Source organism: Plecotus auritus (genome assembly GCF_963455305.1).
Source record: "Plecotus auritus genome assembly, chromosome: 3".
Lineage (NCBI taxonomy): Eukaryota > Metazoa > Chordata > Mammalia > Chiroptera > Vespertilionidae > Plecotus > Plecotus auritus.
The window spans coordinates 117,109,083-117,397,440 of NC_137772.1; the positions used below are offsets into that span (position 1 = coordinate 117,109,083).

Genomic DNA, 288,358 nt, shown 5'->3' on the forward strand with positions numbered 1-288,358 from the left:
TGGGTACTAGACTTATCAGGGGAATCACTTTGTAAATGGTTTGTAAATGTCTAATTTCCATGCTGTGCACCTAAAACTAACATAATATTGCATGTCAACTGTGATTAATTTTTATTTTATTTTTAAGTGTCATTTTACATCCTGCAACATCACAGAGGATTCAGACTCTCAGCTGGGAAAGAAAAGTTTCTGAAGCAGATCTCTAACCAAACCACCCTGATTTGGAGCACAAATCCATATACATAAATGGGTTCTGTGCCATCCTCAAAACAAAACTTGGTCAAAACTGAAATTCATAGCACCAGCTATTTTTGTTATGCAAACATACAGAAAGGGGTTCTGACCATTTTTCATATTGAATCAGAATATGTTTTCCATCTTGGCATCACTTTATCACTTTATGACTGCATTAACTGTTTCTTCTCAGACCTTACTAAGCATCTGTATCCTATTTCTTAGTAATGTAAAATTTTTTATTTTTTTATTTTATTGATTTTTTACAGAGAGGAAGAGAGAGGGAGAGAGAGTTAGAAACATCGATGAGAGAGAAATATCAATCAGCTGCCTCCTGCACACCCCCTGCTGGGGATGTGCCCACAACCAAGATACATGCCCTTGACCGGAATCGAACCTGGGACCCTTGAGTCCACAGGCCAACACTCTATCCACTGAGCCAAACCAGTTAGGGCAGTAATGTAAATTAAAAAAAAAAAATACAAGGCAAGCTTGAACATGAACTCTCTGAGATGATAACTTTACTATATAGTGTGTAATGCCATAAATATGCTAAAACTCTCTATTCTGACCTAATGCACTTAAGTACATTATAGTGTGTTTTATGTTATTTTGGAGGATACTTTCTCATTAGCCTCAAATTGTGTTAAATGTAGAGATTTGGGAACCCTGGCCTTGCCACATATAGTATGGAACTCCTACTAACTTTCATGTCCTCATAAGACTGTTACCACTTAACAAGCAAAGAATTCATTTAAGGTCAATCATAATCATTTTGTAAAAGCTTTACTGTGGCTCCTCTCAGAAAATATGACTTGACCCATAGTATATTCATATTTGCATATATAGCTGTACTACACAATGTTAAACAATTATTTCTAAAACTAGAAATTAAATACAGTGTTTTTTAGATTATCCACTAGTGTAGCCATTACAGTGAGATGTTTCTAAGTGTTTCAAGCTCTAATATTATTTTCATAATTATTATTTTATAGCTTTACAATTTTATGCAGAAAAAAAATAAGAAAATCTATTCTGAAAGAGTGAAAAGTCAGGCGAATGTTAACTTACAAAATTTTGGTAAAATCTACTTGCAACACAATGGAAACAGCTGAACAAGCTATCCACCATTATATAGTTAAAAGAGACACACAGGCAAAATACCGGTTTTTTCAAATTTGTGTAATCTTCATTTGAAGATTTGTGAACATTCATGGACCCTTCTGTTTATAAATATTATCATATGTGTACTTCATAAATATTAGCATCATTCTTTGACTTATCAATGTTTTTAGGTAGAAAAATGCTATCTAACCTTTGGAAGCACCTAAGGATTGGGGCTGATGCCAATGGAGTCAAACATATGATTAAAGAATTGGACTTTCTATCCCACCCACCTTCTCACACACACACCACAGGGAGGGGAGAGGAGCTGGAGGCTGAATAAATCACCAGTGACCAATGACTTGGTCAGTCATCACTCTGTAATGAAACCTCCATAAAAATCCAGGAGGAAGCACATTGGTCCCTTTTTGGAGAGCTCCCAGGTTGGTGAACATGTGGAGATGAGGGAAGAGTGGCACACCTGGACGAGGCATGGAGTCTCTGTGCCCTTCCCTGAGCCTTGCCCAATGTATCTCTTCTGAGTCATATTTTTTATAATAAATATGTATGTGATCTAGTAAATTTATAGAAGATATATAAATGTGGGCTATATGCCAGGAACTAAGCCTGGCTCCCCATCCTCTTGGTAGTTCACAATACCTGCAAAAATGCAGAAATACCTATGGGTATTTTGTGATCCAGGAAGCTCATCAATAAGAACATCCATCCTTTCCCTGGATGGACCAGACTTTACCCTTCACCATAGCCTGTGGACATGAGCACAGTATTCTGAATGCATGTCAAGGCAAGCAATGGTACCAAAGCAATTAACTTTTGAAATAAGTGGATATTTGAATATTTTTTTAAGATGCACAGAAGTGATGGAGGATCATCAGAGCTTTGCCATTTTAGAATTTAGAAGTGTTTTTATTTTGATTTACACATTGCTGCTGAAAGGGAATGTGTAGAAGACTGGACATCACCCCCAATTTCTTTACCACATAGGGCCCCTGCTGTGACAGGAGAAGCTCATGATGCAAGATCACCCTAAACCCTCAATACATGCTAGGATCCCACCAGCTTTTCACAGGATCTGCACATTTGTTGAATCCCCAAGAAACTATTCAGAAGATATGGGTGACAATTTCCATTTATCTTAGATGACAATCATACTTTACATCTCACTTACTGAATGAAAACAGGACTGAAATTATAATATCCATTCATTTTGAAAATATTATAATTCTGAGCCATTGTTTAAAAATTATTTGCTATTAAACTGGTATTTAAACAGCAAATACTATAAGAAACATTTAAAGTCATTAGGTGCATTGAAGATGTCTGCTCTCCACTAGGTAGAAAATACACACACACATGCATATAAACACTCAACACACATATACGACAAAAAGAAAAAAAATGATCTGAGTATATGCCATAATCTCTCCTGAAACATTAAAAATGACAATAGTGATGACATTTAAAAACTCCAAGCTTTTGGATTAGTATGACTACTTCAATTTCTTCCAGCTATGATTTTTCTTAAGCCAGAGTTAAAATAACTGTGATATTGAATAAAAGGTCAAAATAAAGAAGCATTAGCACTAAGGTCATCAAGTACATTCCATTATAGAAAACTAAGCCACAGAATTGAAATACCTTGCTAAAAATTGTACAGCAATTAGAAACAAGACTTTAGGAGGATTGTTAAATTTCCATTGTAATTGCAATTTTTTAATATTTTAAATATTCTCCTAATGATAGAATACATTATTTCTTTTATTAAATTTTTTAAGTGTAGAGGGCTGAAATAACTGTGAACTTCTCAAATTCCATTCCTTGTGATAGAATTGGAATGAGCCTTTTACAATGTATTACAAATTCCAAAGACAGAGAGGAGGGATGAGCTAGATGTCTCAGATGGAATAGGAAAAAAAACAACCTCCTGAGAGCAGCTACAGTCAACATGTCATTTAGATAAATTAATATTTTCACTCCCCAAACTCAGCCAGATATTTTTATTTTGTTGGGGGGTAATTTTTGATTTATGGAGAATCTCAAGAATTGTTGCCTAATTCTACTTTGGTAATAAAATCTTTGGATTTTGCTATTTTGAAATATTTTAGACCATTCATCATCTAAAGCCCTCACCACCTGAAAGACATTCAGCCATTTCCTATTTCTTGCATTTCACCCATAATCTCCCTCTGGAGACTTTTGAACTGTAAACAACTTGGATTTCAGACCTTTTACATCAGGGGAAACAGCAGTACGCAACACACACCAACAGATATTTCAGCTCTCCTGTGCTTGCTCTGGTTCTCCATACTCCTTCCCAACGTGGCTGTCTGGGATAACTAGGGTGTTTAAACAAGGGTGTGTGAGGCAGGGTCATGGGGAGGCAGATTGGTTAATGTTTGCTCAGCACTTTGGGCTAGACAAACTTGACATTGGGCCAATTGTACTCAATATAAAAGGTGCTTTATTTGACACTGGAGACCAAACAATAATAAAGTGAAAGGTTAGGTATAGGAGTTGAGAAAGAGAAGGAAAGAGATGATACTATTGTAAAACTGATGTACAGTTGTCTTCATATTTAAAACATCCACATTGATTAAGACTCTTATTGCTACTTTCCATCCTATGAAAGTAGATAATCTCCAGTTCTACTTTCTAAACAAGGTATTTGCAACTGCATTTCTGCTGAAAATCTCTCAAGTCTTTGAGGTCATAGAAATCATAGACTTCTACCTCACGGAGAGGACGTTCTCAGAAGTGAAGCTAGAATATAAAGTGAATAACTTAGATTATACAATCTCTCAGACCCCTGCAATCTCTAAAAATTTTATGACCTTCCTGAAATAATGGAAATTGGAGAACAACTGGAAATAATGATAAATTCCTAAACTTTCCCAGAAATTGTTCATTTGCACATGTTCATTCACACATTTCATAAATACCTGTTAGGGACAAGTGTGGAAAAGGGGCAGTGTAAGGTGCTAAGAGGTACATAAAAAGAATAAAGCCAGAGTCTATCCGGAGAAGACTGGCTCTTTCAGAAAGGATAGGACCTACCCCACATTAGCCTGTGGTTAGTCCCAGAGGGGAGGGTTCTATACCCAAAAGTATGACAGAAATTCACAAGAGGACAGCATTGTGACTTGGGAGAACAGAGGCCAACAGACACAGAAACATTTTAACTGAACTTTTAAAGAGGTTCCAGGTTTAAATGAAAAATGAGAAGGGCTCCATTCAGGCTTCCATTAAAACCTTATGGGGGAAAAAAAGATGGCAGACAAATAGGCAGAGGTGTCCTGCACCTTCTCCTGGAACAGATAGAAGGAACAACTAAATCAAATAACATCCACCTAGAATTTGGTAATTAGACACAGCTGGTGAGACAATTCACAGCTAGAAAGAGCAGAGGATGCTTGCAGAAAGGTAGGATCAGGGATCTGAGCTGGAGAGAGACAGGAGACCACTGGGCCAAGGAAGGAAGCTGCCCTGCACCAAGGTTGTGTCCCTTTGGGTCAGGCGTAACATCCAACTTTGGAAAGGAAGTCCACAGGGATGCTGGTGGCTGGGGAATCCTATATAAGAAAGAGGTAATATGCAAATTGACCATCACTCCAACACACAAGATGGTCCCCCTCATGTGGTCAAAGATTGTCACCCCCATGTGGACATAAAATGGCCGCCACAAGATGGCCAGCAGGGGAGGGCAGTTGGGGAGGACCAGGCTGGCAGGGGAGGGCAGTTGGGGGCAATCAGGCTGGCAGGGGAGCAGTTAGGTGTCGATCAGGCTGGCAGGGGAGTGATTAGGGGTGATCAGGCTGGCAGGCAGAAGCAGTTAGGGGCAATCAGGCAGGCAGGCAGGCAGGCGAGCGGTTAGGAGCCAGCAGTCCTGGATTGTGAGAGGGATCCCAGATTGGAGATGGTGCAGGCTGGGCTAAGGGACACACACACACACACACACACACACACACACACACACACACCCATGCATGAATTTCGTGCACTGGGCCTCTAGACTATACTAACAAAAGGGTAATATGATAATTAGACCAGATAGACCAGACGTCCTTCCTGACAAAGCCAGGGGCGTGGCTGGCTTGCAAACCGCCCATGGCCCCTCACCCAGGCCAGCCCAAGCACCTGATGGCCACCCACAACAGGGGCAGGGGCAGGGCTGGCGAGTGGACGGGAACAGCCAACCTCTCGGTTCCTTTCCCCGGCCATCAGGCACCAATCACCTAATAACAAATGGGGAACCAGGGGTGAGTGGCAGCGGGGGGCAGGTCTGGATGCAGGCAGCTGGGGAAGATGGCCCTGATTGCAGGCCAGGCTTAGGGACCGTACCCATGCACAAATTTCGTGCACTGGGCCTCTAGTCTACATCTAAGTCTACAGCCACAAGAGGCTGAGCCCAGAAAGAGGGCCTGAGGAGCTGCACAAGCTTCATGGTGCTGCAGGGAGAGAAACTTGCAGTCTTTGTTTTGCCTCTAATAAAAGGGTAATATGATAATTAGACCAAATACAACTCAACAAGACACACCACAACACAACACAAAGGTTGTTTGGCCTCTTTTTTTCGGTTTAGTAATTGATTCTTTTTTTTCTTTATTGATTAAGGTATTATATATGTGTCCTTATCCCCCCCATGTCCCTGCTCATGCCCTCACACCCCTGGTGTCTGTGTCCATTGATTATGCTTATATGCATGCATGCAAGTCCTTTGGTTGATCTCTCCCCTTTACCCCCACGCTCCCCTAACTTCACTCTGAGGTTTTTTCTCTTTGCTTTTATTCATTAAACCCAGTTCATATGACCTTTTAATTACAAACACTCACCTGTCATTTTTGTGGTGCAGATAGAGGTGTAGATTTGTGAAGTCTGGGGAGAGGCTGTGGAGAACAGGGAGAGGTGACCAGGAATCCAACACTGAGACATTTATGACCCTCCAAACCTAAGCAGCCATTTTTCTTTTGAAGATACAGCCCCTCCCAGCAACCTCAAGGCAGCTAATACAGCCACACTCAGCCTACACCTTGAGTTCTGAATAGCCCCAAAGAGCCCCCAGGAACTAGGTTAAAGAGGGGCTGTTCAGTACCAGAAAGCAATACAGGACCACCCCCACCTAAAGCCCTGTCAGAAACGGATGCTTGAGTGATTAATATTGACAACAGACAGACAGGCAAAGCAGGCAGATTGGCCCTGCCTGCTTGCAGCCAAGGCCATGGAGACAGATACAAACAGAGGAGCGGTGGATCACTTGAAACTTCAACACAGTGCTGACTACCTAAAAGGAAACTGAGAAGTGGCAGACAGAACAGAAGAGAGGGGTCTTAAACCAGCCCCCATGGGGCATTAAAATTATGCTGAAACAAACAACACTTCACTTTTTTGTTTTTTATCGTTTATTTAAAAATTTTTTTCTTTATTTAATATTTTTGTTTATCTTTTAATATTATTTTTTCTTCATTCTATTTTTATTTTTATTATTATTTCATTTTATCTTATTTTTTCTTTTTTCCACCATTTTCTTCCTCACTTCTCACTTTTTCAACCTCTTTTCTCTTCTCCTGCCCCCACTTTAGTTTTTCTCGTTCCTTTCTTTTTATCCCTTGTTGAAAATTGTTCCTCTTTATCTGCTTTATTGATGAGTTATTATTGTTGTAGTCTCTGTTGGCTTACTCATATATCTAATTTCCTCTCCCTTGCTCCAAATCCATGCATCCTTCTCTTTTCTCTTTCTTCTCTAGTCAATTTTTTTGTAACTTAATTTTTTTTTCTTTATTGATTAAGGTATTACATATGTGTCCTTATTCCCCCATTACCCCCCACCTCCCATTCATACCCCCACCCCCCCGTGGTCTGTGTCCATTGGTTAGGCTTATATGCATTCATGTAAGTCCTTTGGTTGATCTCTCCCTCTTACCCCCACAGTCCCCTACATTCCCTGAGGTTTGACGTTTTGATTGATGTTTCTCTGTCTCTGGATCTATTTTTGTTCATCAGTTTATGTTGTTCATCATATTCCTCAAATGAGTGAGATCATGTGATATTTATCTTTCTCTGCTTGGCTTATTTCACTAAGCATAATGCTCTCCATCTCCATCCATGTTGTTGCAAATGGTAAGAACTCCTTCTTTTTTACCGCAGCATAGTATTCCATTGTGTAGATGTACCACAGTTTTTTAATCCACTCATCTGCTGATGGGCACCTAGGCTGTTTCTAAATCTTAGCTATGGTGAATTGTGCTGCTATGAACATAGGGGTGCATAGTTAGTCAATTTTTTTATGCCTTTGTTTTTCTCCTCCTCCCTTGCTCTCTTTTTCTCCTAATTGTTTAGTTTCACTCACTAAACCAGAGGTGGGCAAACTTTTTGACTCGAGGGCCACAATGGGTTCTTAAACTGGACCAGAGGGCCAGAACAAAAGCATGGATGAAGTGTTTGTGTAAACTAATATAAATTCAAAGTAAAGGAGTGGAGGGGAGAGCAAGAGAACTGGATAGAACAGCCGGATCTGGCCCGTGGGCCGTAGTTTGCCCAAGGCTGCACTAAACTCAAGCCTATCTGTTCTCTCCTCTATTCTCCTTTTCAAAAAATAAGTGAATAAATGGACAGATAAATTTTAAAAGGTTTTTGTTTTATCCGTTTAATTTGTTTTACTTCTTTTTTTTCTTCCTATCCACTCATGCTTTTTCTACCTCCTCTATACTGAACTGTGGTCCTTCCCCCATTCATTCAATTCCTTAAACTTACTTTCTGTATTTAAGATCTGCCTCTACAGATTCTGCCCCCCTCCCTTTATTTTCTGGGTGTTTGTTGTTTGCATTTTTTGGTTTATTTGCTTGTTTTTCACCCCATACTAGAGGCCTGGTGCACGAAATTCATGCACAGGGGGTGGGGGGGGTGTTCCTCAGCTCTGCCTGCACCTCTCAAAATCTGGGACCGCTGGCTCCTAACCACTTGCCTGCCTGATTGCCTGATTGCCCTTAACCACTCTGCCTGTGTGCCTCATTGCCCCTAACCACTTGCCAGTCTGCCTGATCACCCCTAACTGCTTGCCTGCCTGCCTTATTGCCCCTAACTGCTCACCTGCCTGCCTGATCACCCCTAGCCATTTGCCTGCCTGTCTGATCACCCTTAACCACTTGCCTGCCTGCCTGATCCCCCTAACTGCCTCTGCCTCAGCCTCCACTGCCACAGAATAATGTCTGGACGGTTGTTCGGCTATCTGGTCTAATTAGCATATTACATGTTTATTATTCTAGATATATTTTTCATCTTTTTTCTTCTTTTTCTATTCTCACTTACCTTTTTTCTTTTCATATACCATTTTTGCTCTCTTTCCTCTCTCCTACTTCTCTTTTTTCTCTGGTGGTCACATAAATTGAGGTTATTGGTGTCATGAGTACATTCATGTTTTGTTCCCTTCATGTTGTGTCTTGTTGAGTTGTATTTTGTGCTGTTTGGTCAACATGGTAGAGAGCAAGTAACATAACCACATACCCTCAAAAGAGATTTGATCCACAAATGGGACAATAACACTCAAGACCCAACTATACGAAGAGAACCCAAATATCCCAAGTACGGTACCTCCCTAGAATACTCAGCCCTGAATACTGGAGAGCTTATAACACTGGGTTCCACAAAACATCTACTATATAAAAGAAATTCAAAAAATCTGGGTCGCATAGTAGTTTGATCTAATACATAGAAGCAATCACAAAGGAACAGCAAAAATGGGGAGACAAGAAAAAGAGGCATCACCAGAAAAAGAAAAAAATGAAATGGAGGCAAGCAATTTGTCAGAGAAAAAATTTAGAGCAATGCTTATAAGGACACTGAAAGGATACAAGACAAATTCAACAACATGTTAAGAATAAAGGGGAAATGAAGAATGACTGCAATAAAGAACACAATGGAAACTCTCAAGAGTAGACTAGAAGAAGCTGAGGACCGCATCAGTGATTTAGAAGACAAGGTAGAGAAAAAAAAAAAAGAAAGAACAAGAGCAGTAACTAGAAAAAAAAGCAGGAGGAGAGCTCAAGCAAGCTTTTGGAAAACAAAAAATGAAACAACATTCATATAATAGGGGTCCCAGAAAGAGAGGAAGTTGAACAAGGAATAGAAAACCCATTGGAAGAAATAATGACAGAAAACTTCCAGGATTTTGGAAAGAAAAAGTCACACACAAAAAAAAAAAAGTCACACAAGTCCAAGAAATACACAGAGTTCAAACATGATGAATCCCAAAGACTGACACCAAGAAACATCATAATTAAATTGGCAAACATCTCCTGGGAAGGCACCTGAGCATTCTATATTGCCCCTCTTGCCCTTTTGGCCAAGAGGGACCCTCTTCTCACAATCCAATTGCCCACAGCTATTGCCTGTGCTTTCTGTTCATGCTGAGGTTGAAGCCTCGTGGTGGCTGATAGCATGCATCTGTCTCTCGCCCAGTGGGGTGAGCTGGGCCCTCCCTGGAGAAGAAACCTGGGTTCCCCAAGATATGTGACTAGTGCCAGGGCCTTGCCAGCAGGGGAGGGGATCCCAAGGCAGGTGCTGGGCATGGAGGCCACAGGGGCATAGGCTACCAAGGAGACAGAACTGAACCTCACATCACCCTACTTGGCCCTGGAGGATGGCTGGTTAGCCAGAGATGGGTAAGATTCCTCAGGGAAGGAACAACCTAAGACAGGCACAGTCACAGAGGGGCCATCAGGAGAGAACTTGGGGGTCAACAGAGGTGGGGCACAGACCCTCACCCCCCCAACTTTGCAGGGGCCTGAACCCTCACCCCTTCTGAGGGAGGTCTCCTGCCCCCATGGCTGCTTTGCTTCCCATGCCCAGCTCAAATGGGGACCCAGGTAACAGACAGAGACTTGTCCGACAGCAGCTGCCCTCTCACTGCAACAAGACTTGTTTGAGTTGTCTTGTACCCATGGTGTGGGGAAGTGGGTTTTTGATATCTAAATCCAACCTAGCACCAGGAATGATCAGGGCCTACTCAAGAAGGCAAATAATCCTTTCCACTAATACTTACAGGGTAAAATAAGATTGTTGTTAGAGTATTAAATTTGACAGTAAAATAGTAGTCAAGTTCTCAGACTAATTTAAAGTGGCTAAGTGAAATAAGCAAAAATTCTAGAAAAATTAATGGTACTGGACAAAAAGCTATTCCTAAAGTGTTAACTAAAATTTTTATTGGTAGTTCATCTCATGGTAAAATTGCGTAACATGTAATGAACCTAAAGCAGACATATTTTAGTGCAAAAAATTAAAATTTAAGAGCTATCAAGACTACATTATAAAATTTCCAAAAGCCTCCTAATATTTAAATCGAAAAAGGGGGGATAGTAGAAGAATATCATGTAAGGAAAAATATCCTGTAAGTAAATTACATCCAGAAAATTTTTACTTTAGAAAATTAACTTTCATTTGTAATGCTAACAGCAAGACGCCCATGAAAAACACACATGGTGTCAAAACTAGCCAAAGGAAAATATTTTGGGCAAAAAATGAAAAAGGATCCCAAGTCAAATTTATAGAAAAGATTCCTTTATTAACTTTTGGTCGAGAATATGTTTGTATATTTTCATAAAATACATCCAAGACCATGTGGATTCCTGCAACAGAGAGGAATTGACAGGACTGCTCCAGCCATGAAGACAGAAGAGAAACAGTCCAGAGATGGAAGATGCTGACGATGCCTTGCCATACTAGCAGTCAGCAGCTGTGCGTTCCTGCAGGTTGCCCAGGACCAAACCAGAGAGTGTCGGACCTGCATTACCACCATTTGTCCACCATCCATAACTGAAATATCATTGCTGACATGTACATATAAGGAACTGTTTGACATTGAAATTGGGACTCAAAAGAACTGTTGGCCCAGAAAGAAATTCACTACAGACTAATTCATTTGCCTCTCAGCATAACCATTATTGCTTGTCTCATTTTCGGTTCTTATAAGTGTATTTCTAGTATCACATGATCTCACTCATCTAGGGGAAATAATGAACAACATAAACTGATGAACAAAAGCAGATCTGGAGACAGGGAAGCATCAATCAGACTGTCAAACCTCAGAGGGAAGGTAGGGGAGGGTGGAGTTAAGGGGGAGAGATCAACCAAAGGACTTGTATGCATGCATATAAGCCTAACCAGTGGTCACAGATAACAAGAGGGTGGGGGCATGCATGGGGAGGGGTTTGGGATGGGAAGGGGGGGATGAGGACAAATATGTGATACCTTAATCAATAAAGAAATTAATAAAAAAATAAATGAGCAAACATCAACAACAAAGTAAGGATTATAAAGGCTGCCAGAGTTACCTACAAGGGATCTCCCATTAAACTATCAAATTAGATTTCTCAAAAGAAACAAGTCAGGCCAGAAGGGAATGGAATGAAATATACAAAGTGATGCAAAGCAAGGAACTGAATTCAAGAATACTATACCCAGCAAGGCTATCATTCAAAATTGAAGGGGAAATGAGGAGCTTCACAGACAAAAAAAAAAAAAAAGGTAAAGGTAGTTTATTACCACCAAGCCAGCAATGAAAGAAATGCTAAAGGGCTACTGTAAAAAGAAGAAATGGAAATAGAAGAAGGAACACAGGCGTAAAGAATAAAAATAGCAACAAACAGGTACCAATCAATAATAACCTTAAATATAAATGCATTAAATGTGCCAATCAAAATACATAGGGTAGTTGAAAGCATAAGAAAACATGACCCATATATTTGCTGTCAAAAGAGACCCACCTCAGAACAAAGAACTCACACAGACTGATAGTGAAGGGATAGAAAAAAATTTTTGCAGGTAATTAGAAATGAGAAAAAAAAATCTAGGATTGCAATACTTCTATCTGACAAATTAGACCTCAAAGTGAAGGTAATAACAAGAATATAGGAGAGCCACTTCATAATACTAAAGGGAGCTAATCAACAAGAGGATATAACTCTAGTAAACATATATGCACCCAATACAGGAGCAACCAAATACATAACAAAACTTCTGGAAGATATCAAGAGAGAGATGAACAGCAATACAATTATAGTAGGGACTTTAATACTCCATTGACAACATTGGATAAAACCTCTAAACAAAAAATTAGCAAAGAAGCAGCAATCAAAAAATGACTCACTAGATCAGAAGAAATTAATTGACATCTTCAGAACATTTCACCCCGAAGTTACAGAATATATATTCTCAAGTGCACACAGGATATTTTCAAAGATAGACAACATGTTGGGGCACAGGCAAAGTCTCTTCAAATTCAAGAAGCTAAAAATCCTATCAACCATCTTCTCAGATCACAATGCAATAAAATTAGAAATCAACTACCACAAAAAAATGAAAAAAAAAAATCAAACACTTGGAGGCTAAATAGCATGCTATTGGGTTACCAAAGAGATAAAAAACAAAACAAATAAAAAGCATCCTGGAAACAAATGACAATGAAAACACAACAATCCAAAATCTATGGGACTCAGTGAAAGCAGTCCTGAGAGGGAAATTCATAGCTCTACAGGCCTACCTCAAAAAATAAGAAAAAATGGTAATAAATTATTGAAGCCTACAACTGGAAGAATTAGAAAGACAGCAACAAGAAAAGCCCAGAGTAAGCAGAAGGGAGGAAATAATAAAGATCAGAGCAGAAATAAATGACATAGAGATCTAAAAAACAACACAAAAAATCAATAAAATCAAGAACTAATTTTTTGAAAGAATAAACAAGGTTGATGAATATCTGGCCAGGCTCACCAAATAAACAAAATGAGAAATGAAAGAGGTGAAGTAACAACCAACCCCACAGACATACAAAGGATTTAAAAAACAATACTACAAACTCTAAAACAAACTGGACAACCAGGATAAAGTGGACATATTCCTAGAAAAATACAATCTTCCAAAACTAAATCAGGAAGAATAAAAAAACTTGAATAGGCAAATAACTACCAATGAAATTGAAGCAGTAATCAAAAAGCTTCCAGGAAACAAAAGCCCTTGCCAGATGGCTTCACAGGGGAGTTTTACCAAACATTCAAAGAAGAACTAAAACCAATTCTCCTCAGACTATTCCAAAAAAATTCAAGAGGAAGGCACACTTTCAAGCTCTTTCTATGAAGCCAGGATTACCCTAATCCCAAAACTAGATAAAGACACTACAAAAAAAGAATGCAGGCCAATATCCCTGATGAACATAGATGCTAAAATCTTCAACAAAATTCTAGCAAATTGGATCTAATATTACATTAAAAAGATCATACACCATGACTAAGTGATATTTATCCTAGGGATGCAAGGATGATACAATATCCATAAATCAATAAATGTGATACATCACATAAACAAATTGAGGACAAAAATCACATAATTATATCAATTGATGCAGACAAATCATTTGACAAAATCCAACACCCTTTCTTGATAAAAGCTCTCAGCAAAGTGGGAATAGAGGGATCATACCTCAACATAATAAAAGCCCTATATGACAAAGTTACAGCCAACATCGTACTCAATGGGTAAATACTAAAACCATTTCCCCTAAGAACAGGAATGAGACAGGGATGCCCACTTTCACCACTCCTGTTCGACATAGTACTGGAAGTTCTAGCCATAGTTATCAGACAAAAAGAAGAAATAAAAGGCATTCAAATTGGAAAAGAAGAAGTAAAACTGTCCTTATTTGCAGATGACATGATCTTGTACAGATAAAACCCTAAATATCAAAAAAACTACTGGACTTAATAAATGAATTCGGCAATGTAGCAGGATACAAAATTAACATCCAGAAATCTATGGCTTTTTCATACACCAATAATGAACTCACAGAAAGAGAAACTAAAATAACATTCCAATTTACCATTGCACCAAAAAAATTAAGATACCTACGAATAAACTTAACTAAGGAGGTAAATCAAAATACTACAGGATGTTGAAAAAAGAGATAGAGGAAGACATCACCAAATAGAAGAATATACCTTGTTCGTGGATTGGTAGAATCAATATCATTAAAATGTCCATACTACCCAAAGCAATCTAAAGATTCAATGCAATCCCTATTGAAATATCAAGGTCATATTTCACACACCTAGAACAAACTCTCCAAAAATTCATATGGAATAAAAAAAGACCCAGAGTAACCACAGCAATCCTAAGAAAGAAAAACAAAGTTGAAGGGATCACAATATGAGATATCAAGGTATATTACAAAGCCACTGTTCTCAAAATTGCCTGGTACTGGCACAAGAACAGACATATAGACCAATGGAACAGAAAAAAGAACCCAGAAATTGACCCACGCCAGTATGCTCAATTAATATTTGAGAAAGAAGGCAAGAGCATACAATGGAGTAAAGACAGTCTCTTTAATATATGGTGTTGGGAAAATGGGATAGATACACACAAAAAAATGAAACTAGACCACCAACTTATACCATACACAAAAATAAACTCAAAATGGATAAATGACTTAAACGTAAGATGGAAAACCATAAAAATCTTAGAAGACTCCATAGGCAGCAAAATGTCAGATATATGTCATAGCAATATCTTTACTGATACAGCTCCTAGGGTAATGGAAACTAAGAAGAAAATAAACAAAGGTGACTACATCAAAATAAAAAGCTTCTGCATAGCAAAGGAAACCATAACAAAACAACAAGAGAGCCTACTGCATGGGAGAACATATTTGCCAATGTTATATCCAATAAGGGTTTAATCTCCAAAATTTATAGGGAACTCAAACAATTTAACAAAAGGAAGATAAACAATCCAATAAAAAAATGTGCAAAGGACCTATACAGACACTTTTCAAAAGAGGACATACAGAAGGCCAAGAGGCATAGGAAACATGCTCAAAGTCACTAATTATCAGAGAGATGCAAACCAAAACAACAATGAGGTACCATCCCACACCTGTCAGATGGCTATGGCGAGGATGCTGATGGGAATGCAGACTGGTGCAGCTACTGTGGAAACAATATGGAGTTTCCTCCAAAAAATTAAAAATGGAACTTCCATTTGACCCAGTAAGCCCGCTTCTAGGAATATATCCCAAGAAATGAGAAATACCAATCAGAAGGGATATATGCACCCCTATGTTCATAGCAGCACAATTTACAATAGCTAGTATTTGGAAACAGCCTAAGTGCCCATCAGCAGATGAGTAGATTAAAAAACAGTGATACATCTACACAATGGAATACTACACTGTTGTAAAAAAGCAGTAACTCTTACCATTTGCAACATCATGGATGGACCTGGAGAGTGTTATGCTAAGTTAAATAAGCCAGTTGGAGAAATATAAATATCACATGATCTCACTCATTTGTGAAATATAATGAGCAACATATACTGATGAACAAAAATTGATCCAGAGACATAGAAGTATTGAACAGACTGTCCAACCTCAGAGGAAAGGTGGTGGGGAGGGGGGAGTGTTCAACCAAAGGACTTATAGGCATGCATATAAGCATAACCCATGGACACAGACAGTCGGGGCATGAGGGAATTTGCTGGGGGGTGGAAACGGCCAGGAGAGGTCAATGGGGGAAAAATGAGACATATGTAATACTTTAAACAATAAAGAATTTAAGTTTCAAAAAATCTTATGGAAGAGTTAGATGAAGCTCAACATCTTCTACAGTAAGCAGGGATCAACAATGAGAGGCCCTTGTTCTGCAAGAGGATGTTGGTGTGCACCAGTCCTTCTGCCAGAGAACAGAGGAGTGAGAAACAGCATTCCCATTAAAAAGAAAAAGCTGACTCTGAGTGGTCCAGAGCCCAAAAAACTCACACTCTGTTACTTTCATATTAATATTCTCTTTGGATCTACATCTTTGGCCAGTGAAAGTCCATATTAGAAGAAAAACAAGTAAGAGCATTTTCTAGCCAGAAAAAGAAGCACACCCTCCTTGTCACATGAGGTTTCTTCTAAGAATGCTGCTTCTGACCCTCCTGCATCAGTATTAAGCAATCCATTTGTTCATTGAACAAGTGTCCCTTGAGGCCATCTGTCCAATGCTAGAAACTATTGTGAGAACAGTTCAGAGAAGACAGAAGACAAACAGATGCTCTTCCTTCTAACAGTTCAAGGAACCTGGGAGAGAGGGAATATGTGCACAACACCCCTTCCCCCACCCCACCCCCTGACCCCCGCACCTGGATTAAGCCAAGGATTTGTAGAATCATGTTATTCATGGCCACAGGATACCTTCAGAAGTTTGTCACAGATGTGGAAGCATAGCCCCAGGGATTGGGGTCAAAGTCTCAAATCTACATTTTCCTCTCACTCTACTTCAGAGAGAACTTTGTTCTCAGTATTTAACATCATCCAGAAAATAAAGGCTTTGTCAATTACCTTTGACACACGTGTCAATTGAATGACAGACTTCAATATCTTTGAGCACATTTCAAACTACTACAACCAAATGGTACATTTCCCCACGACTCCCTGACAAAGGTTTTAAGGAAGAGCAGGTAGGATGTTATGACTGGAGTTGGAATTTTTGGAGGTTTTTGCTGCTGTGACCAAGAACACGTGTGCTCTGCTCTTAACCCCATGTCAATTTCTGAGCTCCATCAAGTGTGCCAACATGAAATATGCTCATTGGAACAGAGGTCTGCTATGCCTCTGTTATGTCATCTTAAATAATACCTATTATACTTAACTATTATATTATCATGGAAATTTCTGATTTCCTATTCCAAAACTACCTGAAAAATTACCTGAATTTGTACACAAGGAAACTTCATTTTATGATATTACAAGAGCATGTTTTTAGAATGCAACTTTTCTTGGGCTATTCAATTCCAACGTTTCCACAAAACATCAGAAGTTTCATCAATTTGTACCCCCATTGTCCACTCCTGAATTCACGGCTGCCACTACTTCCTTCATTTAAATTTTACTTGTTCCCAGTCAACAGCTCCTTCTCAGAAGCCTCACACAGTTCCTGTAAGTCAGCCCTATGGTATCTAGGAAAGCAGACATCAGGCAGGGAAATGTGGCCAGAGTGGAGTAATGGCTCCCACCAGCAGAGAGGAAGGGGCAAGATGATAGGGCTTTCACTTAAGCCACTTATGGTTTGACTCCCACCAAAACAGAGAGGAGCTGAACATTAGCTAGAACAGAACACCATAAAAATAACAAAATAAAATAATAATTAAAAATTAACATTATAACACAAGAGAGGGAAAAAGTAGTAGATTAATACCTCTTTAATTACATTAACATATTAAGGAAAACACACACAACTGAACAAAAGCTTTCAAAAGAGCTACCTCTCCAAGGCCCAGAAACTGATGTAAACATAGAATGACTAAATTGGAAACAGGCACCACAGCCTAGTGTCAATCCTGATGTTCCATTTCCAGCCCAGCACCAGGGCTAGCTAAATGGGGCAATTCCCCTGTCTTTTGACATTAGAGAAAAATTGGTTCAGATGTAGAAGAAATATGTATGACCAGGTCAGGAAAAGACTCTGAAACCACATGATGGTCAGGAGTGGAGAGTTTGTGATGCTTTTGTCATATAAATTTTGCCAAGTCCTTTACTCATGCCACTTAGAAGTCAACTCATTCATGTGTCTATCCAGTTGGGAACCCACCCTTCACAACATCTCCTTAGCTTTGGAGTGAATTTTTCTGCCCCAATGAAACTCCATTCAACCAAGAAAGGCAACAATTAGGTGGTGAGAACACTGACCTGCTTTCTCTAGCCAGTCAGATTCCCCCAACCCCCACCTCCCCACATCCATGTATCCTAAATAGAGGTTGATTTCTAGGAGTCACTTAAAGTAAAGGTGACATGCCTGCGTGCAGAAGACTCAACCACCAACTTTGCCCACACTCCAGGGCCTAGCACTGCCTCTACTGAACATAAGCCTTTCCATCTCATCTGTCTTGCTTCTTCCTGACGTCCTTTCCCTTTCACCCATTTATTTTTATGTGAAATTTGGAGTCGTCAAAGTTTATTCTCACTTCTTTCTTTCCATCTAGAAGCCTGATTTTTACCTACTCTCTCTTGTTCTCGTTTCCAATTGGCACTTGTGTTGTTACTTGCCTTACCTTATCCACAATTCCTCTCCCACTGGCCAAGGCCAATATTTTGAAACCAAATTTTTAAAGAAATAAAGTAAAAGGAATTCTTCAATATATTTTCCCATCAGTATTTTATAGGACTTATCATGGACAAGTCCCCACCCCACCTACCCACAGACATCCTCAATAAGTGTAACAGCCATATTACAACTAACATTTATAATTCTCTTTTATTTTATCAGACACTACCAGACAACTTTTTCTTCAGGTAGAAATCTTTAGGTCTTCTAAGCATAGGTTCTCCTGACTTTCAACCCATTTTCCATTTTGCTAATGGTTTAGGAGACCAGTGCTAATTAAAAAGGAATCATTGTAAATCACTTTGACCAAAATGACATTCTCAATCTGGGGAAATCAATAGCTGTTACCATCCATATTAGTGAAAGATGAGACTTCATAAGATTGAGCAGAGCATCTGATTTTTATGGTGACATGAACCACTTTTCTTGTTGACTGCCAGTGGCTTAGGGGCACACAATTAGATTTTTTTCTGTTTATGTTTTTATTTTCTATGTAGAGCAATATGAGTCAACACTATGACCTTATGGACAAAAACAACTGAGCACAACCCTTATCCACATGGATAGAAGTATTTTGTCCATTCTGTTCAGCCCTAACCTGAAATGCTAAGGAGAATCCAGTTAAGCAAAAATACATCCAAAGGACACTTTGCAGTGACTGGAGTCTGTCCTCTAGGAAAGTACACAGAGAGGGAGCATGGGCGCTCCAGGCTGTGCCATGGAAAATACAGCTCAGAAAATGGAAATTACAAGGAGGCAGGCAAAATACTTTACTGATCAAATATATTCAAAAGTCAGGCTACCTTATTCTGAGTCAATGGAAGAAGACAAGCAGAAGTTGAATGGCCCTCTGTTAAGAAGGCAAGACACTGGATTAAAGGAAAGTTTCCACTAAAGCAGTGGTTTTCAGACTTTAGGAGGCATCAGAATAACCTGGAGGGCTTGTAAAATTCAGAATGCTGAGCCCCCATCCCCAAAGTTCTTGATTCAATAGGTCAGAGCTGGAGCCTGAGAATTTGTAGTTCTAGCTAGAGCCCAGGTGATATTGATGCAATTAGTCTGGGACCACACTCTGACAACCACTGGCCTAAATAATTTTTAACAATTTCCACTCAACTCAGGTCCAATTCTAATGATTCTGCTAGGCTTTCTTTAATTCTCAGTGACTGGTATGTTCATGAAACTTATTTAACCATTCCCAGTTCCAAAACACAAAATCTCAATTTTTATTGCAATCATCCATTACTGAATCTCTAAATCATGTTTTAGGAAAAATTATGAATTTACATAAAAATTTCATTAATTGAAAGAAATTTATTTTAAAGATAACACTTTAAAAACCTCAGTTGGAATTTTGTGCATGAATATAAAAGGAACAACCTCTGAAAAGGATTGGAGACGTATTAGTAAAAATTACATTTTCCACAGGCTATGTGGCAAATTATATTTCTTAGTGTTTTTCTAACAATATGATTTCAAGCCAAAAATTATTTTTATATAAAACAAAAATATATGTTCACAGAGTTGGCTTCCTAGTGTTCAATCAACCAACAAATGTTTAGAGGTGTCTTATTGTGTGCAATTAGCACAAAGTGATATATAAGGAGACTTTAAAATATTATTTCTGCTTCCAAAAGTTTGAAATCTAACTTAGGAGAGGAGCAGACATTCCTGAAAAAAAAAAATTAGTAAATTCCTAAAATGTGGGTAAGAACAATAAGAGAGATTTTCCTTTATTCATTCATTCATTCAAAATATTTATTGGCATTTACTGTATTAAATTATGGAAACAAGATGGGGATTATTCATGAATAGCATGCTCTGTGCTCTCCAGAAACTCAGTCTAATGAGGGAAATAGACATGAAAAGAAATAATTGTGATAAGAGCAAAAAGTAGAGCTATCTGTTTGGCACAGTTGATGGTCAAGAAAGAATCACTGAGTTGACTGGAAATGTCCTAATGAAGGCAGCTACTTGGGTTCGGTCTAGAGAATGAATATGATTTTTCCAGACAAAAGAGAGATGGCAAAGGTATTGCTGTCAAAGGAACAGCAGGTATGAAATTAGAGGAGTGTGAACCAGCAGAGAGTTCAGGCAGCTGAAGGAGGGTCTCAAAAGGTAAAAGTGCCGTAGGACAGGTCAGATGCTTCAGGAGTCAGAAAAGCAGAACCCACATCAGGAAGGATGCTTTCACCTATGGTAGAAGACAATATGATCAGATTTAAATTTTTAAGGTTTGCCCTGGCCATAAAAACAGTTGTCCACATGAAAAAGGGCAAAACTGCAAACAGCAAAACCATTTAAGAGCCCATAGGAAGAGTGCACAGCAGAATGATGAAAACTAAATAAAGGTGACCGGCAAGTGGCTGTGGGACAGGAATGGGTAGAAGAATCAGGAACAGGTAAACCCATACATGAAGAGCATTCACATACATGAATAAACCTACCTGATTGCCACAACAGTATTTGTTGTTGAGCTCCTACTACATGCTAAGTACTAGGTACTAGAGGTATAGGATTCAGCACTGCCAGACCACAGTCTCTGCACTCAGGGAGCTCACAGTCTAATAGAGACTACATAGATGATTAAATAGTGACACAAATGAAAAGCACAGTACAAATGATTATAAATGCTTACAAGGAGAGTTGGTTTTTACCTTCCCAGAGATCAAGGAATGAATCCTGTAAGAAGCAGTATTTGAACTGAGATTTTGAAGGTGAAGAGGAATTATCTAGTAAACAGGCATTCTGGGCAGGGGCAAAGCTCAATCACTTTCCCTGTTGCAGGCGAGTTCATGGCAAGTGTGAGACTTAGATAACCTGATCTCCCAGTCCTGAATTGACCATCCTTCTATTCACTCCCAACTAAAGTAAACTAAACTCTGAAGATCTCTATGCCATCCAGCATCTGTGGTTCTTTTGAATCCAGAAATGAAACAGGTAATGTTTACTTCAAATAGAGGTCCATCAACCAATTGAATTCTCATGTCATCACTTGGTCTTTCCCTATATTCTACCCATTTTTCATGCACCTGTTCAGGTCACCTCCTCCATGCATCATCTCTGACTACCCTAGCCTATGCACAAAAAAAGCAGAGCACATATAGTTAGCTGGTCAGATTCAAGGAAAGGCTGTCTTATACTGATGTTTCAAGCATCATTTTCTTTGACAAGACAGCAGTGGAAAGGTCAGAATTATGTCACATCTGTTCTTAATCTCCCACACAGTTAGATGGTTAATAAAAAGATTGCCAATTATTTCTTACTTCATTGAATTCAGGCTTATAGAATTATAATTAAATTATAGAAAAAGTAGAAAAGCATATGCATGGTAGATTTGGAAGGCAAATAATGTATCTGCCAGGTTAAAAAACAGTTTCTCATTCCAGCATTATCTCTGTGTACTTTCTACAGAAGTATAGTATGATTGTCCTTGAAACCAAAGGGCTGTATCTTGTAAATGAAAAATGAATCTTCAGGCTAAGGATATGAAAACCTTAGGTAGGCCTTTCCAAATTGGTGTGGGAGTTTAAGGGTTTGGAGGCATTCCAATCTAAGCACGAAAAAACATTTATCATGCACTGCTCAAGTTCATCTTCACTGCTATGTTACTATGAAATGTTCAGCTGTTATTTTGGTTGAGTTAGATTTATCACTACTCTTAATTTAAAAGAAATCAATCAAACAGGAGAGGATCCTTCTCTACCATGAATATTGCATGATGGAAATGTCAGAGCTACATTTCAATAGCTAGTAGAAAAGCGAGTCATCATCACATGTAGAATTACAGAGAGAGATTTCTTCCCAGACATGTACCAAACATTGTGAAACACTCAAAACTGAGGGCATGTGGCTTCCTGAAAGCTTTTGTAATTACTATTCTTCAGTTAGCTTTGCTGCATCTCCAGTGCCCCCAGAAGATGCTTGGAGATGCCTCAATGAAAGTGTCATACGGGTTTCATTGTTAACCACTCATCCCATATTTGTAGGGCAATAAAATACTTGTTTACATAGCCAAGAAAAAAGAAAGACTAAAGGCACAACAAAATTGTTGTGCATGTTTCCAAAAACAAGCAAAGATAAAATTAGAGACTATGAAAAAAGCATGTTTGCTCAAACTTTTACCAACTTTAGGGTAATCATACCTTTATTTCACTGAAGAGATTTGGCACAGTGAATGTGTCATATAAACATCTATACTATTCAGCACTTTGTGCTCTTAATGACATTTTCTTCTGTGAAAGTCTTCTAACCCTAGCAATCTAGAAACCTATCAGTCATTCCTTACACCATATTACAAACAAGACCCTATTTTCTGGCAGGATGTCAAAGGGCCTGGTCAAATATCCCCTTTTTCCCAGAACAATCGGCAGCAGATGACAATGTCCAGCTCTTCTCAAAAGTCTGACAATTATGTAACAACAAATAAAAAACATTCAAATGATTTACTGATTTAATTCTACACTGTTGTGTTCTGTGTTTCTTTAAGGAAGGTGCAAGTGTATGTATGAGAGTCCGGAATACCGAGGTTACCATGGCAATTATCTGTGTTTAGAGAGCGGTGAGAAGTAAAGGTCCGAATAGTGGTAGAAGAGTGATGTTAACGATGGCTTTACATGAGCTTAAATCATGTCCCAGTTTCAAAGAAGTGTTTAAAAAAAAAGAAGAGGAAGGAAGAAAGAAAAGAAAAGAATGTAAGCTTTTATTTGGAAGTGCCCTAAGTGGCAGAGTGTATTTTGTTCCAGAGACACTACTTTCTTCCTAAAGTTAGATTGTATCTGAAGAATAAAGTTAGGACCCAGAAGGTTTTTGTGCCAGGGGAAAGAAGAGTTTTCTGATCAGAAAGCTTTCCTAATGATTTATGTGGGGACTCCTTTGCTTCCTGGCTTCCTTCAACTTGGTTTTCACCCCCTGTAAATTCCTGGGTAAGTTCCAGGTGACTTAGCTACAAGAAAATATCAACTCTTGTTACCTGGAAGCTGTTTTAGGCATTGCTATGTGAACTGAATTGAACATCAGCTTAGATAGTGTTGCACTCATAGAGATTAGGAGATGCTGATTGACTCACTGATTTGTTTCCCTCTCCCTCTGGTCTGCAAAAGCAAAGGGCCTAACAACTGAATAAATGAATAAATGAATAAATAAATAAAGTCAAACAACCTGATTCAAAAATGAGCAAAGAACATTGCTCCAAAATAGACAAATGGCTAACAAGCACATGAAAAGATGCTCAATATCACTAGTCATTAAGGAAATGCAAATCAAAACCACAATGAAATACCACTTCACACCGACTAGGATGGCTATTATTAAAGAAAACAGTACAGAACACAAATGATGATAAGGATGTGAAGAAATTAGAACCCTTGTGCACTCGTTGGTGGAAACGTAAAATGGTGCAGTCACTGTGGAAAAGAGTGTAGACTTTCCAAAAAAAAATGTAATAATTGAGTTACTACATGATCCAGAAATCCCAGTGCTGAGTATATACGCAAAAGTAAAGAAATCAGAGATTCAAACAGATAAATATTTGCACACCTGTGCTCACAGCAGCATTGTTCACAAAAGCCAAATGATAGAAGCAACCCAAGTGTCCATGTACTGATGAATGGATAAATAAATGTTGTATATAGCTACAAACAAAAACACCATGGAAGGTTTCAACAGTAAAGTAGAAGAAGCAGAGGACTGAATTACTGAGTTAGAAGATAAGGTACAGAAACAAGCCCTATCTGAACAGCAACTGGAGAAAAAAAATTAAAAAGCAGGAGGAAAGCCTAAGGGAGCTTTGGGACAACACAAAACAAAGTAACATACATATAATAGGGCTACAAGAAGAACAAGAAGAGTAGTGAGGATTAGAAAATCTATTTGAATAAATAATGACAGAAATCTTCCCTGATATGGGGAAGAAAAAAGTTACACAAGTACAGAGAGTCACAAGCAAGATGAATCCCAAAAGACCCACACCAAGACACATCATAATTACAATGGAAAATGTTAACGACAAAGAGAGAATCTTAAAGGCAGCAAGAGAGAGACAGTTACCTACAAAGGATCCCCCATCAGATTACCAAATGATTTCTCAACAGAAACACATCAAGCTAGAAGGGAATGGAAGGAGGTATACAAAGTGATGCAAAGCAAAGGACTGAATCCATGAATACTCTATCCAGCAACACTATCAATCAAAATTGAAAAGAAAATGAGGAGCTTTGCAGACAAAAAAGAAAAAGAAAGCAAAGGAAGTTTATCAATCCCAAGCCAGCAATGCAAGAAATGCTAAAGAGAATGCTGTAAAAAGAAGAAATAGAAAGGGAGGAACAAAGGCATAAAATACAGAAATGGCTACAAACAAGTACCTATTAATAAAAACATTAAATGTAAATGGATTAAATGCTCCAATCAAAAGACATCAGGTGAATGAATGGATAAGAAAACATGACCCATATATATGCTGTCTACAGGAGACCCACCTCAGAACAAGGGACTCATACAGACTGAAAGTGAAGGGATGGAAAAATATCTATCAGGCAAATGGAAATGATAAAAACTGGGATAGCAATACTTATATCTGAAAAATAGACCTCAAAGTGAAGATTATAATAAGAGACAAGAAAGGCCACTTCATAATTCTAAAGGGATCGAACCAAGAAGAGGATATAACTCTGGTAAACTTTTATGCACCCAATAAGGAGCATCAAAATACATTAAAAAAAAAAAAACTTCTGAAAGATATCAGGGGTGAGATTGACAGCAACACAATCATAGTAGGAGACTTTAATACCCCATTAACATCACTGGATAAATCCTCTAGACAAAAAATTAGCAAAGAAACTTCAATCTTAAAAGACTCACTAGATCAGATGGACTTAATCAACATCTTTAGAACATTCCACCCCAAAGCCACAGAGTATACATTCTTCTCAAATGCACCTGGGATATTTTCAAAGATAGACCACATATTGGGACACAAGCAAAGTCTCTCCAAATTCAAGAGGATTGAAACCATATCAAGCATCTTCTCAGATCACAATGGCATAAAATTATATATCAACTACAGTAAAAACAATCACAAAAATTCAAACACTTGGAGGCTGAATACCATACTATTAAACAATGAGTAGATTACCAAAGAGATCAAAGAAGAAATAAAAAACATCCTGGAAAAAAAAATGACAATGAAAACACAACACTCCAAAATCTTTGGGACACAATGAAAGCAGTACTGAGAGGGAAGTTCACAGCATTACAAGCCTACCTCAAAAAAAAAAAAACAAGAAAAACTGGTAATAAACCATCTAACTCTGCAACTTGAAGGATTAGAAAGAGAGCAACAAGAAAAGCCCAAGGTGAGCAGAAGGAAGGATAATAAAGATCAGAGTGGAAATAAATGATATAGAGACAAAAAAGAACCATACAAAAGATCAATGAAACCAAGAGCTGGGTCTTTGAAAGGATAAAAAAGATTGATGAACCTCTAGCCGGGCTCACCAAGTAGCAAAGAGAGAGGACCCAAATAAACAAAATCAGAAATGAAAGAGGAGAAATAACAATAGACCCCACAGAAATACAAAAAATAATAAAAAAAAATACTATGAACAACTCTATTCCAACAAACTGGTCAACCTAGAAGAAATGGACATATTCCTAAAAAAATACAACCTTCCAAAACTCAATCAGGAGGAATCAAAAAACCTGAATAGGCCAATAACTATGGAGGAAATTGAAGCAGTAATCAAAATTCTTCCAACAAACAAAAGCCCTGGACCAGACTGCTTCATAGGGGAGTTTTATCAAACATTCAAAGAATAAATAAAACCTATCTTCCTCAGACTATTCCAAAAAATTCAAGAGGAAGGAACACTTCCAACCTCATTCTATGAAGCCAGCATTACCCTAATACCAAAACCAGATAAAGACAACACAAAGATAGAGAATTACAGGCCAATATCCTTCATGAACATAGACACCAAAATCCTCAACAAAATTCTAGCAAATTGAATCCAGCAATACATTAGGAAGATCATACACCATGACCAAGTGGGATTTATTCCAGGGAAGCAAGGATGGTACAATATCCACAAGTCAATACATGTGATACATCACATAAACAGATTGAGAGATAAAAATCTCATAGTCATATCAATTGATGCAGAAAAAGCATTTGACAAAATCCAACACCATTTCTTGATAAAAACCCTCAGCAAGGGGGGAATAGAAGGATAATACCTCAACATAATAAAAGCCATATATGACAAATCCACAGCCAACATCATACTCAATGGGCAAAAACTAAAACCATTTCCCCTAAGAACAGGAACAAGACAGGGATGCCCACTCTCACCACTCCTCTTCGACATAGTGCTGGAAATACTAGCCATTGCGATCAGACAAGAAGTAGAAATAAAAGGCATCCAAATTGGAAAAGAAGAAGTAAAACTGTCCCTATTCACAGATGACATGATATTGTACATAGAAAACCCCAAAGACTCCATAAAAAAACAATTAGACTTAATAAATGAATTCGGCAATGTAGCAGGATACAATATTAATGCCCAGCAGTCTATGGCTTTTCTGTATACAATAATGAACTCACAGAAAGAGAAATTAAAAAATCAATCCCATTCACCATTGCAACAAAAAATTAAGATACCTAGGAATAAACTTAACCAAGGAGATAAAGGACCTGCACTCAGAAAATTTCAGAACGCTGGAAAAAGAGATAGAGGAAGACATGAACAAATGGAAGAACATACCATGTTCATGGATTGGTAGAATCAACATCATTAAAATGTCCATACTACCCAAAGCAATCTATAAATTCAATGCAATCCCCATTAAAATACCAACAGCATACTTCAAAGACGACCTAGAACAAATTCTCCAAAAATTCATCTGGAATAATAAAAAAAAAAGACCCCACATAGCTGCAGCAATCTTGAGAAAGAAGAACAATGTTGGAGGGGTCACAATACCATATATCAAGTTATACTTCAAAGCCATTGTTCTCAAAACTTCCAGGTACTGGCACAAGAACAAACATCTAGACCAGTGGAACAGAACAGAGAACCCAGAAATCTTCACAATCCATTATGTGCAGTTAATATTTGACAATGGAGGCAAGACCATACAATGGAGCCAAGACAGTCTCTTCAATAAATGTTGTTGGGAAAACTAGACAGATACTTACAAAAAAAATGAAACTAGACCACCAATTTACACCATACACAAAAATAAACTCAAAATGGATAAAGGACTTAAACATAAGATGGGAAACCATAAAAATTTTAGAAGAAGCCATACGCAGCAAAATACCAGACATTTGTGGTAGCAGTATATTTAACAATACAGCTCCTAGGGCAATGAAAACAAAGGAGAAAATAAACAAATGGGACTACATCAAAATTAAAAGCTTCTGCACAGCAAGAGAAACCATCAACAAAACAACAAGAAAGCCCACTGCATGGGAGAATATATTTGCCAATGTTATTTCCGTTAAGAGTTTAATGTCCAACATTTACAGGGAACTCATACAACTTAAAAAAAGGAAGATAAACAATCCAAATCAAAAAACAGGCAAATGACCTAAATAAACACTTTTTGAAAAAGGACATTCAGAAAGCCAAGAGAAATATGACAACATGCTCAAAGTCACTAATCATCTGAGATATGCAAATCAAAACAACAATGAGGTACCACCTCACACCTGTCAGAATGGCTATCATCAACAAATCGACAAAGGACAAGTGCTGGCAAGGATCTGGAGAAAAAGGAACCCTCCTTCACTGCTGGTGGGAATGCAGACTGGTGCAGCCACTGTGGAAAACAGTATGGCATTTCCTCAAAAAATTACAAATGGAACTGTCATTTGACCCAGTAATACCACTTCTAGGAATATATCCTAAGAAAACAGAAACACTAATCAGAAAGGATATATGCACCCCTATGTTCATATCAGCAGCACAATTTACAATAGCTAAGACTTGGATACAGCCTAAATGCTCATCAGCAGATGAGTGGATTAGAAAACTGTGGTACATCTACACAATGGAATACTACGCTGTTATAAAAAAGAAATTCTTACCATTTTCAACAGCATGGATGGAACTGGAGAGCATTATGCTAAATGAAATAAGCCAGTCAGTGAAAGAAAAATACCACATGATATCACTCATTTATGGATAATAAAGAACATTATAAACTGATGAACAAAAATAGATACAGAGGCAGAGAAGCATCGAACAGACTGACAAACGACTATGGGAAGGCTGGTGAGGGTTGGGGGGCGGGGGGAGGTAAGAGATCAAATGAAGGACTTGTAAGCATACATATAAGCATAACCAATGGACACAAGACACTGGGAGGGGCGTGAGGGCAGGTTCTGGGGGGTAGGAGGGACTGGGGGAAGGTGAATTGGGAAAAAAAGGAGACATATGTATTACTATTTGTAATACTTTAAACAATTAAAAAAGAAAAGAAATAAATAAGTAAATAAATAAATTCAAGCCATAATGTGATTTAAATACAAAACAAAAAAAAGGAATAGCAGATGCCGTCCTTAGGAAAGAATCATTGGCTCATGTCTCATGACTCTGCAAGTTAGGAGAAATGTGTATAATACCAATGAGAATCAAGCACTGGGTTTAAAGGAAATTGGATATGTGCTATCTTTTCTTTGAGGGCGTTTCCTAGGATGTAAAGGAATTGTAATGTAGTAATAAGCAAATTAGTTTGAATTGTTAACCTTGGAAACACAAGAAATGCTAAAAATATACAAAATAATTAGGAAATAGTCATTATTAACAAACTAGAGGCCCGGTGCATGAAATTCGTGCATGGGGGGGTTTGTGTTCCTCAGCCCAGCCTGCACCCTCTCCAATCAGGGACACCTCGAGGGATGTCCGACTGCCCGTTTAGGCCCTACCAGGATCGGGCCTAAACGGGCAGTCGACATCCCTCTCACAATCCAGGACTGCTGGCTCCCAACTGCTCGCCTGCCTGCCTTCCTGATTGCCCCTAACTGCTTCTGTCTGCCAGCCTGATCACCCCCTAACCACTCCCCTGCCGGCCTGATTGATGCCTAACTGCTCCCCTGCCAGCCTTTTTGCCCCCAACTTCCCTCCTCTGCCAGCCTGGTCACCCCTAACTGCCCTCCCCTCTAGGCCTGGTCCCTCCCAACTGCCCTCCCCTGCTGGCCATCTTGTGGTGGCCATCTTGTGTCCACATGGGGGCAGCCATCTTGTGTGTTGGAGTGACGGTCAATTTGCATATTACTCTTTTATTAGATAGGATAGAGGCCTGGTCCATGGGTGGGGGCCAGCTGGTTTGCCCTGAAGGGTGTCCTGGGTCAGGGTGGGGGTTCCCTTGGGGCGTGGGGCGGCCTGGGCAAGGGGCCTGTGGTGGTTTGCAGGCTGGCCATGCCCCCCAGCAACCCAAGCGGAGGGCCCTGGTATCTGGGATTTATTTATCTTCTATAATTGAAACTTTGTAGCCTTGAGCAGAGCCAAGTCTCCTGCTTGCTCCATTGCTGCAGCCATTTTTGTTGGGATTTATTTATCTTCTATAATTGAAACTTTGTAGCCTTGAGTGGAGGCCTAGGCCAGCCAGGGTGTGCAGAAAGCTTGGCTTCCTCCATTACCAGGGAAACCCAAGCCTCCAGCTCGCTCTGTGGCTGCAGCCATCTTGGTTGGATTAATTTGCATACTTGATCCTGATTGGCTGGTGGGTGTGGCTTGTGAGTATAGCAGAGGTGTGGTCAATTTGCATATTACTCTTTTATTATATAGGATAGGTAATTTAAGAATAGGAAAATACCTAGTTTGTGGGTTAGTGTGGGCCTAATAATATTTGAAAATGTAAAAGTATGAATTAATTAGGACATGAGTATAATCAGTTATATTATTGTGATTAACAATAATAAGCTTTCTGATTTACTGACATAAATTCTACAACAGATTATATAGAAATAAACCATTCCTATGTGTTCTAGAAATGTATATAGTTACTGATTCTGCCACATGTTTCAAGCAGGTAAGTTATAGGTTTAGGCTTCTTAACCTGGAATACAGATTCTGAATCCCATCTACATGGTGACATAGACTTTCCTCCTCCCTTCAGTGACCACAAGAAAGCTGTATATGGGACCCCACTGAAAGACACCAAGAGTGGATTCTGAACAGTATTTATCATGCTGTAGTTAGCAAATCTACTCAATAATAACTTGGAACCAGAGTCACAATGAAAATGCCAGATTCTCATCAGCAACTTGAATTAGGAAAAAATCTCAGGAGGAGCAGAGTCACAGATGTGATAAGGAATGCTCCCACTTTCTAAAGTTAAAATAATTTAGGGTGATCCTTCACCTACTTAAGAAAATTCCTATACTGTAGGGGTTGTTCATACCAGGTACAGTTATTTCTATGATGGCAATTTGTGATTACTTTCACTGGAGCTAAATAATGCCCCCAAAATAGTGTGCTTCTCTCAAGTAGGAGAGAACTTAACCATGGAAAGTATTTTTCTCATCCAGGCTAGATTCCAGAACAAGAATCCAACTTTTAATTGTCAGAAGATCCAACTTTAAGAAACATGTTATCATGTGCTAAGCTTCTATCGCCATGTTCTTCGTGCCACCAAAGCTTGTTTTACAAATACTTTATTTTAGGGGTTTGAAAAAGTCCATACTGCATTTGGTAGCAGTTTACTTCATTTATTTCAAAACGTGGAGTCAACTGGGTAACTTATGGCCATTTCGTTATGCCACTCTTAGAAAACTATATAATTGAATGAGACAGATCTTTTTAAAGGTGAAGTTTCCTTGTAAATACAGTCTCTTTGGAATCAAAGCATATTTAAGCCTCAGTCTGTATTGAGGAGAAAGACCTTTTTTTAAAAGAGTGAGGGGAGGTTGAATTGTTTTGTTTTGTTTCTCAGTTGGGTAAAAGAATAAGTCATCATATGATCCTAGGGAGTGGTTGTTCCGAATATAACGTTGATGCATTCTACCTAAAATGGTTTACAGCTAAGGTGATTGCTGCCTTCTTTGCAGCTGAAGTTAGGAGGGAAAAGTTCAACAACTTGGTATTTCCCAAAGAAATATTTATCAGTTAACCATTGCTTTCTACACCTCTTCATTAAAAAAACAAAAAAAAAAAAAATAGCTGGCAGAGCACTGTGCTAGGCCCTGTGCTAAGTGCTTCACGTGCCTGATTTTATTTAAGCCACAGGCTATCCCTATGAAATAAAAAATATGGTTTTATCACACTGATGAGGAAACCAAAGATTGGACCACTTGTAACTAAAATCTCATAATCAATAAGACAAATCTGTACTGCAGACCCAGACCCCTGCTGGGTTGCCTTCCCAAGGCCCAGCATGGCTTTATTCCTCCTCAGAAAGAAAGCAGGCCAGGTGGCTGGTCACTAAGACTTCCTCCACAGCTGCCTTGAGCATGTTCATCCCATGCGAACCTCATGATGGACCAACTTTCCAGGCATTTACTGAGTAAAAGTGCTTTGGAACATGAATCTTGCCCTTTCCTCCTGGGGTGCCTGAGATCCTGTATTACTAAGAGGCTCCCAAGAACCCCTGAAGCTGCTGATTCTGGTCCCTGACCACAAGGAGGAGGGGAATAAAATCAGCCATTAGACTATGCAATTGGATGTCAAACACCAAGACATGGTACAGTATTTGGTAAGACACAGAGGATATATTTCAACACTTCAGGAAGAGTCTCAACTGGCACCCAATCTGGAGCCCTCTTCCCTTGCCCCACCTGCACACCTACTACCATAACCCCAACCCTTCACAACTCCCACCCCTTTACTCCCAGAAGAGAGGAGCAGCATTCCAGGAAGCAGGTAGATGGGCATCATCACTTGCTCTCAGAGTGGTTTAGGACCAAATCTGAATGACCATTTTGGACCATGGCTTTGAGATTTTCATGAAGTGTACAAAAGTCAATTAAATAAATTCTGACTGCACCACACAAGGACTAGACAGCCAGTGATGCTATAAAAGAATATTTCAAGAAAGAAAAAAATATTCACAGTAAGTGGAAGCATGATTATGATGTATTCTATATTATGAAGAAATACTAGAAGGATCTAGATCAAAATTTTAATAGCATTTATCTAAGAGTCGGGCTTTAAGATGGTTTTATTTCTTTTGCTTATCTGTATGTTGTAAATCTTTTACAGATAATGTCTTACTTTTGGAATAAGAAGAAAAATTATTTTTTACTATATATTTTTAAAGATTTCTCCGAATCCATAATGATTCTGAGCAGCATTAAGGTGGGGCAACCAGATGTTGTGGGCCTCCTATTGTAGGCCACAGGAGACAGACAGAACCATCTATGAAACACTCCTCCAAGCAAAGGATGAGCCTGAACCTCATCAACCCCTTGACAGCTCACCTCCATTTATAGGAACAAGTTCAATGATTAAACAAGGAAGCTAACAGACAAATCCAGAATGTGAGATCTTCTACAAAACAACTGACCCTGTTTCTGCAGCAATAACATAAATGGGCATAGTCCGTGCTGTATTAAAAGAGACTCAAGAGCTATTATAAATAAATTCAATGAGTAATACATTTATGGAATGTTATGGACTGAATGTTTGTGTCCCCCCAAATTTATATGTTGAAGCCCTAACTCCCAATGTGATTGTCTTAGGAGATGGGATCTTTGAGAGGTAATTAGGTTTAGATTTGGTCATAAGTGAGGAGCCCCATGATGGTTTAGAATACTTATTAGAAGAGGATATCAGAGCCCCCTCTCTATCCACCATATGAGGACATGGCAAGGAGGCAGCTCTCTGCAAAACCAGGAAGAGAGTCTCACCAGACACCATAATCAGCCTCCTGAACTGTGAAAAATAAATATTTCTTATTTAAGCCTACTATTTTGATATAACTAAGACATGCAGCCTCAATTGAATTGTGTAAGAACACATTTCTCAGACAATTACAGAAACTTGGTTATGCAAATAATATTAATTTTAAGTATGCAAATGACATTGTGACTATAAAAGGAAATGCCATACTTTTCAGAGATACAGTCTGAAGCCTGCAGGAATAACATGAAATAATGGCACAGATATTTTTAAAATATCTTAAATTAAAAAATCATAAATAGATGGTTTAACCAGAGCAGCAAGATATCAATAACTGTTAGATCTGGGTGGTGAATATAAATGCTCACTATGCTCTTTATTCCCCCAATTTTGTGTGCTTGCAACACTTCACAACAGAATTTATTTTTTAATCCTCTGCCAAGAATATGTTCACTGATTTTAGAGGAAGGGAGAGAGAGAAAACAAACAAACAAAAAATTGGTGTGAGAGAGAACATCAATTGGTTGCCTTCCCTGAGCGCTCGACCAGGGATAAACTCTCACCCTAGGTATGTGCCCTGACCAGAAATTGAAACCGCAATCTTTTTTGTGTACTAGACAACACTCCAACCAACTGAGCCACCCTGCCAGGCACAACAGAATATTTTAATGTAATTGGGATTTTTAATCTTTGTAGACTCAAGTGAAATACTCAGGTAACCAGGACACAGATCCACCTGAGACACAGATACCTTTCAAGCTGGAGGAAAAGGCATCCGTTCTGCAAATTTAACTCCCAAATATTTTATATAAACTCACTTGAATAATTAAGGTGACTATTGAAATTTCTGGATGGCAGGAATTGTGAAGAGAGAATGATAATGCTTTAATGAAGCTGTACAAATATATCAGTTGGACTCTGAATTCAGAAACAATGCACACAAGTTTATCATAATCATAGAGAAAATAGTGAGGATAATAACTGGCCTGTGTGTTGGCTTTATAGCTTCTATGTACTTTCAGGTATAACATTTTATTTTTGTTTCCATTTCATTTCCTTTACTTGAGTTCTTAAGTAAAAGAGACTTCTACAAGTAGCGTCACTACTATATGTAACTCAGTGAGACCTTACTATATGCCAGGCACTGTGCCCAGAGTTGTGAATGTGAGGGAGACATGGCTTCTGCTTTTTCAACCTAGCCTTGCAAACAGAGATGTTCCCCTTTACCTCTAAAATGTAAATCTTGCCCTAGCTGGTCTGGTCAGTGGATAGAGTGTCAACCCGTGGACCAAAGGGTCCTTGGTTAGATTCTGGTCAAGGGCATGTACCTCTGTTGCAGGCTCAATCCCCGGTCCCAGGTCTGGGTGTGTGCAGGAGGCAATCAATCGATGTGTCTCTTTCACATTAATGTTTCTCTCTCTGTGTCTCTCTCCCTTCCTTCCACTTTCTCTAAAAAGCAATGTAAAAATATCCTCAGATGAGGATTAACAAAAAATAAAATTACATTAAAAAATAAAATGTAAATCTCACTAAATCATTCCCCAGATTAAAATCCCTCAATTCACAGTAGCCAAAAGATGGAAGCAAGGCAATATCTACCATCAGAAGAAGGGATATACAAAATGTGGTCTATACATATAATGGAATAATCTTCAGACTGAAAAAAGGAAGGAAATCCTGTCACATGCCACAACTTGGATGGACTTTGAGGACCTTTTCTAAGTGAAATAAGCCAGTCACAAAAGGACAAATACTGCATGATTCTAGTTATATGAGGCACCGAGAGCAGTCCAGTTCATGGAGACAGAAAGTAGAATGGTGGTTGCCAGGGGCTTGGCCAGGAGGTTGAGGAGTTGGTATTTAATGGGACAGGATTTCCATTTGCAAAGATGAGAACATTCTGGAGATGATGGTGGTGATGGTTGTAAAACAATGTGAATGTACTTAATGCCACTGAACTGTACTTTTAAAAATAGTTAAAATGGTTCAATTTTATGCTATGTAAATTTTACCACAATAAAAAAATCCTTCAATAACTGTCACCTAGAGAGGAACAAGCCCCTGCCTATCATCAGCCCTTTCCCTGTGCCTGGGCAAGTGTCTGGCCTTATGCTTAGGAACAAAGGGCCTGGAGTGGCACTCCTCCATTTAAGCCCTGCTCTCCACTTACCAGTTGCACAGTTACCTTACCTCTCAAACCTCAGTTTCCAAACCTGCAAAAGGGGATAATATACCAGTTTTTATGAAGAGTAAATGAATTAGCACATGTAAAACTCTTGATAAGCTGTTGTCACCCTGAGACTGTTCTTGATTTATGAGAAACAATGTCTGTGATGGGATTATGGCCCTGACACCATCCATGTCCTCCCACCCTCATCTTAGGAAGCTCCTTCCTCTGCACTTGGCAATAGTGCCTTCCATATACTTCTGGTTCTTTTGCGTGTGTTTTTAATAGTGTCATTATTTAAACACATGAGTCCCAGCTGAACTGGGAGCTCATGGGGGTCAGAAGCTGTATTTCATCTCTTCATCAGGGCATGTGCAGACCCGGCTCACATACACTTTGCAGATGGCAGCAAAAGCATGTTGAATAAATGAGCCAATTTGTTGCAAGAATTCCCAAAGCTCCCTAGTTCAGGAGGTTCAGGAGACCCTAGGTCCAGGTGCCCAGGGTTTCCACAAGTCATACTCAGTATCTGCACATCCCCTCTGCACATCTGCTTGTAACAGAAAAACAAAGCACACGCTTCGAGGGCTGCATCTATTCTGCCAAATGAACATTCATAGCTTCCAACGATTCAGACATTTTTAGCCCCAGACACAAGTTGAAAATATTGCTGTGGTTCATTGATCAAGCTTTGTGCCAGACAGGGAGGACACAGTGGCCACAAATCCCCTGGTCCCTGCCCTCATAGTCCTGGGGAGCTGAAACAGCCTTGTTTGTTCAAGCGTTCCCCATCCTTGACTAGAGGATGTTTTGGCACAGAACCAGGGGTACAGACAATCTCTGCTACTGGCCACAGCCTCTTATTCCTTGAATGGAGTCACTTCACTGACAAGTTATCACTGACCAATTGTATGTGTAAGACAATTTCCATTTCCAGCTTCTAAGACAGAGGTGTTTTGTTTTTGTTTTTTACTTAAACTTCTAGTTTTGATGTTACCTTGAACTACAGGTGGAGTTATCTCCTCACTCCTACCCTACCCTCTCCACAGGCTGTGTTAAGCCTCAGAAAGAATACCTTAGTAAATATTGTTTTCTGTTTAAAGATGTTAATAATTGTCAAATTTCATTTAGGAGAATGTTTTATTATAATACTATTAACAGGAAGGTCTCCAACTGTCAAATCAGCTCACATGCTTCATATAGAGAAAACTCCAGGTGTCCTAAGGATGGTCCAGTGTGTCTCTGTGAATTAAAAGTTAAAATGGGGGGCAGGGGCAGAATGTGATAGAGAGAGCAGAGAAGAGAGAATTTTAGATTTGAGACACAGAGGTGCCTATTTATTCCCATGATCTGTTTTTTACAAGTTCCCTAGGGATCTGTCGAAGTTGGAGTCTGGGCTTTCTAACCTACTCCTGGGTGAGGCCCATGCTATAGATACAATTACCACACTTTGAGAAGCAAGGATCTGCAATGGGCAGAACTTTCCAGATTCATTAATAAGCATTGATTCTCCCATCCTTGTGAAAAATAATCATCAATTTTAATTTTTTTTGTTTTGAAGAACTTTGGGCGGAAATATTTTAAGTATCTATTTCCTCAACTCTAGCCCAATTGAGGTTGTCCAAAGTAGAGTCTAAGTCTTAAATATTGAGGGACCCACTTGATGAGAGAGAAAAAGTTATTTGGGATCAGGTGTAAGAACACTACAGAAGAAAAGAAGTTAGGTTTTGCACTAAAACCAGATTTTAAAAAAAAATTCATTCATGCCTTCTAAGGCTTCTCCCATGTCTTCCATCCAAACTAAAGAGGCATGGAAGGTAAGAATTCAGCTGACCCTCATTTCCTAAACCTTAAAAGATGTAAGTTGAACCTCTGCCTAAGTTTCATAGCCTCTAGGGACAGCTTCTTATTAGAAGACTAGAGGCCCGATGCACAAAACTCATGCAAGGGGCTCAGCCCTCTCAGCCCCAGCTTTGTCTGGAAAGTTGTCCAGAAGGATGTCCGGAAGGTCATTCAGCTGTCTGGTCTAATTAGCATATTATGCTTGTATTATTATAGATTCCTAATGTAAATATATTCATTAAATAAATAACATTCTTAATTTAACTTTATTTAATCTGGATTATCCTGAGTTGAGTTAGATGACCCTGAATGCAAAATCATTGTTTTTCCCCTTGTCAAATATTTAAGACCTTTTGAGTCTCTCAAACATAAGATTCCACTGACTCCAGTGGGGGACATTTCCCCCCAAGATTTTGGCTCATGTTTCATGAACACTGAAGCCTTCCACACCCTGGCCTTCAATTCAGCCAACCCCCGAGCCCCTCTGAAATACTAAACACATTGATATAGAAAGAGGAATTCTCCCTCTGTAAAAAAAAATTAAATAGTCTGAGTACTCAGAGTCGTCAGATCCAAACACAGCTGGTCCTGGGGCAGGAATGTGTGTCTGCTCCCACAGCTCTTCACAAGCAGGCGTACAAGTGTGCCAGAAGAAACATGATGGCTTTGCACAGGCCATTTCCTAATTCAGTGTCACCATAGGCCACCCATGTGATACGAGTCACAAGTCTGATTCCTGCCATCTGACTCCAGCTCCATGATACGCCATTGTGCCTGTGGGGCTCCTGAAGCCCGCAAGGCTTCAAGCAGACTCCCCAGAGGCAGGGGCAGTGACACTAGCGGCCCAGCCCAGCATACAGCCTGAGAAAGAGCTGTCCCCCGCACCAACCTTCACACAGCTAATTAGCCCCAGAGCCCATGCCCATTGTTCTCTGCACTCACATGGAACCTGATGCTACACTAGTAGCCCACCAGGCAGAGCACACACATTCCAGAATCTGGGCTGCCTGCCAAAATTGCCCCGTCTGAAAGTCCCCACCCCTGAATACAAACCATTAGTCCCACCTGATCACATGCTGGCTCCCAAAGTGCAGAGGGAGGGACCTCACTCAGATTACCAACCCAATGTAGAGCCCAGAGCAAGAGCTTAGAAATCAAAGGCATGATGTCTTGAATTGCACCCCAAGTGGCAGAGATGCTGAGCCGTCTCAGGTGCCCCTGCCAGCTGGCTCTGCTGCCCTTACCTCTTGACTTACTTCTCTAGTTTCCCAGTCCTCACTCTGAAAAGAAAAGAAATGCTGGACACTTTTGTCAGTAGTTTGCTTATGTTGTCAAACAATCAAAGTTTGCTTTTGGGTTTGCTGAATTTGGGGTTCTTTTTCTCCCATTGACAATTGTTCCAAGCACCAGAATTCCAACTTCAGGTAGTACTGAGCTTTCATTAAGTCTGTTTGGGGGAAAATGAGTTTGTGTTACTTTCAATCTCCTGTAGTCTAATATTGGTATAATGTACCTCAATAGAACCCTGTGTCACTGCTGGGGACACCAGGAGAGCCCTGGGCTTTGATTCAAAGAGAAAAAGGGGGAAGATGTTAAGAAAATTATAAGAAGTGAATTGGAGATCCAAGATGGTTGCCAACAAGATGACAGTAAGCAAGATAGTGTGAGTGAGTGAGAGAGAGGAAAAGGAGAGTATGTGGATGTGCGAGGAGTGTGTGTATTTGTGAGTGAGTTATGTTCCACAGGACTGTAGGGGACTGGTGGACCAGGCACCCCTGGTTGGGCAGCTTCTACTACTTCTCAAATCTATCCCTGGCTGGCCGGCTCTAACTCAGAGACCACGCCATCTTGAAGGGGAGAGCAGCTGTGATCAGAAGCCCAGTCTTGCCTTCACCCAGGGAGACATCGGATACCACCTGGAACTCTACAACCACAATGCCCAGGGACAAGCTACCTTAGCTGCAAACCCATGAACACTGAGACACCAGCCTCCCCGGCCACAGGTGCCTAAAAAGTTTGTCCAGGGGGAGACAAGGTGGCAGTTGAATAGACAGACGGGTCCTGCACCTTCTCACAGAGCAGATAGAAGGAACAGGTGAATTGAATAACATCCACCCAGAATTGACGAATTAAACACAGCTGGCGAGACAATCTGTGGATGGATAGGTCAGAGATTGCCTAGAGAGAGGTGGGATTGGGGATCTGGACTGGAGAAAGAAATGTGCGCAACAGGGACTAGAGTCTCAGAGGGAGACTGCACTGTACCACATCCGAGTCCTTTGGGGTCAGTGTAGCCCTCAAATGTGGAAGGGGATCCACAGGGCTGCTGGCAGCAGAGGACTCTAGATCTAAGCCCACAGCCATGGGAGACTGCACCCAGAAAGGCAGCCTGAAGTTCTATACTGGCCAAGCAGTGCTGGGGGGAGAAAGACACGAGGCAGCACAGTTACTCTGTCTTTATAACTTCCTTGCTTTTACTTGGTAAACCCAGTGCATAGGATCTTTCAATTAAAAAGCACTCACCAAGACTGCAGGGGAAGGTGGTTTTTGGTGGAAACTGCAGAGCAGAATAGGGAGAGACAAGCAGGGAGCCAGCTCTAGGACAATCTGTCCCTCTAATCCTGAACAAACATTTTTCTCCTAAAGACCAGGCTCCCCCGATCAGCGCAGCCACACCCAGTCTTGAGCACAACAGTGAAAGGAAGATTCTAAATACCCCCATGTATCCTGAGATATTGGGTTGAGGGGCCATTTGGTCCTGGAAACTAACACAGAAACACCACCACTTAGGGGCTGTTTCAGAAATAGAAGCTTGTGTAAATATGACTGAAAGCAGGCAGTAAAACAAAATGGGCAGATTGATTCTGCCTGCTTGAAACCAAGGTTGTGGCTTATGACACAGAGGAGCAGTGAATCACTGAGAACTTCAACACTGCTGACTAGCTAACAGGAAACTGAGATATGGTAGACAGAACAGTAGAGAGGGGTCTTAAACCTGCCACCATGGAACACTGAAGCGCCGCTGAAACAAACGAACTTCACTTTTTTATTTGTTATCTTTTACTTAAAAAACTAAAATTTTTTTTCACTTTAATTTTTATATTATTATTATTATTATTATTACCATTTTTCTTAACTTTTTTGGATTAGTGTTCTACATTCTATTTTTATTTTTATTTTTTATCATTGTTTTACTCAATCTCATTTTTTTCCTTTATGCCAACACTTTCTTCCTCACTTATCCCATTTTCATCCTGTTTCTCTTCTATTCCAGCTTTAGTTTTTCTCTATCCTTTCTTTTTACTTCCTGTTAAAAATTGATCTTCTTTATCTGCTTTATTGATGCATTACTATTAAAGTAGTCTCTGTTGGCCTACTCATATATCTAATTTTCTCTCCCCGGCTCCAAGTCCATGAACACTTCTCTTTTCTCTTTCTTCACTAGCCATAATTTTCTTTTCTTTCTACATTTCTTCTTATTGTTGTTTGTTTGATTATTTGTTAGTTTGTCTTTTTGTTTGTTTTCTTTATTTTATGCTTTTGTTTTCCTCTCCTCACTTGCTCTCTTCTTCTACTAATAGCTTAATTAATTTCAATCACCAACTTAGGACTATCTGCTCTCTATTCTCCTTTTCAAAAATAGATGAACACAAAGAAATATTAAAGAAAGGCAAAATTTTATTTTTTTCATATATAATATATTTTTAATTATTTTTTTCAATTATTATTTTATTTTTTTATTTTTATTAGTTTTTTTTTTTACTTTTCTTCTTATACACTCATTCTCTTTCTACCATCTCTAAACCGAATCTTGGCCATTTTCCCATTCATTCTATTCCTTGATCTTACCTTCTGGAAATAAGCTCTGTCTCATCAGATTCAGCTTCCCTCCTACATTTCTGAGTGTTTGTTGTTTGCAATTTTTGGATTAGTTGTTGGTTTTTTGGAGTTTTCTCCCATATACATATATTGTTTTCCCCTTCTTTATTTTTCTTTTCTCTCTTACATTTTTTCCTTTTCTAAATATCATTTTTGTGCTTTTTTCTCTCCCCTAATTCTCTTTTCTCTGGTGGTCACCTTTATTTGGGGTAATTGGTATCATAAATACATTTGTGTTTTTGTGCCCTCTGTGTTGTGTTTTGTCGAGCTGTATTGCGTCCTTTAAGTCAATGCAGTAGAGAGTGAGCCACATAACCAGACATCATGAGAGGAGTGAAAATGAGGAGACAAAGAAACAGCCCCCATATGAAAGAAAATATGGAATCACCAGAAAAGGAAGTAAGTGAAATGAAGGCAAGCAATTTGTCAGAGAAAGAATTCAGAGCAATGGTCATACAAATGTTGAAAAGGATGGAAGACAAATTCAACAACATGTGTAAGAAGCAAGAGGAAATGAAGAAGAACCAAGGAGAAATGAAGAATGACATAGCTGCAATAAAGAACACAATAGAAAACATCAACAGTAGATTAGAAGAAGCTGAGGATCATATCATTGAGCTAGAAGACAAGGTAGGAAAAAGTACCCCAAAAGAGCAGCAACTAGAAAACAAAAAAAAAACAACTTACAAAACAGGAGGAGAGCCTAAGGAAGCTTTGGGACAACATGAAATGAAACAACATCTGCATAATAGGGGTGCTGGAAGGAGAGGAAGTGGAGCAAGGAATAGAAAACCTGTTTGAAGAAATAATAACAGAAAACTTTCCTGATATTGGGAAGAAAAATACTAACACACCTCCGAGTGTCCCAAACAATATGAACCCAAGAAGACTGACACCAATACACAGTATGATTAAATTGGCAAACACCAATAACAAACTAAGAATATTAAAGGCAGCCAGAAAGAGACTGGAAGTTACCTACAAGTGATCTCCCATCAAACTATCAACTGATTTCTCAACAAAAACACATCAGGGAAGAAGGGAATGGAATGAAATACACCAGGTCATGTAAAACAAGGGACTGAATCCAAGAATACTATACCCAGCAAGGCTATCATTCAAAATTAAAGGTGAAATCAAGACTTCACAGACAAAAAGGACTAAGGAAGTTTATTACCACCAAACAAGCAATGAAAGAATTGCAAAAGGGACTGCAGTAAAAAGAAGAAATAGGAAGGAAAGAAGGAACACAGGCATAAACAATAAAAATGGTGACAAACAAGTACCTATTAATAACTTTAAATGTAAATGGAATAAATGTCCCAATCAAAAGATATAGGGTAGCTGAATGGATAAGAAAACATGACCCATATACACTGAGTGGCCAGATTATTATGACCATCCCATCAGTACTTCGTTGGGCCACCTTTTGCCTTCAATACTGTGGCGATTCTTCTTGGCATTGACTCCACAAGATGTTGAAAGGTGATGCTAGGAATCTGACACCAGGCCTGATGAATAGCACTGTCCAGTTCTGTGAGATTTGATGGTTGTGGAACCAGCTGCCTAATGGCTCTTTTAACTTCAGCCCACAAATGCTCAATTGGATTGAGATCTGGTGATCGTGGGGGCCGCCTAAGCAAGGTAAAGTCTCCCTCATGTTCTTGAAACCATTCCTGCACAATATGAGCACTGTGGCATGGTGCATTGTCCTGTTGGAAGAAGCCACCCCCCATTGGGATATGCCATCAATATGATAGGATGAACTTAATCAGCAACAATACTTAGGTATGTTGTGCTATTCGGACATTGTTCCACAAGAATTAAAGGGCCCAAATCATGCCAGGAAAACATGCCCCAAACCATAACACTACCCCCACCAACTTGAAGGGTTGTACTCATGCATGTGGGGTGCATGCTTTCATGCTGTTTCTGTGAAATTCTCACTCTGCCATCTGCATGATGCAACTGGAAACATGATTCATTGGACCACATGACTTTTTTCCAATGCTCAACTGTCCAATCCTTGTGTTCCTGTGTGAATTGGAGACATTTTATCTTGGTAACTGCGGACAGCAAAGTTGTTCAAACAGGCCCTTCAGCTTCCATATCCCATACAATGCAGTGTATGGCTAATTTGCCTACAAACATCAGGTGGTCATAATAATCTGTCCACTCAGTATATATGCTTTCTACAGGAGACCCACCTTAAAACAAAGGACTCACACAGACTGAAAGTGAAGGGATGGGGAAAATTTTTTCAGGCAAATGGCAATGAAAAAAAAAAAAGAAGCAGGGGTAGCAATATTTATATCTGACAAATTAGACCTCAAAGTGAAGGCCATAACAAGAGATAAGGAAGGTCACTTCATAATACTAAAGGGAGCACATCAACAAAAGGATATAATTGTGATAAAAATGTATGTACCCAATGCAGGAGCACCCAAATACATAAAAGAACTTCGGGAGGTATCAAGGAAGAGATCAATAGCAATACAGTCATAGTAGGGGACTTTAATACCCCACTAACTCCACTGGATAAATCCTCTAAAAAAACAACCAGCAAAGAAATATCAATCCTAAATGATTCACTAGATCAGATGGAATTAATTGACATCTTCAGAACATTCCACCCCAAAGCCACAGAGTATACATTCTTCTCAAGTGCACACACGTCCTTTTCAAAGGTAGACCACATATTGGGACACAGGCTAAGTCTTTTCCAATTCAAAAAGATAGAAATCATATCAAGCATCTTCTCAGATCACAATGGCATAAAATTTGAAATCAACTACAATAAAAAAAGCACTTGGAGGCTAAATAGCATGCTATTAAACAATGATTGGGTTACCAAAGAGATCAAAGAAGAAATAAAAATCATCATGGCAAAAAAAAAATGAAAATGAAAACACAACAATCCAAAATCTATGGGACACAGTGAAAGCAGTCTTCAGAGGGAAGTTCATAGCTCCACTGGCCTACCTCAAAAAAAAACAAGAAAAAGTAGTAATAAATTATCTAACCCTACAACTGAAAGAATTAGAAAGAGAGCAACAAGAAAAGCCCAGCACAAGCAGAAGGAAGGAAATAATAAAGATCAAAGTGGAGATAAACAACATAGAGACCAAAAAAAAAAAAAAAAATACAGGGGATCAACAAAACCAAGAGCTGGTTCTTTGAAAGGATAAACAAGATTAATAAACCTCTAGCCAGGCTCAGCAAGAAGCAAAGGAGAGGACCCAAATAAAAAAAAATCAGAAATGAAAGAGGTGAAGTAACAACAGATCCCGCTGAAATACAAAGGATTATGAAAAAATACTTTAAGCAATTCTATTCCAACAAAATGGACAACCTAGATGAAATGGACATTTTCTTAGAAAAAGACAAGATCCCAAAACTCAATCAGGAAGAATAAAAAAACCTGAATAGGATGATAACTGCTGAAGAAATTGAAGCAGTATCAAAAAATCTTCCAGCAAACAAAAGCCCTGTGGGACGGCTTTACAAGCAAGTTCTTCCAAGCATTCAAAGAAGAACTAAAACCTATCCTCCTCAGACTATTCCAAAATATTCAAGAGGAAGGCACACTTCCAAGCTCTTTCTATAAAGCCAGCATTACCCTAATCCCAAAACAACATAAAGACACCACAAAGAAGGAGAACTACAGGCCAATATCCTTGATGAACATAGATGCTAAAATCCTCAACAAAATTCTAGAAAAATGGATCCAACATTACATTAGAAAGATCACACACTATGACCAAGTGGGATTTATTCCAGGGACGCAAGAATGGTACAATATCTGCAAATCAATAAATGTAATATATCACATAAACAAATTGAGAGACAAAAATCACATAATCATGTCAGTCGATGCAGAAACCGCATTTGACAAAATCCAACACCCTTTCCCGATAAAAAATCTTAGCAAAGTGGGAATAGAGGGATCATACCTCAATATAATAAAATTATTATATGACAAACCTACAGCCAACATCATACTCAATGGGAAAAACTAAATCCATTTCCCCTAAGAACAGGAACAAGACAGCGATGCCCACTTTCACCACTCCTGTTCAACATAGTACTGGAAGTGCTAGCCATAGCCATCAGGCAAGAAGAAATAAAAGGCATCCAAATTGGAAAGGAAGAAGTAAAACTGTCCTTATTCACAGATGACATGATACTCTACATAGAAAACCCAAAAGACTTTACAAAAAAACTACTAGACTTAATAAATAAATTTGGCAATGTAGCAGAATACAAAATTAACACCCAGAAATCTATTGCTTTTTAATACCAATAATTAACTCACCAAAAGAGAAACTTAAAAAACAATCTCATTTACCAGTGCACCAAAAAAATTAAGATACCTAGGAATAAACTTAACTTAGGAGGTAAAAGACCTATACTCAGAAAACTACAGGACATTGAAAAAAGAGATAGAATAAGACACAAACAAATGGAAGAACATACCATGTTCATGGATTGGTAGAATCAACATCATTAAAATGTCCATACTACCCAAAGCAATCTACAGATTCAATGCAATCCCCATTAAAACACCAATGGCATATTTCACCTAGAACAAACTCTCCAAAAATTCATCTGGAATATGAAAAGACCTCGAATAGCCACAGCAATCCTGAGAAAGAAGAACAAAGTTGAAGGGATCACAATACCAGATATCAAGCTATATTACCAAGCCACAGTTCTCAAAACTTCCTGGAACTGGCACAAGAACAGACATATAGACCAATGAACAGAACAGAGAACTCAGATATCGACCCAAGCCATTAGGCTCAATTAATATTTGAGAAAGGAGGCAAAAGCATAAAATGGAGTCAAGACAGTCTCTTTAGTAAATGGTGTTGAGAAATTTGGTCAGATACATTCAAGAAAAAAAAAAAGAAAAGAAACTAGATCACAAACTTACACCATACACAATAACAAACTCAAAGTGGATAAAGCACTTAAATGTAAGACAGGAAACCATAAAAATCTTAGAAGACTCCATAGGCAGCAAAATATCAGACATATGTCATAGCAATATCTTTACCAATACAGCTCCTCGGGCAATGGAAACTAAAGAGAAAGTAAACAAATGGAAATACATCAAAATAAAAAGCTTCTGCACAGCAAAAGAAACCATCAACAAAACATCAAGAAAGCCCACTGCATCGGAGAACATATTTGCCAATGATATTTTAAAGGGTTTAATCTCCAAAATTTACAGAGAATTCATACAACTTAACAAAAAAAAAAAAAAAAAGATAAACAATCCAATCAAAAAATGGGCAAAGGACCTACATAGACACTTTTCAAAAGAGGACATACAGAAGGACTAGAGACATATGAAAACATGCTCAAAGTCACTAATCATCTGAGAGATGAAAATCAAAACAACAATGAGGTACCATCCCACACCTGTCAGAATTACTATCATCAACAAATCCACAAATGATAAGTGCTACACTGCTGGTGGGAATGCAGATGGTGCAGCCACTGTGGAGAACAGTATGGAGTTTCCTCCAAAAACTAAAAATGGAACTTCCATTTGACCCAGTGATCCCACTTCTAGGAATATATCCCAAGAAACCAGAAACACCTATCAGAAAGGATATATGCACCCCTATGTTCATAGCAGCACAATTTACAATAGCTAAGATTTGGAAACAGTGTAAGTTCCCATCAGTATATGAGTGGATTAAAAAACTGGTACAACTACACAATGGAATACTATGCTGCTATAAAAAAGAAGGAACTTTTTCCAGTTGCAACAGCATGGATGGACTGGAGAGCATTATATTAAGCAAAATAAGCCAGTCGGTGAAAGATAAATACCATATGATCTCACTCATATGTGGAATATAATGATTAACATAAACTGATGAACAAAAATAGATCCAGAGACAAATGGCAGGGGAGGGGGGGTTAGAGATCAACCAAAGGACTTGTATGCATGCATATTAACATAACCAATGGACACAGACACTGGGGGCTTGCCCTCAGGGGTGGAGTTGCTTGGGGGGTCAATCAGGGAGAAAGGAGACATATGTAAGACTTTAAACAATAAAAAAAAGAAAATTGTAAGATAAGAACAAATAATTCTCTTGAAGATTTCCAAAACTTGTCTTTTCCCACATCTTAGAACACTGGTTTCCCTTCTCTTCCTCTTGGCTTTCCTTAATGCCAATGAACCCAGATCTAATAGGAAGGGAAACATCTGTGGTCCCTCCTATCACCCTATAGGATTTTCTTTTCATTTCATCCAAACTCACGATTCCCCGCCTCATCATTGAGGCAGCATTTGACACAGTCAGATGTCTCTTATTGCTTCTGCTCTGACTTTTCTTTGTCTGCTGATTCTCTTTGTGCCCAACAATTTTCTTTCTATGTCTTCCCACTCTGTCCTCACCAATCCCTTCCTGTAAACAACCCAAATCTTCTTCTCCAGCCTTGTGAGATGTGTCCACCCTGACATTAAGCCAACACCTCAAAGGCAGCATCACAACCAATAAAACTAGCTCCTGCCTTAACCAGTTTGGCTCAGTGGATAGAGCGTCGGCCTGTGGACTGAAGGGTCCCAGGTTCGATTCCGGTCAAGGGCATGTACCTTGATTGCAGGCACATCCCCAGTAGGGGGTGTGCAGGAGGCAGCTGATCAATGTTTCTAACTCTCTATCCCTCTCCCTTCCTCTGTAAAAAATCAATAAAATATATTAAAAAATAAAATAAAACTAGCTCCTCCTACTTTCCTTCTTTCTCTGGATGCCATCATGCCATTCCAAGGCTTGAAATCCAACAACCTTGTTTTCCTGTCTCTCTTAATCCAACATCCAATACTTTCTAAGCAATGAGCACTGTTTCTAACTCTTCTTTTTCCTCCTTTTTTTTCCCACAGCCCCATTACACACAGGCTCTTCTATTACTTGCCTAGACAGACCCCTTACTGATCCTTGTCTTTCTGAATCCAAAAACAATAGCACAGAACTGAATGTTACAGAGGAGGGAGGAAACTGAAACCTGTGAAGGGGTCTAGGCAGGTTACAAGGCTACACCTCAGCAAAGATAGAGTTGGATTTATATAACTCAATATTTCAATCAAGATTCTCTAATATAATACTAACATTATATCAGCCTATTTTCTGCACACTCATCCTTTCCTATATCATGTGTTCTTCACTTTACTTCTTTTCCATGAAGTCATCCCTCTAGCCCTTGCTTCATCACCACTCCAGGCCCATTTCAGGTATCCCTCCTCTAGGAAGTTTTCTCAGATCCTTTGTTATTCCTGGTTGTTCTCTCCATCTTCTGAATTTCTTGGGAAACAAGCACAGCTCTCCCTTCATCACATTTGTTTGTTCTATGTAAAATTGTAGAGTACCTCACTCATTGTTTATTCTTCACAGAACCTATCATTAGATCCTACATAAGAAATAGTTAAATTGAATGGAATTGTATGGCTCTCACTATTTATTAAAAAACACAGAAGCTGGTGATAAGGTCCCCAGTACCAGTTTTGTCTCTCTCTAACTCCTCACCCTACCTACCCACACAGCCACCCACCCACCCAGGAAGGATCCAGGGATCTGAAAAGAAGAAAGTGGCAAAACAACTATCAAATAAAAAGTAACTCTCTTCATGGCAGATATGATGGAAAAATTAAGCATCCCAAGAAAGCTTAAAGTGGCTGAACCCCTTTTGCTCCTGAAACACAATTTAACATGGACTCAGTTCTGTTATCCCCACTGCAAGAACAAAAACCAAATGTAAAACAAAATTTGGATGTGCTAAGTTGTAGACACAAATTTAATATGCTATAATTTTCTTTCATACACCAGAATTGAGATTATTCTGAAGGGCAATTGGGCAGTTGGGGCAGGAAGGTAGTGATAAAATATGGTAGCAGTAGAAATCAGCCATCCCTCAGAAATAATCTCATAGCCAGCAATTATAAGAATTTTCTCAGGTACCTAGGAATAAACTTAACTAAGGAGGTAAAAGACTTATACTCAGAAAACTACAGGACATTGAAAAAGAGATAGAGGAAGGACATAAACAAATGGAAAAATATATTGTGTTCACGGATTGATAGAATCAACATCATTAAAATGTCCATACTACCCAAAGCAATCTATATATTTAATGCAATCCCCATTACACTACCAACAGCATATTTCACAAGTTCCTGTTCTTAGGGGAAATGACTTTAGTTTTTGCCCATTGATTATGATGTTGGCTGTAGGTTTGCCATATAAGGCTTTTATTATGTTGAGGTATGATCTCTCTATTCCCACTTTGCTGAGATTTTTTGTCAAGAAAGGGTGTTGGATTTTGTCAAATGATTTTTCTGCATCGATTGATATGATTATGTGATTTTTGTCTCTCAGTGGTTTATGTGATGTATCACATTTATTGACTTGCGGATATTGTACCATCCTTGCATCCCCAGAATAAATCCCACTTGGTCATGGTGTATAATCTTTCTAATGTAATGCTGAATGCAATTTGCTAGAATTTTGTTGAGGATTTTAGCATCTATGTTCATCAAGGATATTGGACTGTAGTTCTGTTTTTTTGTGGGGTCTTTGTCTGATTTTCGGACTAGGGTAATGTTGGCTTCATAGAAAGAGCCTGGAAGTGTTCCTTCCTCTTGAATTTTTTGGAATAGTCTGAGGAGGGTAGGTTTTAGTTCTTCCTTGAATGCTTGGTAGAAATACCCTGTAAAGCCGGCCAGACCAGGGCTTTTGTTTGCTGGACACTTTTTTATCGCTGCTTCAATTTATTCCTGATTGAGTTTGGGAGCTTGTCTTTTTCTAAGAATATGTCCATTTCGTCTAGGTTGTCCATTTTGTTGGAATAGAGTTGTTCATAGTATTTTTTTCAAAGCCATTTGTATTTCTGTGGGATCGGTTGTTGTTTCACCTCTTTCATTTCTGATTTTGCTTATTTGGGTCCTCTCTCTTTGCTTCTTGGTGAGCCTGAGTAGAGGTTCATCAATCTTGTTTATACTTTCAAAGAACCAGCTCTTGGTTTTGTTGATCTTTTGTTTTGTTTCTTTTTGGTCTCTATGTCGTTTATCTCCTCTCTGATATTTATTATTTCCTTCCTTCTGCTTACACTGGGAGTTTCTTGTTGCTCTCTTTCTAATTCTTTCAGTTGTAGGGTTAGATAATTTATTGCCATATTTTCTTATTTTTGAGGTAGGCCAGTAGAGCTATGAACATCCCTCTCAAGACTGCTTTCATTGTGTCCCACAGATTTTGGATTAGTGTGTTTTCATTGTCATTTGTTGCCATGATGCTTTTTATTTCTTCTTGATCTATTTAGAAACCCAATCATTGTTTAATACCATGCTGTTTAGCCTCCAGGTGGTTAGTTTTTTCATTGTTTTTATTGTAGTTGTTTTCTAGTTTTATGCAATTGTGATCTGAGAGGATGATTGATATGATTTCTATCTTCTTTATTACATATAGTAGTACATATATCTCCCTTTTCCCCCCATTGACCTTCCCCCAGCCTCTCCTATCCCCTGTCGCATACCCTCATCCCTGCCACCCCCAGTGTCTTGTGTCCATTGGTTGTGTTTATATGCATGCGTACATGTCCTTTGGTTGATCTCTTTCCCCCTCTCCCCACACTCCCCAGCCTTCTCGCTGTAATTTGACAGTCTGTTCAATGCTTTAATGCCTCTGTATGTACCTTTTTGTTCATCAGGTTATAATGTTCTTTATTTTCCATAAATGAGTGAGACCATGTGGTATTTTTCTTTCATTGCCTGGCTTATTTCACTTAACATAATGCTCTCCAGGTCCATCCATGCTGCTGCAAATGGTAAGAATTCCTTCTTTTTTATAGCGGCGTAGTATTCCATTGTGTAGATGTACCATAGTTTTCAAATACAATCATCTGCTGATGGACATTTAGGCTGTTTCCAAATCTTAACTATGGTGAATTGTGCTGCTATGAACATAGGGGTGGATATATCCTTTCTGATTAGTGTTTCCACTTTCTTGGGATATATTCCTAAAAGTGGGATTACTGGTTCAAATGGGAGTTCCATTTTTAGTTTTTTGAGGAAACTCCATACTGTTCTCCACAGTGGCTGCACCAGTCTGCATTCCCACCAGCAGTGCATGAGGGTTCCTTTTTCTCCCCATCCTCACCAGCACTTGTGGTTTGTTGATTTGTTGATGATAGCCATTCTGACAGGTGTGAGATGGTACCGCATTGTCGTTTTGATTTGCATCTCTCGGATAATTAGTGACTTTGAGCATGTTTTCATATGTCTCTTGGTCTTCCTTCTGTCCTCTTTCGAAAAGTATCTATTTAGGTCCGTTGCCCTTTTTTTTATTGGATTATTTATCTTCCTTTTATTAACTTGTATGAATTCCCTGTAAATGTTGGAGATTAAACCTTTGTCAGTGATAACATTTGCAAATATGTTCTCCCATACAGTGGGCTTTCTTGTTGTTTTGTTGATGGTTTCTTTTGCTATGAAAAGCTTTTTATTTTGATGTAGTCCCATTTGTTTATTTTCTCTTTAGTTTCCATAGCCCTAGGAGCAGTATCGGTGAAGAAATTTCTTTGGCTTGTATCTGAGATTTCTCTGCCTGTGGATTCTTCTAGTATTTTTATGGTTTCCTGTCTTATGTTTAAGTCTTTTATCCCTTTTGAGTTTGTTTTTGTGTATGGTATAAGTTGGTGGTCTAGTTTCATTTTTTTTTGCATGTATCTGTCCAATTTTCCCAACACCATTTATTGAAGAGACTATCTTGACTCCATTTTATGTTCATGCCTCCCTTGGCAAATATTAATTGAGCATAATGGACTGGGTCTATCTCTGGGTTCTCTGGTCTGTTCCACTGGTCTATATGTTTGTTCCTGTGCCAGTACCAGGAAGTCTTGACAACAATGGCTTTGTAGTATAGCTTGATATCTGGTATTGTGATTCCTCCAACATTGCTCTTCTTTCTCAAGATTGTTGTAGCTATTTGGGGTCGTTTTTTTTTTTGTTTTTTTTTTAATTATTCCAGATGAATTTTTGTAGAATTTGTTCTAGGATTTTGAAGTATGGTGTTGGTATTTTAATGGGGATTGCATTAAATTTATAGACTGCTTTGGGTAGTATGGACATGTTAATGATGTTGATTCTACCAATCCATGAACATGGTATGTTCTTCCATTTGTTCATGTCTTCCTCTATCTCTTTTTCCAGTGTTCTGAAATTTCCTCAGTACAGGTCCTTTATCTCCTTGGTTAAGTTTATTCCTAGGTATCTTAATTTTTTGGTGCAATGGTAAATAGGATTGCTTTTTTAAATTCTCTTTCTGTGAGTTCATTATTGGTATATGGAAAAGCCATAGACTTCTGGGTGTTACTTTTGTATCCTGCTACATTGTCAAATTCATTTATTAAGTCTAGTAGTTTTTTGATGGAGTCTTTCGGGTTTTTTATGTACAATATCATGTCATCTGTGAATAAGGACAGCTTTACTTCTTTTCCAATTTGGATGCCTTTTATTTCTTCTTCTTGTCTGATCACAATGACTATTACTTCCAGTACTATGTCAAAGAGGACTGGTGAGAGTGGGCATCCCTGTCTTGTTCCTGTTCTTAGGGGAAATGGTTTTAGTTTTTGCCCATTGAGTATGATGTTGGCTATGGATTTGTCATATATGGCTTTTATTATGTTGAGGTATGATCCTTCTATTTCCACCTTGCTGAGGGTTTTATTTATCAAGAAAGGGTGTTGGATTTTGTCAAATTTTTTTTCTACATCAATGTATATGATTATATGGTTTTTATCTCTCAGTTTGTTTATATGATGTATCACATTTATTGATTTGCAGATATTGTACCATTCTTGCATTCCTGGGATAAATCCTACTTGGTCATGGCATATGATCTTTCTAATGTATTGCTGGATTCGATTGGCTAGACTTTTGTTGAGGATTTTGGCATCTATGTTCATGAGGGATATTGGCCTGTAATTCTCTTTCATTGTGTTGTCTTTATCTGGTTTTGGGATTAAGGTGATGCTGGCTTCATAAAATGAGCTTGGAAGTGTTCCTTCCTCCTGAATTTTTTGGAATAGTCTGAGGAGGGTAGGTTTTAGTTCTTCCTTGAATGTTTGGTAAAATTCCCTTGTGAAGCCGTCTGGCCCCAGGCTTTTGTTTGCTGGAAGCTTTTTGATGACTGCTTCAATTTCTTCCACTGTTATTGGCCTATTGGGATGTTTAGATTCTTCCTGATTGAGTTTTGGAAGGTTGTATTTTTCTAGGAATATGTCCATTTCTTCCAGGTTGTCCAGTTTGTTGGAATAGAGTTGTTCATAGCATTTTTTAACAATCCTTTGTATTTCCATGGGATCGGTTGTTACTTCACCTTTTTTAATTATAATTTTGTATATTTGGGTCCTCTCCTTTGCTTCTTGGTGAGCCTGGCTAGAGGTTCATCAATCTTGTTTATCCTTTCAAAAAACCAGCTCTTGGTTTTGTTGATCTTTTGTATTGTTTTTTTGGTCTCTATGTCATTTATCTCCACTCTGATCTTTATTATTTCCTTTTTTCTGCTTACACTGGGCTCTTCTTGTTGCTCTCTTTCTAACTCTTTGAGTTGTAGGGTTAGGTAATTTATTACCATTGTTTTTTGTTTTTTGCAGTAGGCTTGTAGACCTATGAACTTCCCTCTCAAGACTGTTTTCACTGTGTCCCATAGATTTTGGAATGTTGTGTTTTCATTGTAGTTTGTTGCGATGATGTTTTTTATTTCTTCTTTGATCTCTCAGGTAACCCAGTCATTGTTTAATAGCATGCAATTTAGACTCCAGGTGTTTGAATTTTTGGATTGTTTTTATTGTTGTTGATTTCCAGTTTTATGCCATTGTGATCTGAGAAGATGCTTGATATGATTTCTATCTTCTTGAATTTGAAAAGACTGCCTGTGACACAATATATGGCCTATCTTTGAAAATGACCCATGTGCACTTGAGAAGAATGTATATTCTGTGTCTTTGGGGTGAAATGTTCTGAAGATGTCAATGAATTCCATCTGGTCTAGTGAGTCATTTGGGATTGATGTTTCTTTGCTGATTTTTTGTTTAGAGGATTTGTCCAATGGTGATAGTGGGGTATTAAAGTCCCCTACTATGATTGTATTGCTGTCAATCTCTCCCTTGCTGTCCTCCAGGAGGTTTTTTTTATGTATTTGGGTGCTCCTCTATTGGGTGCGTATACGTTTACCAGAGTTATTTCTTCTTGTTGGATTGCTCTCTTTAGTATTATGAAGCGGCCTTCCTTATCTCTTGTTATGTCCTTCACTTTGAGATCTAATTTGTCAGATATAAGTACTGCTACCCCAGGTTTTTTTTTTCATTTCCATTCAGCTGAAAAACCTTTTTTCATCCCTTCACCATCAGTCTGTGTGAGTCTGAAGTGGGTTTCCTCTAGACAGAAGATATATGGGTCATGTTTTCTTATCCATTCAGCTACCCTATGTCTTTTGATTGAGTAATTTAATCCATTTACATTTAAAGTTATTATTAATAGGTACTTGTTTGTTGCCATTTTTATTGTTTATGCCTGTGTTCCTTCTTCCCTTCCTATTTCTTCTTTTTACAGCAAATCCTTTAGCATTTCTTGCGTTGCTGCTTTGGTGGTAATAAACTCTCTTGGTCCTTCTTTGTCAGTGAATCTCCTGATTTCACCCTCAATTTTGATTGATAGCCTTGTTGGGTACAGTATTCTTGGATTCAGACCCATGCTTTCCATGACTTTGTATATTTCATTCCATTTTCTTCTGTCTTAATGTGTTTCTGTTGAGAAATCAGTTGATAGTCTGATGGGAGATTCTTTGTAGGTAACTTTCTGTCTCTTCTGGCAGCCTTTAAGATTCTTACTTTGTCATTAGTGTTTGCCAATTAAATTATAATGTGTCTTGGTGTTGGTCTCTTGGGATTCATCTTGTTTGGGACTCTGTGAGCTTCTTGGACTTGTGTGAGTTTTTTCTATCTGATATCAGGGAAGTTTTCTGTCAATATTTCTTCAAACAAGTTTTCTATTCCTTACTCAGTTTCCTCTCCTTCTGGCACCCCTATTATGCTGATGTTGTTTCGTTTCATGTTGTCCCTAAGTTCCCTTAGGCTCTCCTCCATTTTTTAATTTTTTTTTCTAGATGCTGCTCTGCTTGGGTATTTTTTCCTACCTTTTCTTCTAGCTCACTGATGCAGTCCTCTGTTTTGTCTAATCTACTGTTGATGCTTTCTATTGACTTCTTTATTGCAGCAATGTCCTTTTTCATTTCTTATTAGTTCTTCATTTCCTCTTGGTTCTTACACATATAGTTGAATTAGTCTTCCAACCTTTTCAGTGTCCTAATGACCATTTCTCTGAATTCTTTCTCTGACATATTGCTTGCCTCAATTTTGTTTACTACATTCTCTGGTGATTTCTCCTTTTATTTCATATGTGGACTATATTTTTGTCTCCCCATGATCGCTTCCCTCAGGGTGTCAGGTTATGTATCTCTCTCTCTCTCTCTCTCCTGCATTAACTTAAAGGCACAAAATACAACACAACAAAGCACAATGCACAAAGCACCAAACACAAATGTATTCACGATACTAATAACCCCAAATAAATTTGACCATCAGAGAAAAGAGAAATAGGGGGTAGAAAAGAGTGCTAAGGTGATATAGACAAAGGAAAAAATGTAAGAGAGAAAAGAAAGAGAAGAAAAGAGAAGGGGAAAATATATGTATATGGGTAGAAAACTCCAATAAGACAAGAACTAATTCAAAAAATGCAAACAACAAACACCCAGAGATGAATGCAAACAATGAACAACAAGTAATCCAAAAAATGCAAACAACAAACATCCGGATGAATCTGAGGAGGCAGAGCTTATTTCCAAAAGGTAAGGTCAAGGAATTGAATTAATGGGGAAATAGCCACAATTTAGTATAGAGGGGGTAGAAAAAGAATGAGTGTATAAGAAAAAATGTAAAAAACAAAATACAAAAAAATATATAAATTAAATATATATTAAACATATCCTATCTAATAAAAGAGTACTATGCAAATTTATCATACCTCCGCTACACCCACAAGCCACGACCACCAGCCAATCAGGAGCGAGTATGCAAATTAACCCAACCAAGATGGCTGTGGCCACAGAGTGAGCAGGAGGCTTGGGTTTCTCCGGCAGTGGAGGAAGCCAAGCTTCCCACACATCCTGGCTGGCCATGGACTCCACTCAAGGCTACAAAGTTTCAATTATAGAAGATAAATAAATCTCAACAAAAATGGCAGCAGCCATGGAGCTGGAGAGAGCAGGAGGCTTGGGTTTCCCTGGCGATGGAGGAAGCCAAGCTTCCTGGCCTACCTTGGCCTTTGCTTAAGGCTACAAAGTTTCAATTATAGAAGATAAATAAATCCCAACAAAAATGGCTATGGCCACAGATCAATCAGGAGGCTTGGCTCTGCTCAAGGCTACAAAGTTTCAATTATAGAATATAAATAAATCCCAGATACCAGGGCCTCTGCTTGGGTCACTGGGGGGGCGTGGCTGGCCTGCAAACCACCACAGTCCCCTCACCCAGGTGTCCAACGCCGCAAGAGAATGCCCACCATGATCTGGGACACCTTTCAGTGCAAACCAGCCAGCCCCCACCCATGCACCAGGCCTCTATCCTATCAAATAAAAGAGTAATATGCAAATTGACTGTCACTCCAACACACAAGATGGCTGCCCCCATGTGGACACAAGATGGCCACCACAAGATGGCAAGCAGGGGATGGCAGTTGGGAGGAACCAGGTCTGCAAGGGAGGGCAGTTGTGGGTGATCAGGCCAGCAGGGGAGGGAAGTTGGGAGAAACCAGGCCTGCAAGGGAGGGCAGTTGTGGGTGATCAGGCCAGCAGGGGAGGGCAGTTGGGAGGGACCAGGCCTGCAAGGGAGGGCAGTTGGGGGCAATCAAGCCTGCAGGGGAGGGCAGTTAGGGGTGACCAGGCCACCAGAAGAGGGAAGTTGGGGGTGACTGGGCATGCAGGGAAGGGCAGTTGGGGGGACCCAGGCCTGCAGAGGAGAGCAGTTGAGGGTTACCAGGCCTGCAGGGGAGGGTAGTTAGGGGCAATTGGGCTGGCAGGGACATAGTTAGGCATCAATCAGGCTGGCATGGGAGTGGTTAGGGGGTGATCAGGCTGGCAGGCAGAAGCGGTTAGGGGCAATCAGGAAGGCAGGCAGGCGAGCAGTTGGGAGCCAGCCATCCTGGATTGTGAGAGGGATGTTCACCTGCTCGTTTAGATGGGCAGTCAGAAATCCCTTGAGGGGTCCCAGATTGGAGAGGGTGCAGGCTGGGCTGAGGGGCACACACCCCATGCATGACTTTCATGCACCGGGCCTCTAGTATATATATAAAAGAAAATGTTTATATATATATATATAGATAGATAGATAGATAGATAGATAGATAGATGATAGATAGATAGATGATATAGATATAGATAGATATAGATAAAGATATAGACATAGATATAGATATATAGATATAGGTCCATATATATATATAAAATTTTCCCCTTTCTTTAATCTACCTATCATTGTATTTATTTACTATCGGAAAAGGAGAACAGAGAGTAGATAGGCCTGAGATGAATATTGGAATTAATTAAGCTATTAGTAGAAGAGGAGAACAAGCAAGGAGAGGAAAAGCAGAAGCAAAAAAGAAAAGAAAAGAAAGTAAACAAACCAACAATCAAACAAATAACAAGAAGTCAGAAAGAAAGAAAAAGGGGGAAAAAAGAGAGGAAGAACAAACTTTTTGGGCAGTTAAGAAAGAGAAGAGAGAAGTGTGCATGGACTTGGAGCAGGGAAGAGGAAATTAGATATATATGTAAGATCAATTTTTAACAAAGAGTAAAAAGAAAGGGTAGAGAAAAACTAAAGCAGGAACAGGGTAATAAAAATAGGATAATAAAGGGGGAAAGTGAGAAAGAGAGTGTAGGCATAAAGGAAAAATTGAGATAGAGTAAAATAATGATAAAATGAAACATCAATCCTAAATAAAAATGTAGAAAACTAATCCTAAAATAAAATAAGGAACAAAAAAAATAAAATAAAACTTTAAAAAAGGTAAAGTAATAGTAGTAATAATAATAATTAAAATATAATAATAATAAAAAGTAAAATCAAGTGAAAAAAAATGGTTTCTTAAGTAAAAGAAAAAAAATTGAAATAGTGAAGGCCATTCACTTCCTCTACTGTTCTGCTTGGCATGACTGTTTTCTGTTAGAAAAATAAAACCTTCCAAAACTCAATCAGGAAGAATCTAAGCATCTCAATTGGCCAATAACTGTGGAAGAAATTAAAGCAGTCATCAAAAACCTTCCAGCAAACAAAAGCCCGGGGCCAGATGGCTTCACAGGGGAGATTTACCAAACATTCAAGGAAGAACTAAAACCTATCCTCCTCAGACTATTCCAAAAAATTCAGGAGGAAGGAACACTTCCAAGCTCATTTTATGAAGCTAGTATCACCCTAATCCCAAAACCAGATAAAGGCAACACAATGAAAGAGAATTACAGGCCAATATCCCTCATGAACATAGATGCCAAAATCCTCAACAAAATTCTAGCAAATTGGATCCAGCACTACATCAGAAAGATCAGACACCATGACCAAGTAGGATTTATCCCAGGAATGCAAGGATGGTACAATATCTTCAAATCAATAAACGTGATACATCACATAAACAAATTGAGAGATAAAAATCACATAGTCATACCAATTGATGCAGAAAAAGCATTTGACAAAATCCAACACCCTTCCTTGATAAAAACTCTCAATAAGGTGGGAATAGAAGGATTATACCTCAACATAATAAAAGCCATATTTGACAAACCCATAGCCAATATCATTATCAATGAGCAAAAACTAAAATCATTTCCCCTAAGAACAGGAACAAGACAGGGATGCCCACTCTCACCACTCCTGTTTGACATAGTACTGGAAGTATTAGGCATTGCAATCAGACAGAAAGAAGAAATAAAAGGCATCCAAATTGGAAAGAAGAAGTAAAGCTGTCCTTATTTGCTCATGACATGATATTGTACATAAAAAACCCGAAAGACTCCATCAAAAAACAATTAGGCCAAAACCGGTTTGGCTCAGTGGATAGAGCGTCGGCCTGCGGACTGAAAGGTCCCAGGTTCGATTCCGGTCAAGGGCACGTAACTTGGTTGCGGGCACATCCCCAGTGGGAGGTGTGCAGGAGGCAGCTGATCGATGTTTCTCTCTCATCGATGTTTCTAACTCTCTATCCCTCTTCCTTCCTCTCTGTAAAAAATCAATAAAACATATTAAAAAAAAACAATTAGACTTAATAAATGAATTCAGCAATGTAGTAGGATACAAAATTAACGCCAAGAAATCTATGGCATTTCTATCCACCAATAGTGAACTTACAGAAAGAGAGACTAAAAAAGCAATCCCATCTACCATTGCACCAAAAAAATTAAGATACCTAGGAATAAACTTAACTAAGGAGGTAAAAGACCTATACGCGGCAAACTACACGACACTGAAAAAAGAGATAGAGGAAGACGTAAACAGATGGAAGAACATACCATGTTCATGGATTGGTAGAATCAACATCATTAAAATGTCCATACTACCCAAAGCAATGTATAGATTCAATGCACTCCCCATTAAAATACCAACGGCATATTTCACAGACCTAGAACAAACTCTCCAAAAATTCATCTGGAATAAAAAAAGACCCTGAATAGCTGCAGCAATACTGAGAAAGAAGAACAAAGTACGTGGGATCTCAATACCAGATTTCAAGCTGTATTACAAAGCCACTGTTCTCAAAACAGCCTAGTTCTGACACAAGAACAGACACATAGACCAATGGAATAGAATAGAGAATCCAGATATCGACCCAAACCACTATGCTCAATTAATATTTGACAAAGGAGGCATGAACATACAATGGAGTCAAGACAGTCTCTTCAATAAATGGTGTTGGGAAAATTGGACAGATACATGCAAAAAAAATGAAACTAGACTACCAACTTACACCATACACAAAAACAAACTCAAAAGGGATAAAAGACTTAAACATAAGACGGGAAACCATAAAAATACTAGAGGAATCCACAGGCAGAGAAATCTCAGACATATGCCAAAGCAATTTCTTCACCGATACCGCTCCTAGGGCAATGGAAGCTAAAGAGAAAATAAACAAATGGGACTACATCAAAATAAAAAGCTTTTGCACAGCAAAAGAAACCATCAACAAAACAACAAGAAAGCCCACTGTATGGGAGAACATATTTGCAAATGTTATCACTGATAAAGTTTTAATCTCCAACATCTACAGGGAACTTATACAACTTAATAAAAGGAAGATAAATGATCCAATAAAAAAAATGGGCAATGGACCTAAATAGAATCTTTTTGAAAGAAGACAGAGGAAGGCCAAGAGACATATGAAATGATGCTCAAAGTCACTTATTATCCAGAGATGCAAATCAAAACGACAATGCGGTACCATCTCACACCTGTCAGAATAGCAACCATGAACAAATCAACAAACAACAAGTGCTGGTGAGCATGCGGAGAAAAGGGAACCCTTGTGCACTGCTGGTGGGAATGCAGACTGGTGTAGCCACTGTGGAGAACAGTATGGAGTTTCCTCAAAAAACTAAAAATGAAGCTCCCATTTTACCCAGTAATCCCACTTCTAGGAATATATCCCAAGAAACTAGAAACATTAATCAGAAAGGATATATGCACCCCTATGTTCATAGCAGCACAATTCACCATAGCTAAGATTTGGAAACAGCCCAAATGCCCATCAGCAGATGACTGGATCAGAAAACTATGGTACATCTACACAATGGAATACTACGCTGCTATAAAAAAAGAAGGAATTCTTACCATTTGCAGCAGCATGGATGGACCTGGAGAGCATTTTGTTAAGTGAAATAAGCCAGGCAATGAAAGAAAAATACCACATGATCTCACTCATTTATGGAAAATAAAGAGCATTATAACCTGATGAATAAAAAGATAGATACAGAGGCAGTAAAGCACCGAACAGACTGTCAAATTAAAGCAGGAAGGCTGGGGAGTGTTGGGGAGGGAGGGAAATAGATCAACCAAAGGACTTGTATGCATGCATATAAGCACACCAATGGACACAAGACCCTGGTGGGGGGTGCGGTGGGATGAGGGCATGCGACAGTGGGTAGGGGAGGCTGGGGGGAGGTCAATGGGGATAAAAAAGGAGATATATTTACTAATTTATGTAATATTTTAAACAATAAAAAATATTTTTAAAAAAAGAAAGCAGAGCAGTGATGTTTAAAATATTGTGAAGCTCATGTGGCCAAAGGTAGGCAGTATGGCTGATGGTACACACTCCATTTGTGGTGGCAGAGAAAATGTCTGCAGAGAAGGGCTGCTGAGAAAATGTCATTTCTTAAAGTTGCCCAACAATACACATGCATCTCTGCCTTGCTGGGCTTCCCAAGCATGTTATCTGTCAAAGCTTAAGCCCTGTCATTTTTCTGAGAAAACTGATGGGGTAGAGGGAGCCAGGTTGGCAGAATTTGTGACTAGTGTTTGACACAGGGGCTGAGCACCTGCTTCAGAGGATGCACTTTGAGTGCGCACATTCCTCCTTCCTCACTCTTCTAGCTGACGTTGGAATGTGCAGAAAGACAGTCAATAACCACAAAAAAAAGATTTGGATTTCTATGAAACAGGCTCTTCCAGGCGCCTGAGCTATTTCTATAGAAATATAACATACCATTGAGTATAAATAGAATTTACGACTGCCAGGAATTTACTTTTCTTTTTCCATCTATAGAAGCTAAAGATATTCACAACATAGGGAAAAAAATGAGTGAAGAATAATTTTAAACACCTTTGAAATGTTTGCTTGGGCTATTTTTACTTTTTCTCATTCCATAGAAACAAAGGTTCTAAAAATGGACTTGAAACAGCCAAGTTTTGATACAACCATTTGGTAAGTTTCTTGAGACCAGGAGCCATGCATTATATTTATTTGTGTGACCCACAAAGTGACATGAACAGAATATAGTGATAGGAAGCAGCACTGAATGGAGGAAGGCAACAGCCAGCTTAGAAGCAGACCACTGACATGGACAGAAGAGAACTAATTACTCAAAAGAGGGATGTTCCTGTATGATTTCTATCTACACAATGAGCATTCATTATTTGGAAAGAGGCTAATCGAATTGAACTGTCCTTAAAGTCAGAAAACAGGGAAGAGGGTGGATGTTTACTTTATAATGCAAATTTTTAGCAAATCTAGGAAATATTCCTTAGGTCAGGATTTCCCTTTTGCATAAAATCAAGTGAAAACTTTTCTACTATCTCTCTGGTTTGCACAATTGCCTATTCTAACCCATCCTTCCCAGAGTGCAGAGTTGAGTACCATGTGTCAGGAACTTTCTAAATACTTTGAATATATTACTTCACTTAAACATCATAACAACCCATTTTGCAAACAAACAGACTAGGCCCACAGGGGTGAATCAATTTGCCCAACATCACAGAGCAAGTACATGGGATAACAAGGGCAAGAATTCAAATCCACATATTCTAACTCCAAAGGTCTTCCTCCTAAGACTACAACTTCTCTAGAAAAGTTAACCTTGATACCTTTCTCCTTCTCTCTCTCTCTCTCTCTCTCTCTCTCTCTCTCTCTCTCTCTCTCTCTCCTTCCTTCACTCCCTTCCTTTTTCCCCTGCTTTCTCCATTTCTCCTCTCCTCCAGCTTTCCATCTCCCTCTGCCTTCATTCCCCTCTCTCATGAGGACCACCAAGCTCATTTCCATATGCATTTGCTCGTAGTCTTATCCCACCTGGATTGCCCATTTCTCTCTTCCTTCTCCTGATCACTCTTTCTGAAACCCATTTCTCTCTTCCTTCTCCTTATCACTCTTTCTGAAAAAAAAAAAATGTTCTGAAAACGTCTGAAAAATCAACTTATAAGTTCTCATAGAAGGTCTTGTATTGCTATTAAATTACTCAAAGTGGCTTGCTTTTGCAGAAAGTGCTCAATTCTTTGAGAATGAGAACTGTTTTATACTTCGCCAAATCCCTTGGGAAAGTGCTAAACATAAAATATTTGCTCAGTAAGTATTCATTGAACTAAAAAATATGAGTGACACCTGTCCCCAGTTTCTCATGTGTAGTAGAAATATTGGTCACACAGAAGACTCCTCTAACCCAATGAAGTTAGGAAGGGCCTTGGGGTTATTTAAGTCCAAACATGCATGACTTCCAGCCAGGCTTATGCTTTTTCATCCCCTGGTGCTGAGATAGTGGAGGCTTCTGGGAAATAATGGAGCCACAATATCAGATCAGTCTGTACCTCGTCCCACATAGGGGACAGATACTCTGAATTGTGGCCTCAACCTCCACAGAAAATGAGTAGAAATAAACTTTGTTGTGGTAGACAACTGAGATTTGAGATTATTTATTCCTAAAGAATGACCTGTCCTCTCCTGACATGCTTATTTTTTCACTACAACAAGAGTTCTGCTAAATGCAAACAGAGGAATCATGTTTATGTTGGCTCAATATTCACAAATCAATCAACATGATACACCACATAAACAAAATGATAAAAATTATAATAAATCAATAGATGTAGAAAAAATAATTTGACAAATTTCAAAATCCAGTGGGAATAGAGAGAACATTCCTCAACATAATAAAGATTGTATATGACAAACCCATGGCTAATATCATACTCAATGGTGAAAAGCTGAAAGCATTTTCTCCAAGATCAGGAACAAAAATAAGAATGCCCACCTGCTGATGGTGCCGAGCAATTGGGGCCAGTGCCAGGTGCTGGCAGAGGGTGCAAGTGGGGCCAGTGGCAGCAGCAGGTACGAATGCCGGCCGGGACTATGGTGCACTCGGGAGCAAAGAATTTTCAGTAACCATCAGTGGCTCACCACGATGACAGCAACCAGTACCATGCCTTGGTCTGGCGTCCCCTGCTCACCTGCTCCACCATCCTGCTGCGGCCAACACATGCCATGTTCCACACGCACCCCCTGGTGGTCAGCACATGTCATAGCAACCAGTTGTTTGGTTGTTTGGTTGTTCAGTTGTTCTGCTGTTTGGTCTATTTGCATATTAGCCTTTTATTATATAGGACTAGAGGCCCTGTGCATGAAATTCATGCACGGGGGGTGTGGGTTGTCCCTCAGCCCAGCCTGCACCCTCTCCAATCTGGGACCCCTCAAGGGATGTCCAACTGCCCATTTAGGCCCGATCCCACTGGCCTAAATTTACTTAATCCTCACCAAGAACATCCTATATAATAAAGAGGTAATATGCAAATTGACCATCACTCCAACACACAAGATGGCTGCCCCCATGTGGTCAAAGATGGCAACCCCCATGTGGACACAAGATGGCAGCCACAAGATGGCCATCAGGAGAGAGCAGTTGTGGACAATCAGGCCAGCAGGAGAGGGCAGTTGGGGGGGACCAGGCCTGCAGGGGAGGGCAGTTGGGGGTAACCAGGCTGGGAAGAGAGGGCAGTTAAGGGTGACCTGGCCAGCAGGGGAGAGCAGTTAGGGGCAATTGGGCCAGCAGGGGAGAAGTTAGGCGTCGATCAGGCTGGCAGGCAGAAGCGGTTAGGGGCAATCAGGCAGGCAGGCAGGTGAGCAGTTGGGAGCCAGCTGTCCTGGATTGTGAGAGGGATGTCCAACTGCCCATTTAGGCCTGATGGGATTGGGCTAAACAGGCAGTCGGACATCCCTCAAGTGGTCCCAGATTGGAGAGGGTGCAGGCTGGGCTGAGGGACACACACCCCATGCATGAATTTTTTGCACCAGGCCTCTGGTATATCATACTTATTGAGGAAGAGAGAGAGAGAGAGAGAGAGAGAGAGAGAGAGAGAGAGAGACATCAATGTGAGATAGACACCTTGATTGATTGCCTCCTATACACACCCCAACTGGGGCTGGGGATAAAACCTGCAACTCAAGTATGTGCTTTTGAATGGGAATCAAACACAAGACACTTCAGTACTCAGGCCAATGCTCTAACCACTGAGAAAACTTGTCAGAACTATTGTCTTTTATTTCTATGAAATCAAAGAAAGAAGGTAAAAAAGAGGAGTAGGTCAAAAATAATTCAATTTATTGTGGTGACATTGGTTAATAAAATTATACAGGTTTCAAATATACAGATATATGATATCTATACATTGCATCATGTGTTTACCACACAAAGTCAAATCTTCTTCCATCATCATATATTTGACACTCTTTACTAACCTCTCATTCCCTTTACCCTCTGATAACCATGATACTATTGTTTGTGTCTATGAGTTTTTGTTTGTTTGTCTTGTTTGTTTACTTGTTGCTTAAGTTGTATATTCCATAAAGAACTCATACATCTCAACAATAAAAAAAAAATCCTATTTTAAAAAGGCAGAGGACATGGACACTTCTCCCAAGAAGACATACAAATGACCAACAGATACATGAAAATATATTCAACTTCACTATTAAGGAAATGCAAGTCAAAACTAAAATGAGATACTACCTCACACTTAATAGAATGGCTACTATCAACAAGACAATTAATAATAAGTGTCCAAGAGATTGTAGAGAAAAAGAAACCCTCATTTACTGCTGGTGGGAATGTACACTGGTACAGCCACTATGGGAAACAGCATAGGAGTACCTCAAAAAATTAAGAATAGAGTTACCATATGACCCAGCCATCCCGTGTCTGGGTACTCAAAAAATTTGAAAACATTTATTCACAAAAGTATATGTGCTCCTATGCTCACTGTAGCATTATTCACAGTGGCAAAGGCATGGAAACAATTGAACTGCCCCTCAATAGATGATTGGATAAAGATGTGGTACATATATACAATGGAATACTACTCAGCCATAAGCAAAGATGAAATAGTGGCATTTGCAAAAACATGGATGGATCTTGAGAATATCATGCTAAGTGTATAAGTCAGATAGAAAGGGTCAAAAATTCTTTAGGACAGATATAATGTGGATTTGTTGTTGTTGTTTTGCCTGGAAAACAAATAAATGGTCTTTGATAAATAAAAATAGCAGTACCCAATAATTACATATATACTCTTTATATTTGTTCTATTCAATCTTCGTAACATATTATTTGTCCTGTTTCACAAATAAGTAAATTGAGGGTTGGGTACTTACTTATCTAAGGTCATAAAGCTATAAAGTGTGAGACTGGAATTTAAAGATAAGGCTGCCTAACCGCAAAACTCCTACCAGGTCCAGAGAGATTCCACTTACTCACTGGTATCAGCCACTTACTCAATTTAATAGAAATTGGAACAGTTTCAGGAAAAAGTGAAGGAAAATATGAATTTCACCTCCTGTTCTCCAGACAGGAATTCAAAAAGTCTCAGTCACACAATTGCTAGATAAATGTAAGCAAATGAAAATTTAGAGAAAAAATGATAAAGTTCAGAGCTCAGAAGCATACATATATAGCCAAGAAGATAAAAAGGAAGTGATGTGACAGTGCAATATAAACAGTAGGAGCCTAGGATTCTGGGACTGTGCTAAAAGTTATAGACTACATGTATACCAGAGAAGCTGAAAAGAAAGTTTCTTGGGGAAAAAATCCTGTTTTCATTAACTTTATGTTAAAAGTATAGAATGAGGTCCTTCTAGGAAAAGATTGCAATTCTTTGCCTATACTTTCAGATACAAATACCTGGTTTTCTTTCAAAAATCTGATCTGAAATATTAAAAACTAGAGGCCCAATGCACAAAAATTCATGCACTTGGGGGGGTGGGGTCCCTCAACCCAGCCTGCCCCTCTCACAGTTTGGAACCCTCAGGGGATGTCCTACTGACGGCTTAAGCCCCATGGGCCTAAGCCGCAGTCTGTCCTCCCTCTGTGGGAGGCAACAGGGCCTATCAGGGGAAGGCGCCGTCCCCATCACCCCGCTGCTGCTGCCACTTCCCTAGCCCCTCGCAGCCCCCACCATGGGCACCCACTGCAGCCATTGCAGCCACTGCAGCTGCCGTCTGCCCTCAGCCCTCACAGCTACCATGGCTTTGTCCAGAAGGACATCCAGAAGATGTCAGGTCTATCCAGTCTAATTAGCATGTTACCCTTTTATTAGTATAGACTAGAAGCCTGATGCACAAAGACTTGTGCTAGAATGGGCTTTCCTTTCCCTGGCTGCCAGCACCGCCTTTCCACTCTGGCCCAGCCCCTTTCCGCTCAGGCCCCGGAGCCACCTCTTTTCGCTCCAGCCCTGCCTTCCCACGCTGCCCAGAGGCCCTGAGAGACTGGGGGTGGGGCAAAACGCAAGCGTCCCACCCCCGTCACTGGGCGCTTGTGTATGCAAATTAACCTCCATCTTTGTTGGGTTAATTTGCATTTCACTCCTGATTGGCTGGTGGCATAGCAGAGGTACGGTCAATTTACATGTTTGTCTATTATTAGGTAAGATGGTGGCAGAGTAAGTGGAAGCTATACTGACACTCTCCCAGGACCAAACTGGAAATACAACTAAAATAAAAAATAAAAAAACCTGAAAAATCAACTGAAGACTAACTGGAGAGAATCCTGATAACCAAGGACAGAAAGTGGAGACAACATAGAGACTGATAGGAAGGACAGAGGTAAGAAAGGGCTGTCCAGGCTCCCACAGACAGCAGCTGAAGGTCTGGAGGGATAGCTCAGCTATGGGAGGCTCCCACTGAGAACTCTGGAGTTTAACTCCCAAACTGGGCTCCCCAGCCCAGAGCACCAGAACTGAGAAAGGTGCCCATGTAACACCTGGCTGTGAAAAGCAGCAGGGTTGCTATTTATCAGGGAGAGATAGTTGGAAATGCAGCCACCCTCTTAAAGGGACAATGTATAAAATTGTGTGTGCAGCCACTCACCTGGGGCTCCAGCAGAGGGAGGACAGAATAGATTGGAACTGTGTGAGGAGACTCCAGGGTTAGGGGCTCTGAGGTTGAAGCGCAGAGGGCAGCTACCCTGGCTTCCTGTGTTGAGTCATTCCTTCACACTGTGGAAGACTTCTTTCTTCTACAGGCCTTTGCTATCCAGGTAGTATTGGCCTAGGGCAGTGGTTGCCAAACTGTGGCTCGCAAGCCACATGCAGCTCTTTGGCCCCTTGATTGTGGCTCTTCCACAAAATACCACTGCTTGGGCGAGTCTATTTTGAAGAAGTGGTGTTAGAAGAAGTTTAAGTTTAAAAAATTTGACTCTCAAAAGAAATTTCAATCGTTGTACTGTTGATATTTGGCTCTGTTGACTAATGAGTTTGCCGACCACTGGCCTAGGGGAAAGGCAGTCACCACACCCTATTGAAAGAACTCTCGTCCCACCCTGTGGTCAATACACTGAGGCCAATCAAGGCTGATAACAATGAGAGTTCAGGTAGAAGTGGGTCTCTGGAGGCTTTGAGTCTTTGATTGATCACCTTCAGAGACTGTGGCTAGAGAAAGCAGAACCTGATGCACATCTTGGTCCATTGAGAGCCATCCAACCCAAGCAGAGAGAGCTATAGGCTGAGGATTGCTGATAGCCCCAAACAGGATACTCAGGGCTAATCACAAACAGCGTCTGACATTGTCCTGCACTAGAGATTAGCAGATCTACTAAATACATAAGCACAAACCCAAACTGGTGGCCAAAATGGGAAGGGGACAAAAAAAAATGAGAGGAAAGAGAATTCTCAAGAAGAGATAAATGAAATGGAAATAAGAAATGTAGCTGATATAGAGTTCAGAATAATGATGGTAAAGATGCTCAAGAGCATGAGAAAAATATATAGTAACTATGAAAAAAGAACAGTTGGAAATAAAGAATGCCATAGTACTAATGAAGAGCACTTTGGAAGGAATATAAAGCAAGTTAGGTGAAGCTGATGATCATTTACAGTGAATTAGAAGACAGGGTACAAAAAGTAGCTCAATCAGAGAACCAAAAGGAAAAATAAATAAACAAATAAAAAACAGGAGGAAAGCTTAAGGGAGCTGTGGGACAACATGAAACATAACAATATTCTCAAAATAGCAGTGCAAGAAGAGGAAAATAGCAAGCAAGGGATAGAGAATGTGTTTGAAGAAATAATGCCAGAAAACTTCCCTACCCTGGTGAAAGAAAAAGTCACACAAGTTCAGGAGGCACAGAGAGTCCCTAGCAAGAAGAACCCAAACAGGTCCACACCCACACACATCATAATTAAAATGCCAAAAAATTAAAGACAAAGAGAGAATCTTAAAGGCAGCAAGAGAAAAGCAAACTGTTACCTATAAAGGAGTTCCCATAAGGCTGATACCTGATTTCTCATCAGAAATTCTACAGGCCAGAAGGGAATGACATGAAGTACTGAAGGTAATGAAAAGCAAGGATCTGAAACCAAGATTACTATACCCAGCAAGGTTATCATTCAAATTAAGAGCTTCCCAGACAGTCAAATAAAGAGCTTCCCAGACAAAAAAAAAAAAAAAAAAAAAGGCTAAAGGAGTACATCACCACCAAGACAGCACTACAATAAATGCTAAAGGAACTGTTGTGATGAGAAGAAGAATCAGAAAGAGAAACCTAGCCACACGGAATTAAAATGGCAATAAATAAGTACCTCTCAATAATAACCCTAAATGTAAATGGATTATAAGCTCCAAACAAAAGGCGTAAGGTAGCTGAATGGATACAAAGACATGATCCAGCTATATGCTGTATACAAGAGACCCACCTCAGAACAAAAGAGACACACAGTATGAGAGTGAATGGATGGGAAAAATTTTTCCATGCAAATGGAAATGAAAAAAACAAAAACAAAAACACTGGAGCAGCAATACTCATATCTGACAAAATAGACTTCAAAATGAAAGCCATCACAAGAGACAACCAAGGTCACTACATAACACTAAAAGGATCAATCCAACAAGAAGATATAACCCTGGTAAACATATATGCACCCAATATAGGAGCACCTAAATATATTTAAAAACGAATAGAGGATTTCAAGGGAGAGATTGATAGCAATACAGTCATAGTAGGGGACTTTAACACCAGCTGAATTCACTGAAAAGATCTTCCAGACAAAATTTTAACAAGGAAACAGTGACTCTAAATGACACACTGGATCAGATGGATTTCATTGACATGTATAGAACATTTCACCAAAAAGTTGCAGAATATACATTCTTCTCAAGTGCACATGGGTCATTCACAAAGATAGACCACATTTTAGGATACAAACAAGTCTCTATAAGTTCAAGAAGTTGAAATCCTATCAAGCATCATCTCAGATCACAGTAGAATGAAATTAGAAATCAACAACAGTAAAATGACTCAAGAAATATTCAAATCATGGAGGCTAAATAGTATGTTATTAAACAACTAGGGGCCTAGGGCACAAATTCATGCACCTTGAAAGGAACTGTGGGCTGTGAGGCTGTGGTGGGCACAGGGGCAGGTCTCGGCCCATCCCCCGTGCCCCTGCCCATCCCCTCCCGCCTTGGACCCCAGTCCCCTCTCTGCTGGCAGCCCTGCTCCCACCGCCTCCACTCCCACATGCCGATGGTGCCAACCCCACTCACACCGGCTGACCACGTGGAGCGATTGGGGCTGGTGCCAGCAGTGGGAGTAAGTGGTGGTACCAGCGCCAGCTGTGGGTGCGAGTGGTGCCGGCACCGGCAGTGGTGTGAGAGGTGGCTGCCGGCCCCAATCGCCCCTCAGGAGTAGGGGGGGGGTGGAGAAGCCCTAAAGGGCGTCTGAGGCCAGCAGCTGCTACTCGCACCCGCTGATGGTGCCGAGCGATGGGAGTTGGTGCTGGGCACCAGCAGCAGGTGGGAGCAGGGCTAGTGCCAGCAGCAGGTGCAAATGCCAGGCAGGACCGCGGTGCATGGGAGGAAAGAATTTTCAGTACTACCAGAGGCTTGCCCCGCCTTGGTCTGGCACCTCCCTCACCTGCTCCGCCATCCCGCTGCGGCTGATGCCCGCCATGTTCCGCGCTCTGCCACTTGCTGCCAATGCCTGCCATGTTCCGCACGCACCCCCAGGTGGTTAGCACATGTCATAGCCACCAGTTGTTCAGTTGTTCCACTGTTTGGTTATTTGTTTATTAGCCTTTTATTATATAGGATGAATGGGTTACCAATGAGATCAAGAAACAAATAAAAAACTTCCTGGAAAAAAATGTAAATGAACACACAACAGCCCAAAATCTCTGGGACATAGCAAAAGCAGTCCTGATAGGGAAGTTCATAGCACTACAGGTCTACCTCAAAAAAAATTAATAATAAACTATTTAAACCTACAACTTAAATAATCAGAAAGAGAACAACAAGAAAAGCCCACCATAAGTAGAAGGAATGAAATAATAAAGATTAGAGCAGAAATAAATGACATAGAGACTGAAAAATAATTCTAGAAAAGATCAATGAAACCAAGAGCTGGTTCTTTGAAAATATAAGAAAAAATTGATAAACCACTAGCCAGACTCATCAAGAAACAAAGAGAGAGGACCCAAATAAATAAAATCAGAAATGAAAGCAGAGAAGTAACAGCTGACACTACAGAAATATAAAAGATTGTAAGAAAATAATATATGCCAAAAATAAGAACAACCTGGATGAAATGTACAAATTCCTAGAAAAATATAATCTTCCAAAACTGAATCAGGAAGAATCAGAATGCTGAATAGGCCAGTAACAAGTCATGAAATAGAAGCAGTAATCATAAAAACTCCAGGCAACAAAAGCTCTGATCCAGACAGCTTCACAAGGGAATTTTACCTAACATTTAAAGAAGAACTAACACCTGTACTCTTCAAATTATTCCAAAAAATACAACAGGAAGAAATACTTCCAAGCTCTTTTTATGAGGCCAGCATTCACCTATTTCCAAAACCAGAAAAAGACAATACAAAGAAAGAGAGTTACAGGCCAATATCTCTAATGGGGATATTGAGCAAAAATGATAAAATCCTTAACAAAATAATAGAAAATCAGGTACAGCAATATATTAACAGTATCATACACTATGACCAAGTACATTTATTCCAGGAATGCAGGGCTGGTGCAATAGTCACAAGTCAATAAACTGATACATCACATAAACAAATTGAAAGACAAAAATCACCTGACATAAAAATACATTCAAAAAAAGCATTCAACAAAATCCAACACCTACTTTTGATAAAAACTCTCAGCAAAGTGGAAATAGAGGGATCATACCTTGGCATAATAAAGGCCATATATGACAAACCTACAGCCAACATCATCCTCTATGGGCAAAAACTAAAACCATTTCCCCTAAGAACAGGAACAAAATATGGCTGTCCACTTTCACCATTTTTATTCAACATAATACTGAAAGTCCTAGCCACAGCAATAAGACAAGAAGAAGTAAAAGGCATCCAAATTAGAAAGGAGGAAATAAAACTCATTATTCGCAGATGACATGATATTGTAGATAGAAAACCTTAAAGTCTCCATCAAAAAACTATGAGCTATGTAAAATGAATTTGGCAATGTAACAGGATACACAATTAACTCCCATGAATCAATGGCATTTTTATACTCCAATAATGAATTCTCAGAAAGAGAATTTAAACAAATAATCCAATTTACCATTGCAACAAAAAATATTAAGATACTAAGGAATAAACTTAACCAGGGAAATAAAAGACTTGTATTCAGAAAACTACAGGACATTGGAAAAGAGATAGAGGAAGATATAAACAAATGGGAGAATATACTATGTTCATGGATTGGTGGAATTAACATCATTAAAATGTCCGTACTACCCAAGGCAATCTATAGATTCAATGCAATCCCTATTAAAATGTCAAAAGCATATTTCACAGATATAGAACAAATACTCTAAAAATTTACATGGAACCAAAGAAGACCCCAAATAGCCACAGCAATCTTGAGAAAAAAGAACAAAGTTGGAGGAATCACAACACTAGATATCAAGTTATACTACAAAGCCATCATAATCAAAACAGGCTGGTACTGGCACAAGAACAGGCATAAAGATCAATGGAGATTCAAGAAATCAATCCAAGCCATTATACTCAATTAATATTTGACAAAGGAGGCAAGAGCATACAATGGAGTCACAACTGTTTCTTCAATAAATGGTGTTGGGAAAATTGGACAGATACATGGAAAAAAATGAAACTTGACCATCAACTTACACCATACTTTTACTTCCTCCTTTCAAATAATAAACTCAAAATGGATAAAAGACTTAAATGTAAGTAGCAAAACAATAAAAATCCCAGGATAAACCATAGGCAGAAATATCTCAGACATCTATTGTAGCAATATGTTTATAGATACATCTCCTAGGGCAAAGAAAACTAATGAGAAAATAAACAAATGGGACTACATCAAAATAAAAAGCTTCTGCACAGAAAAAGAAACCATCAACAAAATGAAAATGGAGCCCACTGTATGGGAAAACATATTTGTAAGTGATACATCTGACAAAGAGTTAATATCCAAAATACATAAGGAGCTCATGCAACTTAATAAAAGGAAGACAAGCAATCCAATCAAAAAATAGGCAAAAGAACTAAACAGACACTTCTCCAAAGCAGACATTAAGATGGCCAAGATACGTATGAAAAAATGCTCAATCACTGATCATCAGTCATACAATTTAAAACGACAATGAGGTATCACCTCATACCTGTCAGAATGGCTATCATCAACAAACTACAAGTGTTGGCAGGGATGTGGAGAAAAGGAAACTCTTTTACAGTGTTGGTGGGAATGCAGACTGGTGTAGCCTCTGTGGAAAACAGTATGGAGTTTCCTCAAAAAAATTAAAAATGGAACTCCCATTTGATCCAGCTTCTAGGAATATATCCTAAGAAATCAGAAACACCCATCAGAAAGAATGTATGCACCCCTATGTTCATAGCAGCACAATTTACAATAGCTAACATCTGGAAACAGCAAAAGTGCCCTCAGTACACGAGTCGATAAAAACGCTGTGGTACATTTATGCCATGGAGTAGTAGGCAGCAGTAAAAAAAGAAGAATTTCTTACTCTTTGAGACAGTATAGAGGGACATGGAGAATATTATGCTAAGTGAAATAAGCCAGTCAGAGAAAGACAAGTATCACATGATCTCACTCATATGTGGATCTAATGAACAAAATAAACTGAGGAACAGATTGGATCCAGAGACATGGAAGCATGGAACTGAGTGTGGAATCTCAAAGGGAAGGTGGGAGAGGATGGGTGGGAGAGAAATGATCAACCAAAGAATTTGTATGCATATGCATAACCAATGGTCACAGATAATAGGGTGGGGAAGACCTGGGGCGGCAGAGCAGAAGTGGGCTAGAAGGGGTCAATGGGAGAGAAAGGGGACATATGTAATACTTTCAACAAAAAAGATTTAATTTTTTTTAAATATAGAATAAATTGGAAATGAGACACACCTCACCGAATTTTATACCTCTCCCTAATCTACACGAACTTCCTAGCCACTCCCATTATAAAACCCTATTTTTTATTTTCAGTAAAACCTTTGTCACTAGTGGGAAAAAATATATAGCTATTTTACCCCAAATGCCCTTTGGTGTTCAGTGGAAACATTGAGTCTCCATGTTCCCATCTGGAAAGAGATTTGACTCAGCTGGGTCTTAGACACTAGGCTCTAACTCCAACTGTTCCAGGGACAGTGGCCAAATCCTATAGGCCAGGCTCCTCCCAGGAAGTCCCTCTTACATCTTAGAGTCTCCGTAGGACCATCACTCAACTCACCTCTGAATCCCAGTGTCATGTTCACAGGCCCAGTCAATTAGCTTCCCTCTGAGCCCTTTTGTGTGGTTGTGTGGAAAGTCCCTCATGAAGTACAGCTACATCATAGCCTTCATAACAAGTAAGAGCTATTTCTCTTCCACTCAAGAATTCCAATCAGGTGAACTATACTGTATGCTCTACCTTAGAAATTCTGGAAGCTTCACAATTTATCAAAATATTCATTTAAAAGGAAGGGCGCTTGGTGAACATATCCCAGTGCTTTTCAAACATTCACTCTGCACAACAATTTAATTCAATAATCAACCTTCAGATGAAAAAAATCAAAGCAGCCCTGGCCGGTGTTGCTCAGTAATTAGAGTGTTGGCTTGTGCCCTGAAGAGTCATGGTTTGATACCCTGCCAGGTCCAGGCATGTGCAGGAAGCAACCAATCAATGTGTTTCTCTCCTCTCTCTCTCTCTCTCTCTCTCTCTCTCTCTCTCTCTCTCTCTCTCTCTCTCTCATTCTTTCTTCATCATCCTCTCTCTCCCCCTTCCACTCTCTCTAAAAAAAATCAATGGAAAAAATATCCTCAGGAATTACAACTAAAATCCAAAAATCCAAAAAACATCCTGAATAATCAATTTAAGACTGGCTGGAGAGAACCCTGATAACAAGGGACAGGAAGTGGAGACTGCATAGAGACTGGTAGAAAGGGCACAAGCACAAAACGGCTGGACAGGCTCCCACAGGCAACAGCTGAAGTTCCAGAGAGATAACTCAGGTGTGGGGGTTGCCACTGAGAACTCTGGGGTCTAATCCCCAAGATGGGCCCCCCAGCAGAGAGCACTAGAACTAAGAAATGTGCCCACATAACATCTGGCTGTGAAAAGCAGCAGGTTTGCTGTCTCTCAGAGAAAGATGGATGGAAATGCAGGTACACTCTTAAAGGGCCAACATACAATATTCTGTGTGCAGCCACTCACCTTGTACTCTGGAAGAAGGAGGGTAGAGTGGACTGGAGCTATGTGAACAGAAGCCAGGGTTGGTAGCTCTGGGGTTAGAGCTCAGAAGGCAGACACCTTGGTTTCCTGTTGTTGAGTCATTTCCTCATGCTGCGGAGGTCATCTTTCCCTCACAGACATTTGCTAGCCAGGCAGTCTTGCCTGGTGGGAAAACAGTCGACCCAACCTATTGGAAAACACCTTGCCTCACGGTGTTGTGGAGCCAGTGCGAGTGAACGACCACTGGAGTCCAGACCAAATTAAAATTTAGGGAGCCTTTATTAGCAGGCCAGCTGGCCAGCCAGCCGGCCAGCGACTGCTCTGCCTTTCTCCACGCAGGGAGTCCAGAGAGCAGCCCCCACCCTTTGTGCAGGACCACTTTTAAGCACATTAACCACATCCTGTTTTTGCAAAGCAAGTAACCCAAGACAAAACAGTTTTTCCTAAGCAACGTCAGGATCATGCCATTGACGACCATGTTATTCACAGGGTCATCCTATTCTTCAGAAAGCTGACAGTGTTCTATCTTGCAAGGCCTATGTGCTGGGAAGGGGCCATAAGACCATATCTCAAGGCCTGGCCTGGTGTCAGCACTGACAACTCTATCTGGGGCATAGTCCACAGCTTCAGTAGTGCTCAAAAATTCCCACTCTCCAACAATGGTGTCTAATTTCTGAGGCTCATTAAGAGACTGAGAATAACAACTAGCCTCCACACAGAAGTAGTTGCTCCACCATACCGGCAAAATTGGTGCCACACATATGGATAATTACATGAGGGCTATTCAAGAGTAAATCCAATCAGTCTATAGGCAGAGGCAGTCTCTAGAGGCCTTGAGTCTCTGCTTGTTCTAATTATTCAGAAATAGCGTTTGACAATGTCCTGCACTAGAGATTGAGAAACATAATAGATCTACCTAATAATATATAGTCACAAACACAACAGGCAGCCAAAATGAGGAGAAAAAACAACACTCAAATTAAAGAACAAGAGAATTCTCCAGAAGAAGAGATAAAAGAAATGGAGATTGGAAATTTATCTGATATAGAATTCAGAATAATGACGGTAAAGATACTCAACAGCATGAGAAAATATGTAAGTGTGAAAATGGAAATAAAGGACAACATAGCAGGAATAAAGGACACACTGGAAGGAATACAAAGCAGATTAGGGGAAGTTGAGGATTGTATCAGTGAATTAGAGGACAGGGTAGAAAAACATCATTTAATCAGAGAACCAAAAATAAAAAACAATTTAAAAAGCCTTATATGACAAACAGACAGCCAACATCATACTCAATGGGCAAAAACTAAAACCATTTCCCCTAAGAACAGGAACAAGACAGGGATGCCCACTTTCACCACTCCTGTTTGACATAGTACTGGAAGTGCTAGCCATAGCCATCAGGCAAGAAGAAGAAATAAAAGGCATCCAAATTGGAAAAGAAGAAGTAAAATTATCATTATTTGCAGTTGACATGATATTGTACATTTAAAACCTGAAAGACTCCATCAAAAAACTCCTAGACTTAATAAATGAATTCAGCAATGTAGCAGGATACAAAATTAACACCCAAAAGTTTATGGCTTTCTTATACACCAATAATGAAATCACAGAAAGAGACACTAAAAAAAAAAACCCCATTTACCATTGCAACACAAAAAACACAATTCATAGGAATAAATGTAACCAAGCAGGTAAAGGACCTGTACTCAGAAAATTACAGGATGCTGAAAAAAGAGATAGAGGAAGATACAAACAAATGGAGAAATATACTGTGCTCATGGATTGGTAGAATCAACATCATTAAAATGTCCTTACTACCCAAAGCAATCTATAGATTCAATGCAATCCCCATTAAAATACCAATGGCATATTTCACACCCCTAGAACAAACTCTCCAAAAATTCCTCTGGAATGAAAAAAGACCCCAAATAGTTGCAGCAATCCTGAGAAAGAAGAACAATGTTGGAGGGATCACAATACCAGATATCAAGCTGTATTACAAAGCCATGGTTCTCAAAACTGCCTGGTACTGGCACAAGAACAGACATATAGACCAGTGGAAAAGGACAGAGAACCCATAGATAGACCCAATCCATTATGCTCAATTAATATTTGAGAAAGGAGGCAAGAGCATACAATGGAGTCAAGACAGTGTCTTCACTAAATGGTGTTGGGAAAATTGGACAGATACATGCAAAAAAATGAAACTAGATCACCAATTTATACCATACACAAAAATAAACTCAAAATGGATAAAGGACTTAAACATAAGACAGGAAACTATAAAAATCTTAGAAGAAGCCACAGGTAGCAAGATAGCAGACATATGTCATAGCAATATCTTTACCAGTAGATCTCCTAGGGCAGTGGTCGGCAAACTGCGGCTCATGAGCCACATGCGGCTCTTGAGCTGCGGTTTGCCGCTCTATTGACAAATGAGTTTGCCGACCACTGTCCTAGAGCAATGGAAACTAAGGAGAAAATAAACAAATGGGACTACATCAAAATAAAAAGCTTCTGCACAGCAAAAGAAACCATCAACAAAACAACAAGATTTGGTACGTTTATGCCATGGAATACTATGCAGCAGCAAAAAATAGAAGGAACTCTTACCCTTTGAGACAGCATGGAGGGACCTTGAGAGTATCATGCTATGTGAAATAAGTCAGTCAGAGAAAGACAAGTATCACATGATCTCTCTCATGTGTGGAATCTAATGAACAACATAAACTAATGAACAAAGTGGACCCAGAGACATGGAAGCATGAAATAGAGTGTGGAATCTTGGAGGGAATGTGGGGGAGGGTGGATGTGTGGGAGGTAATCAACCAAAGACCTTGTATGCATATATGCATAACCCATGGACACAGAGAATGGGGTGGTGAAGGTCTGCTGGGCCAGGAGGGAGGAGTTGGTAGGGATACAATGAGGGGGGAGAAATGAGACATATGTAATAGTTTCAACAATAAAGATTTTAAAAAATATATTCTGGGTGAGGATTATTAAAAAAAAGAAGAAGAAGTTGAAGCAACAATAAAATGCAAATTGACCATCATGCCATCACAAAGATGGCAGTGCCCATAGCCACAAGATGGTGGCGCCCAATCCCCTCAGCCCCGCCAGAGTCCCACAGTCCTTTCAGCCACACCAAGGGGGAGGCAGGCGCATGGTACAGCCAGACCTGCCCTCAGCCCCCCAGCCACCCAGGATTGGCCTGAGGCGCAGGCAAGCCTCAGATGGCAGCTGCCCAATCAACGCCCGAGGCACTGGCAAGCCTCAGATGGTGGTTACCCAGCCGCCCAGGGCCTTTTATTTCTTCTTCTTGCCTGATGGCTATGGCTAGCACTTCCAGTACTATGTCAAACAGGAGTGGTGAAAGTGGGCATCCCTGTCATAAAATAGCAATGATTTTCACAACCCCCCACCCCCCCACACACACACACTCTTTGTAAGATTACTATTTTGTGGTCTGCATAACAAGGCCAAGAAAAAGTGAGCAGTAAATAGAGAGTGCTATGCAGGTGGTAGGTCCTCAAAATAATCACTGAATAATCAGAGATCAGGGCATGACCAAGTGTATCAGAAAGCAACCAGTGGGAGAAGTTATCTCATTAACCTGGACAATGAAAACACTATTGATTGAGTTTTAGAAATTATTCTTCAATAATCAGTATAACTAAAACCCTTTCCTGCTAAATTATCAAAGGGAGTGTGGCTGTGTGTCTATTTGAAATGTGGTTTATCACTTAGAGTTCTCCAGAGAAACAGAACAAGTAAAAGAGACAGAGGTACTTATAATAATACTAGAGACCTGGTGCATGAAAATTCATGCCCTGGAGGGGGGTGTCCCTCAGCCTGGCCTTCCCCCTCTCACTGTCTGGGAGCCCTCAGGGGCAGAAGGCGACCCAGCGATCCAGGGGAAGGCAACGCCCCTATCACACCTCTGCTGCTGCCATTGCCAGCAGCACAAGCCTTGGCCGACCCTGGTTACCTGAGCCTCGGGTGGTCCTGGGCGGCTGGGTAACCACCATCCAAGGCTTGCCAGTGTCTTGGGCATTGGTTGGGCAGCTGCCATCTGAGGCTTGCCTGCGCCTCGGGCCAATCCTGGGCGGCTGAGGGGCTGAGGGCAGGTCCGGCCGTACCATGCACCTGCTTCCCCCTTGGTGGGGCTGAAAGGACTGTGGGACTCTGGCTTGGCTGAGGGGACTGGGTGCCATCATCTTGTGGCTATGGGCACTGCCGTCTTTGTGATGGCATGATGGTCAATTTGCATATTCCCTCTTTATTAGATAGGAAGTGGAGAGAGAGGGGGAGGGAGGAAAGAGACTAGAGAGAGAAAAATGGGGAGACAGAGATAGATTATGGAGATAGAGAGAGGGCAGGATAGGGATAGAGACAGAGGTAGAGAAAGAGAGATTTAGTTTAAAGAATTGATCTATGCAATTATGTGATTATGGTTAAGTCTGAAATTTGTAGGGCAGCCCAGTAGCTGGAAACTCAGGCAAGAGTTGACATTCCAATTGAGGCATCATTCTTTCTTCTCCAGGAAAGCTCAGTTTTTGCTCTTGAGTCCTTCAACCCATTGGATGGGGCCTACACACATTATCAGGGATAATCTCATGTAGTCAACTAACTGTACATGTAGTCAACTAACTGTAGATATTAATCACATCTACAAAATACCTTCACAGCAATATCTGGACTAATTTTTGTCTAATCAAAAGGGCACCAAAAGCAAACTAAGTTTACACAGAGAATTAACTGTCACATAAGGAAAGACTCATTTTCTTTAAAAGGAAAGTGACCTAAGAAGATAGGGTAAATGAGGTTATGGGGGGAGGGAACAGTGACAGAAGGAGACTTAACCAAGGGTGGTGAACACACACACACTCACACACACATACAAGAAGACAGCGTGGGGTGATTTTCAGGGAAAGAGATATACCTACCTGGGAACAGGGAAAGAGAAACAAAGGCAGGTGAAGAGGGGAAGGGAGAAGATAAATTATAATAAGTTCATGTGCTTCCTTTATAAAGGAAACAGATAGAAAATCAACAGTGTTGATAAACATTTTAGGATATAAGAAGTCAACAAGGTATATATCATGCATTTAATGAACATTTATGTCAAATGACCAAGCAAAGCATTATCAAAGTAAAACATTGATTAACCTTCCATTTTTTATTGCCCATTCCACTTTCAAAAGAGATGACCTTCAAACCAAGCAGCTTTGTTTTAAATGACAATGTTTTTACCTCTAATTTCTCAGCCTTTTTCATTTTTATCACAGTCAACAAACCACAGAGCATTTGAGCAGCTGTTTTGTGTAACAGAAATTAAGGCTGAATTGCAGGGTTGCTTGGAAAATGGATGGGTGGTGGGAAGAATGGTTAAGAGACAGGCAAGTGCATTATTTCCTTCCAAACCAATGGGTGGGAAATTCAGTTCAATTTAGGCCAATTTAATAGAAGCTACTGGAATATATATATTCCTAAAAATAATAGCTGCATTAGTGATTGAATGCCTTTATTATCCCAAATTAGCTGAGAAAATCACTTTAGAGATTTGACAGGAGGGAAAAAAAAGATATTTCTTATAACATCACAAAAAAGAAAAAACCTAGGATAAGACCATTCAGACAATGCAATTTTGTTTCATAACACTGTCACACCATCTTTTAATACCCAGCAATTACAACAGAAGATAAGAATGAAAGTTGCTGCAGAAAATTAAAATGAAAGATTGGAGAAAATTCACACAAACAGAAAAAAATAGAATCCTAGTTAAAGTCCCTTAGGAATCCTAGGGACTCAGCATAAAGGGGTATCAGCAGGATGAAGTTTATTTCAGGACTAGAAGCCTGATGCATGAAGATTCATGCTAGAATGGGCTTTCCTTTCCCTGGCTGCCGGCAGTGCCTTTCCACTCTGGCCCAGCCCCTTTCCGCTCAGGCCCCAGAGCCACCTCTTTCTGCTCCGGGAGCTGCCTCATTCCGCTCCAGGAGCCTCCTCTTTCTGCTCCAGCCCCACCTTCCCACGCTGCCCAGAGGCCCTGAGAGACTAAGGGTGGGGCAGAACGTCTGCATCATCACCATGGCGATGACGCAAGCATCCCGCCCCCGTTACTCAGTGCCTGTGTATGCAAATTAACCGCCATATTTGTTGGGTTAATTTGCATAACACTCCTGATTGGCTGGTGGTGTAGCAGAGGTACGGTCAATTTACATGTTTGTCTATTATTAGGTAAGATGTGCCCCATTCAGCCCTCTTTGGGAGCACATCTTTGTCCTTGGCTTACCAGTCAACATACTACTAAATAATTCAAACTGTATGTGAGAGGCAACATACAGCTTGTAAGCTGGGCCTTAATGAATAACAAATGCCCCTGCCTTCAAATATCTCATAATTTAGTCAACATTCATTTATTTCTATTTTCTGAGCATTCTCATAGCTTTTATGGAGTCTTCGATCTTCGCCAGAAAATTGAATAATTTTAAAAAAAAATAGGCAGAAAGGATGTCAGGGGGGTCCAAGATGGCAGCCAATGGGATGGCAGCTGCAAGACAGTGTGTGAGTGAGAGAGCTAAAGGAGAGTGTGTGGATGTGCAGGAAGTGTCGGTATTTGTGAGTGAGGGACAGTTATATTCCACAGGACTGTTGGGGACTGACGGACAGGCTCCCCTGGCCAGGTAGCTTCTACTACTGCTCAAATCTCTCCTGGAGTAGCCTGCTCTGTGACAGAGACCACACCATCTTAATGGGGAGAGCAGCTGTGATCAGAAGCCCAGCCTTACCTTCAATTGGGGAGACCTCAGATACCTCCTGAGACCCTACAATCACAATGCCCAGGGACCAGCTGTTTCAGCTGCTAACCCACAAACAACAAGACTCTAGCCTCCATGGCTGCAGGCACCTAAAATGTATGTCCAGGGGGAGAAAGGTGGCGGCCAAATACTCGGACGGATCTTGTGTCTTCTCACAGAGCAGATAGAAGGAACAACTGAATCAAATAACAGCCACCCAGAACTGGCTAATTAAACACAGCTGGTGAGGCAATCCATGGATGGAAAAGTCAGAGATTGCCTAGAGAGAGTAGAGATCTGGGATCTAGGATGGAGGGAGAAATGTATGCAGTGGGGACTAGAGTCTCAGAGGAAAACTGCGCCTGACCAAATCTGTGTCCCTTGGGGTCAGCTTAGCCCTCGAATGTGGAAGGGGACCCACAGGGCTGCAGGCAGAGGGGGACTCTAGATCTAAGCCCACAGCCATGGGAGATTGTGCCCAAAAAGGCAGCCTGAAGTTCTATACCAGCCACGCAGTGCCGGGAGGAGAAAGACACGAGACGGCACAGTTGCTCTGTCTTTATAACTTCCTTGCTTTTACTTGGTAAACCCAGTGCATAGGATCTTTCAATTAAAAAACACTCACCGAGACTGCAGGGGAAAGTTTTTTGTGTGTGTGGAAACTAGGAATCAGAATAAGGAGAGATGAACAAGGAAACCAGCTCTGGGTAAGTCCATCCTTCCAACCCAGTATTAAGTGTGGCAGGGAAAGAAGAATCTAAACACTGGCTTGAGAGGCCATTTGATCCTGGAAACTAATACAAAAACACCGCCACCCAGGGGTTGTGTCAGAAATTGACTCTTGTGTAAAGACAACTGAAAGTGGGCAGAGAAACAAAGTGAGCATAGAGATCCCACCTGCTTGAAAACAAGGTTGTGGCTTATGACAAAAAGGAGCGGTAGATCACAGGGAACTTCAACACTATGCAGACTACCTGACAGGAAACAGATGTGCCAGGAAGAACAGTAAAGAGGGGTCTTAAACCATCCCCCATAGGTCATTGAAGCTCCGCTGAAGTGAACGACCTTCACTACTTCACTTTTTTATTTTTTATCTTTTATTAAGAAACTAAAATATTTTTCTCACTTGATTTGGCTTTCTTATTATATTTTTATTTTTAATTATTATTATTACTATTATTTTACATTTTTAAGTTTTATTTTATTTTTTCTTTAGTTTATTTTATTTTTGGATTAGTGTTCTACATTCTATTTTTATTTTAGCATTATTTTACTCTCTCTCAGTTTTTCCTTTATGCCAACACTCTCTTCCTCACTTTTCCCCTTTTTTGTCCTGTTTCTCTTATCCTGTTCCTGCTTTAGTTTTTCTCTATCCTTTTGTCACTCCCTGTTAAAAATTGATTTTACTCATATATCTAATTTCCTTTCCCCTGCAACATGTCCATGCCACTTCTCTCTTCTTTCTTACTAGCCAAATTTGTTTCTTTTCCTTTTTCTTTTTTCTCTTTTTCTTTCTTTCTGTCTTGTTGTTTGTTTGATTGTTTGTTAGTTTGTTTGTTTGTTTGTTTGTTTAAGAACTTTTTTTGCTTCTGTTTTTCCTCTCCTCACTTGTTCTATTCTTCTACCAATAGCTTAATCAGTTTCAATCACCAACTCAGGCCTATCTACTCTCTATAAATTTACTTTTGAATATATATTTATTTAACATATATTTTCTTTTTTTATTTTGTTTTGTACTTTTCTTCCTATACACTCATTCTCTTTCTACCTCCTCTATACTGAATTGTGGCCATTTCCCCATTCATTTAATTCCTTGACCTCACCTTCGAGAAATAAGCTCTACCTCTTCAGATTAATCTGGGTCTTTGTGGTTTGGGTGTTTGTTGTGTGCATTTTTTTGATTAGTTGTTTGTTGTTTGCATTTTCCTCTGTGTGTTTGTCCTTTGCATTTTTTGAAATAGTTGTTGGTTTTTTTTGGAGTTTTCTCCCCATATACACATATTTCCCCCCCCATCTTTTGTTATCTTTCTTTTCTCTGATACATTTTTCCCTTTTCTCAATATCATTTTTGCACTCTTTTCTCTCCCCTAATTCTCTTGTCTCTGGTGGTCACTTTTATTTGGGGTTATTGGCATCATGAATACATTTGTGTTTGGTGCACTGTGCATTGTGCCTTGTTGTGTTGTATTTTGTGCCATTAAATCAATGCAGGAGAGAGAGAGCTACATAACCAAACACCCTAAGAGGAGCGAACATGGGGAGACAAAGAAACAGCCCCTATACAAAAGAAAATGAAGAATCACCAAGAAAGGAACTAAACAAAATGGAGGCAATCTATATGTCAGAGAAAGAATTCAGATCAATGGTCATAAGTACGCTGAAAAGGCTGGAAGACAAATTCAACAATATGTGCAAGAACCAAGAGGAAATGAAGAAGAACCAAGAAAAAATGAAGAATTACATTGCTGCAATAAAGAACACAATAGAAAGCATCAACAGTAGACTAGAAGAACCCAAAAAAGCTGATATCAAGACACATCATAATTAAACTGGCAAACACCAATGACAAAGCAATAATCTTAAAGGCTGCCAAAGAGAGACAGAAAGTTACCTACAAGGGATCTCCCAAAAAAATATTGGCTGATTTCTCAATAGAAACACAGCAGGCCAGAAGGGAATGGAATGAAATATACAAAGTCATACAAAGAAAGGGTCTGAATCCAAGAATGCTGCACCTAGAAAGGCTATCAATCAAAGTTGAGGGTGAATTCAGGAGCTTCACAGACAAAAAAAAAACTAAAGGAGTTTATTACCACCAAACCAGCAATGCAAGAAATGCTAAAGGGTCTGCTATAAAAAGAAGAAATAGGAAGGGAAGAAGTAACACAGGCATAAAGAATAAAAATGTCAACAAACAAATACATAGCTATAATAAGTTTAAATGTAAGTGGATTAAATACCCCAATCAAAAGACATAGAGTAAGCAAAGGAAGATGGCTGCCAACAGGAAGGCAGATTGCAATATAGTGTGTGAGTGAGAAAACAAAGGGAGAGTATGTGATCACACGGGGAGTGTTTGTTGGTGACTTGAGGGACAGCTATACTCCAGGAGACTGTGGGGGACTGCAGGACAGGACTCCCCTGACTGGCAGCCCCCACTGCTGCTGGGTTCTCTCCTGGAACGACCGGCTCAGATGCAGAGACCACACCATCTTGAAGGGGAAAGTGGATGTTATTGGAAACCTGAAAAGCTGGGGAATCTACAACTATGGCACCCACCGAACAGCTGCGAACCCGAGAACACCACACCGGTCCCCAAGTGGTGCAAGCACGCGGATTCAGAGGAGCTCTACACTCCCTCACAGAAAGGCCAAATTTCACCTGGGATAAGGTGAGATCTGTGATCCCAGCAGGAGAGAGAAATGCACGCATGACGGGAAATGGAGAACCTGGGGAAGTCTGCACCTAAAAAAAAAAAACTGGGGCTGTTGGGGCTGGCGTGATCCATGAATGTGGAAGGGGGTCTGCAGAGCTGCTAACAGAAGGGAACTCTAAAAAGCAACCCATTTTGATCTGACGCAAAAAGACAGCCTAAAATTTTTAAAAGGGTGCCGGCTGCTTAGAACCAAGGGGCAAAGAGACTGCACAGATTTGTACGCAGCCCCAGAGTTCACACACTTACTCTGGCTCTTTTTTTTTTCCTCTTTAAATCCTTGCTTCTGATTACTAAGCCCAATACATAGGATCACCCAATTGGGGACAATCTAAGAGAATGCAGGGGAAAGTTGTTTTTCTGGAACCTGGGGATCAGAGTGGAGAATAACCATCAGAGAACCAGCTCTGGGGCAAACCGGTAATAAGTACCACAGGGAAAACAAAACCTAAACACTAGCTAGAAAGGACCTATAGACCTGGCGATCAATCTAGAAACACTGCCACCCAGGGGTTGAATCACAAATTGACTCTTGTGTAAACACAAATAACGGAATAGAAGAAATAAGGACTTACTGCCTGCTTAAAAATCAGGACTGGCTTACACACTGAGGAGCAGTGGAATGCAGGGAACTGCAATACTGTCCTGACTAGGAAACAGGCATGCCAAGCAGAACAGAAGAGGAAGTGAATGACCTTCACTACTGCACATTTTCTTTTTATATTTTTCATCTTTTACTTAAGAAACTAAGTTTTTTCTCTCACTTGATTTTAACTTTTTAATTATTACATTTTTATTTTCAATCAGTATTATTACTACTAATATTTTACCTTTTTTTAAAAAACAAAGTGTCATTTTATTTTCTCTGTATTTTACTTTGGGATTAGTGTTCTACATTCTATTTTCATCTTTTCTTTAGCATCATTTTACTCTATCTCAACTTTACCTTTATGCCATCACTCTCTTCCTAACTTTTCCCCTTTTGTTGTCCTCTTTCTCTTACCTTTTTTCTGCTTTAGATTTTCCCTATTCTTTCTTTTTACCCCCTGTTAAAATTTCACCCAACTTATATATCTAATTTCCAATCCCCTGCTCCAAGTCCATACAAACCTCTCTCTTCTCTGTCTTCACTATCCAAAAAATTGTTTTTCTCTCTGTCCTTTTGTTGTTGTTTGCTTGATCGTTGATTATATCAATTTTTATGCTTGTTTGTGAGATTGTTTGGCTTATTCTTTTTTTCTTTGTTTTGTTTTTGTTTGTTTTTTGCTTCTGTTTTCCCTCACCTCACTTGATATTAGTTGTTGTTTGTAGTGTTTATTCATCTCTAGGTACTTGTTACTGGCATTTATTGGGATTAGTGGTGTTCTATTGGAGTTTTCTCCCCATATATATAGTTTTTCCCCTCTTCTTTCTTATTCTCTCTCTTTTGTCTCTTACTTTTGCCCTCTACCCAATTTCATTTTTACATTCCTTTCTTATCTTTATTTCTTTTTCTCTTCTCCTTTCTCTCCTATACTCTAATTCGCCTTTCTCTGGTGGTTACCTTTATTTGGGGTTATTAATAATGTGAATACATTTGTGTTCAGTGCCTTGTGCATTGTACCTTGTTGTGTTGTATTTTGTGCCTTTAAATCAACACAGGAGAGAGAGAACTACATAACCAGACAGCCAGAGAAGAGAGATCATGGGGAAACAAAGAAACAGCCCACATATGAAAGAAAAGCAGGCATCACCAGAAAAGGAAGTAAAAGAAATGGAAGCAAGCAACCTGTCAGAGAAAGAATTCAGAGAAATGGTCATAAGGTAGATGAAAAGAATGAAAGACAAATTCAACAATATGTGTAAAAACTAAGAGGAAATGAAAAAGAACCAAGAATAAATGAAAAATTACATCGCTGCTGTAAAGAACTCAATAGAAAGCATCAAGAGTAGACTAGAAGAAGCAGAAGACCACAACAGTGAGCCAGAAGACAAGGTAAGAAAAAATACCCAAGTAGAGCAGCTTCTAGAAAAAAAATTAAAAAGCAGGAGGAGAGCATAAGGGAACTTTGGGACAACACAAAACAAAACAACATCTGCATAATTAGGGGAAGAGGAAGAAGAGAAAACTGAGCAAGGAATAGAAAACCTGTTTGAAGAAATAATGACAGAAAACTTCCCTGATATAAGGAAGAAAAAAAAAAAACACAAAAATCCAAGAAGCTCACAGAGTCCCAAGCAAAATGAATCCCAAAAGACCGACACCAAGGCACATTATAATTAAATTGGCAAACACCAATGACAAAGTAAGAATCTTAAAAGCAGCCAGAGACAGACAGAAAGTTACCTACAAAGGATCCCCCATCAGACTTCCAACTGATTTCTCAACAGAAACACATCAGACCAGAAGGGAATGGAAAGAAATATACAAAGTCATGCAAAGGAAGGGTCTGAATCCAAGAATACTGCACCCAGCAAGGCTATCACTCAAAATTGAAGGTGAAATCAGAAGCTTCACAGACAAAAAAGGTCTAAGGGAGTTTATTACCACCAAAACACAATGCAAGAAATGCTAAAGGGTCTGCTGTAAAAAGAAATAGGAAGCAAAGAAGGAACACAGGGGTAAAGAATAAAAATGGCAACAAACAAGTACCTATTAATAATAACTTTAGCACTGACCAGTATGGCTCAGTGGATAGAGCGTCAGCCTGCGGACTCAGAGGTCCCAGGGTACCTTGGTTGTGGGCACATACCCAGTGGGGAGTGTGCAGGAGGCAGCTGATCGATGTTTCTCTCTCATCAATGTTTCTGGCTCTCTATCCCTCTCCCTTCCTCTCTGTAAAAAATCAATAAAATATATTTTAAAAAATAATAATAATAACTTTAAATGTAAATTGATTAAATACCACAATCAAAAGACATAGGGTAACAGATTGGATAAGAAAACATGACCCATATATCTGCTGTCTACAAGAAACCCACCTCAGAATAAAAGTCGCACACAGACTGAGGGTGAAGGGATGGAAAAAATTTCTCAGGCGAATGGAAATGAAAAAAAAGTTGGGGTAGCAATACTTATATCTGACAAATTAGACCTCAAAGTGAAGGACATAACAAGAGATAAGGAAGGCCACTTCATAACACTAAAGGGAGAAATCCAACAAGAAGAAATAACTCTGGTAAACATATATGCACCCAGTACAGGAGCACCCACATACATAAAAAAACTCCTGGAGGATATCAAGGGAGAGATTGACAGCAATACAATCATAGTAGGAGATTTTAATACCCCACTATCACCATTGGACAAATCCTCTAAACAAAAAAATCAGCAAAGAAACATCAATCCTAAATGACTCACTAGACCAGGTAGAATTAATTGACATCTTCAGAACATTTCACCCCAAAGACACAGAATATACATTCTTCTCAAGTGCACATGGGTCATTTTCAAAGGTAGACCATATATTGGGTCACAGGCAAAGTCTCTTCAAATTCAAGAAGATAGAAATCATATCCAGCATCTTCTCAGATCACAGTGGCATAAAACTGGAAATCAACTACAATAAAAACAATCCAAAAAAATCAAACACACAGAGACTAAACAGCATGCTATTAAACAATGACTGGGTTACCAGAAAGATCAAAGAATAAATAAAAAACATCATCGCAACAAACTACAATGAAAACACAACATTCGAAAATCTATGGGACACAGCGAAAGCAGTCTTGAGAAGGAAGTTCATAGCTCTACAAGCCTACTGCAAAAAACAAAAAACAATGGTAATAAATTACCTAACCCTACCACTCAAAGAGTTATCAGAGAGCAACAAGAAAAGCCCAGTGTAAGAAGAAGGAAGGAAATAATAAAGATCAGAGCAGAGATAAACAACATAGAGACCAAAAACACAATACAAAAGATCAACAAAACCAAGAGCTGGTTCTTTGAAAAGATAAACAAGATTGATGAACCTCTAGCCAGGCTGACCAAGTAGCAAAGAGAGAGGAACCAAATAAACAAAATCAGAAATGAAAGAGCTGAAATAACAACAGAACAGACCAAAATACAAAGGATTGTTTAAAAATACTATGAACAACTTTATTCCAACAAACTGGACAACCTGGAGGAAATGGACATATTTCTAGAAAAATACAACCTTCCAAAACTAAATCAGGAAGAATCTAAACATTTCAATAGGCAAATAACTATGGAAGAAATTGAAGGAGTCATCAAAAAAGCTTCCAGCAAACAAAAGCCTGGGGCCAGACGGCTTCACAGGGGAGTTTTACCAAACATTCAAAGAACTAAAACCTATCATCCTCAGACTATTCCAAAAAATTTAAGAGGAAGGAACATTCCACCCCAAACCCACAGAATATACATTCTCCTCAGGTTCACATGGGTCATTTTCAAAGATAAACCGCATATTGGGACACAGGCAAAGTCTCTTCAAATTCAAGAAGATAGAAATCATACCAAACATCTTCTCAGATCACAATGGCATGAAATTAGAAATCAACTAAAATAAAAACAATGTAAAAAATCCGAACACCTGGAATCTAAATAACAAGCTATTAAACAATGATTGGTATACCAAAGAGACTAAAGAAGAAATAAATAGCATCCTGGAAACAAGTGGCAATGAAAACACAACAATGCAAAATCTATGTTACACAGTGAAAGCAGTCTTGAGAGGAAAGTTCATAGCTCTACAGGCCTGCATCAAAAAAAAAGAAAGAAAGAAAAAGAAAGAAAGAAAGAAAGAAAGAAAGAAAGAAAGAAAGAAAGAAAGAAAGAAAGAAAGAAAGAAAAGAAAAGAAAAGAAAAGAAAAGAAAAGAAAAGAAAAGAAAAAAATGGGAATAAATTATCTAACCCTACAACTCAAAGAGTTAAAAAGAGAGCAACAAGAAAAGCCCAGTGTAAGCAGAATGAAGGAAATAATAAAGATCAGAGCAGAAATAAATGACATAGAGACCAAAAAAAAAAAAAAATAACAAGAGCTGGTTTTTTGAAAAGATAAAAAAGATTGATGAACCTCTAGCCATGCTCACCAAGAAGCAAAGGAGAGGACCCAAGTAAAAGAAATTAGAAATGAAAGAGGTGAACTAACAACCGATCCCACAGAAAAACAGAAGATAATGAAAAAATACTATGAACAACTCTATTCCAACAAAATGCACAACCTAGATGAAATGGACATATTCTTAGAAACAGACAAGCTCCCAAAACTCAATCAGGAAAAATCAAAAAATCTGAATAGGCTGACAACTACTGAAGAAATTGAATCAGTGATCAAAACTCTTCCATCAAACAAAAGCCCTGGTCCAGATGGCTTTACAGGTGAGTTCTACTAAACATTAAAATAAGAACTATAACCTATGCTCCTCAGACTATTCCAAAAAATTCAAGAGAAAGGCACACTTCCAAACTCTTACTATAAAGCCAGCATTACCCTAATCCCAAAACAATATAAAGACACCACAAAGAAAGAGAACTACAGGCCAATATCCTTGATGAACATAGATACTAAAATCCTCAACAAAATTCTGGCAAATCGGAGTCAGCAATCATATCTAATAAAAGAGTAATATGCAAATTAACCATCACTCCGCTACACCCACAAGCCACGCCCACCAGCCAATAAGGAGCGAATATGCAAATAACCCCAACCAAGATGGCTACGGCCACAGAGAGCAGGAGGGAGGCTTGGGTTTCCCCGGCAATGGAGGAAGCCAAGCTTTCCACTTGCCCTTGCCGGCCTAGGCCTCCACTCAAGGCTACAAAGTTTCAATGATAGAAGATAAATAATCCCAAACAGAAATGGCGGCAGCCACGGAGTTGGAAAAGCAGGAGGCTAGGGTTGCCCACGGTGATGGAGGAAGCCAAGCTTTCCGCACACCCTGGCCGGCCCAGGCCTTGCTTAAGGCTACAAAGTTTCAGTTATAGAAGATACATAAATCCCAATAGAAATGGCTGCTGACACGGAGCAAGCAGAAGGCTTGGCTCCACTCCAGGCTACAAAGTTTCAATTGTAGAAGATAAATAAACCCCAGATACCAGGGCCTCCACTTGGGTCGCCGGGGGGCGTGGCCGGCCTGTAAACCACCACAGGTTGCTCGCCCAGGCCTCCTCACACCCCACGGGAACCCCCACACTGATCCGGGACACCCTTCAGGGCAAACCAGCTGGCCCCCACCTATGCACCAGGTCTCTATCCTATCTAATAAAAGAGTAATATGCAGATTGACCATCACTCCAACACCCAAGATGGCTACCCCCATGTGGTCAAAGATCCTGCCCCTATGTGGACACAAGATGGCCACCACAAGATGGCCAGCAGGGGAGGGCAGTTGGGAGGGACCAGGCCTGCAAGGGAGGGCAGTTGGGGGCAATCAAGCCTGCAGGGGAGGGCAGTTAGGGGTGACCAGGCTGGCAGAGGAGGGAAGTTGGGGGCAACCAGTCCTGCAGGGAAAGGCAGTTTGGGAGGGACCCAGGCCTGCAGGGGAGAGCAGTTGGGGGGGACCAGGCCTGCAGGGGAGGGCAGTTAGGGGTGACCAGGCCGGCAGAGGAGGGAAGTTGGGGGCAACCAGGCCTGCAGGGAAAGGCAGTTGGGAGGGACCCAGGCCTGCAGGTGAGAGCAGTTGGGGGGGACCAGGCCTGCAGGGGAGGGCAGTTAGGGGTGACCAGACCTGCAGGGGAGGGCAGTTAGGGGTGACCAGACCTGCAGGGGAGGGCAGTTAGGGGAAAACAGGCTGGCAGGGGAACAGTTAGGCATCAATCAGGCTGGCAGGGGAGTGATTAGGGGGTGATCAGGCTGGCAGGCAGAAGTGGTTAGGGGCAATCAGGAAGGCAGGCAGGCGAGCAGTTGGGAGCCAGGAGTCCTGGATAGTGAGAGGGGTGTCTGACTGCCTAAACTGGCAGTCGGACATCCCTCGAGGGGTCCCAGATTGGAGAGGGTGCAGGCTGGGCTGAGGGACACACACCACTGTGCTCGAATTTCGTGCACTGGGCCTCTAGTATATTATAAAAATAATACACCATTACCAAGTGGGATTTATTCTGGGCATGTAAGGATGGTACAATATCTGCAAATCAATAAATGTAATATATCACATAAACAAACTGAGAGACTAAAATCACATGCATAATCATATTAATCAACACAGAAAAAGCATTTGACAAAATCCAACACCCTTTCTTGATAAAAACTCTCAGCAGAGTGGGAATGGAGGAATAATACCTCAACATAATAAAAGCCTTATATGACAAACCTACAGCCAACATCATACTCAATGGGCAAAAACTAAAATCAATTCCCCTGAGAATGGGAAGGAGACAGGGATGCCCAATTTCACCACTCATGTTCAATATAGTACTGGAAGTGCTAGCCATAGTGATCAGACAAGAAGAAGAAACAAAAGGCCTCCAAATAGAAAAAAAGTAAAACTGTCCTTATTCACAAATGACATGATACTACACGTAGAAAACCCTAAAGCTCCATCAAAAAACTACTGGACCTAATAAATGAAGTCATCAATGCAGCAGGATACAAAATTAATACCCAGACATATATGACCTCATTACACACCAATAATGAATTCACAGAAAGAGAAACTTTAAAAAAAAATCCCATAAAAATATTAAGATACCTATGAATAAACTTAACTAAGGAGGTAAAAGAACTGTACTCAGAAAACTACAGGACTTTGAAAAAAGAGTTAGAGGAATACATAAACAAATGGAAGAATATATCATGTTCATGGATTGGTAGAATCAACATCATTAAAATGTCCACACTACCCAAAGCAATCTATAGATTCAATGCACTCCCCATTAAAATAACAACGGCATAGTTCACACACCTAGAAAAAACTCTCCAAAAATTCATCTGGAATGAATAAAGACCTCGAATAGCCACAGCATCCTGAGAAAGAAAAACAAAGTTGGAGGGATCACAATAGCAGGTTTCAAGCTACATTACAAAGCTGCTGTTTTCAAAACTGCCTGGTACTGACACAAGAACAGATGTATAGACCAGTGGAAAAGAAGAGAGAACCCAGAAATCGATCCAAGTTATTATGCTCAATTAATGTTTGACAAAAGAGACAAGAGCATACAATGGAGTCAAGACAGTCTCTTCAATAAATGGTGCTGGGAAATTTGGTCAGATACATGCAAAAATTGAAACTAGATCACCAACTTACACCATACACAAAAACAAACTCAAAATGGCTAAATGAATTAAATGTAAGACAGGAAACTATATCTATCCTACTAGACTCCATAGGCAGCAAAATTGCAGACATATGTCATAGCAATATCTTTACTGACACAGCTCCTAGGTGAGTGGAGACTAAGGAGAAAATAAACAAATGGGACTACATCAAAATTAAAAGCTTCTGCACAGCAAAAGAAACCATCAACAGAACAACAAGAAAGCCCACTTCATGGGAAAATATATTTGCCAATTCTATTTCAGATAAGGTTTTAATCTCCAAAATGTACAGAGAACTCATACAACTTAACAAAAGGAAGATAAACAATTCAATCAAAAAATAGGCAAATGAACTAAATTGACACTTTTTAATAGAGGACATACAGAAGGCGAAGAGACATAGGAAAACATGCTCAAAGTCACTAATCATCTGAGAGATGCAAATCAAAACGACAATGAGATACCATCTCACATCTGTCAGAATGGCTATCATTAACAAATCAACAAGTGCTGGGGAGGATCTGGAGAAAAAAGGAACCCTCCTTCACTGCTGGTGGGAATGCAGACTGGTGCAGCCCCTGTGGAAGACAGTATGGAGTTTCCTGAAAAAGTTAAAAATGGAACTGCCATTTTACCCTGTCATTCCACTTCTAAGGACTATATCCCAAGAAACCAGAAACTCCAATCAGAAAGGATATGTGCATCCCTATGTTCATAGCAGCACAATTTACAATAGCTAAAATTTGGAAACAGCCTAAGTGCCCATCAGTAGATAAGTGGATTAAAAAACTGTGGTACATCTACCCAACGGAATTCTTCACCGCTATAAAAAAGAAGGAACTTTTACCATTTGCAACAGAATGGGTAGATTTGGAGAGCATTATACTAAGTGAAATAAGCCAGTCGGAGAAAGATAAAATCACATGATCTCACTCATATGTGGGATATAATGATCAACATAATTTGATGAACAAAAATATATCTAGACACAAATGGCAGGGGAGTTGGGAGGGGGGTTAGAAAGAAACCAAAGGACTTGTATGCATGCATATTAGCATATGCAATGGACATAGACACTGGGGCGGTGCGGGTATGCCCTGGGTGGGAATGGCTGGGGTGGGGAGGGGTCAATCAGGGAAAAAGGAGACATATGTAAAGCTTTAGACAATGAATTTTTTAAAAAGGATGTCTATATAAGACCTCTACCTATATTACAAGGTTATAAAGATAAACTGTGTCACACTAAATATGGTCTAGTCCTGCCTTAATATGAGCCCATTCAATTCAACTCAAAATTGCAGGATCAAGTGGACAACACTATGTCAGCCCATGCAGATTAAAGAGAAAGAGGCAAAACACATCTGTACAGTATATGCTTATAGGTTATATGATTTGTACCACCTGAAACTGGTACAAAATAGTATTGAATTGTAATTGAAAAATAAATAAGAAAGAAAACATCCTATCTAATAAAAAAGTCGTATGCAAATTAACCATCCCTCCACTACACCCACAAGCCATGCCCACCAGCCAATCAGGAGCGAGTATGCAAATTAACCCCAACCAAGATGGCTGTGGCCACGGAGCTGCAGCAAGCAGGAGGCTTGGGTTTCCCCGGCAATGAAGGAAGCCAAGTTTCCCTGCTGCCCTCCCCTGGCTGCAGCCATCTTGGTTGAGGTTAATTTGCATACTCACTCCTGATTGGCTGGTGGGCGTGGCTTGTGGGTGTAGTGAAGGTATGGTCAATTTGCATATTAATCTTTTATTAGATACGATGTTTTCTTTCTTATTTATTTTTCAATTACAATTCAATACAGCAGCCACAGAGCTGGAGAGAGCAGGAGACTTGAGTTCCCCCTGGCGATGGAGAAAGCCAAGCTCCCGCAGCCCTGGCCTGCCTTGGCCTCCAATACAAAGTTTCAATTATAGAAAATAAATAAATCCCAATAAAAATGGCTGCATCCACAGACTGAGCTGGAGGCTTAGCTCCACTCAAGGCTACAAAGTTTCAATTATAGAAGATAAATAAACCCCAGATACCAGGGCCTCTGCTTGGGTCGCTGGGGGGTGTGGCCAGCCTGAAAACCACCACAGGCCCCTCACCCAGGCTGCCCCACGCCCCAAGGGAACCCCCACCCTAATCCAGGACACCCTTCAGGGCAAACCAGCTGGCCCCCACCCGTGGACCAGGCCTCTATCCTATCTAATAAAAGGGTAATATGCAAATTGACCATCACTCCAACACACAAGATGGTTGCCCCCCATGTGGTCAAAGATGGCTGCCCCCATGTGGACACAAGATGGCTGCCACAAGGTGGCCAGCAAGGAAGGGCAGTTGGGAGGGACCAGGCCTGCAAGGGAGGGCAGTTGTGGGCAATCAAGCCTGCAGGGGAGGGCAGTTAGGGGTGATCAGGCCAGCAGAGGAGGGAAGTTGGGGGTGACCGGGCCTGCAGGGAAGGGCAGTTGGGGGGGACCCAGGTCTGCAGGGGAGAGCAGTTGGGGGATACCAGGCCTGCAGGGGAGGGCAGTTAGGGGTGACCAGGCCTGCAGGGGAGGGCAGTTAGGGGCAATCAGTCTGGCAGGGGAGCAGTTAGGCATCAATCAGGCTGGCAGGGGAGTGGTTAGGGGGTGATCAGGCTGGCAGGCAGAAGTGGTTAGGGGCAATCAGGAAGACAAGCAGGCAAGCAGTTGGGAGCCAGCAGTCCTGGATTGTGAGAGGGAAGTCCGACCGCCCATTTAGGTCCGTTCCTACCTGGATCGGGCCTAAACGAGTAGTTGGACATCCCTCGAGGGGTCCCAGATTGGAGAGGGTGCAGGCTGGGCTGAGGGACACACACCCCCTCGTGCACGAATTTCATGCACTGGGCCTCTAGTTGTAAATAAAAATGCATTTAATACACCTAACCTATGGATCATCACAGCTTAGTCTAGACCACCCTAAATGTACTTAGAATACATATTAGCTACAGTTGAGAAAAATCATCTCACTACCTCTGTCCAATATCACAAAAGAGTATCATCCTCATATTTCTGGAAGTGTGGTTTCTACTGAATTCCTACCACTTTTGCCTCATTATAAATTCAAAAAAATTTTAAGTCAAACCATTGTAATTAAAACCATCATAAATAGGGTACCATTTGTACTGTTTCCAGGTGCTGTCCTGTTTAATCCTGATATTTCTAAAATTCTCCTGAGCTCAGTGGCTTCATATGCTCACTCTGTGTTGCTCCATCAGTACCACCTTCTCCACAGTTTCTCACTTCTCTAAATAGGCTAAACTCTCTCCTCCCTCTCCTTTTCTGCATCATTATTGGCTTATAATCCCTTAATTTCTTTACTGTCATTTAAGTGAGGTCTTGAAGGAAGATAGTGCAATCAATAATGTTTTTGAGGAAGTCCTTAATCTTCATTTCAGCAGCCTATGGCATCTGGAGATGGTATTGTCTGTTATGTCAACTGGTTCCATGCAAATACTACTTTATTCTCATGATGCTTCTCACTTGGTATAGTTGGAGAAAAATCAATGTAAATGTATATAGGAAAACCAACATATATATATATATATATATATATATATATATATATATATATATGTATATGTATATGTATATGTATATGTATATGTATATATGTATATATATGCAGTGACCTTAATGACTAAAGGCTCGACTGAACACTGGAAGTCAGTCCTGCCACGGCAACCCAGCACTGACTTCTGAGGGGGCTGTAGATCAGGCCCAGAGAGAGGCCTGGAGAGAGAAGCAGGGTCTGATTTATAGCCTCCGTGGCAGCTGTTAATCAGCCCTTGCCTCTCTCTTTCTCTCCAGGCCTGGCCAGCATCGTGCCTCTCTTTCTCTCTGGGCCTCCACAGGGGCTGCTGATCAGCCCCACCTGTCTGATCAGGCCCAGAGATAGGCCCGGAGATGCTGACTGACATAGAAACTGACCAATCAGGACCAAATCTGGGTGAACTGTGAGGAGCCAATGGCTGCCTAGGAAGCAGAGCTTTTGTTGCTGACTGGCATAGAAACTGACCAATCAGAAATAAATCTGGGTGAACTGTGAAGGCAGAACCTAAGGTGGGGGCTGAGGTGGGGTTTTAAGGCAGTTGGGGATGAGATCAGGCCTGTGGGGGAGGGCAGTTGTGTGCAAGATCAGGCCGGCAGGGAAGGGCATATAGGGGCAATCAGGTAGGCAGGCAGAGGCAGTTAGGAGCAATCAGGCAGGCAGGCAGAGAGGTTAGGGGACGACCAGGCAGGCAGGCAGAGGCAGTTAGGGGCAATCAGGCAGGCAGGCAGAGAGGTTAGGGGATGATCAGGCAGGCTGGAAGAGGCAGTTAGGGGCAATCAGGCAAGCAGGCAGATGAGCATTTAGATTCCAGCAGTCCCAAATTGTGAGAGGAATGTCTGACTGCCGGTTTAGGCCAGAGGATCGGGCCTAAACCGGCAGTCAGACATCTCCCAAGGGGTCCCCTATTGGAGAGGGTGCAGGCTGGGCTGAGGAAACCACCCCACCATGCACGAATTTCGTGCACCAGACCATTAGTCTTTATATAAGAAAACCATTCCTTCTGGGTATGAGAACAGAAATTATTCAAATGGGCCAGAGCGTATAAATGAGGTTTCAGAGAGAAGGTATAGATACAGTCACTTTTGGAAAGGATAGAGGAGATTTTGTTATTCTTTTTAAATTAGCAAAGAGTTTTAATTTTAATTAAAAGCATGACTTTACAACAAATGAACAAACAAACTCATAGACACAGACAATACAAAGGGGAAGGGGGTGGGCAGAAGAGGGTCAAGGGGTCAAATATATGATGACAGAAGAAAACTAGACTTTCGGTAGTGAGCACACGATGCAACATACAGTTGATGGATTTTAGAATTGTATACCTAAAATGTATATAGTGCTATTAATCAATGTCACCCCAATAAACTTAATTAAAAAAAAAAAAAACGTGGCTTTAGACTACTAGGTATTCTCCAAGTCATCAGGCCTCATATCTTTCTGTTATTTTAAAATGTACATATGGCTGCTTGAGCTCTACCTTTACTCAAGCTTATAAATAGATTGTTCAGTAAGATACAATTTTTTATCTAGGAATTGGGACAAATACTGCAAAAGTAATGTGTAAAATGAAGGAATCAATTAAATTGCTCCTTCTCATGGGGATGTGGGTTTGAGTGTTAGCCTAGGAGGCATCTAAAAGCATTGAGAGACCTGTCAACTCCTCACATAACTTTTTGTCTGTAATGTTTCAGTAACTTTCATGCAGATATTTTTACTTCCAAGGAAAGCAATTGGCTAACAGCTCTTAAAGGCCACTTCCTGCCTTTCTTCTCATTGTACAGCCAACAGGAGTGATATTTAGCAAATATTTTTGAGCATTTAGTGCTTATTTTGGTACATTTGTATAATACCCTCATGGTGGGACTATGAGGGAAATGGCTGTGATATTTGGAAACCATAATAACATCCATGGCACTTGATCTGAATATTACAGATAGAGAATAAGTAGGTCCATTGAATACTAAACAGGAGCAAGTAGAAATTATGTTAGAGGAGTTTTATTTGGCTAATTAAAAAACTTATTATATAATAGTGTGGTTTCTTTATTTACTTATTTTGATTATTTTTTTAACCAAATACATAGTACTCACTTGGTGTCAGGCAGTGTGCAAGCATCTCATTGAATCATCACCTTTGAGAAAGGTGTTATCATCTACAATTTACACATGAGGAAACTGAGGTTTAGGGAGGCTGTAGAATGAGACTTCTGTGATTACCACAAGGCAGAGCTGCCATTCAAGTGTGTTTGACTTGAGAGCCCATTCTCTTCATGACATCGTGCCCGCCTCCCTCTCTGTCTGTCCGCCACCTTTGTTTGATTTGTTCGTTAGCATAGAACCTCTTTTACTAACTGAAATTCAATTCTTATTTTAAGTCCTAACATCAACACCGGCCAGCATGAAGTCTGCATGCATAGCAGAATATCAATCAGTGTTAATTTCCTACTTTTATTTTCCACAAGAACTTCCCAGCTCCCAACTTGGTTAACCTTTCTCTTGAGTTCCTCTTCCACTCTGTTTATATCTCCTTGCTGTTCACCATTATTTCTGTAGATGTCTGCATTCTTCCTCTAAGTTCCTTGAGCATCGTTATAGCCATTATTTTGAAGTCTGTATTTGGTAGCTTGCTTGTCTCCATTTCAGGTAGTTCTTTTTCTGGGGATTTTTCCTCTTCTTTCTTGTGGGGCATGTTTCTTTGACTCCCCATTTTGGCTGTCTCTCTGAATTTGTCTCTGTTATGTCTCCCAGTCTTGGCATGGTGGCCTTATGTAATAAGGGTCCTGTGGGCCTCAATGATGCAGTCCCCCTGATCACTTCAGTTAGATGCTCCAGAAATGTCCCTTTTGTGGGTTATGCAAGCCCGCCTGTTATGAGTTTAGATAGTTGTTGGCGCCATGAGTGGGATTGAGCCTCAGACTGGATGACTGTGAGGATTAATCAAGACCACACTGTAGAAGCTGTTGTGCAGGAGCTGATCCCACAATGCAAAATCTGCTCCAGCAGGGTCTGGTGCCTGCCAAGATCTTCCTTTGAGTGTGCTTCTTGTGGAGTTACTTGGGTCATGCTATGATATAGTCTGAAGCCTACCACTGGGTATGTTGGTTCTGGGGCCTCCTATGAGGGTTTCTAGCACAGGTCAATGTCATGGACTGCCTGGATCTACTCATTTGGAGCTACAAAGTGATCACCAGCTTGTGGCCACTTCTGCTGGGCTTGGGTACATACAGGAGATCCCAAACTGCATACCAAAGTCAGCTTCTACCAACACCAAGCCCAGGGGCAGGTCAACAAAAGGCCCAAGTTACCCCAAGATCCACCTCTGCCTCTCAGCTACTCCACCACCTCCTGAGGCTGCCTGGCCTTCCTTGATAGCCTCCTGAAAAAGTCTGTACAGTGGGCTTATACTGGTCACAACCAGCAGTCTCCTTCTCAAGGTATGAGCTCAGGGAGTATGAGCTCAGGCAGGGCCACCGGGATTCTGGAAAATGAGGCTAGTGGATCTCCTGTGGAGGATGGTGCCAGTCAGGGGGTAAAGTGGGTCCCCCCCTTTAGAGCCACACAACTCAGTTTCTCCCCAAGCTGTCTTCAACAATCCCTGAGACCACCAAATCTCCTCAAGAGCTTCCCAAGAAAAACTGCACTGTGGGCCCAGGCTCAGTGCAGCAAGTGGATTTTTCCGCAAAGTGTGAGCTTGGCAGGGCCAGGGCACATGGAGTTGGGAGGATGGGACTAGTGTACCCCTCCAAGGTGGTGCCATAGGGAGACGGGTGTTCCACCAAGGAAAGATGGCATCTGTGGGTGGTGTGGGAGAGGGACTCAACACCAGGACTTTGGTGGCTGACCCTCCAGTTCTCTCCTCAGGGACACACAACCCTGTACTTCTCTGTATGACTTCAATTTGCTCTTAACTGCCTGCCTTCCGTTAGAGCCCTGAGTGAGTGGTGAGAATGAGATTTTGTGCGCTGGCCCTTTAAGAAGGTTCCTGAGTTTCTAACGTGCTCCCCTCTCTACCTTGCTGATATTCACAACCAGGTGCTATGGGGGCTCCTCTTCTTGGTTATGGTGGTCTGAACTGAGGAGCCTGGCATGGGGTTGAGACCTCATGCTCCTCAGAGGGAACCTTTGCCACTGAGATATCCCTCCAGATTCTTAGCCATTGCACATGGGTTCAAGGCTAGCCTTTTTCATGTCTCTGCCCTTCCTACGAATCTCAGTGTGGCTCCTTCTGTATACCCTTCTATAAGACTTCTGTTCAGCTAGTCTTCAGTTGGTTATTCAGGTTGATCTATAATTTAGTTGTAATTCTCGTTTGGCACTGGGAGGAGATGAGTGTAGCTTCCACCTACTCCGCCACCATCTTGGATCCCGCCCCCCACTTATGATATTTTAAACTTACAACTGGCTTAACTGGACAAACCCGTCATAATTCGAGGAGCTTCTGTGCAACCAAACCAGGAAAACAGAGGGAGAGAGGGGTGAGCTCTGGGGAGAAAATGAGGAAATGATTGAAAGTTACTTTAAGGAGTCAATTCCACATATTGGGAGAAATGGGGATGAAATGTGTAGATTAATTAAATCCTCATCTATCCCATCAGAATAAAGAAATAACAGTACAAGCACAATACTAGGGATTGAAAATATCTAACAGAAGAAACAAATAAAAGAGATCAATGTAATTGCCCCTGAGTAAAGGAAGGAGAGATGAGGAAGGATGAGCCCTGGGACCACTAATTTTTATTACATATCCTGATGCCTTGTTGTATTTTTTCAACCCTGGGCATATATTATCTTCACTTTTAAATTAACTTTTAAAGGATAATTAAAAAATCATAATATACCTAAGATATATTCTATAAACAGATTCTAAATAATTCCATTAAGCAATTAATCATATACATAAACTTTCTAATTTTTTCATACAAATGTTATATGATTTATATCTTAGAATATGTATGACATAGTTTCTGCCCTCTAGACAGCACTCATACTATAAATCATGTTACCTCAGCTAACCAAGGTCAAGACTACACAGAGAAAGAAGAATTTGCAAAGCTGAGTAACTTACAGTGGTCAGGTTTGCTTTAAAGAACAATTTATCCCATTTTACCATAACATTGTTTTCAAAAGGCAGGCATTTGAAAATGCCAATTTACTTTTCAGCAACTGATCCCTATTTTGATGAAGGATAAAGAAGTAGAGCTCTTATTCTCAAAAAAAAAAAATTACTTAGTTATCATATTCTAAATAAAAAGGGGACAGTGTGAGATCTGAGGAAACCAATAAGGAATCAGACACAACAGCTGCTTTCCATGGACATTTCCCACTGCCTGATGCAAGAAAAAGAGAGTTTTATTTTCAGCAGGATGAATGATCTTCCACAGGTGGTTACAACTGTTAGTTTGTCAGTGTAGATACAAAATATGAAAGCAAATTATTTGGAAGGGAATGGATCACAGATTATACTAAATCCATGTCAGGGACAGAAATTGGAGTGGGCACTGAACAACTGTCCAGTCCTGGACACTCATCTTAGAGCAAAGAGCCATCCAAGCAACACTACACTCCTGCTACCAGATACAATAATTATACAATTTAACCAAGTTTTAAGAGCTCTGCAAGCTCCATCAAGTTCTCCTTCCCAGAATAAGTTTCCAAAAAAAACAAAAACGAAGACATACAGATGGCCAAAAGACATTTGAAAAGATGTCCAATGTCACTAATCATCAGGAAAATACAAATTAAAACCACAATGAGATACCACCTCACACCTGTCAGAATGGCTATCACCAATAAATCAACAAGCAAAAAATGTTGACAAGGATGTGGAGAAAAGGGAACCCTCATGCACTGTTGGTGGAATTATAAATTGGTGCAACTGCTATAGAAAACAGTATAAAGATTGACTATTTACATACTACATAGTCAATGAATTAAAAGTTAAAAATAGAACTATCATATGATCCAGCAATTTCTCTCCTGGTTATTTATCTGAAGAAACCCAAAATGCTAATCCTAAAAGACATGTGCATCCCTATGTTCATTGTGACATTATTTACAATTGCCAAGATATGAAAGCATTGTAGGTGCCCATCAATAGACAAATGGATAAAATAGGTGTGATACATACTGGTATATATGTGATGGAATATAACCTGACTATAAAAAAAGAATGAGGGAGATTCCAAGATGGCAGCTGGGAGGATGGCAGTGAGGGAGATAGTGTGAGTGAGGGAGCAAAAGGAGAATGTGTGGACATGTGGTATGTGTGTGTGTTTGAGTGAGAGACAGCTAGATCTCACAAGACCTTCTGGGGCTGGCAGACAGGCTCATCTACTGGTAGCCAGGCAGCCTCTAATACTGCAGTAATCTTTCCTGGAGGACCAGCTCTGCCACAGAGGCCTTACCATCTTCAAGGGAAAAGTGGCAGTGACTGGAAACCCAGCCTCACCTCCACCCAGGGTGCCCTCAGACACCACCCAGGACACTACAGCTACACCAGCCAGGGAACTGCTGCCTCGGCTGTGAACCCATGAACACCCAGACTCTAGCATTCCTGGCTACGGGCTACTGTGAGTTCCAGAATGCATTCCCCTCCTGCCTGCCCGATGCTTTAGCCCCAGGCACTGTGACCTTGCCAGCAGCCATGTGAAGAGCTGCCACCTGGGACTGTGCGGGGAGCAAGCAGCTGCTGCCTGGGACCACATGCAGAGCAAGCAGCCACTGACCCGTGACCACACAGGGAGCAACTGCCATGACACCCTGGGGAGTAGCCACCACACCACGACCATGAAGGGAGCATCTGCCATCCTGCACCTGCACCAGGTGCAGCCACCACAAGCCACCCAGGGGGAGGCCAATGCCTGCAACCACATGTGGAGCAGCCACAGCCCATGACCATGTGGGGAGCAGCCTCTCCATGAGCAGCTTCCACCGATCGCAAGTGGAGCAACTGCCACCCACAACCAAACAACCTGCCACCAGGGCCCTTCACTGCAGCCACACCAGGCCCCACGTAATTTGACACCTAGATCCTTTATTGAGAGCAAAAATGAGAGACATAGGAACAACCCTCAAAGGCAAGGAAAGGATGAAGCACCAGAAATGGAACTAAATGAAACGGAGGCATGCAATATGTCAGAAAAAGGATTCAGATTAAGGGTCATACAGTTCATAAACCAGATTGATGAGAAAATCAACAAAATTTGTAAGAATCAATAAGTAATAAAGAGTGACATAGCTACAATAAAAAACAATATGGAAGCTTTCAACAGTAGACCAGGAGAAGCGGAGGACCGAATTAGCGAATTAGAAGACAGGGAAGCAAAACACACCCAATCTGAACTGCAATTGGAAAGAAAAATCAAAAGACAGGAGGAGAGCCTAAGGGAGCTTTGGGACAACATGAAACAAAGCAACACATGTATAATAGGGGTGCCAGAACAATAAGAGGAGCAAGGGCTAGAAAACCTATTCAAAGACATAATGTCAGAAAACTACCCTGATTTGGGGAAGAAAAGCCCACAAAGCACAGAGAGTCCCAAAAAAGATAAACCCAAAAGGACCCACACCAAGACACGTCGTAATTACAATGACAAATGTTAATGACAAAGAGACTATCTTAAAGCCTGAAAGAGACAGAAAGTTACCTACAAGGAATCTCCCATTAGATTATCAAATGATTTCTCAAAAGAAACACAACAGGCCAGAAAAGAATGTATTGAAGTATATAAAGTGATGCAAAGCAAGGGACTGAATCCAAGAATACTCAATCCAGCAAGGCTATCATTCAAAATTTAAAGGGAAATCAGGAGCTTCACAGACCCAAAAAAAAAAAAAAAGGCTAAGGGAGTTTATTACTACCAACCCAGAAATGCAAGAAATGCTAAAGGAAATGTTGTAAAAAGAAGTAAAAAGGGAGGGAGGAACACAGGCAAAAAGATAAAAATGGTTACAAACAAGTACCTATCAATAATAACTTTAAGCATAAATGGACTAAATGCTCCAATCAAAAAACATTGAGTGGCTGAATGGATAAGAAAATATGACCAATATACACAGAGTGGCCAGATTATTATGATCTCTGGACACATAATAATCTTGCCACTATATATATATATATATATATCAGAGACCCCGTGCATTAATTCGTGCATGGGTGGGATCCAGCATGGCCAGGGGAGGGGACATGGGCAGTTGGCGAGACTGCCTGCTGGTTGAACTCCTGGTCAAGGGGACAATTTGTATATTAGCCTTTATTAAATAGGATATACACTGAGTGGCCAGATTATTATGCATTCAGAGCTCATAATAATCTGGCCACTGAGTGTATATGCTTTCTACAAGAGACCCACCTAAGAAAAAGAGGCTCACAGACTGAAAGTGAATGGATTGAAAAATATCTTTCAGGCAAATGGCAATGAAAAAAAGCTGGGGTAGTAATACTTATAAATGACAAATTAGATCTCTAAGTGAAGGCCATAAAAAGATATAAGGAAGGCCACTTCATAATACTAAAGGGACCTATAAAATAAGAGGATGTAACTCTGGTAAACATATATGCACCCAAAGCAGGAGCACACAAATACATTAAAAACAATAACTTCTGGAAGATATCAAGAGAGAGATCGACAGCAATATGATCATACTAGGGGACTTTAATACCCCATTGACACCACTGGATAAATCCTCTAGACAAAAAAAAAATAGAGAAAGAAAAGAAATAGCAAAAAAACAGCTATCATAAATGACTCACTAGATCAGATTGAATTAATTGTCATTTTCAGAACATTTCACCCCAAAGCCACAGAATATACATTCTTCTCAAGTGCACATGGGATATTTTCAAAGATAGATCTCATATTGGGTCACAGACAAAGTCTCCCCAAATTCAAGAAGATTGAAATCATATCAAGCATCTTCTCAGAACACAGTGGCATAATATTAGAAATAAACTATAATAAAAACAATAAAAATATTCAAACACTTGGAGGCAAAATAGCATATTATTAAACAATGATTGGGTTACCAAGAGATCAAAGAAGAAATAAATAACATCCTGGAAACAAATGACAATGAAAACACAGGAATTCAAAAATCTATGGGACACAGTGAAAGCAGTCCTGAGAGGGAAGTTCATAGCATTACAGGCCTACCTCAAGAAACAAGAAAAAATGGTAACAAATTATCTAACTCTACAACTTAAAGAATTAGAAAGAGAGCAACAGGAAAAGCCCAGAATGAGCAGAAGGAAGGAGATAATAAATATAAGAGCAGAAATAAATTACATAGAGGCCAAAAACACAATACAAAAGATCAATGAAACCAAGAGCTGGTTCTTTGAAAGAATAAATGAGATTGATGAACCTCCAACCAAGCTCACCAAGACGCAAAGAGAGAGGAACAAAATAAACAAAATCAGAAATGAAAGAGGCAAATTAACAACAGACCCCACAGAAAAACAACAGATTGTGTTTTTTTTTTTAAGTCTAGTAACAACTTTATTCCAACAAACTAAACAACCTGGAGGAAATGGACATATTCCTAGAAAAATACAATCATCCAAAAGTCATTCAAGAAGAATCAAAAAATCTCAACAGGCTGATAACTGAGGAGGAAATAGAAGAAGTCATCATAAACTTCCAGCAAACAAAAGCCAGGGGCCAGACAGCTTCAAGGGAAGTTTTACCAAACATTCAAGGAAGAACTAAAATCTATCCTTCCCAGAGTATTCCAAAATATTCAAGAGGAAGGAGCACTTGTAAGCTCTTTCTATGAAGCCAGCATTACCCTAATACCAAAACCAGATAAAGATACTACAAAGTAAGAGAATTACAGGCCAATATCCCTGATGAACGTAGATGCTAAAATCCTCAAAACAATCCTAGAAAATCAGATCCAGCATTACATTAAAAAGATCATAGACCATGACCAAGTGGGATTTATTCCAGGGATGCTAGACTGGCACAATATATGCAAATCAATAAAGGTGATACATCACATAAACAAATTGAGAGACAAAAATCACAAAATCATACCAATAGATGCAGAAAGACATTTGACAAAATCCAACACCCTTTCCTGATAAAAACTCTCAGCAAAGTGGGAATAGAGGGATCATACCTCAACATAATAAAGGCCTTATATGACAAACCTACAGCCAAATTATACTCAATGGGCAAAAACTAAAACATTTCCCCTAAAAACAGGAATGAGACAGGGATGCCCACTTTTACCAGTCGTGTTTGACATAGTACTGGAAGTATAAGCCATAGCCATCAGGCAAGAAGAAGAAATAAAAGTCATCCAAATTGGAAAAGAAGAAGTAAAATTATTATTATTTGCAGATGAAATGAAATTGTACATAGAAAACCCTAAAGGCTCCATCAAAAAACTCCTAGACTTAAAAATGAATTTGTCAATGTAACAGGGTACAAAATTAACACCTACAAATCTATGGCTTTTTTATACACCAATAATGAATTCACAGAAAGAGAAACTAAAAAAAAAAAAAAATCCCATTTACCATTGCAACACAAAAATTATGGTGCATAGGAATAAATTTAACCAAAGAGGTTAAGGACCTGTACTCAGAAAATTACAGGACACTGAAAGAAGAGATAGAGGAAGACATAAACAAATGGAAGAATATAACATACTCATGGATTGGTAGAATCAACATCATTAAACTGTCCGTACTACCCAAAGCAATCTACAGATTCAACGCAATCCCCATTAAAATACCAAAGGCATACTTCAAAGATCTAGAACAAACTCTCCAAAAATTCATCTGGAATTAAAAAAAAAAGGCCCTGAATAGCTGCAGCAATCTTGAGAAAGAAGAACAAAGTTGGGGGGATCACAATACCAGACTTCAAGCTATATTACAAAGCCACTGTTCTCAAAACTGCCTGGTACTGGCACAAGAACAGATGTATACACCAGTGGAACAGAAAAGAGAACCCAGAAATTGACCCAAGCCATTATACTCAATTAATATTTGACAAAAAAGGCAAGAGCATACAATGGAGTCAAGACACTCTCTTCAATAAATGGTGTTGGGAAAATTGGATGGATACATGCAAAATTATAAAACTAGGACACCAACTTACACCATACACAAAAATAAACTCAAAATGGATAAAGGACTTAAATGTAAAGCAGGAATCCATAAAAATTTAAGAAGAAGTCATCAGGAGCAAAATAGCAGACATTTTTTGTAGTAATATCTTTACCGATACAGCTCCTAGGGCAATGGAAACAAAGGAGAAAATAAACAAATGGGACTACATCAAAATAAAAAGCTACTGGACAGCAAAAGAAACCATCAACAAAACAGTAAGAAAGCCAATGCATGGGAGAACATATTTGCCATTGTTATCTCTGATAAGGGCTTAATCTCCAAAATTTATAGGAAACTCCTACAACTTAACAAAAGGAAGATAAACAATCCAATCAAAAAATGGATAAATGACCTAAATAGACACCTTTTGAAAGAGGACATACGGAAGGCAATGAGACATATGAAAACATGCTCAAAGTCACTAATCATCTGAGAGATGCAAATCAAAACAACAATGAGATACCATCTCACACCTGTCAGAATGGCTATCATCAACAAATCAACAAACAAGTGCCAGAGAGGATGCGGGAGACAAAAAGGAACCCTTTGGCACTGCTGGTGGCAATGCAGACTGGTGCAGCCACTATGGAAAACAGTATGGCATTTCCTCAAAAAATTAAAACTGGAACTTCCACTTGACCCAATAATCCCATGTCTAGGACTATATCCCAAGAAAACAGAAACACCAATCAGAAAGGATATATGCACCCCTATGTTCATAGCAGCACAATTTACAATAGGTAAGATTTGGAAACAGCCTAAGTGCCCATCAGCAGATGAGTGGATTAGAAAATGTGGTACATCTACACAATGGAATACTACACTGCGGTAAAAAACAAGGAATGTTTACCGTTTGCAACAGCATGGATGGAACTGGATAGAGAGCATGGATGGAGAGCATTACGCTAAGTGAAATAAGCCAGTCAGAGAAAGATAAATATCACATGATCTCACTCATTTGTGGAATATAATGAACAGCATAAACTAATGAACAAATATAGAACCAGAGTTATAGAAGCATGGAATAGACTGTTCAACCTATGAAGAAAGGCGGGGGGGGGGAGGGGGTAAGAAAGCAACCTAAGGACTTGTATGCATGCATAAGAGCATAACCAATGGACACAGTTGGGGTGGGGGGGTAAGGGCATGTTCTGGGGTTTGGAGAGCTGCCGGGGAGAGGTCAATGGGGGCAAAATGAGACATAATATATTAAACAATAAAGAATTTAAATTTTTTTTAAAAAGAATGAAATCTTACCATTTGTAACAACATGGATGAATCTAGAGGGTATTGTGCTGAGTGAAATAAGTCAGGCAGAGAAAGACAAATACCATTTGATTTCATGTATATATATGGAATCTAAAACACAGAGCAAACAAAGAAACAAAAGAGAAACAGACTTATAGATACAGAGAATAAACTGATAGTTACCTGAAGAGTGGGGATTGGGAAGCTGGGTGAAAAGTGAAGGGATTAAGAACACAAATTGGCCCTAGCCGGTTTGGCTCAGTGGATAGAGCATCAGCCCACAGACTGAAGGGTCCAGGGTTCAATTCTGGTCAAGGTCACATACCTTGGTTGCAGGCTTCCCTCTGGCCCTGATTATGTGGGAGGTAACCAATTGATATGTCTCTCTCACATATCTCTCTCTCTCTCTCTCTCTCTCTCTCTCTCTCCCCTTCCCCCCATCCCTTCCACTCTCTCTAAAAATCAATGGGAAAAATATCATTGGGTGAGGATTAGCAACAACAAAAAAGAATACAAATTGGTAGTTACAGAATAGTCATGAGGATGTAAATATAGCATATATAAATACTATATAGTCAAAATAATTGTAATTACTATGTGTAGTTCCAGATGGGTACTAAACTTATCAGGGGGATCATTTCATAAATTATACAAATGTCTAATCACTACGCTGTACACCTGAAACTAATATAATAATGTCTTTCTGCTGTAATTGAAAAATAAAAAAGGACAACAAAAGAAAAGGGCTAGGAGATGCTAGCATGAGAACCATCATCCATTAGGTACATAAACCAAAACTTGGTGTCTTCCAGTTCTTGGTTAATAAGAGTATTTTCACAAATTTTCTTAATGCCAAGATTATTATATTCCCCTAATGTGAAAGAGTTAGCATTACCAATCACATGATAATCTTCACAGTGTTATTTTCACCTGGTTAATCTCATATCCACTCAATGATAGAATGTTGGTGAGATCTGCAATTGGGCCGCAAGCAATGGGCAGAGGGGAATGAAAAGGAAAGTATGAAAGCAAAGGTTCTGCCAGACTCTGGTGGCCTTTGAAGTTTTGAAGACCTGCCATGTACTTCAATAGTGGACATTTTTTGAGGGCATACATTTGAGGAAGAGGAAAGCCAAGGTGAGAGTGTCCGTTATTCCTAAGGAAGCCATTCTTGTCCACCTAAATCATGGTGCTTCCTGGGGAAAATAAAAGGCCTGCCACCTCAAGCAGCAGGTTAGGAAAAGAAGAGCCACAACATAAGAGAGACTATTTGAGTGATATCATGTAACCTTATTTCAGATACCCTCAGCACAGGAGGAAGGTGACAGCCTTACAGTAGGAAACATGGTGGGAAGCAAGTTGGGGAAGAGGGGGAGCAGGCCGGTTTTCATGCCTGGAGTGTGGAGAATGGCAGTTCCTGGCAGCAGGGAATGGGAGTCTGAGCTCTGCAGCAGGGACTCGGATGCCACAGGGTCACTTTGGGCCTTAGAAGGAAAATAAAACATCAGAGAAGAGAATAAATTGAGATGTGAAATCAACCTTCTTACTTACCTTCCCTCCCTCCCCGTGCCCAAACTGTGGTGATATTAGTCACTTCTTTTGCTTTTAACTTTTCAATTTCAAATAATTTAATCCAAGTTGCAAAATCAGTACAAAGGACTGCCATATAGTCTTGATTCAGATTAACAATTTTAACACTTGGCTACATTTGCTTTATACTCCCCCTTCTATATAGAACATGTTTTTATGCTTTTTACATATTATATACAACATAATACATACAGTTATATTTGTTGCCAAATGTTTTTTTAATTCTCTATTGTTTAAAGTATTACATATAGTATTATATATGTGCATATATCCTCTCTGATTGACCTCTCCCTGGCCAGCCACATCCCCCAGCACATTCCCTCACCCCACTAGTGTCTGTGTCCATTGTTTATGCTTATATGCATGCATGCAAGACCTTTGGTAGATCACTTACCCACCCACCCCCACCTTCACTCTGATGTTTGGTGGTCTGTTCGATGTTTCTCTGTCTCTGGATCTATTTTTGTTCATCAGTTTATGTTGCTCATTATATACCACAATGAGTGAGATCATGTGACATTTATCTTTCTCTGACTAGCTTATTTTGCTTAGCATAATGCTCTCCAGTTCCATCCATGCTGCTTTAAATGGTAAAAATTCCTTCTTTTTTATCACAGCATAGTATTCCATTGTGTAGATGTACCACATTTTCTAATCCACTCATCTGCTGAAGGGCACTTAGCCTGTTTCCAAATCTTAATTATTGCAAATTGTGCTGCTATGAACATATGTCTTTTCTGATTGGTGTTTCTGATTTCTTGGGATATATTCCTAGAAGTGGGATTACTGGGTTGAATGGGAGTTCCATTTTTAATTTTTTAAGGAAACTCCATACAGTTTTCCACAGTGGCTGCACCAGTCTGCATTCCCACCAGCAGTGTACAAGAGTTCCTTTTTCTCCTCATCCTCTCCAGCACTTGTCGTTTGTCGATTTGTTGATGATAGCCATTCTGACAGATGTGAGATGATATCTCATTTGATTGGCATCTCCCAGATGATTAGTGACTTTGAGCATGTTTTCATATGTCTCTTTAACTTCTGTATCTCCACTTTCTTTTTTTTACCTTTTTATTTTTAACCACTGTTTTTTTAAAAATTAAATTTATTGGCAAGACATCCTATCTAATAAAGATGCAATATGCTAATTGGTCCTCACACCATTGCAAAGATAGCGGCACCCACAGCCAATAAGGAGGAAGTATGCTAATTGACTGCCCCACCCTCAAAGATGGCAGTGCCCACAGCCAATAAGGAGGGAATATGCTAATTGACTGCCCCACGCTCAAAAGATGGCAGCACCCACAACCAAAGAGGAGGGAATATGCTAATTGACTGCCCTGCCCTCAAAGATGACAGCACCCGCAGCCACAAGATGGTGGCGCATAGTCCCCTCAGCCCCGCCGGGGCAGCAGGCGTGTGGCTGCCTCCAGGGTCCCCCAGTCCCCTCAGCCCCCCAACCACCCAGGGCCGCCCGAGGCTCAGGTAACCAGGGCCAGCCGAGGCTTGCGCTGCCGGCAGTGGCAGCAGCAGAGGTATGATGGAGCTTTGCCTTCCCCACATCGCCAGGTCGCCTCCCGCCCCTGAGGGCTCCCAGACTGTGAGAGGGGGCAGGCAGAGCTGAGGCACCCTCTCTCCAGTGCATGAATTTTCATGCACCAGACCTCTAGTTGGTTAATAAAATTATATAAGTTTCAGGTATACAATTCTATAATACATCATCTGTATATTGTATTGTGTGTTTGCCACCCCAAGTCAAGTCTCCTTCCATTGCCATTTATCCCCCTTTTACACTCTTTTACCTTTCCCCACTTTCCATTTCCTCTGCCATTCACCATACTGTTGTCTGTCAATGAGTCTTTCTTTTTTTCTTTGCTTTTGTTTTTACAATTTAAAATTTTTTTTCAATTACAGTTGTCATTCAATATCATATTAGTTTCAGGTACACAGTATAGTGGATAAACATTTATATAACTTATGAAGTGATACCTCTACTAAGTTTAATACCTCCCTGACCATACATAATTTTTACAATATTATTTAATACTAGAGGCCCAGTGCACAAATTTGTGCACGGGTGGGGTTTGTCTGAGTGGCCTGCAGGGATCAGGCCAAAACCTGCAGTCCAACACCACCTGCAGCTCCTACCTGCTGCTCCCACTCATCCTGGCCCCACTGTGCCTGCCCTGGGCTCAAGCCCAATCAGACCAAATCGGGAGAGGCTTGCGCTGCCACAGCAGCATTCACCAGCCTGCAGGATCAGGCCAAAATCAGCTCTCTGACATCCCCCAAAGGGTCCCGGGTTGGGCGAGGGTGCAGGCCAGGCCAAGGGACCCCACAGGTGCATGATCAGGGCTGGGGAGGGATGCAGAAGGTTGGCCAGCCAAGGATGAACCACAGAAGGGCTCCAGGGTGTGTCCAGCCTGTCTCACTCAGTCCCCATCAGAAGGACCCCAGCAGCAAGCTAACCTACCAGTTGGAGCGTCTGCCCCCTGGTAGTCAGTGCACATCATAGCGACTGGTTGACCAGTCGACTGTCTGCCCTTTTGTGGTCAGTGCACATCATAGCCAACAATTGAGCTGCCTTAGCATATCATTAGCATATTACACTTTGATAGGTTGAACGGATGACCAGATACTTAGCATATTAAGCTTTTATTATATAGGAAATTTTTATGTTGTAATTCACATCCCTATGACTATTTTGTAACTGCCAATTTGTACTTCTTAATCACTTCACCTTTTTCTTTTTCTTTTTTTTTTTTTTGGTACTTTTATTGTCTCAAGTTTTACATATGTCTCCTTTTTTCCTGATTGACCCACCCCCAGCCATTCCCACCCCCAAGGGCAAGCCCCCACCACCCCAGTGTCTATGTCAATTGGTTATGCTAATATGCATGCATACAAGTTCTTTGGTTGATATCTAACCACCCCACCTCCCCTGCCATTTGTCTCTGGATCTATTTTTATTCATCAATTTATGTTTTGGGGTTTTTTATATATTTTTGTCAATTTCAGTAATCTGTTCATGAGACTTGTTTATTATATGCAGAGCCAATGTGGCTACTGCTACATCTTATTTTTCTTGGACTAATTCTACCTATCACTTTTCATTTTAATTCTTTTTTTAATTTCTTTATTGATTAAGGTGTTACATATGTGTCCTTATTCCCCCATTACCCCTCCATTCCCCCTACTCATGCCCTCACCCCCTTGTTGTCTGTGTCCATTGCTTAGGCTTATATGCATGCATACAAGTCATTTGGTTGATCTCTCCCCCTTACCCCAACCCTCCCCTACCTTCCCTCTGAGGTTTGATGGTCTGACCGATGATGTTTCTCTGCCTCTGGATCTGTTTTTGTTCATCAGTTTATATTGTTCATTATATTCCATAAATGAGTGAGATCATGTTATATTTATCTTCCTATGACAGGCTTATTTCACTTAGCATAATGCTCTCCAGTTCCATCCATGCTGTTGCAAATGGTAAAAGTTCCTACTTTTTTATAGCAGCATAGTATTCCATTGTGTAGATGTACTACAGTTTTTTAATCCACTCACCTACTGATGGGCACTTAGGTTGTTTCAAAATCTTAGCTATTGTAAATTGTGCTGCTATGAACATAAGGGTTCATATATCCTTAATGATTGGAGTTTCTGGTTTCTTGGTATATAGTCCTAGAAGAGAAATTACTGGGTCAAATGGGAGCTCCATTTTTAATTTTTTGAGGAAATGCCATACTGATTTCCACAGGAGCTGCACCAGTCTGCATTGCCACCAGCAGTGTACGTGGGTTCCTTTTTCTCCACATCCTAGCCAGCATTTGTTGTGTGTTGATTTGTTGATGATAGCCATTCTGACAGGTGTGAGATGGTATCTCATTGTTGTTTTGATCTGTATCTCTCTGATGATTAGTGACTTTGAGCATGTTTTCATTTATCTCTTGGCCTTTTGTATGTCCTCTTTCAAAAAGTGTCTATTTAGGTCAATGCTCAATTTTTGATTGGATCATTTATCTTCCTTTTGTTAAATTGTATGAGTTCTCCGTAAATTTTGGAGATTAAAACCTTATCTAAAATAGCATTGGCAAAAATGTTCTCCCATGCAGTGGGCTTTCTTGTTGTTTTGTTGGTGGTTTCTCTTGCTGTGCAGAGAAACTCAGTCTTTATGTACTCCCACTTGTTTACTTTCTCCTCAGTCTCCATTGCCCTAGGAGCTGTATCAGTAAAGATATTGCTACAACATATGTATGCTATTTTGCTGCCTATAGAGTGTTCTAATATTTTTATGGTTTCCCATCTTATGTTTAAGTCCTTTATCCATTTTGAGTTTATTTTTGTGTATGGTGTAAGTTGGTGGGCTAGTTTCATTTTTTTGCAAGTATCTGTTCAATATTCCCAACAACATTTATTGAAGAGAGTGTCTTGACTCCATTGTATGCTCTTGCCTATTTTGTCAAATATTAATTGAGCATAATGGCTTGGATCAATCTCTGGTTTCTCTGTTCTGTTCCATTGGTCTATGTGTCTGTTCTTGTGCCAGTACCAGGCAGGTCTGAGAAAAGTGGCTTTGTAATATAGCTTGGTATCTGGTATTGTGATCCCTACAACATAATTCTTCTTTCTCAATATTGCTGCAACTAATTGGGGTCTTTTTTAACTCCAAATGAATTTTTGGAGAGTTTGTTCTAGGTTTTTGGAATATGCCATTGGTATTTTAATGGGGATTGCATAGAATCTATAGATTGCTTTTGGTAGTATGGACATTTTAATGATGTTGATTCTACCAATCCTTGAATACAGTATATTCTTCCATTTGTTTATGTCTTCCTCTATCTCTTTTTTCAGTGTCCTGTAGTTTTCTGAGTATAGGTCCTTTACCTCCTTGGTTAAACTTATTCCTAGGTATCTTAATTTTTGTGTTGCAATGGTAAATGGGATTATTTTTTTTAGTTTCTCTTTCTGTGAATTCATTACTGGTGTATAAAAAAACCATAGATTTCTGGGTGTTGATTTTGTATCCTGCTACATTGCCGAATTCATTTATTAAGTCTAGGAGTTTTTGATAGAGTCTTTCAGGTTTTCGATGTACAATATCATGTCATCTGCGAATAATCACAATATTACTTCTTTTCCAATTTGGATGCCTTTTATTTCTGCTTCTTGTCTGATTGCTGTGGCTAGCACTTCCAGTACTATGTCGAACAGGAGTGCTGAAAGTGCGCATCCCTGTCTCATTCCTGTTCTTAGGTGAAACGGTTTTAGTTTTGCCCATTGAGTATGATGTTGGCTGTAGGTTTGTCATATAAGGCTTTTGTTATGTTGAGGTATGATCTCTCTATTCCCACTTTGCTTAGTGTTGTTATCAGAAAAGGGGGTTGGATTTTTCCTGATCCCTTTTCTGCATCAATATGATAATGTGATTGTTGTCTCTCAATTTGTTTATGTGATTTATCACGTTTATTGATTTGTAAATATTGCAGCAGCCTCGCATTCCTGGGATAAATCCCACTTGGTCATGGTCTATGATCTTTCTAATGTAATGCTGGATCTGGTTTGCTAGAATTTTGTTGAGAATTTTAGCATCTATGTTCATCAGAGATATTGGCCTACAATTCTCTTTCTTTGTAATGTCATTGTTTGGTTTTAGGATTAGGGTAATTCTGGCTTCATAGAAAGAGCTTGGAAGTGTTCATTCCTCTTGAATTTTTTGGAATAGTCTGAGAAGGATTGGTTTTATTTCTTCTTAGAATGTTTGGTAAAACTCCCCTGTGAAGCCATCCAGTCCAGGGCTTTTGTTTGCTGGAAGTATTTTTATGACTCTTTCAATTTCATCAATAGCTACCGGCCTATTCATGTATTTTTATTCTTCCTGATTGAGTTTGGTAGGCTAGTATATTTCTAGGAATATATCCATTTTGTCGAGGTTGTCCAGTTTGTTGGCATAGAGTTGTTCATAGTGTTTTTTTAATAATTGTATTTCTGTGGGATCAGTTGTTAGTTCACCTCTTTCATTTCTGATTTTGTTTAATTGGTTCCTCTCTCTTTGCTTCTTGGTTAGCCTGGCTAGAGGATCATCAATATTGCTTATCCTTTCAAAGAACCAGCTCTTAGTTTCATTGATCTTTGGTATTTTTTTCTTTTGTTTATTTATTTATTTGTTTGTTTTTTAGTCTCTATGCCATTTATTTCTGCTCTGATATTTATTATTTCCTTCCTTCTGCTTACTCTGGCTTTTCTTGTTGCTCTCTTTCCAATTCTTTAATTTGCAAGGTTAGATAATTTATTACCATTTCTTTGTTTTTGTTTTTTGAGGTAGGCCTGTAGAGCTATGAACTTCCCTCTCAAGACTGCTTTCACTGTGTTCCATAGATTTTGGGTTGTTGTGTTTAATTGTCATTTTTTCCAGGATGCTTTTTATTTCTTCTTTGATCTCTTTGGTAACCCAATCATTGTTTAATAGCATGCTACTTAGCCTCCAAGTGCTTGATTTTTTTCATTGTTTTTATTGTAATTCATTTCTAATTTTATGCCATTGTGATTTGAGAAGATGCTTAATATGATTTCTATCTTCTGGAATTTGAAGAGACTTTGCCTGTGTCCTAATATGTGGTCTATCTTTCAAAATGTCCCATGTGCACTTGAGAAGAATGTATATTCTGTATCTTTGGAATGAAATGTTCTAAGATGTAAATTAAGTCCATCAGATCTAGTGAATCATTTAGGATTGCTGCTTCTTTGCTGATTGTTTGTTTAGAGGTTTTATCCAGTGATGCCAGGGGGGTATTAAAGTCCCCTACTATGATTGTATTGCTGTCAATCTCTCCCTTGATATCTTGTAAAAGTTTTTTATGTATTTGGGTGCTCTGGTATTGGGTGCATAAATGTTTACCAGAGTTATATCTTCTTGTTGAATTGCTCCATTTAGTATTATGATATGTCCTTTCTTATCTCTTGTTATGGCCTTTACATTGAGGGCTATTTTGTCAGATATAAGTATTGCAACACCAGCTTTTTTCTCATTTCCATTTGCCTGAAAAATTTCTTTTGATCCCTTCACTATCAGTCTGTGTGAATCCTTTGTTCTGAGATGGTTCTCTTGCAGACAGGAAATATATGGGTCGTATTATCTTATCCATTCAGCTACCTTATCTCTTTCTATTGGAGTATTTAATTCATTTACGTTTAATGTTATTATGGATAAGTACTTGTGTGTCACCATTTTTATTCTTTATGCTTGTGTTCCTTCTTGCCTTTCTATTTCTTCTTTTTACAGCTGTCCCTTTTGCATTCCTTGCATTGTTGGCTCAGTGGTAATAAACTCTCTTAGCCCTTTTTTTGTCTATGAAGCTCCTGATTCCACCTTAAATTTTGAATGGTAGCCTTGCTGGGTATAGTATTCTCGGATTCAGTCCCTTGCGTTGCATCACTTTGTGTATTTCATTCCATTCCCTTCTGGCTTGATGTATTTCTGTTGAGAAATCAGTTGATAGTCTAATGGGAAATCTCTTGTAGGTAACTTTCTGTCTCTCTCTTGCAGCCTTTAAGATTCTTACTTTGTCATTGATGTTTGCCAATTTAATTATGATGTGCACTGGTGTCTGTCTTTTTGGGTTTATCTAGTTTGGGACTCTATGTGCTTTTTGGACTTGTGTGGCTTTTTTCTTAGCAACATCAGGGAAGTTTTCATTATTTTTTCAAACAGGTTTTTTATTCCCTGTTCCACATCCTCTCCTTCTGGTACCCCTATTATGCAGATGTTGTTTCATTTCATGTTGTCCTAAAGCTCCCTTAGGCTTTCCTCCTGCTTTTTAAGTTTTCTTTCCAGTTCCTGCTGTGTTTGTGTGTTTTTTCCTACCTTGTCTTCTAATTTGCTGACGCTGTCCTCAGCCTTGTCTAGTCTACTGTTTAAGTCTACCATTGTGCTCTTTATTGCAGATAAGGTCATTCTTCATTTCTTTTTGGTTCCTTTTCATGTTGGTGACATTCTTATTCAGCTCCTTATAATTTTCATTTAGTTGTGTGTATTTGTCATCCAGCCGTTTGAGCATCCTTATAACCATTACTCTGAATTCTTTCTCTGATATGTTACTTGCCTCTATTTCATTTAATTCCCTTTCTGGTGAGTCCTCTTTTTCTTTCCTTTGGGGATTATTTTTGTTTGTTTGTTTGTTTTTTGTTTTGTGTTGTGTTGGGTTTTTGGGGTTTTTTTTTTTTTTTTTTGGTCTCCCATTTTTTTTTTCTGTACCATTTTAATTGTTTCTATGTCTTAGATCCAACTGCTTTGCTACCCAGTTTCTTTGGGGGTGGTGCTATGTAATTGGTGATTTTTGGAACCCAGTGGTGCAGTCTCTCAGATCTCCTGGGCTTGGTGATTTAGAGGAGCTCCCTACTTGTGCTATTTGGGTTCTCTTGATGTAGTTGGGTCTTGAATGTTAGTTTCTTATTCATGGATGAAGTCTCACCCCCAGCTTCATTGTGCAAGTTGTTTTGAATGTGGTCATGGTTCCAGCTCTTGTGGAAAAGGTTGCCTGAGGTCTCACTGGAATGTGCTCACTATGGGTTTCCAGAGTCCACAGCCTGGGAGGAAGTAGTCTCAGGGCCTTAGGCTCAGGTACTGTGATTTTGGCTGCTATTGTGTGACTCTTGCTGGATTAGTGTCACTCTGCAAGTCACTATGAGGGCCTCAGAGCCTGTGACAGTGTGGGGCATATGTGTAGTCTGTGGTTGAGGCAGTGGGACTCTCGCCAAAGTGATTTCCCTCTCTGAATCATGAGGGGCTTCAAGAGCCAGCAGCTGGGGATGTGGGTATCTCGGAGTCTGTGGCTGAAACAATGTGACCTTATCCAGGGATCAAGTTCTCAGTAATTCACCAAGGTGCCCAAAGGTAGGCAGCTGGGAGGGGGATATTGTGGATCCTCCTGAGGGAGCCATGCACCCTTGGTTGGAGAGGCACGTCCAGTGGCAGCTCACAGAGGGTCCCAGGAGCCGTCTGCCTAGGGTGTGTGCTCATGTGGCCCACACGCTGGATCAGAGCGATTGTCGGGTGCCACTGGCTCCATAAAGGGAGAAGTCCCTGTTTCTGCTTTGGGAGGTGTGTGCCCTTGGTTGGATATGCACACCCACTAGCTGCTTACAGAGGTGCCCAGGAGCTGTCTTCTGGGGCAGTGGGCTCAGGGGTTCCATGTGCTGGAGCGGTGATACCACAGGGACTGGATGCCAGAAGCCAGGGTTGTGCCTTGTGGCACCTCAGAGAGGCATCCAGGGGCTGCCTGCCAGGGCATCAGGCTCAGGGGGGCTTGTGTGCTGGATCAGTACAACTACGGTGACTGGAGGTTGGCAGCCAAGGAGGGGGAAGTCTGAGTTTCTGCTGCTGGGGCCTTACCCCCTTGGTTGGATGTGAGTGTACCTAGTGGTGGCTCACAGAGGCACCCAGGAGTTGCCTGCTGGGGTGGTGGACTCAGGGCAGCCTGTGTTCTGAAACCACTCAACTATGGTGTCTCTGGGCAAGCAGCCAGGAAGGGTAAAGTCTGAATTTCTACTGCTGGGGCCATGTGCCCTTGTTTGGATAGGAGCACACCCAGTGGGGGCTCAAGGAGGCACCCAGGAGCCACCTTTGGGGCAGTGGGTTCAGGAGGCCTGAGTGCTGGAAATGTTCAACTGCAGTGTCTAGAGAGCAGCTGCTGGGGAGCGGAAAGTCCCAATTTCTGCTGCCTTTCACTCTTGGTTGGATTCACACCTGCCCAGCAGGGGCTCACAGAGGCAGCCAGGAACTGCCTGTCAGGGTGACGTGGCTCAGGAGGCCTGCACCCTGGAAAGGCATGACTATAGTGTCCAGCAGTTGGCAATTTGGAAGGGTGAAGACTCAGTTTTTGCTGCTGGGGCCTTTCAACCTTGATTGGATTTGCACGTGCCCAGCAGTGGCTCACAGAGGCACCCAAGTGCCATTTTCCAGGGCAGCACACTCAGAGGGGCCCTTGCACCGAAGCCGCGCAACCTCGGTTTCTGTGGGCAGGCATCTGGGAAGGGGAAGTCCAAATTTCTATTGCTTGGGCCATAGATCCTTGTTTGGATAAGAGCATGCCCAGCGGGGGCTCACAGAGGCACCCAAAACTAGCCTGTGGGGTGGTGGGCTCAGGAGGCCTGTGTGTTGGGAAGGCACAACTAAAGTGTCCAGAGGTCAGCAGCCAGGGATGGGGAAGTCGCACTTACTGCTGCAGGAGCCATGAACCCTTGGAGGTGGACATCCTAGGGTCTGAAGGTCTGCAGGTGGGGCAGCATGATTTTGGCTGGAGTGGCTGCAGGGTCACAGGCAGTGTCCAAGGCCAGTCTTGGTGGTGGTGTTGGTGAGTTCCTAAAAGGGGCCACTGTCCCCTTCAAGATGGCGTGGGCTCTGTGCCTGAGCCCCACAGTCCGGGGAATGCCCGCAGTGGTGGTAGGTGTTCCCTGTCCAGGAGAGCCTGGTCTGCCAGCCTCTAATACTCCTGCTGTATTTAACTGTCCCTCCCTCACTCACACATCCACCACACACATCCACACACTCTCACCCCCTCACTCACTCACACCTTCTCCCTCATCTCCATCCTGCCAGCCACCATCTTCCTCACATCTCCCCTTGATTCTTACATAAGTTGTTGATTTTCTCATCCATGTGGTTTATGAACTTTATGACCATTACTCTGAGTTCCTTTTCTGACATATCACATGCTCCATTTCATTTAGTTCCTTTTTTTGGAAATTCCTTCTTTTCTTTCCTTTGGGGGTTGTTTCTTTGTCTCCCCATTTTTGCCATCACCAAAGGGTCCAGGTGCCAAATTTAATGGGGGCTGTGGCTGAAGCAGAGGGCTTGGTGGGAGTGTCACATGCCCAGAGAGTCACAGGAGAGCCGAGGGGTTGGACACACGGGGTCTGTGTCTATGGAAACTGGTTGGTGGGAGCATCGTGCCCCCTAGAGTCACTGGAGAGCCCAGGAGCCAGGACGTATAGGGCCAGGGCCAAAGTGGCAGGCCTGTGGGGGAGGGGAGAGCACTCTGGAACTCACAGGAGCCTTTGGCCTGGGAGGCTGGATTCCCAGTGTCCGTGGGTCTGCAGCTCTGGTGGCAGGTCTTTGGCCGGAGTGGCTGTCTGAAGGGTCCCGGATGGTGTCTGAAGCCAGTCTGTATGGTGTTGAGGCTGTGCACCTAGTCACAGTAGCTCTCCCCTTCTAGATGGCATGGATTCTGTGCCAACTCTGGCCGCCCAGGAGTGCTTGCCTTACCAATCCTTTTGAGAGTTAGCTGACTATCATCTGTCTCTTCACCCAAAATATCTTTCATCATGCATTTTCCAACTACAATAACATTTTCCTTAATTATAATAAGCAAAAGTTCAGAAAAAAAGTAACTGATATAACAGGGTTATCTAATCTACAGTCCATATTTAGATTTCACCAATTGTCCTGATACTATCTTTTATATCAGTCTTACCGCTGATCCAGAATCCAATTCAGGATCATGTGTTGCATTTAGTTGTCATGACTCTTTAATCCTTTTAATCTAGAAAGTTACTTTATCTTTCCTGGTCTTTCATAACATTGGCACTTTTGAATTTTCAGGCCAGTTGTTCCTCAATTTGAATTAGATTCCAGTTATGCATTGGGGGCAGAAATGCTAGGTAAGAGGTGCTTTCAGTGCATCATCTGTCTGTTCACTATAATGTTACAATTATTACCTTTGTAATTAACAAGTAGTCTGTGTGGAAGACTTGGAGAGAATGTGAATATCCGGTTCCTCCCCAAACTTTCATCCAAAAGTTTTGGCATCCATGGATGATTCTGGTCTGAATCTATCTTTTTTCTCTGATAGTTACAAAATGATGATTTTCTAACTCTAATCTTTCTACATTTATCTAATAGCATTCAATTTTAAGGCAGACCTTCCCTTTTTTCTCCATTTATTTATCATCACTGTGGACTTGGAGATTCTTATACAGTTCAGTGAATTATAACCTGTTACTGTCATCATTCATTTTTATGCTCAGATTGACCCTCATTTGGCCAGTGAGAGCTCTTCAAGCCTGTCCCTGTGTCCTTATGACATGTTCCAAATATTTTGTGAGCACTTCCTTACTTTCTGACATATCGAGATGTCCCAGACTTTTCTTGTACTTTCTTCTCCCCCCGGGCTCTGAAATCATCTATTTCTTTAAGGATAATTGGCTTATTTTGTGGATCATAATATTTAGAAACCAAGATATAAACATGCTGTGTGCTTAGATATTAGCAACTTCTTACAGGGAAGCATTCAAAGTAAATAGACGTCTTTTCTTGGGCGGGGGCAGGAAGCTTCACAGAAGAGTTTCTAATTGGTTAAATGATGTTTAAGTTCTATTTAGTAAGTCCAGAGTAAATGTTACCCATAGTGTCCCTATTTCTGTTTCCAAACAGATGTTGCTGTGATGGTTGTGTTTGTGGTTATGGAGTTTGCTGTGCTTGTAAAATCCCAGGGGATATCCGTTGTCTATAACATAAACACCTCCAATCTGGCTGTAACTGGCAGCTTCTCTGACCTTTCATTTAACCTCTACATTTGTCAATAACAGTAAACTAACCCAAATTTGTGCTTCTTGTGCTTCTACTTTTGGCTAGGACATTATAACCCAATGAAGGCAGTTGCACCTGTGCTGTAATCAGTGTCAGTGTAATCATAGAATCCAGCAGCCAGCCATGAATTCTGGGGTGCAGAGCTGTCCTCACACACCAGCATAGCCATTGGAATAAATGCTATACAATTCTAAAAATATCTCTCAAACTACTCATCAATCCTTATTAGTCCTTTCTATATCAACTTTCTAATGCATCTGCTTTCAACCCACACTGTCATTGGCTGACTCTCATCCCATAAACCTAAATATTCAGTGACATGTTATGTCAGCATACTACAGTACAAATAATTGGGGGAAATAAATGGAATAAGCAAACCTCATGGGAGTTTACTGCTGCTGCTTGCCAACTTCAAAAATGAACATGGAAGGAGTAGGCCAAACTTCAGCAGCTCAGGGCATGAAAAAAATAAAATACTTATCCTACACACGAATTTAAGCATTCTAACATTTTTATTCAACAAATTGCATCTCATGCCCATTTGATTTCTAAAATTCTTCTCCCAATATAGCACAGTATATGAAAGTGTAGGAGGGCTTCAATGAAAAAAGGTTTCAACAAGATTCCTTCTGAGACATCCCTGTCTGTTAATTAATAAAAACTGGAACAAATACTTTTGGCTTGTTATAATATGAAAAAATTGTCTGTGCTATATCTACAAAGAGATTTTTCTACTAATCCTATCTAATAAAGGGGTAATATGCAAATTAACCATCACTACATCACAAAGATGGCAGCACCCATAGCCACAAGATAGCAGCGCCCATAGCCGCAAAATGGCGGTGCCCAGTCCTCTCAGCCCCACTGAAGTAACCCTAGTCCCAGGGTGGGTGGCTGCTGAGAGTGGGCAGCATAAGCATTCTGCGCCCAGCTGCAGTTAGGCCTCTGGCCTGGCCAGGGCGTGGAACGCTTGTGTAAAAAGAGAAGGAACTGGTGAGCTGAGCAGAGTCGAGTGGCCCCCGACTCCTGGGCAAAGTCAAGTCCAGGTGGCCAGAGGGTAGAGGGGCTGGAGGACAGTGTGACAGGAGGGGCTGGTGGCAGAGGCACAGGGGTGAAAGCCGGCCAAGAAAGAGGAAAGAAGCCCTTTATTGGAATTCCTGAGAACAGGGAGGGAAGTTGTTTGCATTTCCCAGCCGTGGATGGGCCTCTGGCCAGGCCGGGGCACGGATGGGCCTCTGGCCAGGCTGGGGCACGGATAGGCCTCTGGGCCACAGAGAACCTCTGGGCAGTGGGCACGGAGTGGCCAGGCCCCACAGAGAGCTACTGGTGCACGGATTCGTGCACAGGGCTACTAGTGTGTTAATAATTTTATCACTGAATGATGAAATTCTTTCCATATTCTCATATATCTGCTCCTCAATTTTCTGCAATGTGCATGTATTACTTTTGTCAGAGACTCAGAATATAACAATAAACATAAGTGTGTACACAATGGGAAAAGAAAAGCACTAGCCATATTAGATGCAGATAGGAACCAGATGGGAGGTGGTCCAGGAGAAATGGTCCTGGGGAAATAGCATTTACCAAGTCAGTAAGATGTTCTGTGGCTGAACTTTAAAGGTTGCAAAGAGATAAAACATTTAAACATCAACTATAAGAAAACTCATCACCTTTACATGTAGCACTGTCTCAGAAGAAAATTTTCATTTCAAAAAACTATTTTACAGTTTCCAAAATGGTGGCAGATTAAGTGGAAGCTACACTGACACTCCCCCAGGACCAAACTGTAAGTACAACTAAAATATAGAAAAACCATCCTGAATAATCAACTGAAGACTAGCTAGAGAGAAACCTTATAACCAAGGATGTAAAATGGAGACCACATAGAGATTATACCAAAAGGTGAAAAAATTGAGCAAGGGATAGAGAACCTGTTAGAAGAAATAATGGCAGAAAACTTTCCTAACCTAGTGAAGGAAAAAGTCACACAAGTCCAGGAAGCACAGAGAGTCCTAAGCAAAAAGAACCCAAACAGTCCAATGCCCAGACACAGCATAATTAAAATGCCAAAAATTAAAGACAAAGAGAGAATCTTAAAGGCAGTAAAGGAAAAGCAATTTGTTACCTACAAAGGAGCTCCCATAAAGTTGTCAGCTGATTTTTCATTACAAACTTTATAGACCAGAAGGCAATGGCATGCAGTATTCAATGTAATGAAAAGTAAGGATCTGAAACCAAGACTACTATATCCAGCAAGGCTATGATTCAAAATAGATAGTGAAATAAATAGCTTCCCAGATCGGGGGGGGCGGGGAGGCGGCAGCGGGGGAAAGGCTAAAGGATGTTATCATCACCAAACCAGCAATGCAAGAAATGTTAAAGGGACTAGGGAGTGGTGTAATAATAAGAAGAAATACAGAAACATAGGCATAAAGAATTAAAATGGCAAAAATGAGTAGCTATCAATTGTTACCTTACATGTAAGGATTAAATGCTCCAATCAAAAGATATTTGGTAGCCCACCAGCATGGTACAAAGGTTGACTGTCAACCTATGAACCAAGAGGTAACAGTTTGATTCCCAGTCAGGTCGCATGCATGGGTTTCAGCTTGATACCCAGCAGGGGACATGCAGGAGGCAACCAATCAATGATTCTCTCTCAACATTGCTGTTTCTATCTCTCCCTTCTCTCTGAAAATCAATAAAAACATATTTTTAAAAAACTGAATCAGGAAGAAACAGAAAACCTGAATAGGCCAATAACAACTCATGAAATAGAAGCAGTAATGAAAAAACTCCCAGCAAAAAACCCTGGTCCAAACAGCTTCACATGGGAGTTTGACAAAACATTCAGAGAAGAACTAACACCTATTATCCTCAAACTATTCCAAGAAATCCAACATGAAGAAACACTTCCAAGCTCTTTTAACAAGGCCAGCATTAGCCTAATTGCAAAACCAAATAAAGACTACAAAGAAAGAGAATTATAGGCCAACTAGAGGCCCAGTGCATGAAAACTCATGCACTGGAGTGGGGGGTCCCTCAGCCCGGCCTGCCCCCTCTCACAGTCCGGGAGCCCTCAGGGGTGGGAGGTGATCTGGCGATCAGAGAAAGGCAATGCCCCATCATACTTCTGCTGCTGCCACTGCCGGCAATGCAAGCCTCAGCCAGCACTGGTTACCTGAGCTTCAGGCAGCCCTGGGCAAATATGCAGCTGCCATCTGAGGCTTGCCTGCACCTCAGGCTGGCCCTGGGCGGCTGGGCAGCTGCCATCCAAAACTTGCCTGTGCCTTGGGCTGGCCCTGGGCGGTTGGGAGGCTGAGGGGACTGAGGGACTCTGGAGGCAGGTGCACGGAACGGTGATGCCTGCTGCCCTGGTGGGGCTGATGGGACTGGGAGCCGCCATCTTTGAGGGCATGGCAGTCAATAAGCATATTCCCTCCATATTGGCTGTGGGTGCCACCATTTTGAAGGTGGGGCAGCCATCTTTGAGGGTAAGGCAGTCAATTAGCCTATTCCCTCTTTATTAGATAGGATATCCCTGATCAACATAGATGCCAAAACCCTCAACAAAATATTAGCAAATCAGAATATATTTTTCTTTTTTTTCTCATTATTGATTAAGGTATTACATATGTATCCTTATCCTCCATTGCCCACCCACCCCCTCACTCATGCCCTCAACCCCCTTTTCTGTGTTCATTGGTTGGCTTATATGCATGCATAGAAGTCCTTCGGTTGATCTCTCCCCCTTAACCCCACCCTCCCCTACCTTCCCTCTGAGGTTTGACAGTCTGATAGATTCTTCTTGTCTCTGGATCTGTTTTTGTTCATCAGTTTATGTTGTTCATTATATTCCATAAATGAGTGAGATCAAGTGATATTTGTCTTTCTCTGACTGCATTATTTCACTTAGCATAATGCTCTCTAGTTCCATCCATGCTGTTGTAAATGGTAAGAATTCCTTATTTTTTATAGCATAGTATTCCATTGTGTAGATGTACCACAGTTTTTTAATCCACTCATCTGCTGGTGGGAACTTAGGCTGTTTCCAAATCTTAGCTATAGTAAATTGTGCTGCTATGAATACAGGGATGCATATATTCTTTCTGATTGCTGTTTCTAGTTTCTTGGGATATATTCCTAGAAGTGGGATCACTGGGTCAAATGGGAGTTCCATTTTAGTTTTTTGAGGAAACTCCATACTGTTTTCCACAGTGCCTGCATCAGTCTGCATTCCCACCTGCAGTGTATGAGAGTTCCTTTTTTTCCACTTCCTCGCCAGCACTTGTCATTTGTTGATTTGTTGATGATAGCCATTCTGACAGGTGTGAGATGGTATCGCATTGTTGTTTTGATTTGCATCTCTCTGATGATTAGTGACTTTGAGCAGGTTTTCATATGTCTCTTGGCCTTCCTTATGTCTTCTTTCAAAAAGTATCTATTTAGTTCTGTTGCCCATTTTTTGATTGGGTTGTTTATCTTCCTTTTGTTTAGTTGTAGGAGTTCTCTATAAATGTTGGAGATTAAACCCTTATAAGTGATAACATTCCAAATATGTTCTCCCATGCAGTGGGCTTTCTTGTTGTTTTGTTGATGGTTTCTTTTGCTGTGCAGAAGCTTTTTATTTTGGTGTAGTCCCATTTGTTTATTTTCTCTTTAGTTTCCATTGCTGTAGGAGCAGTATTGGTGAATAAATTGCTTTGGCATATGTCTGAGATTTTGCTGTCTGTGGATTCCTCTAATATTTTTATGGTTTTCCATCTTATGTTTAAGTCCTTTATCCATTTTGAGTTTATTTTTGTGTATGGTGTAAGTTGGTGGTCTAGTTTAATTTTTTGCATGTATCTGTCAAATTTTCCCAACATCATTTATTGAAGAGACTGTTTGACTACATTGTATGCTCTTGTCTCCTTTGTCAAATATAGTTGAGCATAATGGTTTGGGTCTATTTCTGGGTTCTCTATTCTATTCCATTGATCTATATGTCTGTTCTTGTGCCAGTACCAGGCAGTTTTGAGAACAGTGGTTTTATAATACAGCTTGATATCTCATATTGAGATCCCTCCTACTTTGTTCTTCTTTCTCAGGATTGCTGCAGCTATTCAGGGTCTTTTTTTATTCCAGAGGAATTTTTGGAGAGTTTGTTCTAGGTCTGTGAAATATGCCATTTGTATATTAATTTGGAGTGCATTGAATCTATGGATTGCTTTGGGTAGTATGGACATTGTGATGATGTTGATTCTACCAATTCATGAACACAGTATGTTCTTCCATCTGTTTATGTCTTCCTCTATCTCTTTCTTCAGTGTCCTGTAGTTTTCTGAGTACAGGTCTTTTACCTCCTTAGTTAAGTTTATTCCTAGGTATCTTAATTTTTTTGGTACGATGGCAAATGGGATTTTTTTTTTAGTCTCTCTTTCTGTAAGTTCATTGTTGGTGTATACAGATGCCATAGATTTCTTGGTGTTAATTTTGTATCCTGCTACATTGCCTAATTCATTTATTAAGTCTAGTAGTTTTTTTTATGGAGTCTTTAGAGTTTTCTATGTACAGTATCATGTCATCTGTGAATAATGACAGTTTTATGTCTTCTTTTCCAATTTGGATGCCTTTTATTTCTTCTTCTTTTCTAATCACAATGGCTAGTACTTCCAGCATTATATCAAACAGGAGTGGTGAGAGTGTTCCTGTTCTTAGGGGAAATGGTTTTAGTTTTTGCCCATTGAGTATGATGTTGGCTGTAGGTTTGTCATATAAGGTTTTTATTATGTTGAGGTATGATCCTTCTATTCCCATTTTGCTGAGGGTTTTTGTCAAGAAAAGGTGTTGGGTTTTGTCAAATGCTTTTTCTGCATCCATTTATATGACTATGTGATTTTTATCTCTCAATTTGTTTCTGTGATAAATCACATTTGTTGACTTGCAGATATTGTACCATCCTTGCATCCCCGGGATAAATTCTACTTGGTCAAGGTGTATGATCTTTCTGATGTAATGCTGAATCCTATTTGCTAGAATTTTGTTGAAGATTTTGGCATCTATGTTCATGAGGGATATTAGCCTGTAGTTCTCTTTCATTGTGTTATCTTTATCTGGTTTTGGTTTTAGGGTAATGCTGGTTTCATAGAATGAGCTTGGAAGTGTTTCTTCCTCTTGAATTTTTTGGAATAGTCTAAGGCGGATGGGTTTTAGTTCTCCTTTGAATGTTTGGTAAAGATCCCGTGATGCTGTCTGGCTTTTTTGTTTGCTGGAAGCTTTTTGATGACTGCTTCAATTTCTTCCATAGTTATTGGCTATTGAGATTTTTAGATTCTTCCTGATTAAGTTTTGGAAGGTTGTATTTTTCAAGGAATATGTCCATTTCCTCCAGGTTGTCTAGTTTGTTGGAGTAGAGTTATTCATAGTATTATTTTACAATCCTTTGTATTTCTATGGGGTCTGTTGTTATTTCAGCTCTTTCATTTCTGATTTTGCTTCTTTGGGTCCTCTCTCTTTGCTTCTTGGTGAGGTTGGCTAGAGATTAACCAATCTTGTTTATCCTTTCAAAGAACAAGCTCTTGGTTTCATTGATCTTTTTTATTGTTTTCTTGATCTCTATGTCATTTATTTCTGCTCTGATCTTTATTGTCTCTTTCTGCTCACTCTGGGCTTTTCTTGTTGCTCCCTTTCTAATTCTTTAAGTTGTCGTGTTAGATTATTTACCACAACTTTTTCTTGTTTTTTGAGGTAGGCCTGTAGAGCTATAAACTTCCCTCTCAGGGTTGCTTTCATTTGTCCCATAGATTTTGGATTGTGTTTTCATTGTCTTTTGTTTCCAATATGTTTTTAATTTCTTCTTTGATCTCTTTGGTAACCCAATCATTGCTTCATAGCATGCTATTCAGCCTCAAAGTGTTTGAATTTTTTTATTGTTTTTATTGTAGTTTATTTCTAATACTATTCCATTGTGGTCTGAGAATATGCTTGATATGATTTCTATCTTCATGAATTTGGAGAGACTTTGCCTATGACCCAATATGTGGTCTATCTTTGAAAATGTCCCATATGCACTTGAGAAGAACATATATTCTGTGGCTTTGGCGTGAAATGTTCTGAAGATGTCCATCAAGTCCATCTGGTCTAGTGAGTAATTTAGGATTGCTGTTTCTTTGTTGATTTTTTGTCTAGAAGATTTGTCCAGTGGTGTCAGTGGGGTATTAAAGTCCCTTACTATGATTGTATTGTCATCGCTCTCTCCCTTGATATCTTCCAGGAGATTTGTTATGTATTTCCATGTCCTGCATTAGGTGTATATATGTTTATCAGGGTTATATCCTCTTGTTGTATCAATCCCCTTAGTATTATGAAGTGGCCTTCCTTATCTCTTGTTATGGCCCTCACTTTGAGGTCTATTTTGTCAGATATAAATATTGCTACCCCAGCTTTTTTTTTTTTCATTTCCATTTGCCTGAAATATATTTTCCCATCCCTTCACTCTCAGTCTGTGTGAGTCCCTTGTTCTGAGGTGGGTCTCTTGTAGACAAAATATATATAGGTAATGTTTTTTATCCATTCAGCCACTCGACATCTTTTGATTGGAGCATTTAGTCTATTTACATTTAAAGTTATTATTGATAGGTACTTTTTGTATCCATTTTTATTTTTTGTGCCTGTGCTCCTTTTTCCTTTTTATTTCTTATTTTTACACCAGTCCCTTTAGCATTTCTTGCATTGCTGGCTTGGTAGTGATAAATTCCCTTATCCTTTTTTTGTTGTTGTTGTTAGTGAAGTTCCTTATTTCCCCTTCAATTTTGAATGATAGCCTTACTGGATAGAGCGTTCTTGGATTCAGTCCCTTGCTTTGCGTCACTTTGTAAATTTACTTACATTCTTTTCTGGCCTGATGTGTTTCTGCTGAGAAATCATTTGATAATGTAATGGGAGATCCCTGGTACATAACTTTCTGTCTCTCTCTTGCAGCTTTTAAGATTCTCTCTTTGTCCTGAACATTTGCCATAGTAATTATGATGTGTCTTGTTGTGTGTATTTTCAGGTTCATCTTGTTTGGGACTCTCTGTGTTTGTGTGACTTTTTTCTTCCCCACATCAGGGAAGTTGTCTGACATTATTTCTTCAAATAAGTTTTCTAACCCTTGTTCCTCTTCCTGTTGTTCTGGCACCCCTATTATTTGTATGTTGCTTCGTTTCATGTTGTCCCATAGCTCCCTTAGGCTCTCCTCCTGTCTTTTAATTTTTTTTTTCTCCAATTGCAGTTCAGTTTGAGTGTATTTTGCTTCCCTGTCTTCTAATTCGCTAATTCGGTCCTCCACTTCTCCTAGTTTACTGTTGAAACTTTCCACAGTGTTTTTTATTGCAGCTATATCATTCTTCTTGATTCTTACACAAGTTGTTGATTTTTTTTCCTCCATCCCCATTATGAACTGTACGACCCTTATTCTGAATTCTTTTTCTAACAAATCCCATGCCTCCTTTCAGTTTTCTGCTTTTCTGGCGATCCCTCCTTTTCTTTCCTTTGGGGGTGTCTTTGTCTACCCATTTTTGCTCTCACCAAAGGATCTAGGTGTCAAGTCATGCAGGGGCTGCTCCTTGGGTGGCAGTGGCTCCTCATGAAGTGGCTGTTCCTAGGGCGGTCATGGCAGCGGCTGCTCCTCAGTTGGCAGCAGCTCCTCTGGTGGGCGTGTTCACAGCAGTGGTGGCTCCTCTGGCTGGTGAGGACAGGCTACTCATGAGGCTGCTGCTCCTCGGATGGGGTGGGCTGCTTGTGCAGCTGCTGCTCCTCAAATTGAGGCAGGCTGCTCACAGGGATGCTGCTCCTCAGATGGGGTGAGCTGCTCACACAGCTGCTGCTACTTAGACGGGAGTGGGCTGCTCATGCAGCTGCTGCTCCTCGAATGGGGGCAGGCTGCTCGTGGGGCTGCTACTCCTCAGATGGGATTGGGCTGCTCACAAAGCTGCTGCTCCTCAGACAGGGGTGGGCTGCTCGCACAGCTGCTGCTCCTGGGATGGGTCCAGCAATATAGTAACAAGATCATACATCATGAGCAAGTAGGATTTACCCAGAGATACAAGGCTGGTACAACATTGACAAATGAGTAAATGTGATATATCACATAAACAATTTGAAAGACAAAAATCACATAATCTTATCAATAGACACAGAAAAAGCATTCAACAAAATCCAACACCCATTTTTGATAAAAACTCTCAGCAAAGTGGGAACAGAGGGATCATACCTCAACATAATAAAGGCGATATATGACAAACCTACAGCCAACATATATTAAGTGGGCAAAATCTAAAACCATTTCCCTTAAAAACAGGAGCAAGACAGGGACATCCACAGTCACCACTCTTATTCAGCATACTAGTGGAAGACCTATCCACAGCAATCAGACAAGAAGAAGAAATAAAAGGCATCCAAATTGGAAAGGAGGAAGTAAAACTCTCATTATTCTCAGGTGACATGATATTGTACATAGAAAACCATAAAGACTCCACAAAAAAAAACTACTAGATTTAATAAAAGAATTCAGCAATGTAGCAGGATAAAAATTAACACCCAGAAATCAATAGCACTTATATATACCAATAATGAACTCTCAGAAAGAGAAACTGAAAAAAAATCTCATTTACCATTGCAACAAAAATATTAACATACCTTTGAATAAACTTAACCAAGGAGATAAAAGATCTGTACTTGGAAAACTACAAGACATTGAGAAAAAAGATAGAGGAAGATATAAACAAGTGGAAGAATATATTGTGTTCATGGATTGGTAGAATTAATATCATTAAAATGTCCATACTACCCAAAGCAATCTATAGATTCAATGCAATTCCCATTAAAATACGTATGGTATATTTTACAGATCTAGAACAAACACTTCAAAAATTTATATGGAACCAAAAAAGACTCCTAATAGCCCCAGCAATCTTCAGAAAGAAGAACAAAGTTGGATGGATCACAATACCAGATATTAAGTTATACTACGAAGTAACTATAAGCAAACAGCCTGGTACTGATACAAGAATGGGCATATAGATCAGTGGAACAGAACAGAGAACCCAGAAATCAACTCAAGCTATTATGCTCAGTATTTGACAAAGGAAGCAAGAGCATACAATAGAGTAAAGATAGTATCTTCAATAAATGGTTGGGAAAATTGGACAGGTACATACAAAAAAAATGAAAATAGGCCACCAACTTGTACCATACACAAGAATAAACTCAAAGTGGATAAAAGACTTAAATGTAAGTTGTGAAACCATAAAAATCCAGGAGAAAACATAGGCATTAAAATCCCAGACATCTCTCATAGCAATATGTTTGCTTGGCAAGGAAAACAAAAAAGAAAGTAAACAAATGGGGATGCATTAAAAAAAAAAAAAGATTCTGCACAGCAAAAGAAACCATCAACAAAATGAAAAGGGAGCCCACTGTATGGGAGAAAATATTTGCCAATGGTACATCTGATAAAAGGTTATTATCCAAAATATATAAAGAACTCATACAAACAATCCAATTAAAATATGTGCAAAGGACCAGAATAGACACTTCTCCAAAGTGGACATACAGATGACCAAGAGACATATGAAAAAATGCTGAAAGTCACTGATCATCAGAGAGATACAAATTAAAATGACAACTGAGCTATCACCTCACAACTGTCAGAATGGCTACCATCAACAAGTAAACAAATGACAAGTACTAGCGAGGATGGGGAGAAAAGGGAACCCTAGTACACTGCTGGTGGAAATGAAGACTGGTGCAGCCACTATGGAAAACAGTATGGAGTTTCCTCAAAACTTAAATATGGAACTGCCATTTGACCTAGTAATCCCACTTCTAGAAATATATCCTTAAAAAAAAAACACCAATCAGGAAGAATGTATTCACTCCTGTGCTCATATCAGTGCAATTTATAATAGCTAAGATTTGGAAACAGCCCAAGTGTCCATCCATAAATGAATGGATGTAAAAAGCTGTGGTACATTTACACCATGGAATACTATGCAGCTGTTAAAAAGGAGGATCTCTTACCCTTTGAAACAGCATGGATGGACCTGATGAGTATTATGCTAAGAAAATAAGCCAGTCAGAGAAAGACAAAGTCTCACTCATATGTGGAATCTAAAAACAAAATAAATTCAGAGCTTGTCCAGTATGGCTCAGTGGTTGAGTGTCGACCTATGAACCAGAAAGTCATGGTTTTGCCGAAACCGGTTTGGCTCAGTGGATAGAGCTTCGGCCTGCATACTGAAAGGTCCCAGGTTCGATTCCGGTCAAGGGCATGTACCTTGGTTGCGGGCACATCTCCAGTAGGAGGCGTGCAGGAGGCAGCTAATCGATGTTTCTCTCTCATCAATGTTTCTAGCTCTCTATCCCTCTCCCTTCCTCTCTGTGAAATATCAATAAAATATATTTAAAAAAAAAAAAAAGAAAGAAAGAAAGTCATGGTTTGATTCCTGGTTTGGGAACATGCTCCAGTTTGCGGCCTCAATCCCCAGTGGTGATGCTCATTGATGTTTCTAACTCTATCTCTATCTCTATCTCTCTCTCCCCCTTTCTGAAATCAACAAAAATATTTTTTAAAAAACAGATTCAGAGACATAGAAACATGGAACAGACTGCCAAATCTCTGAGGGAAGTCAGGGCTGAATGGGTAGATGGGTGGGAAGAGATTAACCAAAGAACTTATATGCATACTAGAGGCCCGGTGCACGAAATTCGTGCACGGGGGGGGGGCGGGTGTCCCTCAGGCCAGCCTGCACCCTCTCCAATCTGGGACCCCTCGAGGGATGTCCGACTGCCTGTTTAGGCCCGATCCTACAAGGAAAAAGCATTCAACAAAATCCAACACCCATTTTTGATAAAAACTCTCAGCAAAGTGGGAACAGAGGATCGGGCCTAAACGGGCAGTCGGACATCCCTCTCACAATCCAGGACTGCTGGCTCCCAACTGCTCGCCTGCCTGCCTTCCTGATTGCCCCTAACTGCTTCTGCCTGCCAGCCTGATCACCCCCTAACCACGCCCCTGCCAGCTTGATTGATGCCTAACTGCTCCCCTGCCAGCCTGTTTGCCCCTAACTGCCCTCCTCTGCCAGCTTGGTCACCCCTAACTGCCCTCCCCTGCCAGCCTGTTTGCCCCTAACTGCCCTCCCCTGCAGTCCTGATCGCCCCCAACTGCCCTCCCTTGCAGGCCTGGTCCTCCCAACTGCCCTCCCCTGCTGGCCTGATCGCCCACAATTGCCCTCCCTTGCAGGCCTGGTCCCTCCCAACTGCCCTCCCTTGCAGGCCTGGTCCCTCCCAACTGCCCTCCCCTGCTGGCCATCTTGTGGTGGCCATCTTGTGTCCACATGGGGGCAGGATCTTTGACCACATGGGGGCAGCCATCTTGTGTGTTGGAGTGATGGTCAATCTGCATATTACTCTTTTATTAGATAGGATAGAGGCCTGGTGCATGGGTGGGGGCCAGCTGGTTTGCCCTGAAGGGTGTCCCGGATCAGTGTGGGGGTTCCCGTGGGGCATGAGGCGGCCTGGGCGAGGGGCCTGTGGTGGTTTGCAGGCCGGCCACACCCCCTGGCGACCCAAGCGGAGGCCCTGGTATCTGGGGTTTATTTATCTTCTATAATTCAAACTTTGTAGCCTGTAGTGGAGCCAAGCCTTCAGTTTGCTCCGTGGCGGAAGCCATTTTTTTTTTTTTTTTTGATTTATGTATCTTCTATAATTGAAACTTTGTAGCCTTAAGCGCAGGCCTGGGCCAGCCAGGGTGTGCGGAAAGCTTGGCTTCCTCCATCACCGGGGGAAACCCTAGCCTCCTGCTCTTTCCAGCTCTGTGGCTGCCGCCATTTCTGTTTGGATTTATGTATCTTCTATCATTGAAACTTTGTAGCCTTGAGTGGAGGCCTAAGCCGGCAAGGGCAGGTGGAAAGCTTGGCTTCCTCCATTGCCGGGGAAACCCAAGCCTCCCTCCTGCTCTCTGTGGCCGTAGCCATCTTGGTTGGGTTTATTTGCATATTCACTCCTGATTGGCTTGTGGGCATGGCTTGTGGGCATGGCTTGTGGATGTAGCGGAGTGATGGTTAATTTGCATATTACTCTTTTATTAGATAGGATATGCATAATCCATGAATACAGGCTATCCAGCTATGGGCAAACTAGGGCCTGTGGGCCGGATTCGGCCTGTTTGGCTGTTCTATCTGGCCCACGGAGCCAAAAGAGCGGAGGGTTCTCTTGCTCTCCCCTCCGTTCCTTTACTTTGAATTTATATTAGTTCACACAAACACTCCATCCATGCTTTTGTTCCGGCCCTCCGGTCCAGTTTAAGAACCCATTGTGGCCCTCGAGTCAAAAAGTTTGCCCACCCCTGCAGTGTGGTGAAGGCCTGGGGCAGGGGTGAGTGCAGGCTAGAAGGGGCCAATGGGGGAACAAAAGGGACATCTGTAATTCTTTCAACAATGAAGATAATTTTTGTTTAAAAAAAATACTTTACCTTTTGGATCCCAAGAAGAAGTTGGCTGCCTTTGGACTCTGGAAATCTGAGTCTCTGTTTGTCTACAGAGTATAGGGGTCCAATCCAAGTTGCCATAAGGTACAAAAAGAGGCTGCCTCACAGGGGGCATTGGTTTGGTGGCCACTTTGTGCCCCAGACAGCCCCTTACACTGCTCTATATCAGCACATCAAAGAGACACATTCATTCAACCAACATGTCAGACTACTCTACTAAGTATCAATAATACAAAGTTCAATAACACATGGTCCCTGTCCTCAAAGGATCAGCAGAAAGGACAGGATGAGGAAAATGGTACATTTAAAGAAAAGAAGGCTTTCTGGGTGAATTTGCTTGTAAGGAGAAAGAAAAGAATAAATAAAAAGGAAGAAGAGAAGAGGGAAGGTGGGAGGGAGGAAGGGAAGGAGGGAGGGTGGGAGGGAGGGAGGGAGAAGGGAGGGAGGGAGGGAGGAAGGGAGGGAAGAGGAAAGGAGGAGGGAAAGAAGACCCCACACTTTCCAGTCCCACATATGTGACAGACTCTTCTGCTTTGTGTTGGTGAAGGGTAGCTTGTCTCCTCTCTCCCTGGCAGAGGAAGACCACCCGATACCTTCTTTTTTCTCTCACCAGAGTATAGAACAGCATCTTGCATCCTATTTAATAAATATTTGGTGAAGGAATTAATTGATTTATTGACTTTTTGAGGTAATCATTTGGGAAAAAATGAGCCAACTAATTCAAAATAGCAAATGCTACTATTTCCATTAATCAGCCCAGTAACTCTTGATGTTACCGTCCCTTGCTTTCTCTATCCTGAAGAACACACACGCCCAATAGGCATCTTACCACTGACACAAATAAAACTTTTCAAATATATATTAGGGGAAAGTGACTACAACTGTATGTTAATTTTGCAAAAAAAAAAAAGTTGTGACAGTGTTAGACACCCTAGTAAGTTTAGACCTCACACAGATAGGCCCAGGCAACACTGGGGGCAGAGAGCCTGTCCTTATATTGCTCAGCCCCACCATCATCACATCTGTCCACACCTGCCTAGTGATGCTGGCTAAGTGGCTAAAGCTATCAATGCCTTGGTTTCCTCACTATAAATTAGGGATAACCATGAGATACTATGGAGAATCTGACCTTGGTGAACACATCTAGTGATGGCTCTTGTTATATTTTATGTCTGAACCTTGTGTCCTCCTCCGACACATGCCACATTCAGAACCCAGATGCATCATCTATCTACTTATAGTCCTTAACTGAAGCACCAACCAATCCTTTTCTCTTCAAGGTTGATGTATTGAAATAGAGTCATTTGGTAAACAAGTATTTACCAAGAATATTTACTAGGTGACTGGTGTTGAGCTGGGGCACTGAGCAAGCAATGTTAACAAGACCCACATAAGGCTTGCTATCTTGGGGCTCACAGGTTAGGGAAGGGACAAGGGGGACTCTGCGGTGTGGAGAAGGCATGGGGTATTCAGGGTGCCCATGAAAGGACCTAGAGAGAGAATTGTTAGAGCCGAGGATGAGAAGGACTCGGTTAGGCAAATACAAAGTGCCAAGATGGCTCCAGACAGACAGAACAATGTGTGCAAATGGCCAAAGGGTAGCAGATTACCATGTTTACAGGACTTTGTAAGCATTACTATAACAGGGGTGCAGAATACAGGTGGAAGGTGGCCAGACATGGGCTGCAGCTGGAAGCACAGCCGGATCCAGGAGCAGCCGGGTGAGAATTATAGAGGAGAGAAGCCATGGGTGCAATCCCAGCTGGGAAATCAGAGGGATGAGCAGTGTAATCAGGGTAGAATGACACTCAGGCCACAGGTGCAGAATAGGTATTTCAGATTCGACCAGCAGAGGCAGGAGGTCAGTTAGATGGCTACCTGAATGGCCCAGGTCAGAGCTCATGATGGCTTAAAAAGGTTAATGGCAGTTGGGATAAAGGTGACAGTAGATGGAATTAGATGTTTAGGAGGAAAACTGTGGTGGTTTTAAATATAGAAGTGAAAAAGGGAAGATGTTAAGGATGACTCCCAGATTTCTGACTTGAGCACCTGGATGAGGTTTCAAGGAAAATAGGCAGAGGACCATATTTGGAGAAAGAGACCATGAGTTCTGCTTTGGGCTTGGTGAGATGGAGGTGCCCTTGGAAAATCTGAGTGCACATAGTTGTTGGACACGGAGAAGGTGAGTCTGGCACTCAGAAAGGAGATCTGGTAAATGAGATCAGGGTTTGCTGAGTCATAAACGGTGGTGATCGGATGCTGAAGTGAAGACAGGGCCAGAATGCCCAGTGGGCAGAGTAAGCAGGCCCTCAGGGTATTAGCAAAGCAGGAACCAAATAAAGAAAAGATTTTGAAAAATTTTTACATTTTGTATCTCAAAAAGTTCAAAAAACTCGTCCTTATGGGGAAAATCAGCACTTGGTTGAGCCACCATTAAGTCTATTTTACAGTCTAAATAAATTTGAATTTGGATTTATCATAGGCAGGACGGGGAGATCACTGGCATATTTAGGCTCCCTAAAGATCCTGCTCCAGTCCTGAATGTGAACATCAAAGCCACCATGAGAAACATGGGCTTCAGAAACCAGAAGTGATGGCCCTCTACAGGTGCTCACAGGAACCTGCAGGTAACAGCTTGGTCAGAAGCCAGCTGAGTGATGGTGGCACTTTCTGAGACACCCCGCCCCTACTCCCCCCCCACCCCCCATCCCCCGCCAATCTGCAGGACCTTGCAGGTGACATCTACTTAGTTTACCTTTTAATTCATAGTATGTGGTCTATGAATTACATTCCTCTGTAAAGTAGAATTTTTGCATTTCAAAGGAGAGGTTTGGGAGACTGTACCTAAACTGAAATGCAGAAATCTGCTGGTCTTCAATTCAAACTGAGGTAGGTCTTTGAGGAGAGAGAGGCCTAAGTCCTGGCCAGGGGGCTGCTTTCCTGACAACTTCCAAGTCACACTACATAGGTGGCCCAATACATCCACCTGCTTGTGTGGACAGAGCCATAGCTCAGCCACCACTTCTCAACTCTGTTTGTATCCAATACCACTCACGTCCCCCCAGACACTCTGACTCTTTAGATACTAGTCATTTATAAAGACTCTGTAAAGTAGAGGTGAAGGCCAGCATTGGTGAAACTTAAGGTTTTACTCAAGTCACAGACCACTCCTGCTGAAGGTTCATACCTGGCAGGGGAATGGCCCCCAGAGCCCAATAAGCTGCTTTTCCATAAAAGCATTCTCAGATAAATAAGCACTAGGCCCTGTAAACACTCTGTCCTCTGAAGATGTAAGTATTCTCAAGGTGCATAAAAGAAACTGACACAGTTCAGCATGTTAATAACAGTGCTGGTTATTTTCTCTGGGTTATCATGTAAATTCATGTGGAAAGGAGGGGCGTGAGGGAATTCTGTTTATTTGCTGAACAAGAGTTACTGCTTAACCAAGCCATGTGTGATAAGAGACCAGCAAGTAAGAATCGGTATTTTTTCTTGGAAGTTAGTAATTAACTTATGAAAAGCACAGAGATGTGCTGGGCTGATTTGACCAAGGTTCTAGAAGGCGGCACTCACCTCTCACTCACCCTGTGTCAGCAACACACCATGGTGCAAGGAAAAAGCCCAAGGTAACTTCATCAAAATGATTTGGGGATGGGCCACAGATCTATTGGAATTTAAATTAATTTAATTAATTAAAAAAAAAACGGTTTGGCCATTGGAATGAAAGATATGTGAAACCGCAGGATACACTGTAAATCCCTCCTTGGGCTTAACAAACTCTAAAAGGCCACCTTTTGTCTTATGTTACCAACCATACTGTACACGTGCTCCCTGAGGCCACCGTGGAGGTTTAAGGAAAAAGTCATAGTAAATGCTGAGCCCAGTGTGAAAGGGAGATGGATAGGGAAGCAGACCTCCTCTGTATGTTCACGTCATTTTTGCTCTTCGTATGAGAAGTAGCATTACCCCATACAAGGATATTCTCTTCCAAGTTTACTTCTTGGGAAATAAAAGGGAAAACTCTTTTCTGGAACATTTTCCTTCTAAATGACTTTGGTGGTCTGAACTTCGGGCACTATGGTGTTTGGTGACATAATATACGAAAGAACAGCAGACAATGGGTCCCAACATATCTCTCAGAGATGTACAGACATATCCACTAACTTCAAAGTGCATCCTGTGAAAAATGCCAAGAATACACTGTAAGAGCCAAGGTAATGGCCAATTGTGCAAAAGGCCTACCCTGGGTTTGCCGCAAGTCACTGACAGGCAAGAGGGTATGTGCCTTCAGGGTGATGAATTGTTCTTGGAATGAGGCATGGCGAGCTTGACTTTGCTACAAGTACCCTTGCATATTTTTCTTTTCTCCTGTGTGTAAAATTGCTTTTTAAATTCTGTTGTTTTCAGATGAGGGGTGTGAATTTTTAACATGTGGCCATCACCTTTCCATCTATTTTCTTCCCTTGAAGAACTGGGCTTTAATACATAACATATTCATTGGGAAACTGCTGCCATGAGCCAGTGCTACAGCTTATATAATTCTCTGTTGGTCTAGGAGTGTTTCTCTGCTTCCACATTTATGAAGAAGAAGAAGAAGAGGAAGAAGAAGAAGAAGAAGAAGAAGAAGAAGAAGAAGAAGAAGAAGAAGAAGAAGAAGGGGGAGGGGGAGGGGAGGGGGAGGGGGAGAGGGAGGGGAGGGGGAGGGGGAGGGGGAGGGGGGAAGGGGAGGGAGAGGGGGGGAGGAGGAGGAGGAGGAGGAGGAGGAGGAGGAGGAGAAGGAGGAGGAGGAGGAGGAGGAGGAGGAGGAGGAGGAGGAGGAGGAGGAGGAGGAGGAGGAGGAGAAGGAGAAGGAGAAGGAGAAGGAGAAGGAGAAGGAGAAGGAGAAGGAGAAGGAGAAGGAGAAGGAGAAGGAGAAGGAGAAGGAGAAGGAGAAGGAGAAGGAGAAGGAGAAGGGGAAGAAGGACACTGTAAAGGGGAATTTTATGAGCTTGGTGTGAAATCTGGGAAAGTCCCACAGTAAAACTAAGAATACTATCAATGTGCTGTAGATAAAAATTCAGGAACAAATATAAATTCAGACAAATGAATCACTGAAATTGAATTATAGTTCATTGCTGCTTATCTGATGGCTGAGGCTGCTGACAATCCACTTGCTATACCCTTCCCCTGCGCACACCCTCATGTTCTCATTCCCTATATCTCCCTCTCCTCTCCTCCTCCTCTTTCTTCTTTTCTCTATGTGCTTCAGGTTGAAATTAAGGTATTTGATAATATGGAGACATACTTGTGGCATTTACCTTGAAAAAGCAATCAATCAACCTTCTATAAGAAAGAAATCCCATCTTTTTCTGATTGGTTGGCAACCAACATTGAATTTTCTGGTTCTGTTTTATTAATCTTTACTTGCCCTATGTTGGGAGCACACATCACTCAGAAAAGGGTCAAATCTGATATCTGTCAGAAGCCAGCTGGGTGATGTCAAATATTTAGGATATCAGGATAAAGTCAAAATGTCCCAATCGTTTATTCATTTTCAACTAAATTGGCGGACTCAGTATTTGAAGTCATGCAATGCAATAAGATTCACCTCTTTACATAAAATTCACGATACTCTTATCCACAGACAGTTACAAAATGGTTAAACCTGTAAAGGCTTTCCTTTATCCTTGTCATGGAGGATGAACATTGTACTAGTATCAATTCTATGTACATAGACAAGGACAGATAGACCCCAGGTCCCCAAAAACCTCACTTTATCCAACTGGAAGCTGTCTCACTCTGCACCTCTAGTTCTGAAGTTTCCCATACAGCAACCATAGCGGTAGATGGTTCATTCAGAGTCACCCTCCTGGTTTCAGAAGAAATTGGTCTGATCTTCCCATTTTGCTGCCATACCCTCCATCATGCATGTGCCCAAGAACACACATGTCCACATACACACACATACACACACATATGCAAATGCCACATATCACATGTACCTACCACATACACACATATGCACACTATGCACACATGTACACACACAATTCAACCTTTAGGCCCAGCATTCCCTAAGCCTCCCTGATTGTCTCTGGCCAGTGACATCAATAATACCTCCAGTTGGCACATATTTCTGCTGCTTCCATGAGTCCTATTCTGCTTGGTTATTCCCACTGCACCCAACCTTGTCTCCAGATAAGTGCCTTTCCCTCAGGCCACAGGTCTAAGTTGATTTCCGCCTCTGGCTTGCATTTTTCCACTAAATATATCATTTCTATCTTTGTTTTGTTTTGTTTTGTGTTTTATGTGGATTTTTTTTTCAATTTTCTAAGTGCTTGAGTTATATATTCACATCTATCATCTTAGTCAACTGCCTGTCAGTCTCCTTTTGACAGTGGTTTCCTCGGTATAAATCTATACACTATATAGATTATGTATATAGTCAACTGCCTGTCAGTCACCTTTTGACAGTGGTTTCCTCAGTATAAATCTATACACTAAATGCACTATAATTTACAAATGCAACCTGGGTTTCCTGGGCCATCCCAGCCATATCCATCATCTCAGAACCCCAATTTCTCTTCAAACACATCCCCTCCCAAGAAGTCCCAAGGAATGTTCAGGACCACAGAGTCTGTCCCCTCTCTACCCTCCTGCTCCTGCTCCTGTCCCTACTGAGTTCTGCCATCCATGGCTCCAAAGGTCAGGAAGCAGCTGAGCTGTGTGAGCTCATAGGACACTACTTCTACTGCAGCCATTGCAGACGGTGCCTCTGGGAAGATACTGCCAGGAGTCTGCACAAAAGCTGTACCTGCGGAGGGCACAGAAGTCCATGCTAAGGCGTCGCCCCCTTCCCCCACCATGACTACCAAATATAGGTATCACCTCCCTGCCAAAAGCCGACCATCTTCCTCTGTCACCTCTGTGTGCAGTATCTTTGCCATGGAGCTCATTAGCGAGTGCCCCTGCACTTCAGGATTGCAGAGACTAGCAAGGCAGCTCCTTCTATGTATGTCTCCATCCTATCACTCTAGGACCCAGACACATCTAGGACAGGCTTGTGTACAGTGTGAACAAGAGACCACAAATGGTTTCAAAGTCAGCTCCCCCTCCACCCTGAGCTGCATGCTTTCCAGGGGCCTCCTGGCTCTTTCCTGAGAACAGCTCCCCCAACAGACTCAGCATGCCAGGCTCCCAGGCAAGCCCAGTACATCCAATTGCATTTCTTGCTACACTTGAAATACAGCACAGAGAGGACTAAACTTGGAGATGCAAAAAAGGCCTTGTTCCTCCCCTGTTTCTCTCTGTATATATTACAGCCTTCAACATAATGATTTTATAAGGGTGAAGGGATTGTGTTAAAAAGCAAGTGAAACGAATAAAGAAAAGAAGCCACATTCTGGACAGGATAGGGATGCTCTTGCAGCAGTCCTAGACAGAGGACATTGGATCCTTCTGACCAGCCATTCTTCATCCCTGTGAGATGAGACCTGCTCCAGAGGGAAAGTCAATTCCTCCTGTCTGGCTGGCCCTGGAGTTCAATGCTAGAGCACATCCGTCATCAAGAAAGCATGGGGCATCCATGGACAGCAAGAGGAGGCACCAGGTCCGTCCTGTGAACACACTGGCTAATTGATCTTCTCATCCACCCCATGAAATAGTTTTTGGAGTATATTTTACTGATAAAGATATCAATGCCCAGGATGGACAGTTGGCCCTAAATCACACAGCTGATGGTGAGTCACACCTCCTGATCCAAACTCCATGCTCTTTCATGGAATCAAAGCTTTCCTCAGGACTGAGAGATGGCTGCAGGGGATGGGGAAAATCCACAGAAACCTAAGAACCAGGAAAAATATTTGGTAATTGGAGACTGCCACTTTAAGGCACCATAGCTTTTCTAGGAGTAGAGTGGTGGCCCTTGCTGGATCTGTAAGGTCTGAGCATCTCACTGGTCCTGACAGTTATGCAGTTCCTCTGTTTCAGGTCTTTGGCACCTGGCCATATTGCTAAATTCCAGGTCACCTAGAATCAAGTGACAGGTGAAACAGCTCTGAAATCCTCTACAGATTTATACAATGTGGGGACTGAGCCTCTGACTCATGTCAGTGGCATCTCCCTGCTGCCCAACCAGAAGGGAGCTCCAGGTTAATTTTAAGAACTCTTTTATGAGATCTAAATGAAGATCTCCCTGGCCCTTCCCACTTTGGCGCAAGCACACAAATCAGAAGCTGGGGCCATGTCCTATCCCAGTGATTAGAATCTGACTCTTAAGCTCTAGTTCCACATTCAGAAGTCCAAACTAAAATACATTCAGACTTTTCAGAAAGTTGATTAGTTCCCCTCTACAGCTGCCTGCTAGTTCTAATCCCTTCACTAACAAAAGAGTAAACAATTGCTTATATGACTTTAATACAGAGGATTATCTGAGGTTAGAAAATAGGAGTGCTTTTTAAAAATATTTTCAAGGATATAATCCACATAATTAAACATGTTAACAATTAGTTATTTCAAATAATGTCCCCTTCTGTTTAGTATTTTATCACATTTACTATCTCTACAACTAAATATTCATACATATGCAAGCAAAATTATGTGTACTCCCAGGGTCTATTTTCCTAAAAAAATATATCAGAGTTATTTTATTTAAGTTTTAATACTGTCATTCTGTTTCTTAGGTGCTAAAAGACAAAAAAATTACAGATCTCCATGAATACTTTTAAAGTTAATTCTATCTTCCACTAACAAACTCAACTTAGCATTTCTTGTTAATCCTTCTTTTCCTTCCTAAACCCTCCCTCTGTTACACAGTCTGTGTAACCCTGTTCAGGGCAGGATGTAGCCATTGCCTCATATTCTCTTCACAGATTCCTATATTTCTCATATTAGTCCAATTTATCCCCACTCAACTAGAAAGAGATAGAAAGGAAGATAGAAGGCACTGAAGAAAGACTCTATTAACTTTATAGCCCTTCAATGAAACTATTACTCCTGCAACTTCTAACTTCTCATCTGGCTATCTGAGAGACCATGCCAGGACATAACCCTGAGACAAACAAGTACAAAGCTTGATTGCATTTTGCAAAGAGTTGGAAATCAAATGCATGTGATTGTTGGCTAAAATCCTAAGTGTCCTAGTTAAACATTGTACAATTCTATACATACATTCCAGCCTCATATGAATAGGGAGGAGGACATTTTCTCCCTCCTCCTCCCCCATAATGTTAAAGTTCTGTTCAATTTAAATCAACACCAGCAAAGATTTTTGAGTTGCAAGGTATCATATTGGTTAAGAGCACAGTTTCTGGAGCCAGACCTCCTGGGTCAGAATTCTGGGCTATATCACTCACTAACTATGTAACCCTGTGCAAATTGCTTAATATCTCTGTACCTCAGTTTCCTTATCTGTAAAATGGGGACATTGCAGGACATTACCTCATAGGACCTGTGAAGATTTAAAAAGTTATCATTTTTAAAGCTGTTAAAGGGGACCTAGATAAGTGCTAAATAAAGAGAAAAGGGAAATAAAAACCTAAGGCACACCATTGGTTATACAGTATCTCCCACCTTTAAGGAAATCAACAACTGGGTAGGAACATACAATCAAGGTAAATAGCAGCATAAAGAAACATTTAGCAATCCTATCTAATAAAAGAGTAATATGCAAATTGACCATCACACCAAGACACAAGATGGCCGCCACAAGATGGCCTGCAGGGGAGGGCAGTTGTGGCCAGTTAGGGGTGACCAGGCCAGGAGGGCAGTTAGGGGTGATCAGGCCGGCAGAGGAGGGCAGTTAGGGGAGACCAGGCCAGCAAGGGAGGGCAGTTGGGGGGGACCCAGGCCTGCAGGGGAGGGCAGTTGTGGGTGATCAGGCAAGCAGGGAGGGCAGTTAGGGTTGACCGGGCCAGCAGAGGAGGGCAGTTGGGGAGGACCAGGCCTGCAGGAGAGGGCAATTGGGGGGTACCAGGCAAGCAGGGAGGGTAGTTAGGGGTGACTGGGCCAGGAGAGGAGGGCATTGGGTGGGACCAGGCCTACAGGGGCAGGCAGTTGGGGGGGCCAGGCCTGCAGGAGAGGGCAGTTGGGGGAGCCAGGCTGGCAAGGGACAGCAGTTAGAGGCAATCGGGCTGGCCAGGGAGCACTTAGGCGTCAATCAGGCTGGCAGGGGAGTGGATAGGGGGTGATCAGGCTGGCAGGCAGAAGCAGTTAGGGGCAATCAGGCAGAGGTAGGCAAGCGGTTGGGAGCCAGCAGTCCTGGATTGTGAAATCGGGCCTAAACGTGCAGTCAGACATCCCTCGAGGGGTCCCAGATTGTAGAGGGTGCAGGCTGGGCTGAGGGACAACAACCCCCCCCTCCCCCGCGCATGAATTTCATGCACCAGGTCTCTTAGTTGTTAAATAAGTAGTGCCTTTTTTTAGTGGCTGTGAGTAAATATGATAGAATATTTGCCTAAAAACAGACAATAGTCATAAGGTCCTTTAAACTGATAAGGTGATCCATGTTTATACTGTAAGTTATAAAGACAAAAATCATTTTATTCATGAGAATGGTTAAGTTCAAAACCATTTTAAAGAGGGAAAATAATCCATCATATTAGAGCTTCCCAGTCTGGTTTCCAAATCTGAGCTATTATTTCTACTGCTTCATTTTTTTCACCAGATGGATTTAAGAGTAAATGAGCTTCTCTCCGTGTTTCTGGCCTACAAGAGACAGATTCCAACTTTTTTTACAATGGCATTAAATGCTAAATGGTGATGAGCATTGAAACTTTAAACAAATGTCATGTTCAGAAATTCACCATGCTAAAAGTTATTGACATCTTTATTTTACTAATTTTTTAGTAAAGATGGAAGTCTACTATAAAGTATCCATTTTTTCCAGAGCCAAATATGAGCCTAAAACAGGGCTGTATTCTATGAAGAAGAAAGAACTCAAAGAAAAGTCTGTTCTGGAGGGCTTGACCATTTTACACTAGAGAGACAAAACTTGCTGATATTTCAGAGACAACCAGAGAATACTATTAAGATGGTATGTAGGGAAGTACCTGGGAGAATAGGTCTTCACTATGGAGAAGAGCCTTCCACTGGGACTCAAGAAGGTGAGTTTTCTGGCAGAGTACACAAAACAGGTAGGTAGGTACATGTACCTTTGAAGTTAATGTAGTGGTTAAGTAAGGGGTTGTACTAAATGCCGTGGAGTTGTAATCGAGAAGAGACTTCAGCTAGATTAGACTGCACAGAGGAGAAGGTTGGAGCATGTCAGTCATACCACACCACTAGGATGAGCTCTTAGTGACAGGAATAGCTCTCACCTTTTCTATTAGTTACCTAATGAAGATACTCGTTAATGTTCAAATTTTTGAGAATTGGTACATATATTTTTCATAGGCCATGAAAAAATAACAGATAATTGGGAGATCATATGTATTTGATTCTGAGCTCTAATCCTCAACAGTGCAATAAACAGGACAAGAAGCTGGCACCAGGAAGCACAGAAATGACCAAAACCAGAGTCTACAAGAATGTGTAAGAATCTAGAATGGAAATCAACTGCTCAAAGGTCTTTGGAATCCAGAAAGGACAGGTAACTGTGAACTCAACAGGATAAGTGGGAAAACAGAGAGGACACTTATGGGGCAATTGGGGAACACATGGCTAGCCATATATATTCAGGGTCAAGGTTTTAAAAACCTCTATTTTCAAAGAACCAGTTCATGGTTTTATTGATCTTTTGTATTGTTTCTTTAGTCTCTATGTCATTTATTTCCACTCTGATCTTTATTATTTCCTTCCTTCTACTTATTCTGGGCTTTTCTTGTTGTTCTCTTTCTAATTCTTTAAGTTGTATGGTTAGATAGTTTATTAGACATTCTTCTTGTTTTTTGAGGTAGGCCTATAATGCTATGAACTTCCCTCTTAGAACTGTTTTCAATATGTCCAATAGATTTGGGGTTGTTGTGTGTTCATTTTCATTTGTTTCTAGGAAGTTTTTTATTTCTTCCTTGATCTGTTTGGTAACTCATTCATCTGTATATATAAAAGGCTAAGTGACCATCGCATCCAAACAAACAACCGAACAGGCTGTGTGGGGTGACCAGGCTGGCAGATGGGTTAGTGAGGGGTGACCAAATGACCCAGCAGCAGGCTGCGTGGGACAACCAGGCCAGCAGGGGGTTAGTGAGGGGCAACCAAACGACTGAGCAGCAGGCTGCATGGGACTACCAGGCCCACAGAGGGAGTAGTTGGGGATGACCAAACCAGCAGGGGGACAGTGAGGGGCAACCAGGCCAGCAGAGGGGGGCAGTGAGGAGCAACAGGTTGGTGGGGGGGGGGCAGTTGGGGGTAACCACACTGGCATGTGGTGCAGTAGGGATGACCAGGCCAGCGGGGGGAGGGGTAGCAGTTGGGGGTGACCAGGCCAGCAGGGGGGGCAGTTGGGGTGAACAGGCCAGCAGGGGGGCAATTAGGTGTGATCAGGCAGGCAGGCAGGTGTGCAGTTAGGAGCCAGTGGTCCCAGATTGTGAGAGTGATGTCTGACTGCCGGTTTAGGCCCGATCCCTGGGATCAGGCCTAAACCGGCAGTCAGACATCCCCAGAGGGGGCCAGGATTGGAGAGGGTGCAGGCTGGGCTGAGGGGACCCCCCCATGCACAAATTTCATACACCGGGCCTCTAGTTGTTTAATAATATGCTAATTAGCCTCCAGATTTTTTGTTTTTATTGTAGTTGATTTCAAATTTCATGCCATTGTCAGAGAAACCAAGATGGCGGTATAGGTAAACACCTAAACTGCTGCCTCGCACAACAATTTCAAAACTACAACTAAAAGACAGAATGGACACCATCCAGAACCACAGGAAAGCAGGCTGAGTGAAAATTCTACAACTAGAAGGAAGGAGAAAAGCTCACAGAGAATTGGAGGTACGGCAAAGGGGCTTTGTGCGCGCAGAGAGGAAGGGCGGCTGAGAGCCTGGCTGACTTCCTCTGGCGGAAGGAGGAAGGAAGCCTCCGACCACACTGAACCCCAGTTCTGACTGCACTGAACCCCAGTTCCGGGCGAGCCCCTGGGGACCCACGCTCTTACGGGGGGAGTCTGGACTCTCGGGTGGAGACTCGAGCTGGGAAAGGCAGAAGTCTGAAGGCGCACGCGGGCCAGTGCGCACAAAGGCTGCGGAGGTTGCCATAGGCTTTCCCTAGTGGAAGGAAGTCAGAGGATCCTGACTGCACTGAGCCCCAGTTCTGACTGCAGTGAACCCCGGTTCCAGGCGAGCCCCTGGGGACCCATGCTCTTGTGGGGGGAGTCTGGACTCTTGGGCGGAGACTCGGGAGCCGGGGAAGGCGGAGGACTGAAAGCGCGCCCGCGCCGGTGCGCACAAAGGCTGCGGAGGTTGCCGCAGGCTTTCCCTGGTGGAGGGGAGTCAGAGGCTCCTGACGGCACTGTGCCCCAGTTCTGACTGCAGTGAACCCCGGTTCCAGGCGAGCCCCTGGGGACCCACGCTCTTGTGGGGGGAGTCTGGACTCTCAGGCGGAGACACGAGCTGGGGAAGGCGGAGGACTGAAAGCGCACGTGCGCGCAAGGGCAAGGCTGACAGGAAGCCAAGACTGAGGCTCCACCCCATCCAAGCTGAGCACAGAGGCTATTGCAATTTGGCAAGTCTAATCCTATAGGGCTGTCTCCAGCACCGGGCTTCTCCCAGCATAGACACAGCTGATCCTTACAGCCAACTGACCCGGAGGTCAATTCTTCCCAGTGATACCAACAACAATAAAGACTTAATTACAACAAGGCTGTACACACAGTCCACAAAGGGGTGCACCAAGAGTGTCCACCTCAGGTTAACTGGGGAAGCAGACCCACTGGGCCATATTGGAAACCTAGCACAAATATCTACCTTACCAACTCAGGGAATCACTGAAAATGCGGGGTCAAAGAATCAGATCACAAACGAAAGAAATGGAGGAAAACAAACGACTGGATATAGAATTCAAAACCACGGTTATAAGACTTTTTAAGAATATCCTAGAAAAGGCCGATAAATATAACGAGACCCTCGAAGATATGAAAAAGGACCAACTAGAAATTAAACATACACTGACTGAAATAAAAAATATTATACAGAGACCCAGAAACAGAATAGAGGAACCCAAGAATCAAGTCAAAGAATTGAAATACAAAGAAGCAAAAAACACTCAACCGAAAAAGCAAAAAGCAAAAAAAAAAATCCAAAAAGTTGAAGATAATGTAAGAAGACTCTGGGACAACTTCAAGCGTACCAACATCAGAATTATGGGGGTGCCAGAAGAAGAGAGAGAGCAAGATACTGAAAACCTATTTGAAGAAATAATGACCGAAAACTTCCCCCACCTGGTGAAAGAAATAGACTTACAAGTCCAGGAAGCCCACAGAACCCCAAACAAAAGGAATCCAAAGAGGACCACACCAAGACACATCATAATTAAAATGCCAAGAGCAAAAGACAAAGAGAGAATATTAAAAGCAGCAAGAGAAAAACAGTTAATTACCTACAAGGGAGCACCCATACGACTGTCAGCTGACTTCTCAACAGAAAGTATGCAGGCCAGACGGGAGAGGCAAGAAATTTTCAATGTGATGAATAGCAAGAACCTACAACCAAGATTACTCTACCCAGCAAAGCTATCATTCAGAACTGAAGGGCAGATAAAGAGCTTCACAGATAAGAAAAAGCTGAAGGAGTTCATCACCACCAAACCAGTATTATATGAAATGCTGAAAGGTATTCTTAAAGAAGAGGAAGAAGAAAAAAGTAAAGAGAAAAATTATGAACAACTAATACATATCTATCAACAAGCGAACCTAAAAATCAAGTGAATTAAAAACCTGAGGAGCAGAATAATCTGGTGAATATAATAGAATCAGGGGCATAGAAAGGGAGTGGACTGATAATTCTCAGGGGGAAAGGGGTATGGGGGGTTCATGAAGAGAATGGACAAAAATCATACACCTATGGATCAGGACAATGGGGGGGAGGTAAGGGCAGAAGGTGGGGTGGGAAAGGGGTGGAGGGGAGCTATGGGGGGAAAAAGGAGAAATAATTGTAATAATCTGAATAAAGATTTATTTTAAAAAAAAATTTCATGCCATTGTGATATGAGAAAATTTCATTCTTCTTGAACTTGTAGAGACTTAGTTTGTGTCCTAACATGTAGTCTATCTTTGAAAATGTCCCATGTGCACTTGAGAAAAATGTATATCCTGGAGCTTTGGGGTAAAATGTCCTATAAATGTCAATTAATTCCATCTGATCTAATGTGTCATTTAGGATTGCTGTTTCCTTGTTGATTTTTTTGGTCTAGAAATCTATCCAGTGATGTCAGTGGGGTATTAAAGTCCCCCACTATGATTGTATTGCTGTCCATCTCTCCATTAAAATCCTTCAGAAGTTTTTTTTATATATTTGGATGCTCCTGTCTTGGGTGCATATATGTGTACCAGAGTAATAACCCCTTTAGTATAATGAAGTCTCTTGTTATGTCCTTCACTTTGAAGTCTGTTTTGTTAGATATGAGTATTGCTACCCCAAAGCTTTTTTTTTTTTTCATTTCCATTTGCCTGGAAAAATTTTTTCCTTCACCCTCATTCTGTGTGGGTCTTTTGTTCTAAGGTGGGTTTCTTATAGACAGTATATATATGAATCATGTTTTCTTATTCACTCAGCTATGCTACATCTTTTGATTGCAGCATTTAAGTCACATTTAAGGTTATTATTGATAGGTACTTATTTCAACAATAAAGATAAATTAATATATATATGAACAATAAAATGGCAATAAATAAATTTGCTATAAATAATTGAATCTAAAAATAAATGAATAAGGAATCTAATGAACAAAATACACTGATGAATAAAATAGAACCAAAGGCATGGAAACATGGAACAGACTGATGAATCTCAGTGGGAAGTGGGGGTGGCTGGAAGAGGTTAACCAAAGAACATATGCATATGTGCATTACCTATGGACACAGACAATAGGGTGCTGAAGGCCTGGGGCAGGGTGGGAACCAGGTGGAGGGGAGTAATGGGGAGGCGGGGGGAGACATCTGTAATACTCTCAACAATAACGATTTTTAAAAAGAGAGAGAAAAAAAACTTTCTGCTGCCCAGCAAAACATCTTCAGGCAAAACTGGAACCCTGGCAGCTCTCTGCCACCTCCAGTATAGATGTTCAGGATCCAGTCGGTTAAATAGGAAGCAGTTAAGTGCAAAAATAGGAACTGCTTGCTTAAAAGAGCCAGGTCTGTCCAAAAACCAATCTCAGGACATAGGCAGCCCAAAGTCCTCATGTGAAAATATGCAGTGGGCCCAGCAGGCCAGGCTGGGGGCAGGACAAGCTGGGACTAATGCTCTGTGTCCACCTTTCCTTGGGACTTCCAAACAGCATTTTCACTAGATACTCCAATTTCTGATTAGGCTCCAAGTTACTTAACTTTTTAATTTTCTTTTAAAAATAAAATACTTTATATTATGAAATTGCATATTGGTTTTTGTTTTTGTTTTTTTTTAAATAAATCTTTATTCAGATTATTACAATTATTTCTCCTTTTCCCCCCCATAGCTCCCCTCCACCCATTTCCCACCCCACCTTCTGCCCTTACCTCCCCCACACTGTCCCCATCCATAGGTGTATGATTTTTGTCCAGTCTCTTCATGAACCCCCCATACCCCTTTCCCCCTGAGAATTATCACTCCACTCCCTTTCTATGCCCCTGATTCTATTATATTCACCAGATTATTCTGTTCCTCAGGTATTTAATTCACTTGATTTTTAGGTTCACTTGTTGATAGATATGTATTTGTTGTTCATAATTTTTACCTTTACTTTTTTACTCTTCCTCTTCTTTAAGAATACCTTTCAGCATTTCATATAATACTGGTTTGGTGGTGATGAACTCCTTTAGCTTTTTCTTATCTGTGAAGCTCTTTATCTGCCCTTCAATTCTGAATGATAGCTTTGCTGGGTAGAGTAATCTTGGTTGTAGGTTCTTGCTATTCATCACATTGAAAATTTCTTGCCACTCCTGTCTGGCCTGCATAGTTTCTGTTGAAAAGTCAGCTGACAGTCGTATAGGTGCTCCCTTGTAGGTAACTAACTGTTTTTCTCTTGCTGTTTTTAATATTCTCTCTTTGTCTTTTGCTCTTGGCATTTTAATGATGATGTGTCTTGGTGTGGTCCTCTTTGGATTCCTTTTGTTTGGGGTTCTGTGGGCTTCCTGGACTTGTAAGTCTATTTCTTTCACCAGGTGGGGGAAGTTTTCGGTCATTATTTCTTCAAATAGGTTTTCAGTATCTTGCTCTCTCTCTCCTTCTGGCACCCCCATAATTCTGATGTTGGTACGCTTGAAGTTGTCCCAGAGTCTTCTTACATTATCTTCAACTTTTTGGATTTTTTTTTTTTTTTTTTTGCTTTTTGCTTTTTCGGTTGAGTGTTTTTTGCTTCTTTGTAATTCAATTCTTTGACTTGATTTTTGTGTTCCTCTCGTCTGTTTTTGGGTCTCTGTATAATATTTTTTATTTCAGTCAGTGTATGTTTAATTTCTAGTTGGTCCTTTTTCATATCTTCGAGGGTCTCGTTATATTTATCGGCCTTTTCTAGGATATTCTTAAAAAGTCTTATAACCGTGGTTTTGAATTCTATATCCAGTCGTTTGTTTTCCTCCATTTCTTTCGTTTGTGATCTGATTCTTTGACGCCGCATTTTCACTGATTCCCTGAGTTGGTAAGGTAGATTTGTGTGCTAGGTTTCCAATATGGCCCAATGAGTCTGCCTCCCCAGTTAACCTGAGGTGGACACTCTTGGTGCACCCCTTTGTGGACTGTGTGTACAGCCTTGTTGTAATTAAGTCTTTATTGTTGTTGGTATCACTGGGAAGAATTGACCTCCAGGCCAGTTGGCTGTAAGGATCAGCTGTGTCTATGCTGGGAGAAGTTCGGTGCTGGAGACAGCCTTATAGGATTAGACTTGCCAAATTGCAATAGCCTCTGTGCTCAGCTTGGATGGGGTGGAGTCTCAGTCTTGGCTTCCTGTCAGCCTTGCCCTTGCGCACACGTGCGTGCCTTCAGACCTCTGCCTTCCCGGCTCCTGAGTCTCTGCCCGAGAGTCCAGACTCCCCCCACAAGAGCGTGGGTCCCCAGGGGCTTGCCTGGAACTGGGGTTCACTGCAGTCAGAACTGGGGCTCAGTGCATTCAGGAGCCTCTGACTCTCTTCCACTAGGGAAAGCCTGTGGCAACCTCCACAGCCTTTGTGCGCACTGGCCCGCACGCGCTTTCAGTCCTCCGCCTTCCCCGGCTCCCGAGTCTCCGCCCAAGAGTCCAGACTCCCCCCGTAAGAGCATGGGTCCCCAGGGGCTCGCCCGGAACTGGGGTTCAGTGCAGTCAGAACTGGGGTTCAGTGCGGTCGGGGGCTTCCTTCCCCCTTCCGCCAGAGAAAGTCAGCCAGGCTCTCAGCCGCCCTTCCTCTCTGCGCGCACAAAGACCCTTTGCCGTACCTCCAATTCTCTGTGAGCTTTTCTCTTTCCTTCTAGTTGTATAATTTTCACTCAGCCAGCTTTCCTGTGGTTCTGGATGGTGTCCGTTCTGTCTTTTAGTTGTAGTTTTGAAATTGTTGTGCGAGGCAGCAGTTTAGGTGTTTACCTACGCCGCCATCTTGGTTTCTCCTATTGGTTTTTGTTTCATTTGATTTTTATTAAAATTACACATGTGCTCAGACCAGTGTCAAGACTTGTCAAGAAAAACACCAGTAACAGCTCCTGCTCCATTTTTTGCTCCCCAAGGCAGCCACTTTCAAATCTTTTTGCTAATTATTTTTGTATTTGTGTCCATGTCCTTAAATAACCTACACATATTGCTTCTTCTGAATTTTTCCATTTTAGGAATTATCTGTTGAGTCTCAGCCCACCCCTACATACAGAAGCATACATTTCCTTTCCACCATCTTTCCAATTTAGTTATATTATAATTTATGTTTGACCACTACTTAGGGATTACTATATCTGTGTAAATGCTATTCACAGATTATTCATGTTATTCAGTAGCTATTTTCCTTGGCTGATATAATAATTCACTTTCTATGGAGTTCATACTTTTTTCCTTTATTTCTGTGTTCTTATTAATTCAATTCCAAATCTCCTCTAGTTCTGTAAACTTCCTCACAGTATATTCAAATATAAACACATTTACTGACACAACCTCCTCTCCTTTTCTTTTGACCTAGTGGTTTATGCTTTTTTAACATCAACATCTTATTGTTCATGTAGCGGTGCTACAGGAAGGAGGAGAGCCAGGTATGGATGTTCACTCTGCCATACCTGCCTGGAAGTCCAGAATCACTTAATGCTGTCTAAACCTAATATCTTTACCAATTGATGGCTTAAATAGGACTTGGGCCCTTATGAAACTGAAATACAAGGACGAAGAGAAGAAGATGCTGAAAATAGAGACAAGGGATTCGTTTTCAATGCCCCTGGTTTTAAATTTCCTAACCTGAGCTATGGATTGATCTGAAGGGTCTTATGAGAGCGAGGATGAAAAAAGCCATGCTCACAGGAGACATGGGCACTACCTCGCAGACAGTACTGACCTTGCATCTTTGCCCTTGGCAAAATATCTTCAGTCAGACTTCCCTGTGGTGTGGTATTCCTTGGGATACTGCTATATGTACCTGTGTCTTCTTTCTCAAGGGACAAGAAATTACCTAATAAAAGCTCATGGATAACTATTGCTTTCTGCCTCTGTGATCCAACTGCTCTTTCTTCCCAATATTTTTGGTGCCTCACTTTTGTAGCCCCAAAAAGGCTAGGGCTTCATATCTGGTCCTAAGAGACCCGTGAAGTAAAGAGAGTAAGCCATAGACAATTCTTTTTGGCCACTTTCTATTCACTCAGTGCTTGCTCCTTGCCCCAGTTCTTGGCCTGTGTGTATTAGAAAGAGCACTGGTTGATAAGACAGATCTGGACTCCTTCATTTACCAATGTGCAAGTTATGAAACCGCTATGAAGCACTTTATTATTTGAAAACTGGAGATAAACATTATTTGAAAACTAGAGATAACCATGCTCTCTGAAGGAGATAACCTTCAGAATTATAATAATTATATTTAATACATAAAGAACTTCTAATTCCAACAATATAAAGGATTTAATAACCTAGAAACTTTCTCACTATAATACAATTTAAAATACTAAATAAAATATGAGATTTCTTTTAAATTCTTTATGGGTTCTCAAAAAAGGGAACTCTCCAAAGTCCAGAAGTGAAGAGACAATCAAAAATCAGAATGAGACCTGTGTGAGCCCTCACTGTGACAACAAAGGGGAGGAGAGGGAGGAGCAGTTTCAGCCACCCACAGGAGCCAGGAGGTGAAACTGAAACTCCAATATAAAAATACAACTTTCAAGGGAAATCAGGAAACAATGAACTAGGGAACAATTCACCTCCAGCACAAGCAGAGAAAGAGAATGCCTTTCTATCTCTAACTGGGGTTTTTTAACATCAACATCTTATTGTTCATGTAAGTTCCCCAGGCCAGATCTCTCAGAAGTTTGGGATGATCATGAAATCTTAGATCACCTAGAAAACCAATGCAGAACCTCTCTGAAGGAACCTGACACTCAAACTCCAATGCACACACAGCACATGAAGAAAGAAATCACCATCAGTAAGAGTCAGCAGACAAAACAAACAGCAGGATTCAATTTTTTAGAATTCTTGTATAAAGACTAAAAAAAAATAAAATTTAAAACAATCAAAATGTAAGAAACAAATAAGATGCTATTTTTTAAAAGGAATAGGCAGACTTAGAAATAAATAGAATTCACAGCAGTCCTATCTAATAAAGAGGGAATATGCTAATTGACCCTCACACTGTGGCAAAGATGGTGGTGCCCACAGCCAATAAGGAGGGAATATGCTAATTGACTGCCACGCCCTCAAAGATGGCGGCGCCCACAGCAACAAGATGGTGGCACCCAGTCCCCTAAGCCCCACCAGAGCAGCAGGCACATGGCAACAAGAAAAGCCCACAGTAATCAGAAGGAAGGAGATAATAAAGATCAGAGCAGAAATAAATGACATAGAGACAAAAAAAATACAAAAGATCAATGAAACCAAGAGCTGGTTCTTTGAAAGGATAAACAAGATTGATGAACCTCCAGCCAGGCTCACCAAGAAACAAAGAGAGAGGGCCAAAATAAACAAAATCAGAAAGGAAAGAGGTGAAGTAACAACTGACCCCACAGATATACAAAGGATTGTAAAAATATACTATGAACAACTCTATTCCAACAAACTGGACAACCTTTACGAAATGAACACATTCCTAGAAAAATACAACCTTCCAAAACTCAATCAGGAAGATTCAAAAAAGCTGAATAGGCTGATAACTACTGACAAAATAGAAACAGTAATCAAAAAGCTTCCAGCAAACAAAAGCCCTGGACAAGATGGCTTCACAGGGGAGTTTTACCAAACATTCAAAGAAGAACTAAAACAAATCCTTCTCAAACTATTCCAAAAAATTCAAAAGGAAGGCACACTTCTAAACTCTTTCTATGAAGCCAGCATTACCCTAATCCCAAAACCAGATGAAGACACCACAAAGAAAGAGAATTAGAGGCCAATATCCCCGATGAACATAGATGCTAAAATCCTCAACAAAATTCTAGCAAACCAGATCCAGCAGCACATTGGAAAGATCATACACCATGACCAAGTGAGATTTATTCTAGGAATGCAAGGCTGGTACAATATCTGCAAATCAATAAATGTGATACATCACATAAACAAAGTGAGAGACAAAAATCACATAATCATATCAATTGATGCAGAAAAAGCATTTGACAAAATCCAACACCCCTTTCAATAAAAATGCTCAGCAAAGTGGGAGTAGAGGGATCACACCTCAACATAATAAAAGCCTTATATAACAAACCTACAGCCAACATCACACTCAATGGGCAAAAACTAAAACCATTTCACCTAAGAACAGGAACAAGACAAGGATGCCCGCTTTGACCACTCTTGTTCGACATAGTACTGGAAGTGCTAGCCACAGCAATCAGATAAGAAGAAGAAATACAAGGCATCCAAATTGAAAAAGAAGAAGTAAAATCATAATTATTCACAGATGACATGATGCTGTACATAGAAAACCCTAAAGGCTCCATCAAAAAATTATTAGACTTAATAAATGAATTTGGCAATGTAGCAGGATACAAAATTAACACCAAGAAATCTATTGCATTTCTATACACCAACAATGAACGTACAGAAAGAGAGACTAAGAAAACAATCCCATTTACCATCACACCAAAAAAATTAAGATACCTAGGAATAAACTTAACTAAGGATGTAAAAGACCTATACTCAGAAAACTACAGGATGTTGAAAAAGGAGATAGAGGAAGACATAAATAGATGGAAGAGCATACTGTGTTCATGGATTGGTAGAATCAACATCATTAAAATGTCAATACTACCCAAAGAAATCTATAGATTCAATGCACTCCCCATTAAAATACCAACGGCATATTTCACAGACCTAGAAAGAACTCTCCAAAAATTCCTCTGGAATAAAAAAAAAGACCTCGAATAGCTGCAGCAATCCTGAGAAAGAAAAGCAATGCAGGAGGGATCTCAATACCAGATTTCAAGGTGTATTACAAAGCCACTCTTCTCAAAACTGTCTGCTACTGGCATAAGAACAGACATATAGACCAATGGAATAGAATAAAGAACCCAGAAATCGACCCAAGCCACTATGTGCAATTAATATTTGACAAAGGAGGCAAGAGCATACAATCAAGTCAAGCGAGTGTCTTCAATAAATGGTGATGGGAAAATTGGACAGAATCATGCAAAAAAATGAAACTAAACCACCAACTTACACCATACACAAAAATAAACTCAAGATAGAAAAGGACTTAAATGTAAGATGGGAAACCATAAAAATATTAGAGGAATCCACAGGCAGCAAAATCTCAGACATATGCCGAAGCAATATCTTCACTGATACAGTTCCTAGGACAATAGAAACTAAAGAGAAAATAAACAAATGGGACTACATCAAAATAAAAGGCTTTTGCACAGCAAAAGAAACCATCAACAAAACAACAAGAAAGCCCACTGCATGGGAGAACATATTTGCCAATGTTATCACTTATAAGGGTTTAATCTCCAACATTTACAGGGAACTCATACAACTAAACAAAAGGAAGATAAACAACCCAATCAAAAAATGGGCAATTGACCTAAATACTTTTCGAAAGAGGAAATAAGGAAGGCCAAGAGACACATGAAAACATGCTCAAAGTCACTAATTATCCAAGAGATGCAAATCAAAACGACAATGCAGTACCATCTCACACCTGTCAGAATGGCAATCATCAACAAATCAACAAACGACAAGTGCTGGCGAGGATGTGGAGAAAAAGGAACCCTCGTGCACTGCTGGTGGGAATGCAAACTGTTGCAGCCACTGTGGAGAACAGTATGGAGTTTCCTCAAAAAACTAAAATGGAACTCCCATTTGACCCAGTGATCCCACTTCTAGGAATATATCCCAAAAAACTAGGAACACCAATTAGAAAGGATATATGCACCCCTATGTTCATAGTGGCACAAATCACCATAGCTAAGATTTGGAAACAGCCTAAGTGCCCATCAGCAGATGAGTGGATTAACAAACTGTGGTACATCTTCACAATGGAATACTATGCTGCTGTAAAAAGGAAGGAACTCCTACCATTTGCAACAGCATGGATGTAGCTGGAGAACATTACGCTAAGTGAAATAAGTCAGTCAGAGAAAGATAAATATCACATGATCTCACACATTTGCAGATTATAATGAACAACATAAACTGATGAACAAAAAGAGATCTAGAGACAGAGAAGCATCGATGAGATGCTCAAACCTCAGAGGGAAGGTAGGGGAGGGTGGGGGTAAGGGCAAGAGATCAACCAAAGGACTTGCATGTATGCATATAAGCCTAACCAATGTACACAGACACCAGGGGCATGAGGGCATGTACGGAAGTGGGGGGTGGAGCAATGGGGGGATATGGACACATATGTAATACCTTAATCAAAAAAAATGAAAATAAGTAATAAATAGAATCACCAAAATAAATAAATAAATAGAATAGAATAGAATAGAATAGAATAGAATAGAATAGAATAGAATAGAATAGAATAGAACTACTATATTGCCCCGGCCCGCGGGGCAGCAACGAGGGCACGCAGGAACCACCTAAGAGAATGAAACAAACAAGGAACGTGAAGAACAGAGGCAAGACAAGGTTCCTGATCAAGCCTCGTTTTTTTATTCCAGTGTTGCAGTATATAAGCACTCAAGAGGGGAGGGGTAGGATAAGGAGTTGCCATGGGATGATTGGTTGGGGACTGGGTATCTGTCCTAGCTGATCGGTTATTCTGATATGGGGGGTTCTTCTGGCCCTTGGGCGCTCGGGCTTTCTTTGTCCTTGCTTTGTCCTTGCTCAATCAGGAAGTAGGGCTGACCAGGAAGTAAGACCAAATTCTTCTTTTATGGCCCCCGGCATCTCCTCCCTTTCTGTTTTTAAGCGGGAGTGGGCTTTAACCGAGCGAGGGAGTAGTGACCCGGCTCCTCCCGTGGGTTTCCCAAGCCCACAGGTAACGACTGTCTCCTCTTGTCTTCATGGCTGAATTATTTCCTGCTAATTCCTCTCTGTTGCAGGAATCCACATGGTCCTGGAGTTTTTTTCTGAAAATATACAAACATATTCTCGACCAAAAGTTAATAAAGGTGTCTTTTCTATAAATTTGACTTGGAATCCTTTTTATTTTTGCCCAAATAATTTTCCTTTGGCTTATTTTGACACCATGTGTGTATTTCATGGGTGTCTTGCTGTTAGCATAACAAATGAAAATTAATTTTCAAAGTAAAAAATTTTTCTAGATGTAATTTACTTACAAGGTATTTTTCCTTACATAATATTACTCCACTATCCCCCCTTTTTTTGATTTAATTATTAGGAGGCTTTTGGAAAATATATAATGCAGTCTTGATAACTTTAAATTTTAATTTTTTGCACAAAAATATGACTGCTTTAGGTTCATTGCATGTTAAGCAATTTTACCATGAAATGAACTACAAATAGAAATTTTGGTTAATACTTTAGGAACAGCCTTTTGTACAATTAGATTTCCTTGAATATTCCCTTATTTCATTTAGCCAATTTAAATTAATCTGAAAACTTGACTATTTTACTGTCAAATTTAATACTTTAACAACAATTTTAGTTAATGGAAAGGATTATATGCATCCTTGAGAAAGCCCTGAGCACTCCTGGATTTAGGCTAGATTTAGGTATAGGGCAGCTGCCATCAACCACTTCTTTGTTGCCTGGGTCTCAGTCTTAGCTGGGCCAAATCTGTTTGTTGCCTGGGTCCCAATCTGAGCTGGGCATGGGAAGCACGAAGCAGCCATGGGGCAGGAGACCTCCCTCAGAAGGGGCGAGTGTTCAAGCCCCTGTAATGTTGGGGGGGTGAGGATCTGTGCCACACCTCTGTTGACCCCCAAGTTCTCTCCTGATGGCCCCCTGCGACTGTGCCTGTCTTAGGTTGCCCCTCCCTTGAGGAGTCTTACCCGTCATTGACTAACCAGCCATCCTCTGGGGCCAAGCAGGGTGATGTAAGGTTCAGTTCTGTCTCCTTGGTAGCCTATGCCCCTATGGCCTCCATGCCCAGCACCTGCCTTGGGATCCCCCCACTGGTGGGGGGCCCCGGCATTGATCATATATCTTGGGGAACCCAGGTTTCTTCTCCAGGGATGGCCCAGCTCACACCATTGTGCGAGAGACAGATCTATGGTACCATCCAACATGAGGTTTCAACCTCAGAATGAACTGTAAACTCAAGCAACAGCTGTGGGCAATTGAATTGTGAGAAGAGGGTTCCTTTTGACAAAAAGGGCCAATATAGAATGCTCAAGTACCTTCCCAAGGGGCCTTTCACACAGTGGAAGGAATTGAATCCTTTCATGAACATTAAAAAAAAAAATTTAGATTTTTAAGTTTGTTTGGATTAATTGTACAATATGCTGTTTGTAAAATATCAAAAATTATAATGACATTGTAGAATAATATCATGTAAGGATATTCTTTGCTCTAAGCCATGACAATTCAATTTCAAACTGGCTGTCACTTTCTTTTTGTATAGACAAGGTCTAGTTACATTTCTGCACCTCTCAAATTTCTCCTTTTTTATTAAGCTGGAATTTTATTTTTTAAGAGTATCCCCATTAGCTAATTTGCATATACAGAGGGATCATGGGAAGCCTTCAGTAACTTTCTTAGAATACTTAATCAAATTGCTTACAAAGACATTGGCTTATTCCAAAGGAAAGGGTTGGCCCCTATGGCTTCCAAGGTGGCGGCCCCAGGGGGAGCGGCAAGACATGTGGCCATCATGGTGGCTGTCTAATCTGTTCTTTTAAAAGACAGTCAAATTTATATTGCAGACAAACAAAAATCTCACTAGCTGTTTCTGGTCTTTATTAGAATTGTTTATAAAAATATTGGCTTTTTATTTAGCTGAAAACCTTGATTATAATTTAAAAAGCTAATTTATTTAAGTAATTAAAGTAGGTATTTTCATTTAAAAAGCAAAGCAAATTTAGTAAATGTTTATGTCTGATTCACAAGCAGCAAATGTTGCCCCGCCTCTAGCTTAATTAAGAATGCAGGCGGCTACCAGTCAGGCAGTAAATGGTGGCTTCTAATCTGTTCTTAAATTTTACTTGGATTCAATTACTTATAAAAACATTGGCTTCTTATGTAACTTAATTTATATGAGACCTTGATTATAATATAAAAGCTAATTTATAAGTTGACTTAAGTAGGTATCTTTAATTAAAAAGCAAAGAAACTTATTCAGTAAAAATTATAAGTCTGATACTTATTGGTCTGATCCAAAAGCATAAACACTGTTCTACCCCAGCCCATTCAAAATGCAGGCTGCTTGGAACTTTTGTCTTTCTTGAAATTCTACTGCAGTTGAAATTTTTGGTTATATTTAAGAAATATATTGATTTTGCCCTTCTCAGAGGCGAAAACCTTCATAACACTTAATATATATATATGTGTGTAAAATATATTACTTAATTTTTATTTGATAAAGCTTTCCATGCGATTTCAAGTATATTAGATCGGTTAAATTTAAAAATATTTCTTTTAAGAGAGAACAGACTTTTGAAAAACATTTCAGGGCCCATGAAATGTCCAAAAGTTATTCTCAAAACCTTGAAATATACTTGGAAAGAACAAATATATATATTTATATATATGTTTTAAAGATTACATACTTAAATTATCTTAAAGAATATCAATTAAATCTATACTGAATCACAGAATTAATCCTCTTTTTAAAATCAGATCAATAAGTAATATTTTTTGAATTCCTAATTATCAGAGAAAACAGTATTTTATTTTCTCAAAAACACGTTTTTATATTTTAGGCATTTAATTACCACATTTATATAATTTCTCCCAATTTAATTTGAACCTTGAAATTTTAGAGCTGGCAAGTCAAATATTTAGTAGTTCTTTATTAATAACCCTTTATACTTTTAAGAATATATTTCAAAATCCAATAATTAACTTTAAATGGACCATGTTTTTTCTGCCCGGGGCAATTGAGAAGCAAACTTGTAGGTATTCAAATGTAAAATGGCCTTTAAAGAATGGCTACTGGCGGAAAGCTGATTTCAAAGGAGCCACTTTTTATTTAAGAGTTTGCCACTAAAGGAAAAACTTTTAGGCTACCAAAACAGGTTTTTTGGCCTAGCCGCTTGACCTTTTCAGGGAAGGGCGGCTAGCAAACCTGTAGCCATTTAAATGCAAATTATCATTCTTTAAAGATGGCTGCTGGCGGGAACTGGTCTACCTGTTTTTCTGGGGGAAGGGCGTCTACCCCTTCCTCCATTAACAAAGGGCGTTAGCTTTAAAACCTTTTCATGGCGAGAAAAGAGACCTTAAACTTTCAGAGCTTCAAATTTTAGGTAGCAAATTAAATACTTAGCATTTCTCAAATCAATAATACTTTTACATTTTTAAGAAAAATACAAGACATAATCAATTAATAGATTCAATTCTGTCCTCTAGGTTTTTTATGAGGCAAATTTAAACTTTACTTTTTATTTGCCAGTAGCTCTGTAAAACCCGGTTTGGTTTATTCTAATGTAAATTACCACATTTTTCAAAGATAGTTCCTGGCAGGAAACTAGATTAACTGTCTTCTAGGGGAAGGGCGTCTACCCCTTCCTCCATTAACAAAGGGCGTAGCCAGTTACCTGGGCTACTTAGCTCTTTATAATTAATACATTATTTATCTATATTTCAACAATTTCTTTGAGATTCTAGAGTCAATTATAATTATTTTCAAGCATTCACTTTGGATAAATTCTATAAGAGAGACAAATTTATTTATGTTCTCCTAGGCCTTAAAAGTTAACTTTTTTAACAAGGTTCATTAGCATTGTATTTTAGCCTATAGGGCCTGGGGCGGGGCTTTAGTTTTAGTTTTTCGTCTGTTGGGGGGTGATTTTGTTGAGGGAGGAGTATTCTGTTGGGTAGGACTTAGGGTGGAAAGCTCAGCCTCGAGGGCTTGAATTTCTTTAATAAGTTGGACATGCTCTCGTTTCTGCTGTAAAATTTCCTTTAAAGAAGAAACTTCTCGAGCAAGGGTTATTTTAGCTTGTCTGATGGGGTCAGATGGACGGGAGTTAAAATCTGGAAGAGGAGAAGGATGAACTAGGGAATTGGGATTATAGGGTGGCGGTCTATGAAGCGCCTGGGCAGTTAGGCGCCAAGGGTCATCATGATAGCGAGCCGCCTCCTCATCTAAGGTTTCTTGTCCTTCGGGGGTTAGGTGATCTGAATGATCTCTTTTAAAGGTAAGGGAGGGATGGATATTGGGGATTTTTTCTTGTGGCTTTTCTGGTTCTTTTTTAATATTTAAAGGTTTTTGGTCTTTAGGGGTCTCTGGGGGTTCTCCTGGGAGATCTATAACGACTGAAGGGCATGTTGAGGGGGGACGGGAGTTTTCCTTAAGAATCTCCTCTCCTGTTTTGATGACCTCTTTAACATCAGGGTCTTGAGAATGGATTTTTAAAATGTCATGAATTAAGTTCCAATAAGAAAAGGCAGTAACGGGAATCTTCTCAGGGCCAAGGGCCCGATAAAAATCCTGTAGGGCATCTCCTACCCGTTCCCAGCGTTTTTGAGTAATAGTTCCTTCTAGGGGGAACCAAGGGCAGGTATCATGAACAAACTCAAAGAACTGCCTAAGGTCTTTTCTTTTAACCCTTATTCCTCGCACTCTGAGGGATATCTTGACACCGTCAAGGAACATTTCATGGACACTCAGAATTCCCCATTATTGGTCGACTGGATGGCTCTCCGAGTGACTCCTTCCCCCACGTAAGCCTCTGGGACGTATAACCCCCGTTCCAGGTCAGCCTGAATTTTCCCGTCAACCCAGGGATTCAGGCGGAATTACTCTCTTTTCCACTCTACCCTTTACTCCCTTGCTTGCGTGAAACAGTCGGTAGGTATAATCCGCCTACACGGATCCACACAGACGGGAAGACCCCTTTTGCCCTTTTCAGGGAGTAGGAATTCCCTTTGTTGAGTCTGTGAGGTGAACGACCTTTTGTTCAAAGCAAGCTCAAGGTTTTAAGAGTAGATCTAATTGGAGAGAATTCGCGACAAGAAAGCCGGGCGACGGTACTAATTCAAGTGAATCAGAGTTCTCACAGCCGGAGATGGGTACCCTTCACTCTTCCCCAAATCGGCAAGTGAGTGCTTATTAGTGGGCAGGAAAGAATCGACCAAGAGAGCCAATAATAGCAGTCGAGCAAAAGGGGTGAAATGTTCTGAAATCTTGTTTGAAAAATCGTCTACCTACCTTCCTCCGATCTGTCTCACGGCGGGTGGGACCGTGGCGATCTAATGCTGAGTCTTCACTCGCGGGTCCTCGCGGCGACTCTGGGGGGTGCCTGGCCAGGGCTTCTCCGGTAGACGTTCTCATCGGGGGTCCCCAGGGTGCCCCACGTTGGGCGCCAGATGCCCCGGCCCGCGGGGCAGCAACGAGGGCACGCAGGAACCACCTAAGAGAATGAAACAAACAAGGAACGCGAAGAACGGAGGCAAGACAAGGTTCCTGATCAAGCCTCGTTTTTTTATTCCAGTGTTGCGGTATATAAGCACTCAAGAGGGGAGGGGTAGGATAAGGAGTTGCCATGGGATGATTGGTTGGGGACTGGGTATCTGTCCTAGCTGATCGGTTATTCTGATATGGGGGGTTCTTCTGGCCCTTGGGCGCTCGGGCTTTCTTTGTCCTTGCTTTGTCCTTGCTCAATCAGGAAGTAGGGCTGACCAGGAAGTAAGACCAAATTCTTCTTTTATGGCCCCCGGCACTATATGATCCAGCAATTCCACTTCTGGGTATTTATCCAAAAGAATTGAAAGCAAGGCTCAAACAAATATTTTCTAACTGATGTTCACAGAGCATTATTCACAATAGCCATAGAGTGGAAGCAACCCAAAAGTCTGACATGAGTGGATAAACAAAATTCAGTACATACATTTAATGGAGTGTTGTTCCACCTTAAAAATAAGGAATTATTGTCACATGTTACAACATGAATGAACCTGAAGGATATTATTCTACGTGAAATTAGCCAGACACAAAAACCTAAACACTGTGTAATCCCACTTATATGAGACATTAAAATAGTCAAATTCATCGAAACAGAAAGTAGAATTCTGGTTATCATGGGCTGGAAAAAGGAAAAGTAGTGGTTTCTTTAACAAATATAAAGTTTCAGTTTTACAAGATGAAAAAATTCTGGATATCTGTTTTATAACAACATGAATATAACCGTACTGAACTGTAGGCTTTAAAATGGTTAAGTTGGTACATTTTTTACTATGTTTTTTTAACCACAATTTGTTTAAATGGACGAGGAAGGCGTAAGAGTCAGAATCAGAGTAATGTTATATGAGAAAGTCTCTATGGGCCACTGCTGGCTCTGAAGGTGGAAGGGACACAGGAGCAGAGAAACAGAAGTTGGCCTCTGAGGCTTACCAGGCACCAGGAGTAGAGACTGAGCTGTAGAGCTGAAAACATCTCTTTCACTGCCATCAAATTAAAAACATATTTTGTATGTCAGATAATATGTCAGGTGTTAGAGTAAAACATTTTCTCTCACCTTCAATAAACCATGGTGTCATAGTCAGCTCAGCCTACTATAACAAATACCAAAGGCAGGGTGGTTTAAACAGCAGTACTACTTCTCACGGTTCTGGAGGATGAGAAGGCCAAGATCAGAGTGCCCACAGGGCTGGGTTCTGGTGAGAGCCCTGGTCCAGACTGCAGATAGTCACATGGCAGAGAGAGGAAGCTCTGCTCTCTCTCTCATCTTATAAGGGCACTAATCCCATCATGAGGAATCCATCCTCATGGACTCATTAAATTTAATTACCTACAGAAATCCTCACCTCTAATATCATCATATTGGAGCTCTGTCAAAATATTTGGTTCAAAACAACAGCCCCCATTGGGTCAACATGAAAGTATTAAAGATAAAGAAGGTAATAAAGATAAGACAAAGTGTGAACCTGAATGCTCACCTCTGAGCCCAGACAAGGGTGCAGATAGCAAGGCCTTATCTATAAACTATGTCAAGATATTTTCCTTTTACACCCTCTCTTAAAACTAGTAGCATGCATTTTTTTCTTTTTATTTATCATTTGCAGTGACAAATAGACATCTTTTTGTTCTATGAAATGAACTTACAAGACATTCTTTAGTTTTGATGCTAAGATGATGGGTGTGACTTGATTTAGTTCACTCTCTGGAATGTTGATGGCAGATCCTATTAATGGCCCATTAAGTCACGAGACCCCAACGGCACCTCACAGGCTGGGGCTCTGCTTACATGGTGTGATGAGAGCAGGTATGGGTAAAGGTAAACCACTTAGAACTCTCTCTGGGGAACATTTACAAGGACCAAGTCTCCACCTTGGACATCAACCTACCCAGCTCTCCAGCAGTGTGCACAGTTCAATTTTCCAGAGGCAGGGCCACAAAGAATCCACACACACACACAAAAAAAAATCTTATTTTTACCTTAAGACTGAAGCCAGAGGCAGAGGTCTTTGTCTTGGTGAGAGTTACCTGCACTGTGGATCTTAGTCTGTAGCTCTGCCTGTTGCACAGATTAAAATGGACCCCCTGTCTGTGTGCATGACAACATTTTCAGAGAGTGAACATTTTTTCAGGCTCAGGAGTCAATTCACCATTCACTAAGTGATCTTAGACAATGTGCATAAGCCTCCATTTCCTCATGCAATGGGCATAATAGCAATAACCGCCTGGTGGCTTAAATGAGCTAATACATGGAAAGTTCTTATCACATCATCAGCATTTAATCCACATGAGTTGCTTTTTCTATGGCCGTCACTACCTTGATTGCTATTGTCACACTTATATAAACTTGTCTCTTGGATCTCTAGCACTTGGCACCATTCCCCCATATGACCATGTAGCTTAAAACTTAATAAATGTATGAGCCAAAACTTTCCTCTAACATCATTGAACCAAGTCAAAACAATCTTGCGGCTATGAAGTATGGTTTGGAGATGATGTCTTGATCAACTAAAGCACAATTATGTCTCCATGTGGACTAGGGAGGAATGGCTAGGTGTTGAGATATATTCAGTTTACTCTCAATTGCCTACTTAAAATTGTTATTTATTGAAAAGTTTTATATAAAGCCCCCATGAAACGTAATATAATTTATTCACACATACTAAAATAAAATAGCAATGTTGCTTTGAGAGAGAGAGAGAAAGAAAGAGAGAGAGAGAGACTCAAGGAGTCCTCCCCATTCAATAGAATGATCACATTGCTAGGTTAAAAGGAAGATGCTGGATTAAAACAGAAAATTGCCAGTCATAATCAAGATACATCAAGTCGTACAGGTTTAGGATTTGTATGTTTTCTTATTTAAAATCACATGGGTCACCCTGACTGGTGTGACTCGGTTGGTTGGAGCACTGAAAGGTTGTGGGTTTGATTCCTGATCAGGGCACATACCCAGGTTTTGGGCTCTATCCCCAGTCTGGGCACATATGGAAGGCAACCGATCAATGTTTCTCTCTCACATTAATGTTTCTGTCTCTCTCTCCCTCTCCTTTCCTCTCTGAAATCAATAAAAGTATTTTTTAAAGAATAAAATAGCCCTAGCCAGTTTTGTTCAGTGGATAGAGTGTCAGCCTGCAGACTGAAGGGTCCTGGGTTTGATTCCGGTCAAGGGCACATGCCCAGGTTGTGGGCTCGATCCCCAGTAGGGGACATGCAGGAAGCAGCCAGTCAATGATTCTCTCACATCATTGATGTTTCTATCTCCCTCTCCCTCACCCTTCCTCTCTGAAATCAATAAAATATATTACAAAAATATATATAAAATAAAAAGAATAAAATAAATAAATAATAAATTTTAAAAAATAAAATCACATGGGTCAGATGTCTGTGAAATTTATATACCTGGTAGAATAAAAGCTGTATAACCCCTCAGCACAGTTCTGGTAGAATAAACGCTGTATAGCCCCTCAGCACAGTTCTTACAGAGACTACTGGAGTATAGTTCTTGTGTTGACTCAGTGAACCATCAATTATAAAAATCAAAACAGACTCATCAGACAAAGGGCCAAGGTCTCACAAAAGGCTTGTGTCGAGTCCTTCTAACACTCCTATCCACGTCATGGTGCTGTGGCCTCTGGTATCAAAACAACACAACAGGACTGAAATCACATCTTTCCCAGGCACAGGCATCACCTCAGGTGTTCCCTGCCCACATTTCAATGACCCACTTTCTGTTGTGGGCAAGATTAAAGCCCATTACACAACACCACAGATATTTATTGCCCTGGTGGATATTTGCTCAAATTAATGCCCCATTATTGCAATGAGGCTGGCCATAGCTGCTGACGTTCTTACCACCAGAGATGTAGGCTCAATGCCATGGGTAAGCCGGACACATGTCAGCCTCTGGGGTCATCAGGTGTTTATCAAGCTCTCTTCTGTCTATGGGCTGCAGGCAAAGCAAACCAGGTGTTTGTGCTCTCTGCCCTTTAGAGCTTATCCCAGAATGCTATCTATGCTCACATATGCAGTCAATTATTATATTTGGTTCTAGAGATAGGAAAGGGGGCACAGGTGCTATGAGCATCCTTGTGATGTCAGCACACCTACTCCACCCCTGCTCCCTGCATCTCTTCACTCACCACCCGCCTCCCCAACCCAGTGATCCCTGAGAAAGCTATTGAGACTGGGTTCCAATTTGCCATGATTCAGGCAAACATGCAAAAGATGAATCATGCATTTGAGTAAATCCACTTTAAAAGCACTTTTTTGTGTGCCTGCTACAAGTTAGGCATCAATACTGTTGAGTCATGGATATCAGAGTGAACAAAGAGCTGTAACCATCACTCCAAAGTGCGCTAGAGTGGGCCTGAGAGGGAGCCTCAGAGCACAGAGGAACCAGAAAAGGAGGAGGAATGGATGTGGGAAAGGAGATAGAACTGGAACTTTGGACAGGAGGAACCACATACAGGCCGGGGCAGCCCCTGAGGAGGGCAAGCAGCACAGTGTCCAACCCATGGCAGGCAGCAGGGCTGAAGCTCAGAATGAGTGGGCATGGAGTTGGGGGCCAACCTAAAAAGACCCAGGGCCAGAGAGGAGCAGGGCTCAGATACCTCCCAAGAAGTGTGGATTTGATCCTGAAGGTGGTGGAAGCAAGACAATGATCACATTTTCATTATTAGAAAATTCCATAGGGATTAAGGGCAAGCCTCAAGAACAGAGGAGGAAGTCTGAACAGAAGGTATAGGCCTTGTCCTGAGGAGCATCACAAAGCCCTGGACTGAGAGGCCACAATATGGACATAAGGGGCTGAATTCTGGAGAAATTTGGATGAGCTCCTGGAGTCCAGCTAGATGTGGAGTGAGCATTATGCTGAGCACTGGACTTTTAAAGATGACTAGATAATATTTAAGCAAGGGGTGACCACATCCACATCACTATTTTTCTGCTCTAAGGAGATTCTGGGCAGGGTGTGTAAGTGGAAGGGAGAAATGGCTTAAAAATTCCAGCGCACACTCCCAGTGTTTCCCATATAAATATTGTTCTCAGCTGTGCAGCTGCTACTGCTCCTCCAGCACCTGGCTCTGTTTGTCATCCTGCCCCATACAGGGTCCCCTCTGCCTCATCTTGCTCTAGCTGTCCCAAAGCTCAGTGTCTCTGCTCCAGGCCACATACTGATCCTGAGTGCCAGGAGGTTTAGGGGATGGTCGTCCACCTGACTCACCTACAGCTCCAAGTTTCAGTCCCTGCTCTATCTGCAGGAAATGATTTCTTCCACCAATCCCCAAGCACAGGATCCAATAAAATGTAACTCCAGATGCTGACCTCCAGTTATGACAGGCACATGAGATTCCTGTGCTTTGCTAAAATGTGTAGCTCTAGTTGTTGGCACAGCTAGAGTACAGCCAATTGGTCAGGTCCATTCCCTCAGGCAACACCTACTGTATACTAGTCATCACGCTGCCAGAGTGTGTGCAGGATGCACAGAGGGGCATCAGACTATCTGGATGAGTGGGCTAAGGCTACAACACAAGGGTGTGTGACTTGTGGGAACAAGAGGCACCAGTGAGCAGGGGAGACCAGCAGGGTACAAACATCAACCCACATGTACCAGGCACACTTTTAATTGCTGACATGCACTTCTCAGTGGTCACATGTTTAGGAACTTTCGTGAGTAGTTTGAAATCAGTCATGATGAAAGTGTTTACACTGTGGAAATTGGCAAGTCCCACACACTGGGCGTCCCCACCCCTCACCTCACCCACCTCAGTGGGAAGTGGGGGACACTACTATTCTGCCCTCTTCTCCTTTCCTCTTGTCCTGGGGTCCAGCAAGGACAGCATAGGACAAGGATGCCAGCTTACACAATAATGGAGGCTGGCAGATTCTGTGCTAAACCTAAGTTTGGTTTGGAGCTTGGTATTGTGAATGGCAGAGGATTGGGATGTGGGGTGTTCTAGCTTCCTGTCCTCCTACTGTCAGTCACATAAGTGGCTATGGATAGTAAATAAGACTTGGCTGGAAGGGCTGAGCTGCTGCATGATAGCCCAGGAGAAAATGGGGACAAGATGAGGAGAGTAAGCCAGGATCTCTGCCTCTTCCTCCTCCCTCAGACTCTGTGCCTCAGTTTTCCTATCTATTATCTGTTCAAAGACTGTTAGGACTAAGTGATATAATGTCTGGAGCATCACAAAGGCCAGCACAGAGGTAGTCCTCATGAGAGAAGCAGGAGAAAGTCACAGGGGGCTTCTCCTTGTCTTCCCTTCTTTTTCTCTGAAAAATCCCAGTTATTTTTATCCTATGATGAGTCTGGACTTCCAAAGTTCCTTAAACAAAAGCTCCCAAACCTTAAAATCTTCTGGTAAATTCCTTAAAACACAGGTGCAGAACCCCTGACAGAGGACACCTTGGTGAGTCCAGGATTGCACTTCGTCAGGAAGCTCCCAGGGGATCCTGCTGCTGACCCCACATGTCAGTGTCCAGGCAAAAGTCACCAAACCACTCAAGAGGGTCCTAGGTGAGGATGATTCCTTAATTTAGAGGGTTTTTTAAATCTGGGAAAGGGGGGATCATTGCAATAAACAACTTTGTGCCTTCTCACAAAGTAGTGTAAGGCAATAACAGACTCCAATACTGCTATTTTTTCATTTCATTTTATTTTATTTTAAAATTCTTTATTGTTTAAAGTACTACATAAATCTCCTTTTTCCCCCATTAACCTCTACCCAGCTGCTACCACTCCCCAGCACATACCCTCACCCCCCTACTATCTGTGTCCATTATCCTCATAGGCATGCATACAAGTTCGTTGATTGATCTCTTACCCGCCCCCCCTTCCCCTGCCTTCCCTCTCAGGTTGGACGGTATGTTCAATACTTCTATAACTCTGGCTCTATTTTTGTTCATCAGTTTATGTTGTTCATTAAATTCCACAAATGAGTGAGATCATGTGATATTTATCTTTCTCCGACTGGCTTATTTCACTTAGCATAATGGTAAAAGTTGCTTCTTTTTTACTGTATCGTAGTATTCCATCGTGTAGATATACCACAGTTTTTTAATCCACTCATCTGCTGATGGACACTTAGGCTGTTTCCAAATCTTAGCTATTGTAAATTGTGCTGCTATGAACATAGGGGTGCATATATGCTTTCTGATTGGTATTTCTGTTTTCTTGGGATATATTCCTAAAAGTGAGATTACTGGGTCAAATTGGAGTTCCATTTTTTTTTTTTTTGAGGAAACTCCATACTGTTCTCCACAGTGGCTGCACCAGTCTGCATTACCACCAGCAGTGCACAAGGGTTCCTTTTTCTCTACATCCTCGCCAGCACTTGTCATTTGTTGATTTGTTGGTGATAGCCATTCTGACAGGTGTGAGATGATATCTCATTGTCATTTTGATTTGCACCTCTCAGATGATTAGTAACTTTGAGCATGTTTTCATATGTCTCTTGGTCTTCTGTATGTCTCTTTCCAAAAGTGCCTATTTAGGTCCGTTGCTCATATTTTTATTGGATTGTTTATCTTCCTTTTGTTAAGTTGTATGAGCTCCCTGTAAATTTTGGAGATTAAAACCTTATCAGAGATAACATTGGCAAATATGTTCTCCCATGCAGTGGGCTTTCTTCTTGTTTTGTTGATGGTTTCTTTTGCTATGCAGAAGCTTTTTATTTTGATATAGTCCCATTTTTTTATTTTCTCCCTAGTTTCCATTGTCCTGGGAGCTGTATCAGTAACGATATTGCTGCGACATATGTCTGATATTTTGCTGCATATAGAGTCTTCTAATATTTTTATGGTTTCCCATCTTACATTTAAGTCCTTTATCCATTTTGAGTTTATTTTTGTGTATGGTGTAAATTGGTGGTCTAGTTTCATTTTTTTTTGCATGATTCTGTCCAATTTTCCCAACATTTATTGAAGAGAGTGTCTTGACTCCATTGTATGCTCTTGCCTTCTTTGTCAAATATTAGTCGAACATGATGGCATGGGTCGATTTCTGGGTTCTCTGTTCTGTTCCATTGGTCTATATGTCTGTTCTTGTGCCAGTACCAGGCATTTTTGAGAACTGTGGCTTTGTGATATAGCTTGAAATCTGGTATTGTGATCCCTCCCACATTGTTCTTCTTTCTCAGGATTGTTGAGGCTATTTGGTGTCTTTTTTTATTCCATATGTATTTTAGGAGAGTTTGTTCTAGTTGTGTAAAATATGCCATTGGTATTTTAATGGGGACTGCATTAAATCTATAGATTTCTTTGGGTAGTATGGACATTTTAATGATGTTGATTCTACCAATCCATGAACATAATACATTCTTTCATTTGTTTATGTCTTCCTCTATCTCTTTTTTTTTTCAACATCCTGTAGTTTTCTGAGTACAGGTTCTTTACCTCATAAGATAAGTTTATTCCTAGGTATCTTATTTTTTTTGGTGCAATGGTAAATGGGATTGTAATTTTTGGTTTCTCTTTCTGTGAGTTCATTATTGATGTATAAAAAGGCCATAGATTTCTGGATGTTAATTTTGTATCCTGCTACATTGCCAAAATCATTTATTAAGTCTAGTAGTTTTTGATGGAGAGGGTATTCTATGTACAGCATCATGTCATCTGCAAATAATGATAGTTTTACTTCTTTTCCTATTTGGATGCCTTTTAATTATTCTTCTTGTCTGATCCCTATGGCTAGCACTTCCAGTACTATGTCGAACAGAGGTGGTGAAAGTGGGCATCCCTGTCTTGTTCCTGTTCTTAGAGTTTTTATCAGGAAAGGGTGTTGGATTTTGTCAAATGCTTTTTCTGCATCAATTGATATGACTATGTGATTTTTGTCTCTCAGTATCTATGTGATCTATAACGTTTATTGATTTGAAGATATTGTACAATCCTTGCATCCCCGGCATAAATCCCACTTGGTAATGGTGTATGATCTTTCGAATGTAACGCTGTATATGATTTGCTGAAATTTTGTTGAGGATTTTAGCACCTATGTTCATCATGGATATTGGCCTGTAATTCTCTTTCTTTGTAGTGTCTTTATCTGATCTTAGGATTAGGGTTATGTTGATTTCACAGAAAGAGCTTGGAAGTGTTCTGTCCTCTTGAATTTTTTGGAATAATCAGAGAAGGATTGGTTTTAGTTCATCTTTGAATGTTTGGTAAACCTCCCCTGTGAAGCTGTCCAGCCCAGGGTTTTGTTTGCTTGAAGTTTTTTTGGTGACTGCTTCAATTTCATCAGCAGTTATCAGCCTATTCAGGTTTTTTTTTATTCTTCCTGATTTAGTTTTGCAAGCTTGTATTTTTATAGGAATATGTTCATTACGTCTAGGCTGTTCAGTTTGTTGGAGTAGAGATGTTCATACTATTTTTTTTTTATAATATTTTGTATTTCTGTGGGATCGGTTGTTAGTTCACCTCTTTCATTTATGATTTTGTTTATTTGGGTCCTCTGTCTTTGCTTCTTGGTGAGCCTGGCTAGAGGATCATCAATCTTGTTTATCCTTTCAAAGAACCAGCTCTTGGTTTCATTGATCTTTTGCATTGTTGTTTTGTGTGTGTGTGTGTGTGTGTGTGTGTGTGTGTGTGTGTGTGTGTGTATGTGTGTGTGTGGTTTTTTTTTTTTTTTGGTTGTTTTTTGTTTGTTTGTTTTGGGTGGGGGTTTGTCTCTATGTCATTTATTTCTGCTCTGATCTTTATTATTTCCTTCCTTCTGCTCACTCTGGGCTTTTCCTGTTGCTGTCTTTCTAATTCTTCAAGTTGCAGACTTAAATGGTTTATTACCATTTTTTCTTGTTTTTTGAAGTAGGCCTGTAATGCTATGAATGTCCATCTCAGAACTGTTTTCACTGTGTCCCATTGATTTTGGATTGTTGTGTTTTCATTGTCATTTGTTTCCAGGATGCTTTTTATTTCTTCTTTGATCTCTTTGGTAACCCAATCATTGTTTAATAACATGCTATTTAGCCTCCAAGTGTTTGAATTTTTTTCATAGTTTTTATTGTAGTTGACTCCTAATTTTATGCCATTGTGACGTGAGAAGATGCTTGATATGATTTCTATATTCTTGAATTTGAAAAGACTTTGCCTGTGTCCCAATATTTGGTCTATCTTTGAAATGTCCCATGTGCACTTGAGAAGAATGTATATTCTGTATCTTTGGGATGAAATGTTCTGAAAATATCAATTAGTTCCATCTGATCTAGTGAATCACTTAGGATTGCTGTTTCTTTGATGATTTTTTGCTTAAAGGATTATCCAGTGCTGTCAATGGAGTAGTAAAGTCTCCTCCTACTATGACTGTATTGCTGTTGATCTCTCCCTTGATATTTTCCATAAGTTGTTGTGTTTTTTTTTAATGTATTTGGGTGCTCCTGTATTGGGTGCATATATGTTTACCAGAATTATATCCTCGTTTTGAAACGCTCTCTTTAATATTATGAATTGGCCCTTCCTATCTTTTGTTATGGACTTCATTTTGAGGTCTGTTTTGTCAGATGTAAGTATTGCTACCCCAACTTTTTTCTCATTTCCATTTGCCTAAAAAGTTTTTTTTATCCCTTCACTATCAGCCTGTGAAGTCCTTTGCTCTGAGGTGGGTCTCCTGTAGACAGCAGATATATGTGTCATGTTTTCTTATCTATTCAGCTATCCTATGTCTTTTGATTGGGGCATTTAATCCAATTACATTTAAAGTTATTATTGATAGGTACTTGTTTGTCGCCATTTTTATTCTTTATGCCTGTGTTCCTTCTTCCTTTTCTATTTCCTCTTTTTACAGCAACCCCTTTAGCATTTCTTACATTGCTGGCTTGGTGGTAATAAACTGCCTTAGCCCTCTTTTGTCTATGAAGCTCCTGATTTCACCTTCAATTTTGAATGATAGCCTTGCTGGGTATAGTATTCTTGGATTAAGTCCCTTGCTTTGCATCACTTTGTATGTTTCATTCCATTCCCTTCTAGCCTGATGTGATTCTGTTGAGAAATTGGTTGATAGTCTAATAGGAGATCCCTTGTAGGTAACTTTCTGTCTTTCTCTGCAGCCTTTAAGATTCTTACTTTGTCATTGATGTTTGCCAATTTAATTATGTGTCTTGGTGTCAGTCTTTTGGATTCATCTTGTTTGTGGCTCTGGAGCTTCTTGGACTTATGTGACTTTTTTCTTCCCCAAATTAGGGAAGTTTTCTGTCATTATTGCTTTAAACAGGTTTTCTATTCTTTGCTCTGCTTCCTCTCCTCTGGCACACCTATTATGAGGATGTTGTTTCATTTCTTTTGTCCCAAAGCTCCCATAGGGTCTCCTCTTGCTTTTTACGTTTTCTTTCCAGTTCCTGCTGTGCTTGGGTGGTTTTTTCCTACGTTGTCTTCTAGCTCACTGATGCAGTCCTCAGCTTCTTCTAGGCTACTACTGATACGTTCCATTGTGTTCTTTTTTTTTTTTTTTTTGATGTTTCCAATATACCTTTTATTAATTACATATATGAAGGCATTACGTAAATGGTAACATATTATTTGTTTATTTATTTATTTTGCTTGTTATTTATTTTGTTTTTTAGATTCAATTGTTTTTTTAATATAATTTATCTTTATTGTTCAGATTATTACAATTGTTCCTCTTTTTTCCCCCCATAGCTCCCCTCCACCTGGTTCCCACCCCACCCTCTGCCTTTACCTCCCCCCCACTTTTCTCATCCATAGGTGTATGATTTTTGTCCAGTCTCTTCCTGCACCGCACACACCCCTTTCCCCCCCAGGAATTGTCAGTCCATCCCTTTCTATGCCCCTGATTCTATTATATTCACCAGTTTATTCTGTTCATCAGATTTTTTATTCACTTGATTTTTAGATTCACTTGTTGATAGATATGTATTTGTTGTTCATAATTTTTATCTTTACCTTTTTCTTCTTCTTCCTCTTCTTAAAGAATACCTTTCAGCATTTCATATAATACTGGTTTGGTGGTGATGAACTCCTTTAGCTTTTTCTTATCTGTGAAGCTCTTTATCTGATCTTCAATTCTGAATGATAGCTTTGCTGGGTAGAGTAATCTTGGTTGTAGGTTCTTGCTATTCATCACTTTGAATATTTCTTGCCACTCCTGTCTGGCCTGCATAGTTTCTTTTGAGAAATCAGCTGACAGTCGTATGGGTGCTCCCTTGTAGGTAACTAACTGTTTTTCTTGCTGCCTTTAATATTCTCTTTGTCTTTTGCTCTTGGCATTTTAATTATGATGTGTCTTGGTGTGGTCCTCTTTGGATTCTTTTTGTTTGGGGTTCTCTGCGCTTCCTGGACTTGTAAGTCTATTTCTTTCACCAGGTGGGGGAATTTTTCAGTCATTATTTCTTCCAATAGGTTTTCAGTATCTTGCTCTCTCTCTTTTTCTGGCACCCCCATAATTCGGATGTTGGTACACTTGAGGTTGTCCCAGAGGCTCCTTACACTATCTTCATATTTTTGGATTCTTTTTTTTTTTTTTTTTTTTTGCTTTTCCGGTTGATGTTTTTTGCTTCTTTGTATTTCCAATCTTTGACTTGATTCTTGTGATCCTCTAGTCTGCTGTTAGATCTCTGTATAATATTTTATTTCAGTCAGTGTATGCTTAATTTCTAGTTGGTCCTTTTACATATTCTCGAGGGTCTTGCTAAATTTATTGGCCTTTTCTAGGAAATTCTTGAAAAACCTTAGAACCGTAGTTTTGACTCTATATCCAGTCATTTGCTTCCCTCCATTTCTTTCATTTGTGATCTGTTTCTTTGTCTCCACATTTTGGCTGCTTCCCTGAGTTAATAGAGTGGCTTTGTGTGCTAGGTGTCCTATAGGGCCCAGTGGCTCAGCCCCCCCAGTTACCTGAGATGGACACTCTTGGTGCACCCCTTTGTGGGCTGTGTGCACAGTCTTGTTGTAGTTAAGCCTTGATTGTTGTTGGTATCACTGGGAGGAATTGACCTCCAGGCCAATTGGCTGTGAGGATCAGCTGTGTCTACACTGGGAGAACTTCTGTGCTGGAGACACCCTTATGAGACAGGACTTGCAAAAGCCTCTGTGCTCAGCTTGGATGGGGCAGAGTCTCAGGGCGGAGCAGTCAGACTTGGTTTCCCATCAGCCCTGCCCTAATAGGCCCCTGTGTCTCAGTGTCCTGTGGTAATTGCTGCAAGCACCTATGAGGGAAAGCCGCCCTTGAGTTCTGCCCACTGCCAGACAGTCCAGTTTCTCCCCGAATGAGTCTGGGTCCCCAGAGTCTCACCCGGAACTGCAGTTCAATGCAGTCAGGAGCTTTTTTCTCCCTCCCACTTAAGAAAGCCAGCTGCGTACTCAGTTGCCTGCCCTCTCTGCGCACGCGCCTCGGTACCTCTGCCTTCCGCAGTTCCTCTGAGTCTCAGTGTGCCTTTCTCTTTCCTGACAGTCCAGTTTCACCACGGATGAGTCTGGGTCCCCAGAGTCTTGTCTGGAACTGGAGTTCAGCACAGTCAGGAGCTTTTGTCTCCCTCCCGCTTGAGAAAGCCAGCCGTGCACTCAGTTGCCAGTCCTCTCTGCGCGTGCCCGTCTCAGTGCCTCTGCCTCCTGCAGCTCCTCTGAGTCTCAGTGTGCTTTTCTCTTTCCTTCTAGTTGTAGAATTTCCACTCAGCCAGCCTTCCTGTGGTTCTGGATAATGTCCGTTTTGTCTTTTAGTTGTAGTTTTAAAATTGTTGTGTGAGGCAGCAGTTTAGGTGTTTACCTATGCCGCCATCTTGATTTCTCCCTCCATTGTGTTCTTTATTGCATGGATGTCATTCTTCATTTCTCCTTGGTTCTTCTTCATTTCCTCTTGATTCTATTTTTTTTTTTTTTGCATTTAACATTTTATTTTTTTCAAGTACATATAGATCATTCTTCTTTTTCAGTTTACTTTATTGTTCGTTATTAAGGTATTGCATATGTGTCCTTATCATCCCATTGCCCCCCACACCCACCCACTCATGCTCTCACACCCCTGTTGTCTGTGTCCATTGGTTAGGCTTATATGCATGCATACAAGTCCTTTGGTTGATCTCTCCCCCTTACCCTCACCCTCTCCTACCTTCCCTCTGAGGTTTGACGTTCTGATCAATGCTTCTCTGTCTCTGAATCTGTTTTTATTCATCAGTTTGTGTTGCTCATTATTTTTCATAAATGAGTTAGAGCATGTGATATTTATCTTTCACTGATTGGCTTATTTCACTTAGCATAATGCTCTCCAGTTCCATCCATGCTGTTGCAAAAGGTAAGAATTCCTTCTTTTTTACCACAGCATAGTATTCCATTGTGTAGATGTACCAGAGGTTTTAATCCACTCATCTGCTGATGGGCACTTAGGGGGTTTCCAAATCTTAGTTATGGTAAATTGTGCCACTATGAACATAGGGGTGCATATATCCTTTCTGATTGGTGTTTCTAGTTTCTTGGGATCTACATTGAGTGGCCAGATTATTATGATCTCTGAACACATAATAATCTGACCACTCAGTGTGTGTGTGTGTGTGTGTGTGTGTGTTAGAGGCCCGGTGCATGAATTCATGCATGGGTGGGGTCCGGCCAGCCTGGCCAAGGGGAGGGGACCTGGGTGGTTGGCTGGCCTTCCTGCTGGTCGAACTCCTGGTCGAGGGGGCAATTTGCATATTAGCCTTTTATTATATAGGATATACACCGAGTGGCCAGATTATTATGCGTTCAGAGATCATAATAATCTGGCCACTCAGTGTATTCCTAGAAGTGGGGTCACTGGGTCAAATGGAAGTTCCACTTTTAGTTTTTTGAGGAAATTCCATGCTGTTCTCCACAGTTGCTTCACCAGTCTGCATTCCCACCAGCAGTGCACGAGGGTTCTTATTTCTCCACATCCTCACCAGCACTTGTCGTTTGTTGGTTTGTTGATGGTAACCATTCTGGCAGGTGTGAGATGTACCACATTGTCATTTTCATTTGCATCTCTCAGATGATTAGTGACTTTGAGCATGTTTTCATATGTCTCTTGGCCTTCCTTATGTTCTTTTGAAAAGTATCTATTTAGGTCCTTTTGCCCATTTTTTGATTGGGTTGTTTATCTTCCTTTTGTTTAGTTGTGTTTCCTGTAAATGTTGGAGATTAAACCTTTATTGGTGATAACGTTGGCAAATATGTTCTCCCATGCAGTGGACTTTCTTATTGTTTTGTTGATGGTTTCTTTTTTTGTGCAAAAGCTTTTTATTTTGATGTAGTCCCATTTGTTTATTTTCTCTTTAGTTTCCATTGCCCTCCTCTTGATTCTTACACATGTTTTTGAATTTTTTGTCCGTCCTCTTCAGCGTCCTTTTAACCATTGCTCTGAATTCTTTCTCTAACAAAATGCTTGCCTCCATTTCATTTATTTCCTTTTCTGGTGATTCCTCCTTTTCTTTTGAAGGGGTTTCTTCTTTGTCTGCCCATATTTGCTGCTCTTTTGTGATTGTTTCTATGTATTAGATCAAACATCTATGTCACCCATATTTTTTGAGTTTGTCTTATATAGTAGATGTTTTGTGGAACCCAGTGGTGCAATCTCTCCAATCTTCTGGACTGGGTAATATAGGGTGCTTCCTACTTGTGATATTTGGGTTCTCTTGGTATAGTTGGGTTTTGAGTGTTATTGTCCCATTTGAGGATGGAGTCTTCTCTCAGGGAATCTGGTTATGTGGCTTGCTCTCTACCATGTTGACAGAACAGTACAAAATACAACTTGACAAGACACAACACTAAGGGAAAAAAACATGAATGTACTCACGACACCAATAACCCCAAGAAGAGTGACTACCAGAGAAGAGAGAATTAGGCGAAAGAAAAGAGAGCAAAAAATGATATCTAGAAAAGAAAAAAGGTAAGAGAGAAAAGAAAAAGGAGGAAAAATAAATATGGGGAGAAAACACCACAGAACAAACAGATAAACCAAAACATGCAAACAACAAACACCCAGAAAAAAGCAGGGGGGGGGGGGGCGTTGCAGAATCTGTAGAGGCAGAGCTTATATACCGACTAGAGGCCCAGTGCATGAAATTCGTGCACAGTGGGGGGCGGGGGTTGTGTCCCTCAGCCCAAACTGGGACCCCTCAAGGAATGTCCAACTTCCCGTTTAGGCCCGATCCAGGTAGGATTGGGCCTAAACGGGAAGTTGGACATCCTTCTCACAATCCAAGACTGCTGGCTCCCAACTGCTCCCCTGCCTGCCTTCCTGATTGCCCATAACCACTTCTGCCTGCCAGCCTGATCACCCCTTAACCACTCCCTTGCCAGCCTGATTGATGCCTAACTGCTCCCTTGCCAGCCTGTTTGCCCCTAACTGCCTTCCCCTGCAGGCCTGGTCAGCCCTAACTGCCCTCCCCTGCAGGCCTGGTCCCCCCCAATTGCCCTTTTCTGCAGGCCCGGTCGCCCCCAACTTCCCTCCTCTGCTGGCCTGGTCACCCCTAACTGCCCTCCCCTGTGGGCTTGATTGCCCCCAACTTCCCTCCCTTGCAGGCTTGGTCCCTCCCAACTTCCCTCCCCTGCTGGCCATCTTGTGGCGGCCATCTTGTGTCCACATGGGGGCAGGATCTTTGACCACATGGGGGCAGCCATCTTGTGTGTTGGAGTAATGGTCAATTTGCATATTACTCTTTTATTAGATAGGATAGAGGCCTGGTGCATGGGTGGGGGCCAGCTGGTTTGCCCATAAAGGTGTCCCGGATCAGGGTGGGGGTTCCCTTGGGGCGTGGGGCGGCCTGGGCCGAGGGGCTTGTGGTGGTTTGCAGGCCGGCCACGCCCCCTAGCGACCCAAGCAGAGTCCCTGGTATCTGGGATTTATTTATCTTCTATAATTGAAACTTTGTAGCCTTCAGCGAAGCCAAGTCTCCTGCTTGCTCCATGGCTGCAGCCATTTTTGTTGGGATTTATTTATCTTCTATAATTGAAACTTTGTAACTTTAAGCGGAGGCCAAGGCAGGCCAGGGCTGCAGAAACTTGGCTTCCTCCATTGCCGGGGAAACCCAAGCCTCTTGCTCTCTCCATGGCCGCAGCCATCTTCATTGGGTTAATTTGCATACTCGCTCCGGCTGGTGGACATGGCTTGTGGGTGTGGTGGAGGTACAGTCAATTTGCATATTACTCTTTTATTAGATAGGATAGTAAGGTTAAGGAATTGAATGGATAAAGGGAGGATCTTGGTTCAGTATAGAGGAGTTAGAAAGAGAATGAGTGGATAAGAGGAAAAGAAAGAAAAAAAATTTAATAAAAAATAAATAAATAAGGTAAAATAACAATAAAAATATAAATAGAATGAAGAAAATGATAATGTGAAAAAAATCAAAGAGAAAAAAAGAAAATAAAGAAAACAAATTTTTAAAATAAAAGATAAAAAATAAATAAATAAAATAAAAAAGTGAAGTGTCATTTATTTCAGCCAAGTTTTATGTCCCATGGGGGCTGGTTTAAGAACCCACTCTTCTGTTCTGTCTGCTACTTCTCAGTTTCCTGTTAGGTAGTCAGCACCATGTTAAAGTTCCAAGAGATCCACCACTCCTCTGTTTGTGTCTACCTCCACAGCCTTGACTGCAAGCAGGCGGGACCAATCTGCCCACTTAACCTGTCTGCCTGCTATCAATCTTAATCTCTCAAGTGGATGTTGCTGACAGGGCTATAGATAGGAAGGGTGCTGTAATTGTTTTCTGGGACTTAATGGCCTCTCTTCAACACAGTCCCTGAGGGCTCTTCATGGCTATTCTGACTTTTTGTGTCCTTTGTACTGCTCAGGTATAGTCTGGGTGTGGCTGTATTGGCTGCCCTGAGGCTGCTGGGAGGGCCTGGCTCTTCAAGAGAAAAATGGCTGCTTAGGTCCAGAGGGTCAGGAATGTCCTAGTGCTGGACTCCTGTTCACTTCTCCCCAACCTGCTCTCCTCCACAGCCTCTCACCAGATTCCACAAGTCTGCACCTCCACCTGCACCTCAGCCACAGGTGACCAGAGGCAAAACAACCACACGACTGTTAGTTTCTCTCCCCTGGCACCATGTGGCTTGGGTGGTTCTTCATGCTGCCTCTCTATGCTCAACCTCTCACAGCTGTGGACTTAGATCTAGAATCCCCTGCCACCAGCAGCCCCGTGGACTTCCTTTCCACAGTCAGATGTTATGCCTGTGCCCAAGGGATGTGGACTTGGTACCATGCAGCTTCCTTCTGTGCCTCTCAGCTCAGTGGTCTCATGACTCTCTCCAGCCCTGATCCCTGATCCTACCATTCTCCAGGCTTCCTTTGCCCTTCCCAGCTGTGAATTGTCTCACCATCTGTATCCACTTTGCCAATTCTGGATGAATGTTATTCAATTTAAATGCTCCTTCTCGCCGAAACCGGTTTGGCTCAGTGGATGGAGCGTCGGCCTGCGGACTGAAAGGTCCCGGGTTTGATTCCGGTCAAGGGCACGTACCTTGGTTGTGGGCACATCCCCAGTAGGAGGTGTGCAGGAGGCAGCTGATCGATGTTTCTCTCTCATCGATGTTTCTGACTCTCTATCCCTCTCCTTTCCTCTCTGTAAAAAATCAATAAAATATATTTAAAAAATAAATAAATAAATAAATAAATGCTCCTTCTATCTGCTCTGGGATAAGGCTCTGGACACGTCTGCTTATTCAGCTGCCATTTTTTCTCTCTCCAATAATGCTATTTTTAAAAGGTTTTAAATAACTTTTTCAATGCAAACAACCCACTGGAGCAGACCTAAATCACTTTATAGGTCAGCTGAACCAATAGCATTCCGAGAGCCACACTGAGCTATGCCATCACACAGGTGACTAGACTCATAGGGTCTGCACAGTCCTGACCAATAAGATGGCATTTGTGTGTTTTCCTTCATGCCCACACTTTGGGATGGCAGCTAGCATTGTCCTAATAGAATGCCCTGTGTGTGTGTGTGTTTATTTTTTTAATTGAGTTGAGAGAGAGAGTAAGAGGGAGAGAGAGAGAGAGAGAGAGAGAGAGAGAGAGAGAGAGAGAGAGAGAGAGAGATTTGTTGTTCCACTTATTTATGCACGTGCCTGACCAGAGATCAAACCTGCAACCTTGGCATATCAGGACAATGCTCTAACCCAGTGGTCGGCAAACTCATTAGTCAACAGAGCCAAATATCAACAGTACAACGATTGAAATTTCTTTTGAGAGCCAAATTTTTTAAACTTAAACTTCTTCTAATGCCACTTCTTCAAAATAGACTCACCCAGGCCGTGGTATTTTGTGGAAGAGCCACACTCAAGGGGCCAAAGAGCCGCATGTGGCTTGCGAGCTGCAGTTTGCCGACCACTGCTCTAACAAACTGAGCTACCCACCCAGGGCAAATTCCCTGTGTTCTTAACCGTGTCCATTTTGTCGACTCTAAGAAAGAAGCTACCTACTAAGAAGGGCTTCTGGTGGCTAACTGGGCTCAAATTTTTTAAAGAGTAGAGCCTAGTAGCCATTTCTACACAGGGGCCTCTCACAGGAGCTACACTCCGGGGATAAGCCTGCACTGAACTGCCTGCCTGCACTATGTTTCTGCCATCTGAGCCACCCCTTATAAAGCAATTCCTAGAATCCTAGTTTAACCAATACAACTAAGGTTTTCCCCATCCAATTGAAGCTGTGTAGCTCCAACCACTCATAGCTGCTGTTTAGGGGCTCTATTCTGACCAATCAAGACAGTGCCTTTTTGACCAATCAAACTGTGAGGATTTGGAGTCCTATTTGCATGAGGACTGGGGACTAGGACTTCTGTCTACATAAGCCTGCTCCCTCTGGCTTAAGGTATGTGCTTTCCCTTACCACTGAAGACTGGAGACTGTGTTCCCTGGCTGAGCTGAAACACCGAAGATGTCTTCTGAGTAGAGCTGTCTAGCTGGAGAGAGGCCACTTCACAGCACTGTTATTTCCACAGCCATGCTGTATCACAATTGAGCTTTTTTTTTTTTTTTACACTGAATAAAGTTTCCTTCTTCACTGCATCCCAAACTGGGGATTACTGTTGGCATTGAATTGGTGCCAACGACCATCATTTGACAGATTCATACACCAAAAAAAAGTTCTTCTGGGCCTCTCCCACCTGGTGAACCTGAACATAAAGTCAGCTGATGCATTTTCCCTGATAAGTTAATGTTTCAGGCTTCACAATGGTGACCTCAAATCAACACTGCCATTAACAGCAGCTTAGCCAATGCTGTAAGCTCAATAGCCCACTCTCTGCCTTTTAATTAAAATTCCAAGTTGGTGTTTTTGTTTTCAAGGGAAGGATGTCGAAGATCAAGGTCACCCAGTCCAGACACTGTGGGGAGGGACGCCTGGCTGCACACTGACATGCCAGCAGCTCCTGGGAGGGCAGTGCGCTGCAGCAGGAAGCATTTCTACAACTTTCAGAATGTTTTCTGGATATAAATAGTCTCTACAACATGGTATATTCCAGCAAGAAAGACTGGAACAAAACTAGGTTATGGACTGGCAGATGCCAGCCTTCCATGGGCAACAGAGCACCCATGGACTCGCTTCAGCTATATTTAGCATCCACCTTAATGTTCTACAAACAATGCCATTTTTAAAAGCCACACCAATCAGAGGAGAAAAGATTATTAAAATTTATTAAGCAACCACTACTAGAAACCCCTGGGCACAATCATTGTGATAAATACCTGCTTAAGCCCCTGCCCATCCCCACCTTATGTTTCTTGTTAACACAAGGGGTCCATTACTGTGTGTGGCTCCTTCCCAGAGGATAAGCCATCTGCACAGAGGAGCTGTCAGGCACTCTGGGCCCCTTCAAACCTGACAAGCCACTCTTAGGATTACAGTGATAGAATAGCCCTCTTAGCAAACAGGCTTCTCAGGTTCCCAGAGGGGCCTCAACTTTTTTTTATTTTGTTCTTTTTCATAGCAGAATTATTAAATATAGAATGGACATCTCCCAAAAGGAGAGAGAGCAAGCCAGCCCACTTGTTGTGAGAAGCAGTTTTGGGATCTCACGTCAAGCAGTCTAGCCAGGTGCTGTGTCCTGACTCCTCATACAGCCACTGATTGTGCAGCGGGCACACAGTGACATGGACACAAGTAACCCCTATTCCAGCTCAATCGCTGACCAACTGGCTTTAAGCAAAATCTCCCAGCTCTCAGATTCTCTGTTTCCTCAGGTGTCAAACACAGATAATGAGAACATCTTCCAGGAGTTGTTATGAAAATAAAAGCAGGACATGCAGGTCCAGGCACTTACCCTGAAATCTAGCATATAGTAATTGCTCAAGCAATATTAGGCACTATTATGCTAGATACTGATGATTCCCCAAAGGAGGAAAAGAATAATGCAGCAAGTCTGAGAATGCTAACTTCCCAACTGTCTTACCTCTTCATAGCTGGAGGACGAAGGATGATTACAGGTACAGAATTGTCCTGCCTGTTGCCATTGACAGAATCATTCATTCATTCCAATGTGAACTGAATGCCTCCTGAGCCTTAAGAATTTTATGAGCAGTGTAGTGAAAATTTATAGTGAAATAAATTCAGTTCATGATTGATCATATTGCCATGGATAATTTCCATTTTTCAAGATGATAATGTGGATGTTATTTATGGCATACAGTTTTCAAGGGTATTAGTGTAATTGGGACAAACCAAAGGCCTTTCGAGTATTAAATAATATGAAGAGAACCAAAACACCTTTTTCCCACTGTAAAAGTTAGTGTCTTTTAACTATTTGAGGGCACACCTAGAGCAAGGTATAGCTATTGAATTAAACAGTGCTGAAAAGTAGTGAAGAGGTCCTTTACTGACTGTCGGAAGTGTTGTAGCCTAATATGCTGAAATCTAAGGAACAGTGGGCCCCAGAGTGCCCAAGCTCCCCTAGAATTGTAGAATTGGCTGGTGTGTGAAAAGAACAGGGAAGGTAGAGACTCACTTGTCATTCCTAACCTTTCAGCTTTGTTTCTTTGTGATTTACTTTGAGCAAATCGCATAACCTCTGCAAGCTTGTTTCTTTGTCTGTAAAACTGCAAAGAATGAGAACTGACTCCGAAGTTTCTATGAGGATTAAATGAGATAACATATTTAAAGAAGCTGTTACTTAAATCAATGTGGAATACTGAATTTCACTTATTTCTCACATATTATATTTATCACAACACACACATGCACACATACCCATATGCACATATGCAACACATACATGCACAATGTGCATGTACACAACACATGCCTTCCTCCGTAGAGAATGGCCTGCTGCCCTTCTGGCTGGTCCCCACCAGGTGAGTGAGAAATTAAAGCACAGCCAATCTCAGGTATGCCTGCCTCCTCTGCACCACAGTGTCTTCGTGCCAATGAACTAAGATTATTAGGAATATCAAAGTGGCATTTGAATTTGACTTTTGCCCTCACCACTCTATTGAAATTCTGCAAAACCTACACAGCAAATGGCCTTTAGTTGTGATTTGTTCTCCTCCCTTTTCTGCAGCATTTGACAGGCTGATTTCCAGTTTGAAATCCTTTTTCTCTTTTGGTTTCCATGTTGGGATGCTGCTTTGGTTTTCTCCTGCCTCTTTGATGCTTCTCCTCCAAGTCTACGTTACAGGCTCCACTTGTCCTGTTTCATGAATATGGGACAGCCAACATTCCTATACCTCTTTCTTTTCTCTTTGTATTCTCCCCCTACATCAGTATAATTCATTTCACTGTAATCAACTCTCTCTTCTAAAATCATGGTTCCCAAGTCTGCATCTGTGATTTTGACATCTTTTACAAACCTGGAACTGGGGTTCAATGCCCAAATACCTATAGGGGTTGGGCAAGTAGAGGTAATAGGGTAGATTAGTGACTATGACAAAGTGGAAAGCACGTACTTCACTCTCAACTCTAAACAACTGTTGCCTTGCAAGAATTGAGAGCCCAGTGATTCCAAAACTTATGATTGTTCTACAGAAGTCAGATATGTAAATTTTTATAGGCAATTCATTAACAACTAATTCACTTTTTTAATTATGTAGGTTAACCCCATTCAGAGCAAACAAAATGCACCTGAAGCCCAACTTTGGCCTGTTATTCTTTTTTTTTTTTTTAATATGTTTTTATTGATTTCAGAGAGAGGAGGAAAGAGGGAGAGAAAGATAAAAACATCAATGATGAGAGAATCATCAATTGGCTGCCTCTTATATGCCACCTACTGGGGATAGAGCCCACAACCTAGGCATGTGCCCTGACCCAGAATTGAACCGTGACCTCCTGGTTCATGGGTCGACACTTAACCACTGAGCCACACTGGCCAGGCTGCCTGTTATTCTTGACCCACAAGTCCAGCTACTCATTTTAAGCCTCCGTGGAACCTCAAATTTGACATATTCAAAACCCACCATAATCTTCTCTAACTCAGCTCCTCTTACTGTTCTCTAATTCAAATATTGCCAATCCCATGCTCCCAAACACGCAAGTTTGAAACTTTCACATAATTTTCAACATTTTTTTCAATTTTTTCTCAACAGATTGGCTCTGAATCATCTTTGCAATGAGTCTGAATCTACATCCTGCTTTCTATTCCCAGTATCACCATTAATCCTCAACCACAATGCTGCAATCAACTTCCTGGCCTTCCCACACTGATCCATCTACACACAACTGAAAGATTAGTCTTCCTAAAAATCCTCCGTTCACATCACTTCTTACTCAAAGCTTCACAGCTTCCTATAAGCTCTGAAGTTTAGTGGGTCCTTTATCCAGCAATCAAGGCCCCACACAACCTAGGGCAGATACCACCAGGTGTTCTTTAATAATCACTCTCTCCTCCTTCTATGGTAATAGAACCCCCAGTAATTTGCTGCGAATGTGGACACCTGGCCTAACAAGTACATTTCTCAGTATTCTGTGCAGTTAGGTGTGGCCATATGACTAAGTGCAGCCGATGGAGTGAATGTAAGTAAGCTTTGACAGTTAAGTAAGCTCTAAAGTACTAAGTAAGCTCTAGTAGTTTCTAAGAATCTAATAGGAGTTTCTAAGAATTCATTCTAAGAGACAGAACACACATGACATTCACCTTCTTCTTTGTCTCATTGTCCATCCTGATGTATAGAACATGATGCTACAATTTTAGACCATCAACTAATAGGCCCACACTGTGGAGTAACAAGAGAGAAGGAACCAGGGTTCCTGACACAGGGGGTCCACAACATCCCTGGAGATCACTGGACTATGCGTATACCAGGTGTACCGGTTAATAATGCAGATTTTTTTTAATAGGTGGACTTACACATATGTTGATATATATACAATTTGATATGTATGCTATTTTGTTGTATTGACATCAAGATTCAAAACTTCATATGTCAAATTTGCTAAAGGTGTTAACATCATAGATATTTTTATGCTTAAAAATGTCAAATTTTGTGCCAAAAAAAAAGGCATTTGCGGAAAGTTTTAATTCATTATTTTATTTTTAAGAAAAGTGCTACTGAAAGTTATCGTATACTTCAGGAAGCTTATGGTGAACATGCTCCATCTCAAGATACTTGTGAACGCTGGTTTAAACGCTTTAAAAGTGATGATTTCTATGTGAAAGACAAAGAACATCCAGGTCAACCGAAAAAGTTTGAAGACCAACAATTACAAGCATTATTCGATGAAGATGTGTGTCAAACTCAAAATCAACTTGCAGAAAGATTAAACATTGCTCAGCAAACAATTTCCGATCATTTACAAACAATGGAAAAGATTTTAAAGGAAGGAAAATGGATGCCACATCAACTGAATGAAAGATAAATGGAAAACTGAAAAGTCATCAGTAAAATGTTGTTTCAAAGGCATGAAAGAAAGTCTTTTTTGCACCAAATTGTGACTGGTGATGAAAAGTGGATTTATTTTGAGAATCCCAAACGCACAAAATCATGGGTTGATCCAGGTAAACCATCAACATCAACTGCAAGGCCCAATCAATTTGGAAAGAAGACAATGATCTGGTTTGGTGGGATCAGGAAGGTGTGGTGTAGTCTGAGCTTCTAAAACCAGGTGAAACCAATAATACTAATCGCTACTGACAAGAAATAATCAATTTGAACCACACTTTGATTGTAAAATGACCAGAATGGGCCAGAAGACAAAGTAATTTTGCTTCATGATAACGCACCATCACAAACTTCAAAACCAGTTAAAGACACGTTAAAAGATCTTGCCTGGGAACTATTAACCCACCCGCTGTATTCATCAGACCTTGCTCCATCAGATTACCACTTGTTCTGATCGATGACACACGCACTTTCTGAGCAGCACTTCAAAATGTATAAAGAAGTGGAAAAGTGGGTCTCTGAATTGTTTGCCTCAAAACAAGAAAAGTTCTATTGGGATGGTATCCACAAATTACCTGAAAGATGGGGAAAATGTGTAGCTAGCGATGGAAATTACTTTGAATAAAGCACTTTTGATGTTTCTCTTGAAATTATTGTGTTTTCTTTTATTACAAAATCCGCATTGTAAACCAGTACATCTGGTATCTTATTTAAGCTACTAGAAGCCCGTTGCATGAAGAAATTCGTGCAATAGGCCTTCATTTCCTTGGCTTCCAGCACCAGTTTTCCTCCAGCACCCGGGACCCAGGCCTTCACTCTGGCCAGAGTCTGCCTTCTTCGTCTTCACTGCAGACTCAGGCTGGAGTCTGCCATCCTGGTCTTCGCTGCAGACCCTGGAGTCTGCAGTCTTGTCTTCTCTGTGGCACTCGGCTCCTGTAGATCCCTTCGCCCCCCCCCCGCCCTCCCTCTCATAGTAGGCGTCCTGCCCCGCCTGGCCACTCCGCGCCTGGAGCAGCTGGGTGGCCGCCATCTTTGGCCTTCTAATTTGCATACTCACTCTGATTGGCTGTGGGTGTAACGGAGGTACGGTCAATTTACATGTTTGTCTATTATTAGGTAAGATTGTTACTTTTGATTTTCTGCCACTCTCAGCCAAACCTAATCTTCACTAATATAGATCTCACCTAACACAAACCCCTAACTATATCCTACCCATCACTTAAAGTAGCAACATGTTGTTCCCCAACTTGCATCTATTTCCCTACCTCTCTACCTTTTCTCACACTGCACCTGAATTGATTTGCTCTTGTTGAAATTCTATTCCTCACTCTAGACCCACCTCAATTCTCATATTTCACCTCCATAAAATTTTCTTCATCACCCCAATAGCATGATGTCTCTCTAAATCCAATCAGCATTTCATTTATTTCTCACATATTATATTTACCACAACACACACATGCACACACACCCATATGCACATAGGCAATACATGCATGCACACACATGTGCATGTACACAACACATGCATACACACACATTCACATGATCACACACATGCACACACACAACTCATGCATGCACACACATACTTCCAGCTTTATGTCCAAACATTGCTGGCCCCATGCATACTGAACCGAGTGGGCCCATGATACAACCTATTTGATTGAATTGAGAAAACAAATTACCCACAAGAGAACAGCAAATGGCTGAGGAGTGTGGGGATAGGGAGTCTCCTCCCAGGTCTTGGGATGGCTGGTGACAGGGTGGTTTTGTGAGAAGGCTCTGTACATCTGAACAGAGCTGTTGTTTGAGGCACAAGCTGGCAAAGCCCTCTCTATGTCACTTCTTAGAACCATGCCACCCGCAAATATAGGGACCAAGCAATTGCAACTAATCACCACACTTTGTCTGTAGCTCTCCCTCTGTCCTGCTTCTTCCCAACCAACACCTGGTCAAGGACAGCCCTGGCATTACCCACGTGGTCAATGGACCATCTTATATAATAAAGAGGTAATATGCAAATTGACCATCACTTTAACACACAAGATGGCCGCCCCCATGTGGTCAAAGATGGCTGCCCCCATGTGGACACAAGATGGCCACCACAAGATGGCCAGCAGGGAAGGACAGTTAGGGGTGACCAGGCCGGCAGAGGAGGGCAGTTGGGGGCAATCGGACCAGCTGGGGAGCAATTAGGTGTCGACCAGGCTGGCAGGGGTGTGGTTAGGTGGTCATCAGGCTGCAGGCAGAAGTGGTTAGGGGCAATCAGGCAGGCAGGCAGGTGAGCAGTTGGGAGCCAGCAGTCCTGGACTGTGAGAGGGATGTCTGACTGCCCACAGGTGGGATTAGGCCTAAACGGGCAGTCAGACATCCCTCAAGGGGTCCCAGATTTGAGAGGATGCAGGCTGGACTGAGGGACACACACTCTCCATGCACAAATTTCGTGCATGAAATTTGTGCACTGGGCCTCTAGTTTAACTATATTTTATCAGAAACACATTTTGAAGCTTCTGACTTGGGCATACCCTGTACAGCACCTGACTGCCACAAACCCTTCTAGATATTTCTTTTGGATACTGTCTCTGAATGACAATTAAGAATAGCTTGGTTTGGCAAAGGGTCCAGGTTAGGATTACATGACATATGGCCCTGTTGGATACAAGCCATACTGTCAGATTATCCAGGGTCCTGGTCCTTGTGCCTGTGAGCTGCTTACATGAGAACACCCATTATCTCCTCACCTGAAACCTTTGATAAAAGATGATATTTTAATATAAATAGCAAAGAAATGAGTTTGGAGAAAAGAGAGAAACATTCTGCTTCCCTACGTGCCAGGCCACTCTGAGGATCACTTCCCAATAAACCCACTTGCTTTCCCCTGGAGTGACATATGTTCTCTCAGGCACCACAGAGCCCTTCAGCCGTCTGGGCAGTTGCATTGCCTCTGAAAATACAAGTTTCTCACCCCAGCCTCTATCCCCCAAATTCAGTCTTAGATTTCCTAAGCACAGTTTAGTGCTGAGGGTGACCACAGACAGGAATAATGAGAATGCCCACATCCCAGGCTAGATGCAAGAGATTCCTACACAGGGATATTAGGGGTGAGCAGGAAGGAAGGGATAGGGGACAGGAAAGAGAGAATGGTGAGGACTTGGGCTCCATAAGTTAAAAACAAGCTTTCCAGCAAGGCACCAAATGTCTTCTCTTTCTGATTCCCCTTCTGATCCTAGCCATTGAGTCCATTGTCACTGCAGGCACCAAGAGCAAACTTCAAGGCATTTTCAAGGGAATTAATTTGGATAATAACCTTAGCTTGGACCTTGGGCTTGTTGATGTTAACCGGTCTTTTGCTTTTAATATTTTTTCTATTTTTCTTTTTATTCTACTTTTAATTTATTCTTTATTATTATGAACTCATCATTTCATCTTCCACTTATTTTATTTTTTTAGTGGAGACAAGAAGTGACTGCTATAACTGTCAGACACTATAGGATGGTGCCTTTAAGATATCTTAGACTGGGTGGGTTTGGGGTGAGGGAGGCAGCAAACTTTTCTTCAAAGGACCAGAGCACCACAACTGAGAGAGGTGCCCACAAACATATGGTTGTGAAAAGCAGCAGAGTTTCTATCTGCCAGGGAGAGATGGCTGGAAATGCAGGCACCCTCTTAAAGGGCCAAAGCACAAAATTTCATGTGCAGACACCGACCTTGGGCTCTGGCAGAGGGAGGGAAGAGCTGTGTGAGAAGAATCCAGGGTTGTATGCTCTGGGCATAGAGTTTGAAAGGCAGTCACCTGGTTTCCTGTGCTGAGTCATTCCTCCATACTGCAGAGGACATCTTTCAGAAGCAGACCTTTATCATCCAGGCATCTTTACCTGGGGAGGGAAGCAATTACCCCACCCTGTTGGAAAACCTCTTTCCCCACCTTGTGGAGTTCACAGTCTGAGGCCCTTTAAGAGACTGAGAATAACAATCACCCTGAGGCAGAGGCCTTGAGTCTTTGCCTGATCTGTTTATGGACCCAAGACTAGGAAAAGCAGACTTTGGAGTGCACCTTGGTCCTTTCCAAATGCAGACAGCCCTAGCAAGTTGTAGCTATCAACAATCCACAAGTGCTCAGGGCTAGTTACAAACAGTATCTGACATTGTCCTAAGCAAGAAGAACCCAAAGAGGCTGATGCTCAGACACATCATAATTAAATGCCAAAAATTAAAGACAAAGAGAGTATCTTAAAGGCAGCAAGAGTAAAGTAATTTGTTACCTACAAAAGAGCTCCCATAAGGCTGTCAGCTGATTTCTCATCAGAAACTCTACAGGCCAGAAGGGAATTGCATGAAATATTCAAGGTAATGAAAAGAAAGGATCTGAAACCAAGACTATTGTATTCAAAATAGATGGTGAAATAAAGAGCTTCCCAGACCAAAAAAAAAAGCGGGGGGGGGGGGGGGGGGGCTAAAGTTTATCATCACCAAACCAGCAATGCAAGAAATGTTAAAGGGACAGGTGTAATAAAAAGAAGAAATAGAGAGAGAGGAAGAGAGAGAGAGAAAAACATAAAGCATAAAGAATTAAAATTGCAATAAATAATAACCTTAAATGTAAATGGGTTAAATGTTTCAATCAATAGACATAGGGTAATTTGAATGGAAAAGAAAACATGACCCAAATGTATGCTGTCTACAAGATACCTATCTCATAACAAAAGACTCATAAGGATGACAGTGAAGGGATGGAAAAAAAAATTTTACCATGCATATGGAAATGAAAAAAAAAATGGGCTGGGGTAGCAATATTTACAGCTAACAAAATAGACCTCAAAGTGAAAGCCATAACAAGATATAAGGCTGAGGAGTTGGCTGCGGGCTAGCCAGATTCCTGGCCATGGTGCAGGAGACAGTGGCCACCCTGAAGCATTCATCTTTCTGTGGCTCTGCTCAGTGCAGACGAATGGGCATGCAGTGACCTGCCTGCAGCAGTGCTGCCCAGGGCACTGCAACCATGCGAGCAGAAGACACATGAGCAGCCCACTCCTGTCCAAGGAGCATCACCCCCACAAGCAGCCCGCCCCAGGCCTAAGAGCAGCAGCCTCACGTGGCCTACCCCTGTCCAAGGAGCAGCAGCTGTATAAATGGCCCACTCCCCTGTCCGAGGGGCAGCAATGATGTGAGCAGCCTGCCCCATCCGAGGAGCAGCAGCCACAAGAGAAGCCTGCCAACAATTGAGGAGCAGCAGCCCTGCACAGCCCGCCCCCAGCCAAGGAGCAGCAACTGCACGCAGCCCACACCCTGCACCTGTCCAAGGAGCAGCAGCTGTGCGAGCAACCTGCCCCCATCCGAAAGCAGCAGCTGCACTAGCAGCCTGCCCCCATCCAAGGAGCAGCAGCTGTGTGAGCAGCCCGCCCCTATATGAGGAACAGCAGCCCACCCCCATTCGAGGAGCAGCAGCCACCCGAGCAGCCCACCCAGTACCGAGGAGCAGCAGCCACATGAGCAGACCACCCACATCCAAGGAGCGGCAGCCCTGCACAGCCCACACTGGTCCAAGGAGCAGCAGCCACACTCAGCCTGCACCTGTCCGACAAGCAGCAGCTAGGTGAGCAGCCTGCCCCCATCAGAGCAGCAGCAGCCACACATGCAGCTCACTCCCACCTGAGGAGCAGCAGCCACGCAAGCAGCCTGTCCCCCATCTGAGGAGCAGCAGCTGCGCGAGGACCCCACACCCATACGAGGAGCACCAACCTGGCAAACAACATGCCCCTGTCCAAGAAGCAGCAGCCTCACGAGCAGCCTGCCCCATCTGAGGAACAGCATGCAGCCAGCCCGATCCAAGGAGCAGCAGCCATGTGAGCAGTCCACCCCTGTCCGAGGAGCAGCAGCCACATGAGCAGCCCACCCCCGTCCAAGGAACAGTAGCTGTGAGAGCAGCCTCCCCCACCAGCCAGAGGAGATGCCACTGCTGCGAACAGCACCCACAAGAGGAGCCGCTGCCAACTGAGGAGCAGCAACTTAAGCACCACATGAGGAGCAACTGCAGCCCAAGAAGCCACTGCCACCAAGGAGCAGCTCTTGCACAACTCAACATCTAGATAAGTCGGTGAGACCACATATGGGTAGACAAAGAAACCCCGAGAGGAAAGAAAAGTAGGAATCGCCAGAAAAGCCGCTAAGTGAAACACAGGTGTGCAATATGTCAGAAAAAGAATTCAGAATAAGGGTCATACAGTTCATAAACCGAATGGAGGAAAAAATCAACAACTTATGTAAGAATCAAGAAGAAATGAAGAGTGATATATCTGCAATAAAAAACACCAAGGAAAGTTTCAACGGTAAACTAGGAGAAGCGAAGGACCGCATTAGCAAATTAGAAGACAGGGAAGCAAAACACACCCAAACTAAACTGCAATTGGAGAAAAAAATTAAAACACAGGAGGAGAGCCTAAGGGAGCTATGGGACAACATGAAACGAAGCAACATACGAATAATAGGGGTGCCAGAACAACAGGAAGAGGAATAAGGGCTAGAAAACCTATTTAAAGAAATAATGTCAGAAATCTTCCCTGATGTGGGGAAGAAAAAAGTCACACAAACACAGAGAGTCCCAAACAAGATGAACCCAAAAAGACCCACACCAAGACACATCATAATTATGATGGCAAATGTTCAGGACAGAAAGAGAATCTTAAAGGCTGCAAGAGAGAGACAGAAAGTTACATACAAGGGAGCTCTCATTAGATTATCAAATGATTGCTCAACATAAACACATCAGGCCAGAAAATAATGTAAGGAAATTTACAAAGTGATGCAAAACAAGGGACTGAATCCAAGAATACTCTATCCAGTAAGGCTATCATTCAAAATTGAAGGGGAAATAAGGAGCTTCACTGACAAAAAAAAAGGATAAGGGAATTTATCACTACCAAGCCAGCAATGCAAGAAACGCTAAAGGGACTGCTGTAAAAAGAAAAAAGAAAAAGGTAAAAAAGAACACAGGCACAAAAAGTAAAATTGGCTATAAACAATAACTTTTAAATAATAACTTTAAATGGAAACAAACTAAATGCTCCAATCAAAAGATGTCGAATGGCAGAATGGATAAAAAAAAAAAAAAAAAACATGACCCATATATATGCTGTCTACAGGAGACCTACCTCCAAACAAGGGACTCAGACTGAAAGTGAATGGATGGAAAAATATCTTTCAGGCAAATGGAAATGAAAAAAAAGCTGGGGTAGAAATACTTATATCTGACAAAATAAACCTCAAAATGAAGGCCATAACAAGAGATAAGGAAGGCCACTTCATAATACTAAAGGGATCGATACAACAAGAGGATATAACCCTGATAAACGTATATGCACCCAATGCAGGAGCAGCCAAATACATTTTAAAAACTCCTGGAAGATATCAAGGGAGAGATCAACAACAATACAATCATAGTAGGGGACTATAATTCACCACTGACATCACTGGATAAATTCTCTAGACAAAAAATCAGCAAAGAAACAGCAATCCTAAATGACTCACTAGATCAGATGGACTTAATTGACATCTTCAGAACATTTCCCCCCAAAGCCACAAAATATACATTCTTCTCAAGTGCACATGGGACATTTTCAAAAATAGACCACATATTGGGTCACATGCAAAGTCTCCCCAAATTCAAGAACACTGAAATCATATCAAGCATTTTCTCAGACCAAAATGTCATAATATTAGAAATAAAAACAGCACAAAAATTCAAACACTTAGAAGCTGAATAGCATGGTTTTAAACAGTGATTGGGTTAACAAAGAGATCAAAGAAGAAATTAAAAACATCCTGGAAACTAATGACAATAAAAACACAACAATCCAAAATCTATGGGAAACAATGAAAGCAGTCCTGGAATGGAAGTTTATAGGGCTACAGGCCTACCTCAAAAAAAGGAATAAAAAATAGTAATAAATCATCTAACTCTACAACGCAAAGATTTAGAAAGAGAGCAACAAGAAAAGCCCACCGTAATCAGAAGGAAGGAGATAATAGAGATCAGAGCAGTAATAAATGACATAAAGACACACACACACAAAAAAAAATACAAAATATCAATGAAACCAAGAGCTGGTTCTTTGAAAGGATAAACAAGACTGATGAACCTCAAGCCAGGCTCACCAAGAAGCAAAGGAGAGGACCAAATAGAATCAGAAATGAAAGAGGTGAAGTAAAAACAGACCCCACAGAAATACAAATGATTGTTTTAAAAAATACTAAGAAAAACTCTATTCTAACAAACTAGACAACTTGGAGAAAATGGACATATTCTTAAAAAATACAACCTTCTAAACCCAATCAGGAAGATTCTGGAAGTTTCAAAGGGCCAATAACTATGGAAGAAATTGAAGCAGTCATCAAAAAGCTTCCAGAAAACAAAAGCTCAGGGCCAGACGGCTTCAAAGGGGAGTTTTACCAAACATTCAAGGAAGAACTAAAACCTATCCTCACCAGACTATTCCAAAAAATTTAAGAGAAAGTAACATTTCCAAGCTCATTCTATGAAGCCATCATTGCCCTAATACCAAAACCAGAGAAAGAAAACACAATGAAAGAGAATTACAGGCCAATATTCTTCATGAACATAGATGTCAAAATACTCAACAAAACTCTAGCAAATCGGATCCAGCAGTACATCAGAAAGATCATACACCATGACCAAGTAGGATTTATCCCAGGGATGCAAGGATGGTACAATATCTGCAAATCAATAAACGTAATACATCACATAAACAAATTGAGAGATAAAAATCATATAGTCATATCAATTGACGCAGAAAAAGCATTTGACAAAATCTAACACCCTTTCTTGATAAAAACTCTCAGCAAGGTGGGAATAGAAGGATCATACCTCAACATAATAAAAGCCATGTACAACAAACCCACAGCCAACATGATACTCAATGGGCAAATCTAAAACCATTTCCCCAAAGAAGAGGGGCAAGACAGGGATGCCCACTCTCACCATTCCTGTTCAACACAGTACTGGAAGTACTAGCCATTGTGATAAGACAAGAAGAAGAAATAAAAGGCATCCAAATTGGAAAAGAAGAAGTAAAACTGTCCTTATTTGCAGATGACATGATACTGTATATAGAAAACCCTAAAGACTCCATCAAAAAATTATTAGACTTAATTAGTGAATTTGGCAATGTAGCAGGATACAAAATTAATGCCAAGAAATCTATGGCATTTCTATACACCAATAATGAACTTTCAGAAAGAGAGACTAAAAAGCAATCCCATTTACCACTGCACCAAAAATATTAAGATACCTAGAAATAAACTTAACTAAGGAGATAAAAGGCCTAAAAACAGAAAACCACAGGACGTTGAAAAAAGAGATAGGGGAAGACATAAACAGATGGAAGAACATACCGTGTTCATGGATTGGTAGAATCAACATCATTATAATGTCCATACTACCCAAAGCAATCTATAGATTCAATGCACTCCCCATTAAAAAACCAACAGCATATTTCGCAGACCTGGAAAGAACTCTCCAAAAATTCATCTGGAATAAAAAAAGACCCCGAATAGCCACAGCAATCCTGAGAAAGAAGAACAAAGTAGGTGGGATCTCAATACCAGATATCAAGCTGTATTACAAAGCCACTCTTCTCTAAACTGCCTGGTACTGGCACAAGAACAGCCATACAGGTCAATGGAATAGAATAGAGAACCCAGAAATCTACCCAAGCCACTATGCCCAATTAATATTCAACAAAGGAGGCATGAACATACAATGGAGTCAGGACACTTTCTTCAATAAATGGTGTTGGGAAAATTGGACAGAATCATGCAAAAAAATGAAACTAGGCCACCAACTTACACCATACACAAAAATGAACTCAAGATGGATAAAGGACTTAAACATAAGACAGGAAACCATAAAAATACAAGAAGAATCCACAGGCAGAGAAATCTCAGACTGATACTGCTCTTAGGGCAATGTAAACTAAAGAGAAAATAAACAAATGGGACTACATCAAAATAAAAAGTTTTCTCACAACAAAAGAAACCATCAACAAAACAACAAGAAAGTCCACTGCATGAGAGAACATATTTGCCAATGTTATCACTGAAAAGGGTTTAATCTCCAACATTTACGGGGACTCATACAACTTAACAAAAGGAAGATAAACAACCCAATCAAAAAATGGGCAATTGACCTAAATAGATACTTTTCAAAAGAGGAAATAAGGAAGGCCAAGAGACACATGAAAACATGCTCAAAGTCACTAATCATGCAAGAGATGCAAATCAAAACTACAATGCGGTACCATCTCACACCTGTCAGAATGTCTATCATCAACAAATGACAAGTGCTGGTAAGTATGCGTAGAAAAAGGAACCCTCATGCACTGCTGGTGGGAATGAAGACTGATGCAGCTGCTGTGGAGAACAGTATGGAGTTTCCTCAAAAAACTAAAAATGAAACTCCCATTTGACCCAGTGATCCCACTTCTAGGAATATATTCCAACAAACTAGAAACACCAATTAGAAAGGATTTATGCACACCCATGTTCATAGCAGCACAATTTACAATAGCTAAGATTTGGAAACAGCCTAAGTGCCCATCAGCAGATGAGTGGATTAACAAACTGTGGTACTATGCTGCTGTAATAAGGAAGGAACTCCTACCATTTGTAACAGCATGGATGTAGCTGGAGAACATTATGCTAAGTGAAATAAGTCAGTCAGAGAAAGATAAATATCACATGATCTCACTCATTTGCAGATTATAATGAACAACATAAACTGATGAATAAAAATAGATCTAGAGACAGAGAAGCATCGATGAGATGCTCAAACCTCAGAGGAAAAGTAGGGGAGGGTGGGGGTAAGGGCAAGAGATCAACCAAAGGACTTGTATACTTGCATTTAAGCCTAACCAATGGACACAGACAACAGGGGGGTGACAGCATGAGTGAGGGGTATCGGGGGGTGGGGGGGTAATGAGGGAATAAGGACACATATGTAACATCTTAATCAATAAAGAAATTAAAAATAAAAAATAATAAAGAGATAAGGAAGGCCCCTTTATAATACTGAAGAAATCAATAAAACAAGAGGACATAACTCTGGTAAACATACAGTATATGAACTCAATAAAGGAGTATCCAAATACATAACAAAACTTCTGGAAGATATCAAGGGAGAGATTTACAGCAATACAATCATAGTAGGAGACTTTAATACCCCATTGACATTGTAGGATAAATCCTCTAGACAAAAAATCAACAAGGAAAGAGCAATCCTAAATGACTCACTAGATCAGATAGAATTAATGGATATTTCAGAACATTTCATTCCAAAGCAATGGAATATACATTCTTCTCAAGTGCACATGGGACATTTTCAAAGATAGGCCACATGTTGGTACACAGGCTACGTCTCTACATATTCAAGAAGATAGAAATCATATCAAGCATCTTCTCAGATCACAATGGCATAATATTAGAAATCAAATACAATAAAAACAATAAAAAACAATTGAACACATTGAGGCTAAGTAGCATGCAACTAAACAATGAATGTATTACCAAAGATCAAAGAAGAAATAAAAAGCATCCTTGAAATTATTGACAATGAAAACGCAACAATACAAAATCTATGGGACTCTGTGAAAGCAATCCTGAGACAAAAGTTTATAGCACCACAGGTTTACCTCAAAAAAATAAATAAATAAATAAGTATAATAAGTCATCTTTCCCTAAAACTAAAGAGAGCAACAAGAAAAGCCCAGAGTAAGTAGAAGGAAGGAAATATTAAAGTTCAGAGTGGAAATAAATAACATAGAGACAAAAAATATCCTACAAAAGATCAATAAAACTAAGAGCTGCTTCTTTGAAAGGGTAACTAATATTGATGAACCTCTTGCCAGACTCACCAAGAAACAGAGAGAGGACCGAAATAACAAAATCAGAAATGAAAGAGGTGAGGTGTTTCCAATGATCGAAAAAAATGGCGGCGGAATAGACAGACCTGTCCCGAGCCTTGTCCCAGAGCAGATAGAAAGAACAGCTGAGGGTCACACGGGGAGTGTTTGTTGGTGAGTTGAGGGACAGCTATACTCCAGGAGACTGTGGGGGACTGCTGGACAGGAATCCCCTGACCAGGCAACCCCCACTGCTGCTGGGTTCCGTCCCGAAGCTACCAGCTCAGACGCGGAGACCACGCCATCTTGAAGGGGAAAGTGGATGTTCTCAGAAGCCTGAAAATCTACAACTACAGCACCCACCGAACAGCTGCGAACCCCAGAACAACGGTCCCCAATTGGTGCAAACACGCGGATTCAGAGGAGCTCTACATTCCACCCTGGAAAGGTCAGATTTCAGCTGGGATAAGGTGAGGTCTCTGATTCCTGCAGGAGAGAGAAACGCGCACACTGCAGGAGCTGGAGGACTGGGAGAAGTCTGCGCCTAGAAAAATCCTTGGCTGTTGGGGCAGGTGTGATCCATGAATGTGGAAGGGGGTCCGCAAAGCTGCTAACAGAAAGGAACTCTAAAAAGCAACCCATTTTAATCTGACACAAAAGGACAGCCTAAAAATTTTAAAAGTGTGCTTGCTGCTTAGACCCAAGGGGGAAAAATAGACTGCACAGACTTGCATGTAGCCCCAGAGTTCACACACTTATGCTGGCTCTTTTTTTATTCTTTTTTCTTTTTCCTCTTTAAATCCTTACTTCTGATTATTAAGCCCAATACATAGGATCACCCAATTGGGGACACCCTAAGAAACTTCAGGGGAAAGTTGTTTTCCTGGAACCTGGGGATCAGAGTGGAGAATAACCATCAGAGAAACTGCTCTGGGGCAACCCACTCCCACAAACCGGTATTGACTGCAACAGGGAAAGTAGGATCTAAGCCAGGGGTGGGCAAACATTTTGACTCGAGGGCCACAATGGGTTCTTAAACTGGACCAGAGGGCCAGAACAAAAGCATGGATGGAGTGTTTGTGTGAACTAATATAAATTCAAAGTAAAGGAGCGGAGGGGAGAGCAAGAGAACCGGATAGAACAGCCGGATCTGGCCCGTGGGATGTAGTTTGCCCAAGGCTGATCTAAGCACTGGCTAGAGTGGACCTATAAACCCAGAGGTCAATCCAGAAACACTGCCACCCAGGGGTTGAATCACAAATTGACTCTTGTGTAAAAACAAATAAAGGAAAAGAAGAAATAGAGATATACTGCCTGCTAAAAAATCAGGACTGGCTTACAACACTGAGGAGCAGTGTAATACAGGGAACTGCAATACTGTCCTGACTAGGAAACAGGCATGCCAAACAGAACAGTAGAGGAAGTGAATAACCTTCACTACTGCACATTTTTTATTTTATTTTTTTCATGTTTTACTTAAGAAACTAATTTTTTTCTTTTTTCCTCACTTGATTTTACCTTTTTAATTATTACATTTTTATTTTTAATCAGTATTATTACTACAACTATTTTACCTTTTTTTTAAAAAAATTGTCATTTTATTTTCTCTTTATTTTACTTTGCAATTAGTGTTCTACATTCTATTTTCATCTTTCCTTTAGCATCATTTTACTCTATCTCAACTTTACCTTTATGCCATCGAACTCTTCCTAACTTTTCCCCTTTTGTTGTCCTGTTTCTCTTACCCTTTCCCTGCTTTAGATTTTCCCCATTCTTTCTTTTTACCCCCATTAAAATTTCACTCTACTTATATATCTAATTTCAAATCCCCTGCTCCAAGTCCATACACACCTCTCTCTTCTCTCTCTTCACTATCCAAAAAATTGTTTTTCTCTCTGTCCTTTTGTTGTTGTTTGCTTGATCGTTGATTATATTGATTTTTATGCTTGTTTGTTAGACTGTTTTGCTTATTCTTTTTCTTTTGTTTTCTTTTGTTTATTTTTTGCTTATGTTTTCCCTCAACTCGCTTGATATTAGTTGTTGTTTGTGGTTTCTTTTATCTCTAGGTACTTGTTGCTGGCATTTGTTGGGTTTAGTAGCTGTTCTATTGGAGTTTTCTCCCCATATATATAGTTTGTCCCCCTCTTCTTCCTTATTCTCTTTCTTTTCTCTCTTACTTTTTTTTCCTTTTCCCAATTTCATTGTTGAACTCCTTTCTCTTTTTTTCTCTTCTTCTTTCTCTCCTATCCTCTAATTTGCTTTCTCTTGTGGTCACCTTTATTTGGGGTGATTAATATCGTGAATACATTTCTATTCAGTGCCTTGTGCATTGTACCTGGTTGTGTTGTATTTTGTGCCTTTAAATCAACACAGGAGAGAAAGAACTACATAACCAGACACCCAGAGAAGAGAGATGATGGGGAGACAAAGAAACAGCCCGCATATGAAAGAAAAGCAGCATCAGCAGAAAAGAATGTAAACGAAATGAAGGCAAGCAACCTGTCAGAGAAAGAATTCAGAGAAATGGTCATAAGGTGACTGAAAAGAATGGAATACAAATTAGACAATATGAGTAAGACCCAAGAGGAAATGAAGAAGAACCAAGAAGAAATGAAAAATGATATCGCTGCTGTAAAGAACTCAATAGAAAGCATCAAGAGCAGACTAGAAGAAGCAGAGGACCGCATCAGTGAGCTAGAGTTCAAGGTAGGAAAAAATACCCAAGTAGAGCAGCTTCTACAAAAAAAAATAAAATAAAAGGAGGAGGAAGCCTAAGGGAACTTTGGGACAACACGAAACAAAACAACATCCGCATAATAGGGGTTCCAGAAGGTGAGGAAACAGAGCAAGGAATAGAAAAAGTGTTTGAAGAAATAATGACAGAAAACTTCCCTGATATAAGGAAGAAAAAAACCCACACAAAACCGAGCAGAACACAGAGTCCCAAGCAAAATGAACCCCAAAAGACCAAGGCCAAGGCACATTATAATTAAACTGGCAAACACCAACGACAGAGTAAGAATCTTAAAAGCAGCCAGAGAGAGACAGAAAGTTACGTACAAAGGAACCACCATCAGACTAGCGACTGATTTCTCAACAGAAACTCATCAGGCCAGAAGGGAATGGAATGAAATATACAAAGTCATGCAAAGGAAGGGTCTGAATCCAAGAATACTGTAGCCAGCAAGGCTATTAATCAAAATTGAAGGTGAAATCAGGAGCTTCATAGACAAAAAATGACTAAGGGAATTTATTACCACCAAACCAGCAATGCAAGAAATGCTAAAGAGTCTGCTGTAAAAAAAAGAAATAGGAAGCAAATAAGGAACACAGGGGTAAAGAATAAAAATGGCGACAAATAAGTACCTATCAATAATAACTTTAAATGTAAATGGATTAAATGCCCCAATCAAAAGACATAGGGTAACGGATTGGATAAGAAAACACGACCCATATATTTGCTGTCTACAAGAAACCCACCTCAGAAAAAAAGACGCACACAGACTGAGGGTGAAAGGATGGACAAAGGTGTTTCAGGCAAATGGAAATGAAAAAATGCTGGTATAGCAATACTTACACCTGACAAATTAGACCTCAAAGTGAAGGACATAACAAGAGATAAGGAAGGCCACTTCATAATACTAAAGGGAGAAATCCAACAACAAGAAATAATCCTGGTAAACATATACACACCCAATACAGGAGCACCCAAATACATAAAAAAAACTCCTGGAGGATATCAAGGGAGAGATTGACAGCAATACAATCATAGTAGGAGACTTTAATACCCCACTATCACCATTGGACAAATCCTCTAAACAAAAAATCAGCAAAGAAACATTAATCCTAAATGACTCACTAGACAAGATGGAATTAATTGACATCTTCAGAACATTTCACCCCAAAGACACAGAATATACATTCTTCTCAAGTGCACATGGTTCATTTTCAAAGATAGACCATATGTTGGGTCATAGGAAAAGTCTTCAAATTCAAGAAGATAGAAATCATCAAGCATCTTCTCAGATCACAGTGGAATAAAACTGAAAATCAACTACAATAAAAACAATCCAAAAAAATCAAACACACGGAGACTAAAAAGCATGCTATTAAACAATGACTGGGTTACCAGAGAGGTCAAAGAAGAAATAAACAACGTCATGGCAACAAATGACAATGAAAACAAAACAATCAAAAAATACGGGACACAGCGAAAGCAGTCTTGTGAGGGAAGTTCATAGCTCTACAAGCATACTGCAAAAAAACAAAAAACAATGGTAATAAATTACCTAACCCTACAACTCAAAGAGTTAGAAAGAAAGCAACAAAAAAAGCCCAGTGTAAGCAGAAGGACGGAAATAATAAAGATCAGAGTGGAAAAAAACGACATTGAGACAAAAAAAAAAAAAAAAAAACACACAATACAAAAGATCAACAAAACCAAAAGCTGGTTCTTTGAAAGGATAAACAAGATTGATGAACCTCTAGCCAGGCTCACCAAGAAGCAAAGAGAGAAGACCCAAATAAACAAAATCAGAAATGAAAGAGCTGAAATAACAACAGACCCCACTGACATACAAAGGATTATTAAAAAATACTATGAACAACTCTATTCCAACAAACTGGACAACCTGGAGGAAATGGACATATTCCTAGAAAAAATATAACCTTCCAAAACTAAATCAGTAAGAATCTAAACATCTCAATAGGCCAATAACTATGCAAGAAATTGAAGTAGTCATCAAAAAGCTTCCAGCAAACAAAAGCCCAGGGCCAGACGGCATCACAGGGGAGTTTTATCAAACATTCAAGGAAGAATTAAATCTATCCTCCTCAGACTATTCCAAAAAATTCAAGAGGAAGGAACGCTTCCAAGCTCCTTCTACGAAGCCAGCATCACCCTAATACCAAAACCAGATAAAGACAACGCAATGAAAGAGAATTACAGGCCAATATTCTTCATGAACATAGATGCCAAAATACTCAACAAAATTCTAGCAAATCGAATCCAGCAGTACATCAGAAAGATCATACACCATGAATTTATCTCAGGGATGCAAGGATGGTACAATATTTGCAAATCAATAAACGTGATACAACATATAAACAAATTGAGAGATAAAAATCACATAGTCATATCAATTGATGCAGAAAAAGCATTTGACAAAATCCAACACCCTTTCTTGATAAAAACTTTCAACAATGTGGGAATAGAAGGATCATACCTTAACATAATAAAATCCATATATGATAAACCCACAGCTAACATCATACTCAATGGGCAAGAACTAAAACCATTTCCCCTAAGAAGAAGAACAAGACAGGGATGCCCACTCTCACCACTGCTGTTCAACATAGTACTGGAAATATTAGCCATTGCAATTACATAAGAAGAAGAAATAAAAGGCATCCAAATTGGAAAAGAAGAAGTAAAGCTGTCCTAATTTGCAGATGACATGATATTGTACATAAAAAACCCAAAAGACTCCATCAAATACTAATAAACTTAATAAATGAATTTGGCAATGTAGCAGGATACAAAATTAACACCAAGAAATCTATGGCATTTCTATACACCAATAGTGAACTTACAGAAAGAGAGACTAAAAAAGCAATCCCATTTACCATCGCACCAAAAAAATTAAGATACCTAGGAATAAACTTAACTAAGGAGGTAAAAAACCTATACGCGGAAAACTACAGGACACTGGAAAAAGAGATAAAGGAAGACGTAAATTGATGGAAGAACATACCTTGTTCATGGATTGGTAGAATCAACATCATTAAAATGTCCATACTACCCAAAGCAATCTATAGATTCAATGCACTCCCCATTAAAATACCAACGGCATATTTCACCGACCTAGAAAGAACTCTCCAAAAATTCATCTGGAATAAAAAAAAAAGACCCCGAATAGCCCCAGCAATCCTGAGAAAGAAGAACAATGTAGGTGGGATCTCAATACCAGATTTCAAGCTGTATTAGAAAGCCACTGTTCTCTTAACTGCCTAGTACTGGCACAAGAACAGACATATAGACCAATGAAATAGAATAGAAAATCCAGATATCGACCCAAACCACTATGCTCAATTAATATTTGACAAAGAAGGCATGAACATACAATGGAGTCAAGACAGTCTCTTCAATAAATGGTGTTGGAAAAATTGGACAGATACATGCAAAAAAAAATGAAACTAGACCACTAACTTACACCATACACAAATATTAACTCAAATTGGATACAGTACTTAAACATAAGATGGGAAACCATAAAAATACTAGAGGAATCCACAGGCAGAGAAATGTCAGACATACGCCAAAGCAATTTCTTCACGGATACTGCTCCTAGGGCAATGGAAGCTAAAGAGAAAATAAACAAATGGAACTACATCAAAATAAAAAGCTTTTGCACAGCAAAAGAAACCATCAACAAAATAAGAAAGCCCACTGTATGGGAGAAAATATTTGCAAATGTTGTCACTGATAAAGGTTTAATCTCCAACAACTATAGGGAACTTATACAACTTAATAAAAGGAAGATAAATGATCCAATAAAAAAATGGACAACGGACCTAAATAGAATCTTTTCGAAAGAAGACACAAGGAAGGCCAAGAGACATATGAAAACATGCTCAAAGTCACTAATTATCCAAGAGATGCAAATCAAAACTACAATGCGGTACCATCTCACACCTGTCAGAATGGCTATCATCAACAAATGACAATTGTTGGCAAGGATGCGGAGAAAAAGGAACCCTCGTGCACTGCTGTTGGGAATGCAGACTGGTGCAGCCACTGTGGAGAACAGTATGGAGTTTCCTCAAAAATATAAATTTAAGCTCCCATTTGACCCAGTAATCCCACTTCTAGGAATATATCCCAAGAAAGTAGAAACACCAATCAGAAAGGATATATGCACCCCTATGTTCATAGCAGCACAATTCACCATAGCTAAGATTTGGAAACAGCCTAATGCCCATCAGTAGATGAGTGGATTAAAAAACTGTGGTACATCTACACAATAGAATACTACGCTGCTATAAAAAGAAAGGAATTCTTACCATTTGCAGCAGCATGGATGGACCTGGAGAGCATTATATTAAGTGAAATATGCCAGGCAATGAAAGAAAAATACCATATGATCTCACTCATTTATGGAAAATAAAGAACATTATAACCTGATGAATAAAAAGATAGATACAGAGGCAGTAAAGCACCGAACAGAATGTCAAATTACAGTGGGAAGGCTGGGGAGTGTTGAGGAGGGGGGGAAATAGATCAACCAAAGGACTTGTATGCATGCATATAAGTACACCAATGGACACAAGACACTGAGGGGGTGGGATGAGGGCACATGACAGAGGGTAGGAGAGGCTGGGGGAAGGTCAATGGGGGATAAAAAAGGAGATATATGTACTAATATATGTAATACTTTAAACAACAAAAAATAAATAAAATATAAAGTAAAAAAAAATGAAATGAAAGAGGTGAAGTAACAACTTACCACACAGAGATACAAAGGATCATTAAAAAAAAAAAGAAAGAAAGAAAAATACTATGATCAAATCTATTCCAACAAACTGGACAACCTTGACCAAATGGACATATTCCTAGACCAATTCAACCTCCCAAACTCAATCAGGCAGAATCAGAAAACCTGAATATACTGGTAACTATGAAATTGAAAGAGCAATAAAAAATTAAAAAAAAAAAAACAACTCCCAGTAAACAAAGGCCCTAGTCCAGATGGCTTCACAAAGGAGTTTTACCAAAGTTTCAAAGAAGAACTAACACCTATCTTCCTCAAACTATTCCAAAAGTTCAAGAGGAAGGAACACTTCCAAACTCTTTGTATGAGGCCAGCATTAGCCTAATCCCAAATCCAGATAAAGAATCTACAAAGCAAGAGAATTACAGGCCAATATCCCTAATGATTTTAGATGCTAAAATCCTCAACAAAATTCTAGCAAATCATATTCCAGCAATACATTCGAAAGATCATACACCATGATCAAGTGGGATTAATTTTAGAGATGCAAGGATGGTACAATATTGGCAAATCAATAAATGTGATACATCACATAAACAAACTGAAAGATAAAAACCACATGATCATATCAATTGATGCAGAAAAAGTATTTGACAAAATCCAACAACCTTTCCTGATAAAAACTCCCAGCAAGTGGGAATAGAGGGATTACACCTCAACATGATAAAAGCCTTATATGACAAACCTAGAGCCAACATCATACGCAATGGGCAAAAACTAAAACCATTTCCGCTAAGAACAGGAACAAGATAGGAATGCCCACTTTCCCCATTCCTGTTCAAAATAGTACTGGAAGTGCTAGCCATAGCGATTGGACAAGAAGAAGAAATAAAAGGCATCCAAATTGGAAAAGAAGAAGTGAAATTCTAATTATTCACAGGTGACATGATATTGTACATAGAAAACCATAAAGTCTCCATCAAAAATTTACTAGATTTTATAAATGAATTTGGCAATGTAGCAGGATATAAAATTAACACTCAGAAAACTCTGGCTTTTTTATACACCAATAATTAACTCTCAGAAAGAGAAACTAAAAAAAAAAAAAACAATCCCCCTTACCATTGCAACATAAAAATTAAGATACCTAGTAATAAACTTAACCAAAGAGGTTAAAGACCTGTACTCAGAAAACTACAGGACATTGAAAAAAGAGATAGAGGAAGGTATAAACAAGTGCAAGAATATACCGTGTTCATAGATTGGTAGAATCAACATCATTAAAATGTCCATACTACCTAAAGCAATCTATAAATTCAATGAAATCCCTATTAAAATACCAACAGCATATTTCACAACCTAAAACAAATATTCCAAAAATTTATATGGAATAGCTGCAGCAATCATGAGAAAGAAAAACAAAGTTGGAGGGATCACAATACCAGATATCAAGTTATACTACAAAGCCACTGTACTCAAAACAGCCTGATACTGGCACAAGAACAGGCATATAGACAAATGGAACAGAACAGAGAACCCAGAAATCAACTCAAGCCATTATGATCAATTAATATTTGACAAAGGAGGTAAACACTTACAATGGAGTCAAGATAGTCTCTTCAGTAAATGGTGTTGGGAAAACTGGACAGACACATACAAAAAAAGATGAAACTAGATCACCAACTTACACCATACACAAAAATAAACTTAAAATGGATAAAAGACTTAAATGTAAGGTGTAAAACCATAAAAGTCCTAGAAGAAAACATAGGCACCTAAATCTCAGACAACTCTCATAGCAATATGTTTACTGATACATCTCCTAAGACAATGAAAACTAAGGAGAAAATAAATTAATGGGATTACATCAAAATAAAAAGCATCTGCACAGCAAAAGAAATCATCAACAAAATAACAAGAAAGCCCACTGCATGGGAGAACATATTTTCCAATGAAACATCTGATAAAGGCTTAATATCCAAAATACATAAGGAACTCATACAACTTAACAAAACAAAGACAAACAATCCAATCAAAAATTGGGCAAAGACTTAAATAGACACTTCTCCAAAGTGGACATACAGATGACCAAGAGCAATACGAAAAAATGCTCACAGTCACTAATCATTCAAGAGATGCAAATTGAAATGACAACTGATGTATCAACTCACAACTGTCAGAATGGCTACCATCAACAAATAACAAGTGCTGGTGAGGATGTGGAGAAAAAGGAACCCTCTTGTATTGCTAGTGGGTATGTAGACTGGTGCAGCCACTATGGAAAACAGTATGGAGTTTCCTCAAAAAAATTATAAATGGAACTGCCATTTGACCCAGTGATCCCATTTCTAGGAATATATCCTGAAAAACCAGTAACACCAATCAGACAGGATATATGCACCCCTATATTCATAGCAGTGCAATTTATAATAGCTAAGATCTGGGAATAGCCCAAGTGCACATCAGTAGATGAGTGGATAAAAAAAGATGTAGTACATTTGCACTATGGAATGCTATGCAGTTGTGGGGAAAAAAAAGGAGTTCTTACCCTTTGAGACAGCATGGAGGGACCTGGAGAGTATTGTGCTATGTGAAATAAGCCAGTCAAAGAAAGAAAGTATCACATGATATCACTCATATGTGGAATCTAATGAACAAAATAGATCCAGAGACATGGAAGCTGGAACAGACTGATGAATTTCAGTGGGAATGCAGGGGTAGATGGGTTGGGTTGGGAGAGATTAAGCAGAGAACTTGTATGCATATGTGCATAATCCATGGACACAGACAATAGTATGGTGAAGGCCTGTGGTGGGGGGGCTGAGACAGGCTAAAGCGGGTCAATGGGGGGGGGGAAGGGAAATATATGTAATACTTCCAACAATAAAGATAATTTTTTAAAAGATTCTTATACTCGTCATAACTCATCAATTGTAATATATCGCTTTTTCCATTTTTACACATTTGGGAGCTGTCTTAAACACATCTATGTGTCTTCCTTTAATTGGCAGTATATTTACTCATAGCAATGGCAGTATCTATAGTAATAATAGAGGAATATGAAAATTGTCCGGGACATTGTCACAGTAACAGTAACAACTGAACAGCAAGCTGACAGGCTGTGTGGGGTGACCAGGCCAGCAAGTAGGGCAGTTGGGGGCAACCAGGCCAGCAGGAGGAGGCAGTTGGGGCAACCAGGCTGGCAGGGGGGGCAGTTGGGGACAACCAGGCTGGTGGGACAGGGAAAGTTGGGGGCATCCAGGCCGGCAGGGGGGGCAGTAGGGAGCGACCAGACCAGTGGGAGGGGGCAGTTAGTGGCAACCAGGCTGGCAGAGGGGGGCAGTTGGGGGCGACCAGGCTGCCAGGGGGACAGTTGGGGGTGATCAGGCCAGCAGGGGGGGCAGTTAGGGGCAATCAGGCAAGCAGAGGGGGGCAGTTAGGAGCTAGTGGTCCAGACTGTGAGAGGGATGTCCGACTGCCAGTTTAGGCCCGCAGTCAGACATCCCCTGAGGGGTCCCGGATTGGAGAGGGTGCAGACTGGGCTGAGGGGACCACCCCATGCACAAATTTCGTGCACCAGGCCTCTAGTGTTAAATAATGATGGATCTATTGATCAATAGCATCTTACATTTTATGTAATATGGTGAACACATTCAAAACATAGTAGAAAATCAAATTATTCATATTAATCCAGAGGAAGCAAAACCATCATTGGTATGTATTGTTAATCAGATTTCAAAATCTTGCATCTTAAGGAAGCTCTTGGAGACAATGAAGTGCTTTCTTGAAGTAAAGCTAGTCAAACTCACTTATGTGTTCAGTGCATTCAATGCAGTGTTCTCTGGAGGGACCTCAAAGGGTTGGGTAGCTGACTTGGTGGGTTTTGGCAGGTGCATGTACGAACACATAAAAATTAAAGAACAGAAATTGAGACTTTTACAAAAACAGAGAATTGAGTTCTTAAAAATAAAAGGTAAGAAATAAAACTGAAAATACAGGAGAAAGTATATGACAGCAAGAGCTATAGAAATTTAGTTCAGGAATTCAGCAAGCAGGTAAATTCAGTAAAGAAAATAGCAATTTTTAAAACAACCTGTAACTCATTACCAACCTCTATGATTTTAGTTTATTCAAATAGGTATTTAGTTGTTTAAACTAAACTATGAGTTATCTAATAAACAATGTGTAACATGAACATGTTAATTGCTTGAGTCTGCAAGGCTAGGAACCCTGAAAGGGCCTAAGCACAGGAAATGAAAATCTCTCTGAGAAGGAACTCTGATTTCTTGTGTACTTGTCATACTTCTAGATGAAAGTAGCCACCTCCTGATGGGATCTCCAACTCTGGACTTGTCCATTCCAACCTATGCTTCATATCTGTCACATGGGTTCTTCTTAAGTACTATTTTCACATCACTCTTGTATTACAAAACCACTAATGGCTCCCTAGTGCCTTGCAACTATTGTCCAAACATTCCTACCTGACTTGTAAATCCTCTGATAGGGTTAACAACAGTGGGACCCAAGTTCCCACTGTTCTTCTCCTTATGTCCTTTGCTACCAAAAGCTAACTTCAGTGCATCCTCTGTGGACATCTCTAATATATTTTTCTCCAAAACTGAAACACCCCTTTTAAAATTCCTGCCTACCAAGTTCCTCTCCTTCAGAAAGGCTTCCCCACCTGCAGTCAATAGGCCAGTCAAGGTGTCTGCCACATCCAGAGCTCCCCTGGGACAGAAGCCTCAAGGAGCTCCTCTGCATAGGTGGCCATATTCTGTATGACCAAGATCCTATGGCCAAAGCCTATTAGATTAGTGCGAGCTCCCACTATAAGCCAGACAGTCAGTAGTTTCACCAGTAACCAATGAGTTTGTCAGGTGTAAAAGCTCTGCTTACATAAGGATGCTGAGATATAGGCAGACCAATAAAATCCTCTCTCTTGGAAATCTAAACAGAGGAAAGAAAGAGGGAGAGGAAAGGGAAAGGAGAGAGAGAGAGAGAGAGAGAGAGAGAGAGAGAGAGAGAGAGAGAGAGAGAGAGAGAGAGAGAGAATAACTTATAGGAGCAGGAGTGGTACCTCAGCAAGTTATCAAGTTATGTTAACAGTAAAGCCTTAGAGAAGAAGCCAGAATTCCTGCTGCTGCCAGGACACAAGATTGCCCTGTTACTAGAGCAGCTGTGGCTCTAGTACAACTCCACTAGTCTAGTTTCTATGGGACAGGTCTCACTCGATTTCTGTTTTCCCTAAGAACCCTGTCTATAGACCTTTTCCTGAAATCTTGTGTACTCTGAAAGTCTGCCTGAGATTCCTGCCCCCCCACCATGTATACCTGCACAGTGCTTAGGGGAACCTTAATACGTGCTAAATGTATAAAAAGAAGAATCTAATTGGGACCTTCATTGGGCACTTACTCAGAATGTCTTCTCAAGGTCACTAATTTTGCATGTGGTTTAATTTTGCTTCCCAATCAGATCATACACTTTCTCAGGGCAGGGCATATGGCTCATGTTTCCTTTTTTATCTCTCACATCTTTTATGACCTTGAATAAGTTATTTAACCTCTCCAAGCATCAATATTCTCATTTTCAAAACTAGTATAATAATATTACCTACTTTAAAGGTTAATTATGAAGAATAAATGAGAACATGTCTGTAAAGTGCTTGTCTTAGTCCCTGGAACACTAGTATTCAGAAAGTGCTACTGGAGATAGTGATGGCAGTGGTGGTGAGGCTGGTGATGATGATGGTGGTGGTGATGACAATTGTGGTGGTAGTGGTGACAGTGATTATGGTAGTCATAGTAATGACAGTGGTGGTGGTAGTAGTAGTGGGGGGGGTGGTCACCATTGCCATCATCATAGTGGTGATGGTGATGATCACGATGGTGGTGATGATCATGATGGTGGTGGTGGTGGTGATCACAATGGTGGTGGTGGTGATCACAATAGTGGTGGTGATCACAATAGTGGTGGTGATCACGATGGTGGTGGTGATCACTATGGTGGTGGTGGTGATCACGATGGTGGTGGTGATACCGATGGTGGTGGTGGTGATCACAATAGTGGTGGTGATCTCGATGGTGGTGGTGGCGATCACGATGGTGGTGGTGATCACGATGGTGGTGGTGATACCGATGGTGGTGGTGGTGATCACAATAGTGGTGGTGATCTCGATGGTGGTGGTGGCGATCACGATGGTGGTGGTGATCACGATGGTGGTGGTGGTGATCACGATGGTGGTGATGATCATGATGGTGGTGGTGGTGATCACAATGGTGGTGGTGGTGATCATGATGGTGGTGGTGGTGATCACGATGGTGGTGGTGGTGATCACAGTAGTGGTGGTGATCACAATGGTGGTGGTGGTGGTGAAGAAACCAAGATGGCGGCATAGGTAAACACCTAAACTGCTGCCTCGCACAACAATTTCAAAACTACAACTAAAAGACTAAACGTCTATCACCCAGAACCACGGGAAAGCTGGCTGAGTGGAAGTTCTACAACTAGAAGAAAAGAGAAAAGAGCATTGAGACATGCACAAGCGCTGAAAAGTTGAGGTACGAAGGCACGCAATTCGGGCTGGCGGTGGGTGTCTGGGTGCGCTGCTTCTTTCAACCCAAAGGGAGACAAGCTCCAGATTACTCTGAACTCCAATCTCTGGGGAGATGCTGGAGACCCAAACTCCTACGGGGAGAAGCTTTACTGTCTGCCATCGGGTCGGAAAGTGAGGGTGACTTTCTTGCAGAGGTGCGCCCAGCAATCATTGTTTACTGCCCTGAGGTATGAGACACGGGGACTTGGAAACACGGAAATGCAGAGACGGCTGACTGGCAGCCATCGCTGTTTGCCACGCCCTAGCCTAGTGACTCCCTGAGACCCCACCCTGCACAATCTACAAACCCACCCAAGCTCTGTGCAGCGGCTTTTGCATACAAATGGCCTGCCCTATCACAGCTTAACCAAACAAACTGCAGCTCTGGTCAAACAGCTCCAAAACCTCCAAACCCCAAGCAAAGAGGAGAAAACTGTAGTTCTCGCTGTACCTCCTGCTGGGAGGCCACATGAACAACAAATATATATCTATCAACAAGTGAATCTAAAAATCAAGTGAATAAAAAATCTGAGGAACAGAATAAACTGGTGAATATAATAGAATCAGGGGCATAGAATGGGAGTGGATTGATAATTCTCAGGGGGAAAGGGGTGTGGGGGGGTACGGGAAGAGACTGGACAAAAATCGTACACCTATGGATGAGGACAGTAGGAGGGAGGTAAGGGCAGAGGATGGGGTGGGAACTGGGTGGAGGGGAGCTATGGGGGGAAAAAGGAGAAACAATTGTAATAATCTGAACAATAAAGATTTACTAAATTAAAAAAAAACAGTGGTGGTGGTGGTGATCACAATAGTGGTGGTGATGATCACAATGATGGTGGCGGTGATCACGAAGGTGGTGGTGGTGATCACGATGGTGGTGGTGATCACAATGGTGGTGGTGGTGATCACGATGGTGATGGTGATCACAATGGTGGTGGTGGTGATCACAATGGTGGTGGTGGTGATCACGATGGTGGTGGTGATCACGATGGTGGTGGTGGTGATCACGATGGTGGTGGTGGTGATCACGCTGGTGGTGATCACGATGGTGGTGGTGGTGATCAAAATGGTGGTGGTGGTTATCACAATAGTCGTGGTGATAATCACGATGATGATGGTGATGTTCATCGTGGTGGTTATCACGATGGTGGTGGTGATCATGATGGTGGTGGTGATCACAATGGTGGTGGTGATCACAATGGTGGTGGTGATCACGATGGTGGTGGTGGTGATCATGATTGTGGTGGTGATCACAATGGTGGTGGTGGTGATCACGATGGTGGTGGTGATCACGATGGTGGTGGTGGTGATCATGATTGTGGTGGTGATCACAATGGTGGTGGTGGTGATCACGATGGTGGTGATGACGATGGTGGTGGTGGTTATCACGATGGTGGTGGTGGTGATCACGATGGTGGTGGTGGTGATCACGATGGTGGTGGTGGTTATCACAATAGTGGTGGTGATGATCACGATGATGGTGGCGGTGATCACGAAGGTGGTGGTGGTGATCACGATGGTGGTGGTGGTGATCATGATGGTGGTGGTGTTATCACAATAGTCGTGGTGATTATCACGATGATGGTGATGATCACGGTAGTGGTGGTTATCACAATGGTGGTGATCACGATGGTGGTGGTGATCATGATGGTGGTGGTGGTGATCACGATGGTGGTGGTGGTGATCACGATGGTGGTAGTGATCATGATAGTGGTGGTGATCATGGTGGTGGTGATGATCACGGTGGTGGTGATTATGATGGTGGTTATGATGGTGGTGATTATGTGGTTATAATAGTTGTGTGTAGTATACATTCTACAGTATACTATGAATGCATAGTAATTTAGAAGTTTTCATTGATATGTGGGTCATCTGCCAAACCGTATACTACTTTAATGAAAAAGAGAATAAGAGGTAGAAATAAGCAGAAGTGAGAACCAACATATGTGAAGCACTTGCTCAGATATCAAGCACCATGAAAATATACAGGATAGGGCATATTCTGTTGTTCATCCTATCTAATAAAGAGGGAATATGCTAATTGACCATCACTCCATCACAAAGATGGATGCACCCGCAGCTGAGGCCAAGTTCCCATAAGGAGCCTTAACAAGCAATCAGCAGGGACCTTAGGTTACACCCTCCCCCACCCCTGTGGGGCTTGACAGGGGACCTCAGGCCACATCCCCCACCCACCAGGGCTTGACAGGGGACCTCAGGCCATGCCCCCCGCCCTGGTGCCAGGCCAGGGGACCTGAGGCCATGCCCCCCGCCCAGCGGGGCTTGACGGGGTACCTCAAGGTGCGCTTCCCGTCCTGGTGCTGGGCTAGGGGACCTCAGGCTGCTCCCCCTGTCCCAGCACCAGGATGGGGGACCTCAGGCTGTGCCCCCCACCAGATGGGGCTTGACAGGGGACCTCAGGCCACACCCCCGACCCAGCACCTGAGGCTGCAACCCCTGCCTGGCTGGGCTTGATAGGGGACCTCAGGCTGTACCCCCCACCCAGCGGGGCTTGACAGGGGACCTCCAGGTGCACCCCCAGTGCTGGGTTGGGGGAACTCAGGCCCGCCCCTCACTCCAGCACCAGGCTGGGGGACCTCAGACTGCACCCCCTGCCCAGCAGGGCTTGATGGGGGACCTCAGGCCACACACCCCGCCGCAGCACTGGGCCAGGGAACCTGAGGCTGCACCCTCCAGCCTGGCTGGGCTTGACAGGGGACCTCAGACCGCACCCCCCACCCGGTGGGGCTTGACAGGGGACCTCAGGCCACGCCTCCCGCCTTGGCACCAGGCCGGGGGACCTCAAGCCACGCCTCTCACCCTGTGGGGCTTGATGGGGACCTCAGGCCTCACCCCCTTCCCCGGCGCCAGGCCAGGGGACCTGAGGCCACGCCCCCCACCTTACGGGGCTTGATGGGGGACCTCAAGGTGCGCTTCCTGTCCCGGTGCTGGGCTAGGGGACCTCAGGCTGCTCCCCCTGCCCCAGCGACAGGCCTGGGGACCTCAGACCGTGCCCCTCACCAGGTGGGGCTTTACAGGGGACTTCAGGCCATGCCCCCCACCCCAGCACAGGGCCAGGGGACCTGAAGCTGTGCCCCCTGCCTGGTGGGGTTTGACAGGGGACCTCAGGCCATGCTCCCCACCCAGTGGGGCTTGACGGGGGACCCCAGGCCATGCCTCCCACCCAGCAGGACTTGACAGGGGATTTCAGGCCATGTCTCCCACCTGGTGGGGCTTGACGGGGGACCTCAAGGCATGCCCCCCGCCCCAGTCTGGGCTGGGGGACCTCAGGCCATGCCCCCCATCCTGGCGCCAGGCCAGGGGACCTGAGACTACGTCCCCTGCCCGGCAGGGCTTGACAAGGGTGGGACTGGTTGGGTCTGGATCAAGCCCAATGGGGGTGGGGGCCGGCCAGGTCTGGGTCTCACGCGATTTTGAGGCACATGTGGGTGGGTGGGGACTTGACTCTGAGTCCCGTGGTGCACCCCAGACTCTGACAGGAGGAAGGTTTTCATATACATTTTACTAATTTTCTTTCATCTCTGACACTTCTATTATAGAGAAAGGGCAAATAGCAATATTAAATTATTTCCTCTAATTAATCCCCTTTAAATGTGCACGGATTTCATGCACCGGGCCACTAGTATGGAAAATAATACAATAAATCATAGATAACAATACAAGAATAAACTCTGTTTCAGATACTCACAACTGTAAACATACTTTTGCCCAACCCTGTATTCTCTTGTTTATATCTCACAATAGCTCATTGGTAGAAATTCTAACTTAAAGATTAGAAAAATTTAGATCAAATAAATTAAATGACACCCAATTTTATAAAATTAATTAATATCTACATGAGTCCCAGAGCCATACATTTTCTACTATACCATGTTATAGAACAATTAAGCTCATGAGGAATTGGTAGATAGTGAGAGGGGAAGCCCAGCAGTAAAATACCAACTTTACTTCTTCTCAAAAAAAGTCACACTTATGCACACTAATTATATCATGTGCACCCTAGTTTCTCTCATCAAACTCCATTTTCCATGTAGTACACCTGATCAAAACTTATACAAGTATTAGGAAAAATAATGTTGAATTACTTCATTTTAACTTTGACCTAAAAAGGAGGAAAAACAGAAGTAGGGTGTCAAGAAGTGGTGCTACTGCAGAGTTGGCAACTAGCCATTAAGATCCACTTCAAGTAAAACTCCTTCTAGAAATGTCCTCAGAGACTGGCTAATTCTATCCCTCAGAATTAATTTTTTAAATATCTGCTGATAGAGCCTGTCTTTGCATTTATTGTCATTCAGGTAACTCCCAAAACTGATTTCTGAGCAGTGGAGTTGAGGAGGAGGCTGAGTGATGGCATTTTCTGAGTACCTACTATCTCTAGGATCTTAGCCTTCACTCACTTATTTGAAGACCTTGGTGGTCCTTTGAGGATCCACATGTTATCAGGATGAGGCAGTGAGGCCCAGACAGTGCAGGCAGTGATGCCTCAGTGAGTCAACGCTGAAACTGTACTTTACTCCAGAGCTCTCCAACAGTACTTCATGCAATCCTCTGTGGCTGCCACCTGCATCTCCTCACCCCTGGTTCCCAAGAGCAAAGGTGTGTAATCAGGATGGCTGGGATTAAAACCCAACTGTGACTTCCCCATACTTAAGTAGCATCTCTGAGCCTCAGGTTCCTCAGTCCACATGACAGAATTATGATGAGTACTGCAAAGGACAATAAATAATCTAAGTCTTGTAGCATACAGTCAGTCCTTCCTCATGGCAGCTAGTACCACTATCATTATACTGCTAGATTTGCTTTGTTTTAGGGGCTCTGTTCTCAATTTTTCTTCCTCTGACTCTTGGTGCTGATTCCTTGACTAGAAGCTAGAAGCTAGGATAACCATTATAGATACAGCAAAGCTCATTCTATTCACCGAGCAACCACTAAGGCCAAGAGAAAGAGCTGGCATGGTGACGATGGGAAAAAAATTATATATGAGTTACTAGAGCTGATACAGCAGCAAAAGGACTAATGCATTTTGGGGCTTTGTTCCCATTGGTTCCATCATGAACGAACAGAGGTGAGAGTCCCTCTTTAACAGCCTCTATGCAACCCCACCTGGAAAATTACATTAAATTCTTGGCACTTCAATACCATAAAGATGTAGAAAAGCTGAAGGGAGTTTAGAGAAGAGTAATAAATATGATGGGGAGGTTGGGAGAATTGATTTACTAGGAAAGATTAAAATAACTAACTATGTACATCACATCTGAGTGGTGACTGGTGAGAGCAAAGGGGAAAACATAGCAGTCTATAAATAATGGTAACATGTAAACACCCAAGGGGAAGAGTTATTTAGCTGGTACAAGGCAGCCCCAGTAATGAGGGTGAGATGAAGCAAAGGGCAATTTATGAAGAATGTTAGGAGAATTGTGTTCGATTTTTTTTAAGAGAGAGAGAGAGAGAGAAATTTAAAATACCAAGGAGTAATGTTATGATTCAGCAGGAGGAAATCCTATTTTTTGAAATTATATTGGTTTCCAGTCTACCCTGGACATCTACTACCTCAAGTTATACTTCACTTTATTGTCATTCCTTCCTCCCCAGGAGACTGGAAGCTCAGAGAAGGTGGAAATGGATTTGTTATGCTCACTGTTGATGCCCCACACCCAGTGCTGTGCCCACCTCATTGTCGTTGTCCCATAAGCATTGACTAGATGGAAGACTGAAAAATGATCGATTTGCAAAGAAACAGAATGAAGTAAAGCATTTGTTACCCAAAACAATATGTAGTAATGGTAATACTGAAGTGTCAAAGATCCAGCAGGATCATTGCTCTGAATGATAGGATAACGATTTCAGGGTTAGAAGGGCCATTGAAAGTCTTCTATTTCAGTGATTCTTAACTTGATTTTTCCAGACCAGTTCAGGTGTGTTCCTAGGTTTACACAACTTCCAGCACACTAATGTAATTCCAAAACTTTCTTTTCACTGTAAAAAAAATTCTTATCAGAATGCAAGTAAATGAGAGTGCCATTATCAAATGGATAATTTTGAAGCCACTCTAATATATAATAAACAAAAAGGTAAAGGGGGGCCAAATATATGGTGACAGAAGAAGATTTGATTTTGGATACAATGCAATATACAGACCATGTATCACAGAAATGTGCACTGGAAACCTATATGATCTTATTAAACAAAGTCAGTCCAATAAATTTAATTAAAATATTTTTAAAGGTAAAGGAGGTCAATTATATGGTGACAGAAGGAAACCTAACTTTGGGTGGTGAACACACTACTATATACAGAGGTTGCATAGCAGAATTGTACACTTGAAACCTATGTAATCTTATTAACCAATGTCACCCCAATAAATTTAATAAAATTTAAATTAAAAGATTTAAGAAAAAAAAAGATAAATAATGCAGACTGTTTTTAGTAGCCCTCGCTGAGCACCCTTGTGTGTGGCTTATTCACAGACATCTCCCTTGTTGTACTTCAGCCTCCATGTGGGCAGGGGTGCCTAGCCCTGACACAGGCTCACACATCCCCAGGTGCACAAGAACATTTCTTGTGTTTTGCTTTTTTGTTGTTGTTTGTTAATCCTCACCAAAGGATATTTTTTCCATTGACTTTTTTAGATAGAATGGACAGGAGGGGAGACAGAGAGAGAAACATTGATGTGAGAGAAACACATCGACTGGTTGCCTCCCACACTCAGCCCAACTAGGGCCAGAGATTTAGCCTGCAAAGGAAGTACACACCCTTGACCAGAATCGAACTTCAGTCCACAGGCCAATGCTCTAACCACTGAGCAACCAGCTAGGATTTGTGTTTTGCATTTTTAATAACACAATGACTTGCTCCACTACTCCACATTGTTGTAATTCATGTGTTGAGATGCAATAGATGGGGACTGCCATTCTAGCTCAGCACTGCTATGTGCAGATTAGTGGGAGTAACGTGCTCCAGGTGACCCAATATGCTGCACAGCCAAAACTGCAGGAAAAGCTCCACTGTGTGTGTACTGAACTCACCAGGTGCCATTCTGAGTATGCTGTCATTTACCAATAAGGAAACTGAGGCTGTAAGACATTAAATAATGGTCTCAAGCAAGTGGCAGAGCTAAGGTTGAGCCCACCAGGCTGCCCACAGAGCCCACCTGCCTGACCCTACCCAAACCCCTGGTTCTTCTGCACCAGTTCATGGAGCAAAGCCACAGAGAACCCTTCATGAAGAACACAGAATTTTCTTGGTCAGTTTAGCCAATGCTTATGAGCTGTAGTGAAAAATGATGGAGGCAACGTCCAGATGCCCTGGATGAATACATGTGTTTCTGAAAAAGCCAGCTTCAAAGCCTGAAGTCCATCCATGGAATCCTAATGCCCCATTAGCACCCAAAATAAAACACTAAATACAACCCAGAGTGAATGCAAAGGGATGCAGCTGATTTTCCAATTTACAAATTTGAAGGCCCTAGGCCCCGAGGTACTTTGTAGTCACTAGCTGCCCCTGAAACCCAGGCACAGAAACAAACCACTTCACTCCAATGTGCTGTGCAGCCAGTAAGGGGAAAGTCTTGTGCACAAAGGCCAAGACTGAGTCTGAAGTAATCTCAGAATGTGGCCAGCAGGGGAGCAGAGAAAAGCAGGCAGAAGAAACGGCATGAACAGAGGCATGAAGTCAAGAAACAGCTTGGTGCATCTGGCAAACCGAAAGCATTTCAGGGTTACTGGAGCAGAGATTGAAGGAGGAGCAAATGTCACCCCAAGGAGGTACAGGGAGCCTATAGAAGTTTCTGATGTGGAGAGGGCCATATAGTGACATGCAACTGAGCATGTGTAACCTGGCACCCAAAAAGAACACGAAGCCACAAAATTCCACCTGAACTGGTCTGAAGCTATATGTAAACTTTATTAACCTACTTTATGTGACCAATTTTTCTGAGCAGAAATATTAGTGTGTTGGAATGTGCAGTGCTACTTCGGATCCTGCTGGGGTGTTACATCATGTGTGGTGTGTATACTGCCATCACTTTCTAAATCTGGAACATTCCCAAAGACAGGATGCTCCAATGGCAGGGCTGCAGATGGGCCACACTCTGGCAGCTTTGTGAAGGGTAGATGGGAGGGGCCAAGGCTGAAGTGGGAAGCCAGGTCAGCTGTGACAGCATGATCAACAATGAGCACAGGCCTGAACTGGGGTGTGCTAAGAAGGATAGGGAGAAGGAGATGATTTTGAAAAGTGATTGGAAGATAAATCAGCAGGATTTGGTGATTTTGAGGTATAGGGTTTGAGGTGGCTACAAGAACACCCAAGTTTCTCCCTGGGTGCCTGCATGGGTGATGGTGTGACCTTTAAGATGGTTTTCACAGAAAACAGAGCAGGATTAGGGAGTAAAGTGATGGTTCCATTTGAACATACAAAGTTTGAAGTACCAAGGAGAAATCCAGATAGAGTCATCCAACAGGGAGGTGGATATACAAACTGTAAGCTCACAGGGGATGATTGGCAATGCGTGGTGGCAAATTAAAATTTCATACGTTGGTACAGAGCAAAAAACGAATCAGAATTTTTTTCCACCTAGCAACGAGAGAATGGCAGAGGGAGGATGTCTGGTCAGGTTCTCCAGAAACTCCCTAAAGGTCTGCAGTTGAGACAGATGCAGGAAAGCAGACAAAGGGTAGTCCTCCTGCCTTCTTTGTGCTGGCTTCGTTACACACAAAACTGCTTGGTTCCACTGGGCTTGGTTAGCACCAAAGCAACTCTCCTTGTATAGCCTCCCTACTTCCCAATGGGTGTCACCATCCATGTCCCTTTTCTAATTTCAAAGAGACAAGTTATTGGATGAACAGCATAGCAGCAATTCAAGCACCATTGTGGAGCAATAAAGTAGAAACATATGGTTGGCTTTTCTTTATTGTGCTAGAGAGGTGGGAGAATGTGGGTCTGTACATCTTCCTAACTTGGTACAATAAAGAGTTACGGAATCTTCTAAACTGACTTTTTATTAAGTATAGGTAGATATAATAAGACAACTATATAACCTTCCACCACCACACTTTCTCGTGCTTGATTCCTCTTATACATATTTTAAGTCTTCTCTAGATAATTTCTGAAATGGTGTCAAAAGTGCTCTATGAAATGCAGGCGGGGTATCCAGCAATAAATCACCAAATTCCAAAGCAGTGGAAACGCATAACAATGCATCTGCCTAAGAGTTGATAACAAGGTTGCTTTATTAAAAAAGCATAGTTCTGGTGAAGAAAAGTGGAATTCCCAAAAATTGCAGTCATTTCTGGTGAAACAAAATCTCGCTCAATAAGTACAGATAACAACACTGCTCATGGGCTACTTTCTGTTTTTGTCTTTAGAATTTGTTACTCATTTAAAGTGGATAAAACTCTGTTGTGAAAGACCCAGAAGAAAGCTGCTAGAGATAAAGAGACTAAGGACCCTGTCTTTGGTTCTTTACTTACATTACTAACACTATATTATGAAGAGATTTCATAATGTAGTGTCAGTAATGTTCTTGTTTATTTCCCTCTTAACAACCCAGAGCAGGTGGGCTGGATTCTGTAACCCACAAGGATATTGAAGGAACTAACGTTTCTTCTTTCTCATACCCCCACTGTCCCACTACCCCTCAGGACACTGGGCTTGTCTGCAGGTTGAGTATTAAGGTCATACAAAGTTCCAACTCATGGGAAGAAGAAAAACAAGGGAATACATGTGTGATGCTTGAGGCCCGGTCTCAAGATGCCATAAATCTCTTCTGCTTGCATTCCATGTCTAAATATTAATCCAGTGGTCAGCCCAGCCCAGCTTGGGAAAAGGATCACAATGAGCCCAGCTACCCACTAGTTGGAAAAAGAGAAGAATAGACCTGAATTGACAACCTGTGGTCTTTGCCCATCAAGCCCAGGAACAAGTGTAGCCCAGATGGGTCCTATCTCAGGATTCCTAGAACAGGTCCCCTCTGCATGGAAATGAAGTATAAATGGATCTAGAATATTGAACAGAGGACACAGGGGATATATAAGTGAAAATTAGATTCTTTATCTTCTAGGGTGGACTGTCTCTCCCACTAGAAACTGAACCAGATCAAGTCACTTCCAATTAAAAAGAAGGAGGAGGAGGAGGAGGAGGAGGAGAAGTTAGTGCTGGGCCATCACTTCCCCTCTCTGAAATGTAGTAAAAGTAGGTGAGATATTGCATGCCCACTGTTTTGCATTCCAGGGAACACCACAGCTTGCAAAGGACATTATATACTGAGCATCTGGATGGCTACGGCACAGGAGGAGCACATACAAATCCATTATGATGTAAGGAACATGCTCGGTGGGAGTTTCCAAAAAATAAACATCTTAGTGGACAGTACCCCTCTTGTGTTGTAATACAATGTTGAGGAGAAAAGCTAAAGCTGAGGTCAGAAAGCTTGGATCCAAACCAATATAGCATGAATGAGATAGTTTGTCTGTAAAATAGGGATAACCAAATCCTTCTTATGCTATTTTAAGGATTCAAATGTAAGGTAAGTAAGGATAGCCAAAACCTGATGAGTGCTTACTGTGTGCCAGGCACAAATTCTTCACATATTCAATCCTAACAACAACCCTACAGAGGTAGGGACAGAGGACCAAGCTAAGGAAAAAAGATGGATATAGCTTTATCCAAGGCCACAGAGAATAAATGGTGGTGATGGGATTCAAATCCAGGCAACCTGATTACAAAGTCTACACACTCTTTTTTAAGGTTTTTATTGTTTTTGTTTTGTTTTGTTTTTTTAGAGAGAGAGAAGCATCGATGTGAGAGCAAAATATCGATCAGTTGCCTCCTGCATGCCTCCTACTGGATCAAGCTCGAAACCTGGGTATGTGCCCTGACCAGAAATCAAACATGGGACGATGTACCAGTAAAACCAACGGAGCCATACCAGCCATGGCACAAAGTCTAGGCTTTTAAACACTGTGCTAAATGGCTTGGTGAAGAATGGGTATTTAATAAATGTTGATTCAGAAGGCAAGATTTCTTTCTTTTTTACAGCCGAGTAATATCCATTGTGTAAATGTACCACAGCTTTTTTACTGATGGGCACTTGGGCTGTTTCCAGATCTTGGCTATTGTAAATAATGCTGCAATGAACATAGGGATACATATATTCTTTTGAATTAGTGTTTCTGGTTTCTTCAGATATATTCCCAGAAATGGAATCGCTGGGTCAACCAAGTTCCCTTTTTTATTTTTTTGAATAAACTCCATACTGTTTTCCACAGTGGCTACACCAGTCTGCATTCCCACCGATTGGCCTGAGATTATTATACTAAGTGAAATAAGCCAGTCAGAGAAAAACAAATACCATATGTTTTCACTTATATGTGGAGTCTAGTGAATAAAATAAACTGACAATAAAATAAAATAGAAACAGAGGCATGGAAACATGGAACAGACTGATATATATACACATATATATATAATCAGTCACCACACGGTTGAGTTTTCTAGGTGATATATCTATCTATCTATCTATATATAGATCTATATCTATATATAGATAGATAGATAGATATATCACCTAGAAAACTCAACCGTGTGGTGATAGAGGGAAAAGAGATGGAGATAAGTAGAGGTGGGCAAAGGGGAATAAATGGGGATGGAAAGAGACTTTGCTTTGGGCAATGGGTGCATGATTCTGTGCAGATGATATTTTGTGTTGTACACTTGAAACCTACATGGTTTTGTGAACCAATGTCACCCCAATAAATCAATAAGTAAATGTTGAAAAGTGACACTGATGTTAATTTCCACTATGCTTAAAATATTGATCAGTTTCGAGAAACCAAGATGGCGGCATAGGTAAGCACCTAAACTGCTGCCTCACACAACAATTTCAAAACTACAACTACAAGACAGAACGGACACCATCCAGAACCACAGGAAAGCTGGCTGAGTGAAAATTCTACAACTAGAAGGAAAGAGAAAAGCTCACAGAGAATTGGAGGTACGGCAAAGGGTCTTTGTGCGCGCAGAGAGGAAGGGCGGCTGAGAGCCTGGCTGACTTTCTCTGGCGGAAGGGGGAAGGAAGCCCCCGACCGCACTGAGCCCCAGTTCTGACTGCACTGAACCCCAGTTCCAGGCGAGCCCCTGGGGACCCATGCTCTTACGGTGGGAATCTGGACTCTCGGGCGGAGACTCAGGAGCCGGGGAAGGCAGAGGTCTGGGGGCGCGCACATGCCAGTGCGCACAAAGGCTGCGGAGGTTGCCACAGGCTTTCCCTAGTGGAAGGGAGTCAGAAGCTCCTGACTGCACTGAGCCCCAGTTCTGACTGCACTGAACCCCAGTTCCAGGCGAGCCCCTGGGGACCCACGATCTTGTGGGGGGAATCTGGACTCTTGGGCGGAGGCTCGGGAGCCGGGGAAGGCAGAGGTCTGAAGGCGCGCGCGTGCACACAAGGACAAGGCTGACGGGAAGCCAAGACTGTCTGCTCCGCCCTGACACTCCACCCCATCCAAGCTGAGCACAGAGGCTATTGCAATTTGGCAAGTCTAATCCTATAAGGCTGTCTCCAGCACTGAACTTCTCCCAGCATAGACATAGCTGATCCTTACAGCCAACTGGCCTGGAGGTCATTTCCTCCCAGTGATACCAACAACAATCAAGACTTAATTACAACAAGGCTGTACACACAGTCCACAAAGGGGTGCACCAAGAGTGTCCACCTCAGGTTAACTGGGGAGGCCGACCCACTGGGCCATATAGGAAACCTAGCACACAAATCTACCCTACCAACTCAGGGAAGCAGTGAAAATGCGGCGTCAAAGAAACAGATCACAAACTAAAGAAATGGAGGAAAATAAACGACTGGATATAGAATTCAAAACCACGGTTATAAGGCTTTTCAAGAATATCCTAGAAAAGGCTGATAAATATAACAAGACCCTCCAAGATATGAAAAAGGACCAACTAGAAATTAAACATACACTGACTGAAATAAAAAATATTATACAGAGACCCAAAAACAGACTAGAGGAACACAAGAATCAAGTCAAAGAATTGAAATACAAAGATGCAAAAAACACTCAACCGAAAAAGCAAAAAAAAAAAAAATCCAAAAAGTTGAAGATAGTGTAAGAAGACTGTGGGACAACTTCAAGCATATCAACATCAGAATTATGGGGTGCCAGAAGAAGAGAGAGAGCAAGATACTGAAAACCTATTTGAAGAAATAATGACCGAAAACTTCACCCACCTGGTGAAAGAAATAGACTTACAAGTCCAGGAAGCGCACAGAACCCCAAACAAAAGGAATCCAAAGAGGACCACACCAAGACACATCATAATTAAAATGCCAAGAGCAAAAGACAAAGAGAGAATATTAAAAGCAGCAAGAGAAAAACAGTTAGTTACCTACAAGGGAGCACCCATACGACTGTCAGCTGATTTCTCAACAGAAACTATGCAGGCCAGACAGGAGTGGCAAGAAATTTTCAATGTGATGAATAGCAAGAACCTACAACCAAGATCACTCTACCCAGCAAAGCTATCATTCAGAATTGAAGGGCAGATAAAGAGCTTCACAGGTAAGAAAAAGCTAAAGGAGTTCATCACCACCAAACCAGTATTATATGAAATGCTGAAAGGTATTCTTAAAGAAGAGGAAGAGTAAAAAAGTAAAGATAAAAATTATGAACAACAAATACATATCTATCAACAAGTGAACCTAAAAATCAAGTGAATTAAATACCTGAGGAACAGAATAATCTGGTGAATATAATAGAATCAGGGGCATAGAAAGGGAGTGGACTGATAATTCTCAGGGGGAAAGGGGTATGGGGGGTTCATGAAGAGACTGGACAAAAATCATACACCTATGGATGAGGACAGTGGGGGGGGGGGGGTAAGGGCAGAAGGTGGGGTGGGAACTGGGTGGAGGGGAGCTATGGGGGGAGAAAGGAGAAACAATTGTAATAATCTGAATAAAAATTTATTTAAAAAATAAATTAAAAAAAATATTGATCAGTTTCATTCATTTTCCATCCCATGAGAAAATACAAATAAATATTCTTTATGAATTAGTATTACCCAATGTGAATTAACACCAGTATAAATTATTAATATTTCAATGGTTCCAATTTTTTAAAATAGTTAAACAGTACAGTTCCCATTTAGTGTAGGAACAATACTATATATTGCAAAGCACAAAATGACCTACTTTCTATTGAGACAAACTATCACTGATTTATTTACTGCCTTCCAAATGAAAAGTTCTCATTCTAGTTGAAGAAAACAAAGAGGAGGTTTTTATTGGACTTTCTATCCTTTATATATAACTTGTTTTCAGACCATTAATCCATAATCCTACAGTCTTGACCTTCCTATCATATCTGAAACATAAAATCCTACAGTCTCAAGTAAGGGCAATTCCATCACTGGATTACACATTGTATTAATTCTCTGTACTAATTTCTTGTGTACTTCACAGCATAGTCTAACTCTAGCATTGTTTAAAATGCTCAGCCCTTTCTAGGGGGCTATAACTAATCAAATGGGCTTATAATTTGTTCATACATTTGTTATGTAGCCTTTAATACAACTCCTAAAGTGCACTCAGAACCATTGGGTGTGACTCCCAATTTAGCCTCATGACAAACTGTCACGTGTTTCTGAGATAAAAACAGCTAAACAAGAATTCTGAAATTTAACTTCTATTAAGAACTAGACAGCATGGAGAGACCTAGAAAGTATTATGCTAAGCAAAATAAGCCGGTCAGAGAAAGACAAGTACCACATGATCTCACTCATATGTGGAATCTAAAGAACAAAATAGATCCAGAAGCATGGAAGCATGAAACAGACTGACGGGTCTCAGAGGGAAGTGTGGGAAGGAGGCAGGAAGAGATTAGCCAAAGAATTTATATGCATAACCCATGGACACAGACAAGTGCATGGGCCTTGGGGGTGGGGGGCAGGTGAGGGGTGGAGGGGGTCAATGGAGGAGGGGGAAGGGAACATCTCTAATACTTTAAACAATAAAGATAAATTTTAAAATAAAAAATATATAAAACTAATCATTACAAGCACGTCAAAAAAGGTATTCTATATGATATTACATATCTCACTTTTTCTTGGGGTGTTTGTTTGTTTGTTTTGCTTTCACATCTCCTATATTGTATGTTGTAATCAAGCCACTCTCTCCTATGAAGTGTGCCATGCCCACACCAAGTTTGGCTTAGGATCAGGGTGGAGGACTCAGCCACCACCCAACAGGGAATGCTTTCTTGTTGCCCTATTCATCTTGCTCTCTGACTAATGACTCCAGTCTAAAAAGCTGAGTTTTAAACATGGTAGTCAAGGATGAATATCCTAATGCATCTCCCTTCCTATAAAATCTTCAGCAAATTTTAGGAGCTCTTTCTTGATGGAAAATGTAAGTTCAGGGAGCTGACTTACGTATATTTGAGCTCCCTGATATGCCAGCATTAATTATCTCATTTTATCTACCTGACAGCTCTGGAGGGTCAGTATTCTTTGCAACCATTTCATATAATAGTTTTTAAATTTTTTTTATTGTGGCATAATTGGAATAAAATAAGTTGCACAAAAATGTATATTTTGATAAGTTTGAGATATTTATACATCCAGGAAATCAAGATCATTAACATACAAATTCCTCCAAAGTCCCCTCAGGACCCTTGCTAATCCTTCCCACCCTGCCTCTCCTACCACTGATCTACTTTCTATAACTGCAATATATTTACTCTTATAATTCCCTTTAAGTGGAAACATACAGCATGTATTTCTTTTTGTCTAACTTCTTTCATTCAGCACAATTATTTTGAGATTCATCATTGCTGCAACATGTTTTAATAATTAATTCATTTTTATTGTTGGAGAGTATTCCACTGTACCATCGTTTATTCTTTCTCCTATAGTATACATTTGGATTTTTCCCAGTCTTTGGCAATCATTTAAGAAGTTATATATGTCTTTGTATGAACATATGACTCAATTCCTATGGGCTGCATACATAAGAGTGGGATGGCTGAATCATATAGCAGACATATGCTAAGACATATACTTTGGGCGTCAGTGGAATGGCAGTGTGAGGCCTTTCCCACTGAAATTTCAGCAAGTTAACCAACTATAATTCAACAAAGAAATCCCTGCTCAACACATAAGCATGCCTGAGAGACCTGAGCATTGAAACATCTACAGGTGGGCAACCAAGAATAAATGGAGGAAACCAAGAAGGGAGGAAAGCGCAGATGGCCTGCAGACACAGAGGGGAGAAAGCCAGCAGTAGCAGGTGCTTCCTTCAGCCAGGAGGAACAGAGAGCTGCAGGGGGGCAGCCCAGCAGGGCAAGCAGCGAGAGAGCAAACAGTGTCTGAGTCATAAGACCCCTGATGGAGCATGGGGTTCTGTAATGTGGCTCTCCAGTGGTGGTGTTTCAGACAAACAAACGGAACCTCAGATCCCTGCCACCGCTTGGACTCCCAAAACTCACCTCCCGTTGCCCTTGGAGTTGGGTCCAGGAGCATATTATCTATAAACCAAGAGCTGTAGAGCTGTTGCAGTAGAAACACTGGGACTATATTTTCCTCTGTCACTGATCCCCAAGAGGGGTGCTTGGGGCGGGACCCCAGGGAAGTCAGGGGTAGTCATTACAGTGATGGCAAAACAAATCCTCCTATCCCACCACCCCCAAGCAGCACAGCTGTACTGTCTGACTAAAGCCATGGAAGTCAAGACTAGAAGACCACAGAGTTAAAAATGTTGTGATTCAGCACTATCTACTGGAAAATAATATATAGACAGAGATAAATGTGTAGGCTAAGAAGAACAGCAAATAACATGAATAACCACAGAAACAGGATGACCAGCGATAAAATTTAAAATTCCCAGAAAGCAAGCTGGAACACATGTGATACAAATGACAGAGATTTCAAGAGTGTAGTTCTGAAAATACTCAATGAGTTGTAAGAAAATACAGAAAGACAATTCAATGCACTCAGAAAACAAATCAATGAACAAAACAGATACTTTACTAAAGATATTAAAACTTTTAAAAAGAACCAATCAGAAATCATGGAAATTAAACCTAAAATTAAGGACATTAAGTGTGAACTACTGAGCATAGAAAACAGAGCCAACCAGATGGAGGAAAGAATTAGTAATATCGAAAATGGGAATCTAGAAATCTAGACACAGAGAGAAGGAGAGACAAACCTGAGCATAAAGAAAAATGAAAGAGCTCTATGAGAACTATATGACTCAATCAGAAAAAGCAATATTATAATATAGGCATTGTAGAGCAGGAAGAGAGAGAGTAGGGAATGGAGAGTCTATTCAAATAAACAGTGGGCCAAGAATACTGTACTCAGCAAGGATATCAATCAAAGTTGAGGGTGAAATCAGGAGCTTCACAGACAAAAAAGGACTAAGGGAGTTTATTACCAACAACCAAGCAATGCAAGAAATGCTAAAGGGTCTGCTGTAAAAAGAAGAAATAGAAAGGGCAGAAGGAATACAGGCATAAAGAATAAAAATGGTGACAAACAAGTACCTATCCTATCTAATAAAAGAGTAATATGCAAATTAACCATCACTCCATTACACCCAAAAGCCATGCCCACAAGTCACCCCCAAAAGCCAATCAGGAGCGAGTATGCAAATTAACCCAACCAAGATGGATGCAGCCACAGAGAGAGCAGGAGGGAGGCTTGGGTTTCCCCGGCGATGGAGGAAGCCAAGCTTTCCCCAGACCCTGGCCGGCCCAGGCCTCCACTCAAGGCTACAAAGTTTCAATTATAGAAGATAAATAAATTCCAATAAAAATAGCAGCAGCCAAGGAGCTGGAGAGAGCAGGAGGCTAGGGTTGCCCCTGGCAATGGAGGAAGCCAAGCTTTCTGCACACCCTGGCTGGCCCAGGCCTCCACTCCAGGCTACAAAGTTTCAATTATAGAAGATAAATAAATCCCAACAAAAATTACGGCAGCCATGGAGCTGGAGAGAGCAGGAGGCTAGGGTTGCCCCCATAGATGGAGGAAGCCAAGCTTCTGCAGCCCTGGCCTGCCTTGGCCTCCGCTTAAGGCTACAAAGTTTCAATTAAAGAAGATAAATAAATCCCATCAGAAATGGCTGCCACCACAGAGCAAGCAGAAGGCTTGGCTCTGCTCCCAGCTACAAAGTTTCAATTGTAGAAGATAAATAAATCCCAGATACCAGGGCCTCCGCTTGGGTCACCGGGGGGTGTGGCCGGCCTGCAAACCACCACAGGCCCCTCGCCCAGGCTGCCTCATGCCCCAAGGGAACCCCCACACTGATCTGGGACACCCTTCAGGGCAAACCAGCTGGCCCCCACCCATGCACCAGGCCTCTATCCTATCTAATAAAAGAGTAATATGCAGATTGACCATCACTCCAACACACAAGATGGCTGCCCCCATGTGGTCAAAGATCTTGCCCCCATGTGGACACAAGATGGCCACCACAAAATGGCCAGCAGGGAAGGGCAGTTGGGAGGGACCAGGTCTGCAAGGGAGGGCATTTGTGGGCTATCAGGCCAGCAGGGAAGGGCAGTTGGGGGCGATCAAGCCTGCAGGGGAGGGCAGTTAGGGATGACCAGGCTGGCAGAGGAGGGAAGTTGGGGGTGACCGGGTCTGCAGGGAAGGGCAGTTAGGGGGGACCCAGGCCTGCAGGGGAGAGCAGTTGGGGGGGAACCAGGCCTGCAGGGTAGGGCAGTTAAGGGCAAACAGGCTGGCAGGGGAGTGGTTAGGGGGTGATCAGGCTGGCAGGCAGAAGCGGTTAGGGGCAATCAGGAAGGCAGGCAGGCGAGCAGTTTGGAGCCAGAAGTCCTGGATTGTGAGAGGGATGTCCGACTTCCTGTTTAGGCCCAATCCCAGGGGGGTCCCAGATTGGAGAGGGTGTAGGCTGGGCTGAGGGACACTCCCCCCCCCCAGTGCATGAATTTTGTGCACCGGGCCTCTAGTTAATAATAACTTTAAATGTAAATGGATTAAATGCCCCAATAAAAAGACATAGGATAGCTGAATAGATAAGAAAACATGACCCATATATCTGCTGTCTACAGGAGACCCACCTTAGAACAAAGGACTCACAGGCTGATGGTAAAGGGATGGAAAAAAGTTTTTCAGGCGAATGGAAATGAAAAAAAAAAAAAGCTGGGGTAGCAATACTTATATTTGACAAAGTAGACCTCAAAGTGAAGGCCATAACAAGAGATAAGGAAGGCCACTTCATAATACTAAAGGGAGCAATTCAACAAGAAGATATAACTCTGGTAAACATATATGCACCCAAAATAGGAGCACCCAAATACATAGACAGTGGATGAGAACTTTCCAAACTAATGGAAAGAACTAAATCCTTAAAGCCAAGAAGTGAACAGAACACCTAGTTACCTCAATCCAAAGAGGCCCTCTCCAAGGCACTTGGTATTAAAACTGTCAAAAATTAATGACAAAGAAAAAATTCTCAAAGTAGCCAGGGAAAAGAAGAAAGTGACCTACAAAGGAAAACCCATCAGAATTTCATCCAACTTAGCAGAAACTCTATAAGCCAGATGAGAGTAGAACCAAATATCCAAACATCTGAAAGAGAGAAATTACCAGCCATGAATAATATATCCAGCAAAATTATCCTTTAAATATGAATGAGAAATAAAGACATTCCCATACATACAAAAGCTGAGGGATTTTATTGCCAGAAAACCTCCATCGAAGGACATACTCAAAGGAGGTATTCTACCTGAAACAAAGAACATAAGGTCACAACACTGCAAGTAAGATCACCAAAAAACTTACAGCATAAAAAGGGATAATTTGTGATAACAAAAACATAAAAGGGAAACGGGTAAAAGTCTGTCACCAAAGACAGCACAGATATATAAAGGATAATACTAGAAGATTACGAAAGAACCAAATTCAATAATCTAGAAGAAATGGATAAGTTCCTAGCCTAAATCAAGAAGAAATGAAAAATCTAAATAGACTGATCAGCAGTGAAGAAATTGAAACAACCATCAAAAACCTCCCAAAAAACAAAAGTTCAGGACCAGATGGCTTCACCAGTGAATTCTACCAAATGTTCAAAGAAAATTTAAAATCTACCCTTCTCAAACTCTTCCAAAAAATGAAGAAGAGACAATACTTTCTAACATATTCTACGTATGTGGCCAATATAACCCTAATACCAAAACCTCGTAAAGATAACACAAAAATATCTCTAATGAATACAGATGCAAAAATCCTAAACAAAATACTGATAAATCAAATACAACAGTACATCAAAAAAATAATACATCACGATCAACTAGGATTTATTACAGGGGCACAATGATGGTTCAATATACACAAATCAATGTAATACACCACATTAACAAAAGAAAGGATAAATACCATATGATCATAGATGCAGAAAAAGCATTTGATAAGATACAGCATCCATTTATGATTTAAAAAAACTCAATAAAATAGAAATAGAAGAAAAGAACCTCAACACAATAAAGGCTATCTATGATAAACCCTCAGTAATATAATACTCAATGGTGAAAAGCTGAAATCTTTTCCTCTAAGATCAGGAACAAGACAAGGATATTCACTCTCACCACTCTTATTCAACATAGTGCTGGAAATCCTAGCCAGAGCAATAAGGGAAGAGAAATAAATAAAAGGTATTCAAATGGGGAAGGAAGAAGTAAAACTGTCACTTTTTGCAGATGACATAATTCTATCATTTGGAAAACCCTAAAATCTCCACACACACACAAAAAAACTATTAGAAACAATAAACAAATACAATCAAGTTGCAAGATACAAAATCAATGTGCAAAAATCCATTGCCTTCCTGTATACTAATAACAAAGCTTAAGAAAAAAATGAAAAAAACAACAATTACTTTTGCAATTGCAACCAAAAGAATAAAATACCTAGGAATAAACTTAACAAAGAATGTGAAAAGCCTTTATACTGAAAATTACACAGCATTATTAAAAGAGATTGAAAAGGACACGACAAAATGGAAAAGTATTCCACGTTCATGGATTGGAAGAATCAACATAGTTAAAATAGCCATATTACCTAAAGCAATATACAGATTTAACGACATCCCCATCAAAATCCAAATATCATTTTTTAAAGAAATAGAACAAGAACTCATCAGCTTTGTATAGAACCACAGAAGACCCCAACTAGCCAAAGCAATCCTGAGAAAAAAGAACAAAGCTGGAGGTATCATACTACCTGCCTTTGACTTATACTACAGAGCTATGATAATCAAAATATCATGGTATTGGCAAAGAAACAGACACACAGATCAATGGAACAGAATAGAGAGCCCAGCTATAAAACCACATGTATATGGGTAGATAATTTTCGACAAAGGAGCCAGAAACACACAATGAGTAAAGATAGTCTCAAAAGTAAATGGTGTTGGGAAAACTGGAAAGCCATATGCAAATGAACTAAACTGGATTACAGATTGTCCCCATGGTCAAAAATTAATTCAAAATGGATCAAAGACCTAAATATAAAACCCAAAACAATAAGTTACATAGAAAAAAATATAGGCACCAGAGAAAAGAAGATGGCTGCCAATGGGAAGGCAGACTGCAAGATAGTGTGTGAGTGAGAAAACAAAGGGAGAGTGTGTGGTTGCACAGGGAGTGTTTGTTGGTGAGTTGAGGGACAGCTATACTCCAAGAGACTGTGGGGGACTGCTGGATGGGGCGCCCCTGACCGGGCAGCCCCGACTGCTGCTGGGTTCCCTCCCGGAGCTACCACCTCAGACGCGGAGACCACGCCATCTTGAATGGGAAAGTGGATGTTATCGGAAGCCTGAAAAGCCCAGGGAATCTACAACTACGGCACCCAACGAACAACTGCGAACCCAAGAACACCGATCCCCAAGAGGCACAAGCACACGGATTCAGAGGAGTTCTACACCCCACCATGGAAATGTCAGATTTCACCTGGGATAAGGTGAGGTCTGTGATCCTGGCAGGAGAGAGAAAGGCGCACAGCGGGAGATAGAGAACCTGGGGAAGTCTAAACCTAGAAAAATCCATGGCTGTTGGGGCTGGCGTGATCCATGAATGTGGAAGGGGGTCCGCAGAGCTGCTAACAGAAGGGAACTCTAAAAAGCAACTCATTTTGATCTGTGCACAAAAGGACAGCCTAAAATTTTTAAAAGTGTGAAGGCTGGTTAGACCCAAGGGGAAAAAAGACTGCACAGACTTGCACGCAGCCCCAGAGTTTGCACACTTACTCTGGCTCTTTCCTTTTCTTTTTTTTTTTTCCTCTTTAAATCCTTGCTTCTGATTACGAAGCCCAATACATAGGATGACCCAATTGGGGACACTGTAAAAGACTGCAGGGGAAAGTTGTTTTTCTGGAACCTGGATCAGAGCAGGGAATAAGCATAGAGAACAAGCTCTGGGGCAACCCACTCCCCCAAACCGGTATTAAGTGCCACAGGGAAAACAAAATCTAAACACTAGCTAGAGAGGACCTATAGACCTGGAGGTCAATCCAGAAACACTGCCACCCAGGGGTTGAATCACAAATTGACTCTTATGTAAACACAAATAAAGGAATATAAGAAATAACGACGTATTGCCTGCTTAAAAATCAGGACTCGCTTACGACACTGAGGAGCAGTGGAACACAGGGAACTTCAATACTGCCTGACTAGGAAACAGGTGTGCCAAACAGGACAGTAGAGGAAGTGAGTGACCTTCACTACTGCACATTTTTATTTTTATTCTTTTCATCTTTTACTTAAGAAACTAATTTTCTTTTTTTGTCACTTGATTTTACCTTTCTAATTATTACATTTTTATTTTCAATCAGTATTATTACTACTACTATTTTACCTTTTTTTAAAAAAAGAGTCATTTTCTTTTCTTTTTTTAAATACATTTTATTGATAATTTACAGAGAGGAAGAAAGAGAGATAGAGAGCTAGAAATATCGATGAGAGAGAAACATCGATCAGCTGCCTCCTGCACACCTCCCACTGGGGATGTGCCCGCAACCAAGGTACATGCCCCTGACCAGAATCAAACCCAGGACCCTTCAGTCCGCAGGCCGACACTCTATCCACTGAGCCAAACCGGTTTCGGCTGTCATCTTATTTTCTATATTTTACTTTGAGATTAGTGTTCTACATTCATTTTCATCTTTCCATTAGCATCATTTTACTTTATCTCAACTTTACCTTTATGCAATCACTCTCTTCCTCACTTTTTCCCTTTTGTTGTCCTGTTTCTCTTACCCTATTCTTGCTTTAGATTTTCCCTATTCCTTCTTTTTACCCCCTGTTAAAATTTCACCCTACTTATATATCTAATTTCCAATCCCCTGCTCCAAGTCCATACACACATCTCTCTTCTCTGTCTTCGCTATCCAAAAAAAAAATTTTTTATCTCTCTACTTTTGTTCTTGTTTGCTTGACTGTTAATTACATCGATTTTTTTATGCTTGTTTGTGAGATTGTCTTGCTTTTTCTTTTTGTTTTTTTGGCTTGTTGTTGTTTGTTTTTTTTTTGCTTCTGTTTTCCCTCACCTCACTTGATATTAGTTGTTGTTTTTGTTGTTTTTTTTTAATATATTTTATTGATATTTTACAGAGAGGAAGGGAGAGGGATAGAGAGCTAGAAACATCGATGAGAGAGAAACATCGATCAGCTGCCTCCTGCACACCCCCCACTGGGGATGTGCCCGCAACCACAGTACATGCCCTTGACCGGAATCGAACCTGGGACCCTTGAGTCCGCAGGCCGACGCTCTATCCACTGAGCCAAACCGGTTTCGGCTTAGTTGTTGTTTGTAGTTTGCATTCATCTCCAGGTACTTGTAGCTGGCATTTCTTGGGATTAGTAACTGTTCTATTGGAGTTTTCTCCCCATATATATGGTTTGTCCCCCTCTTCTTTCTTATTCTCTTTCTTTCTCTCTTACTTTTTTTCCTTTTAACAATTTCATTTTTGCACTCCCTTTTTTTTTCTCTTCTTCTTTCTCTCCTATCCTCTAATTCTCTTTTCTCTGATGGTCAGCTTTATTTGGGGTTATTAATATCATGAATACATTTGTGTTCAGTGCCTTGTGCATTGTACCTGGTTGTGTTGTATTTTGTGCCTTTAAATCAACACAGGAGAGAGAGAACTACATAGCCAGACACCCGGAGAAGAGAGATGATGGGGAGACAAAGAAACAGCCCGCATATGAAAGAAAAGCAGGCATCACCAGAAAAGAAAGTAAACAAAATAGAGGCAAGCAACCAGTCAGAGAAAGAATTCAGAGAAATGGTCATAAGGTGGATGAAAAGAATGAAAGACAAATTCAACAATATGAGTAAGAACCAAGAGGAAATGAAGAAGAACCAAGAAGAAATGAAAAATGACATCGCTGCTGTAAAGAACTCAATAGAAAGCATCAAGAGTAGACTAGAAGAAGCAGAGGACCGCATCAGTGAGCTAGAGGACAAGGAAAAAATACCCAAGTACAGCAGCTCCTAGAGAAAAAAACTTAAAAAGCAGGAGGAGAGCCTAAGGGAACTTTGGGACAACACGAAACAAAACAACATCTGCATAATAGGAGTTCCAGAAGGAGAGGAAACTGAGCAAGGAATAGAAAACCTGTTTGAAGAAATAATGACAGAAAACTTCCCTGATATAGGGAAGAAAGAACCCACAGAAATCCAAGAAGCTAGCAGAGTCCAAAGCAAAATGAACCCCAAAAGACCTACACCAAAGCACATTATAATTAAACTGGCAAACACCAATGACAAAGTAATAATCTTAAAAGCAGCCAGAGAGAGACAGAAAGTTACTACAAAGGATCCCCCATCGGACTACCAACCGATTTCTCAAAAGAAACATAGCAGGTCAGAAAGGAATGGAATGAAATATACAAAGTCATGCAAAGGAAGGGTCTGAATCCAAGAATACTGTACCCAGCAAGGCTATCAATCAAAATTGAGGGGGAAATCAGGAGCTTCACAGACAAAAAAGGACTAAGAAAGTTTATCACCACCAAACCAGCAATGCAACAAATGCTAAAGGGTCTGCTGTAAAAAGAAGAAATAGGAAGCAAAGAAGGAACACAGGTGTAAAGAATAAAAATGTCAACAAACAAGTACCTATCAATAATAACTTTAAATGTAAACGGATTAAATGCCCCAATCAAAAGACATAGGGTAACAAATTGGATAAGAAAACATGACCAATATATCTGCTGTCTATAAGAAACCCACCTCAGAAAAAAAGACGCACACAGACTGATGGTGAAGGGATGGAAAAAGGTTTCACAGGTGAATAGAAATGAAAAAAAGTTGGGGTAGGAAAACTTATATCTGACAAATTAGATCTCAAAGTGAAGGACATAAAAAGAGATAAGGAGGGCCACTTCATAATACTAAAGGGAGAAATCCAACAAGAAGAAATAACTCTGGTAAACATATATATATGCACCCAATATAGGAGCACCCAAATACATAAAAAAAAAACTCCTGGAGGATATCAAGGGAGAGATTGACAGCAAAACAGTCATAGTAGGGGACTTTAATACCCCACTATCACCATTGGACAAATCCTCTAAACAAAAAATCAGCAAAGAAACATTAATCCTAAATGACTCACTAGACCAGATGGAATTAATTGACATCTTCAGAACATTTCACCCCAAAGCCACAGAATATACATTCTTCTCAAGAGCACTTGGGTCATTTTCGAAGGTAGACCATATATTGGGTCACAGGCAAAATCTCTTCAAATTCTAGAAGATAGAAATCATATCAAGCATCTTCTCAGACCACAATGGCATAAAACTGGAAATCAACTACAATAAAAACAATCCAAAAAAATCAAACACATGAAGACTAAACAGCATGCTATTGAACAATGACTGGGTTACCAGAGAGATCATAGAAGAAATAAAAAACATCATGGCAACAAACGACAATGAAAACATAACAATCCAAAATCTATGGCACACAGTGAAAGCAGTCTTGAGAGGGAAGTTCATAGCTCTACAAGCCTACTGCAAAAAATAAAAAAAAAAGAAAAAGAAAAAAGAAACAATGGTAATAAATTACCTAACCCTACAAAGAGTTAGAATGAGAGCAACAAGAAAAGCCCAATGTAAGCAGAAGGAGGGAAATAATAAAGATCAGAGCAGAGATAAATTATATAGAGACTAAAAAAACAATACATAAGATCAACAAAACCAAGAGCTGATTCTTTGAAAGGATAAACAAGATTAATGTACCTCTAGCCAGGCTCACCAAGAAGCAAAGAGAGAGGACCCAAATAAACAAAATCAGAAATGAAAGAGGAGAAATAACAACAGACCCCACTGAAATACAAAGGATTGTTAAAAATGCTATGAACAACTCTATTCCAACAAACTGGACAACCTGGAGGAAATGGACATATTCCTAGAAAAATACAACCTTCCAAAACTCAATCAGAAAAATCTAAACATCTCAATAGGCCAGTAACTATGCAAGAAATTGAAGCAGTCATCAAAAAGCTTCCAGCAAACAAAAGTCCGGGGCCAGTCGGCTTCACAGGGGAGTTTAACCAAACATCAAGGAAGAACTAAAACCTATCCTCCTAAGATTATTCCAAGAAATTCAAGAGGAAGGAACACTTCCAAGCTCATTCTATGAAGCCAGCATCACCCTAATACCAAAACCAAATAAAGACAACACAATGAAAGAAAATCACAGGCCAATATCCCTCATGAACATAGATACCAAAATCCTCAACAAAATTCTAGCAAATCGGATCCAGCACTACATCAGAAAGATCATACACCATGACCAAGTAGCATTTATCCCAGGGATGCAAGGATGGTACAATATCTGCAAACCAATAAACGTAATACATCACATAAACAAATTGAGAGGTAAAAGTCACATAATCATATCAATTGATGCATAAAAAGCATTTGATAAAATCAAACACCCTTTCTTGATAAAAACTCTCAGCAAGGTGGGAATAGAAGGATCATACCTCAACATAATAAAAGCCATCTACACTAATAAAAGAGAAAATGCTAATTGACCATACCTCCGCTACACCCACAGCCAACCAGGAGTGATATGCAAATTAAGCCAACAAAGATGGAGGGTAAATTTGCATATGCAGGAGGGGCGAGCAACGTCTTACACTGCCTGCTGGGTGGAGGACACGATAGGTAACCGGGTGGGGAGGGGGGCAGCGCCTGACACTGCCCAGGGGGTCCAGGCCGCCATCAGTATCCGGGCAGGCCGGGAGGGCCACGCCTGACGCCGCCTGCAGGGTCCAGTCCACCATGGGGGACCGGGCAGGTATGCTGGATCAAGGCTGCGATAGGTAACCAGGCAGGGGCAGGGGCAGCGTCTGACGCTGCCCGCAGTGTCCAGGCCGCCATCGGGGACCTGGGTAGGCAGGGGTGGCCAGGGTCTCTGGGATCACTGTCTGCCCCCAGGCTGCCTGTGGACACCAGTGGAGCAGGCCGGGGTTGAACATTTTAATGAAAATGGGATGCCTGTGCCCCAGCCCACCGAGCCCCATCCCTGGCGAGGAGAGGGCACTGGGCAGTTAGCAGGCACCAGGGCTTTGAAGGGACTGGGAGCAACCTGCAGGCATGCTACCAGGAAGAGGTGTGAACCATGATGACGCAGAGGGCTGGCTGATGGAGGCACGCAAAGGTGCAGACCAGGCGGCTCTAGCTGGCGCTGAGCATGAAAAGTGCATCGACAGCCTGATGAACTAAATCACCTTTCTGAAGAAGGTGCATGAAGAGGAGATCCCCGAGTTGCAGGCACAGATCCAGTACGCTCAGATCTCCGTGGAGATGGACATGTTCTCCAAGTCCGACCTAGGACATCCACGCCCAGTACGAGAAGCTGGCTGCCAAGAACATGCAGGATGTAGAAGAATGGTACAAGAGCTGCTTCACCATGCTGACTAAGAGCACTGCCAAGAACACCTATGGGGTGCGTGCCGCCAAGGAGGAGGTGTCTGAAAGCCGCCACCGACTCAAGGCCAAGACGCTGGAGATCAAAGTATGCCAGGGCATGAACTAAGCTCTGGGAAAGCAGCTGCGAGAGCTGGGGGCAGAACTCCCATGTTAGTGCTATGCAGGACACAATCAACAAATTAGAAAATGAGTTGAGAACTACAAAGAGTGAAATGGCATGTTATTTAAAAGAATACCAGGACCTCCTCAGTGTGGCTTTGGACATTGACATAGCAGCTTACAGGAAATGCTTGGAAGGTGAGGAGACCCAGTTCAGTTTCACCAGCGTGGGAAGCATAGCCAGTGGCTACTCGCAGAGTTCCCAGGTCTTTGGTCAATCTGCCTACAGTGGCTTACAGACTAGGTCCTACTTGATGTCCACTCGCTCCTTCCCTTCTTAATACACCAGCCATGTCCAGGAGGAGCAGATTGAGGTGGAGGAGACCATTGAGGCTGCAAAAGCCAAGGAAGCTAAGGATGAACCCCCCTCTGAAGGAGAAGCTGAAGAGGAGGAGAAGGAGAAGGAAGTGGCTGATGATGAGGAAGGAGAGGAAGAGGAAGAAGGGGCCAAGGAAGAATTTGAGGATACAAAGGAGGAAGAAGAAGGAGGTGAAGGTGAAGGAGAAGATGCCCAAGAAGATGAGGATGAGAAGAAAGATGAAGGTGCTGGGGAGGAGCAAGCAACCAAGAAAAGATTGAGCCCCCCTTTCCTTAATTAATTTCAGGAATAATCCTCCTGAAACCAGGTCAATCCTGTCACCAACCAAGCAGCTGAGTTCCCGATACTATATGAATTAAGAGATCAATATATGTAACATTCTGAGGTAACTCAGGTTGGACATTAAATGTTGTGCTATGACTTTTCTCTTTATGCAGAGTACCTGTTTGCTTGCAGAGTGGCTTCCTGCCAGCCTGTGCATGGTCCACGTTTATGAGTTCAGGATCTATGACAATGTGAATAATTCAGATGTTTACAATAAAAACACATGAATACATGAATTCACTGATGTTAATGTTAACTTCATGGAAAAATAGTCCTTTGAATCTTTGGTGGTTAGAAATTAAAGACCTCAAATCATGTGCAATAAACAGTAAATAACGTTACACTGAATGATAAAAAAAAAAATACATTAGGGGCCAGGAAATGTTCAAAGAACTGGGGAACCATTCCCAAATAAGGAAGGGAAGTCACAGGGTGTATATTATTGCTATGAATACAGTATTTTCTACTACTTACAACATATACAATGTAATGTATTAGATCAGTGGTCAGCAAACTCATTAGTCAACAGAGCCAAATATCAACAGTACAACGATTGAAATTTCTTTTGAGAGCCAAATTTTTTCAACTTAAACTTCTTCTAACGCCACTTCTTCAAAATAGACTCGCCCAGGCCGTGGTATTTTGTGGAAGAGCCACACTCAAGGGGCCAAAGAGCCGCATGTGGCTCGTGAGCCGCAGTATGTCGACCACTGTATTAGATGCCTTCCTATCGCATGAAGTATGTATTGTCATAGAGTAATACTGGTACATATGTTATAGTTATGGCAGTATGTCATATCCTATCTATATTAATAAAAGGGTAATATGCTAATTAGACCATGAGACCTTCCAGAATTCCTTCCAGACAAAGCCATGGTGGTGGGGCCAAGGCAGAGGGGGTTAGGGGTGATCAGGCCAGGAGGGGAAGGCAGTTGGGGGTGATCAGGCCAGGAGGGGAGGGCAGTTGGGGGTGATCAGGCTGGCGGGGGGGCAGTTGGGGGCGAGCAGGCTGGAAAGGGGGTGCAGTTGGGGGCAATCAGGCCAGCAGGCAGAGTGGAAAGGGGTGATCAAGCAGGCAGGCAGGTGATTGGTTAGGAGCCAGCAGTTGCGGATTGCGAGAAGGTTGTCCGACTGCCAGTTTAGGCCCGATCCCACAGGGGTCTCAGATTGGAAAGGATGCAAGATGGGCTGAGAGACACCCCCCACCCCCGTGCATGAATTTTGTGCACTGGGCCACTAGTATATGATAAACACACAGCCAACATCATACTCAATGGGCAAAAACTAAAACCATTTCCCCTAAGAAAAGGAACAAGACAGGGACGCCCACTCTCACCACTCCTGTTTGACATAGTACTGGAAGTATTAGCCATTGCAATGACATAAGAAGAAGAAATAAAAGGCATCCAAATTGGAAAAGAAGTAAAGCTGTCCTTATTTGCAGATTACATAATATTGTACATAAAAAAAATCCTAAAGACTCCATCAAAAAACTATTAGACTTAATAAATTCAGCAATTTAGGAGGATACAATATGAATGCCAAGAAATCTATGGCATTTCTATACACCAATAGTGAACTTACAGAAAGAGAGACTAAAAAAGCAATCCCATTTACCATCACACCAAAGAAATTAAGATACCTAGGAATAAACTTAACTAAAGAGGTAAAAGATCTATACACAGAAAACTACAGGACACTGAAAAAAGAGATAGAGGAAGACGGAAACAGATGGAAGAACAAACCATGTTCATGGATTGGAAGAATCAACATCATTAAAATGTCCATACTATCCAAAGCAATCTATAGATTCAATGCACTCCCCATTAAAATACCAACAGCATATTTCACAGACCTAGAAAGAACTCTCCAGAAATTCATCTGGAATAAAAAAAGACCCCAAATAGCCACAGTAATCCTCAGAAAGAAGAACAAAGTAGGTGGTATCTAAATACCAGATTTCAAGCTGTATTACAAAGCCACTGTTTTCAAAACAACCTGGTACTGGCACAAGAACAGACATATAGACCAATGGAATAGAATAGAGAACTCAGATATCAACCCAAACCACTATGCTCAATTAATATTTGACAAAGGAGGCATGAACATACAATGGAGTCAAGACAGTCTCTTCAATAAATGGTGTTGGAAAAATTGGACAGATACATGCAAAAAAAATGAAACTAGACCACCAACTTACACCATACACAAAAACAAACTCAAAATGGATAAAGGACTTAAACATAAGATGGGAAACCATAAAAATACTAGAGGAATCCAGAGGCAGAGAAATCTCAGACATGTGCCGAAGCAAATTCTTCACCGATATCGCTCCTAGGGCAATGGAAACTAAAGAGAAAATAAACAAATGGGATTACATCAAAATAAAAAGCTTTTGTACAAGCAAAAGAAACCATCAACAAAACAACAAGAAAGCCCACTGTATGGGAGAACATATTTGCAAATGTTATCACTGATAAAGGTTTTATCTCCTACATTTACATGGAACTCATAAAACTTAATAAAAAGAAGATAAATGATCCAATAAAAAAATGGGCAACGGGAGAAGCCAAGATGACTGAATAGGTAAACACCTAAACTGCTGCCTCGCACAACAATATCAAAACTACAACTAAAGACAAAATGGACACCATCCAGAACCACAGGAAAGCTGGCTGAGTGGAAATTCTACAACTAGAAGGTAAGAGGAAAGCACATTGAGAATCAGAGGAGCTGCAAAAGGCTGAGGTACGGAGACGTGCGTGGAAAGGACGGGCGACAGTGCACGGGTGGCTGAGTGCATGACTGGCTTTCCCAAGCGGGAGGGAGACGGAAGCTCCCGACTGCACTGAACTTCAGTCCCAGGCGAGACTCTGGGAACCCAGACTCATTTGGGGGGAATCCGGACTGTCAGGAAAAGAGAAAACACACTGAGACTCGGGGGAGCTGCGGAAGGCAGAGGTCCGGAGGTGCGCAAGCGCAGAGAGGACTGACTGCTGAGTGCATGGGTGGCTGAGTGCGTGGCTGGCTTTCTAAAGTGGGAGGGAGATGGAAGCTCCCGACTGTGCTGAACTCCAGTTCCGGGTGAGTTTCTGGGAAACCAGACACATTCAGGGAGAAAGTCGACTGTCTGGCAGCGGGCGAAACTCAAGGGTGGCTTTCTCTCAGATGTGCTTGCAGCAGTTACCAAGGGACACTGAGACCCAGGGGCCTCATAGGGCAGGGCTGATGGGAAGCCAAGGCTGTCTGCTCCACCCTGAGACTCTGCCCCATCCAAGCTGAGCACAGAGGCTTTTGCAATTTTGCAAGTCTTGTCTCATAAGGGTGTCTCCAGAACAGAAGTTCTCCCAGCGTAGACACAGCTGATCCTCACAGCCAATTGGCCTGGAGGTCAATTCCTCCCAGTGATACCAACAACAATTAAGACTTAACTACAACAAGGCTGTGCATACAGTCCACAAAGGGGTGCACCAAGAGTGTCCACCTCAGGTTAACTGGGGAGGCAGACCCACTGGGCCATATAGGACACCTAGCACACAAAGCTACTCTACCAACTCAGGAAAGCAGCCAAAATGCAAGACAAAGAAACAGATCACAAATTAAAGAAATGGAGGAAAGCAAATGACTGGATATAGAGTTCAAAACCACGTTTATAAGGTTTTTCAAGAATTTCCTAGAAAAGGCCAATAAATTTAGTGAGACCCTCAAGGATATGAAAAAGGACCAACTAGAAATTAAACATACACTGACTGAAATAAAAAATATTATACAGAGACCTAACAGCAGACTTGAGGACCACAAGAATCAAGTCAAAGATTTGAAATACAAAGAAGCAAAAAACACTCAACCAGAAAAGAAAACAGAATCCAAAAACTTGAAGATATTGTAAGGAGCCTCTGGGACAACCTCAAGCGTACCAACATCAGAATTATGGGGGTGCCAGAAGAAGAGAGAGCAAGATACTGAAAACCTATTGGAAGAAATAATGACAGAAACTTCCCCCACCTGGTGAAAGAAATAGACTTACAAGCCCAGGAAGCACACAGAACCACAAACAAAAGGAATCCAAAGAGGACCACACCATGACACATCATAATTAAAATGCCAAGAGCAAAAGACAAAGAGAATATTAAAAGCCGCAAGAGAAAAACAGTTACTTACATACAAGGGAGCACCCATACAATTGTCAGCTGATTTCTTTACAAAAACTATGCAGGCCAGATGGGAGTGGCAAGAAATATTCAAAGTGATGAATAGCAAGAACATGCAACCAAGATTACTCTACCCAGCAAAGCTATCATTCAGAATTGAAGATCAGATAAAGAGCTTCACAGATAAGAAAAAGCTAAAGGAGTTCATCACCACCAAACCAGTATTATATGAAATGCTGAAAGGTACTCTTTAAGAAGAGGAAGAAGAAGAAAAAGGTAAAGATAAAAATTATGAACAACAAATACATATCTATCAACAAGTGAATCTAAAAATCAAGTGAATAAAAAATCTGATGAACAGAATAAACTGGTGAATATAATAGAATCAGGGGCATAGAAAGGGAGTGGACTGACAATTCCTGGGGGTGGGGGGAAGGGGTGTGGGGGGTGCGGGAAGAGACTGGACAAAAATTGTACACCTATGGATGAGAACAGTGGGGGGAGGTAAGGGCAGAGGGTGGGGTGGGAACCAGGTGGAGGGGAGCTATGGGGGAAAAAAAGAGGAACAATTGTAATAATCTGAACAATAAAGATTTATTAAATTTAAAAAAAGAAAAAAAATGGGCAATGAACCTAAATAGATCCTTTTCGAAAGAAGACAGAAGGAAGGCCAAGAGACATATGAAAACACTCAAAGTCACTAATTATTCGAGAGATGCAAATCAAAATGACAATGCAGTACCACCTCACACCTGTCAGAATGGCTATCATCAATAAATCAACAAATGACAAGTGCTGGCGAGGATGGGGAGAAAAAGGAACCCTCGTGCACTGCTGGTGGGAATGCAGACTGGTGCAGCCACTGTGGAGAACAGTATGGAGTTTCCTCAAAAAACTAAAAATGGAACTCCCATTTGACCCAGTAATCTCACTTCTAGGAATATATCCCAAGAAACTAGAAACACCAATAAGAAGGATATATGCGCCCCTATGTTCATAGCAGCACAATTCACCATAGCTAAGATTTGGAAACAGCCTAAGTTACATCAGCTGATGAGTGGATTAGAAAATTATGGTACATCTACACAATGGAATACTACACTGCTATAAAAGAGAAGGAATTCTTACCATTTGCAGCAGCATGGATGGACCTGGAGAGCATTATGTTAAGTGAAATAAGACAGGCAGTGAAAGAAAAATACCACATGATCTCACTCATTTATGGAAAATAAAGAACATTATAACCTGATGAATAAAATATTGATACAGAGGCAGTAAAGCAACGAACAGACTGTCAAATTACAGCGGGAAGGCTGGGGAGTATTGTGGAGGCGGGTAAAGAGATCAACCAAAGGACTTGTATGCATGCGTATAAGCACACCAATGAATACAAGACACTGGGGCGGGGGGATGAGGGCATGCGACAGGGGTAGGGAAGGCTGGGGGAAGGTCAATGGGGGAAAAAAAGGAGATATATGTACTACTATATGTAATACTTTATACAATAAAAAAATAAAAATTTAAAAAAGAAAATATAGGCACCAAACTTATGGACCTTGGTAGTAGAGAACATTTTATGAATTTGACCAAAGTCCAGGGAAGTAAAACCAAAAATAAATGAATGGAACTATATCAAACTAAAAGCTTCTGCACAGCAAAAGAAACTGACCACAGAGCAAAGAGGCAGCCAGCCAGGTAAGAGGTGATATTTGCAAATAGTAGCTCCAACAAAGATTTAATTTCCAAAATATATAAAGAACACATAAAATTCAACCCCAAAAAACCCAATCAGAAAGTGGGCAGAGGACCTAAAAATACACCTCTCCCAAGAACATACAAACAGACAATAGATATATGGAAAAAATGTTCAACGTCAAATGACTTGAGCACATGCTATGAGAAAAGTTTTGATGCAACTAGCTGCAAGTTCTCATTAATTATGGAGATGCAAATCAAAACCACAATGAGATACCGCCTTACACCTGTTAGAGTGGCTATAATCAACAAGACAATATCAAGTGATGGAGAGGTCATGGAAAAAAGGGAACTCTCATTCACTGATGGTGGGAATGTAGACTGGTACAACCAATATGGAAAGCAATCTGCCGATTCCTCAAAAAATTAAGAATAGAGGTACCATACAATTCAGCAATCCCTCTCCTGGGTATATACCTGAAAAACTCAAAATCATGTATTCACAAAGACATATACACCCCTATGTTCATCGCAGCACTCTTCACAATGGTCAAGACAAGGAAACAACTAAAGTGACCTGTATAGAAGACTGGATAAAGAAGATGTGGTACATACGTATACACAATGGAATACTATTTAGCCATAAGAAAAGAAGAAATAGCACCATTTGCAACAACATGGATAGACTTTGAGAACGTTATGCTAAGTGAAATAAATCAGGCAGAAAAAGCTAAAAACTATATGATTTCACTCACATGTGCGATATAAAACTGAAACTCATGAACACAAACAACAGTGTGGTGATTGCCAGAGGGAAGGGGATAAGGGGAGAAGATTTGACTTTGGGTGGTGCAATATACAGATCTTGTAACATAGAAACCCACACATGAAACCTATATGTTCAGGTTGACCAATGTCAGCCCAATAAATTTAATTAGTAAATAAATAAACTTAAAAATGTCATATTGTTTTAAGAAACTGCCAAAATATCCTATCTAATAAAGAGGGAATATGCAAATTGACCATCACACTGTCACAAAGATGGAGGCACCCACAGCTGAGGCTGAGTTCCCATAACAAGCCTTAAGGAGCAATCAGCAGGGACTTGAGGCTGTGTGGCGCTGGGCCTGGGCAGGGGACCTAAGCCTGAGTGCCCCCCCCCACCCTGTGGGGCTTGACAGGGGACCTCAGGTTGTGCCCCCCACCCCAGCATCAGGCTGGGGACCTCAGGCCTCACCCCCCGCCTCATCTCATCTCTTTCACAGGGCTTGAAGGGGGACTTCAAGGTGTGCCCACTGCCCCAGTGCTGGGGGACCTGAAACTGCACTCCCCACATGACGGGGTTTGACGGGGGATCTCAGACCGCACCCCCAGCCCGGCAGGGCTTGACGGGGGACCTCAGGCCACGCCCCCTGCCCGGTGGGGCTTGACGGGGGACCTCAGACTGTGTCCCCTGGCCTGGTGGGACTTGACAGGGGACCTCAGGCCACACCCCCAGCCCCAGCACTGGGCCAGGGCACCTCAGGCCATGCCCCCTGCCCAGTGGGGCTTGATGGGGTTGGGGACGGCTGGGTCTGGATCTCGCCCAATGGGGGTGGGACTGGCTGGGTATGGGTATTGTGCAATTTTGAGGCACCGCAGGTGGGCGGGGACTTGACTCTGGGTCCTGTGCCACATCCCAGACTCTGACAGGAGAAAGATTTACATGTACATTTTACTAATTTTCTTTCATCTCTGACACTTCTATTATAGAGAAAGGGCAAATAGCAATATTAAAATATTTCCTCCAAAGAAATTAGAGGCCCGGTGCATGAAATTTGTGCACTGCAGCAGCGGGGGGGTGGGAGTGTCTCTCAGCCCAGCCTACACCCTCTCCAATCTGGGGCCCCCCTGGGATCGGGCCTAAACTGGCAGTCAGACATCCCTCTCACAGTTCGGGACTGCTGGCTCCCAACCATTCGTCTGCCTGCCTGCCTGATTGCCCCTACCCGCTTCTGCCTGCCAGCCTGATCAACCCCTAATCACTCCCCTGCCAGCCTGATCAATGTCTAACTGCTCCCCTGCTGGCCTGATTGCCCCCAACTGCCCTCCCTGCCAGCCCAATCACCCCCAACTGCTCTCCCCTGCAGGCCCGGTCACCCCCACCTACCCTCCCCTGCAGGCCTGGTTACCCCCAACTGCCCTCCCCTGCTGACCTGGTTTCCCCAACTGCCCTACCCTGCAGCCGGGTCACCCCTAACTGCTCTCCCCTGCAGGCCTGGTCCCCCCAACTGCCCTCCCTCCCCTGCAGGCCTAGTTGCCCCCAACTGTCCTCCCCTGCTGGCCTGGTTGCCCCTAACTGCCCTCCCCTGCCAGCCATCTTGTGACCACATGGGGTGGCCATCTTGTGCAAAGGCGTGACAGTCAATTTGCATATTACCTCTTTATTATATAGGATGGCCAGTTCTGCATACCTGCCAACTATGTATGAGAGTTTGAACTACTCTAAATCCTTACCAACACTATGAGTGGTCAGTTCTTTTAATTTTTAGTTATTTTAACAGGTATGTAATGGTATCTCATTGTGATTTATTTTTGCATTCCCCTAATGAGCAATGATATTGAATATCTTTATGTCCTTATTTCCCATTCATATATTCTTTGTTGAAGTATTTGATCAATATTTTTCCCATCTTTTTGAGGTTTGATAGTTCTTTCTACACATTGGACATAAGTCCTTGGACATGTAATTCTGGATATAATTTACAAATATATTCTGCCAGCCAGTGGCTTTTCTTTTCATTCCCTTAATGGTATCTTTAAAAGAGATTGTGCTCTTTCTGTCTTGCATCAGAAATCTTTACCCAGGATTACATATGTCTTCTCTTATGTTTAATTTTAAAAGTTTTATAGTTTTTGGTTTGATGTTTAGCTCCCTAATCCATTTTGAGATAATTTCTGTATAGAAATTAACAAGGTGTGGATTGAATTTTTTTATATGGATATCCAATTTTCCATACCATTTGTTGAAAGGCTGTTATTTCACTGAATCTCCTTTGCAACTTTGTCAAAAATTAGTTGTCCAGCCCGGCTGATGTAGTTCAGTTGTTGAGCATTGGAGGCCATGGTTCAATTCCCAGTCAGGGCACAAGCCTGTATTGTGGGCTCAATCCCCAGTAGGGGGTGTGCAGGAGGCAACTGATCAATGATTCTCTCTCAATAAAAATATTTATTTTTTAATTAGTTGTCCATATTGGTGGGGATATGGAGCAACAGGAACTGTCACTCATTACTAATGGGATTGCAAAATGGTGCAGCCACTTAGAAAGATAGTTTGACAGTTTCTTACAAAACTAAACATACTCTTACTATATAATCCAGGAATCATGCTCCTTGGTATTTACCCAAAGGAGTTGAAAACTTATGTTCACACAAAAACCTGCACACACACATATAGCAGCTTTATTCATAATTACCAAAACTTGGAATAAACCAAGATGTCCTTTAGTAGATCATGGTAAATAAACTGTGGTGTGTCCAGAAATGGAATATTATTCAGCACTAAAAAGAAATGAGCTCTCAGGCCATCAAAAGACATGGAGGGGGGTGGTCAAAATGTCAGCCAAGTAGGTGGATGTGTCCTGTACCTTCTCACAGAGCATATAGAAGGAACAACTAAATCAAACAACATCAATCTGGAATTGGTGAATTAAACACAGCTGGTGAGACAAGCCATGGCTGGAAAGGACAGAGGATGCCCAGAGAATGGTAGGATCTGGGATCTGGGTTGGAGAGAAAGATGTGCAACCACCAGGACTAGAGGGTCAGAAGGAAACTTCACTGCGCCAATTTCATGTCCCGCGGGGACACGTGTATCACTCAACTGTGGAAGGGAGATCCACAGGACTGCTGGCGGCCAGAGAAGCTAGATCTAAGTCCATAGCCATGAGAGGTTATGCCCAGAAAGGCAGTCTAAAGAACTGCCCAAGCCACGTGGTACCTGGGGGAGGGAAACTCACAGTATCACAGTTATTTTGCCTTTGTATTTTCCTTGCTTTTATTCACTAAACACAGTTCATAGGAACTTTCAATTACAAACATGCACCAAGACTGCAGTGCAGGCAGAGGTACAATTTTGTGGAGGCTGGGGAGAGGCTTTGGAGAGGAGCAGGACAGGGAGAGGTGACCAGGAATCTGGCACTGACACATTCCAGACCCTCCAAACCTATGCAGCCATTTTTCTCCTGAAGGGCCATCCCCTCCCAGCAGCTACAGGGCAACTAGTGCAGCCGCACCCAGCCTCGAGCTTTGCAGAGGAAATAAAAACTCTGAAAAGCCCCAGGGAGCCCTCTCAGGGACTGGTTGAGGGGCCATTTAGTCCTGGAAACCAATACAGTAACACCTCCACATAAAGTCTGTGTCAGAAATAGACACAAGCAGACAAACAACGCTGGCAGATTGGTTCCGCATGCTTGCAACCAAGGCTGTGGAGATAGACACAGAGGAGTGGTGGATCACTGGGAACTTGAAGACAATGCTGAATATCTAACAGGAAACTGAGAAGTGGCAGACAGAGCAGTACAGTGGGTCTTAAATCACCCCGTATGGGACATTAAAACTCAGCTGAAGTGAATGACAGTTCACTTTTTTAAATCTTTTTTTAAAGTTTTTTTATCTTTTATTTTTTGTGTTATTTTTCTTCAGTGTAATTTTATTTTTTACTAGAGGCCCGGTGCATGAAATTCGTGCATGGGCGGGGGGGTGTCCCTCAGTCCAGCCTGCACTCTCTCAAATCTTGGACCCCTCAAGGGATGTCCTACTGCCCATTTAGGCCTGATCCTGGTGACATCTTTCTCACAATCCAGGACTGCTGGTTCCCAACTGCTCCCCTGCCTGCCTGCCTGATTGCCCCTAACTGCTTCTGCCTGCCAGCCTGATCACCCCCTAACCACTCCCCTGCCAGCCTGATGCCTAAATGCTCCCCTGCTGGCCCGATTGCCCCTAACTGCCCTCCCCTGCCAGCCTGGTCGCCCCTAATTATCCTTCCCTGCAGGCCTGGTTGCCCCCAACTGCCCTCCTCTGCTGGCCCAGTCAACCCCAACTGCCCTCCCCTACAGGCCTGGGTCCCCCTCAACTGTCCTCCCCTGCAGGCCTGGTGCCCCCTAACTGCTCACCACTGCTGGCCTGGTCCCCCCCAACTGCCCTCCCCTGTAGGCCTGGGTCCCCCCCCCCCAACTGTCCTCCCCTGTAGGCTTGGTCCCCCCCAACTGCCCTCTGCTGCAGGCCCAGTCACCCACAACTGCCCTCACCTGCCATGGGGGCAGCCATCTTTGACTACATGGAGGTGGCCATCTTGTGTGTTGGAGTGATGGTCAATTTGCATATTACTCTTTTATTAGATAGGATCATTGTCATTATTTTATTTTCCACCCTTTTCTTCCTCACTTCTTTTTCATCCTGTTTCTCTTCTCCTATCCTTGCTTTAGTTTTTCTCTCTTTTCTTTTTACCCCTTGTTGAAAATTGATCTTTATCTGCTTCATTGACGTGCTATTATTGTAGTCTCTGTTGGCTTATTCATATATCTAATTTCCTCTCCCCTGCTCCAAGTCCATGCAACCTTCTCTTTTCTCTATCTTTGCTAGCCATTTTTTAATGCTTTTGTGTTTCCTCTCTTCTCTTTTATTCCTAGTTGCTTAATTAGTTTCACTCACTAGACCAGCCGTGGGCAAACTATAGCCCGCGGGCCGGATCCGGCCCGTTTGGCTGTTCTATCCGGCCCGCGGAGCCGAAAGAGCAGAGGGTTCTCTTGCTCTCCCCTCCGCTCCTTCACCAGTAGCAGTGTTAACATGGCAACGTCGGGAAACACGACCGCAGCTCCTTCTTCTGAGTAGGCAGATTTATATCCACCCATTCAGTAGAAGGAACAACCTCTCAATCTTCCAGAGGCTCCTTGTAATGCCCGCGGACACGTCTCCCGACATTACCCTGGGAATGTGTAGACACATTATCGTGGTGATGTAGGGAGACACGCCCCTGGAGAGCACAGTATCAGAGCCTTTCTGAGGTAAGATTAAGAGCTCTACTCAAACACAATTTTTTCCTGTTCCCACATTCTGTACATCACAATGACTTGTTAATAAAACAACAAAGACTTTCAGCTTTTAGGGCTTGTATCCACTGCAGTTTTTTTTCCCACTGCAGATGCACGCAGCAGGGAAAAAGACACACAGAGGACATGTCACACTAGACATGCTGTGGCTGCATTTTTTTTGCTGATACGGATGCGGTATCAGTAACGCTACGGTGGCCACTAACCGCATGTGTTAGCGGCAAAACAAATGCATTTTGTGCTGCGTTTGCTTCTCCCCCTTGCGCCTGTAAAAATGAGTGCTACAGGGCATTTGTGTTAACATGCACCACTGCACATTAGCATGAACACTGGTGTTAAAATGTTTGAAATGAATAAAACTATTGAAATAAAAAAAAAGAGACCATACCCTTTTATGTAATGATGTTTACTTTGAATTTATATTAGTTCACACAAACACTCCATCCATGCTTTTGTTCCGGCCCTCTGGTCCAGTTTAAGAACCCATTGTGGCCCTCGAATCAAAAAGTTTGCCCATCCCTGCACTAGACTCAAGTCTATCTGCTCACTCCCCTATTCTCCTTTTCCAAAAATAGACGAATATACAGAGATAAATTTTAAACTTTTTAAATTTATCTTTTTTATTTACAGATTTTGTTTTCCTTCTTATGCATTCACTCTCTTCCTCCACAATACTAAACTGTGACCCTTCCCCTATTTATTCAATTCCTTAACCTTACTATCTGTATATAAGTTCAGCCTCTACAGATTCGCCCTCAGCCCCAGCCCCGCTTTTTTTGCTGTTTGCATTTTCTGGTTTATTTGTTTGTTTTCTGGTGTTTCCTCCCCATAGATATTTTTCCCCATCTTTTTGCTTCTTCTTTTTTTCCTCTTACCTTTTTTCCTTTTCTCAATATCATTTTTCTCACTCCTAATTCTCTCTTCTCTAGTGGTCACTTTTATTGGGGTTATTGGGGTTGTGAGTACATTCAGGTTTTGTTCCCTTTGTGTTGTGTCTTATCAAGTTGTATTTTGTGCTTTCAGTCAACGTGGTAGAGGGTGAGCCACATAACCACACACCTTGAGAGGAGAACCCATCCATGAACAGGACAATAACACAAAGACACAACTACACCAAGAGAACCCAATTATCCCAAGTAGGGGGCATCCCTAGAATACCCAACCCAGAAGACCTGAGAGATTGCACAACTGGGTCCAACAAAACATCTACTATATGACAAACTAAAAAAATATGGGTGGCCCTAGCCAGTTTGGTTCGGTGGATAGAGCGTCAGCCTGCAGACTGAAGGTCCCAGGTTCGATTCTGGTCAAGGGCACATGCCCAGGTTGCAGGCTTGACCCCCAGTGGGGGGTGTGCAGGAGGCAGCCAATCAATGATTCTCATTGTTGATGTTTCTATCTCTCTCTTCCTTCCTCTCTGAAATCAATAAAAATATATTAAAAAAATATGGGTGACAAAGAAGTTTGATCTAATACATAGAAACAACCACAAAGGAACAGCAAAAATGGGAAGACAAAGAAACAACCCCCATAAGAACAAAGAGGAGGAACTGCCAGAAAAGGAAATCAATGAAATGGAAGCAAACAACTTGTCAGAGAAAGAATTCAGAGCAATGGTTATGAGGACACTGAAAAGGATGGAAGACAAATTCAACAACCTGTGTAAGAAGAGGAAATGAAGAAGAACCAGGAGGAAATGAAGAATGACATAGCAGCAATAAAGAGCACAATGGAAAGTATCAATAGCAGACTAGAAGAAGCTGAAGACCCATCAGTGAGTTAGAATACAAGGTAGAAAAAACCACCAAGCACAGCAGCAACTGGAAAGAAAACCTAAAAAGCATTAAGAGAGTATAAGGGAGCTTTGGGACAACATGAAATAAAACAAAATCCTCATATTAGGGGTGCCAAAAGGAGAGGAAACTGTGCAAGGAATAGAAACCATGTTTGAAGAAATAATGATAGAAAATATCCCTGATTTTGGAAAGAAAAAGGCCACACAAGTCCAAGAAGCACACAGAGTCTCAAAAAAGATGAATGCAAAAACACCAACACCAAGAGACATCATAATTAAATTGGCAAACATCAATGACAAAGTAAGAATCTTAAAGGCTGCAAGAGAGACACAGAAAGTTACCTACAAGGGATCTCCTATTAGACTATCAACTGATTTCTCAACAGAAACACATCAAGCCAGAAGGGAATGGAATGAAATATACAAAGTGATGCAAAGCAAGGGACTGAATCCAGGAATACTATACCCAACAAGGCTATCATTCAAAACTGAAGGGGAAATCAGGAGCTTCACAAACAAAAATAGCGAAGGGAGTTTGTTACCACCAACCCAGCAATGCAAGAAATGCTAAAGACACTACTGTAAAAAGAAAAAATAGGAAGGGAAGAAGGAACACAGTCATAAAGAATAAAAATGGCTGTAGGGAGCGGTTATCGGGTGAAGCCTCGGACTGACCTGCTGGGCAAAGCCGCAAACAAGTCCCAGCTTAGAGGGTACAGCCTTCTTAGCATAATTAAGCTTGATCTTGTGACTGCTCCCTAGATCTTTCCTGGGTAGCTAATGGGCTGTGGGAGGTGCAGCAAATGCTGCCAAAACAAGTGAGAGTTACAAGAACATTGTAAATTACCTTGTTTACCTCTGACTATAAAATAAAGGCTCAGCTTGCAGTCTGGATCTGTTCTGTGGCCTCAGCCAGGCACAGAAGATCCACCTAGACCCAGCTTATTCTCTTTGTCTGTCTTTTCTTCATCCTTCGTCGGCCCTCCCTCAGGCTCGCTGAACCCTTGGCTGTGCTGGCGCGGCACAAATGGCAACAAACAAGTACCTATCGATAATAACCTTAAATGTAAATGGATTAAATGCTCTAATCAAAATACATAAGGCAGCTCAATAACCCATATGTCTGCTGTCTACAAGAGACCCACCTCAGAAGAAAGACTGATAGTGAAGGGATGGAAAAAAAACTTTTCATGCAAATGGAAATGAGAAAAAGCTGGGGTAGCAATACTTATATCTGACAAAATAAACCTCAAAGTGAAGGACATAACAAGAGATAAAGAGGGCCACTACATAATACTAAAGGGAGAATTTCAACAAGAGGATATAACTCTGATAAACATATATGCACCCAATACAGAAGCACCCAAATACATAAAACTTCTGGAAGGTATCAAGGGAGAGATCCATAGCAGTACAATCATAATAAGGGACTTTAATACCCTATTGACACCACGGGATAAAATCTCTAAACAAAAAATCAGCAAAGAAACATCAATCCTGAATTACTCATGAGATCAGATGGAACTAATTGATACCTTCAGAACATTTCACTAAAAGCTACAGATTACAGATTCTTCTCACGTGCACATGGTACATTTTCAAAGACAGACGACATATTGGGACATAGGAAAAGCCTCTTTAAATTCATATCAAGATAGAAATCATATCAAGCATCTTCTCAGATAACAATGGCATAAAATTAGAAATCAACTACAATAAAAAAAAAAGAAAAAAAAAGCAAACACTTGGAGGCTAAATAGCATGCTATTAAACAATGATGGGTTACCAAAGAGATCAAAGAGGATATAAAAAGCAACCAGGTAAAAAATGACAATGAAAACACAACAATCAAAAATCTATGGGACTCAGTGAAAACACTCCTGAGAGGGAAGTTCATAGTTCTACAGGGCTACCTAAAAAAAAAAAAAGAAAAATTAATAAATTACTTAACCCTACTACTTAAAGAAATAGAGAGCCACAAGAAACTCCAGAGTAAGAAGAATGAAGAAAATAATAAAGACCAGAGCAGAAATAAACAACCTAGAGACCAAATACAGTCGTCCTTGGGTTACGTCGGAGATCCGTTCCTACGGTGCAACGTAATGCAATTTTCACTGTAAGTCGGAACGCACCGACATAAGCAGCTACATCACTCACATGGAGCACATACACAGCAGTAATGAAGCGAAACAGTAAAAAAAAAATTTTTTTTTAAAGAAAGATAACAATTCCTGACTTTTACTTGTGGTAAATAAAAAATAAAAAACATAAAGCACATATGTACATATGTCAAAATGACGAAACTATTTTTTTATAAGTAAATGGGAGATGGTGACGTAACCACGAAACGACGTACATCAAGTCCAACGTAACCCGAGGCCTGCATAAATAAAAAATAATATAAAAGATCAATGAAACTAAGAGTTGGTTCTTTGAAAGGATATACAAGATTGATGAACCTCTAGCCAGACTAACCAAGAAGCAAAGAGAGAGGACCCAAATAAACAAAACCAGAAATGAAATAGGTGAAGTAATAACCGACCCCACAGAAATACATAGGATTATAAAAAAAATACTAGGAACATCTCTACTCCAACAAACTGGACAACCTAGACGAAATGGACATATTCCTAGAAAAATACAAGCTTTGAAAACTCAATCAGGAAGAATCAAAAAACCTGAACAGGCAAATAACTACCAATAAAATTGAAGCAGTAATAAAAAATGTTACAGCAAACGAAAGCCTTGGACCGATGGCTGCACAGCGGAGTTTTGCCAAACATTCAAAGTAGAACTAAAACCTATCCTCCTCAGACTATTCCAAAAAATTCAAGAGGAAGGAACACTTCCAAGCTCTTTCTATGAAGCCAGCATTACCCTAATCCCAAAACCAGATAAAGATGCTACAAAGAAAGTGATTACAGGCCAATATCCCTCATGAACACAGATACTAAAATCCTTTAAAAATTTTCCAGAAAATCGGATCCAGCATTACATTAGAAAATCATACACCATGACCAAGTGGGATTTATCCCAGGGATGCAAGGCTGGTACAATATCTGCAAATCAACAAACATGATACATCACATAAACAAATTGAGAGACAAAAATCACATAGTCATATCAATTGGTGCAGAAAAAGCATTTGACAAAATCCAACACCCTTTCTTGACAAAAACTCTCAGCAAAGTGGGAATAGAGTGATCGTACCTCAACATAATATAAACCTTATATGACAAACCTACAGCCAACATCATACTCAATGGGCAAAAACTAAAATAATTTCCCCTAAGAACAGGAACAAGACAGGGATGCCTACTTTCATCACTCTTGTTTGACATAGTACTAGATGTGCTAACCATAGCACTCAGACAAGAAGAAATAAAAGGCATACAAATTAGAAAGGAGGAAGTAAAACTGTAATTATTCACAGATGACATGATACTATACATAGAAAACCCTAAAGACTCCATAAAAAAAAAAACCTCCTAGACTTAATCAATGAATTTGGCAATGTAGCAGGATACAAAATTAACACCCAGAAATCTAAGGCTTTTTTATACACCAACTAGTGCCCCGGTGCATGAAATTCGTGCACATTAAAAGGGGATTAATTAGAGGAAATAATTTAATATTGCTATTTTCCCTTTCTCTATAATAGAAGTGTCAGAGATGAAAGAAAATTAGTAAAATGTATATGAAAACCTTCCTCCTGTCAGAGTCTGGGACTCACCACGGGACCCAGAGTCAAGTCCCTGCCCACCCACATGCACCTCAAAATCACATGAGACCCAGACCCAGCCACCCCCCTCCCCCAATTGGGCTAGATCCAGACCCAGCCAGTCCCACCCTTGTCAAGCCCTGCTGGGCAGGGGGTATAGCCTCAGGTCCCCTGGTCCGGCGCCAGGACAGGGGGCTCAGCCTCAGGTCCCCTGGCCCAGCATTGGGAGGGGGGTGCAGCCTCAGGTCCCCTGTCAAGCCCCACTGGCAGGGGGTGCAGCCTCAGGTCCCCCTTCAAGCCCTGCTGGGCGGGGGTGCGGCCTGAGTTCCCCCGACCCAGCACTGGGGGTGCACCTTGAGGTCCCCTCTCAAGCCAAGCCAGGCAGAGGGGCGTAGCCTCAGGTCCCCTGGCCTGGTGCTGGGGCGGGGGCTGCGGTCTGAGGTCCCCCAGCATGGTGCAGGGGTGGGGGCCACGGCCTGAGGTCCCCCGGCCTGGTGCTGGGGCAGGGGGAGCAGCCTGAGGTCCCCTAGCCCAGCACCAGGACAGGAAGCAAACCTTGAGGTCCCTGTCAAGCCCTGCTGGGTGGGGGACACAGCCTGAGGTCCCCTGTCAAGCCCCACAGGGGCAGGGGAGGGCATAGCCTCAGGTCCCTGCTGATTGCTTGTTAAGGCTCCTTATGGGAACTTGGCCTCAGCTGTGGGTGCAGCCATCTTTGTGATGGAGTGATGGTCAATTAGCATATTCCCTCTTTATTAGATAGGATAATGAACTCACAGAAAGAGAAACTAAAAAAACAATCCCATTTACCATTGCAACCAAAAAAAATTAAGATACTTGGGAATAAACATAACTAAGGAGGTAAAAGACCTGTACTCAGAAAATGACAGGACATTGAAAAAAAGAGATAGAGAATGATATAAACAAATGGAAGAATATATCGTGTTCATGGATTGGTAGAAACAACGTAATTAAAATGTCCATACTACCCAAAGCAATCTATAGATTCAATGCAATCTCCATTAAAATACTAATGGCATATGTCACAGACCTAGAAAAATCTCTCCAAAAATTTAAATGGAATAAAGAAAGACCCCGAATAGTCGCAACAATCTTGAGAAAGAAGAACAAAGTTGGAGGGATAACAATACCAGATACCAAGCTATATTACAAAGCCACCGTTCTAAAACTGCCTGGTACTGGCACAAGAACAGACACATGGACCAGTGGAACAGAACAGAGAACACAGAGATCAACCCAACCCATTATGCTCAATTAATATTTGACAAAGGAGGCATGAGCATACAATGGAGTCAAGACAGTCTCTTCAATAAATGGTGTTGGGAAAATTGGACAGATACATGCAAAAAATAAAACTAGACCACCAACTTAAAATATACAAAAAAAAATGGATAAAAGACTTAAATGTAAGATGGGAAGCCATAAAAATCTTAGAAGAATCCACAGTCAGAGAAATCTCAGACTTATGCCGAAGCAATTTCTTCACCAATACAGCTTTTAGGGCAATGGAAACTAAAGAGAAAATAAACAAAAGGGACTACATCAAAATAAAAAGCTTCTGCACAGCAAAAGAAACCATCAACAAAACAACAAGAAAGCCCGCTGTATGGGAGAACATATTTGCCAACGTTATCTCTAATAAGGCTTTAATCTCCAAATTTTACAGGGAACTCATACAAGTTAACAAAGGAAGATAAACAATCCATTAAAAAAATGGGCAAAGGACCTAAATAGACACTTTTTGAAAGAGGACATAAAGAAGGCCAAGAGACATATGAAAACATGCTCAAAGTCACTAATCATCAGAGAGATGTAAATCAAAACGACAATGAGATACCATCTCACACCTGTCAGAATGGCTATTATCAACAAATCAACGAACGACAAGTGCTGGCGAGGATGGGGAGAAAAAGGCACCCTCGTGCACTGCTGGTGGGAATGCAAACTGGTGCAGCTACTGTGGAAAACAGTATGGAGTTTCCTCAAAAAAATTAGAAATGGAACTCCCATTTGACCCAGTATCTGGAATATATCCCAAGAAATTAGAAACACCAATCACAAAGGACATATGCACCCCTATGTCCACAATTTACAATGGCTAATATTTGGAAACAGCCTAAGTGCCCATCAGCAGATGAGTGGATTAAAAAACTGTGGTACATCTGTACAACGGAATACTATACTGCTGTATAAAAAGAAAACTCTTACCATTCACAACAGCATGGATGGACCTGGAGAGCACTATGCTAAGTGAAATAAGCCAGTTGTAGAAAGATAAATATCACATTATCTCACTCCTTTGTGGAATATAATGAACAACATAAACTGATTAACAAAAATAGATCCAGAGACAGGGAGCATTGAACAGACCAGCAAACCTCCAAGGGAAGGCAAGGGAGGGTCAGGTGGGGTGGTAAAGGATCAACCAAAGGACTTGTATGCATGCATATAAACATAACCTTGGACATGGATACTGGTGCGGTGGGCGCATGTCCTGTGGGGGTGAGGGGAGTGGCTGGGGAAGGGTTGATGGGGGAAAAAGGAAACATATGTAATACTTTAAACAATAATATATTTTTTTAAAAGATATGAAGGACACTTAAATGCATATTACTAAATGAAAGAAGCCAATCTGAAAGGCTACATACTATTATGATTCCAAGTATATGACATTCTGGAAAAGGCAACACTACAGAGACAGTAAAAGATCAATGTTGCCAGAGATTTGGGGGTAGTGTGGGGAAAATTTTCAGAGGACAGGGGATTTTTACAGCAATGAAACTATTTTGTGTGATATCATAATAATGGATACATTTCATTATACATTTGTCCAAACCCAAAATATGCCCAGCACTAAGAGTAAATCGTAATGTAAATTTTGGACTTTGGTTAATTATGTCAATGTAATTTCATTGGTTGTCACAAACATACAATTCTGATAGGGGATGTGGATAATGGGAAGGCTGTGCATGTGTGTAAATGGGGGAATATGGGAAATCTTGGAACCCTCCCTTCACATTACTGTTAACCTAAAAAGGCTCTAAATAGTCTAGTTTTCAAAAAAGTATAGAGATAAAAATTATAAATTTAGCATGTCAGATCTCTTTTTCAGTGATTCTGTTGGTAAATTTTATTTTCTTTCTGGGTATTTGCTTTTCAATATAAAATAGAGAATAATAAGTATATTTTAAAATTAGATGTTTATTTATGTATGGGTCTATTTATGGACTCTGTATTCTGTTCCATTAATCTATTCATTTATCTTATGTCAATTCCAGTCTTAATTACTGTAGTTTTGTGGGTCTTGAATTAATTAAATTTTATTCCCTTTAGGAAGGAACCAAGATGGCAGTGTAGATAAGTGGGGTACTAGCATACTCTCCCACAACCACTTCAAAATTACAACTAAAATACAAATCAACCATCATTCACACTGCCTGAAATCTGGCTGATTGGAAGCCCTACAACTAGAGAATGAAAGAAGAAACCACATTGAGACTGGTGAGGGGAACAGGCTGGTCTGACACGCACATGTTGCATGTTTTTAATAGGGAGGGATATCTTGGCTAAGGAGGCCTCCCAAGAGAAGCAAGGGGTCCCAGCCCCAAACCAGGTCCCCAGTCCAGGGTTCCAGTGCAGGGAAGAGAATTCCCTGTAACTTCGAGCTGTAAAAACCAGTGAAAATTGTGGCTGAGTGACAGGAGGCTGTGGAAGTCCAAGGCAGTATCTCTTAAAGATGTGCAGATTTACTCGAATTCACTCCCTCTGACCTCCAGCGCTAGAGCAGCAACTTAAAAAGATCTGGGGACATACAGGGAGGAAGTATATTATCTGGCATAAGGGCAAGAACTGGGGGACAGCTTTATCCCAGACAAAAGTGCTAGCAGATGTATTGTTCCTCTGCTGAGACCTCCCTGTCCCCTCGAGCTGACTGGAAGGTGCCATATCTCAGTCTTCATCAACCTAGCCAATACTATTTGCCATACCCTGGTAATTCCCTAAGATCCTGCCCCACCCAATCTGCAGCCCCACCCAAGCTGTTTGCAGTGGCTTTTCCATATCAATGGCCTGTCCTAGCCCCAGGCTTCAGAGTTTCCTAAAATCTCTTAAACAAGCAGCATCTGGCATCAGCATGCCCCATACCTATCAAAAAGAGGCCCAAGACCCAGCACTAGCACCAGCTTGCCTTGCTTCACAGCTGGGCCTTGCCTGGGCACTTCCTAGCCCAGGAGACATAACAGCTCTACTTAATACATAGAAACAAACACAGGGAAGCAAACAAAATGCAGAGACAAAGAAACATGTCACAAATGAAAGAAATGAAAACAAGCAAACTACTGGATACAGAGTTCAAAACAATGGTTATAAGGTTACACAAGGACCTTAATAAGAGCTTCAAGAGAATTAATGAGAACTTCAAGGAACTTAGTGAGACTTTTAAGGATCATAGTAGCAATGTTGAAGACATAAAAAAAGGACCAGTCAGAAATTAAGCATACACTAATGGAAATAAAGAATAATTTACAGGGATTCAACAGTAAAGTAGAAGATTCTGAGAATCAAACCAAGAATTTGGTATGTGAGGAAACAAAAAACACCCAATCAGAAGAGCAAAAGGAAAAAGGACCAAAAAATATGAAGATAGTGTAAGGAGCCACTGGGACAACTTCAAGCATACCAATATTCACATTATGGGGGTGCAAGGAGAAGAGAAAGAGAACAAGATACTGAAAATCTATTTGAAGAAATGATGACAGAAAACTTCCCCCACCTGGTGAAAGAAATAGACTTACAAGTCAAGAAAGCGCAGAGTCCCAAACAAGAGGAATGCAAAGAGGACCACACCAAGACACATCATAATTAAAATGCCAAGAGCAAAAGACAAAGAGATAATTTTAAAAGCAGCAAGAGAAAAACAGTTAGTTACCTACAAGGGGGCACCTATACGACTGTCAGCTGATTTCTCAACAGAAACTTTGCAGGCCAGACGGGAGTGGCACGAAAATATTCAAAGTGATGAATAACAAGGACCTACAACCAAGATTACTCTACCCAGCAAAGCTATCATTCAGAATTGAAGGTCAGATAAAGAGCTTCACAGATAAGAAAACGCTAAAGGAGCTCATCACCACCAAACCAGTGTTACATGAAAGGTTGAAGGGTATTCTTTAAGAAGGGGAAGAGATGCCGGAACCGGTTTGGCTCAGTGGAGAGAGCGTCAGCCTGCGGACTGAAGGGTCCCGGGTTCGATTCCGGTCAAGGGCATGTACCTTGGTTGCGGGCACATCCCCAGTGGGGGGTGTGCAGGAGGCAGCTGATCGATGTATCTCTCTCATCGATGTTTCTAGCTATCTATCCTCTCCCTTTCCTCTCTGTAAAAAATCAATAAAATATATTTAAAAAAAAAAAAGAAGGGGAAGAGGAAGAGGAAAAGGAAGAAGAGATAAAAATATGAACAATAAAATGGCAATACATACTTTATCTATCAATTGAATCTAAATATCAAGATAAGTAAACAAGAAATCTAATGAACAAAATAAACTTACGAATAAAATAGAACCAGAAGCATGGAAACATGGAACAGACTGATGAATCTCAGAGGGAAGTGGGGAGGGGAGTGCAGGAAGAAATTAACCAAAGATCTTACCTATAAACACAGACAATGGGGTGGTGAATGCCTGGGGTGAGGCAGAAACTGGGTGAGGGGGACAATGGGGGGGAAAAAAGAGGGAATATCTGTAATACTCTTAACAATAAAGATTTTTTTAAAACCACCCAAGTTTATATGAAAAGCTGAAAAAAGAAAAACACAATAGGATATGAATGGAACTCCATCCAACTGAGTTCTTATATCCTTTTATGTAAATGTAAGTTGAATTCATAAAGATTTGGAAAGTTTATGAAAAATTGCCAACATTGACCTAATTGCCTTGTAATGTGGGCATCCCAATCACACAGTATCTTAAACAGGTACTGCTTGCTTATAAAATCATTGACATAGAACCCAACCCAGTGTTTAAGTAACAAGATCAAATGTTTTCTGTTCTGTTCTCCACTATATCCTCAGCTCTGTTCCATGTTGTGTAGTAACTGCTCAATAGCCATTTATTCAAAGAATTAAGTAGATATGTTAAAAAGTAGGTTATATTTTCACCCCTTTTATTATCCCATGTTTTAATTGCTACTCTGTTGTGAATTTTGCCTATGACATGATGGAAAAAATTGAAGTAATATTAAGGAAAATGAACAGTCAGCTTCCTCTGGATAGAAACCAAGAGTAACAAAGAGCATTCTGGTCATGGCCTTGATAAGTCCAGGGCAACCAGCTGGTCTGACTCACTAATGGTTTTGATCACCTCAAAAACCACTGCCCCTTCTAGGGGTAGGAAACCAGAATGAATGCTGGCCAATCAGGCTCAGTCACAGTCATCCAGGAAACATGAAAAAAATATGATGCACCCAAATTCTCCAAATACAAAGCACTTTCTTAGCATATTTCAAATGCTAGAGACTATAGCTCTCTCGTCTTGACCTCCTACTCACTTTTTTTTTTTTTTACTTTAAAACTAGAATTTCTATTATCATTTATCAAAACACTATTTTGGTTACTGTAAATAAAATATATTAAAATTAATTGTACCTCTTTAGTGTGACTTTTTAAAAATAAATCTTTATTGTTGAAAGTATTACATGTGCTCATTTTTCTCCCATTGCCCTCCTACTCACTTTTTCATCTCACCTCTGACCTCATAAGTCTGTATTGGGTACACCTTCTGTCCCACAGCCCCTGGCTCCCTCATCACTGTGTTCTTCATGATCAACCAAGATGTCTGTTTGATTAAACTCTGTGTGCCATCAGGACTGTTCATGTCCTATTGCTGGTGTCAGCTCCACACAATAAAACAAAGGTAGGACAGAGGGAGTGGAGAATAGAAAAATAGAATAAGGAGCAAGAGAGCAGAACTGGGGGAAAACAAGTCAACCACATAGTAAAGGGGTGTTCCAAGTATAATTCCCTTCAGAAAGAGCAGTTATAACTCTAATAACTTCACAGACTAATAAAAGTCTTCTTTTTATTAGTTAGAAACAGAAATCCCACAATGCTGTTACTTACTAGCCCTGTACATACACTGGAAGCCAGAGGCAACTGCTAGTTACAGCTTAGAGGATGTTTTTCAGCATCCCACAAAATGGTTAGGATAAAAAGCCCATATGGGTGCTTTTAAAAATAAGTTTCTCCAAGCTGGACCATGAACACTGTCACTAATGCTTGTCCTTCCCCTGTATAAGGAAGGTACAACCAGTTGTTCAGTTCTGAAGTTCCTCACTGCACTCCCTCTAACTCTTCAGTTCCCAGTATCAACTGTTCTTGGCTAAGTCCACTAGTAACAATGGAAATAACCAAAACCATAGACATAGTCAGAAGAATCTTCACAAGGGGACGGCGGCGGGGGTGGGGGTGGGGGGGTGGAAGCAAGGGCTGGCTATAAGCACAATGTGCCAAGTGCTATTAAGATGTCAGTGTACCTACACGTTTTTTAAGTTAAAAGCAAGTTTTTAAAAGTGTTTTCCAAGATATAAGCTGAAATATAGTGGGAGAATAATAAGAATTCTAAATAAGAATTTTCTCTTTTACTATTAACCAAAATAGCAAAAGGACTTCTCTTGGCTGTTTTCCTGGCCTCCCAGGTGGCCATTACAACAACTGCCCAGCTTTAGAGATGGATGTCCATCAATCTGATGACTATACTGGTGGTGAAGCAAAGGGAAGACTACTACAAAGAATACTCATTTCACTTTCTTTCCAAATAAAATTGTAGAAGACACTATTTCTTATTTCAGCATGTTCCTCCCTGTGAAGAAAATGTTACATCAAAAATTCTGCTAGATAATAATTAACTGAAGTTACTGTGGTCATCATTTCACAATATATATATAAGTGAAACCATGATGCTATACACCTTAAACTTATTTAGTGATGTATGTTAATTACATTTAAATAAAACTGGAAAAATTCTTCTAAAGACCTAAGAGCTGGCAGCCACCCAGGAACACTTCAAGTAAAAGGCAAAGATCACATGCCAAGGTACTTTTGTAACCAACCTGTTGTGGCAGGGTTCCTTCTACAAACCTGTGTCCCAGAATTTGGGGCTATATACTAAAGGAGGTAGGCACAGTTTATCCTTATAATTCCCCCATGTTCAACTTTTAACAACAAAATATCGATTTTATAATGTGCAATATTGGGAGGTCCAAGAAGGTGGCATCCAAGTAGGAGGACACTGACCTAGTCCTCTCTGTGAGCAAACTCAAATATGCATATATGTAGATAGCATTACTCCTGCAAAGCAACTGAGTGCTGAATGAACAGCTTCTGACAGCAAACAAGAGAAAGAGAACAAATAGAGAGGCTAGGAGCCATGGGAGTCCTCCACCATTGTGTATGTCCCCCTCCACCTAGATAGGGTGGGCAGAGGTTCTATGCAGGCACTCTGGCCTGCCTGCAAGGTAGCTGCAGTGTGTTCCTGGACACATTATCTGAACCCATTTTGACCCAAAGGGAGCAGGCAGGATCAACTGGGCAGTACTACACACAACTGTTCTCACCCAGAGCTGCTCCAGCTAGATAAACCAGATGCCTTAAACACCTGCTTGGCTCCTACCTATCTGCCTGTCAAAACTACCCAGCACATACAGTCTATACAGAGTCCACTTCTACATAGGCCAATTTCCCAAGACTCGAAGAGAGAGCTATTTTTTTCTAATTCATATAAAGAAACTATGGGAAAAAAAATCATAGAAAGTCAAACAATATTTAAAAACAAATTTTTAAGATTAAAAGACAGAAGAATATCTTTCAAGTGAAGAAACAAGAAAAATCCTCAGGGGGAAAAAAAAAGAAACCTAAGGAAACAAAAATCATTTGCCTGATTAAAAATTCAACGAAATGGTCATAGGATGATCACCAAACTCAAGAGTGGAATAGAGAAACTGAGGGAAAACTTCAACAAAGAGTTAGAAAGTATAAGAAAGAATCTAGCAGACCTGAAGAATATAGTAACTGAAATGAAAAACACAAGAAAAGGAATCAGCAGCAGATTATCTAACACAGAACAATGGATCAGAGATCTAGAAGACAGACTAGTGGAAATCAATTAATCAGAACAGCAGAAAGAAAAAAGAATTTTAAAAATGAGGATAGTTTAAGGGATCTCTGGAATAAATAAACTCAAGTGCTCAAACATTCACATTATAGGGATACCAGAAGGAGAAGAGAGAGAGAAAGGAGCAGAAACTCTAAGGAAATAATGGCTGAAAACTTTCCTAACCTGGGAAAGAAAACAGAACAGACATCCAGATCCAGGAAGCACAGATAGTTCTAAGCAAAAGGAACCCAAAGTGACCCATACCAAGACATATTGTAGTTAAAACGGTAAAAGTTAAAGAAACAATGTTGAAGAAAGAAAGAGAAAAACAAGTTATGTACAAAGAAAACCTGTAAGAATATTAGCTGATAGCAGCAACTTTACAGGCTGGAAGGAATGGTGAGGCATCTTTAAAGTGCTGAATGAAAGGACCCTACAACCTAGAATAATATACCCAGCAAGGTTGTCATTCAGAATTGAAGGAGAGATAAAAATTTTCTGAGACAAGCAAAAACTAAAGGACTTAATCACCCTTAAACCAGCTTTACAATAAATGTTAAAGGATCTTCTTTCAGTAGAAAAGGGAAGACCAGAACCAGAAAATTTTCAAAATATGAGAAACGGAAAATCCTCACGGGTAGAGCCAAACATTCAGTAAATATAGCAATCTGACATCTTAAAAGCTACTGCAAAAGTTAAAAGAAGTATCAAACTCAATTCAAACTATAATACGTAGATACACAACACAAAAGGATCTAAAATATGACATCAATAACATAAAACATAGAAGGGAAAGTAAAAATGTAGCCTTTATAGAATATATTCAACATAGAAGGGAAAGTAAAAATGTAGCCTTTATAGAATATATTCTAATTTAAACACCTATCAGCTTAAAATAGATAAAGAATGATATACATAAATCTCATGGCAACCACAAACCAAAAACCTACAAAAGACATACAAAGAACAAAGAGAAAGGAACCTAAACAAAACACTAAAGGAAAACAGTAAACCACAGGGAAGAGATCAAGAAGAGAAGATCAAGAGAGATCAAGAAGAGAGGAGAACTATAGAAACAACATAAAAACAATTAATAAAATGGCAATAAGTATATATTTATCAATAATTCCTCTAATGTAAATGGATTAAATGCTTCAATCAGAAGACATATTGATCAATTATATATCTGATAAAGAGTTAATATCTAAAACTTATAAAGAACTCACAACTGAACACACACACACACAAAAAAAAATCCAATTTTAAAAATGGACATAGAACCTGAGCATATATTTCTCCAAAGAGTACATACAGATGGCAAGTAAGTATATAAAAGATGCTCAGTATCACTAGTCATCAGGAAAATGCAAATTAAAACTACAATGAGACATTACATCTGTCAAATTGACTATCGTTGATAAATCAACAAACAGTGTTGGCAAGAATATGGAGAAAAGGGAACTCTTGTACATTGTTAGTGGAAATGCAAATTGCTACAGTCAGTATGGAAAACAGTATGGAGTTTCCTCAAAAAATTAAAAATAGAACTACCTTATGACCCAGCAATCCCACCTCTGGGTGTTTATCCAAAGAAACCCAAAACACTAATTCAAAAAAATATATGCACGCCTATGTTCATTGCAGCATTATTTACAATTATTTACAAGATATGGAAGCAACTCAAGTGTCCATCAATAAAGAAAATGTGGTCCATATGCACAATGGAATATGACACAGTTATAAAAAAAATGAAACCTTGTCATTTAGGACAACATGGATGAACCTGAAGAGTATTATGCTAAGTGAAATGTTAGAGAAAGACAAATACCATACGATCTCATTTATATGTGCAATCTAAAAAAAAATACCCTAAATAAATGAATAAACAAAACAAAAACTGACTCATAAATACAGCTGATAGTTGTCAAAGGGGTAGGGGTGGAGGGATGGGAATAAAAATAAATTAAATTAACCTAGGCAATGTATGTCCTAAATTGTCTAGGAGTGTTTTGAGGTTCAAGGAATATACTTTTTAAAACTTCATGATAATGCCAAGATAAGTCTCAGAAACTACCAAAACTCAAAATGATTGAAGTGGCAAAAAAAGTTTTAAATAAATTGTGCAATGTCTATGGACACACATGGGTATATTGTGTATAACACACATACACACACATGACCTCCAGAGGGGCTTGTGAGCCAACACATCTTCTGAATCCATCTGACATATTCCCCCACCCCACCACTGCATTGCTCTTTGGTGCAAGTGACCAAAAATTGGATCTAAATTTGGCACATTTCAAGGTCAAATGATTCAGCAAACAGAATTTGACTTCAAACAATGTGACTTTGTCCATTCACCCATCCACACAAATGTCCACACACACACCATTTTCCTTGCTACAACTCCATAAATGTCTATCCCAGAAGTTTACCTGCTTCTGCATCTAATGCTTACAAAAAGAAAAGGCACCTGGATGTGTTTGTTCCTCCCCCTCCACTCTCCTCCCTCCACTCGCTCAACATATATACAACAGCTGTCTGTAAGAGCAAGAAAAGCATGTTTTAAAATTCCATTGGTTCAAGTAGGCACATAATTTGAAGCAGGTCCAAATGGACATCAAGTTAAAAAAAAATACCAGTTTTCAAAAGTCTATAATTATGTATTTACACAAAGTACATAATTCTGTATGTATTTACATAAATTACAGATTATCAAGGAAATCACGCAAGGTTGTAGTGTTCATGAGAAGAAACAGAATGAAAACACCATAAACTGAATCCATTCATTTATCCACACAACAGAATCTAGTGGAGATAGGTTCCCCAACCTGGCACGTCCTTTGACACTGCCTGGGATATTCACAGAGATAGATGGGAGTGTGATTCAATCATGTTAAGTCTTTAACCAAGGTGCACATATTGGTACCAATAACACAGTGTTTGGGCTGTCTAAACATCTGTTGGTGAAAACTGGGACCACCCATTTCACAGTAGCTAAGGGCTGCCAAATGAAGGGCTCTAAGCCTCTTAGGAGAAGAACCAGATGCAAACCTATGAGCTCACTCTGCTGCCCAATAGAATAATGCCCACCAAAACCCTGAGCAATCTACTCTCCCAGAACACTTATTTACATAAATTGCATAAGTCAATATTTATTTATTTACAGACCATTACAGTTTATTGTATCCATTACTAAAAGCAAAAAAACATTTTTCTCTTTTTTAAAAAAATAGGTACCAAAACAAAATAACTCCAAATGTAGACATTAAAGTAGCATTTTTCTAGGAATGCATGGAGCTTTTAGTCTTTTTCACAAATTGTTTTCTTTATTTTGGGCTAATTGCACCTCATGCTACTTTAAGATTACTTTTGGTTATCACCTAAAATCAATTTTTTTCAGTGCTAAATATTGTACCTATGACATCCTACAAACTTGATTCATCCCTGTGATTAGATGTTGAATGTTTTCAGTCAAAAATATTAAATGCCTTTTGGAAAAACTAAAGCCTGAATATGTGCACATTTTAACAGCAGCAAAGAGTTAAGTAATAAATAAGACTACTACATCTTGGGATTAAATACAGTTTCTCTTTAGAAAGTTAAAAAAAAAAAAAAAGAAACACAATGAAGAGAACATTCTGACCTTTATCATAAATCAACTATCTTACATTGCTCCAGTCCCCCATCCCCAAAATATTTCTTAATTCCAAAGGTTAGACTTCGTTTTTCCTTAATGCCTATCAGCAGGAGGGCTCTTCTGTGTGCTCCAGCTTGTACCGTAGAAGGGCCACATATGTTCACGGCTATAAGTCATGGGCTTCTACTTCAAAACAGCTTTAACTCACCAGTGACATACCTTTATTTTTCATAGAGAATATGCATCACAGCAAAACAAAGTTGGAGTATTAAATTTTAAAATTAGCTACATAAATCCCAACACATTTTTTAACTGTCACTTTTAATTTCCCAACATAACTGACTAAAAACTGTTCTCTATGGTATGAGAATTTGTTATAAACTCCTTTTTCTTAAATATTGCTTTAAGAATTTGGCTCTTTTCTCCTTAGATATAGTAAGGAATAGTCCCCCTTGCCCAAGGGCAAGTTCCAAAATTATTGCTACTAAATAAATATGTATTCTTATGCTTTTCAGCATAAGATGTTATAAAAGCCTTGGAGAAGATATTCTATACAGTAACCTTCCCTTTAAAAAAAACTGAGCGCTTGTGAAGACCTTTTTAAAAACATAACAGTCAACAAGTATAATACTTCCCCCTCATTGTCAATTATTAGTAAAGACTTAATAGTGTCATTTGCAAGTTTTACTTGAAGGTTCTATTACCACATATTATGACAGTTCACACCAAAATCAATTTTCCATAAAAGATGTTACAATGACCTCTATGGTACTTGTATAATTTCATATTTGATAACCAAATGTACAAATAAAACATTTATGAGAATGATCCTACGAATCTGGTTCAGGTGTCCCTTTAAAAAATAATCTGTGCTATGTAAGCTTTTTCTTTCTTTTTTGAGAACTCTAAATCAGTACAATGTTTGATGTTCCTCCCATTGTTCTAGAGACCATCTAATATAAAAGCATGGCTACTGCTTAGCTTTGGTACATTCTGCAATAGATTTAGACGAGTCGGATATATACTGACCCTCATAATTTCCAACTGTGACATTACAAGAATGGCGTCAGTCACTTATGAGAGAGTAAATAGTACAGACACAGAATAAAAGTTTGAGACCCAGTTTATCTTTAATCCTCTGGGACAAGCTATGAAACAAGCATTCTGAAGAGTGAATACTCAGTGTCATGAATGATGTGCATAAGTTTACAATAATACGGGCACAAAAGAGATTGTCACCTTCAGTACATTAAGGGTCATCAGAATTTCTCATATCCATGCAAAGTTATATTAACTTGCATGAATTCACCACAGGTTCATAGCAGACTTTCCCATTTAATGCTTACAGAGCCTAAGCTTCCAAAATGCCTACCTGGCCTGTACATATTTCATTAAAAATAAACTCTATATAATAAATAAATATATAAAATAAATAAAATGTTGCCTTTGGAATTTCTATAAATAAATTTTTTTTTTACACTAAGAGATCTTTGCTTTAAAGTCACTGGGATGGCACCAGTGAGAATTAACTGAAAAGGTCTCTTAAGTAAGACTGCACCCTCCATGCCTTTGAAAATGCAGTGTACCCTTGAGCAGGCAACCAGCCAAGATCCCATGAGTCAAAGTGTGGCAGCTGTGCAGATACCAGCTGAAGGACAACTGATTGGACATGTGAAAGTGTGTCTATTCCCCAGCATGCATCAGGCTACCATCTTCTACTTTGCTCCTGTCTTTGATTTCCTGCTGCTCATCCACTCACACTCACACATACACACACTAACATACATACACCCTTGTCTCTTCTCACAATAAATCAAGTGGGCACAGGCAGGCCTCCCTGAGGACAGGCCTGTAAGTGCAACACAAAGTCAGCACATCCCCATCCAAGCCTCCATCCTACGGTATACATGCGACAAAGTTTGGCAACAGTGGAGCAGATGTGATGACACAGCTAATCAATAAGAACCCACTGCCAGGAACCTTTATAGTGGTTACTTTTTTAAGGGCTCAAGTGAAGAAATGGTCTTTGTCAACTTTGGCTGAGAATATCCTTATATAGTTCAGGTACTTTGTCAGGGTCCACTGGTCTTGGTAAAAAATGTGTGAATTTCTGGTGCCGTTTAGTCCTCGTTCCTTCTCTTGGGGTCCCATCTTTATTTAATGCAACATAGTATCGCCTTCCAGTGTCCACATGTTTATAGAGATTCGAAGAGTACGTATTATACCAGTTTTCTTCAAACTGTTCTCTGAATACACACTCTTGGGTTAGTTTTTCCTGTTTAAAAAGAAAAGGAAGCAAATGAGTATTTTTACTAAATTAGTTATGTTCTGTATTTAAAACAATTTTCATTTGCTACACACTATAACTCTGGCAAGAAAATGGTGATTTTAACCCACTAAACCATTTTAACACATTTTGCCAAAACTGCTTTACTATATAAATTTAACACATTCTCATTTCTTATTCAGAATGATTAAAGCACAAAAGATTCAAAGTATTTTCTCATTAGACTTTTATGCCTACCAATTATCAGAATGAGTAAAACAGGCAAAGGACAACTAACAAGATGAGTTGTTCTCATTTTTACTACAGCAATTATGGTGATGACCATCCCAGCAGAAGCCAAAGGTTCAGGTAACTACTTCATCTTTTCTATATTTTTCATAAAGTACTTGCTACATAGACCAACATGAGCAACATCACCAATGATGTCAGTTGCTATCTAACCTTTGAACAGTGGTGTTTGCTTCTCCCTCCATAAATGTGGTTTTCAAACCTCCGTGTACACAAGAATCACCTCAGATGCTTTTTGAAAATGCAGACTTCCAATCCCAATGCTTTAAAATTCTGATCCAGAAAGTATGGAAATACTCATTTGTAATAGGCCCTTGGGAGAATTCTGATGCAGACACTCCTTGATCTTCATTTTAAGATATAATGCTTTTGGTCATGACTGAAGTAAAAACAAATATTCTAGCCCTCCTATTCCCTGAACTTCGATGGAACAAGAACCTTTCCCCCCAATTTAAAAAGCCACATTCTCAGGCATGCAGCTACCAAGAGAAAAGCTGTACTACTTTCCACATTCATCAAGCAAAAAGGTATCACCACCACAGAATTTGGGGCTCCTGCAGCTGCCTGTTGTGCGCTGGAGTCGTGACCTGAAACAACATGCACATTACATCCCAGAACTGTGAACAATGCCCCAAGTACAACCTCAAACTGCTCACCTGACACCTGGAGAAACGAGGCAACAGACTAAATGGCCTCTCGGCTCTTCTCACTCCTCAACTAAAACTTTTCAAATCAATCCCTTCCTACATGGTACTTTTTAAAAATAAACACAAAAATGGCTTTTTAAAATCTCCTCCTTGCTCTTGCCCACCTGACACCTTACATAAATAAGAAAACAAATAAATATTGAGTGCACATACACAGTTAAAACAGCAGAACAGATCAGGGCATTTGACGTGTTTCCAATTCTGTCATTCAGACCCAGAGGACAGACAGCAAACTATACATCACCAAAATACAGACGCCCTTTTCACATGCACACACCTGACAACACAACTTAGGACACTGAGTTCATAAGATATCAGCTGGGCAGAATCCATTCTCTCTGACTGCTGTGGAGTAAATCAGGAGAGTGAAGGAGGGGAGAAAGGGAGGGAGTCTGACAAAATCAGTAGTCTAATAAAGGCCACCTTCTAGCCTTCTCTTCTTTAATTAACTGAAGGCTTAAAACCCACTCAAAAGCATACCAGGGCCTGCAATTCCTGACAGGTGCTCTTCCGGGTGACCAGGAAGCATTGAGTAGGTCTGTAACAAAAATGTTAACTTATTGGACAAGTTTTTGCTAAGTGAATGGAAACAGGAAAACAGAAATTAAAAACAATGCATCTGACAAGGACAGATGGGATGGGAAAACTGAATTGCTAATGCTGGTGTATGGGGGACAAATGAGTGGCAGGGAGTGAGAAGTGATCCATATTCCCCTCTGCAAAACCACTCCCATTTGGGGTGCCAGCAGAAGTTGTGCCCTGCAGGAAAGGGCCCTGTACCTCCTCTACATGTAAACTACAGGCACATTCTTCTGAGGGGCACCCACCTGCACCCTCTGCACTGGGGAGATGAGGCTAAATCTCTATTAAAACTGGCAAAATAAAAATTGTGTATTCAAGACACTAACAGTTATTTCAATGTTTCCTTCCAACTGTATAATAAATATTGTCCTCACAGACAAGATTATTCATGGCTAAAATGTCTGGTTTGGGTTTGCTGTGAGATTAAGTTAAATTTTCTAAACAAAATATGTTCACTTTTTCTTAACTATAAAATGGACCAAACTATGGGATTGTATAATGAGCCTTTAGTTCTACAAAGGATGTGAAAAGCTAACTGAAATTAAGCTTTCCTCTTCTCGACAGGAAATCACATTACTTGACAGACACTTTTCTTTAAAAAAACTCTTCCTCCTCTTTCTGAAACATGAGTTGTGCACTAGCTTGTACACACATCACACCTAGTTGTCTTGGGTAAAGAACACACACAAGTAACCTCAGTGGGAGACAGCTGGCATGTACAATGGCTCTGGAGTCTGAGGCCCATGTGAACCCTGGCTTTTCCCCTTATTGGCCATGGTCATTTATAACTACTTAGTAACCTCCCAAATTTCAGAAGCCCCATTCTTAAAGCAGGTGAGGAATAAGAATCTCAAGAGACGACTATCACAAATATGCACGCAGAGAGCATTGCCTGGCACACAGGAAACCCTGCACAAACAATGCTTAAGTTAACTCCATAGTCTCTCAGGTCTGGAACAGGCCTTAGAAGACAGCTGGTGCAACTTTTCCTGTCAAATATGCGTAAAGTGATCTGTCCCCATCTATGCCGCAAGATCTTGTAACAGTAATGAAGCCACTAGAAGTCTTCAGGGTCCCTACTGGAAATGCAGGCCCTTCTGTTTTCCCCTTGTCACTAAGCAGTGTAATGCCTCCAGACCACCAAGTCGATCTGTCTCGGAAGCTTTCTGATGCTACTCCCTAAGGGCCAGGCACTGGAGACTGTGCAGGGGACAGGCTGGGGTAAAGTCACTCTTACCTAAGACTCAGACGTGCTTCCTTCCTTCTCTACCTCAAAAATGTAACTTTTTAAAAACACCATTTTATAGGAGGAATGGAAAAAGATGGAAAAAAAAAACCACACACAAATTATGAACAAAATTCTACAGGTAGGTACATCACAGTTTAACAATGAAACACATTTATTTTCAGTATTTAAGAAAAGATTCATATTTTACCTGTTTTGGTTTTTGTTTCTTTTGTTGTTGTTGTTTTGTTTTAGTTTAAAAAAAAAACTTTAAAAAGTTGAATAAGCTAACAAATTGAATGTGCCTTTTCACTGCTCAGTGAACACTAGTGTTTCCCCTTGCAGGCTATTTCAGCATCATTTATGCACACATAATATAACTATCTAGCAACCCAGAAAACATTTCATTTAAATCAGTATAATCTAAGGCCAGCATTTGTTATGATGGTTAAGAGTTCAGTTGTCTCATACATGGGAGGCTTGTAACTTCCCTTAACAAGTTAAATGTGGTTGTGCAGACATTACATAGCAAAATCATTGGGACCTTTCAGCTCTTGCAATTATTACAGTTGGTATAATGCTGCTCAGATAAGCTTATTTATAATGATCATTTAAAATTAAAGACCCTTTAACTTTTCTGAACCATGTATATGCTTTTAAATAATATCCTCCTCTTATTGGGGACTATGTTAATATGAGATTTTTTTCACCCAGATTGATAAAAGTAGCAAGACTTACAAAATTAATATCTTTATCCTCACACTTCAATACTTAGTAATAAAATATTTAATTGAGGTGAATGTATTTATGTTTTGGATTGGTACTCCAAAATGACTTTTCTAAGTTAAAAATAAGCAAATGAATGCAAATTAGGACAGAGGCAAATTTATTAACCTGTGTTCTTATAAATATATGCAAAGTAGAAAAAAGTTTCTGCCTTCAAAGAAACTAACAAGCCGAAACCGGTTTGGCTCAGTGGATAGAGCGTCGGCCTGCGGACTGAAGGGTCCCAGGTTCGGTTCCGGTCAAGGGCACGTACCTTGTTTGCGGGCACATCCCCAGTAGGGGGTGTGCAGGAGGCAGCTGATGGATGTTTCTCTCTCATCGATGTTTCTAGCTCTCTATCCCTCTCCCTTCCTCTATGTAAAAAATCAATAAAATATATTAAAAAAAAAAAAACTAACAAGCGGGCGGCAGAGAGCTACAGGAGGGGGCAGGGCAGCAAGCTATAGGGAGGAGCTACAGGAGGGCAGGGCAGTGGGTGGAGAGCTACTGGAGGGCAGCAGCGAGCTACTGGCGAGCTAGTGGCAGACGGATTTATGTGCAGGGCTACTAGTGAGATAATAATGAGAAAATTATAGTAAACCCCAGATAATGTTTAGAGACATAATAAGACATAAACTCATACAGACAATAATTTAAAATATTAGACAATTGAAAACATAGAATGGATTAAAAAAAATGGCGGCAGAATAGACAGATGTGTCCAGAGCCTTGTCCCCGAGCAGATAGAAAGAACAGCTGAGGGTCGCATGGGGTGTGTTCGTTGGTGAGTTGACGGACAGCTATACTCCAGGAGAAGGTGGGGGACTGCGGGGTGGGGCTCTCCTGATCGGGCAATCCCCACTGCTGCTGGGTTCCCTCCTGGAGCGACCGGCTCGGAAGCGGAGACCACGCCATCTTGAAGGGGAAAATGGATGTTACCAGAAGCCTGAAAATCTACAACTGTGGCACCCACCGAACAGCTGCGAACCCCAGATCACCGGTCCCCAATTGGAGCAAACACGCGGATTCAGAGGAGCACTACACTCCACCACAGAAAGGTCGGATTTTGCCTGGGATAAGGTGACATCTCTGGTCCTGGCAGGAGAGACAAACGTGTGCACTGAGGGAACTGGAGGACCGGAAGAAGTCTGCGCCTTGAAAAAACCGAGGCTGCTGGGGCTGGCGTGATCCATGAATGTGGAAGGGGGTCCTCAGAGCTGCTAACAGAAAGGAACTCTAAAAAGCAACCCATTTTGATCTGATGCAGGACAGCCTAAAATTTTTAAAAATGTGCTGGCTGCTTAGATACAAAGGGGAAGAAAAGACTGCACAGACTTGCGTGCAGCCCCGGAGTTTGCATACTTACGCTTTTTCCTCTTTAAATCCTTGCTTCTGATTACTAAGCCCAATACATAGGATCACCGAAATGGGGACAACCTAAAAAACTGCAGGGGGGAATTGGCACAAACACACGGCTTCAGAGGAGCTCTACATTCCACCACGGAAAGGTCAGATTTCGCCTGGGGTAAGGTGAGGTCTCTGGTCCCAGCGCGAGAGTGGAACACGTGTTTTGCGGGAGCTGGAGGACCAGGGAAGTCTGTGCCTAGAAAAATCCATGGCTGTTGGGGCTGGCGTGATCTGTGAATGTGGAAGGGTGTCCTCAGAGCTTCTAACAGAAGGGCTCTCTAAAAAGCAACCCATAATGATCTGACGTGCAGGGACACCCTAAGAATTTCAGGGGTGTGCTAGACTTACGCGCAGCCACGGAGTGCGCACACTTGGGCTTTTTCCTCTTGAAATTCTTCCTTCTGATTACTAAGCCCAATACATAGGATCACCCAGTTGGGGACACCCTGGGAGACTGCAGGGGAAAGTTGTTTTTCTGGAACCTGGGGATCGGAGCGGGGAGTGACCATCCGAGAGCCAGCTCTGAGGCAGCCCACTCCCACAAACCGGTAGTGAGTGCCACAGGGAAAGAAGGCTCTAACACTCCCTAGAGAGGCCATAGATAAACCCGGAAGTCAATCCAGAAACACTGCCACCCAGGGGCTGAATCACAAATTGACTCTTGTATAATCAAAAATAAAGGAATACGAATTAAGACACAACGCCTGCTTAAAATCAGGACTGGCTTACATCACTGAAGAGCAGTGGAACGCAGGGAACTGCAATACTGTCCGGACTGAGAAACAGGCATGCCAAACAGAACAACAGAGGAAGTGAATGACCTTCACTACGCCACATTTTATTTTTATTTTTTATTTTTTTATTTTCATTTTCTGCATCTTTTACTCAACAAACTAATTTTTTTCTTTTTTCCTTACTTGATTTTACCTTTTTAATTATTACATTTTTATTTTCAATCCGTATTATTACTACTGCTATTTTATCTTTTTTTTTTTTTAAGTGTCATTTTATTTTCTCTTCATTTTGTTTTGGGATTAATGTTCTACATTCTATTTTTATCTTTCCTTTAGCATCATTTTACTCTATCTCAACTCTACCTTTATGCCATCACTCTCTTACTCACTTTTCCCTTTTCGGTGTCCTGTTTATCTTACCCCTTTCCTGCTTTGGATTTTCCCTATTCTTTCTATTTACTCCCGTTAAAATTTCACCCTACTTATATATCCAATCTCCAATCCCCTGCTCCAAGTCCATACACACCTCTCTCTTTGCTGTCTTAACTATCCAAAAATTGTTTTTCTCTCTGTCCTTTTGTTGTTGTTCACTTGAATGTAGATTACATAGAATTTTTATGCTTTTTTGTGAGATTGTTTTGCTTATTCTTCTTTTGTTTGTTTAGTGCTTCTGTTTTCCCTTGCCTTGCTCAATATTAGTTGGTGTTGTAGTTTGTATTAATCCCCAGGTACTTGTTGCTGGCATTTGCTGGGATAAGTGATTGTTCTATTGTAGTTTTATCCCCAATATATATAGTCTGTTTCCCTTTCTCTCTTAGTCTCGTTCTTGTCGCTCTTACTTTTTTTTCTTCTTTTTTTCCCTTTTCCCAATTTCATTTTGACACTCCTTTTTTTTCTTCTCCTTCTTCTTCCTTTCTTTTTCCTCTTCTTCTTTCTCTCCTATCCCCTAATTTGCCTTTCTCAGGTGGTCACCTTTATTGGAGGTTATTAATATCGTGAATACATTTCTGTTCAGTGCCTTGTGTGTTGTACCTGGTAGTGCTGTATTTTGTGCCTTTAAATCAACGCAGGAGAGAGAGAACTACATAACCAGACACCCAGAGAAGAGAGACCATGGGGAGACAAAGAAACAGCCCGCATATGAAAGAAAAGAAGGCATCACCAGAAAAGGAAGTAAACGAAATGGAGGCAAGCAACCATCCAGAAAAAGAATTCAGAGAAATGGTCATAAGGTGGCTGAAAAGAATGGAAGACAAATTCGACAATATGAGCAAGAACCAAGAGGAAATGAAGAAGAACCAAGAAGAAATGAAAAATGACATCGCTGCTGTAAAGAACTCAATAGAAAGCATCAAGAGTAGAATAGAAGAAGCAGAGGACCGCATCAGTGAGCTAGAAGACAAGATGGGAAAAAATACCCAAGTAGAGCAACTTCTAGAAAAAAAAATTAAAAGGCAGGAGGAGAGCCTAAGGGAACTTTGGGACAACATGAAACAAAACAACATCTGCATAATAGGGGTTCCAGGAGGAAAGGAAGCTGAGCAAGGAATAGAAAACCTCTTTGAAGAAATAATGACAGAAAATTTCCCTGATATAGAGAAGAAAAAACCCACACAAGTCCAAGAAGCTCACAGAGTCCCAAGCAAAATGAACCCCAAAAGACCAACGCCAAGGCACATTATAATTAAATTGGCAAACACCAACGACAAAGTAAGGATCTTAAAAGTGGCAAGAGACAGAAAGTTACATACAAAGGAACCCCCATCAGACTAGCAACTGATTTCTCAACAGAAACTCATCAGGCCAGAAGGGAATGGAAAGAAATATACAAAGTCATGCAAAGGAAGGGTCTGAATCCAAGAATACTGTACCCAGCAAGGCTATCAATCAAAATTGAAGGTGAAATCAGGAACTTCACAGACAAAAAAGGACTAAGGGAATTTATTACCACCAAACCAGCAATGCAAGAAATGCTAAAGGGTCTTCTTTAAAAAGAAGAAATAGGAAGCAAAGAAGGAACACAGGTGTAAAGAATAGGAATGGCGACAAATAAGTACCTATCAATAATAACTTTAAATGTAAACGGATTAAATGCCCCAATCAAAAGACATAGAGTAATGGACTGGATAAGAAAACATGACCCATATATCTGCTGTCTACAAGAAACCCACCTCAGAAAAAAAGACGCACACAGACTGAGGGTGAAGGGATGGAAAAAGGTTTTCCAGGAAAATGGAACTGAAAAAAAAGCTGGGTTAGCAATACTTATATCTGACAAATTAGAT

General features: G+C 41.0%; 1 protein-coding gene across 7 annotated transcripts in view; it reads right to left on the reverse strand.

Moving 5' to 3' along the window:
* Window positions 1-279,958: 279,958 nt before the first annotated feature.
* Window positions 279,959-288,358, reverse strand: part of FGF9 (fibroblast growth factor 9) — a 238,411-nt gene continuing 230,011 nt past the window's right edge. For all 7 annotated transcript variants that reach the window (XM_080662102.1, XM_080662103.1, XM_080662105.1 and 4 more), the window contains one exon: window positions 279,959-280,353. In XM_080662102.1, coding sequence (XP_080518228.1) covers window positions 280,108-280,353 — 246 coding nt within the window. In that variant the 3' untranslated portion in view covers window positions 279,959-280,107. The remainder of the gene's footprint in view (window positions 280,354-288,358) is intronic.